Consider the following 217,235-nt stretch of genomic DNA (forward strand, 5'->3'; position numbering starts at 1 on the left):
CTTCTGCCCTACTCACTGTCCATTGATCCAGATGGATCCCATGGGGGAAATGCTTATGGCAATGCAGGATTTCCACACAGTGAGGGAAGGCTAGCAGACAGGCTGTCAGACTTAACCCCTGCAGGTACATATTGTTCGGTGGTCGGAAGAAAGGTCTCCTGCAGTCAGATACCTCAGCTTTGTCTTCAAGTGGAGGACAGATAGTGTCCACTTCTGCAGGAAGCACTTTCAGCAGAAGCGCTTGGAAGAAGCTAAGTACAGGTCTTTCTCTATTCTGTCATACACATTAGATAAACTGGCCCTGATATATTGCCCCCCACCTCTGGTTTCTTTCTTCTCAAACAAGCATGATCCAGACGAATAAATTCTGGAACAGATACTTGGATCAATATGGGTGGCAGAGTCAAGCCTACTGTCTCATTCCTTGATATTTTGTTGTATATTTTACACCTATAATGATCCCGGGATGCTTTTACCAGACTACACAGTTGGTGTCAGTAAACTTACCAAGTGAAAACCATGGGAATTTAGAAAGAAAATAATCAAAATGTTCTTCAGAAAAGTATTCTTCTTTGCCTTTGTGAATTGTAATTGAAATCAATGAATTTGATGGGGCTTTTGATGGGATGAAAAGATGAATACTACAAATTGTGCAAGCTGATCCAGTAAGTCAGAAAACAGAATTCAATCTGGTCCTCAGTGTGCCAGTTATAGCTGAGGCTATTACTCAGGGTTTCCCTTGGCCCAACTTCTTCTAAGTGTTTCCTGCAGGTCTGGGGAGTCATGCTGTTTACTAGTGTCACTGTTTCTACATAGGAGATGCACCTGAAATGGTCTGAGATTTCATTACAAGTCACTTATCCAGTCCTTTGGAGTCCTTTGGACTGAATTCTTATTACTGTACCCTTCCTGCTTCACTTATGAAGCCCCTAAAATGAAAATCAGAAGCTCTTTGTCACCTCCTCCAGGAAGCACATTCCCACCCTGTCACAGCAAGCTCCTGCCGAATTCGGCACCTACCTCCGTGTACAATGGGTGCTTTTTATGAATGTTGTCCAAGTTGTCTTTTGATAGCTACAGCACTGCTTTGTGTACTGCAAATGCTTAAGTAAATATATTAACTCCAGATCTGTAACTTCACAAAGCCTCATTATGGTTTGTAAGCTTCACTGAAACCTTATCCTGTAGTACTTAACATCTGTGATTCAGGGTGTCAAAGTGTTAATTGGCTGGCATGATCAAGATTAAACAAGTAGATTATTTTGATATTCTTCAGTAATATATTAAAAGTGAAACCTGATCCACTGGGCCTTGAGGTTCAAATCTCAACACATGCAGTTATACAAGGAGTTCCCTGTAAAAGTGATCTGGAGAACTGAAAAAAAAGGAGTCCTTCCCAGATGTGGTCTTAGCAGTGGTCCATAATACATGACATCAATGAGTTAAACTAAGGAAACTAGTGAAGGCCAACATGTTGGTTTTAAGTTTCAGATGAGGTTTTTGCTTATGCCCACCTCAGGAAATGAATATTGCATTCATAAATTGTTTTTCTTATCCAGGAGATGAACCTTAACATTTTCATTCAGCCCCAGAGTATTAGATTTCTTTAACACTTTGCCACATTAGAATATGTTTTCCATCTGAATCAGATGATGCAATATCTGAAGAAAAAGTTGGCTGAGTGGCATTCCATAACAAGCAATAAAAGTTTATGATGCACAGAGTATGATAATTGGCACAATATGAATTGAATGCTTCCTCATGGATAATATTTGATAAGATATAGCATGTGTAGCTATCATAACATTTCAATCAAGCCACGATTGCTACTTTAAACTGTATTTATTTTATTGTATCCATAATGGATTTTACAGTGCCAAAAATTGGTCTGACTTCACTAAAAAGATGAAAAATCAGTGTATTGTTTCCCCTGGTGCATTTATTTCCAACTGAAATCCTTTTCTCCTATTTTCTTCTCATTTTTTTCAACCCGCCTCCTTGCCATGAGCTGTTGACATATGATTTGTTGAAAGTCAAAGCTAGTGGACACCAGTGTTTTACTTTTACCGCCTCCTCTCTCCCCCCCACCCCGGCATTATATTTGCATAGGGACCTTTACAAGGTTAATTAAACCATAATGGGGAAATCATTCATGGACAATGTGCTTTCCCAGTTTCCAGATTTTATAAACCTCACACCTGTTTTTCTTAGGTTTTTGTGCTACGTCAGCCTATAAATCCTCCTGTATTTCCCAGTGTAGTTTCTTATGAAATAAAACTTTTTTCCCTCCATTTGCTCAACTGTTTTCAATACTTGCAGTCAAGCCTGAAGTTGTCAATCAAGGAACAGCTTATCAGTCTGAGCTTTTCCTTTTCAAGCTTATACTCAGTGACTTTTGAGACCTGTCAACACCCAGTTGATTTTAGCCTTAACAATAAAGTCACACTCTATCTCCCACCTAGTAGCTTTAGATTAAATTCTGATGTCATATACGTCATATTTACATAGTTAAAACTCATAACAAAGCAACCCACAGGCAATAGGATGTAATAACCATGCAACAGAGCCATTTCCTGTCCCCTTTTTTCTCTCACACTATGTTTCGTGTAGTTTATTGGATGTGAATGTTTTGAAAATGAAAATCGTCTGGGAGAAAACTGCTAGCCAGGCGTGAGGTTTAGAAGAATTCAACTAAAAGAATATATAGAGTTGTAAATGCATGGCCACCTCTGGTATTGTAAAATAGAAACTCTTTCAATATTCCTTTCATTTCCACAAGAAGAATAGATGGGAGGCCACAATTATGTGCTTCAGCAGTCGATTTTTAATATCTTTAATTCTGCTCATATTAAAGGAAAACAATTAACTTGGAGTCAGAAAGCCTTAAACACCAAAAGTTTTACAGTTTTCATTTTAAAGCACAAAGGATCTACTTCAAATACAATGCAACGGGAACTTTAACCACGGGCTATGTTTAAAAGACAAATCCACCACGGTACTTTAAACAATCAATTAAGGCAAGTTTAACAATTTTTTTTCAGCCTCACAAAATAGCCCCATTAAAAGTAAGAAAATAAAAACCACTACGTGCTTCTCTCTCTCTCTCTCTCACTCTCACACGCACACACACAGAGTATTCTTTAACCACAGTTGTATCAAGAGACTGTGTTTTTTTTTAAAGCTGAAGAAAAGAGTAAGCCTTAAACAGTGAACTTTGTGTAGAGCAGTGCAGTACTTTCTGCAAACTGTTGTTTCAAACTGGGAACAACTGAAATGGTACCACTAATTTGGTTATTGCTAGTACTCTGAGTGAAAGTAAAATATCATCTCGAACTACTTATTGAAAGGGATTTATTTTTCACTACATTGATTTATTTTAAAATTTGAATCTATTGCCCAAATAAGAGACTAGAAAGAGTAAAGAGAAAACGCCTCTATCACCCTTTCCACCCTTCTGGTGGGAAGACCCTGTGACTCTTCCTTTATACCCTTGTTGTGCCCTTCTCCGGGATGTTCCAGCACGGAAATTATGTGGTCCCTTAATGCTGAAGAGGGGTACTCAAGGGGATCCTCCAAGTGCTAAAAGCTTACATGTAGGCTGGGCTTAAATGCACATGTCTGTTTGCATTGTGCAGGGCTTGCATCACAGGTTGTGTGCAGTGGGCTTGCCCAGATGTATGGCCAGCATCCAGATCCTGCAAACCTCGCTGCTTCTGTTTTCCTCACTGCTACGGCTGCTACCATTGTTCCAGCAGCTCTCTTTGCTACAAGAGCCTGGCTAGTGGAGGTTAAATCAAACTAGTTTTGGGGCCAGACAGCTCTCCTTGAGCTTGGGAGAAGTTTTATTTGTGCCGAGTTCCCCAGCTCCTGCTCAGAAAATAATGATCTATTTCAAAATGAACCATGTGTCAAAGCAGTGGGTTTCTAGTTCGTCCTGAGTGCTTTATTCCTCCGCAACTGGCAGTCTAAATTCTTTAGGAGGAACAGCTTGTTACAGAGCAGGCCCAACAGAAAAAGGACTGCATGGGTGACCCTGGCTTAGACATCAAATGTGAATGACTGGTGCTGGGAATTGCAGAGAAGGTGAATGCTGGAGTTATAAACAGGAGTGACATTTGTGAGACATCCTTTGGCACGCTTGGTGAACTTCTGCTGAAGTATCAAGTCTGGTCTTGGATGCAGCACTTCAAAATGATGTGAAGAGAGGGACTCAGAGAAAGACAGTAAGAACAAGCAGAGACTGAGGAAACAAGGAGAGACAAGAAATTTTGTAGTGCTTAGCCTAGAAAAAAAAAACCTGAGATGAGAAATGGTAATAGGTTTTGAAGGCTTTCAACAATAACTGCCAAAGGGAAAGGACTTATTCTTGCTTTTTTCACCTCCCTTTAGAAATGACAAGAAGTAACATGCTTAAATTGGAGCAGGGAATAATGAAGTCAGTTATTAGGAATCCGATGATGCAGCCATAAGGATCTTTAAGCACTGGAAGGTATTCCTGAAGGAGGTTGTGCAATTTCTAGAACTGGCAGCCTTTTTAAGAAGAAGTGCATCTGTTAGACAGTTTCAGCGCAGAAGATCCTGTCTTGAGTCAAGAAGATGGATAATGTCCTCCCGTGGCTTCTCACACCTTTGTTATCTCCAAGTTTATGCTTGGCCTTTGTCTATATTCCTGACTAAATATTTATCAACACGTGTTCCTCCTCCTCAGCCATCCGGCTCAACCCCACCAACCCTCCTAAGGTGAAGTTAATCATCAGCAGGCAGTAGCACTAATTGGAAATAGCTACCTCTCTTCCTCCAGGTCCTTCTGGTGTTTCCTAACAGGACCTTACAGTTGCAGGGAATGGATTGACCAACAGCAATAGCAGAGAAGGAAAGTCACCCAAGGTCAAGTACTGGTCAGCAGCTCAGCACTTATCTTGGGCCTCCTGCACCCACAGACTTGTGAAACCAGTGGATCACATTATGTCAGTCAACTGACCTTCAATACCAGGGCTTGGCTATCTCTACAGAAGGAAAAAATATATGGGTATAGTTAACATGTGTAACTCTAACGCATAACACATGTAGCCATATATGTAGCCAGAAGGTGTTCATTGTGCTTGCTGGAGTGATGATTGCCTCAGCTTGCACCACATTTTTTGTGCCACCGCTGCATTTCCTCCATCAATTGCCTGTTTGGCCACAGAGCATGAGTGCTTTTTTCTTCCCACTTATGAAACAACTGGTCTCATGCCAGTGTCAAACCTGTTGTGGACCTCCCTGTACTACAGGAAACTTCAGGATGTCACACAGCCAGTCTGACAGTCAGCCTTGCTGAGCTCTTGCTGAGCTTTTGCATTGTGCACCGAAGTCAGCAATAACAACAGATGTTCAGCAACTTTGGAAATCAAGCCAAGAGCACTTGCTGGGGTTGGTCTGATAGCAGAAGGATCCTATTCTGTGTATGTGATATAAAGCCTAAGCTGTAGACTCCTTTCTTCTCAAATGGACATACCATGTACAGTGGAACTGCAATCCAAGTTTCTTGACTGCTTCATTTCATAAGCAAGGGCATACATATGAAGCCTTCAGAGAAAACATGAAGCCTACATACTGGAAGGCTTAACTGAGTGGATATAGACTACTTAGGCCTGTAGCAGGCAAATTTTTATGGTCAATGAGGCAGACTTTGTATTTCTCTCACAGAAATTATATGTTCTCATAGAAATACATGAGATGCTGCTCATTAAAGAAGCATGAGGTCACTGAGCAGCATCTGTCTCTGGACTCCTTGTGGGTTGAGAGTAATGAAGGCAGGGTACAGGAGCTGGTGCCCCTCACAGATACTACCCCTTTTATGATTTTGTGGTTCCCATCTTCAGACCTTGCAAGTTCTGCAGCATGTCAGCCACAACCTGCTGAGTGCCAGCCTTGGCACTGCGGTTGAGGTTGTTGACTACCAGGTGTAAGACACCTGCAGGATACCAAATCCTTAAGGACTCAGTGATGGAGCTTATCAGCTAACCTGAAGTGGCACATGCATGCACATGTGTGAGAAACAGATACTTCCGTTCTTGGGTTTTGACCTTGTTTAAGGCAATGAATCCCAGCAAAAATCCCAGCTGAGCAAGAGCTCATGTTAATACTTGTGTATTTCAGCCCACAATGGCAATCAGCCATTGCAGCTTTGCACATAAAATGATGCTGAGGAAAGAAGTCCCTGCTGCCCTCTCAGCTAACAGTGACCTGGCGCACAAGGGCTTGTCTCCAGCAGGTGGGACACTGGCCACATCTCTGCAGCCTTGACCCTCAGCTCTTAAAAGTCTCCCATATTGCCCTTTCTTCTTTCTAACAAAGTTTTGTCACAACATTTCAGAGAAAGTATACGTTTCTTCTTCAGCTTCCTTACCTTTTTGTTTATTTAATCAGAAAATTTCCTTTTCTCAATTTCCAAGATTTTCATTTGTCTGTGATAGAGGCATTTTCTTTTAACATGTCACACATTTGTAGAGTGTCTGAGACAACAGTGTTCTGAACCACTCCTATTCTTTAAATAATAAAAATAGTGGTGATGATAAGAATAACAAACACTTAAGGCTTTATATCGCAGGGAAACATTAACTGGGAGCTCCATGCTTGTTGGAAATATTGGGAAAAGGAAGCTAGTGGTGACTTGCTTAGTAAATGTATCCCTACATCTTCTTCTGCAAGTGTTGCATCATACATTAGGCTTTCTGATTCCTTGGAAAATGAAGTGTAGCACGTATAATATGGAGAGAAGACATTGCACATAAGAAGTTTATGATGATTACAAAGGCAGAAACCAGGGTGCAGTGTGAGTTGCCTTCAGTTAGTCTTCTACCAGATAGTCTAATGGGAGAAAAGACAGGGTTAATAAAATAAGTAAAAGAGAGGAGTAACTGAAATAGTTGGAGAAACAAAGCAAACAGATATTCAGCTTGTCTCTATTAGATGTACAATTGAAAAAATAATCAGGTTAACAGAACGGCCTCAGATACTGCAAACTATTACACAAGTCAACTCTGTGCCACATTACTATTTATGAAAATTAATATGAAACAATGGAAAAGATCAGTCATTAAAAAATGACCTTACAACTTCTTCTACCATTGTTTTCACTACACCCCATGAAACAAAGAACATTTGGAGCCCAGGCCTCTGCTTCATTTTCAGCTTGTCCCAAGCTTGAGATTTGTTTTTGCAATTTTGTCAAGATGCAAGAAAACAGTGGTTGGTTCACAACCAGCATCTTCCAGCAGGCTCTACAAGGGCTTGCTGTTTTGCAGCAACTGTCACATGGAAGTGAACAGTTTCTCCTCAGAAGAGCAATGCATTCTCTAAAGTGGAACTAAGGGCATTATCCTGTCTTTAGTTATGCAGGACAAATCCTGGTTTTTTTCCACTAGGAGCTAGGCCTGCACATGCTCATGTTATGAAATGGCGGAGCAGATGGTTAAAAGTCAATATCAGGGCTCAAGCTCTATCTCTACTGAAACCGATCAGACCTAAGGACCTCACTTGATATCATCCGCATTCATTATGGATCTAGAATTCACACCCAAGGATATCTGAGATTAATATGTTTTTTTTCTTTAGACTTGGGCTCAGAGATATCTGTGGTCACAGTGAGGTAATGACGGGTCAATGCTGATTTTCCAGTGACCTGTAAGGATGCTTGCTCTTGATCTCCATTCAGCACTCCTGCTGGTATGTTTTCTTACCCTTTTTTAACTTATAGTCTTGGACTGGCTCCCACACATCCACACTTAGTTCCCTCAGGCTACATGTAGCAAACACAGTACCCTTTCTGCAAGAGCCTTTTTTTCTAAATCACAGTCTAGTCTTCAACATGTTTTACTCCCTTTTTTGTTCACTTCCTTTCTCCCCCTTATAAATTAGCTTTCCCTGCTGAACAGACAGATCTCAACTTGCCATTTAGCTTTCATTTCCACCTTGGGCTTTCTGCACTTGTTATACTTTGCTATCCCTTGTCTTTGTCTGGGGAGCTTCTCTCTCCTTCACCATGCCCTGTTCAGGGCCACAGGAGGTAACCTCTGAACAGCGCCAGTTTCTCCAAACCAGCTCTTTCGCTGTATAACATCCCATCCTTCCTATTTTCCAGAGAAAAGGATGAAAAACAAAGTTAGAAATCATATTCTTGACTTGGAGTTTTTCCCTCTCATGATCCTGGTACCTTCCATTCTCCTTTAATATTATCCATATGTCCTCCCCAAGCCATTTCAGAAATCAAATAAAATGTGCAACATATAATCATAGAATCGTAGAATAGTTGGGGTTGGAAGGGACCTTAAAATCATCTAGTTCCTACCACCCTGGCATTGGCAGGGACACCTTCCACTAGACCATGTTGCTCAAATACATCTTTTTTTTGCTTCCTGCTTTTGACAGCTTCGTTGCTCTTTGAATTTAAAGTGCCAGGGCTCTCTTTTAGCGTCTGAATTTCATTTTTCTTGATTCCCCTCTTGCCTGCAAAAGTTTTGGGTGTGTTCTGGTCTTTGCCTATGCAATTTATCTTACAGACAATGCTTGTCCTTATGAAGATGAAACTGAGATGAATGAAGACCTGAGCAATTGTAATCAAGTGAGAAAACTTATGATTTGAGAAAAATAATGCCACAGACTTTTACGAACATTTTTGGAAAACAATTGCTCTGCTTTTTACGTGGCTCTTCCTTCCAAAGACAGCTGCAAAGGACAGCTGCAAAGACAGTGGGGCTTTTTTGTTTGTTTCCCTGTCTCAAATGGTAGATTTATATAGTAACTTGAAAAAAGTTCATCTTGGCTTTAGATACATTCAGTTGTCCCCTACTGTTATCTCCAGAGATAAACTCAAACCAGTAATACAAGCACAGCTCTGAACACAGGTGGAGTCTGAACATAAATCAGACTATGCCCAGCAATCCAAACGCCAGTTCTCCCCACATCATGGGGTCCCATTGGCATCCCCAGCACAGGCAATGCATGGGATTTAAACAAAACCAGGAGGGTTGGAGCCAGCCTGGATATTTCAAGTACCTGTTCATATTGCCTTGTGGAAGCTCATTGTCCTCCATAATTGCCATCATATGTTTCTATGTGCAAGGTGACTGAAAGATAGCTTTATATCCGTTCTGCTATTTGCTTATGCTGCATCACAGTATATACAGAAGAAGTCCCTCACAGCTGCACAAAAGTCAGAACCAAAGTGTTCATAAACAAGCACAATCAGTAGCTTGAACTAATTTTCACTAGCAATTATACTTTAGTTGTGTGTTTTACGAGAGAAAGTAGTTAAAATCAACTCTCTACTTCTACTGATACTAAATAGAGATAGTATTTTCCCTACTGTAATTGTGTCTCTTCATTTAACTGTAGTTTGGTTAAAGTAAAAGTGGACTATGTCACATTTGAAAGTTTCATTTCTGGTTTGTTTGTTTTTTGTTTTTTGGTTTTTTTTCCAAATGTAGCAACAACACTAACTTAATATGGTAGGAAAAAACCCCACATTATTTAATTCTTAAAAAGCTTATCATGGAATTGAAGCTATGTACATAATTTGTCTTTGATTGTTTCACACTTTACTGACAATAGTGTTGTTTTTTTCAAGTGTTTGTTCATTTTGTTTTTAACATTCTCTAATCTCAAAATTCCCATGAGAAGATTTCACAGTTCTTGTACTCAAGGAAATTTAATGTTACTTCACCAGGGACATTTCTATTTGGAAGTTAAAAAGAAACAATTCTGAATGTATGGCAGGACTAAGTTATAAAATGAAAGGCACTGTTGCAAACTTCACAGCACCATTATAAATCAGGATTTTTCAATCTCTAAATCACACGGTCACCACAGTTCCTTAATTCCTCAAAAAATTAAGGATATCCATCAAACGACAAATCTTTCCACTGATAGGGAAAATTGTCTCCAGGCTCAGTAAACACATATCAGAAATGCAGTAATATCAAGAAGATCCTGTGTATAAATAGAGCTTAAAGCCACTTTGTCATAATTATACACAGCATCACCAGACAAAAGAAAATTATTCACTGAAATCAAAGGACTTGAACTTTGCCTCACTTGGAGAAGAGTAGTTCATTCAGCTCGGGAACTGGGGACTTTGGTTGCCATTGAAACATTTATGCCTACTACCCTGTGTGTGGCTAATTACAGCTACAGTACTCCATTAGACAGAGATTTTCATGAGTTAAACATTCTGGGGGACTAGACAAACATGTTTATGTGGATCTCCATCTGCTTCTCTTGGTCAACTCCTTCTAGATTTCAATAGAACTGTTTTCTTTCTGCATCAAACCATCAAAAGTGGCCAAATGCAGTCAGGGAATCCATTAGAAACCTCAGACCATGATCCAACCTGCTAAATATTTATTGAATTTGGAAAAAATGTGAGACAAATTTAGACTGAACTTGGGCTGATTTATTGTGTTTGGCGAAACATTGTTGTTTTGTATGATTATGATTCTCAAACCAGACAAAGCTAAGTGGTTTAATTTGAATGAAACTAAAGCTTAAATCAAAGCTGGAGAGACATTACTGGAACAAAAGATGTTGGGTTGGGGGTTTTTTTCTCTTTTTTTTTCCACAGGAACAAAAGTTGTTTTGGTTTGGATCTTTTTTCATCTTAAGCCAAACTCTATAAAATGTTTTATCTGTGCCTTGTGTCTGCCTGCACATATGTAAATGGAAAATCATGCTGATTTTCGGCACAAGTTTTTTCTTGATCAAAATTTACCTATCTTCACCAGAATGCAAGAAGTCCTACAGTTTTGTCAAAGTTGATATCATCACAGTAAATAGATTCTTCCAGAACTAAGAACTCTTTTTGCCTAAAATATGCAGAGACTCTAAACTAAAAAGACAAAGGGAAACTCTTATGGTTTCATTGAAGAGGTTAAAACAAATTACTATTCCAAATGTTAAATTCCAGGGAATAGGCATGTGAAAGCAACAATAAAATAGCAACAGAAAGATTAAGGAAAGAGGTTAAGTTTGCTATTCTGGAATTCCCATGGATTGCAAAATTTATAGCACTTCCTTACGTCATCATCATTGTTATTATCTGGAATCATCAAGTGGAATGTTGTTTTCCAGACAGAGATTTTGGAGAATGCAAGCACAAATAATTTTATCTTTGTTTCATTGATGTTTTTACATATATTTATTTTTTCCTAGTGAAATAAATATTTTGAAAATTTAATATATTAATATCTTGAAGCTTATGCAGGTACCTAGCCAACTACTCACAAAAACAGATATGAAATAGCAAAATTTAAAGAACTTGGGCAGGTAGCACTACATTTTTTCCTCACGTGTTTTCACACAATAATTTTCTTTCAGGTTTGAATCATAAAATTCACCAAATCAAACACAACTTTTGCTGTGAAATGCAGATGTTTTCCTTGACAGAAGAATGCATTTAGTTTAATTTATAATGCGGTTGATGCTGGAATAAACATAGCAGCAGTTGTACTGCAATTTGTCTTAAGATCAAATTAAGATATATTTAATATTTTCATCACTGGAGGCTAAAGAAGAACAATTTGGTATCACGATGATCATGTAAAGCAGCATATGATGTAATTACAAGTTCATTTACGCAACTGGATGTAGAATTAAGGCCTTTTGGGTGTCACTCAAGAAATTCCAAATTTATCCTTCTAATTCCATTACCAGAGCATGCCCTTTTTGGAGTTGGACCCTTGAGTACAAGCTGGCTGTGCTGACCAAACTTTCTTATGCTCTCTTGCAAGGCAGATGGGAAGCAAGGGCAAGGCATACTGCTGGGACAGGGCCTGTAAAATTAAAAACATGGTATGGCAGTAAGGCCACATGAAGGCCAGTGTAAAGAAAAGGCAATTTTATACTCCTCCACAAGTACATCTAAAATAATACCCACTCCCACTGTGGTGGGAGAGGAGGACTAGCTGCAATTAAGCTGCTGAAGTATAGCACTTTCATTCATTAAAAACAATTCTTTGATTTAGCGCTCCACACAAAACACCCACAGACCACAGGAAATCTCTGGGCTAATTCTCCTGCCCTTTCACCTCTCACACATTCGAGCTTTCTGCTTTCTTCCTCCTGTCCATCTGCTTTAATCATTAGCAACAGCCTTGTGCAACAGCTCTAACAAGTAAAGTCAGCTGTCATCAGAGCATATTTAAACTCTGACTCTTACTTTCCACTAAAGCAGCTCTATGCCCACAGGCCTCATTAAGCACAGAGAAGGGCAGTGGTGCAGGTCTCAAAAAGCTGCAGGGGGAACCAGCCTTTCCCACACAAAATTGTGGTCCACGCAGTCCTTGGACCAGGTTTACCCTTTCCTGAGTTTTCCAATAGCTTTGAAGTGGAAACGCAAGTGCCGCAGAAAACAGTCACTGTGTGACCGGCACGCTGGGGGCACGTCTGAGGATGGCGGGTTTGCCTGGCAGGCATTTGTGTGCCAAAATACAGCATCACTGGGAGGGAAAAATAAGTGCAGCCCTTGACAGTGGTCAAATAGGGTAAGTACAGAGAGGACTGCACTACAAGACTTTGAGAGGGTTTGGGAAATGAAGTCCCCTTTCACAACCTGCTTGCCTTCCACAGCGTGATGGCTATAGGAAGAGAATGAAGGCAACAGCAGAGAAAGCTCTTGATGACCACCCAGGAGAGACTCATGGACAAAGAGATTTGGAAAAGTCACAATTTTTGCCCTTGAAAGCAACATTGGCATTCATAATAAAGCACATAATGTTAAGATGCAGTCCTACATTATAAAAACATTTACACACTTGGATTAGCTCTGACAAAGAACAGCAAATGAAATTCAGAAATGCAATTGAAACTACCAATTTAGTCTGAAGAAACAACTGAAAGCAGGTAATCAGGTAAGATGAAGGGATACCAGGGTACTTTACTTTCCATTGTCTTAGAAGAAGCTTTGGATTTTTTTGCCTGTACTTCTAAGTGTTCGTATATCACAGAATCACAGAATCACAAATGTTGTTGAGTTGGAAGGGATCCACAAGGATCATCGAGTCCAACCCTTAGCCCTGCACTGGAATATCCCCAAGAGTCACACCATGTGCCTGAAAATATTGCCCAAATTCTCTTTGAACTTTTTGGCCTCACAAATTTTCTCCCTACAGCGGCAAGCAGCATCTCCAAATTCTTCCCATGTCACTTGACTTTGCTTCCACTGGACATACAGCTTCTTTTTTTGCCCGATTTCCAAGAGAAGATTCCAGTTCAGCCAAGTCAGCCTTCTGCCTTGCCTGCTTGACTTCAGACATTTGGGGTTTACCTGCTCCTGTGCCCTTAGGAGGTGATGTTTACTATCTGCTTTGTACATATACTATCCACTGAAGTGTTAAATCAACCATTAGGTAAACCTAGAGAAAACATATCAATTGAAAACAGTCAAGTAAAAAGCAGAGGCAGTGGTCCTGAATGTTAATTTTAAGTGCATGGATAAGCACACATCTTTGGACCAGGTCCTCAAGTGTTGCGAATCTATGCATTAAAATTAGAGAAAATACAAAGACAGACAACCAGGACAATCACACGTGGAATCATCAGAATAGTTTGGGTTGTAAGAGACCTTTAAAGGTCACCTAGTCCAACATCCCTGCAATAGCAGGGACATCAACTGGATCAGGTTGCTACGAGCCCTGTAAATCTGACCTCGAATATTTACAAGGATGGGGCTTCCAGTGTTTCACTACCTTCATCACAAAATATTTCTTCCTTGATCTAGTCTAAATCTACCCTCTTTTAGTTTAAAACCATTACCCCTTGTCCTATCATCACAGATCCTAATAAAAAGTCTATTTTCACAGCCTTCTTATAAGCCCTCTTTAAGTATTGAAAGACCACAATAATGTCTCCCTGGAAGCCTTCTCTTCTCCACGCTGAACAATCCCAGCTGTCCCAGCCTTTCTTCATCGAAAGGGTGTTCCAGCCTTTTGATCTTCTTCCTGTTCCTCCTCTGGACCTGCTCCAACAGGTCCATGCATTTCCTGGTTTGAGGACCTCAGAGTGAGACGCAGTACTCCATAGTAACTTCCCTTTACCTGCTGGCCACTTTCCTTTTCATGCAGCCTGGGATATGTTTGGTTTTTTAGGCTGCAAGTGCTGGCTTATGGCAATTTTTTCATTCACCAACATCAGCAGGGCTCCTCTCAATCCCTTCATCCCCCAGCCTCTATTGATACCTGCAACTGCTCTGACACAGGTGCAGCACCTTGCACTTAGCCTTGTGAACCTCATGATGTTCTCATAAGCCCACTCTGCAAACTTGTCCAGGTGTCTCTGAATGGCATCCCATCCTCTGGTGTGTCAACTGCATCACTTACACAGCACTTGTCATTCAAGAGAATAAATAGGTTGCATGTCCTCAGTTTGGAAAAGTGGTATTACAGAGCAACAGCTGAAAAGGGGGATTACAGAGTAATCAATAGTATGGCAAGCAGCTTGGGAAAGATGAATAAGAAATCATTATTTACTGCTTGGAGGTAGCCACAGTGTCTTTGAACCTACTCTTTACCCTGTGCCACCTGTGAAATTTTCAGATGCTTAAGATGCCTGTACAGAAGTAGTTTTTAACAGTGCATGTGGTTAAGTTATGGAAGCCAAAAGAATCAAACAGATTTATGGGAAGTAGGTCTGTGTCAGGCTATTAATTACAGAGTATGTCAGTGTAGGGTATCACTAAGATACTGATTACTAAAGGCTGGAAGATTGGTGAAACTCTACATACCTTGCATTAGTATTCTGTCCCTTCATGCCTGCTGCCAACCACTGTTGGAAACAAGATACGATGTTTGAGTGATCTTCCGCTTTTTGCAATGCCAAGACCACGTTTGTGCTTTCCAGGTGGCTCAACAACTCATAGGAAATCTTGCCAGGCATTGAATTCAGACATTAAAGTCATAAACTGAAACAGTACAAAGTAAACACATGAGTAAGCAGTGAAAACTTATGTTCCTATTGCAAGATTGCCAAATTATCACCTGGTATCTTGAACAGTGTTTTTAATCTCCAGCATACTTTATTTATTAGCTGGTGCAAGGGTGGCAAGCCTACAGAGGAAATTACCCTGAGCTTCAGAAAATAAGGTATGCTTCACTTAGGGCAGCAACAGATTCAGGTTACCCTGACTATGCACTCTATACATGGGTATATTTAATGAAATGACTTTAAATGTTTCAATAAAATTGAATCACTAGCATTAAAATGAGCATAATTAAAGTTACATCAGCACCTTTGTTCCGAAATTGCATCTTAGTGGGTCAGTTTCGAAAGCATATTTCGGACTGAAGTTTCATTAAGTAAAAAAAAAATAAATCTGTGTTGCGGATGGTCCTAGAGAGACAGCTCCAGAAGGTGCAGCTACACTCAGAGCTCCTGACTTCAGGTGCCAAGCTACTGTTCTCTGCCTCCCTCAGGAGAAGCCTGAGGCTCTCAGAGGTTAGAGAGTGAGGGAGTATCTTGGACCAGCCTTCAAATAAAGGCACCCTTCCACACGTCTGCTGAAACGAAGCTGACTGTTTTCCACCTTCTTACACCTCTCTAAATGGCCACATTTTAAAACATGCACATACACAGGATACACAAGAACATTTCACATTAGTTTTTGCAGTGTAATGGTTTTGTTTTCTTTATGGTATCCTGCACCAGATGTAGGATTGCTGAGACAGCAAGAATGAGCTACCAGTCATCATTGTAGGTTTTGGTAAATAGATTAAAACAACATCAACCAACTGGCAGAATGATTCTATGGAGCACTAGCATTACCTCTTTCACTATTAGCTCCCTCAACCCCAAATAATGTAATCCTTGCTTGGTTCTTCAAAGGAAGAATTCCAGAAAAAAATCTATTATGACAGCCAGCAATTATATAATCTGTTGTGAGAGTTGTAAGATGATAGCAATTAAAAGAAATTTAAGCCTCCTCACAACCCAGTTTGTGTTTCTTCACCAAACACTTAGGGAGGTTAAACTGACCTCTTATGAGCAGTCCAGCCTTAGAGACGGTCCACAGCACAAACATCAGCAGACAAATTTTTAAACTCTATACGGAGGGAAAACTTGGATGTAGGTTGGAAAGGCTAGTGAGGATTTGTTTAGTCCTGGTTTACAACATAGCACAATGCCCTAAAACTGCATCCTCTCGCCTTACGAAATATCATCAATTGCTCATCCCTGCCTGCCTGGGATGCTCAGCAGAAACAACACCCTTGAACTAGCTTTAATCTCACCAGCCTACCGACCTGTGGCTAGGGACCAGCACAGGCACATTAATGGCTGCAGAGAGCTTGCTGGGGATGCAGAAAACACCCACCGCTCTGACATCTGACCTGCTGGGCTGCTAGCATCCCTGAGGTGGAGACATGTGGAGCAATGCCTTTTGCTAAGACAGCTGGCCAGAGTCTTTCAGCAGCACACCCCTGGTCCTCTTCCCCTTCCTCTGTGTGGCAGCAGTGCCAGGTAGTACTGCCAAGACGCTTGGAGGAGGCATGATGCATACAAGCAGCTGTGGTGGTGCAGAGAGCAAGGTGGCTGCCTGCCCATGAGCCAGCCTCTCAGTTGGGTTTCACAGCCCCAGCCTCTGGCATCCTTTCAATACCTCAGCCACCTTGTTTAAAACTGGCTCAAGTATGCCTGCACTGCATCATGCTTCCAGCTGCACTCACCATCCCAAACTCACTGCAGACAGTCTTGGCTCTGGAGATAACCCACTGCCCGTGGTCATGCGCAGAAAACTCTGCTTTTCAAAAGCATTGACTCAACCCGTCAGGCAGGCATTAGGATCACTTACAGAAGTATACAGAGTACTTTGTCTCAGTGCTCAATGGTCTGTTTGTGTGTTTACCAACTGGAGGGGGTCATAGGACGCAATTTTGCCAGACCAAAAAGGTATTCCAAGAAGAGCAGCAGCAGCTGTAAGCAGGCTCTGGGAATTAAATAATGGCATCCTATAAAACTTCACAAATTGAGCCAATAAGTGTGCAATAAGTCAGTTTTGAAATTACTGTCTTATATCAAGTTTCTCTAATAAAAGTCAAATTTGTGCTTAGAAAAGCTTAAAGCCCATATGTAGGAAAATTTTATAACTCTAATGGGAGCCATGATAGAGAAGCATGTTAGTAAATACATGTGTAAGCAGCACAGTACAAAGAGAAAAGTAGCAATATGTTAATTGTCTCCCTCCTGTATTATTTTTAGTTGTCACTGTGGATGCAACTGCAGCAAAACACATGCACGTTCTGACAGCTGCTCTGTTCCACAAGGAATAAAATGGCAGGAAGACTGGCAATGTGAAAGAGAAAAAACAGAGGCTTTTGTTCTATAAGAATTCATTACATGTACATTCAGAGATAGAAATAACAACTTTATGTTCTCAGTGACTGATTCAGAGGCAGCTTTTTTTTGAAGGAGATATATGCGTTGGAAAAGAAAGCCGTTTGATGCTGAACTAGTCCATAGGGACGGGTTCCTTACTAAAAGCCATAGGTTCTCACTTAGCTTGGATCTGTTGTAAATGGCCATGCCAGCACTGAAAGAGGGATAATGTCCAAAAGGCCTCTGGCAGGCTCACCCAGCTAGCATGGAGCCAGCCTGGAATCCAGTTCTCCACAGATGATAGGTGAGCAAAGTTGCTGTTGCTTTGCAGGTGTGAGATTTGGACACCATGCAGAAGATGTGTCCCACCACTGGAGAGGTTCCAGATATTCTGTACGGAGCACCACCGAGTAATGACAAGTCACCCAGTGGCTAACTGCATTTTCCAAATGAGCATACTTTCCAGTGCCCTATATAGAAGTGAGCAAACTCTTTTTGCTTGTATTTTTCCTTAGCCACAGCACAAAGCAGCACCACTCTGTCCTGTCCAAATGAGGTAACCACTACTCTATCAGTTGAGGTTTAATAATAAAAGTTCAGCTGAAGTGATGACCTCAAGGTCTTTGAGGACGGATACCAGTCCTCTCATTTGAGTTTGTAGAGAAAAAAAGCATCTAATGGAGTACCAAGCTAATGGATGCTGTAGGCCTTTTTCCACTGAAAGACCATGCCCTTAAAGAGGAAAGGTGAAAAGACAAAGCACTGAGCAGTTTGACAAGGTGGTTTCACATGCTGAGTTAATCTAGTAAATTATGGGATAAATAGAGCACATTTCCCATGCAGCCATCCCTGCACCCACCAAACCTCATCAATCTACAACACCACAGAATCACCTTGTCACCTAGAAGACACATAAACCATAATGGGGCAAAACAGAAGTGTTTCCAAAGTAATCAAAACCTACTTTGGCCAATCCCCAAAGCTGCTCATAACTAAACTGGAGATGTTGCACTAAAAGGGTGACAGAGTATCTAACTCCAAAATGACATTAAAGGCTTCAATGAGTCCAGAGTTAATAATCTAAGTTCCACTCCAGGATGGGCCTTTAAGATATACCTCTCTCTTCACCATTTCTTAGTTTATACGACTCCAATTCAGCCGATTGGATTTTGTGATCTTGGTTCTTAGGCACCTGACCCATGCACTGCACTACACAAGTACCAATATTAATATCTTTATTAGGTCGTGTCCAAAATCTGATCACTACAATGCCTAATTCTTTTTAAGGAGTTACACTTGGGCTTATTGTAGTAGACTGGTCACCGGTTTAAATTTTTTTTTTGTAATTTTGAGTTACTAGAGAAAGCCACTTCAAAGATTTCCTTTGAGGGAAAAGAAAACGAAAAAGAAAAAGAAAAAAAGTTGCTTATATAACCTTTCCTTATCACCAGGTCTCCTAAAGACCTACTGTTCTTCAGATTACGGCACACTGTGCTTTTGGAAATGGACAAATTATATCCTCTTCCTATGATATAGTGACTAAAACTGTATAAACAAGTGTTTCAGATAGTATTGTGTAAACAACGTGCTAGGTCACCCCAGACTGCAAATATAACAGGAACCCAACATTTCCTGGGCCACAGTGAGAGTGTAAGTGAAGTAACTTCCCAAATATGCAGAAGCACTGGACTTGGAGGTCAGAAAAATCACTTTACCTGTTATATTCCACATAACTTTGGTCATCACAAGAGTATGCAAGTATGGAAGCCTCTTTTCTTAGCATGGCATCTGTCATATATGGCCCAATGTCGGGACAAGAGTTACGGATGTGGCAGTTGTTTATTTTGCTTGGGCTCTTCCTTTTTGCTTTACTTTTTGGGTACAACAGGGAGCTTCAGTTTGTTGGAGCAAGTGGGTCATAAATGGATACTCTGCTCTTTGGTCAGGTGAAGATGATCCTCCTTTCCTGTAGTGGGTTATTCCATGGACATGAAAGATCCCTGTCTCTCCAAGAGTCTTCAAGGTGAAGACCGGCAGCCATCCATGGTCTTTGCTTCCTGATCTCTTAGCCAGTCCTCTGGAAAACCTCTGCTCTGGTCCTGTCTTTTTTTTGAAAACAAGCATTAACACCTTGAACCTGATTCATAACTCAGGGAAAAAACTGTTTTCCTGCCCATCCTTAAGATGGAAGAGCTCCCTACAGCTCCTTGGACCGGATTCAGGACAGCCTAATTTCACATAGATCCCTGTGTTTAGGTTTTCCTGTAACTGGCTCTATGCCTTCAGGCATCCAAGGAAATACAAAACCACTTAAAAATGGATTGTGGAGATAGATGAGGCTGACTGATCCTAGGCCTGTAGGCTTTCACTCCTAAAGGTTGGGGGGGGTTCGATGTTTTATTGTACAGCATGATCAAGATGGGCAGAAAGCATCCTGGATGACAGCAACCTGCTGCAACTAGCTCGAGCTAAAGCACTTGACTTTCAATGGGACTTTCAACTCTAGCACTTGGGATCCAGCTGCTGCTTTTCCATTTTGGCTGCAACACAGCCGCAGAAAGCTGCAGCTTCAGTTGAGTGCAGTGAGAGGAGCATCTGGAGATATTTTTGCCAGATGCTGTAAGAAAGGCTAGGATAAACAAGAATCCCAAAACCCAGTACCTGAAACAGCCACTCTTGATTTCACTTTCACACCGTTTTACCTCTGACATTGCAGGTTTTTCACTCATCTTGATTTTTTGTGTGTGCATGAAAAATTTGAAATAAGGTTCTGGAGCAAATAGTACAATTTGGTTTTGTATAATAATTCGTCCAAATTCATAAAGTTGTAGTAGAATTTTATTTGCCACAAACCATTCTGTTAATACAGTGAGTACAAGGTGTTTTAAAAAATATTTTTATTTTTCCATGAAAATATTACACTGTTTATCCCCAACTTTAGAAGCTGTTTTGCCTTTGAGATGCTAAGACTCCTCAAACGTGTAACCCATAAGTTTCTCCTAGAATGTCACAACATGCTCTCTCCTAAACTGAAAAGTATCGTTGCCTCCATATTTCATGATATTCTGGGGAGATGAAATGAGCTTTTTTATGGACCAGGAGAGAGAAGCATTGGAACAGCATGTGCAGGAAGTCACAGTGCAACCACTGGGGATATGGTGAGATGCAAACAACTCACATTTCTACTTACAGTTCTATCTGGGAAGCAATTTCCCGATAATATAAGAAGATATATGGATAGTCTGACCTATTTTTTTGTAGAGACTCACTGCAGCTGAGTATTTCCCGCACTGACCTGGATCCAATATCATAGAACCTAATAAATCACTTAATATTTCAGGTAACTAAAATATTAAAAGATGCCTTAAAGATTTAACGTTTTTCCACATATCACGCTCCAGTTCAACAAACAAAGATAATGTGAAACATGTAAAAAAGTCCCCTCTTTTTTCATTCTTTTTTTTTTTGTTCTTGAAAGCTATCCAGCTAAAAAAGTGGAAGACATGGCCTTAGAAAGAATTTTTCTCTTTACCAGAGTGTCCAGAGACAATGTGTGTGGCACATTTAAGTGGTACATAATCCCCAGTTCTTCTTCTCGGTCTCTCAGGAATAAAGACAGTATCCCTTTTTGTGGTAAGAACTATTCCCCAGAATACAGATTTCATCTGTATGGTACATCTAATGTTGCTCCAGTTATTAAACATCCTGTTTAGTTCTTATCTGTACCCAAATAGGGGATTATTTCTGTGATTTGGCTCAAGAAACAAAATTTTCATCTGTGTCACATAGATTCTATGATGACCCTTCAGTTCTCCTGGGTGTGGGGACTCTACATAAGCATACCAGGAATAAATATGCTTGGAATAGACCCGACTAATTTCACTTTCTTAGGCTCTGCTGACCATGATGTGACTGCATAGGCATCACACTGCTCAGCCCAGGAGAATCTGTGCATTAAAAATTAAAAAAAAAAAAAAAAAAAAAAAAAAGGAAGCCTTCTTATTGTTTTCCTAAAACAAAAGGATCCCAGTTTCATATAGCCAAGGCTTTTGTAATAATCCAGCCACTACATTTCTTGGAAGTTCAAGAAACAGTTAATTCAACATGATCTCTTAGAAAGAGCCTATTAGCAGAAAAGGGTTGGCTGAAGTCCTTTTGCTTTACTCAAGGTTTTAATTTTATACACAACAACCAGAATGACATGCTATTATGGAAAAGTTCATAATTCATTCCAGTCCATTTGCAAGCCAGGAATTCTAGGATTTGTGTAATTCTTTTGTAAAGTGGCCAATTTCATGCAGAGCATGCAAACACTCAGAACTGCAACTGTCAGGAGACAAACTTTGCCAATAGCCAAATGGAATTAAACTTAAAAACATTTAGTTACTGTCTTCTGTACTAGATAAGCACAAAAATTTTACCAAAAAACAGTTGCAACATCACAATAATATTTTGCCATGGATCCATATGTATGAATTCAACCCAAAATCCATAAAACTTGGGGCATTTTTCATGAACTTCTGATGCAGGCTTTTCAATTTATCCTGCCTCTCCCAGCCCTTCAGAGAAACAAGCAAATGAAAATCCCTTGGTATAGCCATAACTAACAGCCTAGTTACTGATTTTAGGTTCTTTGTTTTTTTCTATTTACAAATACATTAAGAACATGCTGTAATTTGACTGCTTATTTATTTAATGTAAAGTAATTTCATTTTCATGTTGCAGACTAGACACACAATATTCACTTCAAGTATCAAGCAAAATCCATCTAAGATTTGAGTTGATATTTCAGGTCATCACTGATAAAGCAATAGACAAAGAGCTAAGTCTGTTTTTCTATGAAATTTAACCATAATGTCATTATGTTTACACGTGTACCTAGTGCTAGACCATAAGTAATTAAGCTTCCAGCTGGATCAAGGGACTTGTCACAGGAGGAACATCAAAATGTTCTTTGGTATTTTACTTTAGAATAACAAATAAAAGGAGTTTTTATTGAATTTATTTGTTTTGTTTGGGGTTTTTAATAGATTTGGACCTAACAACATAAGGTTTATGAACACATAATTTATGAACACATTGCACTTTAAACAAATTTCTTATATACTGGGAAATGATAAAAAATTGCTAATTGTTCACAGTGACATTTTATAACAATATTTTTATGTTTCCTGATTAAAACCAAGTATTTTGTTGCAAAATATCTTTTCATTTTGTGTTTTTAAAAAGTTTTAAAAGTCCACAGACCTACAGGCATTTCTAATGGTTTAGGATTTTAAATGTGTTATCCACCAAATATATCTGAATGTTTTAGGTTTGGAATAACTTCATCCCCACCCTGCCACTCCAGCCCCCCTCAATGCCATTAGCAGGGCAGGTGGTGCCCATGGGCTCGTGGTAGCACCTTCCCATTGGAAGGGAGCCCCCTCAGCCAGCCAGAGCACATGGCTGGGGGCAGGATCCCCTTCAGCCACTCAGTATTATTGCATTGCCACATGTGAGTCAGAGCCTGAAGACTCCCCAGGGCAGGATTGCTATTTCATAGCAACCTTCCTCACTACGCTCTGAATTTGGCTAAGTCGAGCAGCTGCAACCCTACACTAGTTATTTGGCAGGCAGGTTGATCCCACAATTTGTTGGACACATATAGTAGTGCATTTATGTAGTCCACTAAACAAATCTTGATGCACGTGAAGAATCCTCAGATTCAGTGGGAATACTGCAGCATTGGTTTCAAGGGTTCTCTCCTTCCCAGTACTCATCCATTCCCAGTACATGGGAATTTTCCCATTAAATTACAGTGATGTGGCAGGGGGATACTTCAGAATAAGGTCAACTCTGTAACAACATGGAGGAAAACACATTTATAACCATGCCATCTACGCTTTAACCCAGAACTGTTATTCTACTACAGAAAAGTTTTCTGCTCACAAAATCTGTATTTTCATTTTGTAATGTTACAATTGCAGTCCTTGCAAATATCTGCTTGGATCCACTGTGGAAGTGGGGTAAAACTAAAACTACTTGAATTAAAGGTAGTTAATTTGGTTAATTTGAAATGGCTTCAAATGCCTTTGTCTCCTAATTTCTCACAATACACATCCTCCTGGCTAATCATGTGAATCCAGAGAACAAAAAGTGACTTCACACAGTCTGTTTCATCTGGATATTGCAATATCAAGAGGAATTAGGTTAGGGGAAATGCTCTGATTTGCAGTTGTTCAAAGGTGGGACAAGTTAGTGGTGTCACTGGTGAAGATAATCCAACGAATTTGAAATAAACAGGAGCTGAAATGTCTCTGGTTTAATGGACAGCTGATATTGCACCTTGGTTTTCTGTCTAAAAAATCTGCACCTATATCGACTGTCAACAGCAATGGATACAGTGGCCTTGAGCTTCTTCATATCCACCAGACAATCCTGTTCTATCCCAGCTATCATATATTCTTTGACTTGCAGCTACTTTTCAATGTCTGCTGCTACACATCATTGCTGACCTACCTCAATTTCAGTGCATGTGGCTATTGCTGTTCTGCGAGCACTGATAGCTGGCTGGAGGCTCTACCGTGGAGCAAAAGGAAAGGTCACTACTGGAACAGCTTTCCAACTACAGGCCCTGTCTGCAGGGGCAGATTCATCTTCTCACACACACCCTGCATGCCTCTGCAATCAGGGGGCTCCAGTAGGAGCAGCTGGGTCTGCCTCTACGGAGAAGCAGACAAGAAGTACAGATACACCCCTGATAGGAGAGATGGGTCAAGTGAAGGGGAAATGAAAATGCGTTGGAATAAGCCTTGCTCATTGCAAGGGTCTGCAAGCCAGTTTGGGTGATTTTTTTTCCTCTGACTTGCAAATTCCTCTTTTAAAAGAACACATAGATGCCACTTAGCAAAAGTGCATTTTAAGGAAGTGATTATAAGAAAAGAATATGAAGGCAAAGCCAGACAGTCACTCCAGGCAAATGAACCCATATTTATCAACATTTTATTGGCAGAAAAAAACAATACGATATTGGTCAAGTAATTTCTTCCTGCTGAAGACCACGAAAATATTAATTGAATAACTTACTTGACAAAAACCTCTGCTATTATTTAGTCACCTGTATTTACAGACTAATTTATGTCTGTTTCCATTCTCATTGTTATGAGAGTATCCCTCAGGAGCTAACAGTGTGAGATAGTACAAAAAAATGCTTTTACTTATTTTATTTTTTGTTTTATTGCCTACACCCAAATGCTTGATAATTGTACTAGGCTTTCTCAGTATGACAAGAGGACATGCTGAGTGAGAATTTTAATAGTAAAAATTATTTAGGAAACAAAAAATCTTGTTTCCTAAAACTCCCAACATCTTGGACACCAGCCAATAATTGAGCAGAAAAATGCCAGCCAGAAAGAAGCAGTCATAACCTCAGTGGTGCATTAACTGGCTTTAATGAGATGACAAAGTACCCAGAATGCAGCTGTCTACAGCAAATCTTCCAAGTCATCAAGTTGAGGGTACTTCCAAGTCATAAAACTGAGGCTCCATACAGCAGGCTCTGGGATCCCCATTGCAAAGCATCCCTACAACCTCCTCTTTTCACATACACACAAGGCACATACGTCATTTTTAAAATGGCCAGAAAAGTAGCCACAGTATGAAACAAAAAATACAACAAAGCTGGTAGGTATTTGTGGACACTGGAGCAATTCTTCCCCTTACTCTTTTATTTTTTTCCTTCTGCTTTTATCCTCCCTCTGTCCCTGGCAGCAGCCCTGTGTTGCTCTTGACTCTTAGCTACACTACCCCTCTGCCACAGCCCTCCTCCCACCCCTCAAGCATTCTCCTACATCCCTGTACATCCCTGTACATTCCCACACATCCTGCGGCAACCAGCAAATACTCAGCAGCTGGCCATGGCCTGGCCACCCAAAAGAGAGTGGCTTAAATATTCCCTCCAGGGTTTCTCTTCAACATGACCATCATGAAACCTGCCACTGACAAAGGCTCTGTGCTGGCCTCAGGAATCAAACACTGGCTGAAGAGTGGGGGCTCTCCCTGTAGCCCAAACACAACTTATTGTAATCCCTTCTGCCTCCTGTGCTTATACAGTACAGACCTTCTTGGGTTACAAGACACTTTGAAGATCTCACCTTCTCCCATTACTTGTCTTTTACATAAAACGTCCACAGATGTGAGCCTGCTAGTGTGTCGGAGGGCTGCGGTTAATAATTTATAAACCAATACTTCCTATTGGGCATACTGTTTAACTCAGGGGCGTATGGCAGCGGGATCGCACTGCCTTGCTGCAGGAGCACCCTCTGCTGACTCCCGTGAGGGGCGACAGCCTCGAGGTGGGGTGATGGCCACCACGGGGACCTGCTGTGGGACAGCCCTTGGCTGCAGGATGCTGCGTCTCAGCTCTGCCAGGGTCATGGAGACTGCTAAACCCCTTGCTCTGCAGCAAACAGCAAAGCTTAGAGTCCCAGCAAACATCAGGTGAAAAGAACTCTAATGGGAATACATTGACATGTAATCCTCAGGAACTCCTTGTAATGCAACCCCAACTCGTGAAGCACCACCTGCAGCACCACCAACCCCAGCATTTTCATTGTGTTAATGCTCCAGCAATCACACTGAAAAGGCTTCACTTGAGCCAAAGTGGCAAGTGGCCTAGACAGATACAACTGAAAATAGGCTATTGTGTGTAATGGTGTACTCCTAATTCATCCCAGCTCTGAGTGGAGTACAGGAGAGGATGGGGACCAACTCTCTGCAGGTGGGACTGAAGTTCTGGACCAGGAGTCACAGCCCAAGAAGAAGAGTTCTTCTAGGAATCTGCACGTGGTGGATTTTCAACTCCCTTCCCATCTGTGACAGCTCCATTTCTGGAAATGTCAGTAATAATGGTGGGAACAGTTGAACAGAATTTTCCTGCAGGGATATGTGGACTAGATTCTCATAAATAAACAAGGTGGCATAGCTAGCGGTGGCTGCTTAATAAAAAACCATTGTGGAGCTCGAGAATGCTGGTGGCAAGTGTTTCCTACTCTTGGCACATCTTTCTCTAAGAACAGTAAGTATATTCATATTTACTATTTCACTTTTAAAAATATTTTTTAATGTTCTAAACACTTTCAAAGTATTTGCTAGTTGGTGAGCTAATGGTTATTCACATCATCAAGAATCCATAAGAGATTTTAAACTGCTGATTAATTTCAGATTCCCAAAATGCAGTAAGTGGTATAAGTGTTACAGAAAAGCTTTCTTGGGGCACTGTGCAATTTCAATTTGCTTTCAATTTCACTTACATCTCAGGACACTTTTTTACTATAAAAACAATTACAAACCCAAAACATTCATGGCCCTCTAGGCATACTTTCGCTGATCTGAGGAAGGGTATGTCTGTTGGAAGTTTGTCTGGTTTTTCAGACTAGTGTAATAAAAGGTATTGCCTCCCTTACAAACCTTGCCTCTCTGATTGATCAAAATGTTGAAAATGTTATTTTCAGCAGTGCTTTATTAATCAGATTAGACATGCAGGTTTAGAAACGTGCATTAAAGCTATGTACTAGCTAGAAACCAAACCGATGTCCTCCTGCCTGAAACCTTTGACTGCTTATCTCCAACCTGTGGCACAGGAGCCCATTTTTGCTCCAGCAGGAAAACTATGAACAGTTGCTGGACATCCTTCATGGAGGGACGGAGGCCCAGGTTTCAGTGTCTTCTCACCACACACCAAAGACCCTGGCTGGGCTACCTGTCCCTTCACACTGCTGCTTTTGAGCCCCAAACTGTCCTTTCCTGCTGTCCTCATGCTGGGATGCTGCTGGTTGATGCACAGTTGGAGGTGTCACTGGGCAGCCTGGGTAAGTGGTATGACACGTGGAAGCTGCTGTGCTGGTACACAGAGAACTGTCATAGACTCCTTCATATGCACAGCACTGATCTTCACCTCAGTTAAGGGCTGTATGTCTTCACAGGCTGCTACACCACCAGGAATTCCTGCAAGGACTGCTGTCACCAAATTTCTTTACACTCTGCTTTCTCAGATTATCATACAACACAGGGGGAATGGCTTCAAAGTGAAAGAGGGTAGGTTTAGATTAGGTATTAGGAAGATACTCTTTACTATGAGGGTAGTGAGGCACCATAACAGGTTGTCCAAAGAAGTTGTGGATGCCCCATCCCTGGAAGCGTTTAAGGCCAGGTTTTGAGCAACCTGGTCTAGTGGAAGATGTCCCTGCCCATGGCAAGGGAGGTTGGAACTAGGTGATCTTTAAGGTCCTTTCCAAACCAAAATGTTCTATGATTCTATGATAGAATTTATCTAGTTGGTCTGCTGTTAACAGGGCACGGATACAGGCAAATTTTTGGTAAAGGCTGAACTCTTTCCTATTCACTCATGCAGGGACAACCAACACTTTCACAGAGGACAGACTTGAACCATTGCAAGGACAGACGGCAAGCCAAGACCAACCGCTATCAGAAATACTGCATACGTTATACTGCATGGAGAGGCAATTCAATGATCCCTGCTTCTGTGTATCAATATATTTTATATTTTTAAAGGAGGTGGAAAAGATATAGGAAAGATATAGACATCCTTCTACTGCCAAAAAGTACCTGTTAAGAGACCTTGGGCTATACTTAATTGGAAAAATGTTCTGGTTGATCCGGCTTTTGGATTTTAATTTCAGTTCTTGTTAGTTAGTGCATCAAAACCACACATACCATCTCTCTGTGAACAGCCAGTCGTCAGGTATGGACAAAGGACCATTTTAAATACACATCGTTTCACTAGTGCTTTTTACAGAGCAGCATCTATTAAACTCCCTGACTCATTCAGCCCAGCATCCACAGAAAATGAGGCGCACACTGACAGAACAACTCCCTTGCAACAGCAGTAAGAGGATTTGTTCTGAAGGTCTTTTATTTAAGAAGAACAGCAAAATGCTAAGAAGTGCCAAGGTTTTTCTTTTGCGTATAAATCCCCTCACTTTTTTTATTTCAGGGGTCATGCATCGCTGAAGTATGTGGTAAGGAAATAGCATCTTGAACTTGCCTTATACTGAAAAATGAAACAGTTCTTCAATATTCCATGAAGAAGAGGGTGTGCATCATTTCTTGAGAATAAGCCCTTTGTGTCTCTATTATTTTTACAATGCACTTTAATGACCTGAAAGCACGTGTGTGCCTTCTTAAATCGTCACATACAAAACTACATTTTGACTATAAAATATATTAAGAATCTTATAGAGGAAATTATGCCATGTGTGGGGTTTTTTTCTCTTTTCAAAGAAAGGATGAGTTTTGTCTATATAACAAGGACAAGCTCCAAAAATGAAAAAAAACTAAGGTGGGAAGGGGAAGGCGGTTTGTCTTTTTTTTTTTAAATAATAAATCCTAGCTCTAGACACCAGTGTTAGAAAAGTCACCCTTACCAGATGGCTAATACAGACAAGGGAAAATAGCCAACTTGATTTCAAATGTGAGAGTGATTTTTAAAATGAATGATAGAAACTACTTCAGATTCATTACTTTAAGCAGGGAAACTCATGTGTTTAGCTTATGGGTCTGGTTTGAATAAAAGTTTGTCTTTCTTGAATAGAAATCAGATGTGATTCCAGGCAGTGGCCTGGACCATTTGCTAATACTAATTGTTGAGGGTTGAAAGTAGGGTAGAAGATTGTTAAAGTCTTCCCTGGCAGTAACTTGATCTGTGGAAATGTACTTTACAGGAACTGTGATGAGGTTTACAGCTGGCAGAAGCTTGTGATAGGATGGCCACATAACTTCACATCTCCCTTTTAATAATGGAATAAAAGCACACATGACACAAGTTTGGTAGGTAAAGGATGGCAGGGATAAACTGAAACAGGAATACATATTTTTATAAATATTTTACATCTTGAAAGATACTCAGTGATGTGACTATTTTAAAATAGTATTATCACAATATGCTGAAGTAAAGCTGGCAAGTTAGAAAACCACCAACTGAGGCCAGATGGGCTGCTGAAGTTCTCACATGGAGCACAGTGGTGAAAAAAAAAGTGTGAGGTTTTAATCAGATCGCTTTGCCCTTGCCCAGTCTCAACAGAAACCTGGTCAGTTGGTAAACACTTCATTTGCTGATAAGAAAGAGCTCTAACTTTAGTTAAATAGACAAAATGTGATTATTCCACCTAATTTACATGTTAGCACCAGCATCCTGGAAAATTCCAGAGTGAAACCTTATCTTCTGTTTCTGAAATGCCAGTGTTGCACTATATTCAACCTTCTGCCATAGCGCACAGTGCAGCATTGCTACTCACATTCACATCCAAGCTGTCTGGATCTTACTGCAGTGTGAAACACCTAGGGCATGCTTCAGCTGCCCAATAGGTCTTGGTGCCCTTCAAAATGCCGTGCTGTGTCTGAGGCAACCCCAGTGGGCTGGCAGATATGATGCACCACCCACTGCACTCCATATGTCCCTGACTCCCTTCCAGCGTGGCAGCCAGCTGCCTTGGGGACATCCTGCAGCATCACAAACAGAGCCAGACACCAAAGCTTGAAAAACTGAATCAAATCCTCTACATGTGGGCTGTAAACTTACTAAGCCACCTCAGGATCAGGCTCTACAGGGACCTGTAACAGAGCTGTGGCTGGGGGGCAGAAAGGAGCTCTGGCTTTGATGCCTGATGGCATGCCATGGCTCCTTGCCCATGGGGAGCAAAAGAAGCTCAGCCCTGGTCAAAGGGATAAGTGGTTTTTTATAGTGTTCATACCAATAACATGTCATTCATGAGCTCATCCAGAAGAATTTCAGCCTGCAGTTTCAGTCAGAGAATCGCACTCTTATTTTCATTGCACATCCAATCCATATCACTGTGTTTCCTGAAGCTTTGTCATGCTTGGGTGGACAGAAACTATTCTTTTCACTGATGTTTGTATTGTTTCACATCTGGTTCATAATAATTCTCATGCTATTGTCAGTGGAATTGCTCTGCCATTTCCTTTCATGATGTGCTTGATGGCTGCTCTGGAAAACAGTTTATTTACAGGTTCAAGAAGACACCATTGGGTGTATTTTCCATTTGGCAAACTACAAAAGTAAAATTTATAGTTATAAATACCTGCATAAACTAACATATATGTTGTATAACTTTCTTCACAGAGAAGTATACAGCATAAATATCATGTAAACAGCTTTCCATGAACCAAAATGAACACAGAAAAACCCCAAGACTCTTAGGGAAATAAAAAATACAGAACTTCAAGTTTTTGAATTTCTTCACTTCCATTCCTTCCAGATCCTAGTCATGGTTACTTCAGATTTTCTCCACTGACTCTCTTTCGAAAGCAGTGAATATTGTGTACTCATTTTATATTCTACTGAAGAATCCCAAGCTTTCACAACCACCGATTTTTTTTAATTCATGATTTTACTTCCTTATCCATTTGCAGAGTAGCAGCTGGCTGTGAAAATACTCTGTGCTGTGTCCTGTTCTGTGTGGTCTTATAAGAAGTTTCAGTGTGGTCTTCTTTGTGGGAAGCTGAGCCCCTTCGTTGAATCACATCCACAGCCAAGGCTGGCACTAAGTTCTTCCACCTCTTGCTGGTCTTACCTCAGCGTTCTCTGGTATTTTCATGCAGAACAGTGTCCTTGCCCTAAAAATAGCTAATGAGTTTTCAGAAGTATTGTTCAGCTGGAGAGAAGATATATGAATTTTAGAATTAATGTTCCTGGCATTAAAATAATGTCATCAGTTGTGTTGTCTGGCCTAAATCTTGCTTTTTCTTGATGATTTATTTGTGGATTCTTGGAAATGTCTTGTGACAGTGACGATAACCTTAAAACTCTATAAGCAGACTCTTCTAATATCTTCACAGTTGTCAGGTAGGAATAAAGGTAATAGGGTGGGATGTACAAGAAAGTCAATATTTCCATTATTCTGATCTGTTTTGAGCAGTATATTGCAGCATCATGTATGTCTTACATATCTGAGCACAAAACACTACCCATGCAACTACTATGTTTGGATATGTAATGGTCACTTGTGAATAAAGACTGCAGCACCCGTGACCATGGGCTTTCCAGAAGATCGTAACAGCTGCCCACAGCAAAAGTACCTGAGAGAAAGTTCAGCTCTTACACTTGTAAACCTGACATTACTGACTGAAATCTGCCTCTTGCCTGCATATCTCAGAAGGGATGGTGATGATTCAAAGACCAATATCTCATTTATGTACCTGACCCTCACATTACTGAAAAAATGCACATTTTTTTTTCTGCCTACTCCTTGTATGTCCTTCAGTCCCCTTCCATTGGAGTCTACGAGGGAAGCAGACACAAAAGATCCAACGAAACTCATATCCCTGTCTGTCAAAAGTGGACTGTTATCCTGTAGAACTCTCCTGCCTCAGCTCCTGCACACTTCTAGAAGGCGCAAAGCAGCTCCAGTGGAGTAAAGAAACAGATCAAAAGACTAGCAATTCATAGCTGTTCATTACAAACAAGGCTACAGCATGGACCCCTGGGTAGGGTCTTGGAAAGAACTTATTTAACTTAACCAGATCTCCAGAACTGCCAAGATTATACAGAAGACCACTCAGGCCACCTAAAAGCAGAACAAGACAGAGCAAGCCACCCGAGCCCCACACTTTGTAAGCCATGCCTCTGAGAGTTTCTGCACATGTCAACCTTTCACAGGCAGTTTGGTACAAACGCTGAGCAAATGTTGGCCTTTGCCAGGAATATGCTTTAGAGAACAGTGTGGACAAAGGCTAAGAAAAGCTTTCACAAACAGCACAGAAAACAGGAATTAGTGGAATTCCTTTCCCAGCTGTAATTCACGTGTTTTTTAAGCACTATTAACACAGACAAAAACAAATTTTCAGATAGTTTCTGTAATAGCAAAAGCGGTTGCTATTGTAACAGGTTATGATTCAATGTTTCATTTTCTTTTATGCACTGTAACTTACATTCAGCCATCTTTTAGCTGGCTCTGTCAGCAAGTCCTGACTCCCTGTTAAGCCTCAATCCCTGCCACTCATAACCAAAGCAACAAGATCAAGTCCTTAAACTTATCCACTAAATGTGTTGGCTCTGAGAGCTTTTTCCAGAATTATGTCAACCCTCCACTTATCACGTATCTTCCTACCTCCTGCATGTCCCTACTCACAACACTTTGTATGTAGCCTGGGACTTTCAGAGATCATCATGCAACATGTTAAAACCATTCTAATCTGCTGCTTCACACATAGCCCCTCAATCACAGCTCCGTACTGATTCCAACCATCAGTCTTCAAAATCTTCGTAGCACATTAGCCAAAAAAAAAAAAAAAAAAAAAGAAAAGAAAAAAAAAGGGAGAGAGAGAAAGAAAATCCATTTTCATTCTATCTTATCCACAACATGTGCAAATATTACCTCATCCATCCTTGAGCTGGCTCCAGAGATTAACCCAAATTTGACATGATAGATGTATAATTTAAAAAATAGTCCATTTCCTGGTAGTTGATATTGTTGTCAGTTTTGTTTTAAACGTCAACTTCGGGTGTGGCATTGCTACCAGAATTTCATATTTTTAAATACCATTTCACTTTCAAAGGCTGAAGCCAAGGATGATGTAATTTGTGGTAGTAGCTTAACAAATATCTGCAGAGGGGCCTTGAAGATTAAAAAGAAAGTCTTCCTTGCAAAAACAAGAACAGGGACACATAGGAAAAAGATTTTTGTATGAAAGCAATGTGACACTATTTAACCTTCTGATTAGGTAAAGCATTACATGAGTCTTTTTAATTGAGGGAATGTCACTTAAGCAGTTTACTAGGCAGGAAGTGGCTGCTGGTGCCTGTGGAAAGCAGGCTGCATGAGGTTTGAAGCAGCACCCTTTGAAGTGAATGGAAAGAGTTTTACTGAGCTCAGTGGAGGTACTCTGCATTTGTACTAATGCAATTCTGAGTAAAATTTGACCCATGGGGATGAAGGGCATTGGCTAAATGAACAAATAGCACAAATCTTTTGTTTATGTTACAGAAAGGCTCTTATTGTATGCAATATTACAAAGAAATAAAATATTCTTTGCATTGAAACAGTTTGTTATTCCTAATCCAGTATTATTGTTACGCATGTGCTAAATCATAGGATACACATGGTTGTAAAAGCTGATTTATTAACTAGCTAAAAATCAGAGGCATACACCCAAGCATCACCCGGCATCTGCTGGGACTAATGTCCCTCAAAAATGTCCCATATGGCAAGGAGGGTATAGGTTCAGAAAAACACTAATCCCAGCTTGTCAAAAGGAGCAAAAGAAAAACAAGTTTAGCTTTATAGACTACAGTATTTTGTTTGTTTTCATTAAACACTCTTACTGATTTTAAACATCTGTATTTGTTAACTTGTCTAGTTCTTTCAAACTTAAGAGTACAAACAGTGCCATATGTGCTCACTGTTGGCATTTCTGTTCCCCACGCTAACATTTGCCTCCAGAGACCGGCTTATCTCTGACAACTCAGTAAACACAGCTCACGATGAAATCTGAACTATGTGAGGTAGTTTGCTGCCTAGAGAAGGCAGAAGGGACACGCGGAAATCCCTCTCTTAAAACCTACGACACCCCCTGTGGCAATGTCGGCTGAGCTGAAGCAAAGCTGCCATATGGGGGGACTGCGTGTGGCCAGCTCTGCTGTCGCTGGTCGTTAGCTCTCTCACTGTTTGCATTTGCTGCTCAGAGTCCACACGAGCAGGTGGAAGAGTAAACTCCAGTGACTTGCACATCCTGCTGTTATATTATCAGAGAGGCTGCTTTAAAATGAAACTAGTAGTTTCCCACAGCAAGCCTGCTTGCCTCAAGTCACAGCTGGTCAAGACTTGGTTTGGCTTCAATGTATTAGTACTTTCAGAGAGAAGAAACAGAGTGCACTCCAGAGCTCTTGAATCTAACAGAGGATGGTCTCACAAGTGGAAGGCTCTAGCCAAACACATTTAAGTGATGAATTAGATGGGTTTTTTAACAAAAGGATAATCATTATTACTGACCAGAACCAATTACTAGGGAAAGCGATGTCTTAATGGCTGCTTTCCTAAAGGGCAGGTCACAGTCACACAAGTTATCAGTCTCAGTACCACAGTACTTCCAAACACAGGACAACAGATCTATATATTCTGGGAATACACCAAGCTGTGGATATGTTACTTACACTCACCAGAACTGCAGAGAAATTATAATCATGTTTCTTCTTCCACTATTGGACAAACTGAGAAAAAAAATCTCTTAAATTCTGCTGATTTTTGGCAATTTGAACAGCCCGCTCAGAAAAACAAAACAAAACACAAACAAACAAACAGCAAAAACAAAACAAAAACAAAAACCAAAACCATACCAAACCAAAACAAAAAACCAACCAACCAACCAACCAAAAACCCACCAAAACTCATTTAAGGCATTTACCATGGACTGCCCTCATTTTGAAATAGTCAGGCCACTTTTCACAACCATTACTCTAATTTCAGGTGAATCCCTTTTCTAGATTATTTTGACTTCAACATTTTTTCTCCTGTGATCAACTTGTCATGTCTCATTTCAGTTTCTATCATATGCCTTCCTGGTAGACATGTAGTCTTGGAACCTGGCCTGGAATTATCCAACCTAATTTTTGGCACCCATATTTCCTGCAGAATAGCTAATACAAATGGACACCTCTTCGGAAATGATTCTTAGCTTCTTTTTCTTAGGTGGTTTGCACCTTCACACAGAGACCATAGATACTGACATTAAACATCTATTCATATTCAGAATTACAGAAACATCTATCTCTTTTTTCCTCAAACCATGTCACTTTTGCATTCAAGACCTATATTTCATACTTTGTCTCTTCTAGACTGTGTCCATGCTATAGAGGTACAAGTCCATGCTCACCTCTCCCACTTGATTCTCCATGATCCAGGCAGCCATTCACTACCTGAGACAGGGGTGCACCTATACAGGAGCACATGTGTGCACACATGTGTCCACACACATGCACTCACATTTTAAATACATGCAGCAACTCTGCCTGCCTCTCTCCGGAAGTGACATGGAAAATACCGATACTATATAAAAACCTGGGAAGCAGAGGCAGGGAAAGGGGGGAGGGGGGTGGTAGGTACATGTATGCATATATTTCCTCAAAGGAGAAGAGGAATGGTTAGTGTAATACATATAGGGTTTTAAATGGGAAGAGAGAGGGGAAAAGCAAAGCAATGGCAGAGCTTATTTGTTAAAGGCAGAGGACACAGACGAATTACATTTGTGAACATAGGACTAGGGACAGCTTCTGCTGTTCATGTGCAAGTGTTTATACATGCTGGAGTGAGGGAGGATCAAACTGGGAATAGAAGAAAACTTATCCCAGTCCTCTCTGGACACATCCCATGTGGGCCTAACAATAGCTGGATGAAGCAACTAAGAGAAGGTGAGGTCAAACAAGAGCTACAGTCTTGGTTCAGTCTTGGTTCAGTGAACACTTCCAAAGACAGGAATCCAGTGTTAGAAGAGGTGCATTACAGTCCTTCAGAAGTCTAGTAAACAATCTGTCAGAGCCCCTAAATATCACTACTAGAGACTTTCTGAACCCTCATTCAACATTTCACTAAAAAAAGTGTGTGAGATTGCCTCTTCTGCCCTTGTATGCTTCCCTACAGGAGGCACCAGAATATGAGCTTATCAGAAATTGCACAGGTTCGTGTATATGTAGTCGATACCTTTTCCTTGTTTGTCTTTTTCTTGCAACATCTCTTTCTCACTGCTTCATTCTTTAATATGTATCTTATTTTTGATTATTAACATTTGCCTCCAGGACAGCTACCTCTTGGCACATCAGTAAGAATGGGTATGTGGACCTGATTAGACTCAAAGTCTCCTAAATAGGCAAAACAGTATCTGTTGAGGTTATCAAAAGTTTTTAGGCAATGAAATATCTCACGAAATCAGGCTTTACTCTCATGGGTGTGAACTGTGGCTTGTATACGTTTCTGAAATCAGGGGCAGGTGGCTGGAAATGCTACTGCGAAGAAAATATGCAGGGGGTTCTAATTTGTATCGCTTTTCTGAATTTGCACCTCTTTCCACATCCAGCTATTGGGTGGGTTTTATCGCTCATTATGTTTTGAACTCGACACTATGAAGATCAAATAAGCAGCCAGTCATCAATTAACTTGCCAGAGCAAATACTTCAATATTCACAACACATATGCATTGCAGGCATAAAGGGGGGTGGAGGGGGTAGCGCTGGGGGGGGCGGTGAGGCGTGTGTGCACATGTAGAAGGAACCAGGGGAATGGGCTGCTCATTTAACACATAGTTTCCCAAATAACATGGATTATACACACTTCTTGTACCTCTTTCCCCTTCATCTCTTTCACCCCAAATGTAGGCAGATACACGTACACACAGACGCTCACCTCTGATATAAAATTGGGCCTGGCTTTTGCTGTGAATGCAAATTTCTTCTGCTCAGTGGCTCTTTTAACACTCTCCTGTGAGTGGTCTGAGGGGGCCTCCAGGTAAGGAAAATTTTGGCCCACCACGTTTTAAACCTCATCACACATTAGAGCCAGAAGCAGCAATAGCTTCTCATTGTAAATTGTGCCTGTTATTGTAATTTATCAGGATCAAACAGTTGCTGGCAGTCCATTTCATAAGATCCGGTTGCAGTGTCTATAACAGCACTGAGTAAAATCAAACATGGCTTGCGAACAGAGATTTAGCAAAAAATAAATCACTCAAGGAGCTTTAGAGAAACAAGTCTTCACGCACACCAATGTTATGGTATTTGTCTTTATTTCTCTTCCAGCTTTCCTTTCTTTTCTTTTCTTTTTCTTTTTTTTTTTTTTTTTTTAATTTGATTCACAGTGTTCAGATGACATGTGTTTTGCCTTATTCAGCCATTTGGAGTACAGGTGCATGACTGTGTTTTTGATGGAGTGTTGCTATTTTGGAGTGCTCCATCCAAAACACAATCCCACACATGTAATCCAAACTGCAGAAGATGAGTCAAACATCTTCCCTTTTCCATGATAATTAGACATTTTTTTCATTCAAAGTTGCATAGTTATTAGTTGCAGATGCCATGCTTGAATAATATTGTTGAATCTTAAAAGGCTTTCACACCAGGCTATTTTATCCCTCAGAGTGGAGGAAATGAACAAAAAGCCCAAGCTTATCCAAACTTTAATGAAATCAAATCAAATATTATTGCACTGCAAGAAAACCGTGACACCTAAATACATTTAGGAGACATGTAAAAATCAGAACTTAATATTGCATTAAATAAATATAGCACCTTGCCAAGAAAGGTTTGTCATAATTAAGGGATTCGCAGAACAGCAGCTTCCAGTCTTACTAATCCAGGCAGGCCACAGATCTAAGTGTCTTTTCTTTGAAAACATTTCATTTTCTTATCACATTAGGAAAATGACCACTTCCCAGAAGCCTGAAACAACAAAGAACCTCAATGGATTTTAAATCCTTAAGCTAGGTATTATTTTCCAGACAAATGCTTGCAAAAGGCTGTTTTCACAGGTCTCAGTATACACTTTCTGAACCCTGGGACTGCTAGTGTTTATTTCTGGCACCTCAAGAGCTAATAGGTGATTAGCAGGGTAGACACGGAGAGAAAGAGAAGACATGGGAATGCAGGTGTCATAGTCCTTTGAGGCTAAGCTTTAAGGACTATTTTAGTCCTTCGACAAGCCAATCTCTTGGTGGCATTTTTGGTACTAGGTGGGTGGTAAACAGACACCAAAGGTTCCACTGCTGGAGATCTCTAAGTAATGTCAGGTGATATCCCTACCTAAAGCACTGTTTATAGAAAAAAAAAATAAAAATCTGCCTGTCCACATTTGAATTCCAGAGTAGTGAGGTTTTCTGTTCCACAGAACCTATCTGCTGACTTTTGTTCCCTGTACACAGAATATCAGTTTAGATTATCTTTATTTCCAGGTATGGGAAAACTAAATCGAAAAGCAGGCCATGTGCTGACTCCAGAAATATTGCTTCACCTGGTGCAGAATGAGATCTCCTTGTCAAGCGCTGCCAGCACAAGGTAGCAAAGGCAGCATTCTAGAAATGTGCTATAGGTGAGGGATCTGTACCTAGCTGAAACATCCCCAAGTAGGCTGCAGAGGAGGGGACCTCAGATTTCCCTGACTTCCCCTCTCCCATCTCTATACTAACAGCATCTGTACAAAGAGCGTGGGACTGGGCCCTCTGTCTCCATGAGCAAAAGTATTACAAGTGAGGCAGTTACATTAAATTGACAAAACATGTAAACCTGCTTCTCACGGAGAATAGACTTGTAATTCTCATCCTGTCTCCCCCATCAATATCGGGCTTTTGTTGTTACCTGTGAACCTGGTTCTGAGGGGGTTATTCCTGCACTGGTCAAAGACAAAAAATGGTATCCATATGCACTTATCTACCCTTTCTCTATTCAACAGGGAAAAAAAGGTTTCCTTTATGGTCACCTGGGCAGTCCATGGATCAGTCAGTGGAGCAGAACTTGCATAGGCAACAATTCCTGACAAGGATCTGGTTTTGCCCCCTCAGGTTTAAGATCTGAAGCTCAATTCCCTGTGTAGGAATGTAAGACTAAATGTCACAGAGAGATTTCAAAGAAAATAAAAAATGTGGAGTGGATTATTTTTGATGAAATTACAATGAGAAAAAATTTGAGGAAAAAGGTAATAGGGATAAATTTAACACTCCACCTCTCCTGCCTAAATGTACACTGTAAATATGTCCAGCATGCTGAAAATGCCATAGAAATACCACTTTCAAGTCTTTGGTTCACAGGCATACTGTTTATAGCAGAGATGAAATCAGGAAAACTGTGGATTACATTATTGGTTAAAAAGTTGAATAAAACTCCTGGAATGAGTGGTCATTCCAAATTTTCTTTCTAAAACTGTAGTCTAGTATATGGCAAAGCAAGCAATCCATCAAATAAAGAAATGACCTTTCAAGCCACTAGAAAATCTTGTCCAGTAATTGACTGCTTAATGAAATAATTATTACCTTAGCAGCATAACTGCAACAAGCCTTTTACCAGAAGATGCAAAAAGTCATCCATCAAGCTTGAACTCTACTGCTTACAGCTCCATTTCAGTGCAAGGAGCCACGGAAGTGGCCAAACACCCTCAGCCTGGTGTTGGGGGGCTAAACCACTGGAGCGATGCAAACTGGTATCGGATTAGCATTAACTACCGTACCTGTATGCACCTACCATTACACACCCCGTCTGTCCCAGGGAAGACAGACCTAGAGTTACCAGGGAAATGCTGGCAGCAACAGGCAGGGAAAGAGTAGGTTGGAGGGACTGTTCTCATACACCTCTCATAGGAAGAACATTTCCTCACAAGATGCACAAATCTTTCCTTCAGTCTCTTCCAACCTAAAATAAGTATCCTACACTGAAAATGGGGAAACATAACCCTTAGCCGACTGGGTGTTCCAGGTTTCCACCACTCCAATAATAGACCATTTTTAAACCAACCCCCAAAAACACTGAAGACTTCCCAGTTGCACTGAACACAACAGTTAGATCCTTTTTTGGACAATAGGATGCATAGTGTTATGACTAGCTTTATTTTAGGGAGAAATTTCCTAATGTGGCAATTCTTAAGCTAATTTACTTTCAGAGAAAAATGTTGAAAACTGCAAATCTATCCCTTTAAATCTTATACTGTCTGTACTGACAAATGTAATCGCAGTTGCCACACTGTGCTTTCTTGGATACTTATCTGTAGGGAAACAATGTTCCTCTAAATCAGCTTTTTAATATAAACACACATGCATGTGCTGTTTATTGTACTTTAAAAATGCAAAAAAAAAAAAAAAAAAAAAGTGGAGCACAGAGAAAGTTCTTCAAACTGCATTCAGAGAGTGACCTAAGATGTGGGAAAGTTGTCTATTGCTTATGTTATTTTTTTCACCCACTTTTGAGTGCTTTGAGGCTACATTTCCCCTGAGTTATGACAGATATTGCCACCCACCTTACTTCTTCCTGCCTCTGCCCTAACAGAACCTCTTTGTTGTTTTATCTAATCAGATTCAGAGGCCCTGCTAGAGTTGGCTCTTTCAGACTGTTCAAAGCGGTTATATTTCTTATTTCCCAGGCTTCAGAAGAACTAAAAATAACCAAGTGAAAATCTGAAATGCACAGCTAATATTCCCGCCAGTGTTAAGCAGATACGTTGTCAGGATCAATGAAAGATGTTACAGATCTGAAAAATTTGAATAAATCAAAACACTTAATTTTTCTTTGCAGAATTTTCTGAGTTTAATCTTTCCTAAGCCACCAAGAAATTTTTATAAAAATATTTACCTTAATTTTTTCTAAACCAAACATATGCAGCATGTCTTCACACAAAGGGGAAAATTTATTACAAAACTTTCTATATACAAAGGAGAATATTCATGGCAGATGAAGGTTTGGAGTACAAATGATTCTGAGGTGGAAGCAACCCAAGTTGTTTCTCCAGTCCTGTAGAGTAGGATTTGTGAGCACGTTGCCTGATGTCAAGAACTGAGGATATTCACCGGCAAAGAAGGACCTACAGTAGGCACAGGATAACATTAACCTAGTTCAAAAATGCCACAGGTGGTCAAAGCAGCTATGTTTGTATCTTTGTGCAATCATTTTCCCAGGATTTGTCAAAGTGAAAGTTTGTAACAGGAGGGATCTTCCTCCACTAGCTGCATTACAACAAGACCAAACTTTTGAACAAGTTTATGGAGAATCAGGAAATGAAAGAAAAAATGGTGTTAAATGTTGGCAAACGCAGTTCTTTTAATCTGTGTGAGTGAGAAGCAGCTTTAATTATTGACTGCAAACATTTACCCACTTGAAGGCACTTTTAAATGCTTAGTTGGCGACAGGAGAGTTTCATTTATGATGGTGAAGGGTTTATTCCTGCAGCCAGTAATGACAGCAACTTTGCACCCCTCCTGAGGAACTGAAAATTTGGAAATGCAGGGCACAACATTAGGGAATTCAACATTTACACAAACAAGACATAGGGAAGATCCACTTTCAAAGCGTATGAGAAACAGTGCATGTCTGTTAACTTCCAGAAAATGGGAAATGGCCAGCAACACGACAGCCCAATTCCCAAACTCCAAACTCTGCAGCTCCCTTCAAGAGACACAAGCAGAAATAAGATTCGCGACCAATCCAGGTCTCTGGAACAATTTGAAACACAGCACAGAATTCAGTTCTCAGCCCATGGAGAAACTGCATGATGGAAAAAACCTGTTGGGTGAGACGCTAAGTTCAGTGTAGCTACTGTAACACAGTCAACAATAAATCCAGCCCTTGGGATCTGAGGACTATGGTGATCAGTGGCAGAGCAAAATAAGACCTGCAGTGAACCAAAAGTGAAAGTATTAAATAAGTTCTTTCAAACTGAAATTATAGTGGGATGAACTATTTTATAACTAATCCTAATTTAACTACCATTTTCTCTCACACGAAATACAGTTCGACATGAATTTTCAATTTTCTGTGCAACTTGTACTTAGGGAAGGCTTCTCCTTTTTCTGATGCACCTACTGAAAAGGGGTTTTATTGCATTGTCATTTAAGGAAGTATCATCACAGTGGGTGTACACAGAGAATGCAGTTTTAACTTCTCAGTTCACCACTGTTTGTTTGCTTTTCATTCAGCAGAAAACTGTTAACCTTTAAAAAAAACATAACCAAGAATATGGTTAAATATTTATTATCATAATCTCATATTTCACATATTTGCAAGTTCAGTACTGAAATACTATCTGATTCAAAGCTTCAGCCAAACTGAATGTGGCAGAAATTTTTGTTTCTTTTTTATTTGATGTCTTTTCCCCCACTGACATTTATGGATGATACAAAACTGAAATTAGACAACAAAATAAAAGTGTGGATATATTATTCCTTTTAATTTTGCTGTTAATTTTGAAATTACTATACAAATACATGAAACCTTATATTTTTGCTGTTTTAGCAAGAAAAACATATATGCTAAGTGTAAACATGTCACACATTTAAATGAGAAACTAATGACTACAGCAGCAAAATCTGGTTTCACAAAAGTCAACGAAGGCTTCTCATGCATGCCAGCAGAGCCACAATTTTACCTTATAATCTGGGGCTCTGTCCAGCAGGAACTGTTTCAGAATTCGTGTTCATCCTTCTGCTTTACTAGCATTGCCGCCCAAATTGCCATGTTCCTGGCTGAACTTTGTGGTTAGCCCTGCTCTCCCCTTTTGTATGCTCCACTGTTAAAAGCTCTTGAGAAAACTGCTCCAACTGGTTGGCATTAGAAGGAAATGAAAATCTTTTAAGTGGCTATTGTGCATGTTATTTGAATGCACTGGATGACATTTCAACACCAGGCTATGCCTCCTCTCCACCACAATCAAGAGTGGTTTGGATTTTTTTTCTTTCCCATATGGGCACTGAGGTTTCCAACAGCATTGATCCCTCTGCACATTTTTCTATACTTTGTACAAGGCTCTTTGAACATATTTCTGCAAATAGAAAAGCTTCAATGTGCAACAGTTTTTTAGCAGCTTGAAGGGCCGAGCCCTTGATGTGATTATTTGATCATATATGAAGTAACTCTCATGATCAATGAATGATGTCACAGCTATCACTTTGAAGTTAATAGCAAAATTTGCATTGGCTTAAATCTGAGCAGGATCAAGGCATGAAGCATCAGACTGACATTCTTTTAATTAATTTCCATATTTCTCTTCAAATGCTCATGCCTCACTCCATGCTTTTTCATGCAACAAGAGTAAACGTTGGAAACTGATGTTTTCACCATCAGTAGGCTGTCACACGTAACAAATTGTTCTAGTATATTAGTTCATGTGGGCATCCTGTTCTTGATCAGATCCCACATTTTCTGCAGAGAGCAGCAGAAGTTGCCCACAAAGACGAAAAATAATACTTTGCAACTAGAAATATAATACTTCATCTGCAGACAATAGGCCTGATTGAAAGAAGTGCTGCAGCACCTTTAGCAAAGTAATTCCTGTAGACTTGTGTGGAAAATTCAGAGCCCATATTTCTTTGCTTCTTTGAATTTAAACTATAATTTATACTAGCATAAAAAAATCTGGGATACATAAAGACCATATTGGAAGCACTGTCTTTATCTCTCAAGCTAACAGGAAATGAGACAGTAATAGGACTTTAACTGGTTTCTCACTTGCGATGAGTATCCAAAACTCACCAAAGAAAACTTCCTTTCAAAATCTTTTCGTTCCAAGTCTGCTGAAGAGAGAATCAAAATGTGTGTGTGTGTGTGTGTGCATGTGTGTGCGAACAATGTTCATTTGTCTTCTCAAGTGAACTAGTTTTATTTTGCCATTTACTAAATGCTGGCATAAAAATTCCTAAAGCAACGTGACTCTCACAACAAACACAACTGACAGACCCTCACTGGAGAGCACATGCAAGCACAGACTGCAATTGTTCTGTGGTTATTTGAGAGACAGTGGTCAGGGAAACAGGGGTCATTAATTTCTCTGCCTATTTTAAACATTTCCAGAGATGTGCTAAAATGTATTAAAAACACAAGGGCCGACAACCAAGGCTGAAACTTTACGAAAGCTTTAGGAGGGCATTTCTGCGTAAAAGCAAAAAGGGCTGCTTTGAGTTTGACCTTTGCATTAGGGAAAGCAACACACTTGTAACTTTTTCCTTTTTGCTTTCCCAAAGGATCAGCTGAAGGAACTTCTGGAGAAGCGTGTAGGGTCGAGCCGGAAGGACTGACTGGTCTGTGTGTAGGGTGTTGTTGTTGCTGTGGACTTCGGTCGCAGCTCAGGTGGTGCGAGTGCTACTGCCAGAGTGGCTCCTGGATGCTTAGGACCGGGAAGTTCACTCCACACGATCCCGCCGTGCCCGATCCCGGACCCGCCGGCGCTGCCAGCCGCCGCCCGCCAGGGGGCGCCGCTCCGCACGCCCGGACACGTCCGCCACTCCCTCCCGCCGGGGCTCTCCCGCGGCGGGAATGGCCAGCGGAGCCCGTCCCCTCCCGCCGGGGCTCTCCCGCGGCGGGAACGGCCAGCGGAGCCCGTCCCCTCCCGCCGGGGCTCTCCCGCGGCGGGAATGGCCGCCCGGGCCCGCTCGCTCCCGTCACGCGCGCCCCGGGACGGGCGGGCAGGCGGGAAAGGATCCGGCGGATTTGGCGGGATCACGTGGCGCGGTCCCTGCCGGCGGGCGGGACGGTGGCCGGGAGGGTTTCCCGGGCAACGGCGCCGCCGCGGGGTGAGGCAGCCGTGGCCGAGCGGGCCCGGCGCGGTCCGGGGGCGATCTCGGGGCAGCACCCGGCTCTGAGCCGCGTCTCCCCTGTCCCCGCGCTCCCTGGAGCGGCCCCTGGGTCCGCCGAGCAGAGCCGAGCCGAGCCGAGCCGAGCCCGCCCGTGTCCGAGCCCCCGCGCTGCCGTGTGCCAGGCTGCGTGTGCTCCAGGGAAAGCCGCCGGGGGATCAGGTCGCGGCTGCGATGAGTAAAAGGTTACATGAAATGAGTTAGGCTGTCTTAAGCTTCCCCCTCATCCCTGTGGTTTAGACGTACCTCCTGAAAACTACTGCTTGCTGCTCTGTGTTGTAGCGTATATCCCAGCAAGTGCCGCCCTTGTTTTGTGCACAGCTGTTTGTGAGCCTTCGAGTCTAAAGGCATGGCTGAAAAATGTATTTGTTAAGGGCAGTGTTTCTGATCTTCTGTTACGGACATTTTTCTGGCGTTATTTGTTGTCCTTTTGTCCTATCTGCAAAATAAAGCTTTGCAGTGTTTTTATAAAAGCTGTAATTGTAGGGTGTGCGGAACTACAGATAATGTCAGAAGAATCACTTTGTTTTTCTGACGAGGCTACAATGAAGTATTCCCCACTTGCTGAATTAGTTGGCACAGCTGGTAAACTGCTAAAGCATCTTACATTTGGCGTCAAGTGTTCTTTGATGTAAAAGTATAAAAGGGTGCTGGATTATGTGTGTCCTGAGAGGGAGCATTCTTAATCTCCTTACCATGTTTTCAGAGATATTGTCCAAATGTTACAGAAGGATATCTTATTCAATTCAAAGTCTGGGCAGTCTGCTGCATAACTTTTTTTTTTTTTTTTTTTAACTGCCAAAGCCAAAGTGTCGGGTGGTCTATGGATGCATAAGGAGTGAAAGCAGGAAGCAGTTGTCACAACTCGCCTGTCAAAATCAATTTACTAGGTAGGTAACAGTCCTGTGTACTGAGGGGGCTCCATATTGGGAGAATTTATTATTAATGGTAAAAGCATTTCTGCAAATGTTTAGCCCTTTTATGTTTACATAGCACTTCTCAGCCTGGAAGATGCTAGGGTAGTTTAATGCTGCTATACATATGCAGTTTTGAAGGCAGCCATATGTGTTGAGCAGTGTGATACACAAAAGCTTTGTAGCCTTTTGAGCGTGGGGATTATTTTATACCTGAAAATTAACGCAAACGTTTGGGAATGGGAGGGGGGGGCAAGAACTACTGGCTTTCTGCGTCATGGCAGATTAAAACAAATGTCATTCTCTAATCTTAAAAGATTTTCATATATTTATTGATAACCAAGTCCTAAGCACAGCAGAGATGATGAAACAAAACCTACAATGCCAGATGTTTTCAGTCTTGAAGAAAAAAACATAGAAAGGAATTAAAAGCCCTTAAAATGGATGGGAAATATTGCTGCAGAATATTACAAATATTCTTGTTTGATTATTGACAAAGTGCTGTTTTTGAAGAAAAATGTAAAGTTGTAAAAAAATTGTATTTTATTTATCCCTCAGAGTTTAAATGCTGAAGTTGTTGTTTTGGAAATGAGTACTTTGCTTGTAAGAAATTTTGGTAATTTTGGTATGTCTGCATTGATTCTCATTCAGTAAACAGTTTAGATTAAGGATGAGAGGAATGATGTTTGTCATTTCTCAAGATTTTTTTTTTTTCTTATAGCTCTCTATTCAAGAAAATCACCAGGTTACATCTAATTTCAGAGTGCATTCAATTAACTTTATTTTTATTTTGAATTTTAGTTTTTAAACTCCTTTGTCTGGAAGGTAACATCCAGTTGCAGATTATGGCTCATCGATTTTCAAAAGAAGATTTAGATGAGCAGTTTGAAGAGTTTCTGAAAGAGGTATGTTTGAGTGCAAGGTCACATCCCTTTTCTCTGTTAAAATATGAAGAAAATTTCTACCTAGAAGAATATGAAACTGGAGATTCAGCTGTGCTTTTATCACATAATTTACATAGCAGTCTTATGTGGGGATCTTTCCAAGGTCTTAATTGCTAAACTTAATTCATACTATTTTGCTGTATTGAAATCAAGAGAACAGTTTTGTGATTAAATAAATATTTTATAATTGCTAGGTTGTATCTTCAGAAAGACCCTTTGCTTCTTGATTTTTGCTTCAGTTTTATTGCATGTGTTGCTTAGTATCAGAAGCTTCAGATTGATATATAATTGAAAACTCTTTCTGTGTTTAGACACAAGCTTTTATGTTTTAAAAATTTCCTTATTTTTCTATGCAATACTTACTTTCACTGAAGTCTAGTTAAAAATTCTTGTATAAAATGAAGCATGTTGTAATGATTAGAAAATTTGAATTAGATTCCTTTCCTTCCTCATGGCACTTGATGATTTTGAGTAACAGGCAAAGTCATGCAAATCCATGGGTTATGACTTAAGCTAAGACGTTACCAAAATGCACTGACTAGGTATGTTTTTTCACTGTAACTAGACTGTAATTTCACTGTAATTCACTGTAATTTCAGAACTAGCCCTCCAGTCTATCAGACAAACAGTGTTATAACCCTAAAACATATATACCACATACATAAGGCCTTTACTAGATTCTATTACTGTATATAAGCATAGCTAGTGATGGCAGAGAATATTCTTGGAGTCTGTTGTATATAATGTATGCTTGAAGCTTTTTTGATGTAGAGGGTGTGCTACAATTTAGTGACTACTAAAAGTTATTTAATTTGATGATGTAGCTGAGTTAACACTCTTGAATTCACTGAAAATTATTAATATTAGTAGAATTAGAAAATTAGCCTCTGCAGTTCCTTCAGAAGATCTTTACTTACTGTTGTTATGAAGGGAGTTGCTCTAGGGAGAAGAGGTTTATTCTTTTATTTGTTTTGAGCATCTGTCAAAACTCTGCATATGAGTGCTTCTTGTGTTTGTTCCTCATTTGACACACTCTTCTTGCTCCTCAGCTATTTCCCACACTGAGAATGCTTAAGTTAGAAAAAAAAAGATAGCTGTACGTAGTCTAAGTGGTATTTGGCATGTTCCAGAGAATGTAACTTTTAACAACTCATATCTTCATTTCAAACTAAAACTATTCTAAACATACAAATTGAACCATTAAAAATTTGCATTGTTCTGTGTTTTACCAGCTGGATACAGACCCAGATAACAATGACAGTGTCTACTCTCTGTTGATTTATTTATCTACTTTTTTTTTCCGAAGGAAGGGAAAAAATCTGAAAGTTTTGCTATCAAGATAACTGACACGTTGAAAAAAACGCACCAGTATTTTTGTGTCAGCATTTCTTTCCCAACTGTCTATGCTAACAAGATGGCTGGACACAGAAAGTTTCCAGAACTTGAGACCAACCTATGGGGGTTTCGGATTCTTTAGTTACAATACACTAGAGTGTATTGTATATTCACTGAAGTTGTGCTTGCAGAGCAGAAGATACTGTTAGTTGTAAAAGGAACAGAAAGTGATAACAGGGCTGACCTCAAGCACCTGTTTGTAAAAGAAACAGAAAGTGATAAAAGAGCTGACCTCAAGCACCTGTCAGTGCTTCTAGTGCAGGAGGCAGTCTGACCTTTGGGGACACTGACATTAGTACTTGTGCTGTGACTAGTGCAAGGAAGTTGTTATTTATAGGATATATATTAGGAATGTAAAACTGGTTTATTCTATGTCACTGAGCCAACTTAAAGAAATTGCAATACATCTGGTTGTCTAGCAGTTTCATAATTTATTAAAATTGTGTTTTATTAAAGTGCAAGGCTCAGAGCACTTTTTTCTTTCTTAGACTGGGTGACAAGCATTCAGTTTTCTCAAGTGAAACTGTAAGCTCTAAAGATGTTCTTGGTCAGAGATATTAATAAGAATATTTATTATGATTTTTCTTAAATTATTGTTTTATGTAATTGTCATTTTATTTATAGATGTTCTTGTTAGGCATATATAAGTTGAAGCATTAATCATAGAGTAAAGGTAGGTTTTTATGGTAATGCTTTTATGTAATAGGAATCAGGACTGCAGAGGCTTGTTTTAATAAAATATACCCTTATATTTTACATATTATGTACCCACAATCCTGTTGCCTCTACTATTCTGTTTATACTATCAACGTTTTCTTATTTGTGACTATTACAAAAGTGAAGGTTTGGAAATTTTGCCATATGATACACCTGATTTGTGAATTTGTTGTTTCTTACTGTTTACAGCCTTTGCTAACTATTCACTGTGTGTTCTTTAAGACACTTTAGGACAATTAGTTTCAGCAGTTATAGATAAAAATTTAGATAAAAAATATTCCACTCCTCTTAACCCCAGTTCACTGCTCTTACTTAATATTTTGTTGATCACTGGACATATAATTGTGATGCTGAGCCTGCTGTAGGCCACAAAAAGCTTTAATAAAGGAAAGGAGCAGGGTTAGTTGTGTTTTCTTCCTGTTACTCTTCAGTACCTTAAATTCATAGGATGTTTATCCTCATAGACCTTCTCTCCATTAATGTAAGCCATCAGTCAAAATCAGCATGGATGACTTACACACAGAAAGCTTAATATCCAGTTGGGTAGGAATGGCTCTGGCATTTCTATTATATTCCATGAATACAAAGTATAAAATTAATTTCTGAAATATGATTTGCTGTGAGCTAGTATGTTTATTTTTCAAATATTAATAATGTTGTTCATGTACAAAACAAAGCCAAAGCAAAACTGTTTCTACTTTACTATATTATCTTGAGGGATGTAGTCAGGATTTTGGGTTTTATGTGTTGTAACTAATTGAAAAAGAGCTGATTATGCTATTCATTTGAACATATACTCTCTGTTAGCTTTTAACATATCCAGACTCTGGCAGTGGGGTTATTATAATACTCACTATTTATACCACATGAATATAGTTATTCTTTCTTAATCAGCTTTGTCATGCATATACAAAAAAGGCAGTCAGGTGGGGAGTAAAGAAGGGCATCTAGACTCAAAAGTCCAGAATCGAGTGGCTAAAAAACAGTTAAACAATGTGAAAATGTAGAAGCTCTCTTTAATCTTGTATGCAATTGATTCAGTCTCTTTCAGATGATTCACTTGGAAATTCAAGGAAAAAGTCCAGCATTCTTGAGACACTGGGACAGCCCAGGAAAAAAGAAAGGAAGAAAAAGGATTCGGTGCCATGGTGGATATCTGAGGAGGATTTGGATGATGGTGGTAATACATAGTTTTGCAATATTTTGGCCACAGGGGGTCAGGCTAGTTCTTTCTCATACTGCGTATTAGGCCTGGTTTCAGATTAAGCTGATGCCAGTTAAGTGTTTTAGAACATTACAATGCAAGTTTGTAAAGTATAGAACTCAAATAGAGTTGTATTTATAGAATATAATATTCTATAGTTATAGAATATATTGAAGCTGTGGGCTGCTGGTTTTTTCTGTAGCTTTTGAATTACTGAAACTTTTAAAGAATAAACATGTTATAAATAGTAAAATAATTAGAAAACGTAATTTATGAATTCTGCTAAAATATTGGTAAATATGTTTTGTAGCCAACCTGTTCTTTCTGTTTTCAAAACTACAGAGGAAAAAGACCAATTTGTATAGACTTATGCTAACTGCAGCATTTGTAATAGATTGGAAAACCACAGAAAAATTTTTCAACATCAACTTGATGTATATCTGTCAGTATCCTCAGCATTTGCCTTGCCAAGAACCATGGCTTAAGGTGAAATGGGCTGTGATGGCATGATTGTTCAGTACTGACATGGTCATATAGTTCTGGAAGAAAATATATTATTTTTTGCAAGATTTCCACCTCTATTTTTTCATTTCTCCATTGTTTTCTTCTTGGATAGTAAAGCACATGAGTAGTGAGTTTCCACAGGGTGATTGCCTCTTGTTCTTGTAGCAACTGGGGGCTTCTTAGTTTTCATGATTTGTGTTTCTTACATCTGGAGCTTAACAGAAAGTTACAAAAATCAGTTTTTCATATGACAGAGTTAAAATACTGCTGATAGTCTCTGATTTTAAGCACAGCTCTGTCCTGTCAATGCTGTCCTAGTTAGGAGTCAAATCCTAGTCACCAGTTGTGCCATTTAGCCATAACCCTAATAGGTGGTACCTGGGCTTCTTACCTGTCTCTGGCCTTTTAAGATGTTGCTGTAAAACTCAGATGGATATGGGAAAGTTCTTATCAGGCAGTTATGAGATACGATGATTTCCTTACAGCTTTCTGAAAAATGGAAGGACAGAGTGTTCTTGCTGGGCCGTGTGAGAATTAAGAGGTTATCATAACCTCATCTACTGATGTTAGAACTTCAGCATGTTTCCATGGTTTTTCTGAGATGCTTGAGGCAACCCAACTTTGATGCTTCTCATGGTACAAAACACACTGGAATGGGTTCTTAAATGTCAGGGTGATTACAAGTTTTAGAGAGCAGTGCTTGTGTGGCTTAAGTAAAATTAAAAGCAGAATCAGAAGAACCAATGTGATTATATCAAGTTGTTCCATGCAAATAAATTTCACCACTTTCATTTTTTAAATTAAGAATATCATATCAACTATGTAGTTTACCTAGAGGTAAAGCCATTAGAACTGAAACAATCTTGATCTGCAGTTTATTGATGTATGAAATATCTGGTAAGTATTTTTAAGGTCTGTCTTAAGAAAACCTTCTCCTTTAACAGAAAAACATTCAAATGGTGAGCCTACCCAGTTTTGCCAGTATGGAATCAATTTACTTGCAAAAGAAGTTAACCTGTTCATATTCATAGTCTTGTTGAGGGGCTGGATTTTTTTGGAGGAAGTTGAAAGTGATCTGTGTAATGCTTTTTGAATCAAAGGTCCAACATATCTTGGCAGTTGGACATCATAAAACTGAGAATATAGGGAAGTACTCCAAATATGCTAGATCTGTGCACTGAGTTCTTATCCAAGCACCACTTTTGCCAGGCAGATTATTAGTTTTATTTAATTTACCCCTCTGCCACCACTCTACGTAGAATTCCACGCTCTTGGGGCATATGCAATAAGCCATCTCCCAGCTAGTGCTTTAATACTGCCAAGCAGAGAGGCCTTTAATTCATACTGGAGGGCTTTCCATTTTCTATCTTGGCAAAAAGAGGAGATCCTGGTTGTACCATCCAAAGAGGAAATGGCTGTATTTGTCATACTGGACACTTGCAAATGGTAGCAGTTGCATAATGTGTACTATTATGAATGGCATTCTGCTAACTAGGGATGTAGTTGGAGGGCAATTAGCTTAGAGTCAAAAGAGAGACATTTTCAGAGACCAACTTGGCCACCTTTGGGATAAACTGAGTTTTCCTTGGCAGTTTTATGTGGTTATAACTGAAAATTACGAATCCCATACATAGAGGAGGATTTATACATGTGTGTACACACCACAAACTGCAATGATTTTAGTTCGTGTAGATATTCTTAAGGTGTTTTAAGTTGACAGGTCAGGTGACTGTAAGAAATTCAGTGTGGATAGGCTTATAGAGCTGCTGATATTTTGCTCTGTGTGTCTCTCTGTTTGTCTTTTATGCTTCCAAGTACTTTGTCAAATACAGTTTTGCCAGATCTAATATTCTTCAGCAGGTTTATGTTCTGTAGAGTGTTGCTCAGACGTATTTAATAGTGGGTGAAGCCACAGCAGCATTGCAATGTAAGTTACTGCATGGGATGACTGAGAAGATGACAATTTAGATTTGTAGTTCTTCATAAGGTTATTAAATGTCCCCTAAATAACAAAACAATTGTCCTATGGTAAAAAATAAAAATGCTGATGTGATGATTACAAATGTGAAAATAAGCTGAATTTAATTTCTGAAAAGTGTAATATTGGCATACTTTGAAATTTTATGGAGATCCTTGTGTGTTCTCCTAGGCTTGAACCTCCGTGTTGGTTGCAGATAGGACATTATCAAAAATTAGTATAGAATTAGTATTTTTAAAGAGTTTTGTCATCATGAATTAAACTTAAGTAAATGTATAATCTTACCTCCATCCACAGTGTGGCACTGCATTACAAATGCATGCTCCATATCTATTAAATTTGGTGTGTTTGGGTGTCACTGTATAGAGATATTGTTATCTTAACAAAGTCTGGCTAATCAGCTTGTGCAGCTGATAGGTTGTTTCCAGTTTGAGGTTTTAATTTTGAGTTGCTTTGGTATCTATATCATGCTTTCTTGAAAGGCAAAGAGAATAAGACTAAATATGTGCTGCACATTTATTTTTTGTCCTTTTTTTTCGCAGCACTTCTCATGCAGCAGTGCCAGGAAATAGGTAGATAATTAAACTAATAGTCTGTTTTCATTTGGTTTTGTAGATTAACGGTAACAGTGTAGATTACTTCAGTTCATTTGGCTGAGAAGTATAAAGTTCTTTTAAAATAATTCCAGTTTAAGATAACTCCACTAGTTATTCTAGGCACATTTGAACTCTGTTTTTCAGCTTTAAACTGAAATGTGCAAATTATGATTCAAGGCACTGTCTTCCATATTGGGCACATTAAAGACCTACCTCTAACTAATGTCCTTTCTACTTGCTTTTGTCGTTTAAATGATAAAAAAGAAATTGGATAATAAGAATTCCTGTCCTGTCTTGCTTGCCTGTCTGTTCCTGCTGTTTGTCTTTTCAAGATTTTCAAACAAAATTTGTTAAAGTGAGAAAAGAGAAGAAACTGACAGAAAACCATGCTGAAATAGTGGAAAATAGCAGACAAAAGAGTCCCCATTCAGATTCCCAGTCTGGTATTTGATTAAATATGTTTTGATACGTTTATTTAGTATTAACCTTGTATTACTGCTGTGTTTCCTATAGAAAATCCTTAGCAAATTGTCCATTTGACCTTTGTGTTCTCACTGAAAACAAGCTGCCACTTACTTCATTTGTCATTTCCAGAAGAAACTAATAACTGTGTGAACTTTTGCTCAGTTGTTGTGACATCATATATCACCACCTATACTGATGTAGTAGGACAGGCAGTATTGAACGTAAGCCTGGGGAAGAGGGAGGATAACTTTGAAAGTCTGAACAAAAATCTCTCACCTGTAGTAAACACCTGTTTACTAAACAGAAAGTCTCTTATATTTTCTGTATTTCATACTCAAGAAATATTAATATTCATTGTTTTACTTGTTTAATTTCAAAGACCACAGTCAGGTAAGCATTTTACTCATTTTCTGTTGATGTGGCTCTTTTTGCTCTGCTGAGCAGTGTGCTGCTCTCTGCATGCTGCCCCTGCAAACATGCAGGGAAACGGTAATTGGTGTAATAATGACAAACTTGAATTGTTTAATCTGCAGGATTATTTTACTCAGTGTAACTTCAGATTATGCATTTTATATGAAGTCACTTCTTATGGTGTCCAAAGAGAAGCTCCAGAGAATAATTAAAAATTTTAAGTACTGATGCATTAAATACTTTCCTCTAAAAGACACTATCAATTGGCTTGTACTAGCTTAAACATGGCGTTGGTGTTAAATTCAAGCAGATCAATAATATTTTGGAGAGCCATGACAATGAAGTATTTGGCACTTGGTCTCTAGATCATGTTGGTGAGCTAGTATATAGCCTATAAAATATTTCCGTGCGTTAGCTTCCTAGAATGTATGTGCTGCCCTGTTTTCATAAGCCTCACTTTCACAGACTAGCTATAAAGCATCTCGGTCTGGGAGATAAACACTAAAAAATAATTTATTTCTCAAATTAGGATTAATATTTGAAATATGAGCAATGGTAGGACTTCGGTAGTTATTTCAAATTACATTTAAATTTCAAATTACTTTTAAAAGGTATCAGGTGTTTGCATCATGTACAATGGAAGGCATGCTGTCATCGCTTCGTTTCCCAGTAAATGTGGGAGCATATAGATCTGGAGAAGTGGTGCCACACTAGCGGACTTGCACATCAGTTGAGGGAATAAAGGACCCATACATAGCATCAGAATGGATTTTGTACAATTTCTCTCCTGACACTGCACCTGCTATATGCTCACCAGCTTCCTTTAGTCATCTTTGATGTTTGAGTTGTGTTAGTTTCTGGTCATGTATCCCCATACTCCTGTTTCTAGGTGGCAGAGGTATGTAGCCTAATCTCCTAGACTACTCTATCCCTTGTGCCAAGGTAAATTCAAAAGACCTGTAACTAAGTTTTTTCTGAATTAGTCAATTTAGAAGCCTCTTCCACCCTGACGATTTAAACAAGAAGAAAGCCTTCATACAGATCATCTGGCTAGCCTAAGGTTTATAAAGGATGTAGTGAGGACAACCATCTAAGTTTCATGAGAGCATAGTTTTCAGCATAGATACTGTTATCTAAAACTTAATTCTGCTAATGTGAATGGAAGGGGTTTGATTGTATGTGCTGTTCAGCAAGTCCACATGCAGTTCTATACCTGACAAAGACAGTAGTAATTTACACTTATATACCTATGTTTTTCCACTTTTCTTTGACAGATCTAGATGCTTGCTTCCAAAACCTGTTGAAGTAGTTTTATTGTTGAAGTAGTTTTACTGATTTCCTTTTCCTTCAGGTAAAGCTCCTAGAGCTCCTAGAACAATGTATTTGAATGCAAAGTATACATGCAGCAAGAAGGAATTTCTCCCTTAAAAAAAAAAAAGGAGAGAAAAGGATCTATATTCTCAGAAGTTATAAGTATTAGCTTAATTTTTAGTTATAGATAGAAAAATTAGACACAATTCAATCTACAAGAAAATAAACTGTATTACTTTTTCATAAGTGTCAATTTGAAGTCTCACATCTTATTTTTCTCTTTATTCCCTGTCCATTATGCATAAAAATGTTTAAATGTTTATGTACACTTAGAAGTAGTTCCCTCTAACCCCTCTTCTAGTGCATCTCGCAGCAAGGCTTTGTCTAAATTCAAAATGTTGGAAAAATTTCATAAGAGCAAGAAAGATTCATACTTAAACAAAGAAGAAGGAACCCTTGCTTCTGACAGTCCAGACAATTCTGAGGGTAACAAATCTACTGTGTTTTATATTATATTAAAAAAATAGAATGGCTCAGTTCTGACAGTCTTGGTCAAATTGGGAAAGAAGTTACTTTTTAAGAAGGTGTTTGTCATTGTCTGTTTGAGTCCTTTTTATTTGTTTTTAAACTTTTCAGATGTGGTGGTTACAAATATTTTTCTAAGTGAAACTCAGGTTCTTATTTTAATTAATTCCAAGTGGCAGGACTTTAAAAGAGGAATACTGTATATCACTAGCCTTACAAAATGTTGCATATGAAGTTACAGGTAGGAATCTTTGGAGTTCAAGAAAACTGCTGCTTTTAAAAGTCTTTACAAAAAATAACAAATACCCTCCCCCTCCAAAAAAGAAAAAAAAATCACTCTTGCTAGCCAAAAACTAGTAGAACTCTTCAAACCGACAAAAGCACAGTGAAATTACTTCAAAATCCATACAAGTTGATATTTTTTTCCAAATTTGATAGGTTTCTCAAAGTTCAGCTTGTGTAGGGTGAATGAAAACAGACATTCTTACCTCTATTAGCAATGTTAGAGTCCCCTGTAATGTGGAGTGTGTGTCTGGGTGTTGAGAATGGCTAAATTGCAAAGTTTAATGGCTGCAAAAATAGTACTTGATTTTCAGATTATTATGGGAGGTGCTTTTTTAAAAAAACTTCTGATTTGACTCAAACTTTGCCTGGAAAAATACTTAAAAATTATGAGATAGCTTACATAAATCCAAGGGAGCCTTCAAGATCAATGTACATCTGTTCAGAAATGTCATTGAATTTGAGATTATTAAATAAAACAACATGAAAATATGGGGTTTTTTAAATATTTTGTTCTATTAAATATTGTAATTGGGTTTTCACTGATTTCTCCTTTCTTGCAAATCTCTACATAGGAGTTCAGTGTCAGTTTTATCATTTGATTCTGTTAACATATTCTCCTTCAAAAATAGGGTGTTTGGGGTCTGGTGAGATTATAGCTAATCTAAAGCTCTGCAAAGAAGTTGTGACCCAGCTGCAAACAGACTCTTATTTGCTGCCTTGATAACTAGAATAGAGTTCCACCTGGGTAAATTGCTTTAAATTACTGCATTTGGCTACCTGAGAAATGGGCTATTTGTAGTTTTTTACTACGGTTCAGCACTTTGAGCTTTCCAATATGTATTTATTTAGGGTTTTATCAATATGTGTTTATTTAGGCATTAACTTATATGCGTGTGGAGCTTCAGATAATGTCTCTGACATTTATTTGTTGCATGCAAGGCAAATCAATCAGAGCTCTGTAGTTAGGACAGAGCTGAAGTTAGATAAAGGAATGTGGATTTCTAAGATGTAGAATCTTAGACTCCCAATAATATATGCAAGGGGACTTTGCCATTGAAATAAAGAAAGTAAACCTATTCTACTTCTTAACAGAATAAACATGCTGAGGGCTGCCCAGTAGGGATGGAAAAGGTGTTGATGCTCTTACTTTCCCCACAATTTCAGTACCAAAGGGAAAGGGCTCTCCGTTGTCATGATATAGGCAAGTATGGCATTTTTTAAAAGGGACTTGTAATGACCTTTATAGAGGACAGAGGAAGAGCCCAGAGCCAAAGCACTTGGTCAGCACATGGAGGACTGGTTTCGTGTTATTGAAGCATGTATCTACTCCAGTCTCCTGCAGCAGGAAATGAGCTGTTGTCGAGGTCTTTACCACTCCTGGTATGTTCAGTACACAGCTACAGTCTAGAGCGTCATGTTGCCAGGCAGAACAGAAAATTCTGAATCTCTTTTACCAACTAAAAATTCATGTTGGAAAAGACGGACTTAGTTTCTCTTCCCTTCTGTGAGAACTGTTAAATAATTTCATATGTCATTTGATAAAATGCATAAACAGCTTTTCTCCTACACCTTCTCCAACAAAAACTTATACTAAGTATAAATATCTAAGAATCTAAGTATAAATACGCAGTTTTTATGGGTAGGCAGAAGGGAGTTTTTGAACTAGTAATGTCCTGCAATATCTGGCTTTTAGTCTTCCTTAAGGAAGTAGATAAGGCAGTGTTGTGCCTGAAAGCCAGCGTAAAGTTGGTAAGGTGATGTTGAACGCTCACAAGAATGAAATTACAATAAGGAGAGCAACTGCAACTTGTAGTTGCATAAACTACAGAATGGAAGAACTGAGTGTTCATCAGTGACCTTTAAGTAAATGTGAATACTATTTTTTCCTTAAAGCATTTAAGCAACAAATGAAATGTAGCTGCTAAGGCAATGGCTACAATTTTTAAGAACCTGTGGTGACTCTGAGGTAGTAGATCAAATAAAATGAACAGACTTTTAACAAAGAAGTGTAATTTTTGTACAGGGACCTGTGTGTGTGATTGACTTCAATGAATAATGTGACAGTCAGTTTTTACAGTTTCTGCATTTGCTTCATACTGAGCTTTAGGTTTGTGTGCAGATGTGAAGCATAGGAAGACAATCTATATAATAGCTTAATTAGTTAAACAAGATTTACATATAGAATTATAGCAGTGGAAATGAGGTGAATGAGATTTGTGAGCCTACATATCTTTGCGGTTACAACATGAGATTTAAACTGGTTCTGGAAGGTGACCCAAAGACTGAAGTGTCATACAAATAGCTTTTGGATGGTAGTTAAGAATATTGTAACTTTTTTCCTAGGAATTCTTGGAGCCAATGGAAGCTTTGTCAAGATACAGAACACTTCAGAGCCTATGGGAGAAAGTTATGAAAACATGCACATGGAAAAGATGCAGCTTCAGAAAAGTAATGAGGTTTCTGTCTCCTTGAGTAGAGATAGCCTGGAAACAAATGGTGAGAACTGAGTGCCCAACCATTTCATTAAGTTAGGTAGATCAAAATAAATTACTGTTAAAAGCAGTTTACCTTAATTCATTGCAAGATATGATTCCTCACTGGTGTCAGCTGCATCTCGTGAAGTCTCCTAGTACTAGTTCGTGATTATTTGATACTGTTAATATTTTATGCATCTGTCTGTAATTGTTGCTAACTATTATGGCTATTCTATGTGGACATAGAGCATAGAAAAAATTTATTCTTTGTTTTGAAATTTAGATTCAGTTATAGCTGCTGGGCCTAATCAAAGTATCATGGGAGTTGGATTGGATACCTTGGAAGAAAAAGAAGAAAAAGAGATCTTCTTTGCCAAACTTGAACAGGAAGCTTCCTCTACTATTGATTATTCAAGATTAAATAAAGAGCTGGATTCTAATGATTCTGTCATGCTAGCACCATTTGTACGGTAATGTCGAGGGAAGAAAAGTTGTGGACTGTGTTAGTGGGCATGTGTGACTTAGGTGTGGCCACTGAACTTCATCCTGTATGATTTCCATCAGTTTTTTGTTTGTTTATTGTGGTTGGGCTTCTTTTTTTTTTTTAAGGCAAGGGCAGAAATGAGCTTAATAAATAGAAGAAAGGAGTAAGGTGGAAGCACAGCTTGGTGATGAGTGAACATAGCTGCATAGTTTGTGCCTGATTCAATAGTAACAAGTCAGTTTAACATTCTTAATTGTGAAGTGTAATTAAATTAAGAGGAAACAGCTAATAGCAACAAGGAAGTAGATCAGGAAAGATTCTGTGTAACTTTAGACATGATATTAAAAGTGAATCTAGAGGAGGGATATAAATTCATAGACCGGGTCACTCCATTTATAATCAGTTATGTGAAAACATGTCCAAACATCTATGAGAGAAGTGGATGAAAGAGAAGTTCAGGCTGCTGTTGCTGAAAATGTTGAGTTCAAAGGCAACTTCTGATACTGAAAACAGTTGAGGAGCAGAGTTATGGATAGCTTTAAGTAAGGAAAAAACTAATTTTGTGTGAAAAAGGGAAAGAAAGGAAAGGTGGGGTTTTTTTAATTTATTTTGTCAACACGGAATAAGAAGGTTAGAACAGGAAGCAAACCGGATGGTAAAATATTTTTTGAGAAGCTGATGTAGGTTGTTGAAGAGAATGCAGAAAGAGACTGATTTTAAGAGATAGATTCAGGATTTTAACTATGGGTAGTTGTAAAATCTGAAATACTTTATTATAATAATTGCTGACATTTTTCCACCTTTCTTAGCTATGATTTGATATGTTGGACAAATTTGGGGTTTTTATTTTATTAATAATTGTAAGAAGTATCAGAGTGTAGAGTTTTCAGAAAAAAAGTATTTATTTGCTGTTCAAAATGAGAGTAGAATTTTCATTTTGTTTCTCAGAAATGAAAAAACTGAAAAAGGAGGAGAAGAACCTGCATATGAGGAGAAATATGGTAATAACAATAATTTTTCTTATCAGTAGTTTTTACATCAGCCTCTTAGGCTGCCTTTTCATCATGAGTGTGCAGCTGTTACTCAGACACAGGAGCTTGGGTGTTTACTTCTGCTTTTGTCCTTCCTTTTTTTTTTTAAGTGGATTTTTAATCTCTTGTAACCCAAAACACAAACAAAAAAGAAAAGGAAAAAAATTAGTAAAAAACCCCTATCAATCGTAAATGAAAAAAAGCCTCTGATGATGAAATATGTTTTAATGTTTGATTTACTACAGTGTCTTAACAGTCATCAGAATTTTTGTGCCATCCTCTCATACCTAAGTTTAATCTCTGTCATCTGCAATATTACTCTTATTTTTTTCCTCAAAATTTCCATGCTACACTCCTTCCATCTTGCTTATTTGTCTTTCTCTTGTCATCTCCCTTTATTTCATGCTTCATTGATAGCATATGATAGAATGTATTTCTGTAATTTAACAGATTGCATTTTCAAATTCCTGCATTTAGCTGAACTTTTGAGATGTCCTGTTGTCAGCCTTGAATTTCCCAAACATAAAGAGGCTGTAAACCATAACCACAGGAAATCTCCTCTTCTTGAAAACTTGATTACTCTGTTGACTGCAAGAAATCATGATAGTTGTAGCCTTTTTCTTAACAAAACGGTTGAAATTACTTGATTGTTGAGGTTACTTTCATGAAATTGACACTTCTGATTTTTAGGAAAACAGTTGCCATGAAATACCTGGAATTACCAGTCTGTGTGCTGTGCATGGTTTGGTTCAGTCTTCTTCAAACTGTCATTTCATGAAATAGCAATCAAAATACTGGATAATAGGTGTGCAGAAGTAGTATAAGCACTGTGTTTGCCTTAAGTGAGTATGAGAAAGCCATTTTCAGCTTGTCAAACGTATGGTGGTCCAAAGCTAAAGAGAATGGTGAAATAATGATTCTTCATGAAGCAGTTTTTACATACAAATTAAACTGTGTGTCAGTTGTATTGGTGATAAAACACAGAACACATTATGAACCAGTATTTTGCAATGCTTCTACATTTAAGTTTTACGGATAATGCAGACACTGAGGCCTGTAACCACAGGTGCTGAGTGGGAGAGAGGCAGCAAAAGGGAACTGAAACTTGTGGAAGGATCTAGGTGACTGAAAGAAAAACCTTTGGCTTGCTTCTAAAGTTCAGTCCTTGACACGCTTGTGTTTTTAAATAATGCTTGTTCTTGAGGGTGGCTGTTGGCCCACCACAGCAGGTCAGAAGAAACCAAATTACAGATTCTGAGCCTAAAAACTACTGGAGTTGTCAAAGTGGATGTACAGAGTACTCCATCTACCGCGGTAGGAATTGCATCATTTCACCCCTAAGTGAGAGAAAATGATTGAGTAAAAGGGGTCAATTGAAGTACATCTTGAAGAGATGGAGGTAAAGCATATCTGATTGTAAAACAAACTTCATTTGAATTTAGAGAGATTATGTGTGACTTTCACTGTGATTTTAGTATCACACCCAGTTCTGGAACCTTTCTGTTGCCTTTGTAAAAGGAGTAATATTAACAGTAGCTGTTTTTAGATGGGTTATTGAGGAAAAGGAAACAGCTTTCTCTTGCTGCTTTATCTGCACTTGAATATTCATTCTGTTTCATGTTTATTTTACTCTTCAGGTAGCTACAGTGAAGATTTTGAAGAGACAGATGATAATCCTGCCCTTAAAGCTGAGGGAAATGAGGTGAACCAAAACATCATGTCAGAAGTTGATTTAAGTCCCCAAGAACAGGTATATTACCAAATGTTTCTATTACTTGCATGAATTTTAAGATCTTTACAATGTATAACTGTAGATATAGGAAACCTTTACATTAATATGTACTGTCTGAAGGAGTATCATTCTATTAAGGATATACTTTTTCCTGTGAGATATCACTGAAAGAGTTGAGTTCTTCACAGGGTTTCCTGCTTACTCCTCCTTTGAATTAAGAGATGTGGATGAGATTTTGTAAATGATGAGCTCAGGTTGGAGACTCAGCCTCAGAATGGGTAGTGAATTATCCTCTCTGACTTGTGAAGGTGATGTCTATACCAGCAAGTGATAGACTGATGGAAGTAGTTCTGTAAAAAGAAGCACTTTGGACAGAGGACCCAAAAATCTACCCTGTATGAGATTGCTGCCCACTGGCTTAGTCAGGTCTTTTGATGGATAGCACATGTGGCTGAAACACGCAGATACATCCCTCGAGCACACATTCAGATTTGGGTTTTTTACACAAAAAAAGTTTATAGAGTACCATGTATTCATCTTCACTAGGAAAACTTTTTTTTTTCTTTTTTTTAGTTCTTTTTAAATAAATTTATTAGATTGCTATTTGTAATAAATGTTTGAAAAGAAGAAGTGGAATGGAAGTGTAATGTACTTACTGCTACTTTCTCTTCTTTTCTCAAACTACAGTAAAAGAAAACCAGGAAGGTGCAAAAGTGTTCAATTTATGCAGAGTAGCATTTAATTCCTGTTCACTTTTGAGGGTTTATAGAGTACTGGAACCTTTTGGCATCCCAAGAAGGGTTTTAGAGAAGTTCATATCCTTAGAGCATGAAGAACTACTTAGTTCTAAGATCTAAGAACTGGTTTTAGGTATTGGATCAATCCACTTCTAAAGTTTGTCCAATTTTTTTCCCCTGATATTCAAAACCAATGTTTTTTCTTTATTTTTGTTAGGAAGAAGCAAACACTGGCATGCTGGCTAAAGGTAAAATATAAACTTTGATCAGTGGGAGAAGATTAAATACAACTTTTTGAAAGTTGCTTACCTTATTTTTACTGTTTGGATCTTTTTCACCTGATTTTATTGTGTTCTGTGTACTGAAAATCCATTGGATTGAAGTAGTTAAAAATAATCTACATGTTGACACTTGTATTTTTATATTTATTACATCTAGTCAGAACTCAGATTTGCAATCAGAGCTCATCAGTTTACTATTAATGGCATTGGAATAATGTGTGTATACATGATTCTAATGTGTGTATACATATATATATACACATATATATATATACACATATATAAAACAAAATAAATTTTGTATGTTTAGGACATAAAGATAAGTTTTGGTATATTTCTAATTCCAGTGAAGACAGAGTATAAATAGGAGAATCGTGTTTTCTTTAACATTTATCTTCTTGCTCTTAGTTTTGTTACTTGATTCACAAGATTCAACAACAGAACTTCAGAAGGCCATTGAAACATCAGATGTAGCTCCAGGCAAACATGATCAGCCTGAAGAAGTCAGTGGAATTGAAATGAATGAAGCAGGTAAGGGGTGCTTAAAAAAAGGGAAAAACAAGAAAAAAAATCCACCACACAACAAAACTCGAACCCTAACCTTACTTGATTAGAATAAGTAACTGATTCTTTATTTGTTCCTAAGTTATTGGGGAACATGAAACCCTCAGCTTTTAGCAACAAATCTTGAAAGAGGAAGTATTTCAGAAAAAAGTCATGTTTCTGCTAAAAAGATACCTTTTTACACTTGATTATTGCAAAGTAGTTTTTGACATTGCAGTTTCATGTTTAAATAGCATCTCCTCTGGTTACTCATCATAGCTGAAATTCTTCTTTGCCTGCCTTGAACACAATTATTAAATACATTCTCTTATCAAACTTTGCACAACAGTGTAGGCCACTTATATCCAGAGTATGGCTCTGATGGCATCTGTTAAAATAGTTGTGTCACATACACTGTTAGCTTTAGCACTGATAAAATACTGATGTGAGGGAGGATGGTGGAGAGGCATGCAAACTGTAGATGGGACTATTCAGTAGGTACTGATTAACTTGTCAACTGTTTATAGTAAAAATGAGATTTTCACAGGGTTTTTTATGTAACTGAAATCACTGTTTTCACCACGATAGACCAAGCTAGTTACTGAAACACAGGTTCCAGTGGGATGTTTCCCAGAACAGAAAATCCAGTACTGTCTCTTATAAACCTGCATTTTTACAGGTACTTCCTATGGACAAACCGCCAGTGACATTGAAGCATTACAGCAAGCATATCATCATGTTGATCAGTCCTTGGGAGACACTGATGAGCAGAAATTGCACAGTTCTGCAATGGCAGTCTCAGAAGGCTTAGGGCAAAGCATTTCACAAAATAATGACATCTACTCAAAAAACATGTCAACTGTTAATTCAGGTAAATAGCTGAAAGGAAGGCATGTATTGTACAAGCCTGTAGAATGAGTGAGCTAGTAATACCTTTAATACTCTATTTATGAAACATACCTAAGTGTTGACCTTTTAACAAGTATTTTTTCTAAGTTTTTTTGTATTTGTCACTAATTAGATTTACCTACTGTGGAAGAATTGATGAAAACAATTAAGGGACATTCATGCAATATCAGAAGTTTTGATGTGGAACCTGAAAGGTATTTATTTCAAGAAGCATTTTAAGAATTGTAGTAACTCAAACCCACTGTTTGTGGAAAACAGCTTACTAAATAACTCATCTGTCCTTATTCCTAATGAGAAGTACTGAAATTTCATTATGTCTTGTACTGTCATTATGGCATTTATAGTGAAATGTGAAATGAATACACAGTGTTAATAGGCTTAGACCAGGGATTCCCAAACTTACTCTGAGTGATAAATCGCAATGTTTGCCAAATCATTTGGAGGAGTGTTCCTTACTCTCACAGCTAGGATCTCTACTTTCCCAGTCTTCTGCTCTTTACCCTTCTCCATACATGTATTTCAGCTCACATCCGTCAATAATAGCTCTCCAACCTTCATAATCTTAAGATCAAATCCTCTTATTTTGCCTACTTTTGTGATTCTTACTGACCTATGCTCCATACATCCTCCTTGTTTGCTGCAACTGTTGTGTCTAAGCCTTGGATCTGTTAGAACTACAGGTTATACTTAGCAAATAAGTTTTGGGAGCTTGTCATGGAGCTGCACCCAGCAGAAACTGCCATTTATTGGTTTATTAGTGTTAATTGCATGCTTACAGGTTTTCATCTCGTAGCTGAGTTTGGTACCTCCACAAAAACAGTCCCTTCTGGGAAATGGCTCTTGTTCCACAGTGTGGGAGCAAATCTGTATGACTAGATCTTCAAGATTGTTCTTAAAAGAAGCCTAGTAGCTACTTGAAGTTCAGGCAGTCTTTACAGCTGATATCTTAAAAAAAAAGGCCTGTTTTTCCCAGAGTGATAAAAAAGCAAAGGGCAAAAGTCTTATTATATATGATTAGATATGATTTTATTCCTTTCCCTTATAGTCCTGTGAAATTGGTAGGCAGCACAGAAAATGACCTCATCAGCCACTCACCCTTTGAAGACCCCCTGAGTGATACAGTTTGGGAGACAAACTTAATTGAAAAGTTCAACAGAGAAAAAAGCATCTTTCTACAAACAAGTGTGAATGATGATAACTTTCAGAGTGTGACAGAGAAAGAAATTCAGACCGGTGAAGTACAGCCTGGCATACTAAGCAAAAAAGTAGTACAAGACTCTCTGCTTTCACAAGGCAGCAAAACTAAACAAGTAAGTATTATCAACCAGATTTTTGTTTTATGAAAGTAATTTTTAAATGTATAGATTTTTAGACTTTGTGTCATTTGATTATGCTCTGATGTTTAGAAATTGAGACACTGCTGCTCTTTTCTTGAAACTCTTACATTGACATTGCTTTTGTTAGAGGTAGCCAAATACAATGGACTTAGGGACCAGTGGGATTCTTCCTGTCCCAGCCTAACATGTGCAAGGCTGCTGCAGTGCCAGTTCCCAGCTCAAGCTAGTACTGAGTCTGATCATGTGAACATTGGAGGGGCACGTATAAACACTCAATAGGCTCAGAATAGGGAGCATATGTACATAAATAGAGTTCAATAAGAATATAGGAGAGACTGCAATGATCAGTGTGGAGATGAGTCAGAAAAGTATACTGACCAACACCCTGGTCATGTCACCAGCTTTTTTTATCTGATTTTTCCCTCTGTTTCCCAGACGTGCTGCTTTACCCATTTTTTGTTCTTTCCCTAAACTGGCTGCAAGTTTTGCACTTTCTTACAATCCTCTTAAACATTCCATAGCAAGATTTACACAATTCCAAATCTTTTCCCTGCATCCACAAATTCTTTTCTCCTTGCATCCCTTAAATTAGCTTCACACTTCTTCATACAATCACATCTTATTGTCTTCAAGGCATTGCAGGGAGAGAGGTTTGGCTGATTTATCCTGGTGGATTTCTCACCAGGGCAAACAGGCTTGGGAGCTGTGTGCTCTGTTTGTGATGATCAAGTTCAGCAGGGTTCCTGTGCCTATCACTCTTTCTCTCTTCATCACCAGGTTTCTGTGTTCACTGTGTCTTTAGTCTTTGCTTTGTTAAGCAAAAGATCCTGTAATGTAATACAATTTCCCAGATCAATTTAGATGTCATTACAAAATGCTTTCCCTGTGTGTGCTTCTGAAGTAATACAATTCTGCAGATTTACATACTGCTACAAAAATAATGCTTCCCATCAGCCTGAGTCTTACAGCTGTCTAATTTTGGTAAATGATTCCATGGGTTTTTTTAGTAGTGAAGGCTACCTTGAGATTACAGTAGAACCTTAGGCTTGTTTTAAACAACTATGTTCTATCACAGGCTCTTCGGTCTTGTTCCTTGAAGAATGAAAGATCAGAATCAACTAAATCAATGTCATACAAGAATATCAGAACTCCAGCACCCTTACATAAAAAGAAACCTTCATATGGTCCTCATGGGCTGGTTAGAAGTTCTGGCTATGGGAAATCCAGTTTACTCTCCAAACAGCCTTTTCCACTTAGTGAGAAGAAAACACCAAAAGAAACTTTCAGAAAGACCTGTATGAAGGCCAGAAGTCCTGCAGATAGAGCAAAATCTAAAGGTAATTCTATGGTAAAAAGTCTTGAGCTTTAAGAGCCAGACAGCTTTGCTGATCATGCTTCACATTTAAAAAAACCCAAAAAACAAAAACACAAAAAAAATCCACATGTTGTAGAAGAAATCTAAACCCTAATACAGGTAAGTAGTGATTTTTTTTTAATTAATGTGAAGTTGCTGGGAGAGAGACTTTCAAATAAATCTTTGCATTGTAGTCTTGTTTCATTTCCACTCACATATATCACCACTAAGTTTGAGACTTACCTACTGTTCACCATTAGGACCTAAACAATGGGAAAAAATAGTGTTTAAAAATGAATACCTACAAATTGCATTTTTCATTACAGTAAATTCAAAGATTTGCTGACACAGTAACTTCTGTGTTTGAAGCCAAATTTCTGTTCTCAGCTGCTGCTTCTGATCATTGCTATCCTAGAGCACAAAGAAAATACTAAAAAAAGTCCTATTTTCTGTTCATGTCTCTTGTAACCCTATGGAAAGGAGAATACCAGTGTAGTCCTGTAAAAACTGAGTTGCAAGTAAAGGTCCGAACCTTTTTATTTGGGATGAAGTTTGAAGAGTTTCATGAGATGATTTAGCGTAGCATCTTTGCAGACGATGTTTGCTATCTCTGAGGCACGGGAAAGTAACTCTACAGATACCCACATTTTAGTGCACTTTGAGCATGCAGGGCTTTTAAAAACCCTGAAAATAGTGTTGGGAAAAGCAGTTTAGGATTATGTTACCTGTCTTAGGGAGATGCTTTAGTGGCAGCAGTCAAACTGAGGTCCTCAGTGTATTATTGTGTCATTCATTCCCTGGGGAAGAGAAGGTTGTACATCCTGGTGAAGTTGGTGAAGTGAATGATGAGTACCAAGAAAATCATAGAATGAGGCCACTAGCCTCATTCAAACATGCTTTTCCCTCTCTAGCTATAACCATTCACCGTAGCAATTTCAGGTGATTTCAGAAGTTAATCTCAATTGGCTGCATTCTGCAGGGGCCTCTGTAGCTAGCAAGAGAATGGCACTGAATCAAACAATCCTCATTATCAGCGCTAAGGGAGCACCCTTGGGAGGGAATAGTGTGAGACATGTAAAAGGTACTAAATTTGAAAAAGGATCATTGTCTTTTTCTTTCAGGTATAGCATTCCTAAGCAGGAGCACTGTGCTTAAATTAATAGGCAGAAATGAAATGGTAGTTGTAGTTACTATCTGTATTTCAGAGAACTGAGAAGTAAATATTTCATTTATGTTAGTTACTCTAGGGTGAACTTTCCTATTTTTAACTCTGTTCAAGTTGTTATTTGATGCAGAAAATAAATGTTGCATTTCTTTGTATGCTATCTGCACTCCGAAGTCAGTTTTAAAAATTGCTATGCCTTATCTTCACCATAGCTTGAAATACGTTGTCTTTATGTATGCTTAGAGAATTGGCCACTTCTCAAGCAGAGAAGTTTCCTTGTTTCATGAAGTATTTATTATCCAGATACTTTTTTCAATTGTTCCGTTTGTTTTTATTTTATCTTGTCATCAGTTCCATACTTAAAAAAAAAAGGCAAAAACCTCCAGTTTTTCCATAGTATCTCATTGCTCTCAAGTTTTTATATTTAGTTCAAAATTCAGGTTGTAGAATTATAATAATTTATATACTTTAGGTATATAGGGTGGATCACATGAATAGATTTTTTCCTGAAGGACATTAAATTCTGTATTTAATTTTGTTCTATTTTACTTTCTACCTAAATGAAGAAGCCTTGTTTGCTACTAGGCTGATAAGATCTGCAACTAATGAACCAACTTTGGAGAGAAGTATTAACAGAGTTTTGTCTGGCCAATCAGTTGTTAATAGTCTTGAACACCAGGCTGTGGATTCTAAGAGGCATGTAAGTAAAAACCAGTGATTCTCCTAATTATAGTACGTGCAAGTTGGTTTGCAGGCCTGTTTTGTCAAGACCTTTACCAATTATCACAGGATTGACTAAAGGGAAGTCTTTATTCAATATTTCAGTATTTGCCTAACACTAGGTTTTGCCTTAAAAATACGCAAGTGTAATCATACTGCTATTCAATTGCTTGCATAATTCTGATGCTTGGGTGGTTCTATATAATTAAAGTTGCTTATTAAATTCTAAAAATTACTATTTTGAGGTAATATAAGGTTAAATAAAGCTTCTACTTAAATACTCTGAGTGTCAAACAGTACTACTGTTTAGGTTTTTTTTCCTATTTGCATTGCATTAAATATTTAATAGTATCTTCTGGCTTCTCCAAGACTACTGAATTTGCAGCACCATGATAAATTTTCATTCTCCCTTATCAACTGTGTAAAAACTATTCATTGAATACCTAAAGCATTAGTGATTTTCAAAAAGTAAGATGCATAATAGAATAATTCTGGTAGCAATATAGTGGCTGTCATATGTGAGGTATTTTTCTTGTTGATTTTTTGGTTTGTTTTCCTCATATATAATTTGGAAATGAGAAAGTAGCTCAGTAAAGTAAAAGCAGGATGTTTGGCTATTAGAATGTTGGGGAGTTTGTGTTTTGAGTTGCTTGTTGTTTTTTTTTTCCTAGTGCTTTATGTGGTTGCCAAGAGCCAGACAAACCAGTTAAATGAAATTGATGAGCAGAGTTCTGGTAAACAATCAGCTGAGTGTAACATTTCCCTGAATTCTCTTCACTAGGAGTTATCATTTTCTCCTATCAAAAGTTGTGATAGAGAACTGTATTTGTTAAAACGAGTACAAACTGCAGAGGAGGACCTGAACGCAGCTCGTGATTTGATTCAACAACTCTCCAGCAAGGTTTCACAAAAAGAGAAAGAAATGGAGACAAAGATAGTAGAATTGAAAACACAGCATGAAAAAGAACTTTCTCATCTGGGTCAGGAAAATTATGTTCTTCAGAGTAAGGTACTTTATCAGCTTGTATCCTGTCTCTATAGAAGAGGAGGAACATTGCTTCTTAACATGAAATTATTGTTACTTTACATGAGTTGTTCCTGAGCAGAAAAACTCAGATGTACAGATACTGCTGCTTTATAAATGCATACCTGCAGTTATATTTATTGCTTATTTTTTTTCTTCAGAGATAAACTAGGTTATCCTGAGTTCCTTTACTTTGCTATTTTGAGAGTTCTACAGCAAGTGTTTTTGCAAAGATTTAGTTCAGTCTCACAGAGATTACCACATACCACTTGTTATAGAAAAGTACTATATTTTGAGATACTGTTTTTAGGTTTTGATGCATTTTTCAATGTTGCATTTTGTCTGTATGAAATGTTGCCAGAGCTATTCCACTATACCCTCCTGCCTAGATACATGAGAACAAAAGAGGGAGTGTAAAACTTTAACTTTTCCTGAGTGTTTTACACCTTGTTTCTGTTTCGTAATGCTTCTGTAAAACTCCAGTAATAAGAGTGGCTCATGGGTCTGCTGTCATACCTTAATGAAGAGATTGAACTAATAATATTATAAAAGTGTAGTCTTGTTGAGAATTCCATATCACTGACAAAAATTTCTTATTGTTTGTGTGTCATTTTCTTTCTGAAAGTTAAGAAGTATGGAAGAGATGGCTCAAGAAAAGAGATGGACCCACCATACAGCAACAATTCCTGTAACTCAAGAAAAACTGACACAAATACAAAAGGAAATTGAAGATCAAGAGCTCATTATTCAAGGTTATCAGCAGGTATACCACCCTGCATGTTGAACTGTGTTCTAACCAGTGTCAGAAACAAAATTGTTTAAGGGTTATTACTTTTACATGAAAACAATTATCTTGCTGTCTGAAAAGTGGATGAAATTTGGGTGTGATGGGCGAACATATTGCATGTTTAAAAAGTACTTCACATGTGTCTAGTTTGGGCTAAGTTTTTCCACAGTCCCGTGTATCCATTGTAAAAATCACTGACTTGTCAGTTGAGAACTGGCAAAATACTTTATGGCAAATAAATAGCCACAAACTCTTTTCTGAAATGTAGAGGAAAAGTAGTATTTTTAAGCAATGTTAAAAATCTGGAGAGTTCTCTTTTTAAGATGTTTTTCTCAAAATCTCAGCAGCTGATTTCAAGGTGACCTTATTAGTGTGTCTGAATTTTATTACTTGGTCACGTGTAGAATAGACAGTGCACACTTAATCCTTTTGAATGCTTGCAAATCCAACAGGTAATTTAACCACCTTCCAACTGGTGCTCAACAGAGTTTCTTAGTATAGACACAAAGTCTTACCAGTATGGCTGTGAGCGTCCCAAATTGGTGATGGTTTGTGTCCACAGGATTGGAGCATGGGCAGGCTGAGCTCTGATCTGTCAGCACCCACTCCTGAACATGCTTTCAGAATATAGTTGGGATAGCTTTGGAGAGGAACTGGCTTAGATCCTCCGGAGTGAGCAGATGTTTGGACGAAATTGTAGATAATGAAAGTAGATATCCATTTCAGAAGCTTAGTAATGAAATATTTAGTGTTTGCTTCCAGTGTTTCAATAGGCAAACTATGCAAGTCATAGACAATTATTTTAGAACTGGAGAAAACAGTATTTTATTACCATTCTTTAACTTTGTCTGTCTCAACTTAGGAAAATGAGAGATTATACAAACAAATGAAAGATCTACAAATCCAAAACAAAAAAAATGAGGAACGAATGTTTAAGGAGAATCAGTGTTTAATGTCTGAATTAAGAGACCTAAGGTAGGCTTATTTACACATCTGACCTAAAATCTCTGGAGTTTTCAGCTGTTTATTATTTTATATGTGAAGAACCATTGCAGAGTCTGTCTGGTGCATGTTTTCAAGTTTTTCTTGGGTTTGTGGTTTTGTTTCTTCTTTTGAGAAATTATATATGTTGATTATGGGCACTTAATTCTTAGTCTTCTTGATGATGTTGCAAACCTGTGGGAAGACTAGAGTCTCCCACTTGGGGAATATTTCAATGTTCTTATTCATATCAGAATGTGTGATACATACACTACATTTGTTCTGGTGTTATGACTCTGCTGATGTGTCAAAATGTTTTGATACTGCTGTAAGATACACAGTAGTAGATAGTAGTAGGAGGCACAAGCGATCCTGGTAGTGGAGGAACAATTCAATTCACTGCACTCTAGGTCCGATAAGATTTTCCTCCTGTGAGGAAAATGAGGAAAAATGACTTAGCCATCATGTGTACTCCTAATCTACAAATCTTTGCTCTGGAGAGGCCCACACACGGGTTCCACTGATGCAGAGTAGATTTTTATTTCCCTCCCTTGTGTTATCCCAACAAACAAGTTTGTGTGAGGTGAGAAGATTTCACCTCACAGGTGAACTTTTTGTATAAAAATATTTGTTGTGCATATTTGCTTCTTCCTTTCTTTTGAGCCTGCATGGACTGACTTTGTGGTACCACTTGGGGGGGTGTGTGTGTTTGTTTTTCAGTATGCCACTGTTAGTATGCTGAGTCACCACACTGCATAACTGTTTTTGCTGTTGCTGTTTAGAGAAAAGATAGAGAAGACTAATAACCAGTCACGAATTGTGCAGGATTCTGATCCAGCCAGAAATCAGAGTTTCACAGAATTGATTTCAGAGCTTCGAGCAGCACAGGTAATTATATACCAAGCCTTATTTTCATGTGTTCTTAAGAAAACATGCATTACCATCCATACTGTAGACTAATAATGTAAATAAAGTAGTGGAGCATGCTACTGTTGTACAGTGTTAATTATTTTCCACATGTCACAAATATCAAATGAACGTTCAGAAGTAATCCTCTAAGACACAGATTCACTGAAAGAAGTGCAGTGTTGCCATGTTTACTGGCAATTCTGAAAGGCCTTGTGAGAACTAGCAGAAACTAGTGATGTACACCTCTATATCTTTCCTGCATAAGACTAAGCCAGAAGACTGGTTATCCTTGCTGTGTACCAAGTAAGTTCTAGAAAAGAACATTCGAGTAAAAAGAATTTTTTGTTATTTCCTCATATAACTTCCTTTGTAGTCCTGCAGATGCTTCTGGTTTTGAAGGGAGTGTGTTAAATAAGCTTCATGCTAAAATTAAAGGTCATCTGGAATTTCTGTTGCTCTGCTTACTGCAGGCGGGTGGACTGTTCTGGTACACACTGCCTCTGATAGTTAGACCAGAAGATTAAAATCTACCTCTTCCATTTTTTGTTGTTGTTTGCTGTTATAAACAATAACTGGTTAAGCAAGGGAAAAGATGTTCTGGATCCTGTGAGTTGCAGGACCAGTGGAGACATTCCTGCTCTCACAAAGCTGGCTTTGAGCTCTTTAAGGCATGAGGGGCTCCCCTAGTTGTGACCTTAGGGGTGATGCTATTACATTTCCCTGTTCCTTGGGTCCAGCCTGTAATGAGACTGAACAGAAGATCCAAAGATGGAGAGAGACACACAGACAACACTAACATGATCAGGCACACAGATAACAGAGTATACACAGAAATACAAATAATGCTGTTGGAAACACAAGGAGCACATTTGGCCTGATATTGTTCAGCAGATCAGGATAGGAGTTCTCTAGCAGTAACACACAAACATGCACAAGCTGGCCCTGGACATCAGTCTGTTTACTGGCTGGCCCCAAAATCTGAGCCCCCCAGTTGCTGGTTGCTGTACCTGTGGATCCCTCAGACCAGGAGACTCCATCTCCAGATGTGGCACTGGCACTGCTACCTTTCATCCCTTTTTGTCTTGGAGATTGCTAGTGATCATGTGTAGACAAACAGAAGAGAGTGTGCAGAAAATGGCAAGAAATAGAATGTAATAAGGTGAACTGTTGGACAAGACATCTGTCCATTTAACCTATAGTCTTAAGTCTTAGAAATAAGCCATTTTCTATATTGATCCTCTCAAAAGGCAGAGGTTTTCTACTTCTACGACAGTTATGTAAGACTTAAAAAATCTATTTGGGTTTTTTTTTAATGTTTAGCTTAAGTTTTTCCCATGCTCTGCTATGGCAAGGCTGAGAATAATATCAAAATTAGAAGACCTTATGGTTGCTGTGGTCTGACATGACTGTTGTGATTTAATCATTTATAATGAAAAGATATGTTCAGGGTTTTTTGTGTGACATTATGTGTTTAGTTTTTCTTGTTTTACTATTTTCTCTAAAATCCAGAAGGAAGAAGCTAAATTACAAGAAGAAATAAGACATCTCAAACAAGATAAGCAAGCTCTCGAGGTAGACTTGGTACAAGCAAAGAAGGAGAGAGATTTAGCAAAAATCCAGATTACATCTGCATCAAGTAAAGTACCTTTTTTTTGCTGAATAATTTTATCTACTTTGCATATATAACAAAAATTTGTTTTTTATTAAAATATTACTTAGTGAAATGCATCTAGACCATTTCCAAATATTGTCTAAACTTCTAATAAAAGCATACAGTAAAGGACATGTTACAATACTTTTGGGACTCTATTAGAAAGTGTTTTCCTGTATTCCTGTAACAAACTCTTTGTTGTTGCCTATTAAGATTGATTTCTTGCCCATCTTTCATTGGACGTGTAAAACAGAAGATTCCAGTTATATGACAGCTCTGTTGATAAGAAAATGTTTACTATGTTGCATCTTAGTCTCCTGTTTAGATCTTGCTCATTTTTTTACCTGTAGTTTATGTCTTGGGACTTTTTTCAGTGTTCTTATCAGAGCTTTTTCCAGTTTGAAATAATGAGAGAGGGCCAGAAACTGGACTCCCTCATTTCCAGTATCAGGCATCACTAATGCTAAGAGCAGATATTTACCTCCATGTCTCTTCTCAAAGTATGATCTGTTAAATGGGAGGAGTATGATCAGTACACATCTAAGCATATATCCTATGTTGTCATTCATCTTGTGGCTGAAAATTTGTTTACTGGAGTCTGATCAAGAATGATCCCTGAGATTCTGTTTTAAATACTTTCCACAGTGAACTGTAAGCCATTGAGTATTGCTATGTATGAGAGAAGAAAAGGGTTTTTTTCAAATATAGTTGCTTTTAAAATCCTAATTAGGATCTGGTTCAGAAGTGTTACTGCAGTAACGGGATTGTTAAAATAGTAAATGTGTGAAATGTGCTGAGGAGGATGGTGTTGAGTAATTACACCTTTGATACATAATTCCTAATAAAACCATTCTGAGGATGTTTTATTCTTGTAGGTGATAAATCTTACGAATTTAAAGTTATGGAAGAATCATACAAACAGGAAATTACTCATTTAAAAAGAAGACTTCAGTGGTATGCAGAAAATCAAGATCTTCTGGATAAAGATGCAGCCCGTCTTAAAGATGCAAGACAAGAAATTGAGAAACTAAGACTAGAGGTGATAATATTTGGCTTTATCTAAGAAATCAGAACTTAAAATTGTTTCTTTTTCTAGTGATGAGTATAATGTAATTCTGTCCTTCATAATAATCCCTTTCTTTTGATGTACTAGTTTTGTTTTATTGGACATCTTGATGATGCTTCTGGAAACAAAAGTAATGTGCTTCCCTAAAACCTGCAAATTTCTTGACCTAAGGAAAAGAAATATATTATTACATCAATAACTAGGGACATTATCTTTTTCACCTTATTGCTCCATGGTAGCATAGGCAACACTTATTTTTTTTCTCTCAAGTACCAGTTCTAAATTCTTTTTTAGAAAAAAATCTCTGGTTACTATAGTAGGAAGGAAAAAGCCAAAACACTCGAAATATAAACAAAACTATTATATGAACCTTGAATACTGCTGAGATTTGTGTTGCTGACCTGTCAGTACATTGGACTTAGGATTCACAGAAATGAAGAATTTTACCAGTGATAAAATATATAACTGATCTTGGAAATTTTTCATAGTGTGTTTTATTAGAGAGATCACAGATGAAAGGAGATGCTTCTGAAGGAGCAACCAGGAAAGGAGATCCGTTAAACACCACCGTATCAAACTTTGATCAAGATATCATTGATGTGAAAGAAAATATTTTTATTTGCATTTACTCCAGGATGGACCAGTGCCTAAAACCAGTGGAGAGCTTTGACTTCATAGAAACAATCAAATTAGTCAAAGTATGCTGGCACAAAAGCATTACTTATGCTAATATTGCCAGTGTGGGAGAGAAATCAAGCTAGGAATACTTTCAGGTATTCAGGGTGTATTATCTGTGTGCAGAGGTCATAGTGGCTGATAAGGGTAGGAAATGCAGTTTTAGATTATAGCTTTGAGACTTCATGGCCAGACTCCATGGAAGTGCAGGAACATTAGTATTACAGTTCCTTCCCCTGATTCTGGGAGTCAGCATTTATTTAGGCACGGTATAATGTTGCCTTTTGGTTGTTTCTATATCTCTTCACAGAGCATAGCCTTGGAAATCATGAATTATCTCCTAAGCTCACCCTGAATTCATGGAATGGACTGTAGGACTTTATTAACCAAGTAGCTTATTAACCAAGCCAGCATACTGGAAATATGAGAGAAAGAAACAGTTCTACTAGTATGAAGACAAGAATGTCCCAGAGCTGAAGTTCTCTTCTAGATTTCCATAGCTAGTTTCAGGTTCGTTGGAGAAAGCAGCTGTCACTTAGGTTAAGAACCTGAAGAATGAGTTAGTACAGGAATTACCATTACCAGTTTTTAAGTGGCAGGATACTTCCATTGTATTTTGTGTGTTTGAAATGCTTTTGTACTATAGGACAATGTCTCTGAATATACATTGCAATTTACCTTCTCATAAATTGAATAGGTTGAGAAGCTGAGAGCTGAAGCAGGAGATCAGTGTGTGCAACAGAAGAAACGTTTGCGAGACAGAGCAGCAGATGCTAAAAGAATTCAGGATCTTGAGCGACAGGTATGCAGTAATATAACTGTGTTTCATTTAACCTTTATTTTAGATAAGGTCTCTTAAAACACCAGTGCTTTCATAGGATAAAACATTGTGTGAAGTCCTATGTTAAGGTAACTTGTGTTATTAAACGCTCATAAATACAAAAAGCTGCAATTATTTACTTAGAAAGACCTCTGCTTGCTACTATCTTCTGACAAGCTGATATCCCTTTTAAAATCGTTTAAAATACTGTTTAGAATTTCTTGGAAAGGGGCAAGAGGGCAAAAGCCAAAGCTTGCTATTTATCTTCTAGGACTCCTTCTGTCCATGTTCAGTAATCCCTTAACACTATCATCAATTTCAAACAAGTTGATTCAAGAGTAGGATTGGATTCCTACAAGATTCATGAAAACAGGGGAGTGGAGACCTTAAAATCCATGTTTCTACTGAGGAAGTGTCAGGTGGAAGTGGGCCTTCCTAAGTTTTAAGAGATGGCAGCTGCATCAGTTAGGGCTGTGGGACTCATGGGAAGGAACCTCTTCAGAACTTTAATGCAAAGAATATCTTATCCATATATAAGAGAGGGGTGTGTTATTAATCTTGTATGCAAGGTGTTAGTCTTAATTTATTGCAGACTCCAAAATAAAAGGCATATAATCTGTTATTCAGTGAATATTTTCAATACTGCTATGAGGTATCCCTGTAACAGTTGGAAAAGTACAATGTGAATGCAAATCCAGAAAAAAAGCAAACATATTCACAGCATTAAGAGCCACATTCAACTTAGAGATTTTACTTTCTTAGTACTTCTGACATAAGGCAATCTGAAGACCAGAGCAATATTTTAAGATTATGCTAAGTCAATCAGTAAGAGATGATGAGTCTTACTTTTCTGAAAACAATAGCATAAATGTAAAATAATTCTCCAAATATTAATTTCTAGGTTTCTTTCTTCACCCAGCCAACGTGGATGAAATTTGTTAAAGTTCTGTCACTTACTTCTGTTCACTTTTCTTCAGAACTTTATCTTTTTGACTTCTGACTTAATTTTCTAATTGCTAGATCAGAGAAATGGAAGGAATTCTAAAAAGAAGGTATCCAAATTCTTTGCCTGCTTTGATTTATGCTGCTGCTGCTGCTGAGAAAACAAATGATCTTTCAGCTAAAACAAACACAGTTGAATTTTTGGAGAGAAGGATAAAGAAATTAGAAACGGAACTCGAAGGTAAAGATGATGAAGCTAAGAAAAGTCTCCGTGCCATGGAACAACAGTTTCAAAAAATAAAGGTAAAAGTTGGAGCCTTGTAGAATTGTCCACTTGGCAAGTAACAGTCACAAGGTAACTGGGGTCTAACACAGGGTAGTGTTTAAAACTGAAGGCAGAGACATTCAAGGGAAAACAAAACTACTCAAAGAATTTATAACCAGAATTTCAGTACCTTCAGCATCTAAGATAAAAATAGCATTGAAATCATTAGGATACTATTGAGACTGAGAGGACAGGTTCTTAAGGCATAATAATTTAATTCTTACAATTAAGACAAGTGGTTTTCACCCTCTGGGTCAGAGCAGCTGCTTACCTAATTCCTTGCTGTACCAAAGGCTGTGGTTTCAAAGGTCTCCTGTCAGAGCATTTCTACAGGGAACATCCAGGAACACTAAACATTCCATCAAAAAAATTACATGATCGTGAGCCTAAAGACTTGTGTTAGGAAGCATGGAAGTTTGACGTTTTACTTCAAGGAAAAGGTGAACTGCACAGATTCTTAATGAGCAGGAAAGGAAAGCACTGGCCAGTTGTTGCACCTTTTCTCCATATGAACCACTCATCATGCTTTCCTCAAAGGCCATCCAGGCTATTAAGAATGGTCAGGTTTTCCTCAGTTCATAAGGAAGAAAGATTCTGTGTCTCTCTGAATTCATACTTCTGTATTCATACTTACAGATAAATAAAAATGAAGATCTGTTCTGTTAAAATTTAAGATGTTTTGAAAAATGTACAGTTTTGAGGAATGTTTGCAAACTGACACATGGCAAATACATAATGACAAAATTAACTACTTCTTGCTATACTTAAATAAGATGTTACTTTGCCTTTCTGAGTTGGAAACATCTGAAGAGAAGTCAATTATATAAAAATGAAATAGTTTCTTGTCAATACAATTTTTGTTCCATAGTTACTGCATCCATTGTGATAAGATTACTTTGTAGTAAATGTTTTGGGTAATTCTGTTTTACCATAGACTTCTTTCACTCACTAATTTCTGAACTGATTGAGTAGTGTTGTTAGTGATATTGATGTGTGTTCTATTTTGAAATCTTGCTTCAGATGTGCAGTAACTTCAAAGAATAATAGGAAGAGCTAATAATAAAAGTACACTTATGAAACTACTTTTTCTTCCCCTCTTCCTACTCCTCTCCTAGATACAGTATGAGCAAAGACTTGCAGAGCTTGAGCAACTACTTGCCTATGAATTTATGAGTGAAACACCAAAACTGAATGGTGATAAAGCCAGTTCTAGAGAACTTGAGCAGGAGCTTCAGAATCTAAAGAAGACCCATCAAATCACTGTTAGAAACCTCCAGACAGAAATTGAAAATCTTAAAAGTCAAAATTCCCAATTAAAACTCAGAAGTAAAAATTATAATAAAGACTTAGAGTGCACAGACTCTAAAATGAAACAAGGTAACGCAAAAGACAGATTGTTAAAACTAAATGAAGAACTGGTCACCAAAAATAAAGAAATACAAGACCTTACAAAAACTGTCGAGAAACTTCAAAAAGAAAGGATGGTGATGTTGTCTGACAATAATTTGAGAAATATAGCCAATAATAAGGAAAACTCTACAGAGGTCGTGAAAAAGAATGCCTCAGCAACAGATAAAAGGAATTCCCACTACAATGAACCCTTTCTAAGGATTTTCAATGATGACAAAATATACCAAGCACATACCTTTTCTGATTCTCATCTCTCAGAAGTTCTGAAAGAAAATGCACAGCTGAAAGAAGAGCTAGAGAGATTGTCTCTAGAAATGAGCCAGCAGCGGGTAAAGTCTCAAGCAGCACTGGCTTATTCTGAAAATAACATACGAAGGTAAATGCTCAACATGTTCCTTCAAAAACCTTGTTGAAGTGTTGGCTGATGCAGAATTGAAGTGGCACATTAACATGTCAGCCATGTGTGAAGCTAGCTTATACTTTCATTAGTACTGCTTGTTTTGAGAGGGTTTCAGAGGGTTTTTTGGTATTTTGTTTTGGGTTTTGTTTTAAGCAGTGCACTGTCACAGTTCTTTCTACAGGCAAACCTACATTAATGCTTTTATTAATGCTACAATTTGTTATGCTTTTAAGTAAAAATATCTCAGTGTAAATCATGTAAATCATCTGCTGGAGCTCCCCTGGGAGGCGAATCAGCTGACTAGGGGTGGAGCCCAGCTTGTCCACAAGGAATTTAAAAGGCTGCTGGGAGCACCAGTGACCCTGAGCAGGAACAGGAGCGGGCAAACAGGGATGTGGCACAGCAGCAGGCAGATAGGGAAGTGGCAGGGCAGTTAGTGAGGCAGTTCACGCAGGCAGGGCAAGCAGGAAGGACACAGCCACCACTCAGCTCAGCTTTTTTTTTTTTTTTGCCCCATCACCTTCCTGCATGCCTTTAAAGAACAGGCATGAGGCCCTGGACCCAGGGAGTCAGGTAGAGGACTGTCAGTCCAGAGGAAGATCTGTCTGGAGGGTCTCCCGGTTGCACCCTGTCCACCAGACGGATTACAACCACAGCTATAAAGAAAACAGAAGGGTAGTTGTAGTTAGTGACTCCCTTTTGATGGGAACTGAGGGCCCTATATGTCAACTGGATCCATCCCACAGGGAGGTGTGCTGCCTTCCTGGTGCCCGGGTGAGAGATATTAGTAGGAGACTCCTTGAGCTTATTCGGCCCTCAGATTATTATCCACTGTTGGTAGCTCAGGACACTAATGGACGAAGTACCAGGGCGATTAAAAAGGGCTTCAAGGTGCTGAGTCAGTTAGTTAATGGGACAGGAGCACAGGTGGTGTTTGCCTCAGTTCCTGCAGTAGCAGGGATGAATGAGGAGTAGGAAAGCCCATCTTATCAATAGGTGGGTAAAGGATTGGTGCCACTAGCAGAATTTTTGCTTTTTTGACCATGGGGCAAATTCCATGGTACCTCATCTCCTCAGATCAGATGGGCTTCATCTGTCTAGAAAGGGCGAAAGGACTGTAGCCCATAAGTTGGCGTTGCTGATCAAGAGGGCTTTAAACTAGGTTTGAAGGGGGAAGGGATTGAAACTGGGCTCTCCATAGATGAGCCTAAGGGTGGAAAGCCCAAGTTAAGAGTGAAATCAGCAGCCCAGCTGAAGTGCATGTACACCAATGGACACATTATGGGGAACAAACAATAGAAGCTGGTAGCCATCATGCAGCAGGAAAGCTATGATGTAGTCACTATCACAGAAATGTGGTGGGATGACTCGCAGCTATAAGCTCTTCAGAAGGGATAGACAAGGTAGAAGAGGTGGCTCTGCTTGTTAGAGAGTCTCTTGACTCTGTAGAACTCCCATTAGCAAATTTGCAGATGACACTAAACTGGGGGGAGTGTCGATCAGCTGGAAGGCAGGAGGGCCCTGCAGAGGGACCTGGACATGCTGGAGAGTTGGGCTGATTCCAACAGGATGAGGTTCCACAAGGCCAAGTGCCGGGTCCTGCACTTTGGCCACAACAACCCCTGCAGCGCTACAGGCTGGGCACAGAGTGGCTGGAGAGCAGCCAGGCAGAAAGGGACCTGGGGGTGCTGATTGACAGGAGGCTGAACATGAGCCAGCAGTGTGCCCAGGTGGCCAAGAAGGCCAATGGTATCCTGGCCTGGATCAGGAACAGTGTGGCAAACAGGTCCAGGGAAATGATTCTTCCCCTGTACTCAGCACTGGTGAGGCCTCACCTTGAGTATTGTGTCCAGTTCTGGGCCCCTCAGTTCAGGAAAGACCTGAAGGTGCTTGAGGTGCTGGAGCAGGTCCGGAGAAGAGCAACCAGGCTGGTGAAGGGACTTGAGCACAAATCCTATGAGGAGAGGCTGAGGGAGCTGGGGTTGTTTAACCTGGAGAAGAGGAGACTCATCACTCATCACTCTCTACAATTGCCTAAAAGGAGATTGTAGCCAGGTGGAGGTCGATCTCTTCTTCCAGGCAACTATCAGTAAGACAAGAGGGCACAGGCTTAAGCTCTGCCAGGGGAGGTTTAGGTTGGTTATTAGGAAGAAATTCTTTACAGAGAGGGTAATCAGGCAATGGAATGGGCTGCCTAGGGAAGCAGTGGATTCTCTGTCCCTGGAGGTTTTTAAGAAGAGACTGGATGTGGCACTGAGTGCCATGGTCTAGTAACTATGGCAGTGTTGGATCAAGGGTTGGACTTGATCTCAGAGGTCTTTTCCAACCTGGCTGATTCTATGATTATATCTTAGATGCTTTGTGCTGTATAGCATTAATATTTGGTACCCATACTTGCCTTCAGTCTGGGATATTTCAGGATTTACTTGGATATTTCAGGATTCAGCAGGATTTACTTGGCCAACTGTAGATACCTTATATTTATACTTCACCTGGTCTCTCTTAGATCCGTTCATAGTCAAAGTAGAAGTAAATTGGCATATTTATATTGCAAAACATTCTTTTCTAAAATAGATACCTAAAAGAGAAAGTGGCATTATGATTTAAAAGCACTTGTTTTCTCTCCTTTGTTTTATAAAAGCAGCCAAAAAAAGGTAATTGACTGAATTTTCTGTATTCTAGCTGCCTCTAGTTAAATGAGGCACAAATGCAACACTTTTGGCTTCCCACTCTGTTGTCCCTCCAGAGCAAGTAATGAAGAAATGGTCCTGGTATCTTGCAAGGTTTTGTTATGAAATATCAAAGACCTGCTGCCTTTAACATTTTTGATATTTTCTATCAAAATGAGAAACTTTACTGCATTTTTGAAGAAGTATCTGTTCGTCAAAAACACATAGTTGTTTATTATGTATTACATATTATTTTTACCTTGCTCTGTTCAGAATACAGGAGGACACAGCAGAATACATTGCATCTCTGAAAGCTTCCCATCAGAGGGAAGTGGAGAAGATTGTTTGCCAGCATGCAAAGGAGCACTCCACTTCTAAAGTAGCTGAACTAAACAACAGAATTTCAACACAAGAGGTAAGATACAGTAGATACATTGATTACATATAGATATATCCTAAAGTTATTTCTTTCTCTATACTATAAACTTTATCTTTCTTTGAAGTAGGACCTACTATTTTAAAAATCAGCCTGTGCCACTGTATTCACAGAATCACAGGATGGCTGAGGTTGGAAGGAACCCCCTGAAGTTCATCTTGTCCAACCGCCCTGCTCAGGAGGGTCATCCAGAGGCAGTTGCTCAGGACCATGTCCAGATGGCTTTTGAGTATCCCCGAGGGGGGATATTCCACAGCTTTTCTGGGCTTAATTTTACACACAATATGAAGGTAGAAGGAGCAGTTGCATTTAGATTATTTAAGAACTTTTTTAATTGAGGAAAGTTACTCAAAGACTGAGACTTGTTTTCCTATACTGTATATGTACCTGTGTGCTATTTAACAGTCATGCAGAGGACTAACTAGCACACACACATGTTAGAGGCTATATTGATAATACACACACCACCTACACCTGCAGTACTACAATACTGTTTCTATTTTTGCTGTACTTTTCCTGCATAGGTTTTCAGATGTTGTCACGGGCATTTATGTTAATGACCAACTATTTTTAATCTTTTCTGTGTAGGTATTAATAAATCATCTTCAAGAACAAATCAGCGAACAACAGAGACATCAGGAAGCTCTTTTGGTTTCACAGATACGAGAGCAACTCCTACAAAAAGAGGTATATTTAAGTTTGCATTGGGGGTACCTTACTCTAGTAAGAGTTTTCACTTTCATCCTTATAAAGCCTCAAATAATATATAGTAAAATAAGTCTTAGAAATGCTATCTTTGTCAGTTGCTTCTACATCAGTTATACCTGAGAATGCAATATGGTTTTTTAATGTGAGAGAACAACAAAGAACAGAAGTGGAACCTTGACCTTTTTTGAATTTTTTTTTGGTTATGATCCTTAATTTGTTAGAAATGTCTGATATCTCTATGAAAGTTGATCAGCAGATTAATCCAACCTTTCATAGCCTCTACCTTGAGTGTTATGATGGGTAGTAAATAGACCACAGGACTTTTTCCTTATTGAGAGAAATTTTTATTACTGTTTTCAGATTCTATGCTCAGATTAAGCCTTCCTTTTTCAGTTCCTTCATTGCCATAAAACTCACTTAGGCAGTTATATTCTTGGTTTTCTCCTCTGCTGTCTATGAAAGTTAAGATCTCTTAGGAAGGGAAAGTTAGTTGTAATAGTTCTGAAATTCACTGGTTTTGGAGAAAGCTATATAGTTTTTTCTGATCTTCTATTTCTATTAATAGCATATAATCTAAAAATTACATTTCTTCTTATTTTTGCTTTTGGGTTAATGTTGTGTCAAATTGCTGTCTATCAAATGTTTTTTTTAATGTATGCTTTTGTTATTCTTGAAGTACTGCCAGTCTTTTTGTTACCACCTCCTGTTCAGGAGGAGGATGTAGCCTGTTCTGAGCATTGTGCCTATACTTAATTCACCATCTCCTTGATGTAAGAACATTAGTAAGTTTAACTTAATTTTGATAAGTCTAATCTGCGAGAGCTACTAAAAGCAATTGGTCTTAATCTCACTAAAGTCACTCTATTTATCTTACCCATGCAAAATTCCACCTTTGCTGTAACATATTTATATAAAAGTGAGGGGTTTTAAGGTTTTGTATTAAATAAGTTCTGTGTTTGCAGAATAAAGGCTGAGTCTTGGGTTCATATTAAGAATCTAATGATAGATGTTACCCTTCCATATAAAACTTGTTTCTTTCCAATAATCTCAGTATATATAATAATTCTTCCTGGGAAAACAGGGCAAGAGTGCAGTGAAACAAATATTATAAACTTGTTTCCTCTATGACTGCTTTACAGATTATTAATGAAGTGATGGTTTAAGAGCATGGTCATCCAATCTGACCCCCATTTTACAGGCCAAATTCAAAGTGCTGGCATTTAAGGAAATGTAAAGGAGTGTCTTTGTTACAGAAATCATTGCGTGACTGTACAGAGAGAAATGTCTACATAAAGCCTTGCTTTTGCCCTCTAGTGTTATTGCTGTGCTGCTTATAAAATACATTTTAAGCATTAAATGATTAAATAAGTTGAGCTGAAAAAAGAAGACAACAAAACCTGCAAATTGAATTAGTAATGATAGGGAATAGCACCATTATTGGTAACAGGATGAAGTCCTCTGTTATGTAAAATGATGGTTCCTCGAAAAAGGCAGATTTTTTCCTGAGGCTTCCTGGAAGATTGTTATTTGAATACTAATTTCAGGAATGCTGTTTATGGATGTTTTCCATTACCTATGTACTTCTCTTCCATAACAGCTTGCACGTATCACAGCATTGCATTTGACAAGGTTCTGTTGTTGGCAAAATACACGGATCCCATTTTTCCCAGGGCTTTTTCGCCACATAACATCTCTCCAGCATGATTTTTAAATTATATTTAATTATATATGTGAGATCACGCATCAGCCCTTTCTTTCAGTGGGGCAACTTAGCAGTCAAGCAGCAGACACTCACTTTCATGGACCTTATGAAACAAAGACTTCTGCTCCCAAATGTGGCTGAACTTGGCCCACAAGTTCAAAGCTGCTGGAATAATGGACAGGCAAAACTGCACTAACACAGGCCGTGTTATTTTAGAAAGCTACCTTAAAAATGGAAATAATAGAAGCCAGCTTAGAGTCACTTCTCAGTGAGAGTGGCAACATCTTATGAAGACACAATGCTTCCAGCTACTTGAACTCAGCAGCAGAGAGCCAAGGATGGCTGAGTGCTTGAAGAGGGTTACAAGTTCTCAAATATAATGGTTAAGGGGAGCGAAGGACTATCATTAAGGATAAAGACTTCAGTGTTTTCACTTGAGTTTACTTATACACATTAAGAGTAACCAGAAAATATCTAGGATGTTAAAAGAAGGAATACCAAGTTACTTAAAATAGGCAAAGAATGAGAATAAACCAGTAGGGCTTGAAAAGAAAACTTACCTTATTTTCTGGAGGATAAGGAAATCAGTTTTAAGTCACTGTTTGAGTTGATTTGGCCTTAGAGCAAAGGAGGCCTGTAATCATGTCTGTTAGCAGCATGTCTTTCCTCAATTTAGTCTTTAGAAATACGCTGGTACATTTTATATTTGGTCCTTATCCAGGGTGTAAGAAGATCTAGTTATAATATTCTCTCTTTTTTTTTTTTTTTTTTAATGAAGTATAAAAATTGACTGAATACAATCATAACATTATGAACATGATTGGATTTATCAAAGAGGACTAGACTTTCACATTCTCAGGCTACTTATAAGAAGTGACAAATCTTAATTTAAGTCCCTGAACCCCTGTAAAAGCTTTTGAATAAAGGACATTTCTCTTTTATGTCTTTTATGTCTGTTCTGCAGCTTTTGATTGGAATGATTAAACAATGCAAATACATTTTGAAAGGAGTCTGTTTTATACACCGCATAACACAATGATAACAGTTTTCATTAATTCTCTTTAACTGTAGGTGACAAAATTGTTGGAAGAACTGAGAGAGGCTAAGGAGAACCAGAGTCCTGAAATGAAACATTTCTTGTGCCTGGAAAAGAAAATCAAGCATATAGAGACCCGACGTGCAGAAAGAGAGCAAGAAATTCAAAAGGTACACCAGAGTATAACTGCATTTATTTTCCAGAGCAGTTTATTGGTTTAACTGTAATTTTATGGTATTTGCACTGGCTCATTTAGCTCACACTGCAGGGAGGGCAAGTACTTTTTCTACAGCCAAGGTTTTGTCTTTGCTGCCTGCTGATGCCAGTGAATGTAGATGCAGCTCTGGTCAGCCCATCCTTGGTGTGGTAATTAAAATTACGTGTGCATTACTCACATAAGAGGTGTGTAAATTCCTTGCAACCTGATCTGAGCAGGCCTTGATATTGTAGAGGATTGGATCACGTGAGCTCTGGAGGCCCCTTCTGTCATTTGGTTATTTCATATTTCAGTTACACAAGGAAAGCAAGGTACTGAAAAACTGACAAGAGTTTGTAATGCAGAGCTTGTTAAGCTACAGTATATTCCTCAATTGAACTGTCATCTTATTTTCTAGTCCCAGCAATTCTATTCAGAAAAGCTGGCGTTAAAAGTGTAGACACATCTTATAGCAGTGTACCTCATTCTGGTTTTAATACCTGAAATAATAAAAAACGGCCTTTATCCTCCAAAAACTAAAAGTTTGCGATTTTGAAGGTTGGGTCTTTGTGATACAGTTTTTTGTAGCTTGAATGGGTAAAACAATTTTCCCTTGCTTTTTTTCATCTCTATTGTATGTCATGGTCTCCATCCTGATTTTTTATCTTTCAGGGGAGTTTCTGTCATCTGGAGAAAGTTCTCTAGTTCATATAGATTTTTTTCAACACTTGTATCACTTTAATATATGACTGTCTTTTGTTAGTGTTTTAACTTAGGTTTTACTTAAATATATGAAGTCAAAAAAGGGCAGTTGGACAGGAAGATTGTCAAACCTGTAGTACTTAGTTTGGGGGTTGGTTCTACAATTTTAAAACCAGATCTCAAGGAATACACTTTCATGTACAGAATTTTTTAGTGGTAGAAGGTTTTATTCTTACACATTTCTACATCACATATTTCATTTTCTTTCCAAAAAGAGCTGTGCATAAAACAAGTCATTGGATTAAGAACAAACCCTGCTGCCACTAAAGATTTTATTATTTTTGTTCACGTTATGTCCTGCTAAAGGCAACTGTTATGCAGTTCATTTTTATGCTATTCATTTGCTTTTGTATAATGTGAGGATTTCTTTACCATTTCTGTAAAGTGTTTGCTGCTGCCTATTCTGGGATCTAACTCCATTGAATACCTATAGTACTTACTAAGATGTTTTATAATGTATTGTTTTAAAAAATAGAAATAAGAGAACACATACATAATTACTAGTGAGTAATTTCTTCTTTCCTCATGCTGCTACCTTATTATATATTAAGCTTTGGGTTTTGTTTATCCTAGTTTTGTACCTTTAACCATCTGCACTAGGGCATCAAACAGTCCCCTAAATGAATGATATAAAAATAAACAATGTAGAAAAGGTAATTGCTGAGCCAGGAATTAACAGGCTATCCTTAGTATCAAAATGCAAATATGATAATCATGACCTTTAAGAGGTAGAACTTTCCTTGAAGAATCTATTACAATTAGTAGCATTATGGAGATTTTGATATCTTATGATGCTTTTTATTTTGTGTAATTTAATAGGATTATGTCAGGGATTCGTGTCAAAGTTAATTCAGACTTTTATCTGCAGCAGCATCAGATCTTTGTGACTACAGGACATTTTCTAATAATTCATAGGACTTTTGTTTTTTAAAAGTACAGTAGTAGCCTACAATATGTCATCAGATTTCATTTGTTTGTTTTGCAGAGCATTCTTTTAATTAGCACATCTAAATGGCAATTTAAAAAGTTATTTTTTATTATATGTGGGATTTTATGTTATATGCTCAGCTTTGTCTTAAACACTCAAACCTTTAGTTGCCGCTTTGGAGAGGATAAGTTAAATTCTCCTGAGGCTCATTACTCATTAACCAGTTCTACCCTTCTGTCATTAATGCAACTATTTAAAGGAATTTATTGCTATCAGAATGATTTTTGCAATACTCAGAACAAATTGTTTCCACCTAATGTCAGCATTTGGCTGTGAGACTCAGCATCAGATATAATGAAGTGGTGTATTCCTGCAGAGGAGCAGTGGTGGCTGAGTATTGGACTAGGAAGTTTCAGTGTTGACTTGCTTCTAATTTACAGGCAACCCAACTAACACATCACATTACTGAAACAAGGCAAACCCATGAGGCTGAGAAGTGGCGAAGACTGGCACAGCAGAAGAATCAAGAACTGGAGAAATTTCGAGTGGAATTGGATTCAATATTAGATGTTTTACGTGAACTGCAGAAACAAGGGGTTGTTATTCCTGCGCCTGATTCTGTTGGATTCAGAATGACAGACAGCTGCTGGAAGACATGATTAGGTAGTAGTTGATTAGAGAAGTAGAATTTTAATGTTCAAAGTTATGTGTAGAAAATGTTATTGAAAATCATTGATGTAACACACGTAAATTGAATTGCATTCTGATTTTATCTGTAATCTTGCATGTCCAAAGGTAGATGTGCATTGAGCAATACTCTAGTAATTTTGTATGTCTTTTATTTTGTTAGTAATAAAGTTACCTACATTTTTTTTAATAATAATAATAGGAATGCTGAGGTTATTCCATAAATTCAATTACCTCTGAAAAATACCCTTTTTCAGGTACTGTAGAACATGCCTGAATATTTTTAACTTTTGTTTATTACCTGTGTTATCGTGATTCCTTTGTGAACAATTTGAGTAATTAGCTGTTTTATTTGTATGTTTAGTGTATAATGTATTTCATTCTGTAGGGCAGGAAAATCATCTTTTTCCATCATTTTGCTTCTCTCCCTCCAGTTCATATAATATTCCTTCCCTTATCTTTAAAATCCCTTCCAACTTAGTGAATGACTGGAGGGCTGGAGCAGAGCAGACATTCCCTGGCGATGCTCAGATTCAAACTGCTCTTTGTTTACTTTTCCAGTATTTCCAACTGTGCTGTTCAGAATGATGGCAGAGTGGGTCTAGCTGAATTGTTATGGGGCAGATTTAAAACAGGCTATAAAATACAGTGAAAGAGTAGTTAGTAGTATCCCTTTTAAAAGGGAAGGCCATATTGATAAGGTTTTAACAATGGGCTGTTCAGAATCTGACACAGTAATATCTTTATAGGTGATTTTGGCAGACCAGAGGCCAGTCACATGTGAAGACAATGTGCTAAAGCTCAGACTGCAGGGATGTGTCAGTGGGCAAATTCAGAGTTAAAATACTGAGCAACTTAGAAAAGGGACCAGAGAAAAAAAATTCAACAAACTAATATTGTCCTTGAGAGTGACAAAAGAGACTAGTATGCTTAAGCAAGAGTAATCCCCTACTCAAATACCAGATGTGGATGTAACTTTCTGCTGAGCTGACAGCATCATGGCAGGTAACAAGCAATGTTAGAGATAATTGCCTTCTCCCTCTCCTTGGGCCCTCCTGGACTTACACATCTGTGCTGTAGAGCACGTTCGTAGGAGCAATTCCTACTGCATCACTAAGGTGTACCTCAGTGTGCGAAGCTTTTGGTCCCCTGTTTCAAGAAATGGCCTCAGTGGAGGGAAAAATTGTCACAGTAAAAAACGTAGCCTTAGGAACCTCTGAAGCCACAGGAGCTGCCCTGTTCCAGGGAGGAGACTGGGGAGGGAATGTGAGCATGGCTATTGTACTTGAGGTATATGAAAAACCTGCTGCTAGAAGGAAGAAGCGGTAAGTCAAAATAAAGAAAATTTAAGATGGATAGCTATTTGGTGGTTAGAAGGGATGGGTTTCCAATAAATCAGTAAATTATTAGTTTGAAGCTTCAGTGCTGCAAGTCCTTAAGAATCCCGTAGCACATATATTGAAGTTGTAGCTCAATCGACTATACTCATTTAGGGCAAAGGGAAGATAAAAGCTAGAATGTACTCTTCAGGTCCCTGTGGTATTAGTTGAAGCTATCATTTAAATCAAATGTGAAACAGTTCAGGCCTCTGCATGTGTATTTATGTGTCATGTTCTTCAGGGATCAGCAATAAATGTGCACCTTCTCTCATACAAGAATGTGACTGAGCATGCATAAAGAACAAAAGATTGTAACAAATTATACCACAGTGCCTAAGTGCAAGGTTTGGGGGTTTTTTTGGCACATACACAAACATAAAATGAGACTTTATACACATATATAGAGAGATATTAAAAAAGTTTGGTCAGTTGCCAATTAATATAGTAACCTTGATGTTTTCATATTCAGATATTTTCAGTATTTCTACTATGGATATTTTGATCCCATCTGAAAATGCTTTGTATATAAAATATCAGCTCTGTGTAAATATGCTGTATTTTACTGATTTGGGTCTGTTTTGCAAATGAAAAGAATAAAGTTGAATAATATTGCAACTTACCATTTACTTCCTGTACAATTTGCTATACATGTAAGACTGTATTAAAGTGTGTGACCTGAAGTGTGAGCTTTTTAAAAATTACAGCAACCCTTGTGTTCCCAGAGTGGTCAGCTCCTGGATGGAGGTACTCTAGGGCACTGCCTAGGACAGGAATCCTAGAGGGAGTATTTCTGGTTGCTGGAAATTCTCTCAAATGTTTAATGCTTAGGTCATCAAAAGAGTGCCTTAGTGTTCATGTCATTGAAACACTTTTTAAAATTCTTATAGTCAGTTCTCAGCAAATGCTGTTATCTTACATAGTTTGAATTAAATTCTCTCTCTGTCTATTTTACTGAGCAGGGACAGTATTATTTATCATTATTGTAAGATATAATGTGGTTTATACTGTGTTCTTACATGTATTTATGTAGTTGCACACTCACTGAAGCACGGTCTTCAGTTTTTAAAGCATTTAGCATGAAGTGAACACACAGTAGCAGACTCTCTGTGGGCTTGAATGACTGTAGTGAGGTGTTCCTTTTGGAAAACTAGGGCCCAAGTTGTAAGTTCTCTGCTAAAGTTAGTTGTTTACTCTCCAGCAGTCTTCACAGTACAGAAAGGGGGAAATACCCTGAAATGGAGCAAAGGCTGACAAAACAAGTCGTTAGCTTTTACTAATGATTTCAGTGGGATCATTCCAGGAGTTATATAATTATATACTCATTATGTATGTCTCTCCTCTTCTTGTGCTGTTCTATTTCATCATACATTTCCAGGAGGCAGCATAATGGATGGATTAAAAGAACCAAACAGAATGTCCTTAAATCATTGTCTAATGCTTAGCTGGAATTCATCTGTTTACAGCAAAGCAGGTGGAGTATAATAATTTGAATTGTCATATTTGGCGCTTTTAAAAAAATCGAGTGAGCAGCTGGCTAGGTGACTCAGTGACCTAGATTACAGAGAAAGCATCGCTTCAAGAGAGGTAAACAGGATGTGCAGAAAAGGATCAGATCTCATCATGGCACTTGGGGCAGAGACAGCAGCAATGTGTTCCATTTCAGGTTCTCTGAAATACAGGTCCAAATTGTTCATGTAGCAAATTAAGTAGGTTATCGGGTATGAAGACTTTAGTTGATAGCACATACTACATTTTGAAGTCTGCCACTCTATCCCCTAGTTCAGCTATTTTGGAAAATGTAAGGATAAATGATGGGTATACTAGCACTAGCAGTGCAAATCCACTTCTGCAGGGAAGTGTGGGCCTTGCATCAGGTGCTGCCCTGACTCTTTTGAACGGAAGTTCCATGATAACTTTGAATTATAATTACCTTTTCATACAGCTAACCACATAGCTCTTGTCCAAAACCAAGATAGCACATGCCTCCAACTCTTGCTCTTGTTCGAGAAGGAGGGGTAGAAGGTTCTGCCTTCTGCTGTCCTTGCTCCTGTCACTGCCCAATGTGGGAACAAGCTGAGTTAGATGTGTCTGCATTAACTGGAATCAAAAGGGAGTGTTTTGGCCCTGGAGCTGAGGAGTGTGTGAATCAACACTGAGTTTGCAAAAAGTTCTGGGAATTCTAGTTAACTGAATGGCAACAGCAGGTTCTGTTTACCTGAAGAGATTAATAAAGGGAATGCAGAGAGATATGTGGACAAATTCTGAAATCGAATTCTCTGTGTGTGTGCAGCCTCATTTCTTCAGTGCCCGTATTTGCCATACCTGAGGCTAAAAAGTGGCAAAAAATGTGTTATTCAAGATCTAGAGCTCAGGTGCATAAATACTTAACTGCACAACAAACATGCATCACTTACTTCACCTTTTAGTCTCAACTACTGGGTAGCACTAGATTTTAGGAGAGAAGTTCACAGTTTTACCTTTCTTTTCTCAATGAGCAGGCATTTTCTGATTTTGCATTTAAGGTTTGAGGTTTCTTTTTTTAAAAAAGGTACACAGCTAAAACTTGTTTACACAGAAGAACATTTTGCAAGTATTCACCTTTGAAAACTGGAATACATAACTCAACCTAGTAAGTTCTTACAGAATACAGGACATGTTTATGCATGTAGTTACCCTTAGAGGAGCTTCTCTGCAGTTAGATCTACTGCAGGTGATGCATCAATCGTGAGTTTTGAGAAGAGGCTTGACGCCAAGCAATGCAAAAACTCAAGAGTTTCATTTTCAGGCACCACTAAATTCCATCTATTCATTTTGAAGGATTACTCTGGTCAGAACACTTTCTATTTACTTCATAATGAATGCACTCTGGCTTCCTGGATAAAGATTAATTTTTTTAAGCATGTTATACATTGCCCTTTTCCCCTGAGGCAAAATATGTCTGTTAGTTCCTAGAAAGGAAAAAAGAAAGGAAAAAGAAAGGAAGGAAAACTTTAAAATAACTGCTTTTGGAGACTGCAGAACATTTCTGCAATTACCTTTGACTCCAATGCAGAGGCAGAACAAAAAACTCAATCAGACTTTATTGCTGCCACTGTGTCTCTGAAGTGGTGGGAGAACTTTGCAGTGGGGACTGCCAGGTTATTTTTCTGTAAAAAGCAGCATGAAGGACTTAAAAAAAATAGAAGGGAGATAAGATGAAAAAAGTGTAACCATCATCGGGGAATAACAGGGAGGAACCAAACACTTAAATAGCTTTACAGGATTAATACATGCTTCAGAAGGACACTGAGAATACAATTCAGATGTGTTTTTAGTTAAGTTGATATTATCTCTTTGTCATTTTATTAAATACCTTTTATCTAGGCATTTTCACCAGCATCCATACACAAAATGCTTCCCCCTTTTCTCCCCGAAGTAGCACTTATACACCCAAAGAAAAACCACAAAGGTTTAAGGTAGCAGAAGAAAAGCCTTAGGATAGCCTATTGGGAATGGCAGCATTTTCTTTTTCTAAAATCAGACCTGCTTATTTTGAAACATCTGAAACTTTTACGATTTCTTCCCCAAAAGGCTTGTCAATCCTTGGAACAGGCTTACTCAGGCAAGGGGTGGAGTCACCATTCCTGAAGGATTTAAAAAGACATGTAGATGTGGCACTTGGGGACATGTGGCAGTGTTGTGTTAATCCTTGGACTCAGTGATTTTAAAGATCTTTTCCCAACCTAAATGGTTCTATGAAACAGAGTTTTAAATGCTTTAAAAATAACCTTCATTCCTAGATTGCAGAGGAGAGGGATTCTACACAGATTTTCCTCTCCTTTAAGCAGCATTTCTGTTTTCAAGCATGGCAAAGGAAGAAAAAAATTGAAAAAGAATGGCTCAAACGTTACTGAAGGCAGCTCACTAATCCAGAAATAGGCTATAAAAGCCACGCTTAGTAAAAGTCCCAGAACTTGTTAGCAAGAACAATGTTGAGCTTCACTTCAGATAACTAACAGTTATTTGAGGGGCCTCAGCAGGAAGTAGTTGCCACATCCAGAGGCAGATTTCCCAGATTTCTTAATTTGGGAAAAGTGCACAGCTACAGCCTTCAAACTTGTAGGTTAAGTACCTCCTGTGAAAGAAGGCCTTTTCTGCACCTGAAACATTTTACTGGAGATCTGCATTGCAGCCCATGGAGCCCTGCTCATTTCGAACAGGGTTCACTTCAGTCTTCTCCTGGAACTATTTTCAAAAAAAAAATTTGCTAGTTTAAAATAGTCTCTGCTTTGTTTTAAGTATAATCCCATTACTTTAAACAACTAGCAAGTGGTGTAAGAATTACATTTGAAAACAGGAAATTTAGCAATAACTGGTTTATAACAAGGGCACAGAAGATAAAAACCAAATATGTTTCCTGCACTTTTTAATTCTTTAAATATTCAACCCATTCACTATTTTTCCTATTTGTAAGGTGAAGGAGGAATGAACTAATTAGCATTTAAGTGTCTGAAGAATGTATCAGCAGGCCACTACTACATTTTCCCTCTGACACAAAGTTGGTTAGTTTCAAAAAAACCAACCAGCCACTGTATCTGCCATCTACTATTTTCATTTCAGTTAAGAATTTCCTGCAGAGCATACTCCAAATCGAGCAAAAGATTTGAACCTGGTGCCTTTGCATTATCTGTGCTTGCTCTAAAGCCACTTGGTCATTAATTACCATCTTTTGAGGAAAGCTGAAATATAATTTAAGTACCCTCTAAGGTTCAGAACCTTATTCTGTCTCTAAAAATAAAGGTTGAAACTACACCTATTCAATTTCTTGACAAACCTTTCCTTGGGAGAACAGCTGAGGTTGCAACACCATCCCAACTGAGTACAAAAAGATAGAGCAAGCAGAGCTTAGCTTCACTTTTGGAGCTGGTGTTCTCAACAATTCAAAGCCTGCTAGCCCTTCCCTGGTCCATGAGTAAAGAAAGGGCTGTTTATAAAGCCAAAAAGCATAGGAAGGTTCAGCCTATAAGCAACACATAACACCTCCTTAACGTTGCACATAGTAACTGCACTGGCTAAAGAAAAATAAGTTTTTATTTCCTGTGATTTAGCTACTGAATCCTACACTTACTGAACTGAATCCTACACTTACTGAACTGGAAGTTCACATCAGTAATTAAAAAAAAAAATCGAATCATGGTTTGTGTTGGCATGTAGAATACTAATTCCTCATCATCACTTGGCAGCTCTTGGAGTGTCACTATGAAGTACTATAAGTACAGGCACCAATTTGCTTTTACTCAGCAGCACGTGGCCAAACAATTAAATTTGCAAGGTATTCCCTCTGGAAACTTTCTAATATGGCTTTAACCTGCACTGAAAACAGTTAGGAATCAGAAATTGAAGTTAATCCCAAGCAGATATTTATTGTGCTGCTTAACTTCAGGCATCGTTATTGAAAGAAGCAGAAGCTACAGAACCTCCCTAGGGGCTGCCTGTTTATTCCTTACTTCAGTCTCACTTTAAGATTTACACTTTCCCTGGCCAGGGAATTTTCATACATTTCCCAGTACCAGGCTCCAGCCTTCACAGCCCTTGTAAATTGTTACGGGATCCTTCAGAAGCTGGTCATAAGCAGTCCTTTCAAATCAAAGAACAAAACAAGAAACAAAAAAAAATCAAGAAGCAAAAATAACACTGGGCAAAAAGTTTAGACCACAGAAGACATCAGAATAAAGCATTTAGTGTTTTACACTTGTTTACTCTTGTCTACACCGAGTTCTAGTAGCACAGCCAGTCTTATATACAATAAAAAGCACAGATCTGAAATACCTTCTGTCAAAATAACAGAAGGGCAAGTGAGGGTTCAAACTGGGCAATCTTTTACCTTAACATAAAAGATTTTTTCAGTCAAGCATCCGATGGGAAGATGGCATGACCAATTTGCTTTCTAAAATGATTGGCGGCTCTGAGATGAGGAGATCATCCTCACCTAATGAAGAGTTCTGCTCAGTGTTCACAAAGTTAGGAATGTTAAATTTTGGAAGACAATGTAGGTCTTCCTCAAACATTCCGCTGCTTCTGGGAACCTCCTGGAAGTGGATATTACTCTCCAGACCTGGACCTCTCTGACTCTCTTTTGCTTTGTTCGTATGTTCCACTTCATTAATACAGAAATGGAAAAGTGACTGGGATTCTTCAGCCATTTGACGAGAAAAGACCCTCTCAGACTCCAGAGGTCTTCCAAAATCTGCCACAAAGCTATTCATGCGAAATCTTTTTTCAGAAGGTTCTGCATTGCTAGGGAGGAAAAAGAAAAATACAGTAAACACAAAAGTAGAACTATTTGAGTCCTTATCAGCAAATTTCGTGGTTTCAACAACCACTATGATCGAGAAGAAAGGAAACCCTTTGGTTTAACTACCACAAACTTTTAAAGCCACCAATATTTATTATTTTCTGCTGAAGCTATTTTAAGTCTTGATTTATCACGATAATTTTCCATGGGAATAAGTTAATGCCAGCACTCTTAAATGGCACTTCCAGTAACCAATATACTGTAATAATCACCTCACTGAATGAGCTTAGAAATACTCTTCAGGATTTCCTCTTGATATCAAGTAGTATCAAGTAATAACATCTTTTTAAATGGCTTATAAGAACACTTTGAGAAAAAAGTCCTTGATAGGTAAAATCTTTCTGAGGCACAGGCAGCATTGATCTCACTAAGGCATAACTTGAGTACTTGGTTGTCCAGGCATCAAACCATCTTTTCCCCTGAATTCAATTGATGGCATTCAGATTTACAAATTAGAAGAGTTGGAACTAAAGACTGCTTCAAAGACTGACAGCCTTAACAATTCAGGCACATAGCCCAGGAAGGACAGTTTAACATATTTCTTGGGAGTTTTTTATATATATCTTAGCTCAAATCAGTACCAATCTGCATGGACTTTGTAGGAGCCATAAGCATGTGGGGGTGAGAAAAGCTCAAGCTAGATGGAAGTTTTACATTCTTTTTCAGGCTGAATTTATATGCTATCATCACAAAATGCAAGTTGTTTGCACCTGACATGCAGTAGAGGTATTCAGAGGATGAGCAATGAAAACTTAAACATATTCTCAGAATATAAATTTTGTTAAGAAATCATACTGTTTGCATCTGAACACGTAGCAAATGACACTGGAGTCAGATAATTGGACACCTAAAGGTGCACCCAGCACTTAGAGTTTTTCAGAGAAATGCTGTAATTTAATTCTCTCAAGCCTGCAGTAGGAGATAAGTGCCTACATGCTTTTGAAAGCCTCAGATGACACCTTCAGAAATCTACCCCTAAAACCTTTGAGTTCACAGAATACCTACCATTAGTCTTTCAGGCATAGTTAACCTTAAAGATCCCTGCTTCTTAAACGCTAATTTACTTCCATTAGATGATAGAATCCTGTCCTAACAAAATCACTTCCACTAGCCTTCAAATCAAAGCAGTTCTCTAATTTGTCAAAACTGTGTTGCCTCTTTCTGCTTGTCAAAGTGAAATGTAGAAGAATAACGTTTACACCGATGCAAGACAGACCAGTAACTACTAATCGACTGCATACACACCAGGAAGCAAACAGACTGGAATAATTCCATGGTAGCCTTCAGAACTGACAGCTGACATTGATATCTTTGTAATGCAACAAAGAGCACCGCTATGTAAGTCTCCTCCATAGTTTTGCAAATCTGTCCCAAGAGTTTCTATGCAGTACTATGGCACTAACAGTGGAGGTAGCAAATAAGCACAGAAAGAAGGACAAGCACTATAAGCCTAGGAAGAAGTGACTGCAGAAGAAAGCTTAAAATGCATTCACTAGAGAAGTAAAATTAATTCATAGGTGCAGAAAGTGCTTTATAATTCAGTGAGCTACGAAGGAGCAAAGGCTGACAGTGCAGAGGGCAAGTGCAGACAAGACTGGCAACAGCAACCTAAACTAAATGGAAGAATAGAAGATGTCAATAAATTTTACAATGACCCAGAATGTTGAGGACATACTATAAGGAATAATCCTGTGTTCATGAGCAGGGAACACGTGGTCTAATATACAGTGATCTTTTTGGATTCTGAAATTCACAAACACCGTCTCAGTATTTTAGACAGGAATTTTATTTTTTTAACTAGACTAGAAACTTGCATAGTGTTGCTTATTACAATATGCAAGAATACCTCAGCAGATACCTTTTCAGAACACTTAAAATAAGAAAAGCAGCCTCAGAAATCCTAGTTTTACTGTGGAAGGGAACACAGCCACCTGGACAATCAAATTCCTTTTGCAATATTTGAGCAAATACAACTCTCTGACTTCCAAAAGTTGCCAACAAGGAAGCAGGAAGGTGAATGTCAGACAACCTTGAGCAACATATATACTTCCAGCCTGGGATATTGGGTTCTGGTCTTGCTGGACTCAGCATTAAAGCTCTCCACTCTGCCCACTGGACTTGAGTGCACTGTCAGGGTACAGACCATTTTGCCCAGTGTATCATTCTAACAGGAGCAAACTGGATTGGGACTGACACTTGAGATTCATCTATAGCTTAAATATCCCTCCTCTCAACATCCTCTGAAGTGACATGGGGTACTTGGCAAACCATGGAAAGGAATAAGGGGAGCCAATCCTCCAAAACAACAGGGTCTGGTATCTTAAGGGGAACTTGGGCATCTGAAGCAATTAAGTAGCAATCCTGAAGTGCTACCCTGAACCTGAGAAATCTCCCTGAATAAGTATTTAGCAAAAACATACATATATCTGTAGAAGTTTTTGTTTCAATGAGTCTGCATTTCTCTGATTGGGTTTCACACTGGACTCCTTAACCAAAATCAACTGATTTCTTGGAAAAAAAAAAATTCTGTCATTTTTTTACTGCAAGTAGTGGTACAACTTGCCTAAATAGCTGCACGAAGGTTTGAGATTACACCAGCTAATATTTGTTACAGATAGCTTACACAAACTCTTGCATTTATTGCACAAATGTGTTTTTAAGTACATTTCCAAATGCGGAAATGAAGAATACATCCTCTGCTGAGTGATGAAGGAGAGCATTTTTCAGATAGAAATTTGGTAAGATTTTCAACACATTTTTTTTGTTGCACAAGCTAATCTTCTACACATACTAATATGGAGGCAAACAAAAGAGAAATGCAACAGACAGAATTTCCATAACTGATTAAATTTCTGCCTCTCCCCATTGAAATCCTGACCCTTTTGGTCTGATGATGTATCCAATTCCGAACATCTTTTATAATTCTGGAAAGCACATCCTATCATGCCCCTTTATATTAAGCCAAGAAAAGCATATTACTAGAAAAATCAGAGTATTCTACCTCAGATGCATCCATCTGAGCTCAGTTACACTTGTCTCTCACATTAATGGCACTTTAAAGAACAGTCAAATAGCCTTGCTGAAGTCGGAGACACATCCATCAATCAAGCTGGCTCTCTCCCAAGACCTAGGAATCCCATTAACATCTATCTAAAGGAGGGCTGCAAGACAGCCCGCTAATGAAATGCCAAGTTGTGAAGAATCCAGTCAGGTGTAAAAATAGAAGATGCAGGCGAACTAAAATCACAGTCCACACTGGTTTTACAGGTTGGTGTTCTCCAGCTTTTATATACATGTATCAGAAATAAGAGGACACAGTATTCCCTGCACTTAGTCTATTCCTGGATGATCCGTGTTCAATACCACACACATTTCATTATCAAACATCAAAAAAATAGGGCTCAGATTTGTTAAGGGTGCTGACTCAGCATACCTAGAAAGTGGGCGAGCACTCAAGCACACAGATCCCAAAGGTGAAAAGGGGTTTGAAACAAATACAGAAAGGAATGATTGGGCTCTCATCAGAAATGGAAGAAAAATTATAATAAGGTTTAGAATGGAAGGGGCTTCTGGAGGTCTCTAGCCTGATGATGAAGGCAAGGCCAACCCTGAATTCAGGTCAGTTTATCTGGATGTAGAAGCTGATCAGAGATGGAGGTTTCTCAAACTCTCTAGAAAACCAGTTCAAAGAAAATTGATGAAAAACACAGAAAAACAGTGGGAGACACCAAGCAGGCCTCTGCTACCTAAAAGTACATCTTTACAAGTGTAAAAACTTTTGACAAATATCTATATTAAATTCTCTATGTTGTATATCTGATTTCTTTACTTCTTCCCCTCTCAAATTATTCACGTGGGATACAGACTCAGATGCTCAGCTAATTAACAGGGTCTTTGGGGAAAAGGGGCAGCACACCAACACTTACAAGGACTTTCAATTTGTTTGGGAGCAAGGTTTGTCTGCTTTGTAACAGTCTGTAAGGGAAACAAAAATACCTGCAAGTCAGATCTGGTAAGCTGAATTCTTCTGCCTCTGTTTTCTTCTCACAGAAACAAAACATTACGAGCACAGAAGAGGCTCACAATATACCTATGCCCTATGCCCTCTCTAATGTGGCCCTACCTTTAAAAATGTGCTATTTTGTGATGTTTCAGAGCCAGTCTACATATGATTAAATAGCAAAGGGCCTCCAGAAGGCAGAGATAGGCTGCTTTAAGAAGCAATAAGCAACTAACAATTGCCTTTCACAATCAGCTTCTCATCATTGCTACCTGTCTGCAAGTGTTCTCACACTCCAGAGAGGCTTTTTATTTCTACTTTATGGCACACAAGTCTGAGAGGAGATGTGGCTTCAGACTTCATCATAGGAAGGAACAATGGCAGCCTGGGTGCTGTGCAAATGCAGATAAATTATTGAGGCAAGGCACAGTCTGCACATAATTATCAGCCAGAAAGAAGAAGAAATAAAGGACTTTCAAGGCACTCTGGCTTTAAACAAACATGGAGCTGATCTGTACCTCAGCATCTACTGGAATTTCTCAGCAGAAACTAAGACACTCTGAGACCTAGGGAATTAAGTGAAGATTTTGTACAGACTACTGATTGGATTTGAACACACAAACACGCGGAAACCTGCCAGACTTCAGCTTCCTTCATTTAACATCTGTACTGCATTTTATTTGCATATACTCCGTCAATATTCACACTTCCACTCCAAGATAACTTTGAGCTCACCTAGAGCAATCCCATTTATGTGCAGAACAATAATCTAAAGGCACCTGTATCTGTTTGGCAACCTACCCACCAACTTCCTTTTAGCATGAATATGCTAAGATTGTTTGAAAGGAAGATAGACTACACTGTTTCATAAGAATGGACTAGAACAAGATGGTGCTGAGCCAGTACCATGTCAGCACTGTCACTGCTTGTTTGGGGGCTGCAAGAGACCAGATGTGCCAATTAGTTGGCTGGATTTCTTATTGCCATTTTCAAACTCACTCTTGGTGAGGTGCTCCTGTCTTCGTCAGCAGGGTCAGGACAAAAAACATGAAGATGACAAAAACTGCAAGACCAACCCAAAATCCAATCACAATGGAATCTGGTGAAAAAAGAGAAAACAAGGTGATCAGTATTTTACCTGCACTTGCAGAAAGCTGCCTTCCACAAACACCACGATGGCAAATCCAAAACAATGTGCAGTTTATTCCTGGGCAGCAAAGAGGAAGAATGGTCAAATTTATCATTATCTATGTTTAAGCAGAAAGTTGCCATTGAAATTCTCATTTCTAGCCTGAATTCTACTGATTTCTAGAGAAACTAGAAAAGATAAAAGAGGAAAGACACTTAATTCCCTTGGTTAGTAAAATACAAGCAGCTACCTTTGTGATGCCTGGCCCATTTCCAAACACTGTGCTTTGGAAACAACTTCAGTGCTAGAACTCAGAAGAGAGGTTTATCTGATTTTTAGCAAAATCCTATGTCTTTGTAGAACTGAACTCCTGCTATTTTAAATTATTTCTGCCCCAGACCATTAGGTTTCTGAGCTCTAATGGATTTCTTTGACACAGCATGTTTAGGAAGACCTAGCTTTCTTTTAGTGACAAGACAGAGGGTTTTGAAATAAACAGAACCACAGATAAAACTGTCTGCTACTTTAACAAATATCATCAATCAACATATAAAAGATATGTTTGGATAATTTTTAATTTGAGTTTCTAATTTGAGCACTGCAATACAATGTCAGAGGAGCCAGACATGTTTCGACAAAAAGTCAAACCACTAGTTAATCAAAAGGAAAATGCCAATGAAATAACCAAATGCAGAAGTCATTGGGAAGAGAATGGCTTTTTGCCTGTGTACATAAAATGTACCTACTGTTCTCATTTGTAGCAAATGGATCATATAGAAATTTGCCAGTCCTACTAAAACAAATATATGTCAACTTATGACTTCAAAGTGTTTGCTGAGGAGTGCGGGATAGGCGAGGGGAGGGCCAGGGGAGCGGTGCCGACCTCCGGATGAACCCCACATGGCAAATGGCGGATCTCAGTGGCGGCAGCTGGTCTGAGACTCCAAGACAAACCTCCCCCTGCAAAACAGCTATCTTGCTGTATCCCAGAGTGGGGGTGCTTGGAAGCTCCTCCTCAGATGGTGGCAGCTGCAGGCAGGTCATCTCCAAAAAAATGCTCGCTCCAGGCACTCCATGCCAGGCCCAGGCACCCACCACTCAGCTATGGAGTCGGCAGCTGGCAAGGGTGGAGGTGTCAGTCCTCCAACAAAGAGCAGGGAGACCTAAAAAAACCCCACAAGGCACTGGCAGACCCTGTGACAACAGAGGTGATGTGTAACCCCTCTACTGCAAGCACCGCAGGGACTCTGTCACCGAGGGACAGACAGGAGCTACTCTGGGTCTTGGCAGCTCTGAAGGGTACCCAGGTAGTTCTGGCAAACAAAACCTCCAATCTCCCTCTCCCCCTCCCCAGTCTGAAAGGCTCACTGCCTAATGTTCCTCTCCAGCACCCCCCCAGCTGTGGCTGCAGGGGCGGATAGTTTCACTACAAAAAATAAAAAAAGTATAAAACTATAACAAAGGTTGATCCACAATTGCTCCTGAGGGAAGTTGAAAGTTTCCAGGAGCTTGATTTAGAGAGGTCCAAGTGGGACAAACATATCTCCAGACAACAATCAACTGATATTCAAGGACCCAAGATGCAGAACACCACCACAAAATATGACCTGGTCCAGGTACTTTTTCAACTATCATTTCAGTTACTTATTTTTTGTTTATGCAAGTTTTCAAAACTTCCCCCATAGGAGTTTGAAACAATTCACATACAAACATGCAAGAAGGAAGTCTTGGTTAGGACAGGAATCCTTTCTGCCCTTAACCCCTCATTACACAGTCACTACCAAACCTCAGAGATCATCACTGGCTGTAAAGCTGTATGATGATCTGTCTGACACAGTGCAGCAGGCACAGCACAGAACTGTTGAATTTTCTACAGGACTAGCTAAAGAGAACAAAAACCCAAGGAATCAGCTATCCTGCCTGGTGCTTGACACCAGCTGTTAATCACACTCCCACTGTGAAGTATCTTCTGTGCTAAAAGGCAGATGTGGAAATTGGAAATCAGCTCAAATCATCTGTTCTTTTGCTGCAAAGTCAAAACGCCTGCTGCAACCTGAGATTTTCTCCCTTGGAAAATCAAGTCACTCCTGAATTCCTTTCTCTAGTAAGGTAAGGAGGTTAAGTTTCAAGTCTCTCACTGCAGTGTTTATTCCATCTCTCCTATGCCACATCTTCTCCTCTCAACACCCTGTGTAAAATAACTAGAGAGCAGTGCAAGTATAGGTCTCTGCAATAGGGGAGAGGAGTTTGTAATACCCTGTCATAGGTTTACTTGTTCTAAGTTCTTTTTTGCTTAAAGTATACTGGAATGAGTTTATTTTTGTTAATGCCATCTATTGTGTGCCCTACACTCCTTTCAGAACCATCCTGTAAGTATAGCCTGTATGCAGTGGTTCAAGATGCACCTTGTGTTGGACCTTACTAGTAGAAAATAGCTCATGATTATCTATCCTACTACTGGACTTAGCAATACCTGAAAATTTAATCTAAAAATAAATATAAATCTAAAAATAAATATAAATCTAAAAATAAAAAAATTTAATCTAAAAATAAATACCACCATTAAAAAATACCACTTAACCATTTACAACTACTAGTAATGACCAGTTAGTCATACATGTTTGAATTATATGCAACTGCATTGATAACCAGAATGTAAAGTGTGGCCAAGATGATCAAAGAATATGCACATAGATTATATTGATCGAGCTGCAAAACTTAATCCATTAACTAAGGGAGGAGAGAAATCAAAAAAAAAAATTAAAAAGTCTGATAAACCACTACTTCCCACAAAACTCCCACCCACCAGCATTATGTGAAGAATAACAAGTCTGTGTTCTGATTTGTTTGGTGTTCCTCCCCCACAAAGGAATTCCTAAGTTTACTGAGCATAAAGCTACATCTGCCTTGCTTAATTGTGCCTCCTGACACACTTTCAACCCTCTGCTGAATCAGTTACATTATTTGGATTTGTTTAAAACACAAGTAGGTGGCCTGAGTTCTTTTCAGTATTTCATTTAGGTCTCACTCAAGTGCACATTATCCAAATCTACGAACTTCTAAACACTTACTCAAAATAAACAGTACATAACACAACTTCTGTTCAAAAAATATGGTATGAGGCACTTAAATTTATAATACTGCCCTAAGTTACAAATAGATTGTAAAAGTATACCATGACTTTCTCAAGTTGCAGTTTCAGCCTTCCTTTCCTTTATAACAGACTCATAACATCCTGACAGCAGATCTGACTGCCTTGATCATTCCTACCTATGTTACCTCTCCAATGTCTCTGAGGTTTTCCCCCTTTCAGAGGCACAAAAAAGGATTTTGTTCTTTTCTCTGCCAGTCACAAGTATCTCCTGGCTATCTTTGCCTATTTACTTTCTAAAGCTTTAATTTACAAAACATCTGGTCCCTACTTTTGCAGATTTTCCGATTTCTAGATCCTGTTTTCAATCCTCCTCAGACAGAACATCCTTTTTCATTTGTTTTTGTTTTGGCTTGGTTTTGGTTGTTTTTCTTTCCAGTCATATAGAAAAGAAAAGTTACTGTGGCATTTGAATACCTCATCTTCTCCCCATCTCCACTTTTTTTAAGAAATGTATTCTTATGTATTAGATTGTTTTGTCAATCCTTTTCTTTACATGTCACTTTGAATAAATTTTTCTCTGCTTTCAGAAACAGTCTTCTGAGTTCCTTTATATATACATCAAATATTATCAACCTCCCCTTGCCTACAGTTAATTAAATCAACATTGATTCAAAAGTGTCCTCCAGATTTCTCTTGTAGAATTCCTCTTATATTATGGTTGAAAACAGTGCCCTCTCATTTTGGGTGGGATACTGTGTGTATTAATTAAAAAAGTAATAGTAAGAATAAATCATACATCTCTATCTTTAAGAAGAGGCAGTGATGTTTTACAGCTGGTCAAGTGTTACTGCCAGCCTGCCTCACCCAGACCAGAGTCCATTCCCCACTGAGCTCTCCAAAATAAAAGTTACAGGTATTCATTAACATCTCTTCTTTGTGAATATCCAAGGTGTCCCTCCTAATACAACCCCGTGTAATCTTCTCCCCTCCTTCCTCCTCAGTTTAGGATTTTGGAGAATTTCATGTCTGATCACATCACCTCTATATTTCACAAGAGTCTCAACCCAGCTGGTAATAGTCAGCACAAGACACATTCCAAGAACATACCATGTCAAGAAATATCATCCTGTACACAACACTGGCATAGACTGTTCCTTTACTAGATCAAACTCTGCCCTCAGAGGAATGCATGCAGTAACACTGAAGGAAATAGAGCCAACTCCAATCAATCAATTAAAACAAACACACAAACAACTGAAAAACAGAAACAAACCAAACCAAAACTACCAAAAAAACAACCAGAAGGGATTTCCTAGGTCACTGATCCAGTACTACTAATGACATCTTTCACCAAGCTCCACCTGAAAAGCAGTTGTTACTTCTGTCCTGTTCTCTACTGAGAGCTGTCCAGAATGTTCCATGGCTGTGCCCAGGTAGCCAAGGGAGATCAGCCTTTCTGGGCTGCTGTTTGTCATTGCAAACACTACTTTTTCCTGTCCAGAATGGCTCATTGTTACAAATGAGACAGAAAGTATGTATCCCAATCTGGCCTTTCCCCAGTACTTTGAAGACTGATGCTCAAACCCTCTCACAATGTTTCCAGATCAGAAACAAAGAAACAAGATTGTTTGTTTCTCTTTGACAAAGTGCTTGCAAACCATCAGGTTTGATCTCTGAGTTGATCTCTGTTACCTTTATTTCGCCTCCTTTTTTGTTTTCCCCCCCCAACAACCATCTCCTCTAAAAAAACAAATCATAAAATCCAAAGCCATTAGATTTTAGATAGATGTTGGTCTAGCTCTACTAGCTTGTCCTAGCTAAATTCTCTCCTGGTTCCAACCCATATTTCTCATCTCTCTGGTCCCTATTGTCCACTTATTACTTCTACTGTAAAACAGTATTATTGAAACACTGAATTTAGCACACTCCTCCCATGAGGAAAGTCCCAACAATAAAGGGTTGCTCAGAAGGAGAAAATTCTTCTTTTATTTTATTTTCTATGAAGAAAAACAAAAGTAGTAAGGCTGTCCATCACTGCCTTTTTACCATTAAAAGGAGCAATAGCAAAGCAATACAGATCATACCGAGTAGTCACCAGAAGCAGCAGTGGCTTTATCTGCTATTGTAAACTTTTCTAATAGTATTAGTATGGACAAATTTCTACCACAGCCTTGGTTGTTTCATGCACAAGAAAAACAGTCAACAAAGGGATACAGAATAATAAACAATTATAATAATCAAATAAATAGAGAAAAAAAGTAGAAAATCTTTAGAATTAGAAGAGAAATATTTTTGTACAATAATCAGTCACAAATGAAGAGTAGGAACATTAAGACAGGAAGCTTAGCTGCAATACAGTATGTCTCTACTGAACTTACATTTGTGAGCCTTCAGGCCTTCAAATGACACTGGTCCGTACTCATAGTACTCGTAGTCCCAGGTGTAATCAGAGTTAGACGAGGCCTGATGGGAGGTTCTGTTAGAAATCAGCCTCAGAGCAGACATCTTGCACCTCAATAAATATGTATCTGTGGATATGAACTGTGTTAATAGAGACTACACACTTCTAGCACATCTTTTGTTTTTATAAAGAATGTTTTCTTATCTGCTGGATCACTTCCTTATCCCAAGAGCAGCCACTGCCTCATCCAGACAAGGCTATCACATCCCCTCCCGTTCCTTCACCCATCTTGGCTGGCTAACCAACAGTTAACACAGATCTTCTCTTCAATGGAAAGAAGAAAACCTATTTTCACCTCCACTGAGATGCCTGTAAGTGTACAAAATATCAAAACCAGGTTCCTCTGATTGAATATAGATTTTACAGCTTAAAAATAATACCATCAACCTCTACCTCTTTGGGATGAATGCTGCCACAAAAATCTGTGTGGAGAACCAGCCAGACTACCAGGCTCAAAAGGTTGTGTTTTGCATACAAAGCCCAGCTGGCAGCTGGCTGTCAGTGGTACCCCTCAGGGACTGATACTGTGCTGAAATGGAGTGCCCACGTACCAAGTTCAAAAATTGTGTGGGGGACAGTCAAGAGGCTGGGGGGCAGACTGCTGCTTAGAGAGACCAGGGCAAGCTGGAGAAAGGGAGCAACAGGAACCTCATGAGGATCATCAGTGCAAAGTCCTGCATCCAGGAGGGAATAATCCCCCACTGCAGTACAGGCTGGAGGTTGACTGATGGGGAGCAGCTCTGCAGAGAAGGACTGGCAACGAACAACTAGCTGAACGCGAGCCAGCCACATGCCTTGTGGCAAAGAACACCAAGTGTGTTCTGGGCTGAATTAACAGGAGTGTACCAGCAGGTCAGGAGAAGTGTTTACTTTTCTCTATTCACCACTGGGAGGACCAAATACCAACCATATACCAGCTGGTATCCCTAATTATAGAAAGACATAGATACACTGGGGCAAGTCCAATGAAAGGCCACCAGGATGGTTAGGGAACTGAAGCACAGGATGCATGAGAGCTTAAGGGTTTGTTCATCCTGGAGAAGAGATGGCTCCAAGGAGACTTTACTGCTGTCCACAGTTAGAGTAGGAGGGTGCAGAGATGATGGTGCCAGGCTCTTCTCAGAAGTGCAGAGTAAGAGGACAAGAGGCAATGGACAAAAAATTGAGAAACAGGAAATTCAAATTAGATATGGGTCAAAATGTACCTATCTAGTTGAACATGCTTTGTGTAGGAGGTTAGACCAAATGACACCAAATGTCCCTTCCAACCTAAATTTCTCTATGCTGATAAATGGGCTCAATATGTCACTAAAGAAGGAAAATAAAATGAGTGATTTCCCCTACAGATTAACAAAAACCACAATCCAACCCTAAGCATCATTAAATTATCTTGGTAGATATTTCTGTCGTTACCACCACTATGTACTAGAGACTTGCACTTTGCAGAGTAATTTTTTCAGAATATTAGACTGTTTTATGCACACAAAAAAAAACCCCACATCTCTGCACAAAACGTCTGCTGCAGCAGCTGGAGTCAAGACATCCAACTTAGAACATATTACAAAATACTATTTGTAAAAGCAAATTGAACTTTGGGTAATTTTGCATTCAATTAAAACCCAGCACGATTGACTAAGGGTTCAAGTTCTAGGAGAACCATACATAAAGAACAAAAATGAGGCACAAAATGAGAAACAGATTCACCCAGGGAACATGAACAGCATTTCAAATTTAAAAAAAAAAAAAGATCTTTCTGCAACTATTTTACCATGAGCAAATGCTGGCAGCAATGCCTCAAAACAATTTAAAATAAATATTATGCCTGAAAAAGTAAAACTTCACACCTAGTTACAATGTTCAGAACCTTAAACACATACCAAAACTTGACTTACAAGTGATAAACCCTTTAAAACAATAAATGGATCTATTTTTCCACCCAAGCCAGTTTAGTTTTCACAATGAGCAACCAGACAGCGGGAAAGGTCTAGGGGGTCAGGGAGAGAAGTTACCAACTCTATTCCTGGGTCAGGACAAGAAGATTCACCACCTTATGCTCATTCCCTCCTAGCCACCCAGAAAGCCTCCAGCAAGAATAAATACCTCAAAACACAGAGAAGAAAGAAAAAAGATGGCTATAATGGACAATCCAGTTCATGGGATTCCTGTCATAGTTTGTTCCCATCTCAGATCTGTCAGTTGTTTCTAACAGCAGTTTGTATTTCATTTTGTGACTGCACTCCAAGAGACTACATGATGCTACACAGGGTTCCCACCATTTTTCTTCCCCTTCTCCTTGATATTTTGTTGATGACATGTCTTGACAAATTTTATTAGCACAGTTCTGTTTAAGGGCTGCTTTTTTTTTTTAGAGCCTTCCAGACAAGTCTATCATTCCTATATTCCTCATATGGCATCACTAATATTCAGTCACCTCCCTCTTCTTACTTTTACAAGAAGAGCTGAAATCCATAGGCAAAAAATTTCAGAGTAGGGTATGTGAACAGTCTGAAAAATTTTGTTTCTTCCACCTCAAGTGTAGGCAGATGGGATTAATTGGGCCACAGGCAAATCTCTCTTCCATTCTAGTCTCTAGTGCCCAGTTATGGTTTATGGGGAGTACAGCCACCTCCAGAACAAAAAGAATCTGTCCTGCTTTAGTATTAAGTTTGGACTGGATGCTCTGGAGTTTCACCACTGGCTGCCAGTGTTTCAAGACTTACTTTCACTGTAGATAAGCCACTGTCAGAGGGAGAGCTGCTAACTGAAACCTGGGTCACCAGCTCCCAAGCTAATCTATACCTTGAGGGGCATACAAAATATGCCTCTAAATCATCCAGTACAGCTAAGCATAAGCATTTCCTAAACTGGTTTACAGCTCACTTGTAAGCTTTTTCTGTCCAAATACCTCCAAAACCTCAGCCTGAAGGATGTGAATACCAACCTTTCATTCTACTTGAAAAGCCAGTCTAGTGTGGTGGTACAAGGAGCACCACAGTGAAAGTAATGAATACTTAGACCTTGCATATTCTGGGGAAGAGCAAAGCAGGGTGAGCTGGCATGCTAGCCATTTGTCAGGTGCACTTGCCAGGCTGCAGCAGGTCACAGAGGAACTTCAAGCAATGCTTGCAGTGAAGGAATTCCTCCAGGAGATGCACTCAAACACACCTTCTCTCAGGCATGGAGAACAGTGATCCATCCCACAGTCTGAAGCGTGACAGAGGGCTTCTCCAATTGACTTTGCTGAGGGTTTTTCTGGGGGTCACAGGAGTTGGTTTAAGGTAAACATGAAAGTCCCTCTGTTGATTTTGATGTGTATGGATGCAGACAGTCTTTCCTCACTCCAGCTCACTTCTTTCAGGAGCAAGTAAGTGAGCAACACAAAGCTTCACTTTGATTACTCAAGAAACTCCAAAGCAGGGCTGTGTTCAGTGCTGCAAACCAGGAGATTCAGGCAGATCAGTATCCTGGAAACTAAAAAGGGCAAGTGCTCATGGCCTGTTTCTGGAGCATTGGATTGCTCTCTGCAGATAAAGGATGTCAACAGGTACCTAGACACTCCCCATGGAGACTCAACTGCAACTCCTGGAGTTAAATTATACCTTCATGGAAACTCGTTTGTAACCTGTGGGAAAGTTTGTAAGGCTACAAGCTTGCCTGAGAGATGCCAGTGGTCCTGAGCTAGGTTTGACTGTTGGGCTACATTTGCACAACATCCACAATTTTGAACTGTAGCAGCAGGGCATCAAACATTGTGCAGTGTGACTATTTGCTTCAATCTGGACATCATCCATGCACTGCATGAGGGTCTCAGCCACTTACCTTTCAAAATGAGTCACTGTAAAAGCAAAACTGAACACACACCACATCTGCAACACAACTTCATGGCTTGCACCATCACTGGGGCCACAAAGGTATATTTGGTTTTGCATATATCTGAAATTGGTCTTGTATGTAACCAGCAACAACTACCTCCGAAGCTGACCTGCGTGTACAAAATAAAACCATGTGGACTGGTGAGGTACTGTTCATTTTTGGAGCAAGAGAAATTTCCAGTATGGTAGACACAAGCAACTTTTCAGTCAAAAATTTTCAATCAAAAACTACATTTATTTTCTACATACTTCTATTCTGCTTACTGCCATGGAATCTAAGCACTTCATAGTTTTCATAGAAGTTGCCCCCTTGCAAATTCTGAAGATCCCAAGAGCTAGACATGGGGAAAAAAAGTAGCAGCATTTCAAACTGTGAGAAGCCCCAGCCTGAGAAAGCTTAGCACTACACCCTGATGCATCAACTTCATCATCTGGGCAGTACAATTAACCCAGAAGTTATTGGCTATGAGAAGTTAACAACTCAGGCTGTTCCCATATCCCCAAAGTCCCCAGACCAACAACAATATTCTGCAGGGATGAAAGGGAGCCAGCCACCCCCACATTCCTTTTTACTCCATCCCAAAGGCTAAGAGATGAAATCAGAGAAAATGAAACAAAAAAAAAAACAAGCACAAACTTATTTACTCTGCTGCACTGCATCAGCTGAAAAGTAATACAGATCCCACCTTTCTACAACTCTGCCACATGCCTACTGCTTTGAACAAAGCTGCGCTACTCCCAATCACAGACAAGGAGGTAGTCTGTAGCAAATTCTTACCGTAACGGTCCTTGCTTCTTGCTAATTCCCAAGATCCTAGATGGGCATGATATGAGATCAAACTTGTGGTATTTTCAGGGGAATACCCAATCCTACCTGCAGTAAAAGAGAGAAAAGCAAGCTATAAAAAAGAAGTGAAATTTATTAAAAAAAAAAAAAAAAAAAAAACAACGAAAGAAGAAAGAATAAAAAGAAAGATATCTGGAAACTGACAGTGCAATTAAAATTCAATATACATGCCAACTCTGAGTGTGTGATACCTAGGTCTTTTCTTGGAGAGAAAAGGAAGTGCGATGGTGACAGTGGTAATGTTTATGAACAGTGTTCACAAACAGCATTATCTGCATGAGCTATTGCACTGAAATAACAAGAATAACGTTGGATTCATCACAAAAGGAATTTATAACAATTGAAAGAAAAAAACTGTTTTAGTCACTGCTTAACCTGGGAACTAAGGATGAGAAAGGTAACAGAATTACAGGCATCTGCGCTTCAGACCACCATATCACACATCATATAACATATTTTATTATCCTTATATACAAACACTAATGGCCATTTAGCAGCTCAACTGGGTAGGGGCCACATGGAAGTTAAGGCAGAAACTAATATGAAATAATATCATACTATGAGGTCACAGGCAACTGTATGGACCTAAAAACAAATAAAGCAAATACTGTGTAATCATCTCACTCACAAGCCTTTCTGAGAAGACAAGGAATTATATACCTAACATAGCATCACAGAAGCTCTGTATTCCTTTTGCTCTTAAAAATTTCAGTCCTGCACTAACAGTAAAGGGACATGGAACACTTAGTGTAGAGTTACTGGGACCTGCTCCCAAAACACACTGAAGCTTAACTCCAGCACCAAAAGCTTTAAAAATTACAGCTGGAATACAGTCTTAAGAGATTGTATTATCTAAAAGTAAAAAAGATTAGCCATAATTCCATTTATTTCCTGCATCTAGGGCAGGATTATACAATCAGTACTGAGCCCATTTTCCTTTCCTCACTAGAAGTCAACCTTCTTGTAGATATGCACAGATATGTAGCTACTGTAGATATGCAGGTATGGCAGTTGCAAATCCAAGTTCCCTCAAGATCAACCAAAGAACAAGAGGCACTCAGGAGTATTTCAAATAACCACAACTAAACTGACCATTTTTAACAGGGGCAAGGCTGAGAGAAGGGACTACTCCTGTGTGATTGTTCCTGGGAAATTCAGCACTGATAAACAGCTAGAATTCCCTGGGCTCCCTTCCTGCCGCTTACCTGGCCCTGCAGATGTCCTGTGCCCTGCAGCAGCTACTGCTGCACAGGCCTCTCCTACCAACCCCTCAGGGAGCCCCATCACAATGTGCAGGGCCCAGGTTTAAATGCAGAGCAGATGTTCATAGGGTTGCACAGCCCAGAAAATGGAAGAGTGTGTTCAGGCACCATTTAAGAGCTCTGTTTTAGATTTGCATCAGTGAAAAAGCCACCACAGCACTGAGACTGACAAGGAGAGTGGAAGCAGAGTACAATTTCCTCTCTCCCATTACAACATTAAACCCTAATCTTCAGATAACATTCGTCTGGTCTGAAGTACAGGCCACAGCATGCCTCACATAGCACCTCTTTACTTCTCGATGGTTCCGTCTGCAGAAATAGTTCTGTTCCCAGGTACAAAAGACCATTTGTCAGAGCTACTCCCACACTTGGGTACCTCACAGCTGGGGTCTGACAGTGACGTGGTGGAAAAATCTTCAGCTGATGCTCTCACCCACACAGGGTCTGTAAACCGTAATCTCTCTGATGCAAAATAACGCTTAAGCTTTTAAATTTGAAAAATACGTAATTCAATTTGAATTACGTATTACATTTCCTCAAGAACTAATAAAATAAAATCATGCTGTTTTTCTTGAAAGCTTCCACACCTGTATGAAAAGCATTTTCTGAACTTTTGTAGTTAGCCTACAACACGATGCAGAAATTTTGCCTTAATTGGTTCCCTGACAATTTCAAGCACTCACTGAAATGGAGTTGTTCATTAAAAATCAAATTGGCTTGGGATTTTTCTGAACAACAACTGAGGTTTTTTTCCCTGTCTTTGGATCTAATTCCTCCCTCCAGTGCTGCTTAAGAAGACAACAATTTATTGTAGTGTCTCAAATGCAGATTTCCTCCCAGGTAAATCAGACAGCAGTGCACATCTCACAGGCACACATCTGCATGTTCCCATTCTTCATCCTTACCACGTTTCTGCATTACACCAGGCTATAAAGAAGTAACTAGATGCCAGGGAAACATCACTATAACAGTACAACCGTGTCCCACTGCAGTGAGTATGCAGAATAAAGCCTTCGTCTATTTGTAATAAAATTTTACCAGCAATAGCTGCTATTATAGGTTCAAAGACTGAAAATTTAATTTAAACTGTTGAAAAGTTGCAGGAGTATCATCTCTGCTTGACTCAAAACCTCTTCCACCATAACATGTACATAGATGATCAGCAAAAGAACATGCAGTAAATGACTTTGTCCAGATCTTCATATTCTGGATTTTATTTCCTTAAAAAAAAAAAATTTCTTGCAATAGCTTGTTTTATTTTATACATATTTGGTTGTGATTGATACACAGAATATCTCATTATTTTCGTGAAGAATGGAGCCACACTGTCCTCAGTCAATGGAGATCTGCAGTTCCCTTGGCATCTTTCCAGGTATTTACTCCTGTTGTCAAAATTATCTTGACTCTCTGATTAGGAACCTGAATAGAAAACCACAAATGGACAAGAAAAACAAGCCGAATGTGAGACCATTGCCTGATTGTCTCCAAGCAGAAACCAAAACATCTATTTATTTCCACAGCACTTACATAAATCTGCATCCCTGGGAGTACAGCCTCTGGAAGGCTAAAATGAGAGGAACAGACCGAAACAGGAGCAGCTCCAAGACAGAGCAGTGGGCTGGGAAGCACACCTGGAAAGAGAACCACCTCCATGCTCTCTTCAGTGAAGCCCAACCAGCCTTGCCGAGGCAGTTTGACACAGCACTGCCCCTGCTGCCCCGTCCCTCTACCAGCCACTCCTGTCACAGCAAAAGTGCCGAACTAGTGTTGTGTCTGTGCTTTCAGTCACTGTCCGATTTTAAGTGCCAAACAAGGCTGATATGATAGGATGAACAAGGTAAATGTCAGGGATCAGAGACTGCCCAGAGAGTTTTGCCGGCTCCTCACTGAGGTGATCCTCTCCAGGAAAAAGAATGGTAGACAGCTCAGGAAAGGGACCTGTACTACGCTGAACAATCACTGTCAACTGAGAGGGCTCACCAGAGTAAGAGACCACTGAGACGACAACTGTTAAAAAAACGATGGTTAAGTGATAAGGAAGAAAAGTGGAAGCCGAGGGGGGGAAAGGAGTGTGAGAATCAACAGAAGACTAGGGAAGAGCAGATGGGGAAAGGGAAGAAGGCAAGACTGAGAACAGAAGTAATGAAAGGCTATATGGTAGGTAGGAGAGTTGACATCCCTTCAGCCTGAAAATACAAATGGAAAGAGATGCCATCTGAAAACAAACAAACAAATAAACCCCAAACAAACAGCACCACAACAAACATATAATAAACTTACCTTGTTGGGGTTTTTTTCTCCTCCTCCCCAAACATTTTACGTTCAATTTTTAAGTTCATTCAAATGCTCAGCAGTCAGAGCAAAACACAACATACAATTTCAGAACACTGAAAATAATTGCCATGTATTCCAAGCAAGCTCGTGCTTTGTAGCTGTTTTGCTTTTGAATACAGAAGGAATCGCTCCGTTACAAATTCAGAAAGGAAACACAAGCGTCTCTACAGCCGGCATTTTCCATGTCACCCAAACGAACAGTGCCGCCTCATCTTTTTTTTTTTTTTTTTCTTTTTTTTTTTTTAGTTATTATTCATTAAAGTAAAATAAAAAATAGCGGAGCACTCCAGACCTTAAGACTCGCGGGAGCCGACTGCTCTCTGTTCCAAAAACGCTTCAGACACCTGTTAACCGCAGGCTGAACTAGAGGCGCTCGGAGCTTCCCCACGCCGCCGAGCCGGGAGCACCCACCGCCCTGAGCCCTGCCGCGGGGCGGGAAGGGGCAGAAAGGGACAGGGCAGGGAAGGCGGGGCCGTCCCCTTCCCGCTGCGCTCGCTCAGCCCCTGCCCCGCAGAGCCGTCCCCACCCCGCTCTTACCGCACCGGGCACGGCCGCCCTGCCGGCTCCCGAAACGCCGCTTCGTCCCGTGCTCCAGGCGCAGCCTCCCGGGAGCGCCCTGGCCCCGCCGGCCGGAGACCAGCGGGCGCTGCGGGGGAGCCGGCCGGGATGCTGCGGGGGAGCCGGCCGGGATGCAGCGGGGGAGCCGGCCGGGATGCTGCGGGGGAGCCGGCCGGGATGCAGCGGGGGAGCCGGCCGGGATGCTGCGGGGGAGCCGGCCGGGATGCTGCGGGCTCGCGCCCCGCCACGGCCAATGAATCACCGGCAGCCGCGGTGATTCCCGGCCCGCGCGCGCAGCATGGATCGGGCGCGTGACGCTCCCGGCCCAATGGGCGGCGCGGGCGGGAGCGACCCCGCGTGGGGCCGCAGGTGCGGGCAGGGCGCGGTGCCGGCAGGAGACGCGGGAGCGGCCGCGGGCAGCCGGCTCCGGGCAGAGCGCCGGTCGGGAGCAACCCCTGCGTGCCGCTTGCCTGGCAGGAACTCACACATGCCAAAGGGGGAACATCAGTTTTGGAAGGAGAGGGATGGCTTGTCCCCACTGGAGGTGCAGGGACCAGTGTGCTTGCACAGGGGGAGCCATTAGCAGTGGGACCCGGTTGGGGATAGTGGAGGTTGTGAGAAGTGTTGTCTCGGCTGCCAGGATGTGAAGGGCAGTGCCCTTCATCTACTGGGATTCAGTCCAGGCCTCTTGAATCATTTCACAGAATCACAGAATGTTTAAGGCTAGAAGGGACCAGGTGGGTCCCCCAGTCCAGCCTCCCTGCTCAAGCAGGGTTATCCCAGACCACATGGCATAGAAATGCAACCAGACAGTTCTTGAACATCTCCAGTGAAGGAAGACTACAACCTCTCTGGGCAACCCATCCTGACATCTGATTACCCTTGCTGCAAAAATCTCAGTTTTTCTCATAGTTAATTCAACTGTCATTTACTTCAATTGGTGTTTATTGCTTCTTGTCCTGTCACTGGACACCTCTAAGAACAATCCTATCCACCTTTACTCCCACCATCAGTTCTTTATACACATTGATGAGAGCACCCTGAGCCTTCCCTAAGCTAAGCAATCAAAGCTCCTTAGTCTTTTCTCATACATCACTTGCCCAGTCCCTTCACCTTCTTCCTTCTTCTAATCATCCTCATGGCAATCAAGTGTTGTAATGAATGACATGACTTCATTTTTCTATCCATGGCCAGGAAACAAGTCTCACACACCTGTCCAATGAAGAAACTGGCCTGCTGCCATCCCCCACTCTAATGTTACAGCAGATCTTTGATGGTGCTCTGGCACTTACTCGTTATCCCTGTTTTCATCTATTTCTTTATAGGCAGGACTTTGATCTTGGACAGTACTGTCCCTCTCCAGCAATGGTCATAAAAGCTACCAATGCTGTCATCTTCATCTCAAAAATGTAGAACTGACACTTATACATGTTCATGACTATGAACAGGAATGTGAATAAGCAGAATGGCAAGTTGGGAACATCCCATCTCCTGCTATTTCCACTGCGATTGAAGTCAGAGTGACTCAGGCTTTTGTGTATTTTTTTGTGTCTTAAAAAAAATCGGCATTCAAATTCCCTCTAAAAGAAAGAAGCCTCATGAAGCCAATACCTCACTTCTACCACAACTCCTGTGCTTTGTCCTTTAAGATTTTAGAGCTTTTATACCAAATGCAGAGAAGAATCCAAACAAAAAACACAGATTAATGAACCAGAACTGTAGCGTTTTCTCAAGATTCCTAACTTTGTTTCTAACATTTCTTATTAGTGAAAATGCAGAATTAATGACTATTCATTAACAGCAACGTGACTCATATTGCCATGGAAGAAACAGCGTTTTTGTCTGATGAGATGTGGAACTGCCATGCACAACTCCAAGTGTAGATAAGGGTGCTGCACAATCTTTTTTAAATTCCTCCTGTCATTTCGTTTTCTGACTCTTCATGCACATCATTAGTGCCTCTTCCACCTAATAGAGACAGCAGTGGGAATTTTTAAAAGGCAAAGGAATTCAGCTGAGGGAAGAGGAGAGGCAGTGCAGGCATTCACATTGCGGCTGACCAGAATGAGGATGGAGCTTCATCTGCAGCAGCTGCCCTCTTATGGCTCAGCAGCTGCAGCATCAGCCCTGGTTTTAGTGACACACAGATAGAAACAGCATCTGCAATTAAAGCACAAATTTTGCAGAAATTCATTCTGTCAGTTCGTTCTCACTTGCCAAATCTTTATATTCATGTGTAGTTAGTAGCTGCCCAGGATTCAGCAGCCATCCAGAAAGCAATAACAAAGAAAAAAAGCAACCCTTCTCACTGTTGTTTATTTAGAACTGACAAATAAAAACAGTGGTCTTGAAAAGGAACATTTTTACAGAGTGAAGAGCTTTGCAATTCTTCCAGATTTGTAGTGATTTAAACAGAAGGCAGTAGAGGTATTTTCCTGTGCCACTTATGACACAGAGTTACAAGTATGTTACAAGAATAAAGTTGTTTGGTTGCATTTGTATGTTAATAAAAATTATATAAAGAAATAAAAACTTCAGCATTTATATAATTTTTTCATACTACAGTCTGAAAATCTTCTCAGGGTTGTAGATCTGCAACAAGCTGCCCAAGTTGTCTTCCCAGTGCTGATGACAGACAATTGTACTTACAAATTAAGTTGTTCAAAATTAAGTTCAAAAGTTGCCAAAAATTGATTTTGACTTTTCCTCAAACTCTGCTGAATTCCTCTGTCATATTTTAGGAGAAATATAGGGCTAAGCATATTTTATGTACCTTTCACCATGAAAGTAAATTAGAAGGTAAGACTAAAATATCCATGAATGTAGACTGAAGTTTTAACAGAAGCCCCCTGTGCAAATCTACAGATAATGAATAAAAAGTGTGTTACTCTCACACTGTGCTCATGTCTTGTAGCTATATCACTCTTTCACAAGTGATAATTTTTAAGATAGAATTAATAGCTTTAATAGAATTAATGTTGCAGAAAAACTATGGGGATATGCCATGTTGTACAAGTGTGAAAGCTTCTGAGAGACCCTTCTTGCCCACAGTGGCAGTAGAGAATTAACCTTCTCCTATCAGAGCTCTATTCCACTGCTCTTATGCTCAATTACTGAAAATGCTGTCTCCTTTCCTGCTGGAGTTTGAAGCTCTTAGTACCATTTCTGTGAGTTATTTCCTGGTATATCCTTATGGTAACTGTCTAATTATAATTAGCATTCTTTGAATAAGGTTCCTAGTCCTGAACACTGCATCTCTTTTTTCCTTTTAGTAACCCATTTTAATTTTTCAATGAAGGTAGATCAGAACGTGGGCATTATTCCAGCACCAGCCAAAGAAAAAGTAATTATCACTTCTCTACTCATTCTGCATATTCTCCTTTTAAGTAAAGCATAGAGTTGACATATCTCCTTCATAACAGCATTTATGTCCTTTACTGATAATTTCGTCTTTAAAACGTCTTCAGAATCATAATTTCTAGCATATATATGCATATTATGTGTGACCTGCACTCACTCCATGTTCCTCTCTACAGGCTCCATGTTCTAAAGCACCTTTTAATAATAAAATAAAAAAATAGCCAAGTAAGTTCATGCTCAGGCTGACTTGACACTGATAGGTGTTTAGATCTGACCCAGCACCCCACCTGATAAAAGCTTATTTGCATTTTATTGTGATTAATTTTCTTATCTGAACATGGAGCAGATATTACATGTAACTTGCAGTTATTTTTATGAGTCAAACTTGTAATCGTAATGTTAAAACTTATTTATAGTTGTTAGATATACCCAATTCCCTCAAAACTGGGGTATATAAAAATATACCCTCAAAAATACTAGGTGATCATTAGGCTTTGAATAACCTCATCCCTTTATTTACTGTTGCGGGTTAAAACAAACAGCTCCCTCTGACAGCCAGCAAATATCAGTAATGAAATTTTTGGACAATTGTAGCCCAACACTTGCAGTTACCTCTCAGTCAAGTACAACTTCTGAAAAGAAAGAATAAGTACTTGCCCCCAGTACTTGCAGTTTATACTTTAATAGATTAATCCTTTGCCAATCTTTATGCTCTTTTGCTCAGCCATGGTAACTTATCTAGGTTGTGCCTGCACAGATCCTCTCATCTAGTCCTTTTGTTCATACATTAGCACAGCATCCCTTTCACTTGGTATTTTGACCATAGGATAAATTATTTTCAGCTATCACATTACACCCTAATTTATGGAACATCTTTTCTTGTTCCTGGAACAGCTGCTTTTTCTCTGAGTTGGAGAGGGGTAAAAAAGTCCTCAAAGACTTCCAGTTCAATCTTGTAAGCCAAGCAAGGAAAGAGGAACAGGCAGGCTTAATTCCAATAGAATTCAGGTTGGATATGAAGCAGCTTTATTCCCATGAAACTACTCATGAGTCACAGGCATTATATCCTAGCTCATTCTACAGATTATGCTTCATTCCTACTTCCGCAAAATGATTTGCGGGGACTGCCAAGCCTAGCATCAGTAAGTAACAAAACAGAAATGTACTCCATGTCACTGAGATTTGCAAAGCTGCAGCTTTGCATGTAGTTCAAGGCATTATTAGAAAGTCACATTCACCCTCTGTAACTGGTAAGACATGTCAACTGGTGAAAATCATGAGTATATCTAACTGCCCAAAACAAGAGCTCTTCCAGCTTATGCTTACTTTATTTTGCAGTCTGAGTTTTGCTTTTACTGCTTGGATTCTGCTGTGCTGCATCAAAGAGCACTTCTGCAGTGGAAGACAAAGCAGTTTTGTCTCCGGGGGTGGGACCCTCTTTAAAGGGAAAGAGGGACTCCAAGTTCAGTTCTGCCTTCAGACGTAAGGCTTACAAGTGCTCACAGACACTTGAACTGAAATTCAACTGTCCCTGAAGTTGCCTGTGTGGAACTGGCTGCTGTGAGGCTGGAGGAAAGGGAATCTTTCACTGTAAGTATCCCGAGTCTTCCTGTCAAGGGCTGCTCTCTCTGCAGTTCTTCTGTTCTCTTTTCACAGATTCATGTTTTTCCCTAGGCAAGGATGATCTACCAAGCATATTAATATTGGTATGCCTTGCAGGTATTGACACAGAAGTTTAGGTTATCATAGGCTTTACTTGACCTACTACCTTACTCAGTCGGTCTTCTCCCTCTGGTAGCTCAAGGTGGGTCTGGGAGCGGTGCATTTTCTCCTCCAGGGGATAAATGGGCATGTGCTCAGACAGGTGAAGGCCACAAAGGCGGAACATTAAAATAATTCCTCATTCCCTTAGACATGAGAGAGGTGATAATGAGATATTCATTCTCTGGTCTTAGGGACCTTGGAGCAGTTTGTGAATCTTCATTCTATCCTAGAATTTGTAATATTTTCCTTCCTGCTTGCTCCTCCTTAGTAGAGGAGGATAACTACAGCAGGTATCGCTCTCTGCCAGAAGTGTGTTCGCCCACAGAAGATTCACAATCACACATTCACTACTGAAGAGAGGACCTTGATCAACCAGGGCTGCACCTCTCGAGAAACACAGTCATCGAACTACTGTGCAACTCACCATAAAAAATTATTACACTACTTTCTGTGTTGCATTTTTTGCTGTGAGTCACAATGTCTCTTATTAGATAAACCAAGAGAAAACAATATAGTTAGACAGCAAACTAATCTGCACACAGTCCTTCTTCAGGTCTGAAGGAGAAGCTACATCCTCAAAGCCAAATACAATTTGAATGAGATTTTAACTTGATATATGTTAATCTATTAAGTAGTTTGAAAGGCAGAAGTGGATTCTGGAAAGACTGTAAGGTTGGTAGCTCCAAAAAAAGCTGCTTACTATGCCAGAGAGAGGCCACACGCTGTTTTATCTCTGCACAATGAGACTCAAAGTGCTTCAGAGGTCTCCACTCAGCAGGTGGAGAGCATGGAGACCAAGGATGATCAATACAGGAATCTCACTGGCCAGCACAAGAACAGGAGGTCAGAAGTTTTTGCCAGCAACTAAGTGAGGCATATTCATTCCTACTCTTTTGGATGAGGCTGACCCCATCACAGAGGGCTTGCTAGTAAATAGAAAAGGCTGAACTTGCTAACCTGCAGGTCTTTCTTCCATGAGGGTCTTGCACTTGCAGCATTGAACAGTTCAAAGATAATTTCACAGTATGAAAAAGTATTTCTCTACAGCACTGAAGACCTTGATAGGCAGCATGCAGCCTTACTTCAGTGAAAGTCTCTTGTGTCAGAGGCTGTAGGTGTATGGAATTTATAAGTCTGTACTCAATATGGAGTTTTTTCTATCTGTCCAAAATCTTTCTTTGGTAGGGAAAAAACGCCTCTTTTAAGCTCACTTTAGTAAATTCAGTCCATGTCTCTGCCAGGCCTAATACAAGCCATACTGTTTCAAAGTCAGCACTGTTCCTGAGATCCCCATTGGCAACTTGTTCTCAAATGGAACTTAGTAGGACAGAAGAGAGAAGGACAGAGGTGGGTGCTACCAGGCTCAAGCACCAGCCCTCTGTGTACTCTGGACAAACCCATGCATGACCATTCTGAAGAAAGAGTAAAACAAAACCCATTGCTACAACAACGTGCTATAATTAAGCATATGGTTAGAAAACTAAGCTAAAATGAGAACATCAAGTGTGTTTAAACCATCAAATATGAAAAAGCCCTTCAGTAACAATAGGACTGATATGCTAGTTCTCTTGCTAGGCTGGTGTTTCAGAAGGGAGCAAACTTCAAACATCTCAGTAATATAAATAATAGCTTTATGGGATCATACCTCATAATGAAGCTAACTGGTCTTATCTGTATAGATCAAAACAAAATAAGAGTTCAGTATTCAAAAAGAACATAACAGTCATAAATTGTCATCAGCTTGATATGGATATAACCGTGAAACAATTCCCAGTACTGTTTTTATGCTCAGTGTGGGTGGAAGTGATGTGCCTGAAGTCTCCTCATGAGGGACACAATTAATGCTTCTCTACAGCAAGAGCTGATTATCAACTTCTTGTCACTTTTGCTTATCTTCAAGAAGAATACTTTTGGATTACATGTGAGGGAAAGAAAATAAAACTGATAATATCCCTACCTCTTTCTTGTAACTCAAGTTTCTGGTAAGTAAATTATCATATTTTAAGTCCATTATGATAATGCAAAGGGAATTATGTCCTCTGAGCTTGTAGGGTCAACAGTCCTTATATCTAATTTAGAAGTTTTTTTACAATGAGAGCGGTAAAACCCTGTCAACTTTCCAAGTCAGGTTGGACAGAGCTCTGAGTAACCTGATCTAGTTGAAGATGTCCCTCCTCACTGCAGGGGGATTGGACTAGACAGTATTTAAAGATCACTTCCAATCCAAACTGTTCTATGTTTCTAACATTGGAAAAATAATAAAAAAAAAAAAGTTTGAAATACAAGAAAGCTAAGGAACTCCAAATGAAGTGGAAGAACTTCAGTTCTTCATTTCCTTCTTTTTTTTTTTTAACATACACCTTGGCAGTGGCTCCAGATATTGAAGTTTCATTGTAAGAAGTGTAGTACAATTCCATATAACAGGGGAGGCCCTGTCCTGAAGCACATAGTGGTTAAATGGGGGAGGGGGGATGTTACAGCAAGATGTCCAAAAGGGGATTTGAGAAGCCCAAAGCAGAAAAATATCATTATGTTTTTTGTCCAGGAAAGACATCCCAGATATCAGGACCAAGGGGAAATTAAAAAAATGCACTAGAAAGCCTGTTCCCAGCTCTTACCTTATGACTATGATTAAATCCTCCATCATTAGCAGTGAAAAAGTAAACTCTGGTGAATTGCCGATGGATGTTTCCTGTCACTGTTCTACGCTGGTTGGTTTCAAATATTTCTGTGACTTTCCAGGAGGGAAAAAAAAGCCAACAAGCAAAACAAGACAAATACAGGAATAAAACATAATTAAATTTCATTTTCTTGTCATCTTTACAGAAGAAAAAAGGGTGTAAAAGCAAGGCATGTAGGGAGAGCATAAGGCTGGAGATACCAATACAACCCCATGGTTAAAAATACCCGTCCCAGATTTTTGGGGCAGACAGGCCATCCTTTCTGTTATCTAGATGATGACACACAAAACTGCAAGCCAAGCCTGATGGCTCAGGAAGCCTGTCTACCTCAAACCTTAGATCACTAACCTTTACGCTCCAAGTCTGAAGCATAGCCTCAAGCTCACTTTAGAGTCTCTTTGGACAGTGAAAGCTTTGTTTAGCCAGTCAAATGCCCACTAGAAATTTCACTGCCAATATGTTGTGGGTTAGCCCTGATAGGCAGCTGAGTCCTACAGATCCACTCACTGATTCTCCCAGTGGGACTGGGGAGAGAATGGAAAAGGTATAAGTGAGAAAACCCATGGGATGACATAAAGGCAGTGTAATGGGAAAAGTAAAAGTTGCCAACACAAGTGAGGCAAAATAAAAAATTCATTCTGTACTTCCATGGGCAGGCAGATATTCCACCATACCTAGGCAAGCAGGACTCCATTACACGTAGAGGTTACTTGGAAAGACAAACATCTTTACTCTGAACATTCCCCCTTCTTCCTTCTTCCTCCAGCTTTATATGCTGAGCATGATGCCATATGCCTAGGAATGTCCCTTTGTTCAGTTGGGGTCAGCTGTCCCGGCTGTGTCCCCTCCCATCTTTGTGTGCACCCCCAGCCTCCTTGCTGGCGGGGCAGGGTGAGAAGCAGAAGAGAGACCTTGATGCTGCATAAGTACTGCTCAGCAGGAACAGTCACAAATTCAAATCATAGAGTATGAGCTGCTATGAAGAAAATTAACTGTCCCAGCCAAAAGCAGTATGCATGGGGGGAAGACTAGGTGGGTTAAATTCACGTCCACGTGCTTTTTGCATGGAAAAAGGTATTCCATCTGCTCCCTAAGTCAACCAGAAGTTATTTGGCCATGATAGAATGATCAGTGAACATGAGCTAGTATCTCTTAGGAACTACATAGATATAGCGTAAAGTGAGCAGTTCACACACAGTCTGCAGAATAACATATCTTTCAGTAAGAAGGTACAGATGAAGTTCCATGTGTTGGATTGCAATAGCAGACTTTTCACAGTTCTGAAGATGCCTCCAGACAATGTCTGTATTTGGCAAGGGTTCAGACAGTTACAGACTCCACTAAAATGCTCTTGCAACAAGAACTGATTTGAACTTACTCCTATACTCCTTCCTTGCATCTTTTGAGATACATGCATATTTTTGTGAACAGTCTTTTCAGACCTTGCATTTGATATCATAAAAGAAACAAATGTGGCAGCTGAACTAATCATGATACTACTAGCTAGTGGTGAAAATTCTGGGACTGATGGCACAAGGTCTGCTTCTTTGCTGAGATGCTGACTCAAAGGTTTCCAGAGTTCATGGATAACACTGGGAAGAATTTATGTCATGAAAACTGCTCATAAGTAAAACACTGGACAGTGGCCAAGAAAGATAGAGAAAAGATTGCTAAAGCTGGGAAATACGATGTGTACTAAGTATAACATACTTAGGAGAGTGAAAAGAGCTAGTGAGTCAGACAATAAACAAGTGATAAGTAGAGCCCTAAATTAATGCGATCAGGCAGTAAAAATCATAACAAATTTTGAAGAATAGTGAAAGGAAAATTCCAAGAGGCTGAAAATGAAATAAAGGTGCAGAGAAAGAGCAATGGATTAAACCTGACTTAATTTAAAAACAAAACCATGGGAAGAAAATTTATCATTTTAGTGGGAAAAAGAACAAAGAGCTTCTTCCTTCATTCAGCCTCAGCTTCAAAGCATGGGAGAAAATTACTTGTAGCCACAATGTACATGGTTATTTAAGCCTGACAGTAAGCTTTTCTGTGACAAGCTCTCACTGCCACAGCACTGGAGCAGATGTGTGCAGCCAGGGCACAGATTTGAAGGGTCTTGCCCAAGCAGTCCACTGGTAAACCAGGAACTGAAACCAGATGATGCCTGAAAAACTATGAGCCAAAACCAACTGGTACTTGAAACCATTCTTTCTTGCTCATGTGCCCACATTCTCATGCTTGTGTTTTTTTCAGAAGCTCTATGACTTTCACTGAAGACAGCTGCTTAGTGTATTCACTGGTTAGACCCACCCTTAAGAGCTGATTGGCTTTGGTGGCTTCAGAGACTTGCTGTGTACATGCTAATGATTACTATTCCATCCAATGCTATAGAGAAAATGTACTGTTAGGTCTGGAACGAGTTCCCTTTGGTAGATGAAAACTCTGCAGCCATGCTAGTGTGGCTCTGTGTTAGGAATGATGAGCCTTAGTAAGAGACATAGGTGACGAGTCATCTTCAGCGTCACGCAGACACAGTTTTGGGGATATACACTAGTGCTCTGTGTACTTTGCAGCTCAGCTGGTGCTAGCTGAAATACACTTAGTATGGTCACCAGACACAGTGATGGAGGGCTTGTAACTTGGGATCAACATTATTAGCTTCTTTTTTTATTCTTCTTGTTTCAATTCTTATATGGCATGGAATATCTCTTTGATTAGTTTGGGGCATCTGCCTGGCTGTGTCACCTCCCCACCCTCAGTCTATTCCCTGGCAGGGGGGGATATGAAGAGTGAGAAACCAAGAAGGCCTTGATGCTGTGCAGACACTGTTAAGCAATAGCTAAAACATCAGTGTGTTATCAACACTGATCACCAATCCAAACAAAGCATCATGTGAGCTGCTATAAAGAAAACAAATTACATTGCAGCCAGACTCTACGCACAGAAAGGAGAGGGAAAGATGGGACTCATTGCCTAAAGGAAATGTGTCTGCAATTAAGTAAAACATGCTCAGTAGGAGCACTTTCCCATCCTTCTCCTCCTGACTATAGGCAGTAGTGAGCTGAACACCCTACACTTGATTTCTGGGTGGTTATGGAATGTGAATCATGCCTCTCACCTTTCCGTTACCCCCACTACACGTAAAGGTAGAACACCTTTCTGTTCACTGATGCTTTTGTTTGAAGGCAGATCAACAATTGCAATTACTGAAAAAAAAAAAAAAACTCGAGGAGGGTTGTCCCAGTTTTGAGAATCTCATAATCAGAAGCTGAATGAAAAATTCAGATCACACACCATGTGATAGCAAGTAAATTACATTGCTATGATACTCATGAGAAAGAGTTTAAGTTCAAATCTTACCCTCACAGCAGAGGACAGTAATATTAGGTTTGCTTCTAAATGAGCCCTTTTTATTTTCTCCTCGGCTGTTAGGGATATGATAACACTTAAAAAGGAACAGGATGTGTTTTACAGCTTAAAATTTTCCCAGCCCAAGTTTGGGCTTTTCATCTATTAAATCATACAAAGATTTTCTACCCAATTTAAAAGCAAATAGCATTTGTCCACTTGTCTGCTTGCTGAATATGATGATTTATCAACCAAGTTAATGGACAGTGTCTCGGTACTGCCTAACGTGTAAGGAATGTCAGATTTTTAAGTATTAGCTGTCAGAAATAACTACAGGATACAACTCAATAAAAAAGTCTTGGTGGAGGGAGCAGAACTAGATGATCTTTTAAGGTTCCTTTCAACCAAAACCATTCCATGATTCTGTGTCAAAACCAGCTGATAAAAAAGTGCGTCCCGGCACATTTTCACTTGTTCAGCCTTTTCTTGCATACAACCCATCTCCTGTCCAGATTGGTCAGTTCTGTAATTACCCTTTTTACTCTGGAGAAGATTGTTAAAATTACAGAAGGGGAAGGGAACATGGAAATCAGCAGCAATAGCCGTAAGACCCAGAAAAACTGTGATGGTTGAAAAACTACAGCAAGCTAAAGTTCACCTTGTCATTGAAGGCTCAATGGGGAAGAGACTTAAGGAACAGTTAGCTCCAAGTTGGCAAGATTCAATGAAGACACTATCAGTAGTCCACACTACAGGACAATGATCAATTTGGAAAAAATACCTTATTTTCAAAGAGGACAGAAAAAGATAGCTGAAAGGAAACTTCTCGATGATATCACTCTTCAGTGTCAACCTACCAGAGTCTGGTTTAAAAGAGTATTATGCTGCATAGCAGATAAAACAACTATTTAAACATCAAGTTAGTGTTTCTTTAACAGAACTAATGGCAACACCAGCCAAGTAATTTGTTTCACCAGATATTTCAGAAACTGACTTGAAAAGACAGGATAGCTCCTTTGTGTCAGTGATAACTCTTCAATGGCATGTTGTAGAAGCGAAGAGCAGAGTAAACAGGATCTTGACATATTTGCTTTCTTATGTAAAATACCTTACCAAGAGACACATAGACTAATTGGAATAAATATAAAAGACAGCTTTCCAGGAGATGTATTTGCAAGGCAAAATAAAGATGATTTGACCTAGCCCCTTGCAGAGACCAGAGGCCAACGACCCTGGTTAGGTTGTGTCTTGTGGTCGTGTCCTGGAAGGCAGGACACACAAGATGTTCACCTCAGACTTCCAGGCCCTTTGAACAGATCAGAATTTCTTGATAGTGGCAAAAAAAAAAAAAAAAAAAAAAAAATTTAAAAAAAAAAACTGAAAAACCACAACTTTAAAAAAAATCCATGAGTAGATTTGAAGGGAAGATGGGGACATATTCCATACAGAAATCTTCCATCTGTCAGCCCAAACAATTCTTACTGGCAGCTATGGCCCTAGGCCGCTGATGATCCAGAATATGGTTTACTCTCATCTCTCAGAGCACTGGAAGAGACTCTGCTTTAGAAGACAATGTGCACAGGGACTGTTTTCTGCAGATAGTGCATGTACATTTGGATCCTCACATTTACCTAAAACCAAAGCTGAAACGAAGGTCCCACACCCATGTCTCCCCAGGGTTCACACAGACAAGCCTTGCAACTCATCCTTGGGATGAGTAAAGTAACTTACCACCAAAAAAATGGATTTCTTTGAAGAAGTTTGCTATTCCTAAACAATGGGAATGCTTTTAGTAACTAGTTTCTTTTCTTCCATGGGATAAAGGACTTGAATTATGCAATTCTGATGGTGCCTGTGGTACTTATACCTCTGCAATACAGGATAGATTATTTTCACAGACAAGACAGTTTTTATTAAAAAACCAGTTTCAGGATAAAGTGTTTGCTGCCCTTCACCTCCACCAACACATGAAATTATCTCAAGCTAGTAATAAGACAGTGGGCCCTGAATGTGGTTCTCCACATCTAAGCTGGACAGTCTCAGAGCAGAAGCCACAGTTGGACAATTTTAAGGTCACTACTGCCCAATAGCCCAGTGGCCAGGACTGCTATGAGAAGTAGGGCATGCTAATCTGTTCCTCCACAATGAGAAGGGACTGAAAGTCTCCTGCATTTATGGATGCTGCCCTGCTCAATAGTGGCTAATAGGTTATCCCAAAGGATAAGTGTTTTTCAAACTAAACAGTTTCACAAGAATTAGGACAGACACTATCACAGGGTCAGCCAACATAAAACTGTTTTCAGCACTTTGCAATGCACAAATCTATGCTGGAAAGAAGAGTTCACTCACTAAACCTTATTACCAGGAGAATCTTTTAGTTCCAAAGGAATGGATGACTAGAGGACATAGAAATAGGCTAAGCCAGTTGTACCCTGCATGCTTTTACATTCTTGGCATCCTGGCAAAGCTCCTCAGCAATTGCTGGGCATGTTTCTGCCACCAGTTTAAGGGATGGCCAGCAGTTTTCCGTTTTGTGAGGAACAAGTAGCCAATTTGATGAGAGAAATATGAGAAGACTCAAGCATCTTCATTAAACCAAGTTCTCAGTATAGTTGAGTATATTTAAATCTGACATAAGAGTAGAAGGTCAGGGCTGAGAATGAAAGAGGAATGTCCTGCTGATGTTATGGCCTCACAAAGGACCAGTAAATTCAGAAAAACGCCATCAGAGTGGGAATGAGCCCTGCTTCCTAGACTTGACATTCACTGAACTGAATGTGCATAGAGCCCCAGCCTAAACAACAAGGGGTCTTTCTGCAGTTGCAGGATCAGTCATCTCCAATGTATAACGGAAAGGAAGTAACCCCTGTGCCTGAGTGATGTATTTATCCTGCTCACCTCTCAAGCATCACGCATTAAGAGATACTCCCAGATAACCCCACTTCTCTAGGTCTTGACCTGTCAGTTACTTTTTCAAGTGTTCAGGGTTGTGTGAGCATCCCAATATACAATTCACAAGCATTGTTGCCATGCTTAGAATTAGATTAATAGCTTTACCAAAAAAATATTCCACTGCATTAAAAAATTTATATAATCATTATTTCTTGAGTAAATATTTTAAAAATTTATATAATCATCTTTTACTGGGTAAAACTTCACAGTCTTTGGGTTTCACTGTACATAGCCTAAAAGGATATAAATTCTGAATTTGCCTCATACTCTTCTGAGTACATAAAATTTATTTGCAAACACTGTGGTACCAGTCTATTTGAAAGGGGAAATAAAAGTAAACATGCTTTCACTTAGGAAGCCGCCTCGACTGCCAAAAGCCACTGCATGCTATTAGCAATACAACTGTGTGTCGAATATAGAAAAAACCTGTAGGATTTTACCCACCTGAGACATACTCTGGTCTTGTTATTGTCCTGTTTTATTAAGCATGACACTGTTCTGTTGGCTTTATTCCCAGGAAGTGGAATCTGAACTGTGTGTTGTTGCAAACCACCCATGGCAGGGTCCAATAGTCCAGCTATTTTCTCTCTCAGGCTCAGAAACACTTTCATTACTATGGTAACTATCCAGTTGTTGCAGGATTAGGGTACCAAATCACTTCAGGTAATTATTTTTTAATTCCTCAAATCCAAGGGAACTCCTGCTTATTCAGCTATGTCTACATATGTTTTGGGGAGCATAGATATTCACTGATGACTTGAACCTCTACATAGCCATGCCTGTAAATTAAAAAAGCACCCCTGCAACTGGCAAGATGCCCACACCCTATGCTGTCAAAGGGATTTCTGCTATATGCACAGAGGAAAGACTGCATGCATTTTCCAGGTTCATGGCATAAGCTGGTTTTCAGGGCTGGACTACAGAAACTAATACAGAGAATCAAAGCCAGGTACCTCAAAGAAAAAAGGCTCTGATGCGTTCAGCTTGCATGTCAGATCAGGACACTTCACTGCCTTGTTCTAATACATTGTCTGGCTTTTTAATAGATTAAACTGTTCTAGCAAAATCTAAGCTATCCATCAGTCTTAGTTTGTGGTATTTGGTATAACAACTGTAGTTCAGTGACACCAAAAAAACCAGCCACTATGACGCAGCACAGACAAAACCAGGAGCATTAAATCTGCTCCATGATTTTGCTGGAGGACATGTTGGGATATCAAAGTAGAGTTCACTCTAAGTTCTCTCAGTGGTAGCTGATGGGCTGAGGAAGCTGAAAATGGTGTCTTTAGTACTAGTAGTCAACAAAAGGTTAATAATTGATGAAAACATATTTCAGGTGGTTATTTTTAATCATCCTCAGCCTGCAGTATAAAAATTTAATTAACTTTTCTGCTACCTTGAAGAATATACAAAACTAGAATTTCTAGTTGAAAATACAAGCAGTTATGCACAAGGTTCATGGGTTTTCTTGATTTCTGGCAAAGGATAAAAAAGGAAAGGAGCCACACTCAATTTTTCTTTACAGTCACTTTGAAGTAGTCATAGTAATAATAATCAGGAAGAGACTATATAAAAGTTTGGCCTGTAGTTACAAGCCTTATTGCCATATCTTTATTAGTTATGAATGTTTAAGAAATTATTTTCCAAAGTAATTATTTGCTGGTCTGGGAGAAGCTCTTTAGTAGCTATAGATACACTGAGACATTTTATTACTAAATTATTCTTATTTTACTAAGAGAAGGACAGGGAATGCTACACAGATTTAAGTGCTCACCAAGGTAAGTTACACCTTCATTACAAGGCCTTATCAAAAGAGATTGGCAAATCTTTCCCTTACATAGGAAAGACACTGTGTTCTTATGTCCCCATCAAGTGCTAAAGAGATGTGTTTTTTTAATCTTCACAAGATGTGCTTTGCTGGGAGATGCTATTTCTTTGTCTTAGACAAACTGAAATAGGAAAAAAAAGGAGGGTACATCAGCTTTATGTCTGAAACAGAAAGAAGAGGCAGCTGAAATTCGTGATGGTTGATCTGAGTTTAATTTGATTCTGTTTATCAGTTTCTCAGCTTAAGGGGAAAGGAAAGAGCAGCATGGAGCAGAGGAGCATGCTGCCAAGGAGAATGGTGAGCACAGTGTTAGGCACAGAGGACAGAAACATACAGACAGGTCTGCTGTGGAGTACATAAGCTATGTTCATGCATATGAGGTGGTTTGAGCTCTTAAACTGGAGGGAGTAATGTAGAGAGACATTTTGAGACAACAGCACTGATGAGGCAACCTAAGCTAGAGATCAGTCTCACTGGACAAAGAGATGTATAAACAAATCTGAAAAACAATTCACCAAACGTCATATATAAGCAGAAACTGGTATGTTATCAATACAGAATTCCCTTCCTTGGCCTTGTTCTGCAGTTCTGCATAGTGCTGCTGTCCTACAAAGAGAGGAGAAGCAAGGTAAACAAATTTCTTCCAAAACTGGATTGATACAACTCATAAACCATGGTGCACTGCCCAGCCAGCCCAGTCTGCCTCCTCTCCTGCACAGCACATAAAACACTTTAAGCAACTCTTGCCTACCCTAACGGGACTCAGCCAGAGAAATCCTACTACTGAAATCCCCTAGATTTTGTTACTTAGTATTAGGTAAACGGTATAAAGTTTGCAAAAACATTTTGGCAGGGTCCATCTTTACCATATTCACAAAGTCCAAAGCTAGTAGAGTACCAGTCCTATAGTACCAGTATCCCTCACATTAAGTGCCTGAACAGAGACAAAGCAGCCTACACTGAGCTGAGTGGTTTCCAGGATGCAAGCTTGGGAGGGCTGGTCAAGTCCTTGGTTGTTTCTCAAGAAGAGGACATGGGAGTAATTCAGCATGTAAACTCTGAAGCTTTGCTGGTAGGTTTTCTAAAGTTTGTGAAAAAACAGCAGGGAAGATATCATTAAAATTGTTTCACTGGTTTCAATGTATGCAGAGGAATCTCTGCATATTAGTACGACTTACCCAGGAAACTTGTTATTTAAGATTTCACTACTGAGTATTCTTTGCAGGAAAATAATTTCACAGGAATCTCTGCACCAAAAAAGAACATTGTTCATTTGACTAGTGCACCAAAATCCTGTTATTAAACTTATTCTTCCTGGGAGGAATGATGTAGAATCTTGAGGGGATAATAGATGGATTTAAGATGGTTACTTAAGCCCTTTTTGGACTTAAAACATGCCTGCCACAAAGAATCTGCTCTACTTTTATTCACGCATCTTGTTGAATGGCTAAGGGGAGGTGGCAGGTGAAAACTACCTTACGTAAAACTCTCAGTGAGTGTGATATTTAGGATATTCCACTGCTCCAAACAGTCTGAGCTATCAGAGGCACTGGATGCAATTTTCAACAGTGGTTCAGCCTGCTGTGGAGGCAGGAGAAGGTAGGAGTCTTCCTTAAGACACACATGACAATAACACATGCTCACACTGCTGGGCACTGAGGAGCTCAACTGCTCTTTCTGCCTCTAAGACTTAGTTTTCATGCCCCTGTATTTAGGTACCTACCTCCAGGTTCCTAATTTTTAGAAGTCTTCCTCCAAAAATTTAACACAGTTACATTGTATATACACTTCTTTCTTTTCCCTTACAGTAGGCTAAGAGCATTTAGATCTGAATGGATCATTCAAAACATAAAGGCTTTTTTTCATTTTATAGTGAACAGAAGCCACTAGATTATTACCTTCCTGGACATAATTTCTTTTCATCACCCAAACAGCCTACATTTAGAGCTGTCACTCACATCTCATGTATTGCCATTTTGGAGCATTCATCAAAACAGAACCTCCCTGGAACACTTTTCTTGCAATGATCACCACTCAGGGTGTAGTTTTCACAACTTTAACTGAAACAGACAACCCTTCTCTAAAATGGTTTGTCTCCTCTTCATCTCTTTTGGAGCTGATGTTCAAAGTTTGTGTTCTGCACTCACCTTTGTTTGATCAAGAGGGACACGGTTCAGAGCAGAGATCAACAAGGTCTGAAGGGGAAGCAAGATGACCCCCTTCTACCCATCCTGATCTGGTCAATTGGTTTAGCAACCATTCTTCCTCTTTTTTGGGAATGAGCCAGACACCACTTCTGACTTAGTGAGGAGAAAGATCATATCATACTGTGCTTTAACTAACACACCTGTCTTTAAATATACATCGGTAAAAGTTTCTCTTGCATGACCAACAGTTTAGTCAATTCAAGCAGCATGAAGTTAGTTATCCCTCTATCACATTATCTCAAGTCCCTTTCCCACACCCCATTTTCTGCCATGTGAATATATACGTATCTTTTTATCTTCTGTGATTCAAACTTCGTTTTACTTGCTTTTAAATCCACAATGACTAGATCTTCCTTGTCTCTTCTCAATGCATTTGAAATGCATTCCTTATTTCAAATAGGAGAAAATATTTCCAACAGGACCCTGTTTTCTGTCTCCAGACGCAAATATAGATAGGATTGCCAGCCGGTACATTTCAATTAGAAACATTTGCAAGTTGGTGACAAAAACCAGACATTCCTCTTTGACCTCTACAAGCTCAATCGTCAATAACAGAATCTGTATATCCCCTGGGAAGCTACACAACGCACAAGGCAAGTGCATTTCTTGTGGTTAAATGCAGAATGATATGCAAGCTGGGAGGGAAATTCTGCTGTTTTAAAGGCTTAAGGCCATCATTTGCATCCTAGAGTGCTCTCCACTCCCTTCTGGGCCATTCAGCACCAGCTCCTGGCAGATGCCAGATGCTCAGACTTAGCAGTCAGCACAGACTCAACATTTTCTACACCTACCAGAATTTCTTACCTGTGTTGCCACAGCAACTCAGCATGTCCAGTTTGTGTGAAGACATTAGTCTGTTTCCATAGGAACTAAGCACCCAGACCTGCCCTGAAACTTCAGCTGGCAAAACATGAAATTTGTCCAATAACAGGAGAATCAAAGAATGAAAGGCAGGTAGTTAACTAAGAGAATCTGTGTTGCATACGCATGTGACTGTATGGCAAAACAGCCAGGGAATATTTACTCTGGCTCATGACTGAGTAAATTTGGACTCTGACTGGAGTGTTAAGCCACTGATCACAGACTCCAAGACAGCTCTGCAAAAATATAAATTGAGGTTTTTTTCTCTCAGTGATTGGCAACTTTAATATTTATATCTTCTCAAGAAGTTGAAAGGGCAGGGATACAGAGAATTTGGGGTTTTTTTCAATCCAAATTTCTTCAGACTGACCTAGAAAATGACATAACCCCTCCTACAAGTAGATTTAAATATCTGTAGAAAGGAATAAAATGAAGCAGGATTATTCTTGCTGATGACTGTGTGATAACAGTTATTTTAACAAGACCACTTAAAGTAATATCAGGAACATCATAACACTATTAATCCTTTAGGAGGGCATATACATGTAATAAAAATAAACATGTAATAAAAATAAAAATATACAGGAAAAACTTGAAGACAATGAAAATAAATTAAAAGCTACACCTGCTTTCACAGCACTTTGTAGCTATTGTCACAGAAAGACTCCAAAGGATACAGCCAACGATGTAAAATGCAAAGGATTTTTCCAGACATTTGGAAAAATCTCTACTTCAGCTCCAGTCAGATATTGTTGCATTACATCACCAGCGATCAAAGACCTAAACAGCAAGATAGGAGATTTAGGCAGTGAACTGGGCTTCAGATGTATAGCAAACATTGTCTGACAGGCGTGAACTGAAGGAAAAACCAACAAACCAACCAAAAAACAAGAAAGATACTGTGGATAGGTGAACATCTCGAATGGCCCTAGGCACCCTGAATCCCACACCTCAGCACAGCTGAACCAGCCCTCAGACAGGTTATGCTGATTTGAATTCTAGTGATTACAAAGGGAGCTCAGAAAAGTAGCTCAGCTTCAGGCACCTCATTTTAGACAGCTAACTTTCAAGCTAAACCCTGCTCCGGGGAGATTGAAATTGGCAGGCAAAACTCTGCACTGTAAGGTGTTTAATTTTTTTTTTTTTTTCTATCATTTTACCCCTTGCCTCATAACTTTTAAACATGTAATAATGTGTATGGATGAAAGAACAGGAAAGTATCTCAACTTGACAAAAGCAGTCATGGTACTTTCAACATCATCCTACAAAGTTAAAAAAAATGAGCCATAAGTTAGTGCTTATATGATCAGAGATAATTGTTTTGTGTGTAAAACACATGCTGATATTCATCTAAGCCCGGAATAGTTGGTTGAAGAAATGTGCTGGAAGCACTCATCTGAAGATTTTAAGTACTTTATTTCTCTGGCATGTTTTATAAGTCACACAAGCTGCTTTGTGATATACCTTATGCTTTGTGATATACCTTATAAACATGAACTCACACATGAACACAGAACAGTTGTAGTAATCACAGAATCATTTAAGTTGGAAAAGACCTCTAAAATCATCAAGTCCAACCTTTAACTGATCACCACCTCATCAACTAAACCATGGCACTGATGCTGTCATTTCTTGATCACTTCAGGGACGGTGACTCTACCACCTCCCTGGCCAGTCCATTCAAATGCTTAACAACCCTTTCCATGACGAAATTCTTTCTGATGTTTAACCAGAACCTCCCTTGGCACAGCTTGAGACTATGTCCTCTCATCCTGTTGCTGGTTACTTGGGAGAAGAGATTGACTCCCACCTGGCTACAACCTCCTTTTAGGTAGTTGTAGAGAGTGATAAGGTCTCCCCTCAGCCTCCTTTTCACCAGGCTAAACACTCCCAGCTCCCAAGGGTTGGACTTGATGATCTCAGAGGTCTTTTCCAACCCAGCTGATTCTATGATTCTACAATAAATGAGTCTTGATTTTAGCTGCTCAGCCTGGTGTCCATCATTCTAGGAATGTATTATAAAATTTATAATCTGCAACAAGTCTTTATAACTTCAACAAGTCTTCTAATAGTTAGAACAATATAAGTAAAACTTAAAGATACACTCCAGGCATTTTTAACAAATTGTATCATACGCAGATTAGAAAGTTGAAGTAAGGTCAAATGACCACTTGTTGCTAAGCTACTTGTGGCAAAGCAAGTTATGAGTAATAACAGATCTATTCAAAACTTTAAAGGAAATGAGAGGCTTTTAGAAGTGTGACAATTAATCCTAAATTACATCTGAAAAATCCTCGAAGTGCCTGAAATTTTGAGAGCCTGCCCTGGGGGAAACAAGCAGCTCTGCTCATCTCAGCAGAAAGTCCACTTTGGAACTTGGAAAAGAGTGTCCCTCCACTTAACTCCACTACAGACATCAAATTATTATTGCTCTCAACTACTGTCTTGAATGTGATCTGGATTTCAATTGTTGCGAAAAGATACTTAAACAGGTATTTTCTCAATTGAAAAAATAGAATTCCATGCTAAAAGACCATGGAGCAGTCTAGAAGGAATCCCCATAGGGATATCATCCTTGACAAAGTCAAAGCAATGAAGACTGTAGGTGGAATGAAAAATATTCTCCTTTTTCCACATCATGCAGCTGCAAGAGCCAGCTTACAGATCTATCTGCAAGAGAAGAATGAGAGATTGTGATTTAATGCCGTGTCAGTGCTGGGCACTGCTGAGGTACCACCTCAAATGCTGTGTCCAGTCCTGGGCCCTCACTGCAAGAGAGATGTTGAGGGGCTGCACAGTGTCCAGGGAAGGAAACAGAGCTGGGAAAGGGGCTGGAGCAGCTGAGTGAGCTGGGAGGGCTCAGCATGGAGAAAAGGAGGCTCAGGGGAGACCTTCTCACTCTCTGCAACTCCCTGACAGGAAGGTGGAGCCAGGTGGGGCTCAGGCTCTGCTCCCAGGAACAAGGAACAGGATGAGAGGAAGACTGCTTCAAGTTGTGCCATGGGAGGTTTAGGTTGAGTACTGGGAAAATATCTTCACTGAAAGGGTTGTCAGGCAATGGAAGGGGCTGCCCAGGGAGGTGGTGGAGTCTCTATCCTTGGAGGTGTCCAAAGAACAGCTGTACACGGCACTCCATACTCTGGATTGGGTGACAAGGTGGGCACTGGTCACAGGTTGGACTCGAAGATGCTGGAGGTCTTTTCCACCCTTAATGATTCTGTGAACTTGTTTCCTATAGGCAATGACTGACACTCAGATCCTTTTTTAACTTCAAGTTCAATAAACACGGGGTACTGAAGCGATGACAGTTCAGTTTAGCATAGCCATTCACTGTCAGATAGCTATTTAACCTTTTTAAAGGTTACTAAAACACTAAAGCATTTTTCTTATTCAAGAAAGCTTGTAGCCACAGCTACAAGCTGGCTGCTTAGGAGGAAGAAATACCCATTCAGCACAACAGGAAGACATAAAGAGTATTGGATTTCATACAAAACAATGCCCACAGATATTACTGACATTTAGAAGGGGAAGAGCTGCATTACTGCTTTTTTATCCGAACTGCTATTAGACAGCAGATTATTTTCTCATGATAGTACACTTTTAGTAATGCAGTAAATTATTTAAACAAATGATTTAAATAAAATAACCTCATCTAATACTAATGCAACCTGTCAAATATTTTTATATATTTCTATGGTCCTGACCCTGGTATCTGTGGGGTTTAAGCTGGTTTTTCGCTCAGAATGTCTGACAACAAGGGTTGTCCAATACCAGTGAGTTTACATGGGAAGTTTTGTGGGAGACCAAGACTCTGTGTCTCTTTTGAGTTCTCAGATGGTGTACTAAGCTTGTGGAAACCTTTCTGTATGACATTATAAACTGAAAATACAAGAAAAATTACAGAAATGCAGAAAGTAATATAAAATTATTATTTTTTTATTATTTGATGTAAATTTTATATTTTACCAAAGGTACTTTTATTCTTTGTTTACAAAGCCAAACATTTATCTGGATCACTTGCAAATCAAATAGGGACATTAGACGAAAAAGAACATTTTTCAATGACCAGTTACCTGAGTTACAGTGCAATATTTAATTTCAGACAGTATTGCTCTTAGGACATTTTACAGTAAGAAATAATAAGCTTTATCAAGTCAAAACCTAAATCAGAGCTTTTCATAAATTTAAGAATTCTCATAAACCAACAACATGAAATATCTTATGTAATGTATACTATAATTTTTTGCTTGCCTCTACAATAAATTAATACCCTGGATGACTTAAGCATTGCAAAAATATTTACAAAAAGAAGATAAAACACAGTATAAATTTTTTTTCAAAGATATAATTCTTCCGAGAAATAGTTTGGTACCAAGAATGAAATTTCAAGTCTTACAAAATTGCTTCTCACTTATTTAAATTCATGAAGATAAATAAATAACACTGAATTATACAAACAAACATTGATATCCTCATACAGGTTTATGCAGTAAAAGCATGTATCTCTTCTTGGGAGTATCCAAGATCCTTCATACACCTGAAAGTCACAAATCAAATTGGTAATATTAATAGTTGGAACTCAAAACCCACCACAGACAGAGATCAGCAACCATCTTGTTTTTATTCAAACATGCACAATGACATTAACCTCTGCAAATATATTTAGGAAACAAAGCCAAGGAGCTCAGATATACTACATTAACATTTTGGATCCTGAAAGCAATTTCTAAAAATTAATACAGACATCACTTGAATTATCTCAGATTTCTCAAGAGGCAGCATTATTATTGGCCAATTCCACCCTCCATTAAATCCACCTTGACTTCAGTAGTACTGCAGAAATTCAAATGATGTCATATTGGTTCAATATTTTGGAGATGGGCAAGAGAAAGTTAGAGGACGTTTTATCTCTAAATATGCACATAAAACAAGAAAAGTATTAGGTGCAGACATAAATAAATGCATTAATTAAAAAAAATAAACAAGAGAAATGCTTGTATAGAACAACTGCTTTCAACTTTACTTCCATAACTTAATTTGTCAAGCTAACACCAACACAGAAAGTTTATTTCCTATTACAGCAACTTTTCTATGAACATCAGATTAAAAGCAGCATTTAAACCCTTGGGGAAGACCAGTCACTATGAAAGATATGCTCTTACAAAGTTCTGTACAACTTACTAGAACTCATGAAACTTACATATTTCTGATACTTACTTAGCTACACACTAAATATAAACATATTCCTCAAGTATGATGTCAAGTAATTTCTTTAAATTCTTTTTTTTAACATCCCTTTTTTTTTGTTTATATCTTAGAACATTTTTAAAGTTTTCTTGCAAAGCAGAAAATGTAAGGCCATTTTTGAAAGGCTACCAAATCAGAAACACTACAGCTGATTAGCTGATAAAATTTTTTGAAAGTCTTTGCTTTTTAGTTCATCATTCAAAATACTCACTGTACTCCTTGTTCTGTAAAAGGTGTTGGACCACAGATGCAGATAAGCACTTTGGAGTCCTTTCTGCTTCTTTTCACAAACTCAGAGAGAAGAGGTGAAGAAATCTTCCCCTGTTTACCTACCCAGTCCTTTGTTGGTTGTGAAAGAATGAATTGAACCTCAAACCTGGTAAGCAGAAGAATATTTCATAAATATTGCCTCTGATTAGAAGTCTGCTAGACAAAATGCTATTGATCAAGACACTGATGACTTTACATGGTGTCATTACATGACACTGTAATTACTTTCCTGTTCTGCTCAGCTCCCCACTGCAGTGTCAGATCTGAGAGATATTTAGTTGTTCTTATCAATCAACCCACTCAAATTACCTCTAATACTGTATATTTAATTATTTAACCAAATCTTTCAATGTTAAAAATTGTAACTGCATATTTCACCTATCAAAAAAAGGTGATAACCAACCAACCAACACCAAAGCCCCAACAACAACAACAAAGAAACCAGCTGGGACCAATTAAGATACTACAGCACAGATTTTACTGTGAAAATGTCAGCACAATTTCATTAATGAGGAAGTATTATAAGTGGTTTCAAAAACTCACTAACTGAATAGTAATTCAGTAAAAAACAAGCACTTGTATATCTGAGGCTCTTACTGAAAGGGAGAAAAGGTTTTTACTGTAAATTTGCACAGTGTCTAGACTATGAAGCTTCGAATGTGCCAGACATCACAAGGTATGAAATAATATTGATTTTTCACTTCAGTGTTGTGAAGGAACAAGTGGTTTCAACCAAGAAACAATTCAATTAGGAATTAGGTAAGCATAAAGAAAACATACTTTTCATCATGTAAAATCTAAGCAGTGACAATTTATCTAGTGATAACAGCAAGGGAACTGAAATTAAAAGGTAAGGGGACAATCCTGTGTCTCCTGACAGAACTATGGCCAGCTAAATTAAGCTGACATTACATGGGTACTAGTGCATTTTAATCCAAAATTAATATGTAACTGAGGGAAAAATCCAACAACTAGTAAAGAAAAATGAAAGTAACAAGCCTATTTAAACTTTGAATTTCTACATAAGTATTTTCCCAACAAGTGACACCAAAAAGACTTTTCAGAATGTTGCTCCTGGGGTACACTATCCTCTATCACTTCTATGCCTCTCTTTGCATATCTGTGTTTTCTATTGTTAAGGCTAAGGCAAATCTTCTTCACCATCAAAAGACTTCTCAGTCTTTAAAATCACCTCATCTAACATATAACTATCCAATAACCATCTACTAAACACTGTCCAATGAAATCCCTGGCTTCCTCTGGGAACCTACGGAACATAATGACATAACCTCTGCTAAGCATCTGTGACCAATACAACTCCTTCCACTCCCTAAGTCCCATTATATCTTTAGCTAAGAACTTATGGAATCAGAATCTGTCCTTGTGACAAAGCTGTACAGTTAGCCTAAGCTCCAAGACTTGTTCTCCTATAGACTGAGATGGTTCAAGTTGTTCTCCACAAGACTTTTAAATACCTTTCATCTTTAAGCGCTAATTGCTCTAGTTGGTTTCTCCAAAGTATGTCATCTTCTGTTTTGTTGAAGAAGATCAGCTTCACTGTCCTTAAAAAAAACAAAAAAATTAACTGCAGACTGTTTCTGTATTTGAAACACGTTAAACAATCAGAACTTATTGTATCATACAGAAACCTTTTACTTACATTTTTTATTTCTTTGTTTTTTTGCAACTCCGCAATTCTCACATCTTTTTGCCACTAACTCAATATAATTTCTTTCTTGGTGTAACTGAAAGTCTGTTGGACTAGTGGCCTTTCTTCTAAATCCCATAACCCTGTCTGCATTTGCACCCTCTAGTTCAGGAACCACTGTCCTAAGAAAAACAAAGTCTCTTAAAGTTACTACGACCTGACTGAAATGACAACAAAACTTGTCAAGTTTTATCTAATGGTTTCTCATTCCTTGAGCATTACAATTATTAGCTGGTATATGAACTCTGTACACCTTCTTAATATTATACACACCAGCTTGTAGAGGTGAAACTGGAATTAGGAAGGTTATGTCAATGTTAATTTCATAAAGATGAAATGTTAACACAGTGGAGAAAATTAACTCATAACTTCAAAGCTAACTACAGCTCTGTATGAGGTCATCTTACTCTACTCAGTTGACTTATAAAAACTATTTGCCTGGAAAGCTAGTTTTACAAGTGTTATATTTGCCAGATAGTTCACATAAAAATAAATGTTTTGTCATTAAGGTCAGTGCCATTAACTCTTCAGATTTTTATACTACAGTGGAGGTAAAACACAGACTAACATTACAAAACAGAATTTACCATTTGATGAAGCCACACAAACCTACCTTCTCCTTTATTGCTAGTGACAGACTAAAACACTGTGGAAAACTGATTGGTTATATCAGTTATATCACAGAATCAAAGAATATGCCAAGTTGGAAGGGACCCACAAGGATCGAGTCCAACCCTTAGCCCTGCATGGGACCATTCCCAAGTGTCACAGCATGTGTGTGACAGTGTCATCCAAATGCTTCTTGAACTCCATCAGGGTTGGGTGCTGTGACCGCTTCCCCAGTACCCAACCACCTTGTGGGTGAAGAACCATTTCCTAATATCCAGTGTAAATCTTTCCTGACACAACCTCAGGCCATTCCCTTGGGTCCTGTCACTGATCACCACAAAGAAGAGATCAGTGCCTACCCCTCCTCTTCCCTTCATGAGGAAGTTGTAGATTGCAATGATGTCTCCCCTCAATCTCCTCTTCTCCAGGCTGAACAGACCAAGTGACCTCAGCTGCTCCTCATACAGCTTCTCCTCAAGGCTCCTCACCATCTTTGCTGCCCTTCATTGGATGCTCTTTAAGAGCTTAATCTCTTTCTTATATTGGGGTGCCCAAAACCACACACAATATTCTAGGTGAGGCCACACCAACACGTAAAACAGATGATGTACTATTAAATGCAAGTAGTTCCTGAATGAATCCCAGAGGGCTTGCTTTTTCTACTCAGGCACAGCTCTGCACAGAGAGAGTACATTGCTGTGCTGTCAGAAGCAATAAGTTTGGTGCCCTACTTGCAGGAAGACAGAGCACTGGGATGCATGCAGAACCACAAGGGTACCTGTCAGCAAAGCTTGCTGACCTTGCACATCACACAGCCCTGCAATTCTAGTTCCACAACACAGCACTCTCACTACCCAGTGTCCCATTTACAAGCCAAGCTTGATTCCAAGAGACTAGTGCTACACAGTATGTTTACGTGATGCTGCACAGGAACTATTAATTCCTATCACCTCTTGGTCTATACTTTGCAGAGAGCAATCTTTCACACATCTTTCACGTATGCTAGGGCTTCTGCAGAGAGTTCATGATCTCCAGCTGTTCTTCAACTGCAGTTTAGAAGCCCATGTTCTCCCAGACTGAAAAAACCACATTTTTCTGATTACTGACCTTTTTCCCCTTGCAAGCACTTCAAAATACTAGGAAAACTCTTATAGGCTACATCAAATGCCAAAGAAAAGGGATCATATTGTATTTGAGAAACGTTTAATTTTCTGCTGTCAAAATATAAAAACTCATAAACATATAAAATACATATGTTGTGTATCATACACATCACCTGTAGTGTTACTGAGAGAAACAAGTCCCAGATGCACTGCAACTCAAAATGAGATACAGTGAACAAGCTTTGGAAAACTTGCCTGGTATAAAACAAAACAGCCCCACATCAGCCACACTGTATCCTCACTGGGGTCCTCTGAAAACCCGGAAAATAAAGCTCACTACAAGAAAGAATGCAGCACTCTAAATGCTGGCACAGTGCACCACAGCATCGAGTGTTACACAGGTGGGGAAAAAGTCAGTAGAAAGTGCATAGAAAAGTCATGCATTTTGTTCATTGGGTACACAGGTACAAATTGGTTATTTGAGACACCCTTACTGATGCTCCCCAGTGTAGACAAATATATCTGCTGCAGTGCTACTCAGTACTCGGCACTATCAAGAGAACAGAAAACCCAGCTAAAATGAAGAGATATGATCCCCACCAGTAAAGAAAAGTAGGTTGAGAGAATGCTGACAAAAGTTTAGATAACAAATTAGAAAGTTCATCAGCCCTTTGGAAGGAAATAGGGTGAAACTAGCATACTGGAAGCTACTTCAAGGGATGCAGATTTTAATAAACTAAAAAAAAAATGGTATGTGAGGTCCTATAGAAAGCTGTACAGAGAGGAGTTAGAGATCCTTAAAAAGGATTTTAGGAAGAAGAGGAGGTAGAAAGTTACAAAATCACCTTCCAAACAAGAATGATGATGAAAGTGGGATAGTATATTAAAAGTGAATATGAGGATAGAGTGGTAATTTAGGAATGAAAAGCTGGAGACAAGGGAAGATACAACTATCAAGGAGAACCAATAATAGACTACAAGCATCCTATACTTGAGAAGAGCATTAGCCCTCCATCTAGTGTTTAGTGCCTTCTTAAAGGAATGTATCCATTAACTGATAACTGTCTGCAGTTATACACCATCAGTAAAAAAGGAGTAAAAAACCCTCATCTTAAGAAGGAAGCCTAGAGGACTGCTATTCTTTTTTAATTAATACTTTGGCCAAATACAATTTGGCCTGTAAGAGAGGAAACAAGTCATTATGACTTCATGCACAAAAGGATAATGCAGGTAGGAAGAGAACAAATTGTTTTCCCCATTTACTGTAGGCAAGAAATAGCAGATTTAAGAGATAATAGGGAAACTTTGACTAGACAGCAAGAATGAAAATCCATTGATCCCAGCCCATTACATAACAGCAGATGCTGCCTAGGGAAACTGCAGATTCTCCAGCACTCACAATGCAGCTCCAGAAGTTCCACAGCACTCGCCCTGCACTCCAGACAGAGGTTGCTTTGGCACCCTCAGGTGACAAGTCAATCACTGTACAGATTATTCCTCAGCTTTCTGCAATTTGTGTTCTAGCAAGTGTAATCCAAGCTTAGGACAACAGTTACTTTGCTAAATAAGATAATTCTATGCAAAGTATACTTATGTTGTTTATATATACATGTATCTCATACAGATAAACATACATATATTAAAGACACTCTTGTAATCTTTTCCCAAAAAAGAAATTAATGGTTAAAGAGCACATATAAGGTCAAGAAACTAAATCGCCTGGAACAGTCAGCAAAACAAATGATTAAGTGTCTGCACATAACCAGAACCTGTACCAGGTCAAGTCATTCACCTAACAAGCCTCCACAGCAAGAAGGAAAAATTTGTTTACTATGGAATTGACCAGTAAGAAAACAGATGCTGCTGCATCCTAAACTAACATTGAATTCCCATAAGAAAACGTGCTGAAAAGTGTTAAAAATTTGCTTCCCAAGCATTTTGTCAGATGATTGATTTACCCTTTGGATTGGCAAAGCCAGCCAGCCACTTGCTATTTGCTACTGACAATACAGGACACTTTGTAAGAGCCAGACAGTACACAATCTCTCTGTTCACAAAACAGGATTATATGTCACTGCTGAAATATGAACAATATAAGAATAGTGTCTCAATTTAGAGATTTGTTTTTTTAGAAACAAACTTCTGCAGTACATCTCATTGTTTTTAGCTTTAGTATGAAGATTAGTGTCCAATTAACCTCTCTCTATGCTGTTTCAAAAGCAGAAGTAATGCTTCCGGGGTTCTGAAGGACATAACAACCTGTTCCCTTACCAAGAACAAGTAATGTTTTCTTCTGTATATTTTACAAGGAGAGTATAGAATGCATATCCAATGCACACCTTTCCATGCATTTGAATAACACTTAATGCTCTGCTTATAGAAGTGGCACTTTTTTCAAAACTGGAACTCATCCAGTAACAATGTGCTACTGTCACTTAGCAGGTGAAAACAATATGCTAACAATATTCAAATATATCAGAGAGAGGTTGTAAGCAAACAGTTGTAGCCCTTCTCAGGAACAGCACCTACATTTAAATATTTCAGTACTAAAAAGAGACACTCAAATGGAAAGCTATTTAAAAAAAAACCTCCTCAAAGTCTTTATCAGTGAGCTCATTTGTACCACAACTAAAATCCAAAATGCAGATCGGCCCATTACGTTGAGGATAGGTAATAACCAAATATGTGCCAGTTGCCTAAGCTTCTGACACTCTTCCCTTAAGCATGCCAGCTTCAACTTGGTATGCCAGTTGAAGAAAAATGCTTTCATACCCTTTTATTTTGTTAGTTGTTTTATTAACACTGAGGCTTGACCATTATGTTTCTTCCTTCTAACTTGGGTTAAATCATAAGAATTGTACATACCTGAGACAACTAACTTCAGTCAGAGCAAAATTCAGCAGTTTAACCATTGGTGTGAAGCCTGTGCCTCCTGCCAATAAAATGAGATCTTCTGAAGATTGAACTTGCGACTTCTTGAAGTTGCCTTCAGGATTGCTGACAGAAATATAGTCTCCTTTATTTAAAAAAAAAATGAGAAAAGAAAAAGGTAAACATTAAGTAGAAGAAAACAAGTTAATTAGTATTCTGATTTTTTAAAGGCCATTTCATATTGCCTTCATCTTTGTAGTATTAAAGTTCCTTTCAGAAAGTTACTATACACTTCACATAAGAATCACTCTTGTTAAGAGACATAAAATCAAAATGTTTTTTCTTGGTGGATTTTACAAGATATGAGTACACAAACATTTGCAAAGTCAATATTAAAAATCTACCTCTGTATCTGAAGTGAAAAAGGGAGTGCATCCTAAGTCCCATAAAACAGACCTAGCTTTCTTCATGTGAAACTAAAAGAACGTGTTCTCAGAGCATCTGACATCAAAGTGATCAACTCTAATGTGGGATACAGTCCACACAGATCAGTCAGGAGAGCTTTATGCAATGGACAACTCCTAGTCACAGTGAGGATAAGCCTGTACATTTAGGGAATGGAAACCAAGGTTTAAAAAAAGTTATAAATATGTCCCAATGTATAAGTAGGCAAACAGTAAGAACATCAAAATGGTCAGACAGTGAATCTTTAAAGACAAGGCAAACACAAAAAAACCCAACATATACTTACCAATTTGTAGGTGGTCAAGTGCCTGTGTGAACAGCCCACAGGAATAAATTTTAATCATTAAATATATATGCACACCATCATGGTGAGATGTTTCTTGGAAATCCAATGGCAAAAAAGGCAATACAGGTGTGTATGGTTTTACTGCCTCTGTCCCTAGAGAGTAGGCCAAAAGACAGCTGAAATAATATGAAAAGCACTCTACATCCAGTTACTACAAACAGATACCAAAATAAACAAAAAGTAAATAAATAATCTGTATATCCCATAAAAATAACACCATCTCATGCTTTTAGGCAAGTATATTACTTTCCACTGCACCAGAATTGGAAGCCTTCTACCTCCAATTAAAAATTTCAGGCCACTGCACAATAAGTTATTTCTGTGCTATCTAGCAATTAAGAACACTGGATTAAAAGATCTTGAGTCATCCCCAAAGAACATGAAAATCTAAACAATTTCATTAATTTTCAAATAACAGAATTTGATTTTTTTCTAAATTTAAACAGCAGAGTTTTAGTACTCCACAGTTATACTTTCTTGCAGTATCATTTCAAAAATCTGTTGTGTAATGACAGAAAGAAAGGTCACAAGAGCTGGACACCAGCAAAGAATTAGGCAGGAGAAAGCAAACAGTTCTCAATTAATGGATATTTAAAAATTCTTTTGAGAAATCTCTCTACCATGCATACTGCAATCCAAGTACAGTGACCAATATAACCATTAATATACAAATTTTAGAAAGTACTTTAAAAAAAATAAACCAGATATTTGTTTGGCCTTCCATTTCCTGAAGTCCACCTTTTAACAAAATTTTGAAGAATAGCACATTAACACACTTTTCAAGATACATTAGTCTCGCAGCTTCATGTTATCATTAATATTGTGCAACTGGAGTATAAAGTAGTGCTACCATGACTACTATAAATCCCTTAGAAGAAGGGGAAGAAAAGGCAAAATTGTAATACAACACCCTCCTCATTTCAAAAAATTAAAAGGAACTGACTAATGGTATGTAACACATACACAGTAAGTTTTCCCCCTTCAAAGATCAACAGCACTACTTCAGGAGAATGTTCTAAAGAGAGAGTTGAAAGTAGAGCCAAAAAGGTCAACAGTAAATGCCAGCCACCTCAATAGTTAGCTTTCCATCAATATTAATCCAGTCAGTTCATTATTAAGCACTGATTGTGATCCTGGAAGCAGAGACTTTCTAACTACAACTAGGGGATTACTGGCCATGGACTTGGCATTCTTCTCAAGACTACGAAAAGGAATCCATTACTACATTCTCAATTTTTCTTACCTGTAATAGTTTGTTTGAGGTAAACATGTTGTCCAGTGGGAACACGGAGATGTGTGCCCTTAGGCAACATTAAGCAGAAGAGCTTGGTGTCATGGGTAACTTCTGTCTTAGAAACCAACTTGCATTTTCTGTAGAACAGTTCTAAAAATATGATTTTACTTGTTAGTTAAGTCTCAAGCTGTCTTTTGTTTCTTATATATCTTCCAATAAGAGATAGAGAAATGTATGTATTTCACTATGTACAGTTATATAAACAATATAGATGCTTCTTGTATAATTACTTACAATTATTTATACAAGTTTGGACTAAGGACTCATTTACAGCCTTACTTTAGGCCTCTGAGTTATCAGCAATGACTGTGAAGAAGAAGAAAAGCACCAAAAACTAGCAGAAAACAGAACCCCTTGTACTGCACTGCACCTGCACTGAATTCACCATGCAACTACAGCAGGAGTACACGTGTGCAGACCAAAACCAGCTGGTGTAATGCAAACAAAACATAAGCCAGGAGAGCACCACAGCCCTTAGCAACAGACTATCCAAACCCACCCAGCATCTCAGATATTTACTGGCCTGACTACCCCATAGTGTTGCACTTTGACTGTTATTTGCACAAGAAGAATTTCTGATACAGCTTTGCACAATTTTTCAGGTACACAATTCCAATACTTAAATGCTTATACATGACATAAAATGAAACGAACATCTGTGCTTACACAGGCAACAAACACTTCAGCATTATGAATAAATATCTTAGACATGAATTGGTGCCTTTTGGCTAACTAGGAATTATGAACTCCAGTTATATGTTCACATGCTTTCTTAAATCAACTGCAAAGTCTTATGTACAGCATAAATTTTGTTAACACAGCTGTTTTGGGGGCGAGGACATTGGTTTCAAATACAGTACTTTTCAACCTGTGCATCAACTACATGTCTGGTAAAAGGTAACTGAAAAAAGAAAGCATTTTAAAATAAATAAAAGCACTATGTAAGGTTTGCATTTCAGACTTCCTCTCTTACAACACGGGTAATAACCCATCATTTATGCTGGGAACGACCTCTGTATCAAACCACTCAGTGTAATGCTGGCCAGCCCTGCACCCATTATAACTAAGAAGCCATCCTGAGCTCTGTAATCTGCATCATTACAGCACTTCAGGGTTTAAGATACGATTTGAAAGCACAACAAAGTAGAGGGCTATGTGCTTGTTGATTACAGCCAGAGACTGAAGAACATTAAGTAGGGATGAAGCAGCAAGGAAGAAGTATTTCAAAGAAAAAAGGGCATGGATGCTTTCCTTCTGGAAATAAAAAATGCTTACAAAGGTTAATTTCACAACAAATGCTAAATACAGGAAGGTATTTCTCAACTCTCAACTATAATATAGAAGGGGCCCTACAGGGAAGCCAGAGAGGGACTCTTTGTCAGGAACTGATGAAACGATAGGACGAGGAATAATGGATACAAACTGAAGGAGGGGAAATTTAGGTTAGATATTAGGAAAGCAGAGGCAAGACAAGGAAGTACCAGCTATTATAGGAGATCAGGTTCAAGGCTATCTAAGAAACCTGAAGGTGTACAAGTCCATGGAACCTGACAAGATGCATCTGTGGATTTTGAGGGAACTCGCAGAGGAAGTGGCTAGCCACTGTCCATCCTATTGACAAGTGGTGGCACTCTGGTGAAGTTCCCACTGACTGGAAAATGCGAAACATAACCACTGTGTCTGGCAAGATCACAGAGCAGACACTCCTGGAAATTATGCATGGAAAATAAGGAGGTAACTTGTGACAGTAAACACGCTGTTACTAATGTGTGAAGATGTTAATTTCATTTTACGTACATGGCTTAAATCCTGATGTCCTTCAAAATTCTTTCTTGAGTCAACAAAATGACTCTTCTTAAGTGAGTCTTACCTGACAGAAGGTTTATGCAATTTTCCAGTGAAGTCTCCCTAAATACAAGATCAAATGTAAAGGAAATTATAGGCATTGCTGCAGCTCAAGCAACCACTGCCATTGCTTCCTTGCTCTGACTTCCAAGAGCACCAGAGTCAGTAAGCCTGTCAAGTCAGTAAGCAAGTCAGTAAGCCTGGCTGATCTTTATCCTTACCTGGGACTACAATTCACAAGCAGACACTGATTGCTGGACTTAAAAAAAAAAAAAAAAAAACAACAAACAACAAACCCAAAACAAAACACCAAAACCAACCATCAACCAAAAAAGGTTAGAGGGGTTCTCAGTAAGCTAGCCTGTCCACTCTCCTTCCCCAGTGTTCCCCAAGAGTCATTTAAGGATCACTTTGAGTACTTCAGTAATTTTACCTAATGAATTAGCATTTTCCAATTAATTAATCTGTACTGCAGTTTCCTTATTCCAGGATTATCACCCCAAACATTTTGCTCTTTCCAGATACTCCTCATTAAAAACACAGTTAAAGAGTTTGCTGGAGAATAGTTACAGAGTGCTCTGTGACAGTGCAGTCAATTCCTGCCTGAAGGAACAGCCATCACTATTAACATTCCCTTCTTCAATAAGTGCAGGATTGCCTGTCAATTCAACCACAACAGAAACCAAATAATTTTAAACAGAGGACAGCTTTCAAACCAACCATATTTATCCACCAATTGTTTAAAAGTTAAGGATTTAAACAATATGTTCTAGCTCAGCCACACTTCTAATTGACTTTATTTCCAAGGGTATAAATAAACTCTGCTAGAACAGTCAACAGTCATCTAAATACATGCAGTTATGCCTGAAATATACTAAAACAGATCAGGAAATCTCAGCTGCACATGCAATTTGTGCATGGACTAAATTAGCATAAAGTTCCTTACATACCAGTATTGCCGTGGCTGGCCGTGGCCATCTACTACAGTGGATGGCCGTGGCATTTTTCTGCGTACAGTCATTTTCTTAAATTATTCCAATATCTATTAATGAGTTTATCCACTAAAAATGCCTGCACAGACACAATGTAAAGCCCCTGACATGGAATAAATCTTTCTTTATTAAGATTTTCTCACACCTTTCCTTTAACATCCTACAAATTCCTTACTTTGATTGAGCAAACATTTCAGATGAATCAAAAAGAATGCCTAAAGCCCTGAAAAAATTAAATTCAATAATTCCATTTCATACCAATCTTGAAGTAAAGCAGAACACCAGCATCTCTCCTGCTAAATAAATATTATTAAAAAGATTTTTGCAATTTGAAAAATAATACACAGAAAGATTGCAAACTACAGTACACAAATAAATATGCCGAGGTTGCTGGCAGTTCTGGATGTGTGAAGTTGGTAATACAGCTGTAGTGGGTTGACCCTGGCTGGACACCAGGTACTCACTAGAGTCGCTCTCTCACTCCCCCTCTGCAACTAGACAGAGAATTAAAAAAAAAAAGTGAAGGATTCACGAGCTGAGATAAGAGCTGGGAGAGGTCACTTACTGATCACCATCACAGGCAAAACAGACTCAAAGTGGGGACACTAATTAAATTTATTACTAACAGGATCAGAGCAAAAGAGTGAGAAGTAAAATAATCTAAAAACACCTTGCCCCCACCCCTCCTTCCTTCCATGTCCTCCCTCCTCCTCCCCAGCAGTGCAGGGGGATGGGGAAAGGGGGTTATGGTCAGTTGTTGTTTCTGCTGCTAAGGGAGAGGAGTCCTTCTCCTATGAGACAGTCCTTCACAGACCTCTCCATCATGAGGCCGTCCCATGGGGTGCAGTCCTTCACAAATGAGCTGTACTGGTGTGGGTCCCCCACAGGGGCCACAAGTCCTACCCAGGAGAAACCTGCTCCATCGTGATCTCCTTTCTTCACAGTATGCAGGTCCCCGGCAGGACTCTGATCCATCTTAGGTCTCCCATGGATCACAGCCTCCTTCCATACACACCTGCTCCTCCATGGGCTGCAGGGGCACAGCTGCTCCACCATGGTCTGCACCATGGGCTGCAGGGACCTCAGCTCTGGCACCTGGAGCAGCTCCTTCCTCTCCTTCTGCACTGATCTTGGGTCTGCGTTGTTCCCATGTTCTCACTCCACTCTTCTCTGTCTGGAAGTTTTTACTGCACAATAACTTTCTGTTCTTAAATATGTTATCACGAAGCTGTTACTATCACTCCTGACTGGCTCGGCCTTGGCCAGTAGCAGGAAGCCTCTCCTGGAGCCGGCTGGCATTGGCTCCACCAGACAGGGGAAACTTCTAGCAGCTTTTAATAGAAGCCACCTCTGTAGCCCCCACCCACACACTACCAAAACCCAGCCACAGAAACCCACTACAATAGCCCATAATACTGATCAGCTAATACTCTTACAGATATTTGGGAGTGGAGAGAGAGAAGGTAAAAAAAATGATTCATTAACTGTTTCCTGAAATTTTTTTTACCTTTTCCAGCCTTTTCCAAATAAATAACCTTTACCTTCCTGTTTTTCTTTTTAATTTCCCATACAGAACTTTTATCCCGATTCACTCAATCTCACCTTTAAAAACAGAGACCTGCCTAGGTCTAAGTAAACTTCTAGTTTTGTTTGTAGCCTTTGCTGTATTAACTAAAATTAGTTCATTATCAGTGTGTTGTGGTTTAACCCTAACTCTATCCCTGCCAAAACTAGAACACAGTGGTTCCAATAAAATCTGGACCCACAAGAAAAAACAAGTGGCAATGCAGAAAAACCTTTCAATAAGAGAACACCAACCCCTCGTAGCAAGCTGAAGCTGAACAGTTGCTTTCATCAGCCCATGAAGCCAAGTTAACTGCCAGATACCAAAGACACATGATTTGCTACTATACATAAACAAAAGGTACTCTTCTCTCAATTTTGGAGCACAATGAAGTGTCCAACAGCAAATCTTAATTTTCAAGGTGGAGAAAGTAATTAGGGACGAGGTTAGCTTTGATCAAGTTTTCTGCAGACATCGAGTGCCAGCATCACAGCTCCTGATCTCAGAGAAGCACTCCTGCAGCCCCCTGCTAGCAAAGCTTTGCCACAAAAACCCAGTATTATCACAGGGCAGAGACATTACTCTTCAGACTGAACTTCTTCCTTTGCTATAATCAAGAACTGCAGCACACTGATTCATAGGCATACAAATTTGATTTTACTAACAAAACCGCTGCACAGATAATGATACCTTTGGAGAGTATCAGCCTTTTGCCTACTGTTCCTTCCTTGTCATAAAAGGGAGTTTAATTTAAGCATTTTTCCTTGAATTACGTTTTTTGCTTTTCTTTAATGACAAAACTTCAAAGACAATCCTTATTTCTTACTTGTTAGTCATAATGCTAGGTATGCTAAAGCAGCAACATCAGCCTACTCACTTGGAACAGAGAGTTTTGAAGTATAAAAGCCGAATCCCTCTGCTGCCCCTCCATTTCAAGTGGAAGGTTTCCAACCCACTTCCAGCAAGCATGTATCACCCAACGGTGTCCATCAGCCAGCTGAATGTTAATCCTTGTTTTGTTCAGGTTATTTCATTACAGAGCCTCAAGTATTATTAGTGCCAACCTAATGGAGATTAGACCATACAGCTGAAGGAAGGTGGCTGCCCATCACTCCCAGCAGCAACCCAGCCTTGGAGTTAAGACAACAATTTTCTATAAAACAGTCAGGAGTCAGAGTTTCTTCACCCATAACATTATTTTGCTTCCACAGAAGCGGAAGCAAAAATGAAAATTCTGCAATTTAGTATAAGGGAGCACAATTCTAAGCAGAAAAGGAGACTGTCTAATTAACACTAGACTGAATAAACAGAAGCCTACAACATGTAGATTTTATGGCTGAGATGAAAGCACAGGATTGGAATGAAGGAAAGACACATAGGCTTGAGCATTCTTCTTCTATAAACCCTCTGGCATCCTCAATTTTAAATTTGGAGGTTTTAAAATTAAAAAACTGCAGAATAAAAGTTTCTGGAGCAGGGATTAAAGAGCCATATATACCACTTTATTTGGTAGATTCATCACCTTTTTAATCAGGGAACTGAAGAAACCTAGGCTCAGCAAGCTCTTTAATTTAAGTTTTCTGAAGATTCAATTTAAGCTGATGTGAACTCAGTCACTGATACATAATAAAGTATATTATAAATTATATAAAATATCTTATACCTTATAATTTATATAAATTATATAAAAGGTATTTTATACCTTATAACAGTCCTCTGCATTACAGGACAAATATTACGTTGGAGATTGACTTCCTAGGAAAAAAAATGCAAAATAAATAATCTAGAAAGTATTGGTTATAAATGCTCAAATGCATTTTTGTCAATTGCATCCAATCATCCACACCTTCCTCATTTGCAAAGTCACCCTATTCTATGGCTCTTGTTCTTTTATATTATTTTCTCTTTTTTTTTGGAAAGCAGTAAGGCAGGAGGAAATGAGCAATGGACAGGGGACAACATATTAGATCAGTCTGTAAGCCCTTAAATACAGAGGATTAAAAATCTAAAGAAAAAAAAATCTAATACTAAAGAAAAATCTAATACTAAAGTGGACGAAAACAGTTTCTGAAACTCTCATAAGGAAAATTACATTCTACGTAAGCTAAAGGTTGTTAGAGAGATGTGCTTTTATGCAGTCTTCCTTTTTATACCACAGTAATCTCAACTTTGAAGGCCCACGTAGCATAACAGAGGTAGTATGAGATGTACAACATGGGGATCAACATGTGATTAGCTCTTAAAAAATGTACAGCTTTGCTTTCACACATAATAGGCAGACTAATACCAAACAGTCCATTTCTGAGCATTATTAGACAGAGGGCAAGAAGGCTTTTGAGAAGCTGGGCAACTTGCAATAATATCAGTGTTTATATTACATAATGTAATTGTGCAGAAATTTTTAATTTAGGTGAAAAGATCCAAAACCCCACTGATCACTATAATATATTTTGGTGCTGCATCAAGTTCACACTATTCTGTTACCACAAAGTAAACTCATACATAACATCTACTGCTTCTTGCAGACACATCAGATTATTCAGAGCTGGCTTTAATACCTACACGTGCCTTGAATACAATAGATCAAACTACAAAGATGCAGTGTGCTGGAACAACATAATGTTGAAAGATGTTACTGTATCTGTAGAAACCATTGGAAGTGAAGGGTTTTGATCCTTCACTACAGTTACTTCCATAATGATTGATGCAAATCTATGCACTGTCCCTCATATTCACAGAAAGGAAAGCGCACAGGTAGCCATGAGGTGGAACAAGACTCAGGCAGTCTTCACCTTACATTATTAAGTTCTTCCAGTCTTTCTACAAACCTGAAAGACCATCATCTCCAGTGTGGGACTAAACAAACCAACAAACCAAAGCAAAGAAAAAAAACACCTCTAAGTTGAACCCTTTCAAGGAGAACTCCTGAAAGGTAGTTTTCAACAAGATCAGACATCAATCATGAAAGAAATGAAGGTACAACTACAGAAACAGAAAATCCTGAAAGAAACCAAATGACTAACAAGGTCCAAGAAGTCAGAAAACAGTTGGTAACTTGGCCACGAAATTGCTTACCTCTGTCTGTGCGTTTGATAAATGTATTATGACATCCCCAGGGCTGTCCCAGCATTTTCCAATGAATGTTATCCTTTTTCTTTAAGATAATCTCTACTTTTCCTATTTTTTCAGCAATATTTACTAAAAGAGAAAAGGTTTCACATTGTTACTTTTAGTTACACTTTGTAAAAAAAAAATCACTCAGTTATAACTAACTTTTAGAAGAATTTAGGAGAAATTTCTCAAGACACAGGTAGTTAATTCATTAAATTAAAATATCAAATTAAATATACTTCTAGTTATTACTCTATAATGTTTTAGAGTGCAATTAAAACAACATGCACTAATTTAATATGCATAACTAATACACTTTATTGGCTAAATAGACTGTGGAACTAGGACAGCTTCACAGCCTATCTGGTCAAGAAAAATGCTCATGAACTCAGACTCCTCGTGTACTGGAAATTGGTAACTATCAATACCTAATACTTTCTTTTCAAGGTCGTTTGAATGAACAATTAAATACAAGAAAATCACAGTCTCAGAAAAGAACAGTTTTCAAATACACAACAGAACTAACTTCTAACTGTTATAACATTTAGTCATATTCAGAGGGATCAGAGCACTATCAGCTTACTACTTTCACAGGACCAAATGCCATAATTAAAAAGAAAAAACTATTCAGGGTTATGGCATGGTTTGATTGACTGTGTCAGGACCTGGTGGTAAGTAAAACTGTAAAGTATCCAAAGAGTCAGAAAAACAAACTGAAGTTCCACATTCTGATATTAGAATGACAGAATATCATGACTTGGAAGGGACCCACAAGGATTACTGAAGTTCAACTCCTATTGGACTGTCCTAGAAAAGATACAGAAGTGCTGCAAGAGACAGAAATTACCAGCCACTTCTTCTGAAACTGCATGAGCCAAGTCTGAAATAAAGACAAACAAATTCTGTGTCAAGCAATAATAAAATTATATTCCAGTCATCATATATACACACACACACACACACACACACGTATGTACACACCTACACTGTAAGTCTAAGAATACTGAGTGAACTAATGAGCCTAGAAACCTATGTATCTTTATTGGCCTTGAAATTTTACTCATGACTTCTACAGGCCTCATACATAAAGGCACCATTTTTCCCATTACTTTTAACAATGGCTCATATAAAGCTACTAATCTTCATTTATGTGAATTATTGCACTTGTACTTCTGAATAAGACCATTTTAATAACCATAAAAAACACACTTGAAGAAAAATTGTACACAACTTTAAAATCGATTTCTTACTTCACTTTAGTCCCCATGTAAAACATTTAGTACGTATTTAACAAATGAAGATGTGAGTTGATACACAATGTAATTCATTTACATCAAGGTACTTTAATCATCTTAAATGAAAAAGGATTAAAATATTAAACAGTACATGTAAAATGCATATGGTCTAATGAGAGGGTCTGAATAAAGTAGAATGACCTGCAAAATTACAATACCTACCAACTTCTACAAGATATGAGTAGTCATCCATGATGATCTCCCCCCTTAATTGTTTGTCTTGACAGTCAACTATCACCAACTCTGCATTCATATCCTTTCATAGTCAAGGGAAAAAAAAATAACAATTTTTATACAGTTCTCCCAGAATTCAAGCTAGATCACAATTGGATTTTGTAATTCTCCTTTTCATAAAATACACTTACCTTCTGCTTAGTATATATGACAACGGTGATCAAACTATCTGTTTGGAACCAATCATAACTGTAAAACAGAAAAGACAATAACAAAAAAAGTATATCATTTCTTTGGGCATATCAAGACATATTTAAATACAAGTCTTCAAGAAGAGCACCTTTCATGAATTTACAAGCCAAATACATTGCTTACTATTTTTGAAGAGATAAGTCCAAAGCCAGTAATTTTGAAAACATTACTAAAGTAACAGTCTAATTATGCATCCTGGTAGTTAGCAAATTGAAGTTAAAATTATATGGTATTAGTTTTACTTAAAAAGCACATGCATCCTCTTTGCAGTATATGAACCTTCCTTAGGAGATGATTAGAATCTTGAATCCGGACAAAAGCATTAAATAGGCAGGGTGGCTTCCAAGAGTTAAAGATCTGATGCACATACCACAAAACCATCTCCCTTCATCTCCCCGAATCTAGATTTTACATTCATTCCTATGTTCCCATGCTGTCCCAACCTTGTTACAAATCCAGGTAAGGTAAAAAAAAGGAAAGCCTTCGGATGCTAATTATTCGTATGGCTTTACACTTGCCAGGAAGTAACTTCTACCTACTGTTTAGAATACTGGACCAGAAAAGCAGGCAGTGATGGAGAAGAGAAGGCTTAGAGGTGACCTCATCACTCTCTTCAGCTACCTGAAGGGAGGTTATAGCCTGGTGGGGGTTGGTCTCTTCTCCCAGGCAACCAACAATAGGACAAGGGGACATGGGCTCAAGCTCTGCCAGGGGAGGTTTAGGTTAGATGTTAGGAAGAAATTCTTTACAGAGAGGGTAGTCAAGCATTGGAACGGCCTGCCCAGAGAGGTGGTGGATTCACCATCCCTGGAGGTTTTTAAACAGAGATTGGACGTGGCCCTTAGTGCCATGATCTAGTACTTGGAGTTGGATCAGGGGTTGGACTCGATGATCTTGGAGGTCTTTTCCAATCCAATCTATTCTGTGATTCTATGATCCCTCTGGCAAACATTCCTGACAGCCATTCTAGGCAGCACACCTTCCAGTAACATCCAGAATATGCCAGATACATGTAGGAAGAAAGGTAGCAAGGTTTGGGGAGCACTTCAGAAGATAAAGCACACTTCAGCTGTTCACAAGCCAGAACATTTTCTGACTGCATGTAACTAGCCCAGAGATCACATACTCAGAAGAGATATTCATGTCAAGTGAGAAACTGAACCTTGCTGACTCAAGGCATCATGGAGTAAAATGATACCTCAGTGACAACAGCAGGCGTATCACAATGAGATTTTAGGGCCTGCTTCACTTTGAGTATTGTAGAAACTTGAATACAACTATCACATTTTACTATATTCCATCTTGGAATGAAGCACATTTTCAAGGCATGGCAATATGTACACCTATGGACAAATTAACTAAAGTCAAAAAAAGTAATCAGCCCAGCTGGAATAACTTTCTAGAAGTTTCCTCAAAAAGCAAATCTGAGGAGTCTGCAAATATAAGTCATACACTTTTATACGATCTAAGGAGGCACAAGTGTTAGAAATCAACTGAGCAGGGTAAGAATAATCATCTGCCTATGTGACCTTTGGCAAGTTGTTTAAACATGAACCTCAACTTTACCACTTCGGAGATGATGGTAACGACATATACTCATTTAGCTGAAACATCCAGAGCTAACCATCGAAGAAGTTGCCTGCATGTACTAAGAACTGCACAGAATTATTACATAAAATGCTCAATAGCCCATGAAAGACAAAGGCTTACCTCGGAGTTAAGTCTTTAGCAGAAGCAGCTAGTACTTTCTTCTCAGGAAGCATACCTACAAAGAGCAGACAGTCAGTAAAATAGCTGCTGGGATGCTTGCTTAATAGAAATACTCATCAGGTCTGTTTGGGGGTTTGGTTTTATTTTTTTTTTAACTGAATGTTCTAAATATCCCTGAATAATATTTAATGGCTTTATTTCCACAGGCAGCCAAAAACAACCATGTACTTTTTAAATTTAGTTTTTATTCAGCATTTTCTCTTGGAGAGTAGGGTCCTAGAAAATGAAGTTCTACCTCAGAAATTAGGAGTTCCATACACCACAGTACCTGTGTCTGCAGCCCTTATGGTACATGTGGCTTGATCTCAGTTTCACCTGTTACTACCTTGTGCTTTTATACTTTGTGATAGTGAAGCACAAGGTTATCTGAACAAATTTCCTTTAACAGAACTATTTGTTTATACAATTCAGATGAATAAATTCATTTTGGGACATCTGATCTAACCTAATTCACAAGTAAAATTTCATGTCATTCAGTTAAGTAAAGACATCAACCTTAATCTTTCTACCTAGCACTTTGCTAGGAATTTTCACAGAATTCAGCTATTTTAAGTATTAAACTTCACAAAACAGTCTGAAAAGGCCTTTGCTAGGAGGCAACAGTTGGTCAGTCTTTCAAAATGTCAACTGTACTAATCTCGGGCATAATAGGAACTGCACATATTTGGCAAACACTTTAGCACAGAGATAGATAAAAGCAACTGCAACCCTTCATCAATTTTAACACAAAGAAGTTGAATAGAATAATGACAGAGAAAGCTGCAGACTGAACAGCTGGTAAGTGCTAGTTCCAAGCCCATTCAAAGGCAAACCTTGCAAACTTGAAATGGCTATGCATAAAATAATTAGCACGTGAATTCTCAGTTACCCAGATTACTGTCTTCTAACTGCCAGTAAGTTCTGTAGTATGACTACAACCTTAAACACGGTAATTGAGTGGCTTCACCATGTGGGAAGTAGATAAAAACAAAGAGAGCCACTCTGGTCCAATCCAATCTGTTGAAAATATTTGATCATCCAGATGGGAGAATTAACCCAAAGCAATTAAAACTCAGTCAAATTACTTATTCTTTGATCCTTAATTACTCCTAAGTACACACCATCTGCAGCTGCCAAGGAAGCTAAATGGCAGAGCAGTCAGATCATTGCAAAAGAAAACCAATCACCTAATGATAAAAGCCTTCTCAAAGGCTAAGCCTTTCTTGAGGACACACATCATATGCTTAGGCTGGCCCCCAGAGATAACAGGAATTCATGGTCACATGCACTCCAGTTTACTTTTGCAGGTCAACAGAAATATATGAACAGCCACAATAAAATGGAATATTCCAGCAAATGAAGTTATTTATGAATTATTCTGAAATACTGTAAGACACTACATGAAAACAAGAATTAACACTGCAATAAAAAGACAACGATTCAGGTGATCAATGAACCAATTAAGCAAAGTGATCTACTGGTCATGGTGATCATAAATAAAGGAAAGCTGGTGGTGAAGACAAAGGCTGATGGCAGGTATGAAATGAAAGAGTTTAAGGTAACCAGATGAACAGCAGAATTAAATCTCAAGGGAGCAAACTTCAGCTTGTTCTAGGAACTGCTTTGCACAATCCCATGGGACAACAAGTCTAGTGATAAAGGTTCCCATGTTATCCTCATAGCCACACTGGAAACAGCTGGATTTGACAGGAGGATTACAACCTGGATAGAAAATTAGTAGAACTGACAGTCACAAAAGGTGTGATCAGCATGCAAAGTCCCACTAGGGGCTAGTTACTGTTGGCATTCCCTAGGGAACAGGGAATGCTGATACTGTCATTAGCAACCTACAGGGAACACACTGTCCTACATTCAGGAAATATATGAGCAATAACAAATCATGGAAAGCAGCCAAACCACACATGGTTATGGACACTGTTCAAAGGGACACAAACAGACTGAAGAAATGGACTGACAAAAGCTCCATGAAGCTCAAAAGAAAAAGCAAAATTTTGCACCTTGAAAGAAGAAAAAGAAATGGATGCAACAAAACAAATGGGGAGACCGGACAGGAGAGAGGATAGAAAAGACCTTTGCAGAAAATCTTCCAAGCACTTTGCAGACAAGCTGAACTTACTTATTCATTTCTTACCTCCCTTATCTACACTACTCTACTGCAGTCTTACAATACTTTCTGACACAGAAATCACAATACCTGATTAGGATTCTGTCTTTTGAAATTTCCACAGTTCACTAGAGCCTCAGAGTTTGATTCAAATACAGAGAGAAGTCTGGATAAACTCTGCTCATTCAATAATATTCAAGTAAGTTTAAGATTCATTCCCTATCCTGCTCCAGGATGAATACTTACCATTGAGCTGCTTCTTCCCTTCAGACAGAGTAGAAGAAATCTCTAAAAGCATTAAGAAAAAGCAACAAGCAGGACAGTTAAGAAGTTACAGCACAGTACTTGCACACATCATGCTGAAGAAATCAGCCAAACTAAGAATCTCCAAATAAACCTTCCAAAACACTAACAGATTGACCAGGACACTTCAGATATTAGGAAGTGACAAATAAATGCAGCACTGATTACCATTCCAAAAGATTATGTCTAACTGAAAAAACAGTATGTTACAAATGCCAGAAGTTGCACAGCACTGAAAGATAGGAAATGCAAGAATTCTGGCACTTCAAAACAAACATCACAGACTATATTGTACAACTATAAACTTCATAGCTACCAGTTTACTAAATCTGTTAAGAATTCCGATGACACTTGCCTCATGACATCACATAGTAGAATGTGAATCTGACCATCCCAACCCTCGGAAATCTAAACACAATTATTGGCAAAAACACAAGAAAAATAATATCTTTCTATAAGCTTACTCTGCCAAATAATTTTATTTGTCAAATTAGTATCTGAATTCTTCATTGAATCTACAGTATGCTACAACTATTAAAAAAAAAACCTCAAAAAAACACTAGCAGAAAAAAAAAGTACTGAATGGATGAATTACAGTGTCAATTTATATAAAGGTGCTCAACTCTATCAGAAAGGCACTGCACCTCTGTCATATAACCTTTGGTTCACAGCAAATTTGTGGGGAAACTAGCCCTCTTGATACACCCAGGCCTCTTTCTGCCCTCCTCTACGTTGCACATTTCTTAATGTCCCAATATGAAGATCCTTTTATATTCTTTCCTATGAGAGCCAGGTTTGGGGAAGAAAGAGAAACAAATCTGGTTTTCCTGCTCCCTTGGACAAAAACCAAAGTGGGAATGTTTCTCATATGTTCTTCCAAATCCTTCCCAGTGCTCTGCATCACACCAGCCAGTGTTTGAGGAAAAACGCTAGAGAGAAGTTACAGAAGGCTTCCAGAACAAAGCATCAAGCATACAGTATTGCAAAATTACTTGAGAGATGATCAAGAATTGCCTTCATCAGTGGCTTTCATGTTGTGCCACTATAAGGTAAAAAGAAAACTCTTCACAAATTCTTGGTTGAGGCAATATTTGTCTGCAAATTCTGCTATACACTACTTTAAGCTTTCTGCCAGGATAGCAAGTCATTCACAAAAACTTGTTTCTAATGAAAGGTAATTTTTTGTATTCAGAAGTCTACTCTTATTTCACTACATTATAATACAGTGCACAAAATTGGCATTAGAATATTAAGGACTGTGTGAGGCATACTGAAGGCAGAGCCTTACCTCTCTTCCTTGGATGACACCAAAGCTCTCAGTCTAATTTCATTGAATTAACAATAATACAACCTGTATTTTGACTCCCAAGCTAAGTAATCACTGAAGTAATACAGGGAAATATACTGACGTGTCTATGCAAAACATTAGCAATATTAAAAAATACCAAACAACAAACTGTGCTAATGTTCACAGCAGAGTACCCTGAAGGGAAGGCAAGCAGTTTAATGCTGTACAGGTTTGCTGAGGGAGATTCAAAAATCATCTCTTACATATCTGGGTACTGTGCTGGCCTTCTCAGCATGTACAAACACTACCTGCTTCAGTGCACAGATCCACTGTAATACTACAGAAGGGACACTTCAGAATTTCCTGTCAGTTACTACCATAGCATAAAGCAGCATTCCCAAAAGATAAGTTGGCAAAATGTTAACTATCATTTAATTAGCATTTTCAAAAAACCCTTCTTCTTAAAAAATTCAATTGTGCAAAGACAAGCTTCAACTTTCTCAAGCAGTTCAGTGAGCAAATCATCGCAACATTTTCCAAAAAAACTCATCAGAACATAGGAAACAAAACCTAAGCTGAACAACCACAAATCTTCCAGTAAACAAAACCCCTAAGCTGAACAACCACAAATCTTCCAGCAGTGCCCCAACAAATCTACATCTACCTTCTACCTAACTCTGTATTGAGACTGCACCAAGCATCTATAAATACCAACATTTGCCCTATTACCAAACACTCAACCTCTGTCACAAAAAGCAAGCAATGTAATCCTTAATTTGAAGTCTTGTCTTCCCTCTATACTTAATTTAATCCTATAATCAAAAGCGTGCACCTTAACTTAGTAATTTATTCTTCTATTTTCAAATGCAAACTTTGCAGAATATGGTCTTCTGGAAGGATGCAAGACTAGAATTATTGCTGGCTAATAGTGAAGTTAGTCAATCACATTTTTTGATAATTCAACAGAGGAAGAGGAATAAAATAAACTTTGAGAATTTTACTGTGAAGAATTTCAGCAAGTCTGGTGCTAGAGAGTGTCCAGGGAAGGGCCACGAAACTGGTGATAGATTTAGAGAGTAAGTCAGATGAGGAGCAGCTGAGGGAGCTGGGGTTGTTTAGCCTGGAGAAAAGGAGGCTCAAGGGTGACATTATCACTCTCTACAACTACCTGACAGGAGGCTGTAGCCAGGTGGGAGTTGGCCTCTTCTCCCAGGCACCTCATGACAGGGCAAGAGGAAATGGCCTCAAGCTGCACCTGGGGAGGTTGTGGTTGGACATCAGGAACACTTTTGTCGTGGAAAGGGTCGTTAAGCATTTGAATAGGAATGTGGTGGAGTTACAATCCCTGGAAGTGTTCATGAAATGACTGGATGGCACAGTGCCATGGTCTAGTTGACAAGGTGGTGATGGGTCAAAGGTTGGACTCAACCTTGGAGGTCTTTTCAACCTTAAGGATTTTGTGCTTCTGTAATCAGTTTGATTCTTAATCAATGAAATTCCATTTTTTCAAATGGCTAAAAGAGGCACGGGTAACAGAACTGGTTTTATAACAACTGGCAACCTTTATCCTATACATTTTACTACAGCAAAATGGATAGAAAAGTCCTATTAAAGAGCAAAACAGAAAAAGGAAACAGTAGAAAATGGACCGTCATAGCTGCCAGGGGAAAAGATGTGCTTATGTTTTACTGACTGGCTATCACAAGAATTCCTTCCAGTTGCAGAAAAGTTAGATTAATGAAATTAGAAAAATTCATGTTTTCTTTTAAATTTCTAACTCAGCTGACAAAGTAGCAGTACTGCATGTGTAACGCCTCAACTCTATGGGGCATTTATCCTGTCCAGGCTTCTCCATACTTTGTAGCATTTAGCTCAAAAGTTCCACACTGGAATTAGCTACTTAGCATCACAGACGATGGAAAATACTATTGCCCTTCATATACAGACCAAATTCAACCGAACTGCTAAGGTGATGTGACCTAAGCACTAAGCAAGTAGGCAATGCACTTTCCCAGAAGTTTAAAGAGCTACAAGATGGCTGAATTTGTGAACTAAAGGATGCCACAGAATCTGACAAAAATAGTTGCAACCATTAATTCTTCTATGTTTTCATGGCAGTTTTGCTAAGAGTCAGTACTGAGCAACAGTGTCTGCTTCCCAGATAATAGGAAGTTTTTGGCTGTGGCCTACAAACCAAAAGAAATACTGAAAATTAAAGTCTCTGGAAACCATCAGCAGCATTTTAAGACAATATACTGCATTTCTTGCTATCCTGGCAAAGAAGAGTTTGTTATATCAGCAAAACTTTCTCTAATTAAATTCAAACTAAAGGACCAAATAAAGCATTCTGGAAAGGATAACTGTCCGTAAAGTGTATTCAAACATGTCAATATATATATGCAACTTGCCAGACATGTCTGTTGCTGAAATCATGAGATTGAAAATACTGACTGTTATTTCAAGATGAGACCTGCCTATGACAGTTTGTCCCCAGGGATCAGAAGAAGAAAGAGAGATCTTGAGCGAGAGGAAAAAAAGTTTCTTTCTATACACACACACACATAAGACACACATCTGTTTTCTAAGGACTAAAAGAAGAAACTTAGAAGTACATTACTTAAAAAAGTCTTTATTCATAAAACCATTTCATCCTCAGTTGTTTGCTGTAAAAAAAATTAATATACGCAACAGCCTTCAACTCCATGCAAGAATAGACTCTCCTCATAAATATGATGTTTTAAGATTTCTCATCATTTCCAGACAAATTTGTAATAAAGCATAATACAAAGTATTTCATTCTTAAAAAAACTCACCTTTTGGAGCAGCAATAGGTTTGACAGCCATTCTTCCAACAAGACATTCCTTCAGCATTGATTCGTAATTGACCCAACGATGCACCTATGTTAACAAAATATTTTTTTCACAAAATTTGTAAATCTGACTATGTTGTTCTATGCACTGAAATAGAAAAGTTCATTTTTGTACAGGGACTAATATAATTAATTTAGTAGATTATTTTTAAACACATTAAAACTCATTATTGCATCATTCAATACTTGTTTTTACTTCTATTCCAGAGAGCATGTCATTAAGTGTACAAAAGTAGGACCATGAAAAAGTCAGAATAGTTAAATTTATTAATTTATGCTTTGTAGTATTGGAACATCATAACCTTGAGCTACAGAATATACTTCAGAAGAGCATTTTTAAGAAGTATGCTATGCAATTAACAGAATAAAAACCTTGTCTTTACTACAAGGATTATGAGTCTTGTTTAGACAAGTAAAGGTAAAAGGGATGATGGAAAGAAACATAAAGAAAAGTAGTTTAGACACAAAAACTCTTCTTACTAAGTTGGTATATTTCTGTTTGTTTCTGTCTTACTATCACTGAATTATTTGGAAATTACCTACTTTAGAAAGTCAAATAAAGTGAAGAAAAAGCAGTAGCTTTACAGACCAGAACTGGAGAACTTGCAGAGGAAATGGATGGCAGAAAAGCCAATTCTGATAGGGCATCCAGGATAACATCACAAGAAGAAAAAAGGAAACAAAGTGTTGCATGACAAATATGAATGGTATCTAGACTTAAATTAACTTCAAACTGAACAACTTAAGGAAATGAGATAAAGAATCCCATCCACAAGTGACAGTTTCCTCATACACAAATAACAGAAAGAAATGAAGGGTTATGAATGATCATTAATTTTTACAAAAAATTGAGAAACACTAGCAACCTAACAAACTCTTAAAAAGATCGGTATCCAACAGACACAGAATGCTAAAGCAGAGAGGAAACCAGAAATGCCTCTGGGAACGGCCAGAAATAATAAATGCCAACAGCATATTTTAAGGATCTGAACGCTGCTTTCCATTCCCACGACAAAACAAACTAAAAAATGCAGCAAGCATGTATCTGCAGTTAGTAAAAACTAGAGAAGCTTTCCCAAATATTCCTGATGTTAAGACTCCTGTTTCCGAGTATATCATACAATGACCCAGCCATATAACTCCAGGTCACAACTTGATACTGGATGAACTTTAAGGAGAAGAACTCCATATATATGGAAATCAAAGAATTATGCCCAAATCTGACACTTCATTTGTGAAAGGACTAACCAAGGATGAACTCAAAGCTAAAACTTTATCACATCTTTATTTACATTGTTAAAAACATTTTGCAAATAAAGGCATGACATACTCTGACACACAACATGTAAGGAGGTAACAGATTTCCTTTCAGAAACAGATGAGGCTTTCTTCCTGCTCTTTCTCAGTTTATTAGATAAACCCAGTGAGTCAAGGAGACTCAAAGAATGCCTGTTCCTAAAAAAGACCAACTCAGTGAATCAGCTTTTAAAACACCACATTTGCAAGTGATTCCTTGCAGAAAAACATCCATGCTGCAAACTCTTTATTTTCTGAGTGTTTTTTTGTCCAAATATTTAAAGAAACACTAAACAAAGAAGAGACTGTCATCTTGTGATTTGTTCACAACCAGTTAATAACACCTCCAGCATTTTTTCTGATAATGCAGTTGCCAAGTGAATAGACAATTCCACAAGCATTTTTCGAAAAGTGGAAGCTCTGAGGAAAAAAGGTCTCTCAAATTACAGCAATTAGTCATAGCAATTTATTAAGAAGGTGGTATCTCAAGTTCTTGCTAGCTTTATTGCTATTTCTGCTAAAAAAAATGGTCTAATTGAAGCATCATTCCAGTAACAGAAAGTGGCATTTTCATTAGTGTCTTTTGGTACAAAGCTTAAACTACATGCCTCTTTCAGTACACATGTCATTCTGAGCAGTAACTCACTGCCTTTCCTTAGGACTGAATAAGTTAAAATTACTATTTCCACTGGAATGCCCTAAAAATAATCAGAAAACATGCATTCTTCACAATACAGTAAGTGCCATTCACTGCCAGTTGTTCTCACCTGATCAAAGAGATCTGTACCATCAGTTCCTGCTGCTTTCATTAGCTCATCCTCACCACCAGGATGATACTCCATGTATGGTGTGACATTATATACAAATCCTGAAAAAAGTGGAATATAAAAACATGAGTAACATTCCTACAACCCCTTTTATCTCCCAAACCAGTGGAAAGGTTAGCGCACATTAAAGAGCGAAAAGGTGAACAGTAGATATTGTTGGAACAAATAGTGTGACTTTTCAAAAACAGAAACACAAGCTACACAATTGTGTAGGGCACAAGAGGTATCTTATTATATGGAAATGCCAATCCTACAATGCCATACCACTTGCCCCAGTGAATGTCTGAAGATACCTGCTAGGTTAAGACTTCTGCCTAGAAGCTGAACATGATGTATCCTAGCTGGGGGGTTAAAGAACCTGAGGCTGGTTTTAAGAGATATAAAACTGAGCCAGCTAGTGCACGGAATTATTTTCACTCCCCCTTCCAATTAAGTTATGCCTGAATTCTTGTCATAGTTTTTTCCTGACACCCATCATCTATGGAATAAAATGCCTAAAGGAAGAAACTGTCTTCCATAAGGAAAACTGTCACCATCAGCAAGAAAACTTCCATTCTTCACATTCAGCAATACAAGAAATTAACATAGCTTATGCTCCTTAAAGGCTCGCACCTCTGCTACAAAAGCTCTCCAGTAAAAGAGCTTAGCATTCTTTCTACACTTCCAGGGAGATAAAAATACGTTTCTTCACAGGTATGAAATGATGAAATCTAATTACTGTTGCTATGCAACCAGGATAATTAAAGCCTGAAAAATTCAGCTATAAACAGAGTTAACTACAGGTTAACATAATCATTACAGGCCTACCTAGCAGAACAGTTAAACATAGTTAACATTATCAAAACAAGAAGCTACCAAAAGTAGAACTATGCCAGTGCTTTCACAAGGAGCTTTTAAGATATTAAGAAATGTATATTAATTACATTAGAAGGAGAGATAGGCACTCAGCACTGAGCCAGGGGGAGACGTACTTAGGACAACCCAGCTGGAAAGAACAACCATCCCAATCAAAAAAAGAAGGATCTTTGCATATTTTACTGACCTGCTCTTCTGATGGCTGTATTCACTGTGCCATCTTGTGTGCAGCACCGATTACTGCACACAATAAAACATAAGTATCTACAGAGGTATGACCTCCTGAATATTAGCCAAATCGACCATCAAACTTACAGAAGCAAAAGAAATTTCATTTCTATACCCTTCATGCTTTTTTAAACTCCCCTGCCATCCCTCTTTATTTATAAATTTGGGGCACATATGACAGCTTTCTTTGATGATTATCACACTGGGTTTTTGATCAAAGTTAACTCTGTTCTTGTTTTACTTTATATTCTTCTCATTAATTTCTGCTCTTTAGAGACATAGTCTAACTATCAATGCAGAGACCTCATTTAGCTTTTACACAACTGTTATTTTACTACTTGTCCACATATGAGGTCTACAGATAATCTACCAGGATTCTCAGTTACGATGTTTTTATATTAGCTGTCTGGGAACAAAGGAAAAGCAGAGATGGAAAAATTTAAAGAAAGATACAGAATCAGCTTGACAGAGTTCTTCTGAAAACCAACCTTAGAGATGCATTCAAGGAAGAATATGAGACTAAAAACAAAACAAAAGCATTTTGTAATTCTGTCTGCAGTAGTAGTACATGTCCCTCTTTCAGAGAGAAAAATTAACAGATCTCCTTACTAAACAAGCTTTCTTTAGCTCTCCTCCCACTATAGCTTTGCTAGCACATGCAAGAGCAGCACAGACCATTAACAATCTTATTATTTTGTTCAAAGTACTGAATGACATTTTACCCTTACTTTCACTCTCATTCCCTTTAACACCCAACAAAAAGTCACCCTCCAAGAGAAATTCTTAACTGTCTTTTGCTGAAGTTCAGACATGAGATTACATCAAATATCAATGCTCTTCCTTACCAGACCAAAGTTACCACTAAAAGTGCCACTCTTCCCACAGAAATGTCACATTAGCTATGCTGATTCTCTTAATTGTGCTCTTATTTCCTAACAAATTTAAGACGGTATTAATGTATTTTAGCCTCTAGATGATTAAGCCGGAGAGCAAAGATTTTACTCCTTTCTGTAGGACAATCAGGAACTCCATTTGCAGCCCTGAAAATACTCTCCTAGCCACAGCTATTGCTCCAGGCCACCTTTTACCCACTGTTAACTTGTAAAATATAACACTTTCAACTTTTGAGCTAATATTTAATTAAAGTAATACCATAAATAGAATAGCTTAGTTACACAGATATTTGTTATGCTAGGTAGATTACAACTGCTCTACATGGCAACTGTCATTAGCATCGCCAAGTTTTATGAAGCAGTATGAGGGCCTTGCACAATTATTTCCCGAAGACCACTCTACTAGTTTAAGCAACATTTTTAATATTTATGTATCTTTGGATGCTTTAAGGCAATCACTAAACCCAATCAACTGCAAAAGATAATAAACTGTCCAAGACTGAGGAGTGTAACTACATGCAAGCATTTTCAATGCCTTATTCTTGCTAAGCCCTTGTTATTTGATGCATTGCCTACAATCTTGTGGTTTATCACTTTCATATGTAGATATAAAACAGGTATAAAATATGCCCATTTGAAAGACTTATTATGAAAGGTTTGAAAGCAAAGAATACCTTTGTGATACAAAATCTCTAAGTTGAACAGAGTGGTGTCCAATTATGTCAAGATTACACCTGGTCTAAACACTGAAGGTGCATAGTTTGGTTTTGGATATGGCTTTTGTTGTTGTTTTTGCTTGGGTTTTATTGTTTCTTCTTTAAGTACAGAAAAGGGAAGCTAGGTAAAAAATGCAGAAGCAACGTCACAACCAACCTCTTATACATATCCAGCAGTCCTCCTTTTTGTTGTGTTTAGCGAGCTCATCTTCGGTCACTTCAATCAGCCTCCCTTTCAGACCAGTCAAGTCCTTCCCACTTTTAGTTAATCGAATCCAATCCATAAGACTTCTTCCTGGTTTTAAAGGTACCTGAAAAATAACAAATGTGCAAACATCACTAAACTCTAAAGGAAGAAAAAGCCATTAAATACACTCTTCTAAGCTCCTTAGGAATACTCAGACAAAAAGGAAATAACCCAACTCATATCATTTATTGATATTTGGGAGCCCTACTCAGTAGTAAGGGTGCTTAAGGAAGTGTTCTGGGTAGTAACCGAGACACAGAAATTATTGAACATCACCAAACATTCAGACTCTTCCCAAAGCAAACTGAAGATACCTAGTCTGCCTGTGGCAGTAAAAATTTTTTACGAGCATCATTTGAAATACGGCCTGCAAACCTACAAGCAACAAAGAAGGGAAATTTGAAAATCATGATAAGGCATGACAAGGTTGGAAAGTTCACTTTCAAAGCATTCATAAAGACTTTCCCCAAGCCCTAAAGCCACTGGAAAACTCACCCAGAGAAAGCTGGGACTGAAGTCTAGTAGCTTACCAGAGGCCATGGCCTGCCCTGAAAAGCAGAGCAAGATCTTCAGGATGTTTAGCACGTGCCTTTTCAATACCCCCACAGACTGTGAACCCCTTTGATCCAAACTTCAACAGCAGAAAACACGGTTAAAGAACCCTGGTCTTACAAAACCACAGGAAAAACAGAAGCAAAAAAACCTATAGCATACATAGACCCAAACCCCTTAGTGCTACTTCAGTCTAAGTACAAGTCTGTTGTTGTCCAAGTGAGGTCTGCAGACAAGTGTTCTCAACACACACACCCACCCACCCCCACCAAGGATGAGGACCCAACATATACAGCATAAGCTGCACGCAGGAATTCCAGGCCGACACTCTCCATCCCTGCCCAGGGCGCGCAGCTGGGCCGGCAGCGCAGGAAGCGTTACCACCACTGCCTCCAAACGAGAAGTACCCAGGGTTTTCCAGCGACGCGGCTGAGCCGGCCCCTCAACCAGGGCCCTGCCGCGGTCCCTCGGCGGCTGCTGGAGTACGAGACCACTCCAGGGGAGCGCCCGGCGGCAGCCGGGAACCGACCGGCAGCCAGCGCAGCCCCGCCGGGCGGGGCCAGGCCATGCGGGCGGCACCAATGCCGGCGCCCTTCACCACCCCCAAGGCGCCGGCCGGGCGGCGGCCAGGCTGCCCCTACCTTGCTGCGGCCGCCCGCAGTCGCCCGCTGCTGGGAGGCGGGCGCGGGGAAGGCCGGCGGCGGCACGTTCAGCATCCTGCCGGGCCAGGCCGCGGCCGGGCTCCCACGGGCGGGCCCAGCTCCGGCACAGCGCGCAGGCTCCGCCGCGCCGGGCGGGGCCGGCCGGGGCGCAGGGACGGTCGGGCGGGGAGCGGGGCGGGCGGCGCCGGCAAGGGAGCGGCTCAGTGGAAACCTGCCGGGGCTGGACATCTCCCCGGGAGGGAGTGGCGCGTACCGAGTACAGCGCCGGGGTTTGCCTCCCCCTCGCTCTAAGGTTGGCGTTACGTGCGGGTCTCCCAGCGCCAGGTGCTCGAGCTGGAAGGTTGTCGTGATTGACACAGCTGATGCTGCCCCGGCCTGGAGGTTAAATGCTGAGCCCGGCTGTGTGTGAGGGCCCGCTTCGTTCCTGCGCCGGCTCCCTTGGGAGCAGATGTGGCGGGGCAGCCACTCCAGGGATGTTGTTGGCACACTGAGCCAGCCCCGCCCGCAGCGACACACGCAGCGCTCAGGCAAGAGCAGCTCCAGGTATGTACACAAGCTCTGCCTGACAGAGGCCCTGGCGTTTAAGTTAAAATTTTGGATTTTTGTTGTTGTTCGTTTAGGGCCTTTGGCCTTCATGATGACTGGTACCAAACTTTGCTTCAATTATTAAAACCAAACTCACAATTAGAACAGCACATTGGGCCTTTTTCTCATTTCTTGATGTCAACTTTACAAACAAATGCAGTTCGAAACTATCATGTATACAGTACATAAGAGTATGAGTGACTTAAGCCAAACACCTTCTTCAAAAATCAAAACCTAGACTAGAATTTGGACTCTTCTCTCCATTTAGAAAACAGCTATACTGTTTCTCTTCTCCCTTTTTGGAACTGTGTTGTAACAGCAAGCACATTAGAATACTTAATCCAATGATTCCTTGATACGCTTCCATATGGAGCCTACTAAATCACCATGAAAAACTTTCCTTGTGTCCTCAGACTTTGAGAAAGTCAAATAACCATAGAGCCTTTTAGGCATCTGTTCTCTGCTCCTAAAATTGGTTTTCAGGTTATGGTCTACAAAGCATAGGACCTCAGATATAAATACTAATCAATACATTTCCTGCCTAGACCAGGACAGGAATAGAACAAAGGAAAAAGCTCAGAAAAAATTATAAGACATCTCAGTTTTATTAAGAATAACTTACATAGAAATAAATTATATTTAAAAATACTATAATACATATTTATATTAAGTTTAAATTAAGTCTTAGAAGTGGCACTGGCCTTCCCTGCAATCAGCAACCTGATTCTGTTCTTGAATCTTGTTCTAGTTCATCTTCATCATCTTCACTATCTGAGTCTTCATAAAAGGAAATTGTGGCTTGAACTGGAAAGTTTTTCAGAAGTGCTTCAGCTTCCTGATACAAGTAATCATAGCATCTTGATTTGGGCCAAAATAGTCTGAAACAAGTATACAACAGATTTGCTTATTGTTATTACATATTTTATGTGGCAACTGGCAGGCAAGAAACCAAAGTGAAATTCTGTTAAGACAGGCATCCTCCAGAGCTTTTCCTCACATGGTCACTTACTAAATCACTTTCTACATCTGATTAGGAAACAAACAAACAAACAACCCACAAAACAAAACCACCACCACCACCCCAAAACCATTCCCTGGATTCTGTATTTTCATCTGAAGAGATAAAGATACATTTGAAGTGCTAGTTTTGCAGCAAAACCACCCTAAAGCCCAATATCTACCATATGTGAAATTTCACACTCCAGTACCTCATTAACAGGGATCTGATTCAATAGTACTGCCCCAACTGGAACTATTCCTAGGGAATATAATAGGTGTCAAACAGAATCCAAAATACATTCGGATTAAATTAATAGTTTCCTTAATGAAGGTCTCTATCCTAGGTAGTTGTTTACAATAGTGTGAAACAAATCCCAAACTGAAAGATAAAGGTCTAGAAGTGATCGGACCTTGATATTTCCAAAAAGAATCAACAAACTCCTTATTGAAGAATGCCCCATGGATCTAGACTTAAAGTAGTCTGTGTTGTATCTAGAAACAAACAAAAATTGGTGATATCATAGTTGACAAGGGCTATCAGCTAGTAACATTATATTGCAATTAATATACTCCATAGTTCCTGTTCCTTTTCAGCTAACATCCTCTTTTACTTACAATTTGGAAATAGCTAGAAGAAACAGACCATGGAAATCCCATGAGCCAAGAGACTAGCGCACTGCAACATAATGAAATGCTGACTACAGATTGTTTATAATAGAAGTCCTTAAACTAGGCAGCTTTCTAGCAATCACGAGAAATACTTTCTTGGCTACTGGTTAACAGAACTCTGCTTCCTTTTCAGCACAAAGTAACTGACACCAGCCTCGTAATATGTTTTCATTCCCAGTGTTCCCTGCAGCAGAATTCCCTCATACCTAAGTTAACTGGAGAAGTCACAGTGAAGTAAGCCTTTGCAATTGCTTAATCTGTGCATCAGTATTTGAAGGATCAGAGCCTAGATTTGGGAGGAAGTTGCATCTTGTCTAGAAGAATTACCTGTGCAATTACTTTAAGCCTCTCTTGACACCTATTAGTATTTCTGACTATAAACTCTCCAGCAGATTCAACTGTAGTTATTTTCATTATTTCCTTTTCAGAACTGACAGTGCAGATACTAGCATTACCTTCATCATTAAAGCAGTAGTTACACAAGTATTTTCCTTGGCAATGGTTGCTTAGCCAGTCCATACCCTCTCCACCTGTCACTCTCATGCCTGCACCTGCTTCCTTGTTCTGTGAGGGCGCTGGATGTCTGCATAGCAAGGCAGCCTAGGAACTACACCCCCGTTCCTTTTTTAATGCTAGGCCCAGGAATGAGTAGCTGGCTTCAGCCAACTCCACCACCACAAAAACCACCCACATAACTGTGTAGCATGTCAAGTCCCACACCACAGAAGCACATCAACACCTCAAAGATGCTAAATTCACAAATGCTGGCAATCACTTGCCCAACGACCAGTCAGTGCAAAAGCACGGAGATGGCCAGTTCACTCCCAAGGCACTTTAATATCTACATAAATATATGGGTGGAAGCTAAAGGGGCGGGAGATGGAGTGGTACGGCACCGCGCTGCCGAGCAAAGGACTCCTCTCCTGGTCGCGCAGCGCCAGCGGACCCCGTGTGCCCGGAGCTACCCCGCGGGCACCGGCGGCGGCCCGAACAGCCACTTACCTAACGGGGTGCGTGTACTGCGCCACTTTTCGGGAGGCGTTCGCCAGCCCACCGGGGCTGTGAGGCTGAGGAGGAGAGAGCAGAGGTCAGCCCTTCGGCACGGCACCGGGCCCACCCCGAGCATCCCCGCCCCGCCGCGACTTTCCCGTCGTTCCTGCGGCGATGCCGGCGGCAGAGGCTCCGCCGCGCCCCCGCCACACTCACCGCTGCGGGGCCGGGGACGCTCCGCGGGGCCTCCTCGCCCAGCGCTGGCAACCACGGTCTCCAGAAGGGCGCCGGGCTGCAGGGGAAGGGCAGGGCCGTCAGGTCAGGGCCGGGCCGCTCCGCGAACCGCGGGGAGGAGGAGCGGGGCGCGTACCCCTGCGGGGGCAGCGCTACCGAGAGCGGGCGGGGGCAGGCGCACCCCCTGCCGCCGCCCTCCATCCTCCGCCGGTCCGCGGCCGCTCGCACAGCCCTGCCGGCCGCGGGCCCGGAGGCTTTTATAGCCGGTGTCGGCGGGCGCTGCGCGGCGCGGAGCCCCCACCTCCCCCGGCTCATCTGCCAGCGCCATCCACAAAAAGGCTCCGCGCGAAGGCGCCGCCGTGTAAACACGGGGCGCGGGCGCGTGCATGCCCCAAATGGCCCGGGAAGGGGAAGCGAGGGCGGGGGGGATTTGTCGGGTCGGTGTTAATCGCACTTGAGCAGACACATGGCAGCTGCCGGGGGGCGGGAGGGGGCAGCCCCTGTGGGAACGGAGCGGGGGGCGGTGGCAGCGGGGACGTGCCTGGGTTCTGTGCGCCCCGGCGGAGCGGCCCGGCCGCCGCCAGCGCGGCCCTTTGTTGTGCAGCCGTGTTTGTTTATGCCCTGGAGCAGCGAGGCACGGCGTGTGGGCAGGGAGGGCACCGCGGCTCGCCCGGGTGAGGGGCAGCGCCAGCCGCTCACCGCGGGAGCGGGCACGGACAAAGGAATCTCATCCCGGGGTGGCGGGGAACGTGATGATCTTTTGGAGGGGTCCTTCCTTAATAACGCGTCCCCCCTCGGTACGCTCCCTGACGCGTTCCCCCTAAGGCTACACTGTTTTCTTAGCATGGTGGCTCTTTATATACATATACATACATATATATATATATCTACACACACATATATATATAGGGTATTTTTACAGAGGGAATGTTCTTTCCTTTATTCTTCTCCATGTGGTCCCAATATTTCATTCCCCTGCCAGCATCAGATGCTGTCACTACGCGTGCCAGGTTTTATGCCAAGCTCCCACGATTTCCATGTTCCCTGGTACCAAGGGAGCTTATGTTCGTTTCTATTTTTATTTATTATTTTCGTTTTCCCTTTTCTTTCTGAGATTGCAATCAGTGATGCATATGAGGGGCAACAGAAACAACAGAGTTATGTAAGAGCTGGTTAACAGTAATAATATCAGCCCTGAGGAAGGCTGAGTTGGTGGGATGGAGCTGCCCTAGATGATGAAGGAGAGCTTAAAATCCAGGTAATTTATTGTACCGTTGAAGACTCACATTACTGAGGCACTCTTTGAAATAACATTTTGCCTTTTTTGAGCGTAGCCATAAAGAGTGTGTGTACCTTAGCACTGCCCAAGGATAGCTGCCAGGTGACTTGTGCCTTCTCCAAGACATCTTTTGCACAATCCGTTTCACTCAATGGTATCAGCAGTACTAGTTGAAGCTGTATGGGAAATATAATCAGGGTAATCTTTCAAATCTTTAAATCAAAACCAGATGTAGACTGAATTGCCTTTCTGAAGAAAAGCAACTACTTACTTTGAAAGATAAATAGTTGGAAGAGTTCAGTCAAGATTGTTCATGCTGTGATATACTCCAGCTTCATCAGTGGACACACTCTGTCACTTTGGAGTTTTCTGCCATTTGACTGCTTGGAAAAACTGATAATTATGACTTTCAGAGTTATTAAAGGAAAATGTATTTTCCATTAAAAAGTCCAAATTAATAGGACATGTGATCTCTGTAGTTGTTTGCATTTTTCCCTGCCTCATTTTCTCTGTGGCATAGAGTCAGATTAATTAAATTCATAGCGAACAAAAAGCTCAACCACCAGAAAATATTCCTCTACCAGTTAAGAAATGGAGAATAGTGCAGAGTAAAGCAGCTTGTGCATTACACTGTGATCATAAGTAAAATTGTCTCTATTTTTCCTCTTCTTCCGTATAGCTACTGCAAAGCCTTGTCAGATGAGGTAAACTATAAAACAAATGTTTAAGTGCTGTCTGATGTTAGATTCTTCTTTGGCCTAAATAAAGTGATCCAATGATTTTTATATTTTGTATTTCTCTTTTGAGAAATGCAAGACAGGGAAAAAAAAAAGAGGCAAGGTTCAATGTCTAAAGAAAAAAGCAGAAACACCCTCTATCACAAAGGACTAAGAGAACACAACATCAGTTTTATCTGTTTGATAAAGCATAAAAATTAACTTCAATGTCTACAGTAAAAGCAACAAAAGACAGGGTGTCTTTGGCCAATGACTCTTAACTGTCTCAGGACTCTTCTTAGTACCTGCCTGACATGAGAAAATGTCCTAAGGAGAAAGTGTGATTTATCCATTAGAGGGCAAATTGAAACAGAGGTGTTGAAAGGATAAGGAGAAAATAATGACTAACAGCTGTTGTTCCCCTGCATATTTTCACACTGTATGAGTCTTCTTGGCTTTATAGTTCAGTAATGCAGTCCTTTTTATTGAGAGAAATACAAAAGTCTGTCATTGCATTAATAACTTGTTCTCATTGACACCATAAAAAAAACAACCCCAAATCTTAACATTTTGCTATCTTCCTACTGACCTTGTAATATAGGCTAGAAATTGGTAAATCAGGGATAGAAGATGCTATGTCTCTTCTACAATTTGTGCACATGTCAGGAGATAGGCTACATACAGCTGCTGAGCAAATAGACAAATGGGAGTGCTGGGACACACTTAAAACTGGTTCTTTGCATATGATAGTGGGATGCATAGTGCTGAATTCAACATGAAGTCTGACAGAGGCAGTCCCCTCATGCACGTTCTTGGCTCTTCTAACTAAAGCAGTATTTCCCATTCTGTGCCTTAGTTCCTGCTTTTTTCAATTTCAGCTTTTTAAGAACACTTCGAGTCCTGAGTTGAAGGTTGTTGGTGGTTGTACTTATGTAACCAGACTGCCTTTAGTAAAGCAAGGCTGGGAGTCAGGATCTAATACACCCTGCTATAAATATTATACTGGAATGGAAACTGAAATATTATGCTATATAGCTTTATTTATTCTCTTGTGCAATAGTAAAAATATCTGGGCATTCCATCAGTTATCAACTTCTGGAAAATTTCTCTCAAGATCATATATTTTTTAAAATTTCCTTATACCACTTTCCAAGCAGGTGATAGCTGGTCATTTGTGGGGTTCAATCCTGTTTAGTCACAGTTGAATTTTTATAGGGATGCAATTGAAGACTTTCAAATGCACTACAAAAAATTCTTGTACAGTCAGTCTGGATTTGCAGCAGTAGAACTAAAACCCAATTTTGTTTTCTCAGAATTATACCAAGCAGTATTTACCTAGAATGAAAGTAACTCACTTGATTATGTTTAGATTGATTATAACTGCTTTTGTGGCTTTTTGCAATATGACATCTTGAAACGTAGTGCACTGTTAATAGGATACATGGAAGAGCAAACACAGAGGTCTATGGAGATTGCAGTGTGCTACTATAAACAAAGAAGGTGTTCACAAATGGCTTAGAGCTAAATTTGACAAGACAGTGCTAATCACACTTGGACATGGGAATATCTGGACAGAGGACACTCAGCTGGTTTCATATTCACCTCTCTGAAAGCAGAGCGAGCTCCCACTAATAAAGCAGGGAAATTGTATGAAATTTATTGCATGAGTTGATATAGGTGAGGATTGGCTTGATCTTTTTAGGACTTTGTGTTAGTGGAGAAAAGCAAGGTCGAACACATGGATCTGCTCCTCTGCTTACTGAGGTTGAACTGAGAAAACTGATTAACTGAAAAAAATGATCTTGATTATGTTATAGCCTAGCTTCATCTTGATGCTTTCCCTTTTGGCAACCCTTCGGGACCAGTTTTGGGAAATTAAGTCTAAGACTGGTATCTGCATATTGATATTGACTGCACAAACATCTTACATTTATTTACATATTTGGTCTGTTAGCTCATAAATGGTTTATTTTTTTGCCACTAAAATCAAATTTTGCATGGGAATTTCATGTGCACAGCTTTGGTAGATGTTCATCTGTGTGCAGTTATAAACACTTTACTGAAAACTTGGCAATGGTGTGTTATGAAGCCTCAGGCATTTTTTTTGGTTGTGATATGACATATATGGCATTCTTTCTGCTATAATTTGAAAGTAAAACATCATCCTGTAAAGAACAAAGCTCAACATAGATATCTTTACCAGTCTTTATCCTTACCATTATTTGGTCTTGATACAGTATTTTTGATAGATCTAATGCACGTGAAACTGGGTTTCATTCAACATTTCCACAAAATTATTTTTTTTGTCAGTAAACAATATGAGACCCAAACTAGATATGAAGAAATAAAATAAATACAAATTAACTTTTCTTATTAAAAAAGTAAAAATAAAAATAAAGGAACAGAACTTAATGAGCAGATTGGTCTATTCACATTACCAATGATATCAGTGGCTATAAAACTATTGCTTGGCTAATAAAGACTGTGCTCATCCTATTGCTGTTGTGTATTTTTTCCATCCTATTTATACACAAAAATGCATCACATATTCAAAGAGTGTAATTCCACTTAAACCCAAGTGCCATGTGGTTCCTACAGAGAGGTCTCTTTGGAGGCCTGAAGATGGAAGGCTCTTCCATGGACCTATCCCTTTCACTTCACCTCATTTCTCTAGAAATTTTGACTAGGCTGTAATAGTATTAAACATCCTTCTTTCATTTTATGGAGAAAATTATTCTTCTCCTTCCTCTGTTCAACTAAAACACTGGAAGGAAAACTTTGTGAAAGGGAGGGATGCAGTTCCAGAAAAGCACATCTTTTCATCCTCTTTTTGCTATAGGGAGCCTAGCTCCTGGTAACAGCGCTAGAGGATTCAGGAGTGAATGGCCTCACTTGAAAGAGCACAGCTCTACACTCTGCTCTGTCAACAAGACTGAAAACCTCCAGCTTTCCTAGATTTCCCCCAGTCCTAATGCTGTTATAAGCTTTGTGGTCGGGTGATCGTTGGTATCTGCTGGGGGTTAAGCAATGGGTTTGTGTTTGAGGCACATGCACAGCTACTTGAGACCCCCATGTGTCCATGTGGCAAGGTGTGACTGCACACAGCAGGTTGGGCTTCCTCATTTCCCTCCCCCATTGCACTCCACTCTCAGGCCCAGGCTGGCAAATGGTAAGGGATAATGTATCCACAGCAGAAAGCAACACATTAAGGGACTGAGAACCTGTAATGGAATCAGCCACCAGTTACAGAGATCTTTCAAAAAAATTAGAATATCACTTGCTATTGAGTTATGGGCACTTTAAATTCCATGCAGATAAGAAACAGAGACACCAGTGCTGAACACCAATCTTGTTAGCTCTTTTAATAGAATGGGAGTCAGTGAAACACTGATACATCATTGATGCCAGGGCTCAGCAGAAGTGTCTGGCTGGCTCAGCATAATGCAGCATAATGTCACAGTGTTTGCTGCAGTTGGAGTACACAGTGCTGCAGTGTGGCTCTGGCAGGATTTGTCCTCTTGCCTCTGGAAGTAAGTGAGAGGCAGCCAAATGAAATGAAGTCAACAGCTATTGATAGAAGAGATGAAGAAATTAAGATAATCATTGGAATGTCCTGATCTCACTCCTCTGGTAATACAGTCTCTAGCAATGTCATTTGTCCTCTCACAATGTTCTATTCAATTAACTGTTTCTTCAGATTTATTGCTTTCCTGGCTACAAAGATAGTAATGGAAGCAGAGTGGTTGTTTTTCAATTTCCCTTGTCTCTCCAAGCTATCAGCACAGCATCAGCTTTCCAAAAGGATGCATGCAACTAATTTGGTGATGTATATAATGCAGTATTTAATCTCTGGCAGGAAGGAATGAATGGCAAGAAACAGAGCTGTACCTCCAGCAAACAAACACCTGAGAAAGGTGATGTGAGTCCTCAAGATAAGCAGTGGCAGCCCTGAGGAGCACACACGGTGTCTTGTACTGCGCTGCAGAGATGTCGGAGCTCTCACACAGACGCCCAAAGATAAGTGCTGACAGAGACCCCCTAAGCCTGCAGTTCTCCCCTGGCTTCTTGTGACTGTTGTTACAAGGCTGCCAATTCCATCACGTCAGAATTTCAGCACTTCTTCATGGCATGCTCACATCTCAGGCATCCTTAGTGGTAGCACTTAGCACAAGGAATAAGCTGGTACAGGCTGCTAGTCTGCCTGTTTTAATGAAGATGCAGATAAATGGCAGAGGTACCAGGGTAAATATTGGTGTTGCTTATTTTTAAGGCTGCTTGTAAGTGCCCTTAAAAATCACAATTTTCATTGCTTATAATTTTCCAAGTTTTACTTAGACTAAATTTTCCTGTGGTAGGAGAATTAGTTTGGGGAGGGAAAGTACAATCAAAATAAGACAGCTCAAATCATTGAGCCATTTTGAAGAATCACAGAATGGTTTGGGTTGAAAGGGACCTTAAATACCTAGTTTCAACCACTCTGCCATAGGCAGTGATACCACTTACTAGATCAGGTTGCTAAGGGCCCCATCCAACCTGGCCTTGAACACTTCCAGGGATGGGGAGAAATGGTAGAAACATCATACTGCAACATAAAAAAGTTCCAGTCCTTTTTTTGGGGGAGGAGTAGGCTCCAGTAGATGGGGGAAGGGCAGCTTGAGGATTTAGAAAGAGCAGACCATGTTTGAGCAAGCAGACTGGACCAAGTCCCCAATAGGCAGTGGACAACAGGAAGAGGGATTCACAGAATCATAGAATCATAGAATTAACTGGGTTGGAAGAGACCTCCAAGATCATCAAGTCCAACCCTTGATCCAATCCCACTGTGATTACCAGATCATGGCACTCAGTGCCACATCCAGCCTCATCTTAAAAACCTCCAGGGACGGTGAATCCACCACCTCTCTGGGCAGACCATTCCAATGCCTGATCACTCTCTCTGTAAAGAACTTCTTTCTAATATCCAACCTAAACCTCCCCTGGCAGAGCCTAAGACCATGCCCTCTTGTCCTACTGCTGATTGCCTGGGAGAAGAGACCGACCCTCACCTGGCTACAACCTCCTCTCAGGTAGTTGTAGAGAGTGATGAGGTCACCCCTGAGCCGTCCTCCTCTCCAGGCTAAACAACCGCAGCTCCCTCAGCCTCTCCTCATAGGATTTGTGCTCAAGTCCCTTCACCAGCCTCGTTGCTCTTCTCTGGACCTGCTCAATATCCTTCCTGAACTGAGGGGCCCAGAACTGGACACAATACTCCAGGTGTGGCCTCATCAGCTGCTGAGTACAGGGGAAGGATCACTTCCCTGCTCCTTCTGGCCACACTGTTCCTGACACAGGCCAGGATGCCATTGGCCTTCTTGGCCACCTGGGCACACTGCTGGCTCAAGATCAGCTTCCTGTCAATCAGCACCCCTAGATCCCTTTCTTCCTGGCTGTTCTCCAGCCACTCTGTGCCCAGCCTGTAGCGCTGCAGGGGTTGTTGTGGCCAAAGTGCAGGACCCAGCACTTGGCCTTGTTGAACTTCATCAGGACAAGTCACCAAGGAGTGACTTTGCAGAAGCAAAGCAAGAGTGACTGAAACAGGAGCTGGCAAAAGAAAGCACTGAGCATGGGAAGGACAATTTGGAGTAGTGTCCCAGTTTAAATGAGACACAGGTGTTTTGCTGAGGATGAGTTTGAGAAAAGACCCAAACTCCTCCCTCTAAGCAATTATAAATCTGAAATTAAGAGGCTCCGATTGAAGGAAAAAAATTATGGAAAAGGAAAAATAACAGCCTTTTATTAAAAGGTATGTGTGTATTGACAGAAACACGGAAAAAACCAAGTAAACCAGCCAAACAATACTCCTATACCCACAGATAATCCCCTTCAAAACAAACCAATACACAAACAAATGAAAAAAAAGGTGAACAGTTCAGTTGGCACCCTTTTGTGCAATTCCAGCCACAGTTAACAGGGGGTGCTGTTGGATCACTGGAGAAGCAGAACCTGCAGTTACTTATGCTGACCAGCAGGGGTCGCTGTGGGATCACTAGTCGTTGCCACATCGTTGCCACCCTCTGGGGTGTGTTAGAGAAACCAAAAAAAATCTGGATTTCCCTTCCCACACACTGGAAAAGGGGAGAGGGAGAGGGGGAAGGGAAATAACAATAAAAAGAAAGTCATCCCAGTGAAAAAAACCCCTCACTTACTCTGTTCGGCTGGTCGAATTGCGCGGCACAGTCCTCTCTCCCCCTGATGTGCACAAGGACCACCGCCAGGAAAAAACAAACGGGAACGGGGAAGGGGAAAAAAAAACCCTCCAGAAAAACAGTTCCTCTCTGATGAAAAATCCAGGGAGGGTCCATAGCTGTCAAGAAGTTCCAGAACAACAGAAACTGCTGAGCTTCCACTCTGACCTGTGTTGCAGCCACAGCCATCCCACAAAACTCCTCCCCCCATTTCCCAGGAGACAAGAGAAAAAAGTAAAAAGTAGCCCCTCATCTCCCCCGTTTCCTAGGAGACTAAGTTCTGGGCAATTAACAAGAGAGCCAGTTCTTTTGTGTCTCTTAAGTGCTCACCTAATAGCTCTGTACACAGTGGGCAGGGGGAAGGGAAAAATTCCTACTTAGTTTCTAGGAACCGGTAAAACCATGACAACTGGAAAAGAGTAAATTGGTGATGTCAGATAGAAATAATTCTCTGAAGAGTGAAAGATGGATGGAAGGAAAGACTGGGAGAGAGAAACAGTATTAACAGGTAAGAAAATAGGTGAAGAACTGAGGACAGGAAGAGCTCCAAGTGCCTACAAATGGAGGAAAGACTGGAAAAACAGTCAAAAAGCTTGAGACAGGTTCTTCCTGGTGAAGGACATTGGGCCTGGATGTCTTGGTCCCAGAGGTAGTCTGAAGAGACGAGTTTAAAATCTGGGACTGGTTAATAAGAAGTGAGAAGAAAAGCCAAAACTGGGAAGATAGATTACTAAAATATTAGTACATTTGAGGGAAAGGGAGAGAGGAATGGAGTTGGGAAAAAACAGGTATAGGAGTTGTAGCCCCAGTGTATATTTTTCCAAAGCCTACATGGACATCTGGAGACCCTACTCCTGCAAAGCCTGAGAAACCTGCTGGCAAAGTCCCATCACCTTCTAGAGGGGCTACAAGTCAGTGCCACTAAAAGTTACTCAAGGAACAAAATCCTGCATCGTAGACCTGAAGTTTATCTGTCCAACTGCTACTTTTGCATGGCATGATGATTTTTTCCCTCTACTTGTTCCATTGCAATTATGCAACATAGAAATTCGCCTCTAGACTGTGATGGGGAACACTTTTAACACTGCAGTCTGTCACCTAAAAATCAGAAACTTAAAAAAAAAACCTGTGAGGTTCACATGTGAGTCATATCTCATCCAATTTAAGTGTTTAATGGTTACCCATCTAAGTCTAAGATGGTGAATTCAGACTGCTCTTAGATAGAAACCTTCAGAGAAAACTGATTGCATCCTAGAAGAAGAGGTCTAAAATGTCTAAAATGCACAGGGCAGGCAAGATGACAAGCTGTCTACCACAGTCTGTGTCTCTATGGTCTCTGAAAGACAACCAGTCCGACTTAGAAATGGCTAGTTTAGTTTGAAAATAGCTTTTAGATGTCCCAGGTAATGTGAATCCAAATTACATGTTCCTATATTTGTGTTTGATATGAGAGTCCGTCGTATGATTTGTGGAACTGTTGAAGTCCAGGCCTTTCAGGGTTTGCAAGTGCAAATTCCCTCTTGCATTTTTGTGTCCTAAGGAGTGATATGAGGCTCTTGACTACACTTGAAATTAATGAGGATCAATGCCTTAAATGCAGTACTATATACTTCAAGGCTATGGAAAAATGAGATCCTCATTATCTCAAACTGGCCAGCTGGGTTTAAAGAGCCTTTTTGATATTAGTTTACCTGGGTATAAAATGGTAGCAGTAGTCCCTAGAGGCTCTGTGAAATCTGCTAGTTAGTTCCTGCAGCCACCATGGTTACTGGCACTGCAGAATCTTAGAATCATAGAATGGTTTGAGATAGAAGGGACCTTAAAGGTCATCTAGGTCCAACACCCCTGCCATCAGAGCAGCATTTTGAAATACTGTCTGCAAGTTATTGCTATCAAGAAACCATCAGAGGGTGAAGACAACACATGATATCTTGAAAAGCCATTCAGTACATTCTCATCAACTATGTTGGGCACCAGAAGAGGGAAGGGACTTGGGAAAAACAGAAGATGGTGGTGCCATTGACTGTCATAATGCTATACAGGTGTAAACTGAATTTAAGTTGCATAGACAACCAAAATTCTGGCACTTTTCTAACTTTCTCTTGGTGCTCTCTTGGTCCTAAAAACGTTGTTTTGACACATGGTTGTCCGGGAGTGTGAGACAGATGCGCCTCTGGTATATTCCATCTGGAGATTCTGCCTAAGATCCTCCCTTCTTTTAATTTCCCTCAAAATCATTTGTGCATGTCTTTACATACCCAAACTTAATATTCAAGATATGATGCACTGTCAAAATATATCAAAATAGTCAATATATTTTATATTGAGGGGAAAACTATGAGGTACAATGTTTTGGGTTTGATATGGATGCTCAGATATAGGTATGGTACACAGGTAAAAATTTTAAAGTAGATGATAGCAAATTTCATCTGATAGGAATGAATTTGTCATTTTTAAAGAACTTGAACACTATCACAGTGTTTTTAAAGCTGCATCCTCAATATTGGAATCATCTTCCTCTGCTTAACATTTTATTGATTTCTTTCCCCTTTAACCTACAGCCACAGTCTCATTATCACACATTGCATTCCTGCACTGACAATATGAAATTCACAATGTGAAAGACAGGATGGCAAATAAGTGTGATATTATATTATTAAAAATTTTTCCTGTCTTATCTTTTAAATTTTCTCCTGACAGATTTTTTTTTATTAGTACACTTCAAGAATTCCACAAATCCCACTTTCTGAGTTACTGATGTGACTTTACTCTGTAAAACAGAAGTCTCTGAATAATTAGCATTTTGTTCGTCAGCCAAGTATCTCTCTTGCCTCCAGGCATTACTGCAGCATGAGTAACAAAAAAAAAAGTCTGAAATTTTTCCATTACATTTACCTCCCATCTTCTTCAGCTGGTTCTTTCTCCAAAATAACTGTCCATACCATATAATTTTTTATTGTTGTTACTGAAATACTTTGGCTATAATAGGCATTGTAAATTCTTGCTGTTTGTATTTTCTTACCTTCACAGAATTTATATTTATCTCTATCTCTAGCAATATTTATGTTCATACTGTGAAAATATATTTTATGTAAAACATGTATTATATAGAAGAACATAGATATACCTACCATCCTAGAATATATATACTTATATATATACACCATGATATTTATATGGAAATTTATATACATATTAAATAAATATTAAAATAATTTTTACCTGAATATATATGACCTAGTTGGAAAGTGACAAATAGCAAATCTAAACCTTGTGAGATGTATCTTCTAAAATACAAATTTTGAAAAATAATATATATTTTTTTAAATGATGCTGCTATTAAGAAGAAATGTAAAACATAAAGAATTTTAAGAGTGTTTTCCAGCTGAAATGCAAAGCTAATAATGGACATTATTACCTTGGATATTCATTATCTCAGCACTGCAAGAGATTTTTCATATTGTTTATGACATTAACATTCGGCAAATACTCCAAAATAAAAAATTGTTTGACACGTGCACCGAGTGCCTTTCTGTCTAAAATGAATATTTTAAATTCATTGAAGCATGTATATTTAATGGTGAGTTTGTTTGAGTGTTTATTTACTGAGTTACATAGAAAGGATTTAGAGGACATGAATATGGGGTGCTAGGCATAATTTTCACGAATATTAAGTGAATGTTCTGTTAAAGCAACTTTTATATATATACATTGTTAAGCACCTTGTTCAGATAAAGTATTTTTCTTTGAATTTGTACATATATTAGTATATATATTAATATATGTATTCATATATAATTTTCATTATCTATGAAAACCAGGGCTATGTACTAACTGAGGGCTGAGGGCTAATAGCTGAGGGCTTCATTTACTGATACATTTTTTGCTTTTATCAGAACAAAACCCTCATGTTGACTGGCAGCACACTGGAAATAAGCGATTCAATGGCCTCTAAAGGAAATATAGTTTTAAATCCTGCCCTGACTCCCTCTGAAACCTGCAGTGACTTTACTTTGAACTGCGAGGGAGTGATATCGATTCTCAGCCCATGTCACAGTGCCAATAAACACGTTCCATTCAGAGGAAGGGAGAGAAAGCCTGTCTTGACACTGCAAGACCTGTGTGTGCTCAACCAGACAAAGAGAAAATATTAGCTTCTGAGGATCCATCCTTTCACTGCAGTTCTTCAAAGAACTGTGGATCTGAGATGCCCTTCACGAGTTTGCTTATATCACGAGCAAGGAAACAGTGGAAGAGCCATGCTTGTTTTTTCCCACATTGAAGCCAAGAAAAAAAAACTGTTTGAAGAAAAACTGATGGTATTTTTCTGAAGAGGTTACTATTTTTCTTCCCTTTCCTGCTGCAGCTTCTGTTCTCTTTTACTGCTCACTTTCTATGGTAGGAGAGCAGGTGCAAGGCAGATGCTTTGGCAGTAGAGATGTTCTAGTACTATAATTATAATCAACATTTCTGTGTAAAATACCCAAGGGTTTCTGCATACACAATACGTATAGGAAGTTCCACATGGAGTTTTCAGTTGCTTGCTCTTAGTCATAAATGCTAATATGTTTAATCTTCTGGAGAATTCAATTTTTCGAGGGGGTGGGGAGGGGGTGGTGGGTCAGGGGCGAAATGAGAGGTAATGTCTCTGGAAAGTACTGACTTGACCAGGCTTCATCCTTCCTTGTATTCAAGATGCCCTTGGTGTTGTGGAATGAGAGGAAGCATTGTGAATACCTTGCAAAAGCTTGGATTTATGAATGGCATCAACCTCAGCCTCCCCAGCATACCCTTAGGTATGTATGTAAGGCTGACAGTGGAGAAGTAGCAGAGGCATGAGCAGCATTAGGGTCTGCATTTTTATGGGCTTTACATGGGCATGGGATTCCCTATCACAGGCCGAGTAGCAGGACAGATCTGTAAAGGAACTCAGGCCCAGAAAGCAGGGGCAGCATAGGCTTTCTGGGAGCACTGCCTGGAGGAGGAGGACACGGGGTTTGTGTCCTCCTCTGTGCTACACATGCAAACCACAGTGACGGTTGGGGTAATGGCTTTCAGAGGCAGACACACGAAATTAGCTTGGCTTAACAGAACACCTCAGTGAGCACTGGAATCAAGGATAGAATTTTAACAAATAATTTATTTCAAAAGGTTCATCTCTGTGTGTGCAAATGTGCATCTTTATTTCTGTAATATAACTGTGTACAGGCTGAGAAATACTTGAATTTTGTTTGTTTATTTTAAAACACGCATCTGCATTTTTAATAAATTATGCACAAACTGGTCTTGTAGTTCCTTCTAACCAAACTCTTCTGTATCAATGAAGTCTGTCAGCAAGATGGACAGACTTACCACAGCTCTCTGCTCTCTTGTTGAACTGGACTGCTTTGATTCAGTGTCCCACACACATTCCTATTTATCAGTTAAGATTTCAATTTCCCAGACATCTCAAGTGTTGTGATTAACAGTCTGTGTTTCCATAAACCAGAATTCCAGTAAATATAATATAGACAAATGTAGAATGTCTGAAAACCCCAGCTTTCAGTCTAGAGGGGAAGGGGTCTGCTAGCATTCAGGATTTTAAAAAAAGAAGAAGAAGAAAAAAAAAGAGACTGTAGGAGTGCTTTAAAATGGAGGATTGAGGACAAGGTGACAGATGCAGGAGAGCATGCCAGTTGGAGTGACTCATTATCGAAAGGGCAAAATTGAAAACACTCTGCGTGCCTGAGACAAGATGACAAAATCCAAACATCTTGTAGATGCCTAGTAAGTAGGCTAGAAGGTAATCAGTGTGATACTGTAATACAGTGGAGTTCAAACATATCTGAATAACAGAGAAGACTACACCACTAGAGGAGCAGTAGTGTTTGTTAAAAGAAAGCAGAGTTTCACAATGGTAACAGAACCAATATGTGCTGTAAAATAAATTTGGGTTGAAATTTCCTAGCCAAGAGTTAAAAACCAGTTGTCCTGGACTTGGAAGTCAGCCTGGCCTATCTAGAGGACAGCACACCCCATCCCAAGGCAGGATACAAAGCAGGGGCAACTAGCAAAGCTCTGCACATGCCTGTCCTTCTCTGTTGATGGTAAGTGTGGAAGTCTGCCTGGCAAGCTCTGATAAAATGCTTACCTGTTCAGTGGGTAAAGTTAAGCCTGATAAATCCATCTGATGATCGAGGTCATGCTTCTAGTGACTCACTCAGGTGGTGACCATGGCTGCAAAACACCCTCAGATTAAAGGCTGCAAGGGTCAGATAAGTGCAAGGGGAGACTTCAGCTGTCTGCAGGGGGATTAGGAAGAGTTCAGAGCACGCTATTATTCAGAGACAACAGTTTTAGATTGTTTCAGTTCTTGGTCCAACTAGTCACACGATCCACCAAGAGAAAAGCCATTGTAGAATCCTGAGCAGTTTGAAGGAAGTATTTCTGCATACGACTGTGGAGGAATAGTTTTGTGTCCATGACTCTAAGGTATTCAAATCCAGTATCCCTACAAAAATGGAAAAGGTGCCAACATCCTGAGTTCAAGAAGGGTGCCACTCATGGTGAAATTAGTCTAAATGGTGAAAATTAATGGTGAAATTAGTCAAAAATAAATTATGTGGGTTATAAAAAAATTAAGGTGAAGGTTTTACATATGAGGGAGTAAGCATGGCTTGTAGAGATTGAAGTCACACTTCACCAGTGTACTAAATATTGTTTAGGTATAAGAAACTCATTAAGTGCAGGTATCAAAATGAAACAGAAACCATGATTATACCACCCTGTGAGCCACTGGTACATTGAGTATTGCACGGACTTTTGCTCCACTGATACAGTATAACTAGAAAAGATACAGACAGGCCACAATTAGGATCAGAGACTGGAAACAGCACCTAGGCAAGGGGAGGAAATATTACTGGACTCTTCAGCAGAGGAAAAAAGGTGACTAAAAGGCTTTTATTGGATATCTGTAAATCATTAATGATACAGAGAATGTAAGCAGCTATTTATCATGATCTATGATTTAGAAGCATTCTCTAAATTGCCACATCATGGGCTTGAAGTATCAGAAGATGCTTTTTCATATAATATGTAATTAAATTTAGAAACTTATTGCCACAGGGTGCCATAGAGACCAAAAACATAGAGGAGTTTTAAAAACTATCAGACATAGATAAGGCAGATACGTCCCAGCCGTCTCAGCATCCAGTGTCAGAGACTAAACTGGACAAGCACCCTGCCTATGTGGGAGTTGCTGTTCTTACATTCTAACCAAAGTAATTTAAAAATTGGAGGAAAAAGTAAGATACTATTTTCTCCACTTCTCCCCATCAGATAATAACCTTTAATTATTGCAAACTGGGCTGGATTCCTAGTGAAAATTTCAAGATGAACAGCTTCAGCTAAGTCTTCATATCCCAGGGGTTCTAATTACTAAATGGAAAATAAACATGAATACCAAGTCTTTCTTAACTGAATGAAGCCCAGCAGTTCCCTTCCTGGTTATTTTAATGAAGATAAGCATCTTTAATTCACATGAAATATATATCTCTTTCAATGTGCAATTCAATTATTTCCACTTCCACATTCTTCTTCTATAGTAAGAATTTGGTGAGAAAAACTGTTAATAGAATAGGGTCATTTTCAAACTGATGCTTCCCCTTGTCACAGTTGGTTACTTGAAAAACACAGAAAATGGGGTTGTGCTTATCTGCATTTTTCTGGTGGCTCGGTGTGTTCTGTGGTGTATCTTGAGACACCATGGGCCAAGAACGATAAATTTAATTAAGCTCTTTAAGAAACAATGTTCTGACTCAGTAAACATTAACACTTCCCCTTATGCCTGAGCAAACACAAAGATCTGGTCTCAGCTTGGGAATAGCTCAGAGTGCTAAGACAAACAACACAGCTTCAGCTATTTTTACACATGGTCCTGAAAGGTTTTCTAGCATATGTTGATCACAATTCTCACTTAGGAAGGTAATTTTACTCTGTTACTCTGTGTCTTGTGAGCGGAACCTTTTGTGTGAATATGGGAAATGATTTCTCTAGGATAAGTAGAGGGAGATCTGTGCTGAGAAGCCTCTAGATAATCCTCCCATAGTTAAAAAAAGAGGAAAATAAACAAAGGTAAATAAAACCCAACCCCCCAAATAACTAGAACTTATATCTGCAGTTATTCTGCACTGACAAAGAGGTCAGATTTTTACAGCCCCCCTGCCAGGCTGGAGGGGCTAGAGTTACTTTTTTTTCCAAGTTTGTATCGACTTAATTTACTTCTTACACAAGTATGTAAAAGTCACATGTAAGCACACATGTGCATAGTTATGTGTGAGTTCATATATTGATCAATAAGGGCCAACATTGGCACACCAGCATTGACTGCATCTCTGTGCCAGATCAGCCACTTGCTGACCCTGCCCCAGCAGACCTTTCTCTCCCAGAGGCTGTGGAACACTCCACTCTTCAGAATTCCCTTCATTTGTGTTGTGCTTTTAACTGCTGATCGGTGTTTGAAGTGGGCAGGCGGGGATTCACAGGAACAGTACAAGAATTGATCCATCCTTCTGCTGTTGAAATGCCATACGATCTCACAGGTTTGATGCTCCTGGGTCTCTTGGGGAAGAAGGGCTGTGCTCAGGGCGGACTCAGACAGAACAGCATCTTATATGTTAACTCACTCACAGGAAGAGGATTTGGGAGCAACAATGTGGTAAAGTGGTAAAGTGGCAGCATAGCTGAGGTCCTACAGGCCTGCTGGAGTGTGTGAAATGCTTCCCTAGGGATTTTAGGCAACACATCTTTGGAGCATTGTGGGAATCAGTGCCTTCACACCGGCCCAATGATGCATCAGAAATGCAGTAATTTTCGTTTTTTAATTAAACCATGTTTAAACTCAGCAGTGCAAATATGGTAAAATGGGATTTTTGCTGTTGTTTCTTATGTCTTTTATTACAATGGAGAAAGAGAAAGCTCAAGAGGTTTCTAAATTGTCAGTGTTTTTGTAAAAGGAAACAAAATCACTTGCATCTGTTTGCACTGAAAAATGCACAGCTTTGGCCTTGTTACTTGCCTTGATACTTTTTTATTATTTCTATTTCATCTAAACTGATGATGGAAACCACAGATTCACCTGTTGAGCTTTTCTGCTTGCTATTTTGTGTTCTACTGCTAGGTGGCAAATTTTACTTTGCAAAATCTAGGAACAGGGAAATGCTTCTAGCCAAGATTATTTTTATTTTGAAATACATGCTAGGATTTATTATTTAAATAAGTCTTTGAAGTTTTATGAGCACTGAAGGCTCATATTGAATTGACCCAATTGATGTTCCATTGAGTCAGCAAATCATCCAGTCCTTACCCTTTTCCTGACTCCAAGGTACACCTTGTTTAGAAATACATACATGTTTAACAGTCATGTTTTCTGGCCTATGTGAATTTTGAGTCCTAGGTTCTGCGGGAAAGCGCCAACTGGTTTAAAGGATCCCTATTATTTCACTATCTTTGTTTGCAACTGTGTTTTGTTTCCTCTTTGGAGCTCCACTCTCATTCATCATGTTTCTTTTGTTGCCTTTTATTATCAGGCCGTTGTCTGAGAGAACACGAGCAAAACACTGAACACCCCTTTGTTAGTTAGTTGTCCTTATCGTTATCATCAGGATCAGTTCCCTTTACATTTTCTCATCTGACCAGCCTTCCTGAAACTCAAAATTATATTACAATTAGAAATGTTGTGGACGTAATGTGCACACGAACTTCCTATTCATATCCACAGAGTTGTGTATCTTGAACTAAGCAGAAAAACAAATCACTGCATTTGGAGTGCTAAATTCAGGGATAAGGCAGGACAGACCATGACCCGCTGTGGGATATGTCCATTTTATCTGCCGTCTTTCTCAGCTGAAATGAGGTTGTTGATCCTCATAAACCATATGGGAGATCTCAACTGTGCTCTGCACCAGGATATATCTGTTTAACTGTTATCTCAGGCTGAAAGAGCTAAAACTTAGGTTTTCAACTACCCCAGAAAATGCCCTAATCAAGAAGTGACAGGCCATCCTGATGGGGGAGGGAGAATGTTTCTGAGTCCCCTGTCTGTTGTACAGAAAAATATTTGAGGATTCACTGGTCATAAGATAGTGGAGAGTATCTCCTGAATCTGCAGAGGTGAACAGGTCACGAGAAAACACTAGGAACCCAAGCCCTCTCAGCACATCAGCTACATCAGCTGGGGAAATGAGTGTAAGGAGCGGGATGTATGGAGAAATACCTGGAGAGGGGCTAGCAGGAAAAGCAGGCAGATGAGGAGCAGAGGTGTTGAGCTGGCAGGAAGAGGGCACAGCCATTGAGTGTGAGTGCCTTAGCACTGAAACCTCTGCCTGCAGTCCATGTGAGGAGGTTCCTGTCAGATGCATAACCATAATTCATTGGCATGATTATCCTGATTATTGGCAACATCTGTTGGCATAATTATCCTGGGAGTAGGAAAGGTGCACTATTCTAAAGATCCTCATTCACGGATTAGGTAGTGAAAATGTACTTTGTAACTCAAACTTATATGTCTTTTTTTTCCTTTGCTTTCAAGACTTCCTTGTGCAGAAGCATTTCCAACAATATCTTTTTTCCTCCTGGAGTTCCAGTTTTAACTACATCTGTTGGCATTTCATCAATATGAGAATGACCTGCTTTTTCTCTAGAGATCAGCAGAGAAAATAAGCAGAATGTGTGCTGTCTGGATCTCTTCCCTCATTATCTGTGTTGGTAGTATGAAACCTTTCACTTTTTTCTTCCTTTCTGTAAACCTTGAGAGTGTGTTTTAGTAACCTCAGCAATCCACTGAGCAGATCTTGCTGCACCTTCAATTGACAAAATGCACAAAATGAGGTGAGAAAAATATATGCTTTACAGGTATGATTAGTTGTAAGTATAGAGACTGCTTGTCTTTCTGTTGGGCAGCACCTATGGAGAGATTCAGGATGAGCAGTCATTTAGAGAATGATCTTTATGTTCTCTCCGAATCCAAGGAGATTTTTGTGTAACATTCTTCTTAGGCTGCGTATTTCCATCATGAAAAATAGGAACAGATTGAGAGTACATTCCTTGTTCTGGGTGCACAAAAAGAATAGTGGGAAATCTGCAGATCACTGTATTGCACCCAATAACCTGTATATTATTTCTCATATAACCTTTCCCTTCTGATAAAGATCCTTTGTGTCTATTAAAAAAAATCTGTAGAGTTATTGATGTTTTGATTTTTTCTTTTCAATTTTTAAATTGATTAAAGTTAGATATCAACACTCATGAGCCAAATTTCACTGCCTGTGCTAATATTGCTTTAACTAGAGGGCAGTGGAGGAAAACAGCAGTTGGGATTGAATCAGGCCAAGATTTCTTCATGATGAAACTATATGAAACCCTGTATAGAAAGCAAATGACATAAGGTTAGTCCTGAGGATTCATTCAATTCCCAGAGCATCCCTTTGCATTGCCATGAACCATGCTATTCTGAGCACTGCTGGTGCCCCTCTGACTGGGGGATCATGCCATTTCAGATCACATGCTTCTGCAGGACACCTTGCACAATGTTATGCAGAAAGCATAGAGCCTAGGATGAATTTTTTTTTCACAATCTCTGAATTTGTATCTAAAGCCTGAAGAGCCTTACATAAGATATTTGAGCACATTGAGCTTGGTGAATGAACTAGCTTTCAGTAAGTAAGGGGTACTAACACTCTTAAAAAAACCCAACTTGAGATTATTTCTCTTTTACATTCTGCTAGAACATTCTGCTTTCTAGTTATTTTCCTTATCTGAGAACTCAGTGTTTTACTCTCTACCCATTTGATACCTTAGAGCTGACTCTATGTTGTATAAACTGAGGAAAGAGGTTATACAATGTGGTTCCCTGTGTTTCTAAGTCAAAATGAGTTTTGCCGTCAGTGAGAACGGCATCGTATCATATTCCCACGACAGATTGTGATGACAACAGGATTACAATATGCAGTTTAGTAAAGGAAAGAAACAGTGGAAGGAAACAAAGTCTTAAGAAACAGAGATCCTGTTTTCTTTCAACTAGTTTTAACAGCAGAAAAATAAAGCAATGTCCTGAAAATTTCATTTTGGGGCATAAAATGCCTGACAGGCATTTTATCCTTAAGTTTTTTATCATCTCACATTTGTCACAATCACTAAAGCATTAAAGTTGGGGTTTGCAGGCTGTTCAAGTACAACTACATGTGTTACATTTCTATCATTGTCTTTTTCTAAATTTTTATGGTTTTTTATGATATGAAGAAGAAGAAATTAGAAATCTGAAAAATGGCAAATTAGTAACTGAATCTAACATAGAAGTAAAAAAAATGTAGATTCCAGACCTCTAATTAAATCTCCCCTCTAAATCTGCCCTAATTAACTTTAGTGGAGTCCAGGACACACAAGGTATTGGAGCACCTAAGACAAAAAAAAATGAAGCTCTGTCATGTCACAAATCAGGAATCATATTTTACAGCTTCTCAGCCTTGCAGAAAGTCTCAGAAATGCCCATTCAGCTTGTCCTACTGCAGACTTATTTACACTGGACACTTGATTAAAAAAGCTTTTTAGTGATAATGTTTAATTTGAGCATGTTCTGTACTTTAATGCTTATTCTATTTTCCTTCTCTACTAGCTTAGACATGTTAGAGATTAAAATCTTTTTTTAAACTTACTAAAACCAAATCATTAATTCTGAACCAACTGCCACTGAGGAGTAATTCTCGAGTCATGGTTTCTCATGGAGGATCAGTAACTGCACTCAGCCTGTGCACGGCTCCAACACTGGTGAGACTTCTCAGGTTTTGCAGTTTCTTAAAGGGCTGGCTTGGCTCCTTTGGGATGAACAATTCACCTCTAATTATATGTTTATGATTATATTGCTCTTCAGTTGATTGACATGCTTGACAAACATATGCCAGCATTTAATCAATATATTTTAGCATTTCTCATCTGTACTGAGGACATGGCTATTAATTATGAAAAATGGGTTCATGTTTAGTCTTTCTGCTTAGTATTATGTAACTTCCCTGAGAACGTAGCAGTGAGAGATTATACATGAATTTTGCTAAATTTTGTAGGGCCAAAATACACCCTGAATATCAGAATTAAGTGTTGGGGAAAGAAAACCCATAGAGCAAAGGTAGCAGTAGAGATACATAAAGTGCATCATTAAACAGTTGTTAAAGTACTAAGACCAGAAAGGTTTCTTTCTTTGCAGCTCCCTAAATGCTTAGAAAAATGATCTGTTGAGTAACATGTCATCAGGATGCAAACTCAAAACCTGCAACCCATGGAGCTGAAATGTATTCAGTTTGTGGCTGTTTCTCAAGAGGAAGCTAAGGATGAAATAGCCAAGAGTGTGCTGTGGGCATTGGTGAGTGTGGCAGGCACTGAGGAATGTGCAGTACATTGAGGAAGGTGCAGTACACTGAGGAATGTGCAGGTGGCCCCAAACAACCACCACTGCAGAGACCCAGAGGACTTCCCAAAGCTGCTTCCTAAAAGCCTTTGAATGAAGCTCTCACGTGAAGCTCATATTTTCTCTGTAGATTTTAGGAAAGGACCAGCTCTGTGCTCAGCCTATATTGGGAAAAAGAAAAATACAAACTACAGCAACAAATCTTCAGCTAGCACAGTTTTCTTTTTTGTTTTTATAAAATTAACATGGAAAAATTCAAAGTGGTGCATACTGAATTTAAACATTTTCAAATATACAGTCATATGAATTTTAAATCTAGGATTTTAAAGGAAATAAATTAAGAGATTTTGCAATTACTAACAATATTTAAATGTATAGAAATATATCAATTTATTCATTTTCAATATTAAAAATGGGGAAAATATATGGAAGGTAATAGGTAAAACATTGAAATGGTTACTTTAAGAATGCAGCAGCAAAAAGTTGAGGCTAAAAATGTGTTCAAAGGTATCTGGATGTGGCATTGGGTGATATGGTTTAGGAGTTACAGTGGTAGTGCCAGGTGAATGGTTGGACTGGATGATCTTGAAGGTCTCTTCCAACCATAAAGATTCCATGAAAAAAGCAAGTAATCAATGTCATGGTTTCATTGCATTCATTCATTCATGGTAGGTAGATCTTCTCAAATCAAATTTGACTTGGCTACAGTTTGGGCAATAGTGACATATATCTATTAAAAATATTAATATATAAAATATATAAAATATATTAATATAATTAATTTATATTATTTATTTATATACTTTTATAAAAAAACTTCTATCTGGTGAGAGAAGGCAAATTGTAAATCCAGTCATTTACAGCCTGGTCTCAAGGTAGATGAGAATGTTGATCTCCAATGAATTAGGCAGGTTTTGATGGGTCTCCCAGCATTCACATTCCGGTCCAAGGCTACTCAGCATTTATGTTGATGATTCACAGGATGAGTCACAAAGTGTTTGCTGGCAAGATTTTGGATCTCAGAAGAGTGCATTGTTGACATGTACTGGGAATCAGCTACTGTGTTCATGGTCCTGTTACAGTAGGGTTTGTTCTAATGTCTACAAAAGAAAGACCCACTTACTGGGGGAAAAAGCATATTTCTACACATTTTCGGTGTTAGAGGACATGCTGAAAATGAGCAACTGTGAGGAGAATGAAATGAAAAAAAAATGAAAGAGAAGACAAATCATGGTGTACCACTGCTTCTGCAGCTGTAAGGAGGAAGGTGGCCTGTAAGTTAGAGGGCAAACCTGCTCGCTGTGCAACCCAGCTGACAAAGAGTCTACACTGCACTGGCCTTGGGAAGAGATCCACAAGTAATTCAGAGATTAGGAAAAACCTTTCCCAAAAGGAAGATGGGAGACGATTCTAAAACCATGTCTCATATGGAGAAGCTGCAGTGGTTTCACCCTGGAAAATAGGAACAAAATGTGGTCCAGAGATTGTCATCTGAGCTTAGCTGAACAGAGAGAGTGGTGAATGACTGAACACTTTATCCAGGAAAGAAAGAGATGTTGCTCATGCTTTCAGATGAACTAGCTGTCTCCCTTCTGCTTCTGGGTGTGATAGGGAAAGCTCTGCATGTCTGTGTGTGTGCATTTGAAATCCAGGGATCACCCTATGTACCCACTGGTGGTCTTCTACAGAGAAAAGGAAACTTTCTGCCGTGCTCTTAATACTCGTAAATTTTGCAGCTCTGCCAACAGGACAGTGATTATAATCAAATCTCATGCTTCAAGGATTCAGGGTCAGGAAAAAATAACACCCTCCATGCCACCATCAGTACGTGCTCCAAATCCCTCTGGGGCCCAATAGGAGAGTCTTTTCATTTTCTGTGAGCTCAGGCATGCTGGGAACTTTCTACCTCCCTGTGCATGTGGGTAGGGTTTTATTGCCTGAGGCCATACAAAACCTGCTCCTAGGTTTTGGAAAACAGGTAATATTTAGTGTATCTGAAAGGCATGAGTTTGATACTAAGTGTCCTGGGATCTGTGGATAAATTTATCTGCTACTCTCATTTCAACTTAATTTCTATGAGAGTATAGAAAATAAATTCCAAATTGAAGCTGAAAATATTCTCTTTTTTCTTAATTCAGAGGGAGTCACTGGTAATATGGAAAAGCAAATCTGAAGACAAAAAGACTCAATAGCTAAAGGGAATGGAAGGATAGATGAAGTTCAGGGAAAGCTACAAACCAAAATTGCTATTACATTATTAAACAAGTTGAAAGAAGGATAGAAAAAGGTTTTTTAATTCCAGCAGGCTCAGATAAGGATAGTGATCAGTTTAGCTATCTCACCTTTCTTTTCCATGTAGTGAGCTGATATTAATCAACATTTCCTTCTGTTGGATGGTAATGGAGAAATATACTTTAAAGGAGAAAATGTACTTATACAAATTCAGAAAACTTGTGAGCATGGAATACAGCTGTTACTTGGACATACCACAATAATCATGTATGCCCAGTAGCAAATATGTTAGAAAAGAGATGCTTAGGATATTTTACTTTATGCCAAATGAGAGAAGAAGCTGTAAAATTTGAGCCTGAATATCAGTTTATCAATTTTATATATAATTTATGCATCTCCTCAAATAAATGTTAGTGTTAGTCAGAAGCCTTGAGACTACATTAGCTTTGCCACCATCTCATGGTGGAGAGAAAGAAAGAGATGCCAAGGACATGAAATGTCTAAGTAATAAGACATATTAACCCTCACTTATTTAACAAGATGTAGCTTCTAAAAGTGCATTTTACTACAACATTAAAACTAGTTGAGCACAAGCAGAACATGAACCAAAACAAATGCAAGATTCCTGAAAGCTACAAATATAAAGTATCTCTTCATGTTCCCCTATCCTTTTTCCTTCTCTTAGGATGCAGATCCTATATGAATTTTTGGTCTGAACCAGTTGAGCCTTTTTAATATTCTAGTTCTGCACTTTGTGTTCCACCTTTCCCAAGGCAAAACTCCCAAAAGAATTATAATTGATTTAATAGCTAAAGTATTCTACAGGATACACAAGAAATCCTCGATCTCTGGAATTCATAATCTATGTTTAATGAGAGACCAGAATAAAGTCTTAAAAATCCAAATTTGTGTTTGCAAAATAAATCTGACTATCTTGTTTTCATATTCATGTAGTACTTTTCCCTTTTTCATCCCAGAAGCAATCACTCAGTATCAGTCAATAGTAATGGACTAAAATGAAATGGCTATGTAATCACAGGAAAGGAGTCCTCTCAGGTGTATTACTGTACATCTGAGTTGAGGATTATGAAAGCAGACATTCTGACTCAGCAACATGCAAACTTCCTATCCCCTGTTCTTAACTAAGGATACATAAAATATCACTTCAGTGCATGCAATTAAGTTTGCAAAGAGAGTAGTAAAGCTGGACCAAAATATAGTAGCTACGCTCGGGTACAAATTGCCCACCTTTGGGTATGTATTGCAAATGAACTTCCAGTGTTGTCAGTTCATCAGGTTCTTCTTTTAACTTAGTCTAACATTCCTCATTTCAAAATCAATTACCTATTTCAGAGAGGAGAGAAGCCTGACTGGACCTCTGCAAAGTTTTTAATGAGCCTTCCGAACAGAAAAAACTATTAGCTCAAGTGCAAGGAAGGCACAGTGAGAGGAGTTTCAAGGTGGCCGTAAAACTGAGGAGAGGAGAGAAGGAGGGATGGATGGAGAACAACAGCACTCTGTGCTTGAAGGCAAGCAAATTATTGGAGAGTGTACTCTGAGAAATAACAGAGGACCAGCACTGGGATCCAGTTTAATGGTCAGGCTTGGGGAATGGGTGTGCTCCAAAATGCACACAGCTGTGAGACACCGGTTGGTCAGGGGAGCACCTGGCTAGCAAGCTGGGCAAGACTGATGACCTTAATGGCAAGACTCCAGGAAAACAGGTAAGAGTGCAAAGTGAATTAAGAAAGGCCTTGACCTCACATGTGACCAAAAATGCCTGTTTTCTAGTCTCCCTGGTGTGGTCACAACAAGCAATGACAAAAGCCTTTAAAGTTATTCAGGAGACAGTTGCCGTAAGCCATCTGCATCCACTGCTCAACCCAATCACCTCTTCTTTAGAGATTGCATCACCTCACTTCTTTCCTTTCCTGTTTACTCCTTACTCATCCCTCTCCTAACCTCACCTGACTGTTGCCCTCCAGATGGCCCTCATCAAGCTGATGTCTTCATAAGCCCTTTACCCAGTCTATGATGCTCCAGTCCCAGTGGCAGATGGGTGTTTTGTTGGGAGACAAGGAAAATCTATGGGCATATTTTCAAGGTGTGGAGGTGAAGGACAGAGGATCAAATGTCTTTCTCCCAAACCTGTGATCACGTGGCTCAGAGCCAGTCTGATGATGGGTATGATGGGAAGCTCTGTCGAGCAGGTAATACAGAGTAGAAAGAAGAGGTATTTAAGCTAAAACACAAAGTTGGTACAGGAATGAAAAAAAATTACAAATAATTCTAGGCTGGAAATCAAAAGCTTTCTAAGCTTCAGAGAGGTACAGGAGAAGAAATCATCCAGGTAACTTTGTTGGAATAAAACCTAGTAATCAGACTTTAAAATAGAGCTTCATCAGTTTATGAATAAGATTACCTAATGGCTTGAAAATGCAAAAATTAGGCTTCATGACACACAATCCTATGCAACAGCCTTTTCAGACTGCTGGGTCTTCAGAGCAGCACTGGTCCCTTCCCACGTTCTTTCAAAATGCCAACATGCTTCATCCACGACGGTGGTAGGGCTTTTTATCTGCTACTGTATTTAAAAGGAAATAACCCCGGCCGGAGGGAGGGAATTAAACAGGAAGAATAATTGTGACGCTCAGAAAGGCTATTTAATGGGGGTGAGGGGATGGGATATACAGATTCGTTTCTTAGAAGAAGTTGTTACATTTCGGGCATCACATGGCAGGCAGTCTATTTGCTGGGGCTGCCCCGCGGTGGAGCCTCCGCCGGCTGCTCCATCAGCAAAAGGGATTGCTCCGCTCGTGGTTGTTTGGTGCCATCTATGGCCAGATCCTCGCTCACACACCCCAGGATCATTTTAGAAAGACAGGCATTAAACCACATGGTTTAATGAAGTCAGCAACGACACATGATAGACAATACACCTATAAATCTATCTATGGGTATTCACATATCACTTCTCTGTCAGCTGTTGGATGCTACCAGTGAGCTCCTCGAGGCTGTTAGTACCTTCTGGAGCTGCTAAATACTTTTCAGCTTGGCCTTTGTATCCGAAGAACAGAATATAAATTTGGGGTATGGAGTTGGGAAACTTTACTGGAGAAAAGGAAGCACAGTACTAGAGAAGATGCAGCATATGTTTTTCTAAACGAATGAAGAAAACAGATGTCAGTTGCTGTGTGCATTCCATTTTTGTTCCCATGCAAACTCAAGGAAAGACAGCCAGAGGTGTCAGTGCCACAGCCAGAGGTCATTGCGTTGTCTTGGGGATGCTGTCTGGCCATGATCATGGCTTTGCAAAGATGACTCTCAGATGTAAAAACCACTGAGTGCATAAGCACATCCCCAGCCACGCTGTAATGTGTCTGTGAGTCCGTCTCTTGGCAAGCAATGTCAGAAATGCTGCCTATTGACTCCTGCCCCTGCAGCAGCTTCTCTCTGGGGGGCATTCAGTGGTGCCTGGAGAGCTTGCCCATCTCAAGGCAGAGGTCTCTGTCTCCTCTCTTCTCTGTCTTGTTTCAGTTCCTTTGTCTGACTCAGTATTTGTGGACAGCTGTGAGGCTTCACAAAGTATTTCTGGAGAAGTGTAGAGCACATGAAAGCTAGGACCAACCCTGGGAATGCCTAAACAACCTTTGAAATCAGTCTCTCTCCGAGACGGAATACAGGAAAGGATGCCAACACCTGCACATAGATGCCTACATGTCTAAGTCTACGTGTGGGCCAAGCATCCGAACACCCACAGCCACTGAGAGAGGGCAGGAGTGGGATGCAGCACCCACACACAGGCACCTTGTGTCATTAAGATGCCCCTGTGTATCTCACTTACCCACACAGAGCTGCCATGTGTGACAGTGGGACCTACAGGAGACCCAAACCCTTCTTCAGCAAGAGCTAAAGTGGCCCAGCAGGACTCCCAAGGGATGTCCAAAAGGTTCTAGATGCCCGTGTGTGGGCAACAGTAGACAACCTAAATTCAGGTGTATTGACCTGGAGCTGGATTCCACTGATAGGATTGCTCTCTTCTCTGAGCTACTCAGAACCACAAACAGCTGGTGCAGTCTACAGAAAACAGATTTCAGAATATTACTCATAATATTGCACCAATTATTTCTACTGATTCTAATTAATGGCTGCAGTGATGGTTAGTCAGTTTAGGTTGTGGGAACTGCTACTGAATTTGAAAGAAGAGTATTTTAAGTGATTATTTAAATGGCCAAATTACTCGAAAATTGTCTAGAGATCTGTATGTATAGTTTCAGTCATCTGATGTTTACTCATGCAGAGCATCTCCTGACACCATCAGTGAGGTTTCTGATGTAATACTCAAGTGAAGATGTTGTGCATCTGCATGTATTATGTGTGACACAGAGAAAGGGGATGGGAGATGTGTTCCTGTATTTTGAGTAAGCTCAGCTGTTTCACATTGATAATAACACTGCTTTAGACTACCCATGGACCAGAATTTTACTAGTCAGGGTCTTCAAGGTTCAGAATTTGAAAACTCCTCACTATTTATGATGTTTGCTTTGCCAATAAGCTCTAAATTACTTCCCTGGATTTTTGAAAATGATGATACTCAGAAAGAGTTATGGCTTCCAAGTATTGCAGGATCCATAGGAACCAAATGTAATAAAACAATGCCAGTTGTCTAAAGTGTGTGATATATATATATATTTAATAGAAAGCAATAAATGTAGCTGGGGAGTAGGGAAAAAAAAATAAATGCATATCCTCAAGACAGATATTTTCATTGAAGTGACTTTTGGTATGGCACAACTGGCATTATTTGGGTATGGTGTGTAGATGTCTCGAAGAGGTGTCTGACTTTTGAAAACCAAACCGATCAATACATAGGCAGGGAAATACTGCTTTAAGCTTTACAAATGCCATTATTTTTAAGGTAGTAACACTGAAGCTCGCCTGAGCAACGTACAACTGGAATGACGGATTTGGTCTTCAAATGACAGAATTGTAATATTTGGCAATTATAAGTCCATTTACTTCAACAGGAAGGAAAACCTGTTTTGGTTTGTATAAGGGAGTGAAGAAGCATTGAGATTAAGTGAATCCTTTAGATCACAGGTCATGTCAGAAAGAGCAATGCAAAATTCATATGTCCTAGGTCTAATTATCGTGAAAAAAACAGTGCAACTTTATGCAAATCAAACATGATAGTGAATACAAGTGTATCAGTAGGGTATTCACATAATCTTTGTTACAGGACATTAAATAATCTTTTCTACAAACTCAGTTGGGATTTTAAGGGTTTTCTGAATAAGAAAGGCGTATAGCAGGGAGAGTGGATAACCTGGAACCCACCCACTTATGCTTTTGTTTTCTCTCCACTTTCAAAGAGCTAAAGCGTTATTGTTTGACTATTCTGATGGCTTCACTGCACATACTCACTATCAAAAGTAGTTGATGTTGAAATCCATTTATGGGATACTTCACAGACATTTTGATCAATTATGTGTTTGTGGTTTTGCTTGTAGGTGTACATTCACCTTGAATATACATCCATATTTTACTGGATTGTGTTTATGCCTTAGAGGGACTTCTTGCATTTTGTTAAACAGTGCCTCAAAATGCAAATCTAAATGAAAACAGGAAAATCAAAAGTATACTTTCAGTGCCTTCAGTATTATCAGAGTATTTCCTGTACTTGACCTTTAAAGTCAGAATATATTTTATTATAGAAAATGTTTTGTCTCTTCTTACCATAGAAGGGGTCAAATAACTGAGCAGCCACTTACGTGCAGAGTATGCTGCTCTTGTGGTGCTTCCCACCCCCTGCACCCCCCCCTCCAAAAGAGACAAAAAGAAAATTTGCTGATTTGTAACATTTGAACATGTCTTATTAAAAGAAACTAGTACAGAGCCAGCAGCCTCACTTCTGGCAAGATATCTAAATACAGCTATACAAATAGGCCAGTTTCTGAAGAGACTATAGTCAACTCCGCTGAAGTGGAAGAATCTATCTTTTCTCTTGGCTCATTGACAGAGATGCAGTCATCTCCAGAGTCCAGAATTATCCACTGCTGTTAATCCTGCTTCCCTTCACTGAGAACACAGCTGACCTTCAATTTGACCCATCTTTGACAACTTCCTTCTCCTTCAATTACCAATATTGCATCCATTATTTTTGCAAAATCTGGATCACTAGGATCTGCCCTCTCATCTGCTGCTTTTCAAAGCCTGAGATGCAGCCCTGGTTCACACTGTATGCAGAGTTATGTCCCAGAAGTGTTCTATAATTAGAACTGACCACACAGATGTGTTTCAAGAGACTATGCAGCTGAAATGCAGAAAATGCTCACTTAAAAAAAAAAAAAAAAAAGTAGTTGGTTTCAACTTGCATTATTGCTGCTTTCTGTTGGCAGCTTTCCTTCATGGTATTGCACATCACTTTGCCTCCCTTCATTTGAGCAGAGGTAACCAATACCTCTTCCATTATTAAAGCCTTGGGAACAGAAGATGAAATCCTGCCTTTGCTAAGGTCAGTGACAGAACTCCTGTGAACTTCAGTTCCTTGAGTATCAGGCCAAAAGGGATCATTAGATCATCCTGTGTATCATTGATATTGATGTTGTGTTGGACTACTGCCTATCCTCCAGATGGCATCCAAGCTGTGACTCTTAAAGGACAGAAAATCAACCACCATCCCTGGTGGTGACATGTTCCCATGATTAGTTACCAGCTCACAAAAAAAAAAAAAAAAAAATTCTGCATCTTATCCTATTAAGCTTTCCCAGTTTAAATTTCCAGGCACTGATATTTTCATAGTTTTTCTTTGCAAATTGAAGAGCCTTATCCCACCTTTCATATTTTCCCCAGAAATATGCCAATTTACTGTAATTCAATCTGGTTTTAAAATTCTAACATACACCGAGTAATAACTACAATTTCTGATCCTTTGGCAGAAATTATCTAATTTCTGTTCCTTTTGCTTGCATTCTCCCCTGTGTTCTAAAGATGATCAAAGGACTCTGCAGTGTTTCAGTGTCCATCTCACCAGCTCCACCTACAGCATTATCTTTCTATGCTTCTGCTAGTTGGAACCTCATCTGTGCACATTATGTGTAGTAGTGCTGGGTTCTCCCAGTGAGCTGCTTGTCTGCTGTGGTCCTTACATCCTCTCTTGAATATGTCCCTGATAAAGGCACAGTTTGTGTACTTTGTTCCCAGATGTATAAAAGTACTTTGAGCTATATTAAAATATGTTTTGGTGCAGGTAACTAAATAGTTCTGATGAATGTGTAAGATAGCCCAGTCCTCATCATTATCATATTGCTAGTCCTTGTCTTCTTCAGACCAGGTGTGTTATAGATCTGTTATAGAACACACAGAGCATTGCATATGCTGCAGCCATGCATCCCCATTAGAAATATTCACATTTGATAGTAATTCCCAAGGATAAGTCTGAAATGCTGCATCTGGCTTATTCTTGATCCTGTCTAAATATTCGTTAGTGGTATTTTAGAATCACAGAATCATAGAATCAGATGGGTTGTAAAGGACCTCTGAGATTGTCAAGTCCAACCATTGATCCACTACCACCACAGTTACTAGACCATGGCACTAAGTGCCACATCCAGTCTCTTCTTATATACCTCTGGTGACGGACAATCCACCACCTCCCTGGGCAGCCCATTCCAATGCCTGATTACCCTCTCTGTAAAGAATTTCTTCCTAATATCCAACCTAAACCTCCTCTGGCAGAGCTTAAGGCTGTGCCCTCTTGTCCTACTGATAGTTGCCTGGGAGAAGAGATTGACCTCCATCTGGCTACAACCTCCTTAAAGGCAATTGTAGAGAGTGATGAGGTCTCCCTGAGCCTCCTCTTCTCCAGGCTAAACAACTCCAGCTCCCTCAGCCTCTCCTCATAGGATTTGTGCTCAAGTCCCTTCACCAGCCTCATTGCTTCTCTCTGGACCTGCTCCAGCACCTCAATATCCTTCCTGAACTGAGGGGCCCAGAACTGAACACAATACTCAAGGTGTGGCCTCACCAGTGCTGAGTACAGGGGAAGGATCACTTCCCTTGTCCTGCTGGCCACACTGTTCCTGATACAGGCCAGGATGCCATTGGCCTTCTTGGCCACCTGGGCACACTGCTGGCTCATGTTCAGCCTCCTGTCAATCCAAACTTTCAGGTCCCTTTCTGCCTGGCTGTTCTCCAGTCACTCTGTGCCCAGCCTGTAGCGCTGCAGGGGTTGTTGTGGCCAAAGTGCAGGACCCAGCACTTGGCCTTGTTGAACTTCATCCCATTGGAGTCAGCCCAACTCTCCAGCCTGTCCAGGTCGCTCTGCAGAGCCCTCCTGCCTTCCAGCTGATTGACACTGTGCCATAGTCTAGTAACTGTGGTGCTAGTGGATCAAGGGTTGGACTTGACGATCTCAGAGATCCTTTCCAACCCATCTGATTCTATGATTCTATTCCATGATTCTATTCTAAGATAAGGTTATAGCAGAGAATGGAAAAGGTAAAGAACTGGCCAGAAGCAGAATCTTAAATACATCAAACTATTATGAAATTCTGTTTGGACTCTGAGTCATCCCAGTTAAAGGCAAGCTTTATGTATTCACTTGGTGTTCTGGGTAATACAGCTTTGAAGCCAGGCAGTGATGCTGGAGATTTTTTACTAGCCATTAGGGCCTTGGTACCTGATCATGATGGTCAGGCCAAGGCAAAATAATGACATTAATAAAGATAGCGTGAATAGTAGGTAAACAATTTTTAAAGGCTTATCTTCTAATGCAATAAATTACCATTATTAATATTTCATAACACCACTTTATGTTTAACACTTCTGTTGCAGCATGCTATTGCACAGTACTTCACACTTTCACAGCACATTCTACCTGAGAATCTGACCCTCTACCAAGAATAATGAGTCGAGCTCCACAAAAATACCCTGAAGCAGCCCTTGTGCTAGTCCAAACCTCAAGATGATGAAAGGGAATGACAGCAAGGATAAGGAGTGTCCAAGGTCACTAAGAAAGTCTATGGCAGAACTGATTCTGGAAATAAATTTCCTATTTTCTTGCCTTAGGCTTTCACCACAAGACCAATCTTCTCTAGGGCATAGCAGTGAAAAAAAAAAAGGAAAAAAAAAAAAAGAAAAAGGCCTTAAAGGCATTTGATTAAGAAATATTTAATTCTGTTAATAATCCTAAATATTAAGAAATATTTAATTTATTAAGAAATTACTGAGAAATAATTTCAATATTTTGCATGAGGATGTTCTTAGGATGTTAGTGCTCTGATGTACTAGAGAAGTCAGAGTTTGCAAAGTCAGGCTCTCAGTAGTTGGGAAAAGTGCATATGCAACCTTATCTGTTTGCATTTCAGTATTTTTCTGAGGATCATTCTTTCTCTGCACTGAATAAGCAGAAATAGCTGTGAAAAAATTATCTGCAATCATATAATTAAAAAGGGTTTCAGGGTCATGTAGCTGGTCTAGCTGTTGTCAGCGTGACTCCTGCTTCACAAGCTCCAGAAGTCATAAAATGTGCAGAAAATGAGGCAGGGGACTGCAAGCAATTGAATGCTGCCCTGGAGAGATTGATGCTATCCTCACCTCTGTCATTTTTCATTTTCTTGTGGCCCAACGGGAGACATCTGGATCTAAATTAGAACAGGGCTGAACATTCACAGCTGCACTTAAAACTGCTGGCTGAAATTTGAACACATTAAAAAAAATCAGGTTCTGAGTTTCTAAAATTGGGCGCACAAATTTAAATAATACTTGTTAATTCTGGTTTTAACATCCGTTCTTTCGATCTCTCTGTCTCAGGTCCCTGGGCAGAAAATTAGGGGAAGAATAACCTCAAAACTGAGCTGTAAGGATACATTAATAAAGTTGGTAAACAGTGATAATATTGCAAAGAGATCATCACAGTAAATCTCATGAGGAGATTAATAATTCAATAGAGGATTTGAGTAATTGTGTTAATAACGTGTAAGTAAGGCTTGAGCTTACTGAAAGTGGAATATTTGATTAGCTTGCCCTCAGTGAGGTCTGTCCATCCTCCTGACAAATGAGACAGGTGTGCTGTGGGAAAGCCATGTGACTATGTCAGTAGGTATGGTATTACTAACCATACTTACAAGTGAGCTAAATTTGAGTTGCTCTTCTAATTTTGGCACTCCCTAACTTTTAAGAGCCTGAACAGCTCCTTAAAAACATTCTTTTATTACTTACCTCTGCAAACTAAATTCTATGTATACTAATTTTTCAGTGTAATTTGGGTTTAATTGCCATACATGGTAAATATCAGCTTCCACAAACTTGCAATTTATGTGACAAGTACAGGGAATTACGTGTAGAGAAGATAAGCCAGTTTGGTGTTGTGAGCAGACTGAAATGTCACGTGTAAATAATAATCACTAACTCCCCTTTGTTTTAACTAGGTACTTTTAGTGCTATCTTTCTCTGCTCAGGCATATTTATTATGAAAATCACATGTTCCTGCTGCTCCTGAGAAGCTGGTACACTTTCCATATGGAAAAATCTTTGGTGTCTCATGGTGGAGCACACGCTGTTTTAGACATGACTGCTGCCTTCAAATTACACCAGCACCACCTTGACATCCCACTGGTGGGATTTGGCAGACCACGTTCTAGGAGTGCCGTAACAGGTAAAATCAGAATATGCTAATTTTAAAGGGATTTTTGCAAAGCGATGCATGGATATTGTGCTTCAAAACGCACATGACAGAGGGTTGCTAACAACTTCTAACAACCACTGCGCTGCAGTTCCTCGGCCATTTTCCTGAAAAACCTTGTAAGGTTTTGCTGCCACCACCTTGAATTTGCCTCTCCTACAGTCCTTTCTCACCACCAGAGGGAATTCCCTGGCAGTTTAGGGATGAACAAACCCTATCCCACTCTCAGAAAGCACCAATATAACTGATAGTCATCAACTTACCTACTGTATCACCCTTCAGCTGCTGCTGGAAAACCTGGCTGTGCAGACTTGTGGCCACAATAGACCAAGGATATCGAAAGGATGATGCAGCCTAATGAAACATTGCATCTTGGGTTTATATTCAAATAACTCAAGCTCCAGTTGACTCTTCTATGCCACCAGTCATCTCTCTCCCAGCTGCTTTTGGGTATTGGCAGCCCCAGCTTCAGTCTGGGGTCAGACCTTGCATTCTGACTTCCACATCACTAGGAAATGGTAATAGTACTTTTGCCAATTTACACCTTCTCAAAAAAAACCAGGACTTTTGCTTTTAAAAATGAGAGTTTTATCTGTACACAAAACTACACAATGACAAAACCCAGAACCCTGTTATCTATTCCAACACCAAAACAGACACATAATATAGCTTAATTCAAATGCCAGCTTGTAATGAAATAATCTGGTTTGCATTATTTCTGGTCCAATTTCATATGGCAAATTTTAATAGTTTGGGTTTTTTTTAGTGAAATGTATTTTAATCTGGAAATGAAGGACTTTTTCTTCTATCTTCAGAGAACTTCTAAGGCAGTCAGCCAATATGGAAGGTGTATTTGGAAAATTTCCCTTTGTTCAATTAAGACAGCTGGGAGCAATCCAGATTCAATGCAATACTTTCTCTAACCAGCTCTCATCAAATTTATTATTCATTTTTTTTAGCCTAGCTTTCAAGTAAAACTGATGAGGATATTAAACTATGAAAAAATCATTCAGATGAAGGGCTGACTTCATCTCTCAAAAAGCAGGAGAGCCAAGGGTAAAAATGTCACTACTAGGAGACCTCTATAATATTAAAGAGACACAATGAGAACAAGCTAAAAATGGTATTTCAGGATTAACTCAATTTTTTTTATGTGTTTGTAGATTTGTTACAGAACCAACTCCTACTTATGTTAGGTGACTAATCTCATTGCAATGTAGTAAGTAGGCAAATAAGACTTAGCCTTTACCAACTGTTAGCTTGCTGAATTAAATTATAGCTTATTTTAATAATTCTTTAAATATATATCCCCTTGACTACTGAATTGATTTATATTTTCGATATATATACCAATGACAGAATGAGTTGGATTTTAGACGGAAAAAATGGAAGACTAAGTATGTAAATCACATTAAACAAGTATTGCCTGGCATGCTCTTGAGCACTGCCATCCAAAGTAAGCCAGAGAGCAAGAATATAAAATCAATGTCATATTTAACCGTGTTTCTTGGTCTGAAAGATTTTTAATTAAAAAAAAAAAAAAAAGGTTAGCCTCTCTGCTGTGTGCACAGATTGGGTTGAATTAAAGGTTTAGACTGGTGAATTGTTCCATAATTGGTTTTGATAGTAGAACTAGTATTATGTCTGGCTGTAACTTCATAATCTGTGGCAAGAATGCTGTCTAGCTGGTAATCAAATACCAGTTAGTTACATTGTAGAAACATGGCACAGTAATCTGGAATGAAATATGTACCTTACAAGTCATCTGTAAGAATTTAAAAAAAAAAAATTGTCAGAAGGCAGAATATAATATTTATATAAAGTTTATGCCCTGACAGTGAAAGCATTGCTTTTTTTAAGCTAAAGAATTAAATGGAAGAAATGTATGTATCTTTGCTAGCAATCAAATGCATCTTGAAAGCACAGAAGGTACTGAACTGTAGGGAGAAACATTGACTGAAATAATGACTGTTTTCAGTTCTGAAAGATTTTGTGTTGGCTCTTTGTTGCAAGAGGGTTGGAGCAGTGTACGTTGTGATGATCTGTGTCTGTCACTTTTACGTGAGTTCAAAAATTGTGGAAGGGAAATCTAAAAATATTCAGGATTCTCTCTGAGATTCAAATTCTAAAACCTTTATTCATATTAAAGTATAACTTATTCCTTTTGTAGTCCTATAGCCAATGCTCACCTTCCACAGTGAGGGACTTTTCAGTAGATACACACAATGATGTGCATCTTTCCTACCAGTTGCTCTCCTGGTCCTTACATATTAAGCAAATTAGTTCTATCCTACATCAAGGGAAGACTTTTTTCTGTTTAGGTAAGCCTAGAGAAAGCACTGAGGGTTACTGTGTGAGCATATCTTCATATGATGCCCAAGTTTTGTGGTGCTGTCCTGGTTTGTGCAATCGGGATCTCTAAAATCTCCATCACGCTATGTGTGCGATTGCACGTTTGTGCACATGCACACACACAGAGTCTCTCACTGAGTTTTCTCCTGCCAGCCTTGCTAACTAAAAGGCATTAGAGCTTCCACTGGGTCTAAGTGTCACCAAACTGGATACAATAGTACAGGGCGTCTTTCCTACATTTTGCACACAGTTTCTTCTCCTACGATAAAATAATTCTGACTTACACTGGATGAGGACCTTAGTATTGTATTTCTAGTAAAATCCACCATAATAAAATTGACTTGCTGAGTGAATGGGATGGTAATATTAAAGCAAAAGCCTTTTAACCATCCTACACAGCTGCACAGATTGGGGATTAGCCTGTGAGGTACCTGAGCTCTGTGAGTGGGAAGTCCCTGAAATGGTATTTAGACAGCTGAACAAATCACCATAACTTCCTCTGCTCTAGTATTACTGGGTCATGTAAGTAGCAGGAGATAAAAGCACGTGGCACAAATAGGTCAGAAACCCTCCTGATGGTCTCTTCCATGGAAGCAGCCACTACTGCAGCCTGCTGAATGAGCAGATGTCCTGTTCCTTCTCCATCTGCGTCTGGAAAAAAGAGGGAATTTCCCTTCCCTCCTCTTTACCCATCTCTCCCACTCATCTTCAAGGAAGAATATTAAAACCTATTTACTCAGGATTTGTGGAAAACTCTAGATTCACCCTCTCTAAAATCTTCTTTTTCCTTTTAAAAGAGGGCTGCAAAGAAGGATGTTCTGAAGTATTTTCAGTAGTTCAGCAAGTCTCAGGTTTTGTGACCTTTGATACAGCCTGGAGCCTTTATTATTGCTGAAGACCAGGTGTTCATCCTGCACTTCAGCAGCCTCTGAAATTGCCAGCTATAAGGAAAGGAATTAATGGCACTCTTGAAATCCCGGGTAGAAGACTGTAGAAGATTTGCACAAAGACACTGTACAAAGACACTGGACAGATCCTGCATGTTATGTGCTTTGCAGAGCTAACACTTTTCAAGGGTCCTATCCCATTGTCTCTGCTTTGCAGGATTCATTCAGGGATAAAATGAGTATTAATGGGTAAGTAAAGGTCAGAGGGTTCAATTAAATTGGTGAAACTGTGACTAACATTCATCTTAGGTCACTGTAGGTGCCCATACCATGGGTATTTGTGTGTGAGCTCATTACCTGGCTCTCCTTTATTGTCAAGGGAATGATATATGCAGGATTCATCTGATCCTTATGAAGGCATCTATTTTATGTTATGCTAAGATGGATTGTTGCTTAGAATTACCCCTTCTTGGCTAGAAAGCAGATAAATAGTTCAGCTCAATGTCCAAATTTCAACAAATGAATCACATTCCTAGAGGTAAATCTCCATCTCTTCATACCTGTGGTATTGCCAGCACAATGTACTCAGTCATAATGGTGACAGGAGTGTAAATGAGAACTAAAACCACACGTAGCTTTGAAGAAGGTTAATAGAATATAGGAAGAGCCAAAGACAAGGACATCACCTAGTAAGGACTGGAGAGAAATGCTTCCGCAATGATCTCTTGTTTCCCCAGTTACAGTGGTACATTTTTTACCCTCTTTTCCCCCCCAGTGATTATGTCTCTAGGAAAAATTCAACTTTTTTACTCTTTTCAAGACAATACTTACATGTTAGGTACTGTAGAAAGCATCACAGTATTACGTGTTTAGGAAACCTCCTCTTAAAATACTACGCCCAAAGTATCTTCAACAGATTTTAAGCTGACTATGAGTCAACTAATCTTTTTTAGATCACTAAATGTTAAGTAACTGGTTTTTTTACTTTTTTTACTTGAGTGGGTGCTTGAAGCTGGTTCACTGCAGGTTTTATTATTGTTTTAAAAACACCCTCTATTTGTTTTTCTTTGCTATGAACCTTTACTATTTAGTATTGTGCTCTTGGGAAAACAGAAATATAATGACCCAAGATGAAATATATCTGAAGCCACTCAGAAATATTATCTAATTCTTTATTTGTTATGCATGTTACATGTAGAAGAAAAGTTTAGTTATCCTTGCTTGTAAAAAAAACCAACAAACTACAAACTGAAGGTGCCCATGCACTTGAACAGATATCTCAGCTATATAATTTTCCTGTAAAAGGCCAAAACAATGTATTGTTGCTGTGAATTGAACAAGAGACAGAACAAAGTTTACAGACCCACAGAGCTGAGAGATCGTGAAGAATCCCTGTCATCCAATTGTTCAAAATCATCAAAGTTCAGTGCTAAACCTAAAGATGGCTTGGTGAGTTTCAGAGAGAATTTTTTCTTGTTTATAGCTTTGTGTGTCAGGCTCGACAGCAAAGTTTATAATTAAACCTAAGTTCCAGACCTGTGAATAGAGAAAATTCTGAAACTTTTGATAAACCTCTACAGCAATACAAATGACAAAACTGTAAATAAATTAAATAAATAAATAAATAAATAAATAAATAAATAAATAAAAATTCCTGCATTTATGGGGGATTTTGCACCATAAAGACAATGTGCTTGATTTTCATAAAGAATTCTGCCTTCCATAATCCCATTCTGTCTCAGAAAAATCATGTCATTTTTACAGTGCAAAGTCTTACATTTCCCATAATTCAGACCATTGATTGTAATGAAGCCTGTAGGACCCAGGTTTTTCTTTTACATCTGCATCAAACACGTACGGGAAATCTCTCAAATTTTAACATTTTATATTCTGTACTTCTATATATACTCCTCTTACATTCCATGCTCTTGTAAAACATCTACACGAAAACTTTCTGCAGGAATACTGGAACAGAATAGGGCTGAACTGTAAAACAAGGCAATCAGACATTAACCCTCCAAGGTAACCCGTGCTGAGAATTCTAAGTGTGTGAGGGATGCATGAGCAAGGCTGCCTGCATCAGATTTATTTCGGTAAAGAGTGTTATCTCATGATCTTTTGTTGCCAGTGCTCAATGGAAAAGAAAGCTTTAAGAGTTCTGGTTTGTTTCTCCCAGGTTGCAAGCAGTGATACAGCAGCAAACTTCTTTTTCTTCCTTGAGATTTTTTTGAGGCAGTTCAGTAACATTTCAGGGATGTCTGATTGCAGTGAAGAACCAATACACTAAAAACCAGAGCACACAGGGGCATTCCTGGACTGCCTTGTATCATCCAAACATCTAAACACTATGGAAATCTCTAACAGTTTGAATTAACTCTACAAACTGCTCTGGCATTTTAAATAAAGGCTTACCATATAATTCAGGCTTAGTTTCATCAATACAGCTGAGCTATGATCTATTTGATGCATTGCAGTAACCACCAGATTTCTCTTCACTGTCTGATACAGGTTAGAAAAAACATGATGAAGGGCTGCAGCATCCCCATTACTGTTATTCATGGTTGAGATCAGCCATCTTTCCTACTGAGGGGCTGGAAAGAGACGGCATGGCATGCATATGTTGTTTTTTTTCCACTGGAAATACTTTGTGGGTTGATTCTGGTAGGTTTCCAGATCCTTTATGGGGCAGCAGTTGCATGAAAGGGTGGCAGAAGACTGGAAAGCCAGCTGTGTTATTTTGCTCAGTTACTTGTTTGCCAATGCAGATCCTCAACAGCTACTTTTAATCTTAAAAAATGGATGGTTTAAATTAATAATGATGGTAACAAGATGCAATCTAAATGAGTTATTCCACTTTATTACGTCTATTCCAAAGTCATTACCGGTAATCAGAATGACTATCAAGAGTTATGGATATCAAACCTTCGTAACAGATTAGGTGAATTCTCCAATGTCAGTCTTGAGAGAGAAAGACCAGTTCACCCCTACTGAAAAATTAATTTAATGATGACTCTACTACTAATGTACATAAAATGCATACTTTACATGTCTAAAGGATTGGTATGCACATTCTTTTCATAAGTAGTTATCAAATAACTTTATAATCCAGGTGAAATTCAGTGCAAGT

General features: G+C 39.3%; 4 protein-coding genes across 16 annotated transcripts; 1 reads left to right on the forward strand and 3 right to left on the reverse strand.

The window, feature by feature from the left end:
• Nucleotides 1-44,641: 44,641 nt before the first annotated feature.
• CEP162 (centrosomal protein 162) lies at nt 44,642-90,795 on the forward strand. Of its 2 annotated transcripts, XM_050314431.1 has the most exons (28): nt 44,642-44,852; nt 45,472-45,557; nt 46,383-46,486; nt 49,679-49,817; nt 58,260-58,412; nt 58,674-58,860; nt 59,823-59,875; nt 61,543-61,655; nt 62,592-62,622; nt 63,064-63,186; nt 63,878-64,069; nt 64,220-64,301; nt 65,153-65,417; nt 66,520-66,781; nt 68,530-68,663; nt 69,465-69,692; nt 70,333-70,470; nt 71,357-71,469; nt 72,258-72,363; nt 73,894-74,020; nt 74,911-75,074; nt 76,474-76,578; nt 77,617-77,841; nt 78,979-79,649; nt 82,616-82,757; nt 83,367-83,465; nt 86,260-86,394; nt 88,551-90,795. In XM_050314431.1, the coding sequence occupies exons 3-28, from the start codon at nt 46,427-46,429 to the stop codon at nt 88,767-88,769; spliced, it is 4,266 nt and encodes a 1,421-aa protein (XP_050170388.1). In that variant the 5' UTR covers nt 44,642-44,852; nt 45,472-45,557; nt 46,383-46,426; the 3' UTR covers nt 88,770-90,795. The 2 variants fall into 2 exon arrangements, with proteins under 2 accessions (XP_050170388.1, XP_050170387.1); XM_050314430.1 differs by having other exon boundaries at nt 44,642-45,557.
• Nucleotides 90,796-93,523: 2,728 nt separating this feature from the next.
• MRAP2 (melanocortin 2 receptor accessory protein 2) lies at nt 93,524-135,102 on the reverse strand. Of its 11 annotated transcripts, none has more exons than XM_050314454.1 (7): nt 135,009-135,102; nt 111,845-111,940; nt 111,014-111,176; nt 110,360-110,625; nt 107,112-107,261; nt 101,510-101,609; nt 93,524-96,452 (listed from the first exon to the last, which is right to left on the reverse strand). In XM_050314454.1, exons 4-7 carry the CDS (start codon nt 110,388-110,390, stop codon nt 96,059-96,061), a joined length of 675 nt encoding a protein of 224 aa, XP_050170411.1. In that variant the 5' UTR covers nt 110,391-110,625; nt 111,014-111,176; nt 111,845-111,940; nt 135,009-135,102; the 3' UTR covers nt 93,524-96,058. The 11 variants fall into 11 exon arrangements, with proteins under 11 accessions (XP_050170411.1, XP_050170412.1, XP_050170410.1 ...); XM_050314455.1 differs by lacking the exon at nt 135,009-135,102 and adding an exon at nt 130,614-130,676; XM_050314453.1 differs by lacking the exon at nt 135,009-135,102 and adding an exon at nt 115,456-115,888.
• Nucleotides 135,103-138,990: 3,888 nt separating this feature from the next.
• LOC126639550 (cytochrome b5 reductase 4) lies at nt 138,991-172,938 on the reverse strand. Of its 2 annotated transcripts, XM_050314439.1 has the most exons (17): nt 172,802-172,906; nt 172,104-172,156; nt 171,519-171,672; nt 168,610-168,710; nt 166,490-166,574; nt 162,332-162,373; nt 159,922-159,976; nt 158,151-158,208; nt 157,948-158,041; nt 157,338-157,370; nt 156,455-156,577; nt 148,928-149,068; nt 147,625-147,777; nt 146,868-147,018; nt 142,058-142,144; nt 140,524-140,688; nt 138,991-139,602 (listed from the first exon to the last, which is right to left on the reverse strand). In XM_050314439.1, the coding sequence occupies exons 2-17, from the start codon at nt 172,146-172,148 to the stop codon at nt 139,548-139,550; spliced, it is 1,542 nt and encodes a 513-aa protein (XP_050170396.1). In that variant the 5' UTR covers nt 172,149-172,156; nt 172,802-172,906; the 3' UTR covers nt 138,991-139,547. The 2 variants fall into 2 exon arrangements, with proteins under 2 accessions (XP_050170396.1, XP_050170395.1); XM_050314438.1 differs by lacking the exon at nt 172,104-172,156 and having other exon boundaries at nt 172,802-172,938.
• Nucleotides 172,939-173,993: 1,055 nt separating this feature from the next.
• On the reverse strand, nt 173,994-176,847 carry RIPPLY2 (ripply transcriptional repressor 2). The gene is made up of 3 exons (XM_050314461.1): nt 176,282-176,847; nt 176,078-176,142; nt 173,994-174,285 (listed from the first exon to the last, which is right to left on the reverse strand). Exons 1-3 carry the CDS (start codon nt 176,612-176,614, stop codon nt 174,120-174,122), a joined length of 564 nt encoding a protein of 187 aa, XP_050170418.1. The 5' UTR covers nt 176,615-176,847; the 3' UTR covers nt 173,994-174,119.
• Between the last annotated feature and the right edge of the window lie 40,388 nt (nt 176,848-217,235).

Source organism: Myiozetetes cayanensis, unplaced genomic scaffold, assembly GCF_022539395.1.
Source record: "Myiozetetes cayanensis isolate MyiCay16 unplaced genomic scaffold, myiCay2020 scf2-11, whole genome shotgun sequence".
NCBI classification, from domain to species: domain Eukaryota; kingdom Metazoa; phylum Chordata; class Aves; order Passeriformes; family Tyrannidae; genus Myiozetetes; species Myiozetetes cayanensis.

Coding starts and splice junctions, on each gene's coding strand:
- CEP162 (XM_050314430.1), top strand. CDS start 46,427: ATGGCTCATCGATTTTCAAAAGAAGATTTAGATGAGCAGTTTGAAGAG. Junction 46,487..49,678: donor TTGAAGAGTTTCTGAAAGAG/GTATGTTTGAGT, acceptor CAATTGATTCAG/TCTCTTTCAGATGATTCACT. Junction 64,070..64,219: donor CATGTCAACTGTTAATTCAG/GTAAATAGCTGA, acceptor GTCACTAATTAG/ATTTACCTACTGTGGAAGAA.
- MRAP2 (XM_050314450.1), bottom strand. CDS start 135,054: ATGTCTTCACACAAACTGGACATGCTGAGTTGCTGTGGCAACACAG. Junction 101,610..107,111: donor AGGCCTGAAGGCTCACAAAT/GTAAGTTCAGTA, acceptor TTTTTTCACCAG/ATTCCATTGTGATTGGATTT. Junction 96,453..101,509: donor ACAGGAGCACCTCACCAAGA/GTGAGTTTGAAA, acceptor TTTCCTCCCTAG/CAATGCAGAACCTTCTGAAA.
- LOC126639550 (XM_050314438.1), bottom strand. CDS start 172,876: ATGCTGAACGTGCCGCCGCCGGCCTTCCCCGCGCCCGCCTCCCAGCAG. Junction 171,673..172,801: donor CTGCGGGCGGCCGCAGCAAG/GTAGGGGCAGCC, acceptor GTTATTTTTCAG/GTACCTTTAAAACCAGGAAG. Junction 142,145..146,867: donor ACTGAAGTTAGTTGTCTCAG/GTATGTACAATT, acceptor GTTTTTTTTAAG/GACAGTGAAGCTGATCTTCT.
- RIPPLY2 (XM_050314461.1), bottom strand. CDS start 176,614: ATGAGCCGGGGGAGGTGGGGGCTCCGCGCCGCGCAGCGCCCGCCGACA. Junction 176,143..176,281: donor GCGTCCCCGGCCCCGCAGCG/GTGAGTGTGGCG, acceptor TCTCCTCCTCAG/CCTCACAGCCCCGGTGGGCT. Junction 174,286..176,077: donor CAGTACACGCACCCCGTTAG/GTAAGTGGCTGT, acceptor TACTTGTTTCAG/ACTATTTTGGCCCAAATCAA.